This window comes from Lynx rufus, unplaced genomic scaffold (assembly GCF_022079265.1).
Source record: "Lynx rufus isolate CCGP_SWC_20201006 ecotype Redwood Valley unplaced genomic scaffold, mLynRuf1.p SCAF_36, whole genome shotgun sequence".
NCBI lineage: Eukaryota > Metazoa > Chordata > Mammalia > Carnivora > Felidae > Lynx > Lynx rufus.
Window position 1 is genome coordinate 3,113,874 of NW_025814852.1, and position 277,731 is coordinate 3,391,604.

Sequence of the window (277,731 nt, forward strand, 5' to 3'; positions counted from 1 at the left end):
TTTCCTGGTGAAGTCGTGTGCGTGGAAAACCAGAATATACGGTCAGCATCCTTCCTATGAACAGAGCAATTGTACATTGTGCAGGGATTACTTAGCGATGACTGCGGGGGTTGCCATGGTTACCCTCCCCGCCCCCATCCGTGCGGTCCCGCTTGCCGCCTCTGTGGGACGTGGCAGCGGGGTGCCCGCTTGGCCGGGGGCTGGGCTGGCACCGCCGACTCACTCCTCTTTTCCCGGCTGGGAACTTGCCGCAGCGTGGCTGGCATCACGTGGCAGCGTGCCTTCGCGTCCCCTCGGCCGCGGGGTCCTTGGGTCACGTGACGCCGTAGGCGGAAGTCCAGGGTGTCCAGGGGTGAAGTGGACGGCGATGGGGAGGCTTGAGGCCCTGCCTTCGGTGGGCCCCGTGGGGCTCCGAAGACACGGACTGAAAGCCGCCGAACTCTCTGGTCCCTCCAAACGCACTTTGGGAAGCTGCCCTCCAGCCCGCGCGCCTCCAGGCGGCCCGACTTTACGGGCCACGTCCGTGCCTCGAGGGCATACGAGGAATCGCTTTGCCACTGGTTTTCAGTAGAGCCTCGCGTCGTCCTAGAGGGACAGCAGCCTGGCCCGGGGCCGTCCCGAAGGTCACAGTCAGAGATCCCTTAGGCACCCGGAGACGAGGTTCAACTTCTCCATGGCTCATTTACGGGTGCTGAGTTCTGCCAACGCCGCCTTGGAGGGCGGCCGGCGAACAGGCCAATCCCCACGACTCTTGTACAGCTGGTGAAGGGCGGACTCGGGTACGCCACGTAGACAAGCCGCGCGCTCCGTCCCAGCACCTGTGACGCCGTGCCCTCCGAGACGGCAGCAGCACTCCTCGAGGACAAGGCTGCTGGATTCCCTGTCCCTGTCTGCCAGGGCGGGGGGGGGGGTCCCAAAGGCTCACAGACAGCTGACTTCCCACCACTGCAGGTGTCCACATGGGGCTGTCAGAGCCTCTCCTGGTCCTCCTCCTGGTGCACCGATGAGGCCCTGTCTCCCTCCTCCTCCTCCCTCCTCCTGGTGCACAGACCGGACCCCTGTCTCCCTCCTCCTCCTCCTCCCTCCTCCCTCCTCCCTCCTCCTGGTGTACAGGTGGGGGCCCCTGTCTCCCTCCTCCTCCTCCCTCCTCCTGGTGCACAGACCGGACCCCTGTCTCCCTCCTCCTCCTCCCTCCTCCTGGTGCACAGACCGGACCCCTGTCTCCCTCCTCCTCCTCCCTCCTCCCGGTGCACAGACCGGACCCCTGTCTCCCTCCTCCTCCTCCCTCCTCCTGGTGCACCGACGGGGCCCTGTCTCCCCCCTCCTCCTCCTCCCTCCTCCTGGTGCACAGACCGGACCCCTGTCTCCCTCCTCCTCCTCTTCCTCCTCCTCCCTCCTCCTGGTGCACAGGTGGGGGTCCCTGTCTCCCTCCTCCTCCTCCCTCCTCCTAGTGCACCGACGGGGCCCTGTCTCCCTCCTCCTCTTCCCTCCTCCTGGTCCACAGGTGGGGGCCCCTGTCTCCCTCCTCCTCCTCCCTCCTCCTGGTGCACCGACGGGGCCCTGTCTCCCTCCTCCTCCTCCCTCCTCCCTCCTCCTGGTGCACAGACCGGACCCCTGTCTCCCTCCTCCTCCTCTTCCTCCTCCTCCCTCCTCCTGGTGCACAGGTGGGGGTCCCTGTCTCCCTCCTCCTCCTCCCTCCTCCTAGTGCACTGACGGGGCCCTGTCTCCCTCCTCCTCTTCCCTCCTCCTGGTGCACAGGTGGGGGCCCCTGTCTCCCTCCTCCTCCTCCCTCCTCCTGGTGCACTGATGGGGCCCTGTCTCCCTCCTCCTCCTCCCTCCTCTTGGTGCACAGACCGGACCCCTGTCTTCCTCCTCCTCCTCTTCCTCCTCCTCCCTCCTCCTGGTGCACAGGTGGGGGCCCCTGTCTCCCTCCTCCTCCTAGTGCACCGACGGGGCCCTGTCTCCCTCCTCCTCTTCCCTCCTCCTGGTGCACAGACCGGACCCCTGTCTCCCTCCTCCTCCTCCCTCCTCCTGGTGCACAGACCGGACCCCTGTCTCCCTCCTCCTCCTCTTCCTCCTCCTCCCTCCTCCTGGTGCACAGGTGGGGGCCCCTGTCTCCCTCCTCCTCCTCCCTCCTCCTCGTGCACCGACGGGGCCCTGTCTCCCTCCTCCTCTTCCCTCCTCCTGGTGCACAGACCGGACCCCTGTCTCCCTCCTCCTCCTACCCCTCCTTCTGGTACACAGACGGGGCCCTTCCCTCCTCCTGATGCACAGATGGGGGCCCCTGTCTCCCTCCTCCTCCTTCTCCTCCTCCTCCTCTTCCCCCTCTCCTCCTCTTCCCCCTCCTCCTGGTGCACAGACCGGACCCCTGTCTCCCTCCTCCTCCTCCCTCCTCCTGGTACACCGACAGGGCCCTGTTTCCCTCCTCCTCTCCCTCCTCCTGGTGCACAGACCCAACCCCTGTCTCCCTCCTCCCCCCCTCCTCCTCCCTCTCCTCCTCCTCCAGGTGCATAGACCAGACCCCCTGGCTTCTGCATTTGTCTTCTCTCCCAAACACCTGTTTGTGGCACCGTTCACACCAGGTTTGGGTCTTCCTACGGAGGTTATCAAGATGCTTCTCTGGGAGCCTTTGAAATGGACATTAGGGATAGTTTGGGAGGGTGTTTCTGGGACCAACACCTTTGAGAGAGTGAGGAGCACAGGACTGGGCAGAGGGAGAGCCTGAGCCATGGTGCAGGCATGTGGGGGGCTGGAGCCCATCCCACCAAGCCCACAGGGCGCCCTGGAGCCATGGGAGAAGGAGGCAGGGTCTCCGTGTCCCTGCTCCATTAGTCATTGGCTGTGCGCCGGCCCAGGGAGGGCTGTGACCTTGCACCGTGCAGCTCCCTCCGTCCAGAGCAGTTGCCGGAGCGGCTTGGCCGAGACGCTCCAGGCGTGTTTCCACTGGTGCAGAATGAGCACCTCTGTCTGGAAGCGGGCATGGGGGGCGCTCTGGTGTCCTCCCCGGGCCACCCCTAGTGCTGCTCACACTTGCCTCATAAGGCACGGCCCTTCTGGGAAAAGAACTCGTCTGGGATTCGGGTCGAGCCCTTTTCCGGGGACACTTCCCGGCAGAAGTGCGGCCGGCCTCCCTGCATGCGGGGCAGTGACTGCGGCTCATGGGCCAGTGACCCTGCCGGTGGGATTATTCTCACTTTGACCTGCTGGCCTCTCGGCACCAGGAGGCTGAGGTCACGGGGAGGCGGTCACGGGTGAAAGTCGGGGCGCTCCTGCTGTGTCTCTGGGAACTTAGACTCTGGATTGGCTGGGGACGAGCTCCCTGGTGAATCACGGGGAGGGCTGGGGAGTGGGGACAGCCTTCCTTCCACCCCTTGGTTCTTAGGTGATTGGGGTGATTTGGGGTGTATGCCATGCCCTGGGGGAGGGGCCCATCCTCACTGCCACTCACGAGATGGCCTCTCCATCAGGCCACACTTCTGGGCGGCGTGGCCCGGGAGGGGCTGGTGCATCCGTGGCTGACTGCAGCCAGGGTGTGGTCGTTTCCGCCCAGCTCTGTGTTCAGGGACGTCATGTAGGAGTGTGAAATCCGACAAGGTGGGAGTATTTATGCCTCGGAGACTGGCAAGTGCTAGAAGGTGGGCCTGTCGTCCCGGCCCCGGCTGGTTGTCAAACGTTCCCTGGCACGAGACGGCAGTGCCCCCCCGCATGTCCCTGCTGAGCTGCGTGCGTGCTGCCGAGCGGGCGTGGACACGCGTGTTCCACAATCACGTGTGCCGCTGCATTTTGCCTTGGCCACGCCCGTGGCACAGGCATCACCTCGGCTTTACCGACAAGGAAAGTCGGGGTGCAGAGGTCGGGAACTTCCCAGACCGGCAGGCTTAGGCTGGAGGGGAGGGCGAGGTTTGAACCTAGGCGTATCTGACTCCAGAGCCTTCTTACCCTCCCTGCCCCGCGCGTGTGTGGCTGTGGCCCTTCCCTCCAGCTGCCGGCCCCCAGCCGCTTCTGACCGCGGACGGTGGTAGAATCCGTTCCTCCGGAGCCCTCCTGGTCTGCCCGGTCCCTTCCGCCTCTTGGAAGGAGTGTCCTGGGTGTCACGAAGCGTCAGGACTTCGCACGGTCTCAGAGATTCCTGGCAGCTGGAGTCTGTGCAGTCCCCGTGTGTCACGCAGCCTCGTAGGGGCAGCCCTGCACCTTGCCGAGCGCTTCCGGACTGGGATCTCTCCTGGCCGGTGGTGCTGCTCGGTGGGGCCGGCGTGGAGGGAACGGGGACCCTGGTGCCTTGGAGGAGCTGGGGGGCCTCCACAGTCCCTGCGGGTGGTTTGTGGGGGAAAGCCAGGCCCCCAGCCCCGCGTTGTCCTGAAATAAAGTGACACAGGTGGTGGAGACACTGGGCTAGCCGGCGACGCCTGAACTTAATTCTTAAGATACGATGTGATCCCTGATGGTTCATAGAAAGCGTTGCAGCAGTCATTTGGGAGAAAACGCAGATTGTTCTGATGTGCACACTTTCTTTGCTTTGGACCACCCTGGGGGGTGGGGGGTGTGCAGAGGTGAGTGGGTACTTGCCGTGGGGTCTCTGAAGGCCTTGCCTGGCCGCGGGGGCTTCGCCGGGGCTCTTGCTGGGAGGTCTTGAGGGGACCTCCCTGAGCCGGCCTTCTGAGGAACGTCTCCGCGGGGACTGTGGCCGAGAGACTCCCTCCCTCGGCGTTTCGCTGCTCATCGGGTGTTTGGAGCATTTGCTCAAAGTGCCTGGGCCAAGTTTATATTCTTTTCCCACCACTGAGAAGGAAGATTTTTTACTGTCGAACGGCAACGACCTTTGTAAGCCACTGCCCCTCGTCTCTGCTTTGTTTCGGGACCCTGCTCTTGGGGCAGAGTATCATCCCGGTGGCTTGAGACGGAGACCTCACTCCTCCTCAGCTTCTGATGCCCGTCCCTTGTCCCTTCCCCACGTCGTGTGGCCCTCAGTGAGTGGCACGCGTTGATCTCGCATTCAGCAGGCATCCCGGGGTCGCTCCGGGCCAGCCCAGTGGGGTCGCGGGGCTCACAGAGACGGCTCAGGTGCGGATGTGTAAATGGCCCTTAAGGAATCACAGACTGTGTCCCCAGGCAGGGAGCCCAGGGCTCGCCAGCCCGTGCCAGCGTCCTCGACAGAACCCAGCGCTGCCCTGCCCCGCCCCGGCTCCAGGTCCCGAGTCCCTGGCGCCCTCAGTCCCTGCTTCCCGAGCAGAGGGAACAGATACTCCGCGGGACCGGCAAAGCCACTTCCTTCTCCGGGGCGGTGCCGGCTGCTGGCCCTCGGCACCGCTGGCCCAGCCCTCCCAGAGCTCGCCCGTCCCTCCTCGCAGGGCCCGGAGCTCCGGACCTCCAGGAGGGGCATCCTCTGGCTGTCTGGGGCTACCTGTGAGCTGAGGGGAAGCCCAGGGGCGGCCGAGTGGCCTGGTGACAGTCAGGTGCCCCGCCCAGGTGCCTCCTGCTCCGCAGCCGCCCCGTCTAGGCCCGTTTCGTTCCGGCACCTCCAGCCGTGGGGCCTCTGCCTCTCCTGGGACCTGCTTTCCATTTCCACCCCCTCCCCCTCCTTCCTGCCCTGGGCAGCCGAAGCTTTGCGTGCGCCCTTCTCCCAGTGCCCGGGGGCCCCGGCAACTCCTTGTTCGTACCAGAGCTTCCCTGTCATCGGTGACAGAGGGGTCACGTTTCATGACGTGACCTGGCAATCACAAGTGGTCTAGGCGGCCACCCTGGGGGCAGGGCCGAGACCCGTCTGTCCCTGGCTGTCCACTTTCCGTTGGCATCTTGGAGGTCCCCCTTTCACTTCCTCTGTGAGTGTGGTATGATGTGACATTCGTGTTACGGCTGAGGGAGCTGTGTCCCGGGACACTCAGCTGTTGGCCTAGGGGTGAAGGTGGGGCGGAACTTTCTGGAGAGTCGCCCGCCGGACTCCCAGGGCCCCTCCTCCATCCCGGGGGGGGACCCCCGGGGTCCTGGGAGCCACCCCAGAACTGGGAGCAATGAGCGTGTGTGTGGCCCAGCAGCGTCTGACGGGCCACTCTCCACCCGGCCCCTGCTCTGTAGGCTCCCATAGGACACATCTGCCCTTATTTGGATCTAGAACTTTCTTTCTCGTGCATGTTGCCATTTCTGCAGAAGAGGCTTATCTTTTTCGTCCCTCGAAAAAGGCTTGGCACAGCCTAGGAACCCAGACAAACCATTGCTGTGGCTGATTTATCTTCCCTTGTAACTGGCAGCTGAAGTGAGCAGGACACGAGCCGGTGTCCAGCTGATTGAGGGCGGAACTCTGCGTCCTGAGTGCTCGCGGGACAGTGGGTCCATCCTGCCCTTTGTCTCCGGGAGCACGGGCTCCTCACGGAGGTGGACCTGGAGGTCTGTGCATCTTCCCCGACCCGTCTTCCCAGTAGCCCTGCTCTGGGGTCCCCCTGCTGCCTCCCCTCTCCCGAGCCTCTCTGAGACCCCCTCCCCCCACTCCTGACCCCCGTGGAGAGGAGCCATAAGTCAGCCTTCCTTCTGGGGTGATTAAACAAATCACTCTGTTTCCAGTTTGACTCACAGTCTAAAAATGTGCTCAGGGCATAGTTGTGGCCACTGAGCCTGGTTTGGTGGGACCAGCCCCAAGCCTCCCGAGCCCGGGCTTTGTGCAGAGCACAGCCCTTTGCCCAGTGCTCAGTGCCGCCAGCGCCTTCCTGCCCACTCGCCGCCCTCTGCTGGTCCTGCCCCGCCTTGAGCTGTGGGGTTTGGCCCGAGACCCTGGTAGAGGGGGACAGAGGGAGGAAGCCATCTGGAAAGGAATCAGTGCTCAGACGAGAAAGGAAATTGCCCCGAGTGGTTCAAATGGCAAGCAGAAGGGGAACCTGGACGGCCAAGTTCAATAGAAGGGAGCGTGGGGGAGGAGCTGGGGGCCATGCCCAGCCGCGGGCTCCGGGTCCTCCCGCCCTGGCCATGCAGGGCCCTGCTCTGCTGACCCTGGAGGCCCGCGTGTGGGGCCTGAGCGGGCCATCAAAGAGCCCGGCCGGCGGGAGTCCCCTGTCTTCTGCCCCCAGGATCGGCAGGCTGGGCGGACATGGCGAGGGGGGGGTCCTCCAAGAGCCGGAGGGGGAGGGCCAGGCGGACGTGACCAGGGTGCTCCTCCGTGTTGCCCGCTTGCAGTGACCTAAGACGCTGGCTGCCTCCGCTGGCCTGTCCACACTGTCTCCTCCCGGGAACCCTCTGGGCCCTGGCGTTGTCTGCCCTCTTAGCAGAGGAGAAAACCAGGGGTCCCACATGCCCACCATGTGCCCCAGGGCCAGCCCTGCCTGGACTGTGGTTTCCCCGAGGACCGGGGCTGGTCTGGGCCCACTGGCCACGCCTTGAGAGCCTGGTAAGCATTGGGAAGGACAGCCCAGAGCTCAAGAAGCTCTCTCTTTTGGCTTCTGGTTTTGCCGAGGCTTCCGCGGCATTCTTCTGTCAGGCGAGCGGAAGTGACTGGCACGTTGCCACCGAGCCCGGTGGGTCCGGTTGGTAGAGGGGACGACACACCCCGCCTGCGGTCGGCGGCCTGGTCCCGTGGCCGTCCTGGGCTCCCAGCTCAGCCCTGGGTCTTGCAGCGTCCGTGGCACCCCCAGGCTGGACGGCCGTGAGACCCTGGGCACGGGGCCCCACGGCGCCTCCTCCTGGTTCTAGGCGGCTTTGCCACGCTCAGGACACAAGAACCTGCCTTTGAGTTGGGGCAGAAGCGTCGGCGGGGCTCCGCGCCCTGCCCCACCCGATGACCTTCGGGCAGAGCGTTGCCACGGCCGCGTCATCCTGGCCCCGAATGCAGCAGCTGCTTCTTGACTTCGTGAGCACCTACCGCGGGCCGCCCGGAGGACTCAGTGTCCGTCTGCGTGGGGTCTGGGTGAGGAGAGCCAGGGCCCCTGGATCCCCTTCGGCACCCCTCCCGGCATGTCCTCAGACACGGAGGGAGCTCCTCGGAGCCACGCCGTGGCAATGAAGGTGGCAGGGCTCGCCGGACAGACACACAGGCGCCGTCCGTATGTCCTTCCCTTGTAAGACGCCACGTTCCTGCAGCCTCTCCCTGTGGGATCCCGGCTCATCCGGATGCACTGTCGGAGCCTCTGGGAGTTCTGGAAGGTTCCAGGCCCCACGTCCTCCCAGGAAAACGCTCATGCGGCAAACAGGCCTGGTGACGACGGTGGTGTTTTGATGTTAGGGACCCTCGCCTGGCTTCGCTCCAATGCCTTCCCGTACCAGGGAAATCTCTGTCTCTACGCATTCCTGCCGAAAGCCATTCCAGGCAGAGGGGCCGCATGGTACCCTGGCAAGGAGGGGCATGCCCCAAATAGAGGGACTCGGGAGGGAGGGGCAGGTGGGGTCCCCTGAGGGAGAGCAGAGGAGTGGAGGCCTGCGGGCCTGGCAGGGGGAGCCAGGCGTGGGCGACCGGCGGGCACGGCAGGTGGCCCCGGGGGCAGGTGTGGGACGGAGGGAGTGGGGGACTCAGTGGGCACGCAGAGAGAGACACAGGGTCTGAGGACGCCGGGTGAGGCAGGAGGACGAGGGGCGGCCCAGGCCCAGCCCGGAGGAGGCAGGCGGTGAGGCTGCCGCAGGCCTTGGGTCTCAGCCGGCTCCCTCCTTGCGGGGGTCCGCCGCGGCCTGGACTGCTGGCGGGCCCCTGGGGTTAGTTAGCTCTCCTCTGAGACGCCGGCGGCCTCCTGCTCTGCCCCAGCACCCCTGCAGGTGAGCGGCTCCGGGGTCCGGCCCGGGTAGCCCCGAAGCAGCTCCCACCGGGAAGGCCGCCGGGGTCTGCCTTGGGGAGCCGTCTGTGGGGAGGACCGTCACCCAGGCGGAGCCCTGGACCGCGCACCGCGTGTCCCTACCCTACGCGGAACCAGCAAACTCTGGAGGTGATAGATGCCCCAGGAGTCCGGGCGACCTGTGTTCGTGGCCAGGGCAGACGTAGCAACCCAGGCGGCTCCTTCCTGCCCACGCTCCCCTCTCCTGCCGGCCCGCGGAGCCACCCCGGTGGCAAGTGGGGTGACACCCACTGGCTGTCCTGCCCGTGGGTCCACCACAGTCCCGGCTTTGCGGGGGCCGCTGCTCGGTGAGCACGGCAGGCATGACGTGCGACCTTGGTCTCCGAGGACGAGCTGTGGAATCTGCGCTCTGGGGCAGGATCAGAGCATCGCCCGTGCGGTGAGCGGAGGGCTGGGATCCGGGCATCTGGAGAGCAGACGGGAGGCTGAGCTCATTCCCACGCTGGGCCAGCGGCTCCCCACGAGGCCACGGGAGCGGGTGGGGCTAGAATTACCCAGAGGAGCCCAGAGGGCCAGTGGCCCCGAGGCGATGAGTCCCACCGTGGGGAGAGTGCTCAGTGGCTGTAGGGGCTCCCCCACGGGGCCTGGGTTCTCGGGTGTTCTGGGTACAAGAACGCTGGGGCCTTGGGAAGGCTCCTCAGGCGTGTCATGTGGAGAGGAAGACAAAGTCCCTGTGTCCATCCCGCTCACCGTGACCGTACTGTGCGGCCTTAGGCGGGTCGCTTGCCGTCTCTGGGCCATCCTTCCCCATTATGAATCTGCCGTGTCCTTGGCTCTTCCCTCAGTGAGCCTCCTGTGTCACAAGGCATGCCGGAAGCCTGAGCAAGCAGAACGGTGGTCAGCTGGGAGCCTCTGGGGGGGGGGGACTTGCTGTGTGCTAGGTCCGTATCATCGGGAGCTCGGGGGTCCAGGAATGAGCCCGGCAGAGTCCGCACACTGTCCCCATCCGCCTGACCCCACCTGGTGACCTCATGCCGTCGGCCGCCAGGGGCAGGGGTTGGGGCGGGGGGGGTCCCAGATGTGTAGGATGGCGGGGGGAGGGCGGAGGACCAGGAAACGCTGCCCAGGGGCAGGTGCTATGCGCCCACCACTCCATGGCCTCACTGAGTCCTCCCAGCACATCGGGGGGCTTCTGCCAGCCCGTTTCATAGACGGGAAGACTGAGACCCTCAGTGGGGGCGTGGCTACCTCCCCAAGGTCGCGCGGCTAGTGACAGAGCGCTTGTGGATCCGGGTCTGCGTAAGCCCGGCACCCCCTGGCGCTTTCCCACCGGGCCAAACGGTCGGGGGTTCCTCGGGGCCGCAGTCGGGGAGCAGGCTCTCCCCGACGGTGGCTGGACGCGGAGGCAGAGGGAGAGCACGGCCCGTGGTTGGGTGTGGGGCCGGCCGTGCATCCAACACTTGAACTACGTCAGCCCTGTGCCTGCGGAGACTCTGGCCCAGATGGCCTGGCCGCCTCTATACATTATGTGTCTGCCTGAGATAGGAGGTCTGCAAGGAAACAGATTTGCACCAGAATGCTGGGGGCTCAGGAATCCCCCTGGGGGGCAATGTTCTCCCAGGCAGGAAGTGAGCTGGAGCCAGGCTGTGCTCCTCACGCACGGTGATGAAGAGGTCCCCAGCCCAGCCAGCCAGCCTCCTGGAACAGCCACTTGGCCTGCAGATGTGTGCAGAAGGCAGAATGGGGCCTTCGCTGGGGGCAGTGAGTTTGTCAAAGGCTGGATCCTCCCTCCTTTCTAACCGCACCCCCCCCCTGCCCCCCGAGCAAACGCTCACCAGCCGTCACAGTGCACACGAGTCCTCGGCCGCCATATGCAGTCGGGCCCCTTGCACGTCTCTAAGATTCATTTCTTCCTTGCACCTCTCTCCTGAGGGAGGGCAGCGATTTCAAAGGCCTCTGTATGATCTACAAGTACAGGTTAGGAAAGGTTAAAGGTTAGGAAAGTGTTACGAGGGCCCCCGTAATGTGGGCGCTCTGCCTGGGTTAGTGTGGCCTCCGGACCCGGGTCCTCCCCCACAGAGCTGGCCCCTGAGGGTTGGCAGGTAGATAAAGCCCATGCCAGGTGGGGGGGTGGTGGCACGGTACAGCGGGCGAGGTCCCGGCGAGGGCGGCAGACGGCCTGGGTGCAAACCCTCTCTCTGCCGCTCAGAGCTGCGTGACCCTGGGCAGCCACAGGCCCTCCGACCTCAGGCCCTGCGCTCATACGGCTGTGGGGCAAGGCTCGTCCGAGCGTGGGCTGCCTGCGGTGGGAGCCGCTCGCTTTCCGGAGGCCACGTTCACGGGCGGGCCCCACCTCTGCCCAGAGCCTAATGTGGCTCCATCAGGAGGGAGGCGGTCGGCTGCAGCTTCGAGTCGAGCCCCAGGCCGTCCCTCAGGGGACCTCGGTCATGGTGGCAGACCGTGAGATCCAGGGACGGAGCCCGCCCGGAAACGTGGCAAGACCCTTGGCGATCCAGGTCCCGAGATCCTGGGGAGGGCGTCCTGGAGGGGCCGAGGGGCGCAGGAGCCGGCAGTGGGGGGTCAGCACGGTGACCCCAGTGAAAGCAAAGGTGCGCCCGGCAGCGGCAGCTCGGGAAGACCCCGTTCTGGCGCGCTTGTGTGTCTTTTCGCGTGATCCTCACGCAGCCCGCCAGGAATCCTCGCTTCGCGGGTGGAGGGGCTGAGACACGGAGCCGTGGAAGCCGCTCGCCCCAGCGGCACACCTGCCTGCTGCATCCTGGCTGGGGAGGCCGGGGGGGGGGGCTGGGGCACGTGTGATTTCAGATAATTCTGTTTTGTCTCGTTAGAAGTATGTGCGGAAGCTCCTCTGTTTCCACGTTTCGGTGACCGATTCTCACGGCACCAATCGTCGGACAGACGCTGCACTCGCCGTTGAACTGTCTATACGTCATGGTCAGAAATCAGATGAATTGCCCCCAAAAAACCAATGAAATGCATAAGTACGAATCCACCAAAATAGGGGCGCCTGGTGGCTCAGTCGGTTAAGCGTCCGACTTCGGCTCAGGTCATGATCTTACAGTTCGTGGGTTCGAGGCTCTGTGCTGACGGCTCAGAGCCTGGAGCCTGCTTCCGATTCTGTGTCTCCCTCTCTCCCTGCCCCTCCCCCGCTCATGCTCTGTCTCTCTCAAAAAGAAATAAACATTAAAAAAACCAAATCCGCCAAAATACATGCGGGATCTGAATGCGCAAAAGCACGAAACAGGCGAAGGAGGTCAAAGAGCTCACTCTGTGGAGACAAAAGACAAGGCACAGACGGAGAAAAGCGTCTGCAAGTCTCCCAGCCGATAAAGGACTCGTCTCTAGAATATTTTGAGAGGCCTTACAGCTCAGCCACGAGACAACGACCCAGGGAAGAAACGGGGCAGAGGTCTGGACAAACGCTTCACTCCAGAAGACGCGTGGCACGGTCGTCTATGGAAGGGTGCTCCACATCTGTGGCCAGCAGAGACGGAGTGGGGACAGCAGTGACACAGCCCCCCCCGCGCCCCCTTGAAAGGCTAAAATCCACGAGTCGACAGCACCAAGTGCTGGCGAGGATGAGGCGCGGGGGGAGCTCTTGCTGACCGCTGGCGGGAACGGAGATACCGTAGCTGCTTCGGAAGACAGTGGGTTTCTCGCAGAACTAAACAAACTCTGACCGCGCGATCCAGCGATCACACTGCTGTGTCGTCCCCTAAGTGGACCGAAAGCTCACGTGCACACCTCGCCCCGCCAGGGAGCGCTTACGGCGGCCGAAAACCGGGAGCAACCGTGACGTCCGCCACTGGGCGAGCACACAAGCCAGGAGGCGGCCGGGCAACGGAACACGACCGAGCGGGGAGAAAGAACGTGCTGTTAATTCCCGCAACATCACGGAATGGTCTAAATGCGTTTTGCTGAGCGAAAGAAGTCAGACCAGAAACGCTACGTTTTGCCAGATTCCACTTACATGACGGTTCTGGAAGAGGCAAGACTACCGAGATAGAAAACAGATCAGTGGCTGCCAGGGGCTGGGGTGGGGGAGGCAGGAGACTGCGAGGGAGGGAGGCACAGGCGCCTTCTGGGGTGACGAATGAACTTGCACGGCCCCGGGTGGGTGGACACCCCACCACGCTTCTGTCAAAACCCATACGGCTTTACCGCACGAGGAGGGAACCTTAATCGATGGAGTTAAAAAAAAAATTCAACCAAAAGGCGAGGGGGTCCCCGGATGGAGAGGGTCCTGACCATATTAGAGATGTGTGATAAAACCTGTCTCAAGGATCAGGGGAGAGGCCCTGACCTAAGTAACCGGAAACGGTGTTTTGACCAGAAACTGTAGGGCTGAGGACCGACGAGCCGTGCACGGATAGGCTGTGGGCGCCGCTCCTGGAGTGCCGTTTATGCACACTGGGAGCGAGCAAGTCAGTGGCCGCACGGTGGGCAGTGGGGCCGGGCTTGTCCTGAGGGAGGGGGGTGTAGACAGGCGGGGGGGTGGGGGGGTCGTGGAGACCAGGGTGAGGCGTGTGGCACGTGGTGCTGGACTGAGGCTGGGGGCTTGGATCCAAGCTCGCGTTCGCGTTACGCACGCGGAGACGGACAGACAGGCATAAGGGTGGGTGTGCGCGTGCACGCACACGGGCGTGCGAGCGCGCACTCCCTGGCCCTGTCGTCCGATGAGACGGCGCCCCGCCGCGGTCTCCGACACCGCCCGCAGTGCGAGGAGCCAGGGCTGTTTGACACACGCCTGGGGATACTTCGCGTGAGATGCTCACGCCGGGGGAGGCTGGGTGCCGGGCCTGACGGAGAGCTCTACGCTGCCTTTGCAACTTCTCCGGAAGCTCGGTGCCGTCATGCAACATACAGCGCATCTTGACAGAGCGTTTGGGTGGATTCGCGTGGCTCTGACTCTCTCTGCCCCGTTCCGTTGTCCCCCCCCCCCCCCCCCCCCGGTCTACCCTTTTGCCGTCACACGGCCTCTGGCTCTTTCGTGTACCTTGAACTCGAACAGGTGAGTCTGTCTGGAGGGCAGGGTCTCCCCTGAGCACGTGATGCCTGGCCAGGCACAGGCCTGTGTCTCTGCACACGGGTTCTGCAGACAGATTGCCCGGGTCCCACCCTGCCCCAGCCGCAGCGGTTATTAGCTGTGTGACCTCGGGCAGTTCACTCAACCTCTCTGTGCCCTGGTGCTTTTGCCTGTCGAAATGAACACGCGTGGTGCCTCCCTCGAGGTGTGGCATAAAGCCGGGGATGCTGAGGACGGCACTGAGCACGTGCAGTGGGGGCCCCGAAACAGGCCAGCTGATACTTTGCAGTTGGCGTGAGATGAAGGCCGGGCGAGCGAGTGAACAGGCGGCAGCGTGGGACTTGGTCAGAACGACTCGTCGCGGGACCACGAGGCTTCCTTGTCAGCGACTCCCCTGGAGATTGGCCTCATGACGCCGTAGGACGCGAAACCACGTTGAGATACACGATATACACCCCCCCCCCCCCCGCCCTCCGATGGGCGGAAACGAAAATACCCGTTAATCAGCAGTGGTGGCCAGAAGGCCAGGCTTCGGGAACACTCAGCCTCTGCGGTGGGGGTCGGAGGGGGAAGGTGGCGGCCACGCTCCGGCGAGGCTGAAGGCCTCACCCCCCGCCTGGAAGTGTGTCCTGGGAACCTGTGCTCCCGCCCGCCAGACGCTCGGTACCGGAGCCGGACGTCCCCCGGGAAGAAGATGGGGAAATGCGGCGTGGTGCGTTCATGCTGCGAAATACCGCACAGCAAGACGGGACAGCGACTGCCACAAGGCCCGTGAAAGCCACGCGTGTGCACGCACGCGTAAACTGGACTCCTCGAAACAACACGGGCGAGCGGAAGAGCATAATTTCAAGGGGGGAAAGCACCCAGACATCAGAGTAGACTTACTGTGTGATTCCATTTATATAACATTAAAACACAGTCAACACTACACTGTAAGGGCTGCGTAATTAGACAATAAACTAGGGGAAACGTAAGGAAGCAATCTCCGCGGCAGCCGGGGTGGTGACGACCACCGGAGGCCGCGGGGGCTGCGCGGGGAGGCGTCCGTGGCGCCGGCACGTGTCTGTCCCAACGTGGGTGGGGGCACATGGATGCTACTTGTAGCTTGTGTTTCACAATTAGAATAATTTAAAAAGATGTACGGGAGAGCTGAGGCGGCTTGAGGGCCCTTGAAAAACAATGTCGCAGGAAGCAATTAAAGGAGGGGCGCCTGGGTGGCTCGGTCGGTTAAGCCTCTGACTTGGGCTCGGGTCGTGACTTGTGGTCCGTGAGATCGAGCCCCGTGTCGATCTCGGGAACGGACAGAAGGGGGTTTGGCTGCTGGCGTGGCTGCTTCTGATCAGCAGGGCCTGAGGCAAGACACCGAACCTCCCAGAATCTCGGTCTGCCGATCCGTAAAATGGGAACCAAATGACGTAACTGGAAAAACGATCGGAAGGATCGTTTGTCGCCCAGCGCCTGGCCCGGACTGAGCCCTAACAGTAGCACCTGTGATAGTCGATGCTGGCATTCTGACAGCCGCCCGGGGTGGCTAGGTCCACGGAGGGCTCCTTCCTTCCCATACACTGATGTCACCTCCCTGTCAAGAGGAAGTTCCCCTCCCGTAGAATCCGAGCTGGCTCCGTGGGCACGTCGGCCGGTAACACACGGCAGAGGTGATTACCTAAGAAGTGCTGAGTTGCTGCTGAAGGTGAGGCCGGAGGCTCCCGGGGGCAGGGCGCCCCTGCCGCTCCAAGCCTGGTCACGGGGGACGGGGCTCCCCGGTTCACGACTGCCCACGTCCTCGGGGGCACCGGGAGCCTGGGGAAGGTGGCGTGTGTCTTGGCGATAGAAGCAGGGAGCTTTCTGCCGAGCGTGAAGCCTGAGAGACCCCACTGCCGCCGGGCGTGTTCTTGACTAATCAGCTCACTGAGCACCGAGCGCGGCGGCCTCCGTTCCAGGCGCTGCGGCCCAGGTCCATCCCTGCGCTTGCGGGTTTGTGCTCCACAGAAGAGCTCCGGCAAGCTCCCCGGTCACTGGTTGACGGCGGGCCTCACTCCGGGGCAGGGGGGAGGCTGGAGAAGGAGCCATACGTCCAGCCACTGTCCTGGGGGCCCCCGGGGGGCAGACGGGGCATTTGCTGCTGTGATGAACTCACACAAGACGCCTCCACCTTTGCCCGCCTCGAGTGGGGTCAGGATGAAGGAAATCCCACCAGCCTCACCACGTTCACGGGTGTAACCTTTCCAGAAGGAAGTTCGGCACGTCTTCCCAAACTCAGGGTGCCGGATTGTAGGGCCCAGAAAGCCCACTTCCGGGGGTTTGTGGCGTGGATGCCCTCGGCCTCGCCCCACGAGATCCACGCGTGGAAGCGTTCACCGCAGTGATGTTTAGGACGGGAGACCCCCAAATCCAGCTGAACGCCCATCAGTGGGGAGCTGCCTTGCTCCGTTCTGGTGCCTCCCCAGAATGAAATCCCAAACAACCGGGAAGAAAGAGCAAGGCAGCGTCTCGGGCTCAGGGGGACACGCAGTACCCTCAGGATGCCACGTGTCCTGACTTCCCTGAGGTTTTCGTTCAACAGGACGTCAGCACCCTCTCCACAAGGCCCGTGTTTGGCTTTGGTGACACCTGATAAGCCGATCCTACCACGTGCATTGCTGAGCGAGGGCCGGGGTGGGACCGTCAGTGAGACACGGTTGAAGAACAAGGTGGGGACCCTTTCACCTTGATACAAGCTACGACAGAAACAGCGACAGAGGAGACGGTGAGCCGGCCGTTCGAGCAGGGGGACTGGCTGTGTGGCAGGGGCAGAAACGGGTCACTGCGGCTAACGCGGCTGGGCGTCGGAATGGAAACGACATAGAGCGGGTGACATCACGTCACTCGGGGGAGATGCGTCCCCGAAGGTCCCCCTGACCTACCCGATGAACACAACCGTAGCATCTCCAAGAGAGAAAAAAAGGAGCGTTCGTAATGATCTCAGGGTAGGAGAGGGTTTCTTACACAATATGCAAAAAGGATGCACAGACTACAAGAAGGTTCATAGATTCGTTCATATTAAAATTTGAAACGTCTGTGACGAGATGGTCCCGGGGGCAGCATGGAAAGGCAGCCCCCAGAGCAAGAGAAGATACACTCAGCATACACGAGCGCTGGATTCATACCCAGATGCACACATAATTTCCACGTGTCAGTAAGAACACGAGTCCCCTCCCTCAGACAAGCAGGGAAACGGGCAACATATACAAACAGGAATGGTCACGGCAGAGGAAATCCGCATGCACCAAAAAAAAAAAAAAAAAAAAAAAAAATCCACATAAAGAATCTCCATCTTGTGAGGTCGAACCTTACGAAATCACCGCGTCCGAGGTCTTGGTTCTGGGCGGGGAATCGGGTAGGCGTGAGTTCCTGGCCCGCGAGCTGTGGTCACACAGCCTGGCGGTCGTCAACGTGCACCCAGCACACCGTCCCCTGCTAAGGATGGGCCACGGCAGGGGCGTTGGTGCTCTGCCCCGTCTTGGGGGCTGTGTGCCACGGGGACTGTGGGGACGGTTTGGTGGTCTAGTCCGCAGCCACCCTCAGAGCCTCCCGGGAGAAGGTCAGGTGTGGGGACCAGCCGGGCAACTGCACAGGCCATCGCGCAGTCACCATGCGACGCAGCAACTCCACTCCCGAAGTGAAGACACTGGCCCCTGCAAACGCTTGGTCGTGAGCGTTCACGGCGGCGTTGACCTAGGCGCCAGGAGCTGGAACCAGCCCGCACGCCCATCAGCTGAGGGGTGGAGGGGGACCATGCCGCATCCGTACGGTGGGATGTTATTCGCCCTAAAAAGGAACGGAGCGCCGATCCGCACTGTAGCTTGGACGAGCCTGGGGGACACGCTGAGGGACAGAAGCCATTCCCGAAAGGCCAGGTACCGAGGGCCGTGCAATCCCGTTCATACCGAAGTCCAGAATTGGTTAAACTAGGCAGACGGAGAGCAGGTTAGCGGTGCTAACCTCCATGGCCTGCGTGGCGGGGGGGGGGGGGTGGTGCGGAGACACGGCATGGCCGGGGCCACCTCACGGCCAGCTCTAGCTCTAGCTCCTCCCAGACTCCCCACGTCAGGCTTTGCCTGCACGGCATGTGTATTCCTGGCAGCTTCTCGTTTGAAGCTCGTGGAATTAAGAGGGTGTCTGATCAGGGTCGGGAGGTGGCGAGAGCTCGCAGCTCTGAGCATAGGAACAAATGTATCTGCTTGGTGGAAATGCTTTTTCTGAGTTTTTGAATGCTGAATGATTGTTTTGATACATTATTTTATTTTTAAAGTTTATTTATTTTGAGGCAGAGACAGTGAGCGAGTGGGGGAAGGGAGAGAGAGAGAGAGAGGAGAGAGAGAGAGAGAGAGAGAGAGAGAATCCAAAGCAGGCTCTGAGCTTCAGAGCCCGACGCGGGGCTCAAACCCAGGAACCATGAGATCGTGACCTGGGCTGAAGTTGGATCCTTAATCGACTAAGCCACCCAGGCGCCCCGACTCGGACTGACTTTAAAACGGAGTTAAGGACTTTCGTTCCCACGTGTTCTGGCGATTACAGAACAGAACCCAGCAGCCAGAACTTAGCGCAGCAAGCCGGCCCGGCGGTACGAGTCAGGAGCTCGCCGGGCGTGCCTGTCCCCGCTGCTTCCTGCCTGGCGCCTCGCTGGGACGCTGGACAGTAGGCCTGGGCTAATTTGGAGGCGTCTCGGCTCCTCGAGCCGGCAGACGGCCTCAGCTGGGACGTGACCGGAGCACCTCCGCGTGGCCTCTCCCGTGGCTCGGGCTTCCTCCCGGCGTGGCCGCCTCTGGAGAGTCAGCCTGGTGGCTCGGGGCTCCGGGAGGCACGTGGCCCTTACGGCCAGTCTTGGGCACCACGTGCGTCACTCGCTCCAGGCTCCGTTGGCCGCAGCTTTTCTCAGGTCCCCCAGAGTCGCAGGGAGGGACCCAGGCCCCGCCTCTGGATGGGAGGGTGTGTGGGGGAGGGGAGCTCCCTCGTCCTGGGTGACGCAATCTGCTACGTCCAGCTGGACGCAGGGAGCCTGCAGCGGCCTGGCCTGTGAGATGGACGCGGGTTCATAGACTGGCTCCCCTAACCTCCTTGTGTTTGTGTGCTTCTGGGGCGCTTCAGGCATTTGCTGCTGCATGGTACTGAAGACCGTCCAAGGAAACACTAGTGTGACTTTTATTTATTTATTTACTTTTAAACGTTCGCTTAGTTTTGAGAGACAAAGCGTGGATGGGGGAGGCGCAGAGAGAGAGGGAGACACAGAACCCGAAGCAGGCTCCAGGCTCCAAGCCATCCGCACAGAGCCCGACGCGGGGCTCGAACCCACGAACCGTGAGATCACGACCTGAGCTGAAGTCAGGTGCACCGACTGAGCCACCCAGGCGCCCCTCGTATGACTTTTAAAATCAGAGATTTGCAGCAGATACCAAGTGGGCGAGACTGCTGAGCATTTGGGTCCGTGGTGTTTGTGGGATCCCCGGACTCGCCGGGCGGGGTCCCCAGGGTGTGGGCCTGAGAAGGTCAGGTCTGCCTCAGACCCGGCTCTTCTCTGCTCAGGCAGGCTTGCTCTGACCTGCCCTTCCCTCTGCACCCCTTCTCCTTGCCACCACGATGGCTCCGTGCCAGCTCCCCCGCCGTGTCTAACCACCGTCCCCCACCCTCTGCGGGCCCGGCCCAGTCCTGACCGTGCTGCGCCCCACACGCCCTCAGCAGCCCCCGAGTCAGACGTCTGTGCAGCTGAGGAAGGAGCTCCAGGCTGGGGTCAGGGCCCTGCACTGTGGCCCGGGCTGCATGCACCGGGGATCTCCGTGGGACCCCAACGAGAGACTTCTCCCGGGCCTCGGTATCCTTGTGTGTTCACTGAAGGGCCTGGCCAGAGGCCTGCGGGCCAGCCCCTCACCATGGCCGGGGTCACAGGACCCGCCTGGTGCCCAGACACCAGAAGATAGCCTTCTCCTCTGTCGCCCCCAGATTTCTGGGGGGACTGGGTCACCCACAGGCCTGGGCCCTGGCCCGGCTCTGCTTCAGGTCAAGAGAGCGAATGAGTATGGGACGAACGCCGAGGGCCCTGGCCAGCCTGTGTCCCAAATGAGGCATTTTCTTCTATTCTGTGACCCTGTTGGAGCCCTGGAGTTTCCGTGGCCCCGGAGACATTGCCCCGGCCCTAAGACCCGGCTGTGGGGTCAGCCTGTTTGATTGAAATTTAAACAAGTAAATGTAAACATGTAGACACACACTCCAGACTGGTCGTTTGTAGCTACCAGTCCCAAATATTTGCTGTTTTGCTATTTTTCTTCCAAGTACCTTCTTTTTTAAAAAAGAAACTCAAATTTTACATTTCATGTTCCCATCTTTAAAGTTTTTTTTTTTTTATGTGTATTTGTTTTTGAGAGACAGAGACAGAGCATGAGTAGGGGCAGAGAGAAAGAGAGAGAGAGAGAGACACACACACATACACAGAATCCAAAGCAGGCTCCAGGCTCCGAGCTGTCAGCACAGAGCCCGTAGCGGGGCTTGAACCCACAAACGGTGAGATCAGGACCTGAGCCGAAGTCGGATGCTTAACCGACTGAGCCACCGAGGCACCTCTCGTTTTGTTCTTTAAAGTTTATTTGAGACAAAGAGAGAGACAGACAGCAGGGGAGGGACAGAGAGAGAAAGAGAAAGAAAGAGAGAATCCCAAGTAGGCTCTGAGCTGTCAGCACAGAGCCTGATGGGGGGCTCGAACTCACGGACCGCGAGATCATGACCTCAGCCGAAGTCGGACATTTAACCGACTGAGCCACCCAGGTGCCTCTTTTGTGGCCTTAAATAAAGACCAGATCTGTGGAAACCAAAGTTGACTCTCTTGATATTTTAAACATTCACCCTGAAGCAATACGGTGGGGGGGTCATATGAAGCCGCGACGAGCCTGGGATCAGGCGACGTGCAGGTCCCAGAATCGGGCGCAGTGCTCTGTGTCATCCCTGAGTGCTGCCGCCCACACGTGCCCTTGCACGTCCCGGCTCAAGTTCGCGGTCATGAGCGGTGGAGTCTGGGCCCCGTTCTCACACGTACACACGTGTCACAGGCTGCTTGAAGGCTTAACAAAGAATTGTACGCTTTTAAAGGAAAAAAAAATGTTTACTCTGGAAACATTGCTAGGTAGGAAATTCACAAAGTATTTCGGCAAAAGGCAAAACCAAATAAAAAGCAACCTGAAGGGTGCTGTTAATTCAAAGAAAATATGTGGAAAAGAACCAAGGTGATGGCAGAGTGAAGTCATCGTTGGGATAAGAGTCACAGATGAAATACAAAAGACGAGTGACAGAGACGTCGTGTTTCTAGGTTAAAAGGTGAGTGGAAAAGGGAAACTCGCCCGAGGTGAAATAGCCAAGCCCGTGTCCTCTGTAAATACGGACTCGCTGAAAGTCGTAATTGCATTTTGCCAAAGAGAAAAATAAAGACAAGTAAGACAGGAAACACAGATGAACACCTGTGGGGACCGTACCCTACGCCGGGGATGCCTTCGGGCGGGGGGGGGGGGGGACACCGTGTGGGCCCATCTGTGCAGCAAACCGTCGTCAGCAGGGAGGGGAGACGCTCAGAATGCGGGCTGCAGGGTTTCCTTCCTCAGGTGCTTCTGCGTGTCTGCGGGGCAGACTCAAGATCAGCCCCCCCGTGGGTCTCCCGCGGCTCAGGGGGTCAGGAGCTGTGCCGCGCCCAGAGCCACCAGCCCCTGTGTCCCAAGCGCAGGCGGATGTTCCCACAGGTCCCCAACGGCATAAACCAGAGACGAGGTGCTCACGTTCTCAGAAAGTTCCGTTTATTCTGTGTTCAACAGTGTCCTTTATCCTGAGATTATGTCCTTGCTACTGTCAAAAGAGGGGTGATATTCAATGTTTTGTTTTGTTTAATGTTTATTTATTTTTGAGAGAGAGAGACAGAGCACGAGCAGGGGAGGGGCAGAGAGAGAGAGAGAGAGAGAGAGAATTCGAAGCAGGCTCCGGGCTCCGAGCTGTCAGCACAGAGCCTGACGCGGGGCTCGAACCCACCAACTGCGAGATCATGACCTGAGCCGAAGTCGGACGCTCCACCGACGGAGCCACCCAGGTGTTTTTTTTAAAGCTGACAGCCCCCAGGTGCCTTCTGATTTTTTAAAAAAAATTTTACTGATTGATAAGATCCCCAAACTTGGCATCCCTGAGCTAAGTGCTCCCTTCTGGGTGCAGAGGTGAGCACGGGGAGACAGGAAGGAGGAGCAGGGAGCAGACTGAGGACAGTGGGCGCTGACTGGGGTCAGAGCTGGGATGGGGGCGTCTCGCTCTTCCCAGGGGCGCTGGCTTTTCCCTGACTCCCCGTTCTGATCTGGGGGCGGGAGTCCCGGGCAGGTAGATGTTAGGTCTCAGATGGTCTCACCATTCATTTGGTGACAGGTAGCGGGTGCCAGGCTGTCCCCAAGAGGGGTCTGGGTTCTCTGTGGCCGCTCTCACTGCTGAGGACGCGCACTGTGGCCTCGGCCCCCATGGCTCCTAGGACGGTGGCCAGCACACGGAGAGGCTGGCGGGAGAGGTGGACGGGCCGGAAGGATGGGCCATCACCGACTTGAATTCATCAGGAGACTGGCCAGTCTGGGTTTGGGAGAAGTCCGAGTGACTTGGCTGGTGTAGGCGCAGTTTCACGGCTTGGAGTGCCGGCTGGACGCTTGGGGAACGTGTGTGTCTGTCACGGGAAGCCGTCCCCTGGAGAACTTTAAAGGACCAGGCAAATAACTGAGGTGGATTTGTTCCTCTCTCCTGCGTAAACGGGCAGGCGAGGTTTTGAGAGCGCGTCCCTGTTCTCTCAGACTTTCCGAAGGCTTGCTCGGCGACGGTGCTGGGGACGCGAATTGCCCGTACGAAATGGGTTTGTTCGGAAAGGGCTCCGGTTCGCAAAATCAGAGTTAGTGAGTGTTTGTGGGTTTTGCTTCGTTTGACCTTAAATAATAAACCCTAGGGGGTCACAACTGTAGCAGAGCGTAGGGGTCAAAAGTGATGGCTTTGGGGTCAGGACCTGGTCCACCACGTAACCTCGGGGGACTCACCCGCGAGAGGGAATAGCAGGTCCTGGGCGGGGGGGGGGGGGGGGGGGGGAGGGGGGCTCGTCTGTGCTTGCTCTCCAGCCGGCGCTCCCTAAGCGGTAGCTGTCACCGCTGGTGTTGCTGCTCCAATCACTCCTTTCCGCGTGCGCAGCCTGGGATGAGGCGCGTTTCTTGGGTGGACCCACTTTATACGTCCCACGGGATGGTGGCCAGAGTCCCTGCCATCCAAGAGAGAGCGTCGTTTTTTTCTCTGTGCTCAGAGCATCTAGCTGGGCACTGTCACCTGGGGCACTGCACCCCACTGTCAGCCGTGGGGCCTGCTCCCTGCCTCTCAGCTTGTCTGCATTCCTTGGGACGTGGCCCCCTCCTCGGTCTTCAAACACCTTTCCTCCAGTCTCCGCCTCCTGCATCGGACCCTCCTCCAACTCTGACCTCCTGCCTCCCTCTTATCAGGACTCTTGTGAGGATACCGCCCCCCACCCCCCCCCCCATCCCCGGGCCACCCAGGCTAATCTCCCTTCTCAAAATGTGCAGTCACCTCTGCGGGACACAAGGCGACGGCCGCAAATGCCAGCGATCAGGACGTGGGACCGTGGGGGCCGTTGTTCAGCCGGCCACACCCACCCATGGTTGTTCTCTCCCTCCAAGATGATCCCAGGACAGATGGTGTGCACCCCTACGTGTGCACCCCAGCATCTTCCCCTGGATTGCTGCTAGCTAATGCTTCGGCCGTGGGTTAGCGGGGCCACAGAGCCCCGGGGCCGGCTGCGTGTGCCTTCCCCATCCCTGCCTAACTCGAGTGCACCTCCCCACCTGACCCCAAGCCGCTTGCTGGTGTGGGCTGGTGGCCCACTTCCCAGTGGTGCAGAGCAGGTGTGTGTAAAAGGCTTATTCGGCCACATGGAGTTGGTGGGGTCCTCTGGGCCGTCCCCCGGTGGTGGGCCCGGGGTTTGGGCTGCCTGCGGTCGGGCAGCTGACGGAAGTCTAAGAGAGGACCCCACGGTGAGCCTTCCCGGGACCCTCAGTCAAGCAAGCCGGGCGAACCAGGGGGGCGGGAGGGGTGAGTCTCCTCTTCAAGACTGCACAGAACCCGGGGGCGGGCGGGCGTCTGGAGCAGGCCCCACAGCCACAGCTGTCTCTCCGCCTGAGCATGGGAATAGCGGGTTAAAGCAGAAAGGAGGGGTGAATGGTAATATCAGCCGAGTGCAAACCACGATGTGCAGGAAGGTATTTACAACACGTAACTGGCGAAGGACTCAAATCCAAATCTGTAAGAAAGAGACCCGGTCCCAGGACAAAAATGGGAAGCGGATCGATCAGGACCTCAAGAGCAGAGGGTGTTGGGAAGGCTGAGAGCCGTCTGCAGACTGCCTCACCACACGAGCAGCCCAGGAGCTGGAAGGGAAGGTCACAGTGGAGACAGTCGCGGTTCATCCACACCGCGGGGTACTACTTGGCCGTGAAAAGGAAGGAAGGGCTGACTCAGGCCACAGCATGGACGAATCTGGCAAACACGAGTGAGAGAAGCCAGACACGGGGGTCACGTCCCGTGTGGCTCTGTGCGAACCACCCGGAACAGACCGTCTCTAGAGTCACGGTGCAGGTGGTGGCTGCCGGGGCTGGGGAGGGGGCCGAGGATGGGAGGAAACTGTTCAGAAGATGAGGGTGTTGCTTCCGAGCGAGGGGGATGTTTGGGAGCAGGCAGGGCTCGCGGCTGCACGACGCTGCGGGTGGGCGAGGTACCGAGGGATCGTTCGCTCTCAGAGGGTTAGTTTTCTGTTATCTGCGTTTCACTCAGCGGATGGTTTTTTAATTTTTTTAAAGTTCACTTATTTATTTGGGGAGAGAGCGAGGCAGTGTGAGTGGGGGAGGGGCAGAGAGAGAGAATCCCAAGCAGGTTCTGCGCCATCAGCACAGAGCCCGACGCGGGGCTGGAATGCATGAAACCACGAGACCGTGACCTGAGCCGAAACCAATAGTCAGACCCGAACGGACTGAGCCACCAGGTGCCCCAGTAAATGCTTTTTTCTAAACAACCACAACAAAACACTGCTCCCCCAACCCTGCACCAAAACAGCTCGAATTACAATGGGCGGGCAAGCTGTGTGTTGGTGGGAACGCGGAGCCCCCGGAACGCCCGTGCCCCGTGGGCGAGGTGCAGACCAGTGCGGCCATGGAGGCTTTATCTCCTGGAGCCAACAACACGCGAGCCCGGGCACTTGGCCGCTTCACTCGCTGGCGCGCCCCCGACAGAAACGTGCGCACAGACGCGGCAGAACGCACGTGCGACCATGTTAACCGTGGCTTTTTTGTGGCACCTGGACGCTGGAGAAACCCGCTGTCCATCCATTTCAGAACACGGTCCGACTGAGCACACTTGCTGTGAGGCCACGTGGGTAGATCCACAGAGAGAATGCGGGGGGGGGGCGCGGATCTTCAGGCGGAGATAAAACACACCAACCGAAACCCCCCGAAAACATGGCTTGGGTGATTCCATTTCTGTGTAGCTCAGAACAGGTGCATTTTAACCCATGGCATTTGAAGTGAGGACAGTGTCGCCCTCAGAGGGGGCAGGGGGCAGAGACTCCCCATGACGCGTTATGTAACAAGACCAGCAGACGCATGGAAAGCAATTACGGGACAGCCACCAGGGACGGCAGGAGCCGACGGGGACCGAGCGTCCTGCCCCTGCTGTGGCGGAGAGCCTGTTCCCTTCCGCCCGGCACCTTATCCCTTCGGTAACATCCTCAGAGTGACTGAAGCGTGGTCAGACCTCAGCTGGGGGACGCAAGTGGGGGTGCGCAGCCCTGTTCTCCAGAGGCTGAAGGTCCAGGGGACAGCTAGGCAGATAAATAATTACAACATGTGTGTAAACTGTCTAAAGCAGGCAGTATGAGGGGAGCACACGGGTGGAAAGTTCTAGACCTTTTGCGGATACCCGCTAATGGCTTCCACCGGGTGGGGGCTCCCGAGACTTTCTCTTTGAACCCCACAACTGCCCTCTCGGCGGCCTGCTGCTAAGGAGGGGGCAAGTCGCTGACCGGACCATGGGGTGGCCGTGGGCAGCTGTCTCCGGGTCTCTCTTGGAGGACACCCCGCCAGTCACCCTCCTTCAAGCCCACGGCCACACTGGGCGTGCCGTGTGCAGACCCCTGTTTCCACTCTGGGGCCTCCCCTGCTTCCCAGGTCTGTGTATGGCTGGCGTCCTCTCGGGCCACGAAGGCAGACAGAATCGGTGTCCAGCTGGAACACCGCCCAGTGCCGCCCCGGGGACTCCAAAGCTCTTTCTGGACTGTGGCCACGCTTGGCCCCAGAGACACCTTCCATCCACCCCCCCCCCGACCCCCGCCGATCTCCCTGAGATCTCTGGGAAGAGGGTAATGGGGCTGGGGCGGCTCGGGTGCCCTCCTTCTCGGGGTGCCGAGAGGGCCCCTGGGGAGGTGGACGCGTGCCAGCGGGCCGGGCCCGGGGTGCGCGGGTCAAGACGGCCCCCCATGGTCACTGCTAGGATACGGGGTTCCGGACAGCCTGCCGTGGATGTGCCGCCCTGGGCTAGGTTCCCACATGGGCGCACCACAGAGACTTCGGAGGGACCATGGCCCTGCTTCCTGCGTGGCTGCCCGGGGACGTGGCGCTCCTCTGGGGAGCTGAGGGGTTAGGAGATCAGGTCACCAGGCCGCCCACCTCCGCATGGGGCCCTCGGCGCCCTTCTCGCTGGTGGCGCAAAGCCGACTGTGCGGCGGGAGCAGCACTTGGATCTCAAGAGAGCAGGGCTGGTGCGCGCTTGGCCTTTCCCTCGGGCCGTGATCCCGAACGTTCACCAGCCGATCAGAACCCCTGCCTCACAGGCGCACCGGGCTGCCGGGCCCGCCAGCCTAGCCAGTGCGGTCAGGTACGGTCCCTGGAGCCGTGTGGGTGGGCGGGAGGAGGGCTCAGCGGGGGCCGGGGTCAGGCCTCTCAACTTCCCTCCTGGCATAGAGACCCCAGACGCTGACCTCTGCCCGGACACGCCATCTTCCCCGGGGACCGCGGCCCCGCCGAGTCTCGGTGGCTTCCAGTTTCCCCCCAGGGACTCACACACGGGAAGCCAGTGGTAGCGTCTTATTCTGTGGACTCCCCCCCCCCCATTGGAAATCACGTTCGAGAATGTTCGTAAAGCGTGGGGTGTGGGGGGCAAAGCCCCAACCCCGCACGAGGAGAGCCGGACGGCCAGGACGGGTGCTGCCCGGCACCGGGTTCGACGTGGATTACCGTTGGCTGCCCGGGTCCGCAAGGAGCCTCGCGCAGGGTCTGCTCCCGACTGCGGTCAACCTCCGGGCGAGTCGGGGTTCAGGGTCGGTTGTGTCGAGGAGCAGGCTGCTCCCCTCGCCGCCCTCTGCTGCCACCCTCACCAACAAGCGATCGGTGGACCTAAGAGGGCCGACGGGGGCCCCGAACGGGCAGGAGGGCGGCAGAGACGGGGTGGGGCCCCGGCTCTGGCCTGGGCCCTGGGGAGGACAGGGCGCCCGTTGCCAGAGACAGACACTGCAGGAGAAATGACACCGATGAAGAGGTCTGGGGCACAGGCGGGGTCAGAGAGAGGTCAGGCAGGTGCGGACTCGGGGGGCGGGTGGGGATGGGGACCCCAGCCCATGCATGCCCCCCGAGATCACCCGGGGCCCGGCAGTGAAGGCAGATGAGCACCCAAGACCAGGCCCCGGGGAATGTCGGGGTCGGGGGAGGCTCCCCGGGGCCCCAGGGCTCGAGGCAGGGCGGGGCCCGCTGCGCTGAGCGCTCTGACCCGAGAAGCGTCCACCTGCCTGTGTTCATTGCGTGTTTTATTTTGCCTATTTTACGACACCTCCACATCTCTGGGGGCCTTGCCGGCTGGGGAGAGACTGTCCCTCCCTGGGTTGTGGGGGGAGCTAATTCCCGGAGGCAGCAGACGTCTCCCTCGCAAACACGCCTTTCATTGACGCAGCAGTCAGTCTAGAGCCCACAACCGCGTCCACCTCCCTCGCCAGCTCTCACACACAGGCCAGCGCTCCCCCTGCCCGAAGTCACCCGGGCCAGGGACCAGATGGCTAGGGACACCCCTGTGGCCCAGAGCCCGCTGGAATCACGCCGACACGCCAGTGCTGAGCGTTCGCTGTGACTTGTACCCTGGGCCTTGCCCGTTCCTTCCCGGAGAAACCACAGCACAGGCTCTGGGCCGCGCTGTCCCGGTCCTTCCGACCCGAGATGGAGTCTGGTGCTTTGCCACGTGCCCTGGGCGGTGTGACCTCTCCTCTCGAAAACTCTAAGTAGCACACTCTTTTACGGTGTCATGGATTTCTCCATGTCATCGTTCGTCACCTCCATAAAATAAATCCTGCGTGGATCGTGAACCGCCACCCAGCGTGGCCCTCCGGGGCGTTGGAACGCACCCCTCCTCGTGCTCCCCGGCCGAGCCCGGCGAGCAGGCGCACCTGACTGGACCAGGTGCACGTCCACGGTGGGAACGCGCCGCGGCCCCGGCCTCCCTGGGCCTCCCTCCCACACCCCTGCTGGGCCTGCCGGGAGCCCAGACACTTACTGACTCTTGCCTGGTTTTTTCCTTAGTCTTTTGGCCAAAAAATGCCCCAGGATAATGAAGAAATCTATTTACAGTAGCGATATTCAGTCTGGTGCCTTCTGGAATGAATTAGCCACAGGAGAATTTGAGTGTTTTTTTTTTTTTCCCCCTGTTCGTAAAACGGTGCAGCCGGAGCGGGAGGGCTGTTGGCGACGCGTTTCTGAAGCTCCCGAGCGATGTGCCCGATCGACCGGGCTCGAGCCGCTCGGAGCCCCGGCCTCCGCTCACGCCCTGCGCTTGTCTTGACCACAAAGCCGCCCGATGACCCCGAGATCACAGGGTGCCCGGCACCAGGAGGCTGACTTTCGGGTCCCTTTAATTGTGACCTTCGCCTGCCGCACCGTCCCCGTTCTGAAAGCGAGTTATTTATATCTGCTCCTCAAGGCAGGCGCGCAAGACGCCAGGCTGGCGGTAATCCTCGGGCCCTAATCTGCGGCCGACTGTTCAAACAGACTTGGGTTCTTAGAACAGAACACAACTTTCTTCATTTCAGATGCTCACTAATTCAGACTGGCCCTGGGCCACGGCCACGGGCGGTGCAGTTCGGCCTTTGTCTGCAGCGGGCCCTCCCTGCCCCCTCCCGGGGCCTCCCTCTGGCGGGAGGGAGCAGAGGCGTTGGCCGTCGAGAGGCCTGGTCTCCTGCCTTCGTGGACGAGTGTGTAATGAGAGCCCCACATCTGCGCTGACTCACTGTGCAAACATCCTCCGCCCGCCGGCCCGGCCGCGAGGCCCCCTTGGGTTCCCAGGCTCGGGCCACACTTGTGCAACACGGCCCAGGACTCGGGGCTCTCGGGCGGGGCCGCTAGAGGTGCTGGGCCAGGCGCTCAGCCAGCGGCCTCTGGTTCTGGAAGCCCCTCCTGGACTCCGCCGGGCCCCCGGGGGTTCTCCCGAAAGACCCGGGTCTCTTTCCGTCTGCTTTCAGGGCCGGGAGAGGCCGGGCTGCGGGTGGACATCCGCGTTCGAGGCCGGCCCCGTCCCCATCGCCGTCTCCCACGTTTGCTTTTCCGGGAGGCCCCCGCCCGGGGGCGCGCCCGCCCCTCCGTGCCCTGGCTGGCCCCTCCTCCCCAGGTACCACCCTCTGGGACCCCCACCATTGCTCCTTGCGGTCCTGTGTTCCCTCTGTGCCACCCCGAGTCGTTCCTCTGGCCGTGGCTGCTGTCTGCCCGGCACCTCCCGGCCGGACTGTGATAGCCTGCCTCCCACGCCACACGCCCTCCATCAAGCTGGGCCGCGCTCAGAGGGAGGGAGCCTGGGCAGGGGCTGGCCCTCCTCCTCCCTCCCTCCTTTCCTTCCTTCCGTCCTCTCTTCCTCCCTCCTCCCTTCCTTCTTCCTTCCTTCCTTCTTTCCTTCCTTCCTTCCTTCCTTCCTTCCTTCCTTCCTTCCTTCCCTCCCTCCCTCCCTCTTTCCCTCCTCTTCCTTCCCTCCCTCCCTTCCTCCCTCCTCCCTTCCTTCCCTCCCTCTTTTCCTCCTCTTCCTTCCCTCCCTCCCTTCCTCCCTCCCTCCTTCCTTCCTTCCTTCCCTCCTCCCTTCCTTCCTTCCTTCCTTCCTTCCTTCCTTCCCTCCTTCCTTCCTTCCCTCCCTCTTTCCCTCCTCTTCCTTCCCTCCCTCCCTTCCTCCCTCCTCCCTTCCTTCCCTCCCTCTTTCCCTCCTCTTCCTTCCCTCCCTCCCTTCCTCCTTCCTCCCTTCCTTCCCTCCCTCTTTCCCTCCTCTTCCTTCCCCCCTCCCTTCCTCCCTCCCTCCTTCCTTCCTTCCCTCCTCCCTTCTTCCTTCCTTCCTCCTTCTTTCCTTCCTTCCTTCCCTCCTTCCTTCCTTCCCTTCCCCCCTCCCTCCTCCCTCCTCCCTCCCTCCCTCCTTCCTTCCCTCCTTCCTTCTTCCTTCTTCCTTCCTTCCTTCCTTCCTTCCTTCCTTCCTTCCTTCCTTCCCTCCTTCCCTCCTTCCTTCCTTCCTTCCTCCCTCCCTTCTTCTTCTCTGTTCCTTTCTTTCTTTCTTTTCAGGTTGGTTTCCCTAGTGCTTAGCATGAAGTTTAACTTACAAAATGTGCTCCACAAATATTTGTCGAATGACTGAATCGGTGAAGGGGCCTTGCAGAGCCCCCTGAGGACTCAGCCCTGAATTCAGCAAATATTCAGGAAGCATCTCCTAAGTGGCAGGTACATATGTTCTGTGCTCTGTGCTCAGGGACCTACTGGCTTTGCCCCCCCCAGTCCCTGAGGGCACCCCAGGTCTGTCCCAGAAGGGCTGGCGGGGGGCTGGGGTCCACATGGGCCCACACTGCAGGGTCTACTCTGCTTATCGGTCTCTGAGGCCACCTCAGGCCAAAAGCTGGCTTTGGCACAATTTCTTGGGGATGGGCGTTAGGTGTTAGGAACCTTCTCCCTGGCCTGGGGGCTGACCCTCCACGTGGGTCCTTAGCTGCTGGGAGCCTGGTGAGGTGTGTGCTCCCCACACTGGTTGGGGGCAGTTGTGTCCACAGATGTGCTGTGAGGCTGTGTCCCCCAGGTGGCACCTACGAAGGATGTGCCCCGTGCAGGACTGGACACAGGTGACATTTCCTCCTCCGCAGAAGATGCGAAGGTGTCACCCACCCCGTCCAGCCAGGCGGTGGCCACAGAGACCTCATCTGCTGGACCGTGGGCGCCCCGAGCCAGGGCTGGAAGGATGGGGGGGGTCCCGGAGGAAGCGGGAGGAGCCGTGTGGCGGGCAAGAGAGAAGCTCGAACGAGGCCCACCCAGCCGTGCTCCAGGCAGGACGCCAGGAGCTGTCTTCACTCTGTCTTCCCGGGTGAGGACCTGACCCGACCCCCAGGAGGCACCTGCCTCAGCCAGGGCGCCCCTGGAAGAACCGACCCCCGGGAGCCCCGCCTCCACTGCCCATCGCCACCCACGGCGAGGAGACAAGTCTGAAGCCCAGCCCTGCCCCCTTCCAGCCACTCGTCCGTCCCGGGCACCTCGCTCGTCCTGGAGCAGAGCCGACTCCCCCGCCTCGAGGGCACATGCCCTGCTTCCGCTGTCCCCAGAGCAAGAGTGAGTGCCCACCTCTGTCAGCAGGTGTATTTCTTACCCGGCATCCTGAACTCGGCTTCAGTGTCTTTTTCCAGAAAGCCGTCCCTTGCCCCTGCCTGGGCCCCCTTGCCTCACATCTCAGGGCACCTCCCTGCCTGGCCGTGAATGAATGGAGGTCTGGAGCCTGCCTGGCACCCAGCACGGAGACTCGTGCATATCAGTGTCACCCACGGTTGTCTGCACACCCTTCCTGTGGAGGACCGTGGCTGCTTGTCCCCTGGGAGGGTGCGTAGTCTGGGGACTTCCTGGGGGAGTGGGCCTAAGGAAGGGCATTGGAGAGCCACGCCACGGATGGCTCCACAACAGGGAGGCCGATGAAGCTGAGAAGATGCCTAGGGCGGCCTGAGTTCCCATCCCCGTTCACATATTAGCCCTTTGAACTTGGCCAAGCTCCTTCTCCTCTCTGGGTCTCGATTCCATCATCTACAAGCTACAGATAACATCAGGACCTACCTGACTGGGGCTTGTGATGGCGCCACTAATGGAGGAGAACGCCAGGCACACGGCCCCCAAAGTGATGGGTGTGTGCCTGACTCAGGTTCAGTGTGGATGATTGTGCAGGTTGTGCACTGCACAACTCCAGGGGTCTGTCCGTAGACCACCATGTGACTGGTGCCCCCTTGAGTTTACAGTGACAGTCTGCACCTCTTCAGCGGTGGCCCATTTCCCTCCAGGAGTACTGGGGAGCCAAGGATGGGTCTACGGGCTGAATGGGTCACTCTCAGTTCCACGTTGAAGCCCTAACCCTCCATGTGATGGTATCGGGGGGCTTTGCGAGGTGATTAGGTTTGGGTGAGTAATGATGGTGGTGTGGTCAGACGAGTGTCCTTACAGGCGTAGGGGGCGGACCAGAGCTCTCTCCCGCCGAGTGAGGACGCGGGGAGGAGACGACCCTCTGCCGGCCGGGGGGGAGGGCTCTCGCTAGGAACCGAATCTGCGGGCGGCCTGATCTCGGGCTCTGGGGCTCCAGAACTGGGAGAAGTGGCTGGCCAGGCCGTGGCGTGTGACAGCAACAGCCCGAGCGGACACACGGCGTGGCCGTGAGTGGCCACCGTGCTGCCCCCTTGCCTCCGCGTCGGTGTCTGAAGGAGGCCGCACGTCTACGACCCTTGGCTCCTTTCCCCAGATGGCTGAGGTTCAGGGAGAAGGTTCTAGACTAAGAGTGGGGAAACTGGACGGGACCAGAGCCGTGTGCAGGTCAGCCCCCAGGGGTGCCTCAGTGTCCCCACCTGTCGGATGGGACCAGACTCTCTATCATCTGGGGTCTCGCTGTGCAGAAGCTCCGTGTCTGCAGTTCGGAGGAGCTGAGATCGAGTGTGCGCCTTGCACGCAGGGGCACACCTGCCCCTCAGCCCTCGTGCTCCGGCTCTCTCCGGGACAGGCTGGGGACGCGTCCCTCACCGGTGGCGCCCGAGGACCCAGCCTGGACCCGGACAAGCCAGTCTTCCCCTCTCTCTGGCTTGCCCTGGTCTCGCCGGGGGGGAGAGACGCCTGCGACTTACGATGTGCAGCTTTGTGTAGAGGCCGGGACGGCTCCCCTCGCCCTTCCCCGCCTTCAAGCTTCTCCGTCTTGAAAACCTATTCCAGCAAAACCAAGATCAAAAAGAATGTATGTTTTCTTTTTTTTTTAAGTTTATTTATTTTGAGAGAGAGAGAGAGAGAGCAAGCGGGGAAGGGGCAGAGAGAGGGAGAGAGAGAGTCCCAAGCAGGCTCCGAGCTGTCCGCACAGAGCCCGACACGGGGCTCGAACTCACGCACCGTGAGATCATGACCTGAGCCGAAGTCGGACGCCTCACCCACTGAGTCACTGCGGCGCCCTGAGGGGAATGCGCACTTTTTGGCCTTTGATCCTGCTGGATTCCAGGCTCCCGGCCGCCCCGTCGTGACCGCACGCACGTCCGGTCCCGCGCTTTGCTGGCGGCTGCTGTATTTGGAGGCAGAAACTTGCGTGAGGCCCGGTTCTGCCCTGGCGCCACACAGGGAACCCCGCACCGTCCCTCCCGAGCCCAACAGACCCTGGTGCACGGGGCGCTCTGTTTGCCCTGGATCACGGCCACTTGGCGTGCGTCACAGCCGGGGGCACGGGGGGCCGGGGGGCCGGTGAGCCACCCGCCACGTGTCTCCAGCGGGCAGAGCTGCGACTGGTCAGCAGACTCGACGGCCTGGACGAGGGGGCTTGTCCTGTCTGTGCGCCCAGGCCCGCGGTTCCGGCGGAGTCTGCGATTGTCATCAGTCCGCCGGCTCCAGCGGCCGCCGCCAGCTTGTTCCCAGGGCCGCCTGGGCGGGGAGGGTCCTGTGGGCTCCGGGGCGCCTGCTGACATGAGCAGGGGTGGGGGGGAGGGGGCTCTGGGCTCCGGGTGGGGGGGTGGTTGGAGAGCCCAGGGATGCCGGCTTGGAATTTCAGGGGCCTCCTTCCGGGCAGAGGGTGAACCCCCAGATATGACTCGTCCTACCCCGTTCCCATGAGAAAGAGGGCGTAGCTCTCTCCTCAAACACCTAAAACATGTGGATTCTTCAGACATAAGTTGGCTGCTTGGGCTGCGAGTTACATCATGCTGTTGTCTGGCTTGAGAGAGAGGACGGAAGGGAGCGGGTGGGGGAGAGACAGAGGCAGAGACACAGAGTGAGAGACGGGGGAGGGACAGAGACAGAAGAGACACAGTGAGAGACGGGAGAGACAGAGACAGAGTGAGAGATGGGGAGGGACAGAGACAGAAGAGACACAGTGAGAGACGGGGAGAGACAGAGACAGAAGAGACAGGGTGAGGGATGAGAGACAGAGACAGAAGAGACACAGAGAGAGAGATGGGAGAGACAGACAGAAGAGACACAGAGTGAGAGATGGGAGAGAGAGACAGACACAGAGTGAGAGACGAAGAGAGACAGAGACAGAAGAGACAGGGCGAGAGACGGCGAGAGACAGAGACAGAAGAGACACAGAGGAGAGATGGGAAGAGACAGAGACAGAAGAGACACAGAGTGAGAGATGGGAGAGAGAGACAGACACAGAGTGAGAGAGGGGGAGAGACAGAGACAGAAGAGACACAGAGAGAGATGGGAGAGAGACAGAGACAGAGAGAGATGGGAGAGACAGAGACACAGAGTGAGAGATGGGGGAGGGACAGAGACAGAAGAGACACAGAGTGAGAGACGGGAGAGACAGAGACAGAAGAGACACAGTGAGAGATGGAGGAGAGAGGCAGAGACAGAGACACAGAGTGAGAGACGGGGGAGAAACAGAGACATAGACTGAGAAACACTCAGGGAGAGACAGAGACATGCTCACGCACAGGCACACGCATGCACACGCACACGTACTCATTCACACATGCACACAGGCACACGCACGTGCACACACTGACGTACTCATGCACACTTATGCATGCGCACACGCACACGCACACGCAGAGGGAGACGACACGAATGCAGAGTTCCGGGGTCCTCGCAGGCTGCCCGCTGTGTCGTCTCTGCTGAGGGCTCTTCACGGGAAAGCACCCCCCCCACCCTCCCCGCCTGAGTTCTGTTACCCCTGCAGCTTCGGATGAAGACGTTGTGTTTTAAAGGCGGGAAGGAACCAGGGTTTGGAGATGGCCAGTCCCATCGTGCCGGGCCGCAGGCTTCCTTTCTAAGGGACTGTCCGGGCACCCCCTCGGCGCAGGAAGGCCCCTCTGTGACCTGCAGAGGGGGAGGGGAGGGGAGGGGAACCCCCCCCGGGCGCTGGGAGGCCAAGGCGAAGGAGGCCCCGCTCCCCTGGGCGTGCGCGCTGGCCCCAGCCTCCGCCCCGCCCTCTCCCCGGGGCCCCGCAGCGCAGACAGGTCCATCCCTCATCTTCCAGGCTTTTCCAGCTGCCCACGGGAGGTGGCTATGGGGAGGACCCTGCCAGGGAATCATTTGGCAGCCATTCGGGGCACCGGCTGTTGACGCACCTGTCCTCGCCTTCCATCTCCGGGGCACGTGGTGGTCCCGCTTCTGGGCAGAGGCAGCGGACGAGGTCATTTCCCCTGCCGTGGAAACGGGCAGTATCCCGGGGCGGAACCTCCGGCAGCCGCCTGGGTCAGTGCGTGAAGGCGTCAGGACCTACGTGGAGCGTGAGTGAGCAAGAGACACGCTTCCTTCTTGTTTTCATCCACAGAGATGCTGGGGACACTTGTTTCTGGGCGTACCCGAGCCTGTGCTAACAGATACTGGCAGAACATTCTCTCCTTATTAGAAAGCAGTGAAGTGTGCCTTGGGAAGGTGGGGTGGCTTCTCAAGGTCACGAGCCCAATTAGCGACAGAACAAAGTCCAGGCTGTCTGACCCAAGCCTGGCCCTTGGCGTAAAGCAGGACCCTGGGAAGCACGGCCCGTCTGGGCTGGCTTGCTCCTCATTTCTCGTGGGAAACATCAAGCCTCCGTCTGACGGTTCAGTCCTCACGGGATGGGGAGAGAGCGTATTCACAAAGCAGCGATCAAGCAGCCTCCGTCTTTCTCTGCGACAAAAAGGGCCAGCAGAGCTACCTGGCAGTGAGGTTGAAAGTCAGATGCTGTAATCCTAAGTTCCCTGCCCAGCGAGCTGTCACTTTTACAGGAAGGCGCCCTCCCATGGGCAGCGTGTCTTTCTGGAAAAGTGTGCCTAGAGGGTGCACCCCAGCCGCGCGACCAGAGCAGGACGGGAAGGCTGGCGAGGCAGGTCGGGCTCAGGGCCGCAGAGGTGAATCCGTCCCGTGTAAATTCTCGCACGTTTGGTTGTAAAGCTGAAAATGCATGCACGTCTCCAGATGGTCCTTAAGGAGTAAGCCTAGTGATGGAAATTTCTAGAGTAGACCCGTGCCACGTGGTTTGTGGTGTGTAATGCTCTGGGACCTCGGTGGGAGGGGGAGGGTCCTTTTCCCTGTTTGGGCCTCAGTTTCTCTGTTTCTTGAGGGCCAGCCTGCCCACAGCTGGATCACTGGGACACCCTGGCTGTTTGGGAAGGAGACTCCCCTGTCCCCTGGCCTCTCGCCAACATCCTGAATGTTTTATGTGATAATTCACCGCAGGGATTTGGTGTGCCTGCTTCAGCAGTTCTATTCTGAGAGTTTCGGGACATCCCTGGAAATCGTCTGGGATTGTGGAGCCAGGAGGCAACGGCTGTGTCCGTGGTTTGGGATGGCTAACCGGATGGACCCAGAACTTCTGGGAAGGGTGGGCTGTCCCTGCGGGCAGCCCCCGCCTCGCCCCAACAGAGCCGAGAGGGACGGCGCTGGCCAGCCTCCAGAAGGGCCCCCAAGCCCGCCGCCACGTCCGGGCGGCCCCGAACCTCCCTCGGCTTTGATTCTGCAACTTTTTCCAAACCCGAAGCGTATGATTCACGTCCCAGACCAACTCGCGGAATTTCTGAAACCCCAGAGCGGAGGCATCGTCTGGGCTTCTGAGAGGCTCCCCGGCTCCCACCTTTGGAGGCAGCTGGAAAAAGAAGCTGGGAACACAGGCACCACATTCTTCCTGGATGAAGCAGTCCCCCGAGGGGAGGAAGTGATGGCCAACAGCCTGGGTGACTACGGGGCCGTGGCGGCTCGGGAACGTCGCTTGGACTGATCTTCCTTGACAAGCCCGGTCCTAGTGAGGACCACAGGACGGCGCACGGCCCTGAAAACTGCCATTTGCTGACCCAAACCGTGGGCTTTGTCTCCGTCCCGCCCACTGTCGCTTTCCTTCCCGGCCGGAGGAGAGTGGCTCTGTCCCCCGCCCAGCTGGGACACCACGGCCACCGCCGCAGGGAGCCCCTGCCTGGCTGTTTGATTTCCTCCGGAGCCTTTTATCCGCGTGGGCATCCCCCTGCCCCCGAGCCGGCCCACGAGAGCTGCTGGGCCCCGGAGCCACTGTGGGAGCAGCAGGGGGGTGGTAGCTCGGGCCACGGGGTTTCTGCACACGGAGGGCCGGGAGGGGGACCGACCAGGGGGGACCACAGGGAAGAGCCGCCCCGGGGGCAGGTGGGCGCCACGGGTGGGGAGCAGGAGGCAGTCGGCCCTTGGCTTCCCCCGCTTCCTCTCCGGTTCAGGTTCGTGCGCCGCGAGCTGGGTTGTGGACCGCGGGCCCCCCGGATGACGCTGTTTCATTAGGGGTTCCCTGCCCTCATTTCTCCACGGACGCCACGAGGTAGAGAGGGGTCAGGTGGCCGTCCGGGGCCAAGCCACCGCGAGGAGCTAGGACGGGCCCCGAGTGCGTCTGGGGCTCAGAGTCCGCCGATGCGCCGGCCCAGGTCCTCCCAGACGGGGTCTCTGCCCTGTCTCGCGCTCACGCACGTCCCGAACGGGGATCCTCGCTGCTGGGTGTGCGGCGTGAGACCCAGTACAAGCGGGCGGGCGGAACCCGCCACCCCGTCCCACCCGCCGCTCCGACACCGCTTCTGTCATCTCACGCGACGGCGTGCGCGTCTTCTCAGCAGCCGAGTCGTCCTCAAAGCCTGAGTTTGTTTAATTTATTTTTTTAGCGAATACCATGTATTTCTCAGGTCGGTTTTAGGTTGGGAGCAAAGCTGCGTGGGAAGTAGAGAGATTTCCAGCGTCCCCTGCGCCCTCCCACCCCCAGCGTGGCGCCTCGGTGACAGTGGATGAACGCGCACTGACTCACCACCGCCCAGCTGCACCCCGGGCCGTGTGCTTCGGGGCTCACCCTGGGGCCACACGGTCTGTGGGTTTGGACGCACGCGGGATGACGCGTAGCCACCCTCACGCTGTCACAGACGTAGCGCCACCGTCCCCAAGTCCCCTGTTCTCTGCCCGTTTACTCCCCGTCTCCCCAGCCCCTGGCAACGCTGGTTGTTTCGCTGCTGCCTTCGCTCTGCCTTTTCCAGAATGTCATGGAGCTGGAATCCTCCAGCCCTTTCCCGTTGGCTTCTGTCATTCCGTCGCGTTTAAGTTTCCTCCCGAGCGTCTCCTGGCTCTACAGCTCGCGGTCCCTTCAGCGCTGAGCGTTGCCTCGCCGTCTGCACGGACCGCGCTTTCTCCGTTCACCTGACGAAGGGCATCGTGGCTGCTTCCAGGCGCCGGGGGCCACGGAGGAGGCTGCTACAGACATCCACGCGCAGGTTTCCGCGCGCCCCGTTCAGCGCTCGACTCCTTTGGACAAATACCGAGGCACGTGGCCGCCGGACGGTGCGGCGAGAGGGCGCTCAGCCTCGTTGAGAGACTGCCGCAGTGTCTTCCGAAGGCGGCTGCCCTGTTCCACCTTCCTCCCAGCAGCGAGCGACCGTTCCTGTGGTGCCACGTGCCTGCCAGCGCTTGGCCTCAGCGCTCCGGGCCGCCCACCGCGCGTGTGGTGCTACCTCGCTGCTTTGCCTTCCCCCCGGTGACGTGGGGTGCGGAGCATCCTTTCATGGGCTCCCTGTCCCCCCGTCAGACTTCTTCGCTGAGCTGTCTGCTTACGTCTTTTGCCCGTCTATTTTAACCGAGGTGGAGGTGACATACGATATTCTATCGGTTCCGGGCGCCCAGCACAGCGATTCCGCACTTATTATACACTGGGAAGTGACCGCCGCGAGAGAGCTCACTGCCCTCTGTCACCGTACGCGGTCATCACCGTATTCTCAACTGTCTTCCCGATGCTGTGCTCTCCTGCCCGTTTTTCATCAGGCGGTTCATTTTCTGATTGTTGCGTTTTAAGAGGTCTTTGTAATGTTTACTTATTTTTGAGAGAGACAGACAGACAGACAGAGCACAAGTTGGGGAGGGGCAGAGAGAGAGAGGGAGACACAGAATCCGAAGCAGGCTCCGGGCTCTGAGCTGTCAGCACAGAGCCCGACGCGGGGCCCAAACTCACAAACCGTGAGATCATGACCTGAGCCGAAGTCAGTCGCTTAACCGACTGAATCACCTAGGGGCCCCCTTTTTAAGTTAATTTTTTGTGAAGGGTGTGATGTCTGCGTCCAGATTCGTTGTTTTGCACGTGGGCAGCACCATTTGTGGGAAGACTGCTTTGCTCCGTGCTACTGCCTCAGATCCTCTGTCCAAAGCTTCACTTTTAATACTCGATTCTCCACGTGTCCTATTCTCCGGGTATCCCGTAACACGTTCAGCCCGTTTCTGTCGCGGGCGTTGATTTTGTGCGTGTTGGTCACCGTGCAGGCAGCCATCCTCGTGTCGTGTCTTTGCCTGAGCCCGCCGTCCCGGGGGTGATGCCATTCTGCGAGGGGGAGTTGGGAGGTCCGAGTGTTGAAATGCTTTTGTAGCTCTTCGTACAGAATGCCACTCTGTCCTCTGGAAAGCACAAGTCGGTTGGTTTACCGTCGGCGTAGGAAATGCCCATCCGCCCAAAGCTCCCCGGCATCGGGGATGATCCCTGACAAATCTGGATGGAGTGACAAATGTACACTCTTCAGTGAACATTTCTTTGATTACTGGTGAACTTGAACATCGGTCTCACAAATCTGTTGAGCATTTTGGGCGTATGTTTTCTGCTCGCGTCTTGTTAAGGTTGTGCTTTCTTAATCTGTAAAATTCTTCAAAGGCGAGGCATGCAAATCTTTGTCTCTCATAATCGCCACCTATTTTTCCTGGTTTTTTACTTTGGTTCATCATGTTGTGTTACAAATAGAAATTTAAATAGTTAAAAATTTTCTTTTATGTCGTCAGCTTTTGCCTTTTACGCTTACAGATGTCTTTCCTACCTGGAGACTGCATAAACGTTGTGCTCTGCTTTTAATGTTATTTTGTGCCTTCGCTTTAAAAAAAAATTTGTTTTAATGTTTATTAATTTTTGAGAGAGAGACAGAGAGAGAGAGAGACAGAGTGTGAGCGGGGGAGGGGCAGAGAGAGGGGGAGACACAGAATCTGAAGCTGAGTTGTCAGCACAGAGCCCGACACGGGGCTCGAACCCACAAACTGTGACCTGAGCCGAAGGCGGACGCTCAACCGACTGAGCCACCCAGGCACCCCTAGACTTTTATTCATTTTACTGATCTCTACTTGTGACACGAGAGGGGGCCACATGTTTAAAAGTGTTGAAGATTTGGGGCACCTGGGTGGCTCAGTTGGTTGAGCGTCCGACTTCAGCTCTGGTCGTGACCTCACGGTTCATAGGTTCGAGCTCCGCATCACACTTACTGCTGTCAGCATGGAGCCTGCTTGGGATCCTCTGCCCCCCTCTCTTTCTGCGCCTTCCCTGCTCATGCTCTCTCTCAAAAATAAATAAAACATTTAAAAAATAAAAGTATTGAAGCTTTATATCATGCTTTCATGTACATATTAATGAGGGTTCTGAGAGCAACTGAACCAATAGGGCACATAGGCAGATAGATAGGTATGAGAGGAGATTTATTCTAGAAATTGGCTCACACAATACGGAGGCTGAGAAGTTCCAGGATCTTCCTTCAAGGTGGAGAATGAGGGAAGCCAGTGATGTAACTCAGTCCAGGTCCTAAGGCCTGGGAATTGGGAGGTTGACGGTGTAAGTCCCAGGTGAGTCTGAAGGCCTGAGACCCGGGAATGCCGGTGTCCGGGGGCAGAAGAAGATGGGCGTCCCAGCTGAAGCAGAGAGCAAAGTCTCCTTTCCTCCACTTCTGGTTCTATTCAGGCCCGCGGCAGATTGGGTGATGCAGGTGGCACGTGCGTTTGGGAGGGAGACCTTTACTCAGTCCACTGATCCAAATGCGAACGTCTTCTGGAAACACCCCCAAGACACGCCCAGTGTAATGTTTCAGCAGCCACGAGGGCATCCCTGGCCCAGCCAAGCAGACACATAGCATTAACGCTCACGGTACAGAGCAGGGAACGTCACGACTCGCTGTGATTTTCCCCAAAAGGCCTTGGCTACTAGCCTCACCTGTTTATTCTTTGAGGTTAATTTTAAAATCACCTCGTCAAAGTTCCCTATCTTGCTGGGGCAAGAAAAAAGGGATCCCCCGGGGCAAAATAACTCCGTATGAGCTGGAACGTGTACTCCAGAATGGGCCTTCACCACAACGGCATCAGGTGGGCATCAGCACCTGTGTTCACGGCCTTCCAGGAAGCAGGGGACAGCCACAGCCTGCCCAAGGAGGAGGTTCGGAGAGAGTCCACCGCCGGCCGGGACTCCAGAGGGCTCACATCAGTGTCCTTGGACACACCCAACACGCCCTGGGGCAGTCAGAACACCCATTCATGAAGAATTTGGCGCCTCCCGAGAATTCAGAACCGCAAGCCAGTGCTCGCATGGTCTGCAGCCCAAGTTAAGGCTACCTGGGTGGTCCAGAGATCCTCAACCTGAAAATTTAGCTTACGGCGGCCCCGGACTGGCACTTTGAAGTCCTCGACAGAAGTGGGTAAAAACCCTCTCCGAGGAAACTCACCTTCAAATGAGGTCTCGAAGAAGTTCCCCCAAGTAAAACCACTTCAAGGGGTGTGGGTCTGTAGCCAACACTACGTTATACAGGAGGAAACATGGCCCCAGGACCAAGAACAGAAAAACAGGAAACCAAACACGGCAACTGGAAGAACCACACATCAGACTCCACACATTGGAAGCGTGAGAGAAGAATATGGAAGCATGTACTTCCATCCGTTTAAAGCAAGAAATGCGGCGATTAAAATAAGGGTAAGGAGGGAAGTATGAAAAAAAATGACCAGGAAGGGTTTTTACAAATCCAAATATAATCACTAAAAATGAAAATCCTTTTTTTAATTTTAATTTTTTTTTAAATTTTTAATTTTTTTTTAACGTTTATTTTTGAGACAGAGAGAGACAGAGCATGAACGGGGGAGGGGCAGAGAGAGAGGGAGACACAGAATCGGAAGCAGGCTCCAGGCTCTGAGCCATCAGCCCAGAGCCTGACGCGGGGCTCGAACTCACGGACCGCGAGATCGTGACCTGGCTGAAGTCGGACGCTTAACCGACTGCGCCACCCAGGCGCCCCAAAAATGAAAATCATTTTGACGGAAATTCAAAACTCCCCGATGGATTTGACCATGGATTAGACGCAACTAAAGAAAGAATCGATACACTGGGAAATGAGCTAAAAATGACCCTGAATGGAGCACAGAAAGACGACAAGCGTATGATCTAAAAGAGAGATGAGAATCCTAGGAATCGAATGAGAAGGTTTAAGTCACATCTCATCAGAGGGAGAAGAGACATCACCTGGTGGAAACATGGCAAGACTTCCAAGACCTGTTGAAACACACCAGTCTTCATGTTCGTCAAGCCCATTAAGTCCAAAGCAGGACAAATAAAATCCACTCGACACCCAGCGGCATCTAAGTGGAAATGCAGAACCCCAGAGAATGAGAGATCTTAAAAGTGATGAAGAGAGGAGACAAATTTCCCACAAGGAATGACAGTTGCACTGACACCTACCTTGTCAACATCAACAGTGGGGATCAGAAGAGAGTGGAATCTTACTTTCTTAGCCAAAAAAAAAAAAAAAAAAAAAAAGGATCCTTGAATGTGTATACCAAAAGAAAATATCTTTCAAGAATAAGGGAGATCTAGGGGCACCTGGGTGACTCAGTCGGTTAAGCATCCGACTCTGGCTCAGGTCATGATCTCACGGTTCGTGGGTTCGAGCCCCGTGTTGGGCTCTGTGCCGACAGCTCGGAGCCTGGAGCCTGCTTCGGGTTCTGTGTCTTCCTCCCTCTGTCTCAGAAATAAATAAACCTTAAAAAACTTCAAGAAAAGAATAAGGGAAATAGAAAAACATTTTTTTTATTAAAAAAAATTTTTTTTAACGTTTATTGATTTTTGAGACAGAGAGAGACAGAGCATGAACGGGAGAGGGTCAGAGAGAGGGAGACACAGAATCCGAAACAGGCTCCAGGCTCTGAGCTGTCAGCACAGAGCCCGACACGGGGCTCAAACTCACGGACCGCGAGATCATGACCTGAGCCGAAGTCGGCCGCCTAACCGACTGAGCCACCCAGGCGCCCCAAATAGAAAAACATTTTTAGAGACATGAAAATTTCTCCATCAGCAAATTTTCCCTAGAGGAAACTCCGGAGGATGTATGTCAGGCTGAAGGACAGTCATCTCAGGCGGGAGACAATATGGAAGGAGCAGTGACGACCAGAAGGAGTGGTGCATGTGGAAATGCAATTAGACAGTGGCTGTGCAAAACGATAAAAATGCCTTACATGGCTTTAAGCATTGAAATAACAGAAAAGTCGGAAAGCGAGAAAAGATGTGGCATGGTGTGTTGAATCTTCATTGTTTGAGAGCAGGGTACGTGTATCGATTGCCTTCGGATTTTGGTAAGTTCAACGCATGTTAAGATGTTTAGGGAGCCACTAATGGTAGAGAAGTGTGTGTAAAAAGGGAAAATTGAAATATAGAAGAGATATATCTAAAACATAAGGGTAGACCAAGTGAACACTAACAACAACAACAAAATGACAGATTAACATCAGATGAACAGACTTTAGACAAAAGAATCCTTACCTACCCACACCCTTTGGGTCCTAGTTGCCATGAAGTCTGCTCTTTCCTGCGTTGTCGTACCGTTGCTTGTAGCGTGTGCATTCTGGTGGTAAACTCTTGAAGCCTCCCTTTTATTGTATGAAAGCATCTTTATGTTCTCTCAATTTGTGAAACTCTTTTCCCTGGTTATAGAATTCTACGTTGGCGCTTTTCTTCTCTAAGCATTTTAAAGACGCCATTCCATTGTCTTCTGGTTTCCATAGTTCTGAGCTAAAGTCAGCCATCACACCCACTGCTGCTCTTTGGAACATGGGGCACTCCTCCCTCATTCCCCCCACTGCTCGTCCCTCCCCCCCCACCCCTGCTCCTCCCTCCCGCCCCACCCCACTGGCTGCTTTTAAGATTCCATTTATGATTATGATGTGCCTAAGAGACTGTGATAAACTGAGAATCCGTATTGCAATTTCTAAAGTATCCATTTAACTCAAAAGCCGATGCAGGAGGGAAAAGGACCGACAAAAGGATTTTTATGGAGACTTTTGAGTCAATTCTAAAATTTAAATGGAGGGGCGCCTGGCTGGCTCAGTCAGGAGGGTCTGTGACTCTTGGTCTCGAGGTCGTAAGTTCAAGCCCCACGTTGGGTGTAGAGATTACTTAAAAATAAAATCTCTTAAAAAAATAAAATAAAACCTAGACGGAAACACAAAGGACCTAGAGTAAATTGTGAAAACTGTGTTGGAGAAGAAAAAGAATTTACACTCCCCAAATTCAAGACTCATTATGAAATTAACAGTTCTTAGGGCAGTGGAGTTTTGGTGAAACAAAAGACAGATTGATGGAATAAAACAGAAGATCTAGGAGGCACCTGGGTGGCTCAGTCGGTTGAGCGTCCGACTTCGGCTCAGGTCATGATCTCACAGTTTGTGGGTTCGAGCCCCGCGTCGGGCTCTGTGCAGACAGCTCAGAGCCTGGAGCCTGCTTCAGATCCCGTGTCTCCCTCTCTCTCTGCCCCTTCACTGCTCATGCTCTGTTTCTCTCTGTCTCTCAAAAATGAATAAACGTTAAAAAAAATTTTTTTTAAAGAGAAGATCTAGAAAGAGAGACTTACAAATGACCAACTGAATTTATTTCAGAAAATGAAGTTCTTTTCAACAGATGGTGTTGAAGCAACTGGCTACCATGCCTCGTTGCATGAACCTTGCCCGTTGCATAGGCAAGCAAACGTTACCTAAACAAGGTACGAAAACCACTAACTGTAAAACTAACAATTAACATGTCAGATTTAAGAAAAATTAAAAATCTCCACTGTTCAAAAAATACCGCTAAGAAAGTAAAAGACCAATTGAGAGATAAGGGGAAAATATTTGCCATATATGTGTAGCTATATACAAGGACCTATATATCTACAAAGAATTTTGATCAGAATGCATAAAGGACACATACCACTCGTGAATAAAAAGATAAACAGCCCAAGTTGAAAAAAACGGACTAATTAAGAAAACTTTATGACAGAAGTTGCTGTGTAGCCAATAAGCCCAAGAAAAGATGTTCTACATCATGAGTCACCAGGGAGGTGCAAATAGAAGCCGTGAGGAGATACAAATACACACCTACCATTCTGGTTCTGATCTACACCGACAAAGAGCCAGCCACCACTCCTAGGTAAATGCTCCAAAAAAAATATGGCATAAAGTTTATAGAAGCTTTAGTCATGTATCCCAAATATCCATGAAAGGGGAATATATGAGCAAATGTGTATGCATAAATGGAATACCCTTCCAGGAATTAAAACAAACTACAGATACATGCAGCAATGTGGACAGATCTCAGAACGTTATCCTGAGCAAAAGAAGTCAGACACAAAAAAGCACATACTGGGGCGCCCGGGGGGCTCAGTAGGTTGAGCGTCCGACTTCCGCTCAGGTCATGATCTCGCGGGTTCGTGGGTTCGAGCCCCGCGTTGGGCTCTGTGCTGACAGCTTGGAGCCTGGGGCCTGCTTCGGAATTTGTTCCTCCCTCTCTCTCTGCCCCTCCCCTGCTTGCATTCTCTCTCTCTCTCTCTCTCCCTCTCAAAAAAAGAATAAACATTAAAAAAAAAAAAGAGCACACGGACCATATGATTCCATTTATTTGAAATTCAAGAAAAAGGAAGACTAATCTTCGACCTGATGACAGCAGTGACCTCTGGACACGTGTGTTAATTGGAAAGGCATGGGGAGCCTTCTGGAGCGATGGAAATGTTGGGTATTTGACCTGGATAGAGGTCATGTGGGTGCAATCATGAAAAATTCATTGAGATGTACATTAAAGATTACTGCATTTTACCCCATTTAATTATACTTTAAAAAAAACGGTTAAAGCTTACCATTAATAACACTTGAAATATGAAATACTCAGAAATGAATCCGATAAAGCATATGCAATACTTTTGCAGAGAAAATGATAAATTATATTAAGAGACTGGAGGGGCGCCTGGGTGGCGCAGTCGGTTAAGCGTCCGACTTCAGCCAGGTCACGATCTCGCGGTCCATGAGTTCGAGCCCCGCGTCAGGCTCTGGGCTGATGGCTCAGAGCCTGGAGCCTGTTTCCGATTCTGTGTCTCCCTCTCTCTCTGCCCCTCCCCCATTCATGCTCTCTCTCTGTCCCAAAAATAAACGTTAAAAAAAAATTAAAAAAAAAAAAAAGAGACTGGAGAAAATCTAAATCAATGGACAGAGAAGATGTTTGGGAATGACAGAGTATCATGTTAGCTCTTCCCGAATTTATCTATTAGCAGTGCAATTCCAAAAGGCTCCCAGGCATGTGTGTGCCCGTATGTGCTTGTACATGCATGTGTGTGTGTGTGTGTGTGTGGTTTGGAAAGCTTCATATCTGAATATTTACATACAAGATCAACGGATCATAAGTAAGAAAAATGCTCCTGAGGAAGAACAACATTTTGGGAGGATGTGAGTCTCCAACGTCAAGAATTATTATGAAACTAAAGGAATTAAGTCTTACAACGTTGCAAAAAGAAACAAAATGACCGATGGAACCGAATGGAGTTGTCACAAACAGACTTGTCAGGATTTGGAGGCTTGATTTGTGGAGAACACGGCACTGCAGATCGAGAGGAGAGAACAGACTTTTAAGTGAGTTATTCAAGGGTGGTTGGTCGCCCAGACCGAAGTAAATAAAGGGCACAAACCAGACAAAACCACCTCACACTGTTCAGAAAAATTAATTACGGGTTTATTTCAGCTCTTAACTGAAAGGCAAAATCGGACAAGTCTTAGAAGATCGTAGAGGACAGTAAATGGGTCACTTCAGGACGGGGAAGGTGACGATGTCACGTTGAGTGGGTACGTGCCCGGTGACCCAGAAAATCCCCCAGAGGACGGGGCTTCAGGACGCACGCCCTGAGCCCTCACAGAAGAACCGTTTACAGAGGTGCATTGTGAGAAATCATCCAGATGTCCGTCAACAGCGGCACGGGCACAGAAACTGTGTTACGTTCACGTGAAGGAGCGTCCTACGAGAGTGAGGGTGAACGGCCCAAAGCTGCCTGCGACGAAATAGGTGAATCGCAGGAATGAAAGAAACAGGTAGGTGAATTGTGGTCAAAAGTGTGGGAGGAAGGGAAATACACGGTAGGATGCCACTCATCAATTTCAAGAGCGTGTCGGCATGTAAGAATGTGAGGCAAAGGTGCACAGGGCCGTGGGAATGGTAGGATAAGACTCGGGAGCGAGTTCCCTCCGAGGGACAGGGGAGGGGCCTGGGGAGGGCACATGGGGCGACGTCCTGTATCTTCCCCTGGGGGTTGGGGTGCAGGTCTTTGCTGTACTTTTTTGTTATAGGTGATAATTTCTTAAGTGTAATTTCTCATCGATCCAATGTGTAATGAAAACCTGTATTTATGTATTTATTTTATTTTGTTTTGAGAGAGAGAGAGAGGCCGAGTCAGGGAGAGAGGTAGGGGGGAGAGGGAGAGAGAGAGAGAGAGAGAATCTTAAGCAGGCTCCATGCTCAGTGAGAAGCCCGATGCAGGGCTCGACCCTATGACCCGGGGATCATGACCGGAGCCAAAATCAGGAGTCAGGCGCTCACCTGACTGAGCCACCCCGGCGCCCCTGGAAAACCTTTTTTTACATTTACAAAGTTAGGAACAATCTCCTGACATCCCTACCTGGTCCCGGTGTATGAATCATCCGACATGCTACTCGTTTGATCTCCTACGCTTTTTGGGGGGGATTTTCCCTCCTAAACCCATAAGTGAAGCCGTTTGTTGTGAGTCGGGGTTCTGCAGACGTTAAAGCCACGAGTTCTTTCGCGTGCCCTCCAGATTTGGACTCTGCTCCGGACTCAGGCTAGCAGTGCCTCAGTTTCCCTTGTGTAAAGTGGGTGACAATGATTTTACCCGTGCTGTCCAACGAATAAAACGCCCCAGGCAGTGTTCGACCCATGGAAGCACTCATACACTAGGTTCAACTTCCCATTCGTTTGACTTCAGCGGGAGGACGATGCAGTTCCACGAAGTGAATTGAAGGGCTTTGCTCCCCTGTGGCTTGGAGCCATGGCCGCAGCCTGGGAACAAAGAGATCTCGTACGATAGAATTCCACGAAGAACCCGGAGTGTTTGAGAGATCTCTCATAAAGCTGTCTGGGCCCAGAGCTTTTGTTTTTGTGAAGGCGTTACTCAGACAAGCCCCCCTCCCCCCATCTCTCCCCGTTCCTCGGGTTCCCCACTAATTGGGCTACACGTCATCGGCAGATACCGTTAGTTACTCCAGCACGTCTCTTTCTTGTTGACTGGCTTGCGGGGGGGCTCGCGCCATTGCTGTGCTCAGGGAAGGCGGCTGTCCTAACCAGAGGCAAGTGCCCGCGTGTGCCAGCTCGATTTGGGGCTGCAGCCCCGTGGAGCAGACGGGAGGGGCGGGCTTTGGGGAGCCTCACGCCTGCTCACTCCAGGGGAGAGAGGGGAGGATCTGTCCACCGGCTCTGCTCCCCTGGGTCCAAGGGTCACCGCAGGGTATCAGCACCTGTAGGCAGAGCTCCAGGCTGCCCGCACTTGGCCTTGAGAGACATCCGTGGCATCCCACGCTTCTGCCTGGACAGGGAAGCCCGAGCTGGCAGGTAGGAGGCACACAGCTTAAACGTGAGGCGTGACAAGGCCACGTGGGCATGGCCCAGAGAGCTGACCCCCAAGCAGGCAGGTCTTGGGAGGTGCCTGACCGTCATCCCTTACGTGGCCCTGTCCCCGCCCCAGCCAGTCACGGGGATTCTGCTCCTGTTCCCTGTAACCGGGGCGCGAGGGGCCAAGAGGGGAATCCTGGGAAAGAGCCTCAGCTCTTAAAACAGCCCCCAGAAAGATCCAGCCTTCTTTTGCCTCCAGACTCCGGTGTGTAAGGTGGGCTGCCGGGGGGTGCCTGGGGCCGAGCACGGAGACGGGGAGAGAGCCCGGGCCTCGGAGGAGCCCCGGCTGCCGAATCAACCTGCAGCCCCTTCCTTCCGCCGGCTTCACTGCCTCCCGAGTTCCAGCGCCCGTCCGGGGCCTGCCGGTCGTCTCCTGTGCCCGAGACGTTGCAGCTCAGGAGACGCAGAAGGGAGCAGACCCTCCTCCCCTGCCCCTGTGGCCACAGGCGATGCCCCACGGGGGGCCTGGGAGGGGCGGAGATGCGGGGCCGCCTGCGCGAGCCCTCTCTCCTTCACCCCTGCAGCACTCCACTTTCCAACCTAGGACCAGGCGTTCATGCGCGTCCTGCAGGCCTGCACATGCGCTGGCTCCCGCCCCTGATGCTTAGACCAGCTGCTCGGAGCCGCCGGGCCGGCCGGAACCCTCCTTGGCTCTGCTCGGTCCTTCTCTTGCTTCCCCTGCCAGAGAAGGGATTCGATGTTTTCCATTTCCTCAAGTTCACCGACATTTGTTTGTCCTGAGGCCCGTTCACTTCCCTTCCTCGGAACTCTGGGACGTGCCTCGCCTGCCTCGCGTGCCTCGACCGCCTGGGGACCAGGGTAGACGTGGAGGCCACGTGGCTCCCGTGCAGGGACCGGGCTCCCCATGCACCTTGCTCAGAGGGCAGCGTGGGCCGATCCGGGCAGCTCAAGACACCCGCCTGGCCTTGGCTCCTTTCCAGAGGGAAGAGGGGCACACAGGCTTTGGGGACGGCTCTGCGTCCTGGAAGGATGGTCCAGCTTCCAAAAGAAGGGCGGGAGAAAGAACCCCGTGAAGGATGTGTGGCAGCGGAGGTCGGGGTCCTGGCGGGGCGCATGGCATGCGGGCGGCCCTTCTGCTCTGGGCCCGGCCCCACCTGCGCCCCCGCAGTGATGAGGGGGGTGTTCGGCCTTGCTGTGGGTCACTGTTTAGCGCCCCCCGCCCCGGGCAGTGCTGGTCTTTGCCCTGCAACCCGAGGAGGTGTTGGTGGGACCTCGCCATCGGCCTGCGGTCAGTGGTGGGGCCAGGGATCACCCAGACCCCGCCAGGCGCCCACTGGTGCTTCTTGCCTCCTCTACCACGGCGGACCCTCGTGACGTCCTGGCGGGTGGGGGCCGCGCGGCGTGCAGCCTTGGAACCCCTGGACTGGGTGGCAGTCCTTGTAAGCTTCAGGGGCCCGCCGGCGGCCTCGGAGACCGAGCTGGGTCAGGATGGGAGAGGTCGTCCTGTAAGCACAAAGGCCGGACGGACACACGGGGACACGGGGACAGCGTGCTCGGGGCCCAGAGAGGACACGGAAACATCTAGGCTCTCCTCCCCAGGATGCGGTTCGCCGGGGCGTGCCAGGCAGCCTCGTGCATGTGCCTCTGGTGTGGGGCGGAGAAGCGTGGCCTCTGGAGAGCCTGGCTGTCCATGTAGGGCGCCCCCCTCGTCAGGAATGGTCCCCAACATGTGCCAGATTACGAGAAGCACTGCTTCGTGGAGACCAGGACTGGATCTGATCCTTTCCGGGGGACAGAGGGGCCCAGGAGGAGGCTTGGCCCAGGAGGGGCGCCCTGTGCCAGCTCCGGAGATGATCAGGCACCACCCAGGGGGCACACGTCTGTGGGGCACTGGGGTCTTCCTCACTCACAGGCTCACGAAGGAGACAGATCCTGTGCGACACGTGGGAGTCAGGATTTGAACTCGCAGCCGCCTGAAGCCAAAGCCCAGGGGGGCCTGGGGGGCTCAGTCGGTTACGTGTCCGACTCTCGATCTCCGCTCAGGTCACGATCTCGATTTGTGAGACAGAGCCTCGCGTGGGGCTCAGTGCTGACAGCTCAGAACCTGCTTGAGAGTCTCTCCCTCCCTCCCTGTCTGCCCCTCCCCTGCTCGTGCTCTCTGCCTCAAAATAAGTCAGCATTAAAAAACAAGATTGCTTTGGAACCAAAGCCCACCGGCTTCTTGTGGACAGTCCTCTCTGATGTGGAGGGTTGGACTTGAGAAGGGCTTTGGCGTGGGGGCAGTTGGCTGGCATTGCTGTCGGGACCCCAGACCACCTACGGGCCGATCGCTCCTTTTAAGGCCTGGAGGAAGCCGGCCCAGAGCAGCTGACTGGCGTGCCAAGGTCCCTCGCTGGTTGCCGGGATGGTCCCAGCCCCTCACCCGCGTTCCCGTCGCCCCCAGGCTTCTCCGGTGTGGCGTGCGTCCCGGTTGATGGTGTTTTGGGAACACACTCGGCTCTTTTTACTGACGGGGCGTCCTTTGCAAGAGGCCTCGTGTCGTGTCTTATCTGTGCAGAATCCGGAGCAGCCACCGGGACCACGTGGGTGATCAGCAGACGCGTTCTTGGGTGAGCTGTGTGCCTTGCGTACATCTGTGAGGCATGCTGGGGGCCGAACCTGCGCCCTGCCCGGCGGCGCACGCGCGGTGGGGCTTGGCCAGGGCATCCCAGGTCCCCGAATGTCCTGGCTTTTGGCTCGGGCTGCCCGGGCCTCGTCTCGGAGGCCGCTGGCCCGCACGACCTCTGGGGCTCCACCCTCGCCTGCTGTCGACGTGTCCTGCCCTCGGAAGAAGCCCTGGGCCGCTGCCTGCCCGGAATCCTAATTGCGTCCCCACTTTGGCAGCCCGACATGGGGAGTGTAGTCCTTGTGGCTCCCGGCACCCTCTCTGCTGACCTACAAGTACCGGTTTGGAAGGGGAGATTTATGGATGGGCGTGAAATTGCCATCTTGAGAAGGCCCAGGCAGAGCTATAAATAGGGCGGCCTGTCCCCAGAGGGGAGAACCCTTTCGGGGTGAGGGTGTCGCGGGATCAGCGTGGTGCTTTAGGGCAGGACAGCACAGCGGTTGAACCAGGCCTGGCGGGGGCCCTTGCCTCCAGGCTGAAGTTACCCTCCACCCCCCGCACCCCCCCCCCCCGCAGCCAGATGTGCCGAGGAGCCCCCCGGGTTCTGATAAGCGGCCGCCTGCACGTTTTTGATGACTTTCCTCACCAAGTGGGATTAACCCAGGCCACTCATTACTCCAGCCCTTTTCCTGTCAATGTCAGTCCCTTTCGGCTCACCCCCAGACACCCCCTCCCTCTCCCGGGAAGAGAACTCTGTCTCCAGCTTCAGGTTCGCCCTGGGACAGTAGCTGACGGGGCTGGCCCCCTCCCACGACCAGGGCAAAAGATCCAAGGACGAGCCATGGTCGCAGGATCGGGGCTTTGGGACAGTCGTCTCAGACATGCCACTCTGGCTCCGTGACTGGACAAGCCCACAGGCGGGGCTGCCACAGGATGTGCTTGGGGTCAGCGAACTGTGGCCCGCGGGCCAAATCCACCGGCTGCCTGTGTATGGCCCACGGGCTGAGGGTGGTTTTCCATTTTTAGCTGGTTGGTGAAAAGAAGAAGAAGGACTCTGGCTGTTTTATGACACATAAAAATGACATGAAATTCACATTTCAAGGTCTGTGTGTAAAGTTTCCGTGGAACACAGCCACACGCATTACTAATTATTATCTGTGGCTGTTCCCGCCCTCTAACCACAGAGCTGAGTAGCTGCACCAGAGACCCCGCAGCCCGCGATGCCAAGAATATTTACTGTGTCACAACCCTTAACAGAAAAAGTTCCTGATGCTTCTAGATCATGGGACTGAACTTTTAAGGACCGTGGGCCCGTGAGCCTCTACCGGGAGTAACGGTCATGCTCCCTGGAAGAAGTCCTGGGTACGTGACCACGCGTCCGTGTGCACGGCGTGAGGAGGGACATGACCTGCCAGGAAGGCCAGCCGAGCACTTGTCCCCAATCCAGGGACATCAGTGGCTCTGATGTCAGAAGGCAAACAGTTTGGCCCCCCAGGGGACACGTGACAGTGTCTGGATATGCCGTGTTTTGCCGCCAGTGGGGGAGGCTGGCATCTAGTGGGTGGAGCCAGGACGGCCCACGACGGACCATCATCTGGCCCCAGATGTCAAGAGCATGAGGCTGAGAACGTGCTGTAAAGAAACGCGATTCCGGTCTGTGCGCGAGTCGTCGTGCCAGACCTGCATCCGCTGGACGGGGCAGGAAAACCGAGGGTGGGGTGGGTGGCCGGTCCCGCTGGGGGCCCCGCCGGGCCAAGGGCACGCAGGCTGGAGGCTGGCGGGCTGCGCTCACGGGTGGTCTGCTTCAGCCCGGCGGGCCCGAGCCTTTTGAGGTCCCTCTCCGGTTCCTGAGCGCCGGGCCCTGTGCTGGACCCTGAGGAGAGTGCTTTTGGTTCGTTTTAATGCCAGATGGGGGACAAAAATCACACCATCCAGACAAGGCCTTTTGTGGTTAATGGCCCCACGCCCGCCATTGTTTCCTACGGCCCCAGCCCCTCCGTTCTCCCAACGCTGAGGCCCACACGGCGCCCTGGACGGCCCTGCCGTCGGAGCGCCCATTCGTCCTTCAGGGTTTCTTTTCCAGTCACTCATTCTGCGATTCTTCCTGGGAAAGCCTCCTCCCCGCCCCCCCCTTCCCTTCCCTTCCTCCCCCCTGCTCTCCTCCCCCTTCCTCCCTCCTCCCCCTTCCTCTGCCTTCTCCTCCCTCCTTCCCCCTCCCCCTCCCTCTTCCCTCCCCCTCCCTCCCCTTCCCTCATTCCCTTCTTCCCTCTTCCCTCCCTCCTTCCTTCTCTTCCTCCTGCCCTCCCCCCCTTCCCTCTTTCTCCTTCCAGAATTGGTCTCAGCCTTCTGTGGACACTCACCACTTTTTTTCCAGCCTCTCAGACGGAGCCTCTTGGGGTGCAGTGCAGTGAGCCGCAGACCGAGCGCCTCAGAGGCAGGCCCCGCGCTCCGTGTCACTGCCCGGCCCTGGAGCCAGCCCAGGCCGATGTTCCACAGCCCTCTGATGGCTGAATGGGAGCCCGGAGCGATCTGACAGCATAATGGGCATGAGGGCGTGTGAAGGAGGCTGGCCGTGGACCCGGACCACCGCGAGCTCTAGTAACTGAGCAAGGTTCCTTGGCCGTGGACGGCAGCTGCGGGAGGGAGGGCAGGGCCGCGCTGGGCGGGCAGGGCCAGCTGCGGACGTTCGGAGCCCTCCTCTGGGTCACGCTGATGAATTTTCCAGAACTCGAACGAATCCAGAGCCGACTTGACAGACTCTGAATGGACAGAAAGAAGCATCAGTTGTGCAGAGACCAGGGGCCTCGCTCGAGCCAAACTACATGATTCATTTTCAAGAAACTGGGTTTTGGCTGCCTTGCCAGTTCCCTCTGTTTGAAAGTTATTTCCATTAAAACATTCTGGAGGGTCGAGGATATTTTTCAGCGGACAGGGCTCGTGCTGAGCTTTATGGCAGTTACTGTGTTTCTGAGCCACCGGTTTTAACGTGGAAATGACTACTTGTGCGAAGCGTGTGCCACGGGGCTCACGACTTGAGTCTGGGGGCCAGGGAGTCGGGCTGAGTCTCTCTCGCCCAGCGCACACACGTCGAGGCCTCGGAGGCACAGACGGAAAATGGGAGGAGCCTTTGGGGCCAACCGGGCCTGCCCGGTCCGTGAACATACGTGAGAGGGACCTTGGAGCCAAAGCCCTGTGAACGGGGCCTCCTTCGTCGCTGTGGGGTGTGGCAAGCTCACGGGCCTCAGTTGCTCCTTCTGTGCCGAGTGTCTGTTAGCTCAATCTGTTACTCGTCAGGTTCAGCCCACAGCTTCTCAGACGTACACATCCTGGGCTTCAGCAACCGGGCTCCACGGAACAGGATGGCCAGGGGTGAAACCCGGGGCTCTGCATTTTAAACCCACGTCCTGGCTGCCCGTGGGCTGACCGCGGGCCCGTTGAGGTTTTCTGGGTGTGCAGAACCCCATCCACTGGTGCAAACCCGTTCAGTCCGTGCTGTGCCGCTGGTGGCCACCAGCCGCCCGCGGTCACTGGGTGCTTGCCGTGTGGCGAGTGCAGGTGAGGGACGGAATCTTAATTTTTGCGTAGTTGTGATGAATTTTAAGTTGACAGTAAATCGTCAAGGTCATGAGCCTGGTCGGGATTTACACCCGGGATTTCGTTTGCCTGTCTCTCAAACCATTTAAAGATTCCCACTACGATGGGGGGGGGGTGGGGGGAATATAGTTAGCTATTTCATGTTTGGGCATTCAGAGTGTCTCAGAGATTCTTTTTTCAGAGCTGGGAAAAAAAAAAAAAAAAGTCCCCAGACCCCATACAAGGGAATGGGATCGAAGTATCAGCCGCCCATCCGGTCTACCTCTCGAAGCGTCTATGCACAAAGGAACTGTCACCTTTCCAGAAGCCTCCATGGTATTTCCGAAGTGGCTAGAGCAGCCACTACGTGGTCTCAGGAAGGCTGGCACCACCCAAGCTTACTCCTGTTTGCACCTGAATCAGACTCTGCCAGTTCAGGGGCCACCTGCCGGCAGCTCTGCGGGACCCCATCCATGTCCCTTCGTCACCCTCCGGCCCCGTGCAGTGGAATGTGCCCGTTGACATCCCCACACTCAGGCCACCGGGAACAGTCTGTCCCTGCAGGGGCCCAGGAGCCGTCTCAGCGCCTACAGACGCCCCCCCCATCCCGGCACAGCTGCTCAGTGCCCAGAGTGACAGAGACTTTCCTGCCCATTGACTCACGCAGCCCGGAGGGGACAGCAGACGGGTGCAGAGTCTTGCTGGAGCAGTCGGTCTCATCCCAAAGAGGAGGAGGGAAAGTAGGTCAGCCATTTGAATTAGGCAATGAGCTGACCCCACAGGCCCTCCTGCCCCCAAAGCTAATTTGTCTCAAAGAGACCCGACAGGCGGCCACTCAGATCCACAACTCCGTGTGTGCTGGAACTTACGTAAAGCCGCACGTCCCTTCTGAGCGAGCAGCATGGCTTCCCTGACCCCGGCTCAGGTATAAAGGTGCAGAGACAACCAGCTCGAGTGCCCTAAGGTGGGACGGCATCACGGGGGGGTGAGTGATGGAGACCGAGAGCCAGCCGTGGAGCTGGGAAGGCTGGTCCAAATCCCAGCTGAGACACATCATTTTTCTTTCTTTCTTTTTTTTGAAATTTTTTTTCAATGTTTATTTATTTATTTTGAGAGAGAGAGAGAGAGAGAGAGAGAGAGAGGCAGAGTGGAGGAGAGGCAGAGAGAGGGAGACACGGAATCCGAAACAGGCTCCGGGCTCTGAGCTGTCAGTGCAGAGCCCGATGCGGGGCTCGAACCCATAAACCATGAGGTCATGACCTGAGCCGAAGTCGGACGCTTGACCGACTGAGCCACCCAGGCGCCCCCAGCCGGGACACTCGTGCCCCGCCGTGAAGCGGAGGTGACAGCGTCCACGTTCCAGGCTCCTTGCAAGAACACAACCGGGTTTCGCGTCTCAAGCACTTATGTAGTGCCGGGCGGAGGGCAGACGCGCAATTCCCGGCATCTGTTACTTGCACTGTGCAGTCACCTCTGTATCTTGGAAGCAGCCGTTCGCTGTGAGAACAAAGACCGAACCAGCAGCCTGGAGCCCGGGGCTCGCAGTGCTTGGCCCCACACGGTGCTGACCCGGGGTTTCCATGCTGTCGTCACTCCGGTGAGTGTCCGCGGAGTACAAAATCATGACGCGGTCGAGAGCGTTGTATCAGCTGTAAAACAACATGCAACCAGAAGGGAAGATTTACAGTCGCTGGATGACCCTGTCACTTCTTCCGGTGACGTTGACTTAAGATTGAGTTTCGGACAAGTGCAGCCCCTGCCCCCTCAAAAGACCGTCAACCCAATTGAAAATCTGCTGTTGTTTTAATGTGTTTATAAAGTAAACAAAACAGGGGCGCCTGGGTAGCTCAGTGGGTTGAGTCCGACTCCTGACTGTGGCTCGGGTCACGATCTCCGTTCGTGGGATCAAGCCCTGTGTCGGGCTCTGTGCTGACGACGTGGAGCCTGCTTGGGATTCTCTCTTTCCCTCTCCCTCTCTCTCTCTGCACCCCCCCCCAAAATAAATAAATAAACTTAAACAAAAGTGAACAAAACAAAACAGCATGCTTTGTATCTAGGATGCCCAGTTGCTGGTCTGAATAAAAGCCAATCGTTTGCGAACACAGCCCCAGACCCCACAGGGAGAGGTGACAGTGAGCCTCACTGTCCCTGGTGCCTCAGTCAAGCACTGTGACAAGGGACCCGCGTCTCTGGGTGTTTGCTGAGGGCCTGAGGTGATGTCATTGACACTTAGCCCGGCTTTGAAGTTCTACAGTTTGATGCCGATAAGGGCCTGTTGGTCAACACGCCCTGAATTCCCGAAGGTGACCACGCAGGAGGGGCTGGGCACGTAGGAGGGATTCACACCCAACGAAAGTATCGCTGAGCATAAGCTGAGTTTTGAGAGGCTCTCAGACAAGAAAACCCCGGGGAAGGGTCCCTGCGGCTCTCAGACGCACGCGAAATGCAAGGAAAGGGGTTTTCCCCCAAACATCCACCCAGCACTGTTGCCCTCCTCCTCTAGCACATCTGGAATAGCTCCTTTTCCACGGGACCGTCCTTCAAATATCTGAAGACAGCTGTTTAGAAAAGACAGCTTCTTAGGAAAGCAGATGGCCGCCCCACAGGAAATCTGGGCTTTTAAAATGGATAAGGGGAAGATTCTGGCTCCCATCCCCCCACGAGGGCTGGCTATCTCACTGAAACCTTCTGGGGAAAGATCGCTTCTGGGCCTCCAGGAAGTAGGCCAAGGTCAGGTACCTGCTTAGGGGCACGGCTAAGTGTTTAATGACTGACTCTTTACGGAGAAAGGCCCAGATTCACAGCGTCTGCCAATTTCCGTGGTGTAAATGCTCCCACCGTGGCCAGTTTTAAGAAGCACATTTCAAGAAGCCAGCTGTTGTGAGTCTGGACACGCCAGCACCGGCCCAACGCTGAACCCCTCGTAGCATCTGGCCAGTGAGCAGACCTCGAGACGAACAGGGTCCACACTGGATCTTCCAGAGTCTGCAGAGGTAACAGAGAGGGACCGACTGGTGACAACGGGGGGCTCCTACCAGCTCCGAAATCATGCCCAGTGCCCAGCCCCCTGAGTGCCTGAGGCTCGCACGCCACTGGGCACCTCCCCGTTTGGCTCCCCCCGTGCCAGCCGAAGACCGATCGATATTAGCAAACGTGGGCCGAGGGCCTTCTGTGTGCCAGACCACGAGGGGGTTTGTTATCCCTCCAGATCCCCGTGATTGGTCGGTCCTAGGAGTGTCCCTGTTCTACAGACGAGACACAGGAAAGTCAAGTATCTTGGCCAAGGTGTGCGATCACTTGTGTTCCCGTGCGTCTCGCTCCCCAGTCAGGGAAGGGGGTCAGCGTGGGTGCGTGGGGTCAGTGCAGTGAGACGGCACGGTGGAGGGGTGGCGGCCGTGGGTGCCCGCAGCGGAATGGCCGGGGCGGGGACAGAGACCCAAGGTCGCCCCCCGACTTACCCTCTCCTCTCCCCCCTCCCTCCCTCCCCCCGCCACCCCCCCACCCCCTGCACAAAATCCACAGCTGCCCTGCGTGGAGTGCCAGGGGCGGGGGGGGGGGGCGGGCTGCAGTTGAGATGTCAGGAGGGGAAAGTCTGCAACCGGGGTTCTGCTGGTTCCCATTAAGACAAATCTCCTTGTTGACAAAAATAAAGGGGCCCGAATCGACGCCAGCATTTGCCCTCGGCTGGTTGCTTTTATTCTCCAGCAAGGAGCTGGATCCCGGCTCCCAGCCCTCGGGCTTCAAAGGGGGAAATTCCTAAGCGGGTAGGGGCTTTGGCGGGGTGCCCTGGTGCCCCCCGGGGGGAGCCGCTGGAGATGCCAGGCCCAGGGTCTCATTAGCGTCTCACACATTCTGTCTCATTTTCCTTGGCACAGAGTCTGGACTTCTCCGTAGCTGAGAGGTGGGACGTGAATGCCCAGTGGACGGACGGTCGTGGCCGCAGCTCGGGCTGCGGAGCCGGCGTTTTCTGGGCTCGGGCAGGTTGGCAAGATGGAGGTGCCACCTCTGAGTGTGGAGCTCACGGTGCCGGGCCCGTGGGGGGTGGGCCCCCGTATCCCTGGGCTGTGGCCGAGCCCTCAGCCTCTGCCTCCCCCTTTCTCCTAGTGTCTCTCCTCCACACGTCTCTTATGAAGACGCTTGTCAGGGATGTGGGGCCACCCCTGCCTCTCCGAGCCCGCCCTCTTCTCCCCCCGGGCTGGTGCTTATCCCCAGCCCATTTAGGGGAGCTCGGGCCCAGTGCCCTCTCCTGCACGCACCCCACTGGCCAAGTGAGGGGAAAGATGCCCCAGGCGTCACTGGGCCATGTCAGCTAGGGGGCCTGGGCACAAGCCACACCTGCCACCTGGTACGTCCCCCTCCCCAGACCCTCTCCAGGTGCCCCATGCTCTGGGCCTGTCCACCTGGCCTGGAGGCCTCAGGTGTATTAGTGTCCTTGCTGTCATAACAAATACGCCGGGTGCCTTGAGACACACAGATTCAATTTCTCCCCGTCTCGGAGGCCAAAACCCGAGATCGAGGTGTCCGAAGGGCGGCGCTCCTGGCCGAGGCTGCGGGGGAGGGGCCTTCCTTGTCTCTCCCGGCTTCTGGTGGCCCCAGATGTTCTCTGACTCGTGGCAGTTACTGCAGTCTCTGCCTGAACCGTCCTATCGCCCTGCCTTCTGTTTGCCTGTCTTTAATCCCCTCTGTCTTCCTCTTCCAAGGACACTTGCTGTGGCATTTAGGGCCCAGCTGGCCAAACCAAGATGATCTCCTTATCTCAGGGCCCTTAGCTTAAGCACATCTGCACAGACCCTTTTCCCAAATAAGGTCACATTGTAGGTTCTGGGGATTAGGGCTTGGAATTGTCTCTGGGAACCGCTGTCAGCCTCCCACGGCCAGACCTACCCAGGATGCCCCTGTTAGCTCTGCACCCACTCCTCCTGTGAGCTCCTGCCCTGTCCCCACCCCCCCGCCCCCCGCCCTGAGTGTCAGGGCGGATCTGATCTGTACCGTTTCTGCTGGAAGGCCCCACGGGCAGAGTGAGCAACCTGGGGGTGCGGGGGGAAGGCTTGGGATAGGACCCCAGCTTCTCCACTTAAGAACCTGACAGCTCTGGGGCCCATCTCCCCCTGCTCCGGGCTTGAATTCTGACCTGCACGTTAGGGATGCTCTTTGTATCATGAGGATTAGAGATGGTCGGCCCGGGTCAGTTCTTGCCACGGCTCCACCCCCGCCCCCCGACTCACATACCCGTACCCCCAAGTCTCGCCCCTACTCGCCCCGGCTCGGCTCGCGGACTGTGCTCAAGGGTTCCGGGGGGCAAATGAGTTTGATTTCTGGGTTTGGGAGACTCATTTAAATTTCTCTATCCCCTCTTATTTCCTCTTATGGAAGAAAATTTAATCTGGGAGCTATTTCCATTGAAAACATTGGTTTAATACTAAAAATGAAAACAAATAAAACTAGGCCCTCCTGGAAAAAACAACAGTCCCGGGCAGGGTTTGGCACACCCGGGCAATGTGCCGTCGCACGCACGGCTCCACTGAGCTCCCTCGTCCCTTTGCCAGCTTGGGTCCTGCCGATGGGGACGTCGCCTGCTCTCAGGACACGGGAGTGCTGGGGTTTTCTGCACCTGAGCGGGATGGCCAGCAGGTGCCGCTGACCCCTTGTTCCAGACCGTGGCTGGCTGCCGTGTCTTCTCGGCCTCCCCGGTGGGGATGACGTGGACCACTCCGGGGTCCTGGTGGGTTGATTGTGGCCCTTGGAAACGGGACCTTGTTTAAAAGGACGAGAGGCTGAGGTCCGAGTCAGCCCCGCACACCCAGAAGGCCCTCTTCCGCAGGCTTCGTGGACACTTCCACCTTTGCCTCCCAAAGTGGGGGTCGTGGGCTGGGGAAGATCCAGTTAGGTCCCACGTGGGGTGCCATCACACGCACCCCAGAACCGCCATCTGAATCCGGGGGACGGCCCGCCGACCACCGGAAGCTCTCTCCACCCGCACACACGGTTCTTTACAAGAGGCAGCCGTAGAGAGCTGTCCAGCTGACATTTCCCCTGGGCTGCAAACTCAGCCTTGCTCTAGAAAACATTCCCTGGGAGGGCGGCGAGCCCAGCTCGTCACAGGCTGGAAGATGCGTCCCTGCGTCGCGCCGTCTGGATAATTGCAAACGCTCTCTCCACGTTTAGAGTCTTACTGGCTGTCCGTCATGGCCTGTTTTGCCTGGAATTCCTGTTACTTTGCAGAGTTCACTTGGCCCCTGAGAGGAACATCGAGGTGCAGTAAAACCAGGCCCTCGTGGGCTTGGGGGGAACAAAGCGCCGTCCCGGCTGACTCAGCCACCGGGGTGCCTTGCGCCCCGCCGGGTTCGCTGCCCGGTTCCTGCGCTCCCCGGGGCGGCCCCCTGGCCGTGGAGAACCTGCTTCCTGGCCTTCCGCTGGTGCCCTGCAGCCCCGACGCAAATCTCCAGCCTCCTGCAGGCTTGTCTGGTCTGAAGGATGACGGCCCGTGACTGCGGACTGGTCTGCTCCTGTAGGGTGGTGGTCCCGGCACCCTTGGGTCCTGGGTGTGAGCTCCGGGAGGAAACGGCTGCCAGAGATGTCAGGACTCGGGGTTGGCGGGTGCGGGAGGGACCTTCTCTTGTCAGAGCGGTGGAAGGTTCCATGTGCGCGGAGGAGAGCCTCCTGGGGGACCCCGCGGAACGTGAGGTGGAGTCAGGGTGGCCCTGGGGTTCCGCGTGAGAATGAGGACCAGAGCTCTAGATCCCGATTCCCTGGCTCTTTGCAGCACAGCCTCTGTGCACTGTCTGGTCCGCTCAGCAAATCAGACGGTGGGCCGGGCCCGGGATGCCGAGGTCAAGCCCCACAGCCGCCCTGCGGGAGCTGGAGGGACGTCCGCACACGGCCACACGGCCTTCCAGGCCCGGCTCCCGCCCACAGTGCTCAGGCGTACCTGCTCGCCCGCAGGCTGTTCACAAAGACTGAGACGTGTTCCTCTGCACCCCCTGGGCACCTCGGGCAGGGGCTCCTGAAGCAGGGCAGGGGCACTCGTCCACAGAGAGTGTGGGGAGGGAGAAACGAGGACCCGGGAAGGACTCGGGAGCCTTCATAGGAGGCGGCGGGTCTCAGCCTGTGTGCTGCCCCCCTTCCCCCCAGCGTGGTCGGCATCACAGACGCTCAGCTCCGTATGCACCAGGGGAGCGAGATTCCGGAGGGCTGGCCCAGCAGTCAGGGTGAGATGCCATCAGAGGCCCCTCCTGCTGGACGTGGTCCCACCCCCACCCCCACGGGCGTTAGAATGCCCTTATTGTTCTGGAAAACACAGTGCCCTGGATTTCTCCAAAAGGCCCACAGACTGGGATTGCCAAGGTATTGTGTGCTGAATTGCGCCCCCTCGTTCCCCCGTGGAAGCCCTAACCCTGTGTCCTCCCCTCCCCCCCCAGAATTGACTGTGGTGACAGGTCCTTTCAAGAGGAGACTAAGGTTAAAAAGAAAGTCATTTTCGTTGTAGGGTAAACTCATCCAATATGACTGGTTGTCCTTGTAGGAAGAGATTGGGGGCACATACATGCTAAGAGGGCGGACGGGGACCAGGGAGGGGGAGAAGGCTCGTGGGTTCGAGCCCCACATTGGGCTCTGTGCTGATGGCTCAGCTTTGGATTCTGTGTCTCCCTCTCTCTGCCTCTCCCCTGCTCATGCTCTGTCTCTCTCTGTCTCAAAAATAAGTAAACATTAAAAAAATAATAAGTAGTGATTTTTGCTAGTAATTGTTCGGAAGTTACCCTGGGATTAATAGCACTTGGCCCCCAGCGTGGAAGGAGAGCCCTGCGGTGTGCTGAGCCTCACAGCTGCACAGGGCAGGGGTGGGGGTCCCAGAGCCGGCAGGGCCACCCCTCTGCAGACAGCCTCCCCCAGGGTCACACCCAGTGAGGCACCTCGTGAGGCAGGAGGGTCTCTGCTCAGGTCTGGCTCGTCCACACCCTGCTGTTGGAACTCTTCCCTCAGAGGGAGGGTCCTTGCTCTGCTGACTGGGGGTTTGGGAGGAAGACAGGCCAGCTGTGGGGGTGTGTGGGAGGGGGTTGGGCTGGGGGGACGGGGAGCAGAGAGGGAGGGGCACTGGCATCTCCGAGGCCTTCCTGGCTCACCTTCTTTTTTCATTTTTATTTTTATTTTTTTTAAAAATGTTTTTAATGTTTATTTATTTGGGGGGCATGCGCACACACACACACACGCGCGCACACACACACACACACACACACACACACACACACACACACGAGTACAAGTGGGGGAGGGGCAAAGAGAGAGGGAGACACAGAATCAGAAGCAGGCTCCAGGCTCTGAGCTGTCAGCACAGAGACCGACGCGGGGCTCGAACTCACGGACCGTGAGATCATGACCTGAGCCGAAGTCCGTCGTTTAACCGACTGAGCTCCCCCTGCCCCTGCCCACCGGTGCCCCATCACCTTCTCATCTATGTTCTACTGGGTCCGTGGATGTGGGGTCCCTCTTCCCTGCTTCTCAGATAACAAAACCGAGGAGCAGAGGGGAGAATTCACCTGTGGCTGCCGCTGGGGCCCTAGCTGAGTCGGCCGCTTCCATCCCAGGACACCACCTGCAGGTGTGGGATGCGGGGTAGGAGCGTCATCCCTGGGTGGCCAGAGGGAACCCAGCCCCAGGCTGTGGACAGGTGTGGGGGCCACTCATCTGCTGGGCCGCAGCCCCCCAGACGCCTTGGGCCCACCTGGGTGCCCCAGCGGACCGTGAACTCTCGGAGGGCAAGCAGATACCCGGGTCCCTCCCACCTGTCCGTGGGGCCGTGAGCTTCCACCCGCATTGGGGAAAGGAGGGCGGGAACCCGGCTGCCTTGGAAGGCTTCTCGGGAACGGGCCGGCCCTTTCCCAGCCAGGCAATGACTCTGGGAGGCTGAGTGGCCCCTTAAGATGGGAGGCTGGCGGCTGCAACAGCCCAGGGGAGGGCGATACCTGGTGCTCGCGTGGATGCTCTGTGGAGAACCACAACTCCGCTGCGTAGATAGTCAGTAGAAGAACTTATGGCAGCAGGGGGCACGTTGGGTGGTCGGATCGCAGGTGCAGAGCTCGGGGCACATCTGGCCTGTCCCGTTCTTCACCGGGCACCGCGGGAAGTATACTGGGACCGTGACCGGGGTGCACAAAGCCCCGGATCTTGGTGAGTCCCTCCCATGGCCAAATGCCACGACTGGAGGTACAGGCACCGGGATGGGCCAGACTGGAACCTGGCACGAATTACAGAAGATGTGGGCTGACAGGCGGCCACTCCCCACACAGGTGATGACCGAGTCTCTGTGCAGCTGTCAGGCCCACGCCAAAGGGACCCGAGTGTGTTGCTCACTGCAGACTCTGTAGGGCCCAGAGCAAATTAAACAGTTCTCAAAGGCCGTCTGTTTTAATCCGTTACGGGAGGGTCCGGGGGATGCTGGGCTTGGGGTCAACCACCACCAGTCACTGTTGCGTGAACCCGGGCGAGGTGATCAGCATGTTTCGCGCCCAAAAGGGACATCTGGGTGCAAACTCTGGCTGCGGCACACATGAGCTGGTACTTTGGGTAAGTCCCCGCACCCTGTTGGGTCCCCCGTGGGGTGGCTGACCTTTTCACTGTGCTCACTGGAATTCAAATCGTGACTCAGACAGTCAAGTTGTTCTAAGTCCTGGCCTGGCAGGTCAGGCCGCTCAGTTAAGGGACTTTTCTCTGCATTTCCTGGCGGCATGGAAACTGGCCTCCCCACCCAGCTCCGGGCTTGGATGGAATGGAGACGCACCTTCATCAGCTTGGCCAAGACATCACAGCCCTTGCTCTCCAGGGTTAGGATAACGTCTGTCCTGTCTGCTCAGGGCCACGAGGGGCAAGCTTTCTGCGCATCACTGAGAGGGACTCCGGGTGGCTGCCTGATGGAGGCGCACGTGACTGTCCGAGAAGTGCCGTATGTCCTTGGGGAAAAGCTAGAACCCCGAAAGTTTGTACTATTTCCTGGTAGCCAGGCCGCTGACCTGTGTCAGCACCCCAAGTCATGGAGAGAGGCTGGCCTTCCCACTGGTGGGGGGCACTCTCGGGGCCTGACAGGGCTGGGGCTGGGGGCTCAGAAGTGTCAGGTAGAATCTCATTAAGGTGCATACAAGTAAAGGACCAGCTCTAGCTTACATACACACACACACACACACACACACACACACACGCGCGCGCACGCGCCCCTCGTGCATAAACACGAGCATGCACACCACTCACACACACAATTCGGATCATACATACGACTTACACAGAAAAAAAAACAACAACAAAGAAATATAAAAACCAGAAAGAACAATTTGCTTTACTTAATGTCCCCCAAACATCTCCCCTCTGTCTGTGCGGCCCTCCCCACGCATTAGTGGCACCAGGAAGGGCACATGTGGCAGATACGGAGCCGAGCTGCTCAGCGGTCAGCCGCCACCTGCCACCCACACCAGAAGCCGCACGTGGCCATCCGTCCCAGCAAAGCTAAGTACGCCCCACCCCCACCCCAAGTCCCCGTTTCTGGAATGGTGGGCAGGACAGGGCGTTTGGGGAATCTCGCACCAGTCTGGAGATGTAACAGGGAGCGGCCCCGGCCCTGGCCCAGCACCCCTGGGGGAACTGTGTGCTCTAGGGGGTCCGGATTGGACGGCTCAGGAATGGCGAGCCCCTGAAAACGCCTTCGCCCCTTCTCTTTGTAAGAAGGGCCCTGCAGTTGTCCCAGACGGGAGGCTTTCTGGGCTGAGGAGCCTGGTAGAAGGGGCAGCCTGCCGTCCAGTCCAGCGGGCCCTCCCCAGGGCTTAAAGAAGTGAAGGCGGGCGCCGGGCGGGAGTCCCCAGGGCAGTGGGTCCCGACCCCTCACCCCTTTGCCCGCTGTCACCTCCCCGAGGGGCACCTTCCCTCTGATTTCCTTTTGTTGCAGAGGGGTCACGGGGGAGGGGGGAGGGCGCGGGAGGGAGCGAGGAGGGGCGTGGTGGTGGTGGTGGGTTGCCGCCGACCTCGCCTGATTCAGATCCCAGATGTGCAACCTCCAGGCTCCTTCTGGGACCCTTGGGAGGTCAGACCCTAACTTGGGCTCCCACGCCCAATCCTCAGTGAGGGGGAAGGTGGAGGGCGGGTCCTCCGGGCGGGTTGACAAGTCGGCCTCAGTCTTGGGCGCCCCGATCTGGCTGAATTGGAAGTTCAGTCTCCACCCAGAAGAGGAGCTCGGAGCTCGTCCACGTAAAAGAAAAAGTTGGGCTGAGCAGCAACTTTTTTTTTTTTTTTTTCCCCAGCCCAGAGTGAGCAAACCCGGGGCCCCTCCACGCTGGCTCCCCGGGTGGGCCAGGTGCGGGCACCTGGGCGGGGAGAGCGGGGGGCCCGGGGGAGCGGCGCGGGGCGCGTCCGCGCGCGCTCGCCGAGAGCCGGCCGCCGCCCCCGCCCCGCGCCCGCGCCCGCGCCCGCCCCGGGCCCGCCCCTTCCTCGCCGCGACTCGCCCGCCGGCCCCGCCCCCTCGCCCGCGGCGCCCAGTGGGAGGCGGGGGCCGGCCCGGCCGAGCGCGGCGCCGGGCTCTGATTTGCTGCGGGCGCGGGGGATCGACAGCCGCGGCGGGTGCCTTCCAGGGGGGAGGGAGGGAGGACTAGGGGGGAAAAGAGCACGGCGCCCAAGGCGAGGTCGGCACTCTCCGTCCCCGCGGCTGGCGCAGGACCTCGCTCGAGCGGAGCGCGCACGGGGAGCGGGTCGCGGGGCGGCGGCGGCGAGGAGGCGGCGAGAAGGAGTCGGAGGGGGCGAGGAGGCGAGGGCGGTGAGCCGAGCGGGGTCCCGGCCGCCCCGCGGGCCAAGGTCGACCCCCCGCGCGTGGGCGAGCGCGCCAGCCGGCCCCGGCGCGAGGGCCACCGCCACAAAGAGAACGCCGGCGGCTGCTCCCCATGACTTCCTAGAGCGCGCGGTCCCCGCCGAGTCCGCTCCCTCCCGGGCCGCGCCCCGCGCCCCCGTGCGTCCCCGCGCGCCCCGACCCGCGCCCCGCCGGCATGGACGTCCACACCCGCTGGAAAGCGCGCAGCCCGCCGCGCCCGGGCGCCCCGCTGCTGTCCCCACCGCTGCTGCTGCTGCTGCTGCTGCTGCTGTGGGCGCCGCCTCTGAGCCGCGCAGGTAAGGCGCTGGGGCGCGGGGGCGGCTGTCATTCCCGGCCCCCGCCGGCCTCCGGGGCGCTCTCCCCCCTCCACCCCCCCCCCCCACCGCCACCCGCGAGCTCGGGGAACGCGAGGGCCGCCTCTCCGAATGCCAGCCTTGGGGCCCGGGGAGGGAGACGCGCCAGCGCGGTACCCCTGCGCGCCAGAGGGCCGGCCGGGTGGGGCCGCGGCGCGCGCGGAGGAAGGGCCTGGCGCTGGATCGGCGAGAGGGTCTGTCCCCGAGGCCGGCAAACTTTGTCCCGAAACTTAGGATCTCCGTCCCACATCACTCGCGCCGGCAGAACTTCCTCTCCCGAAAACTGGAAAGGGTCGCCCCCTAGAGTCGCAGCCTGTCAATTCCGGCCGGGCTCCTGGGGCGGGGTGGGGGGGAGACACTGGCCCCCGGCCTGGGAATCCCAGAAGCCGCAGCCCCTCCAGCCCTGCTCCGAATCCCCCCCCCCCACACCTCCTGACCCCGGGGAGGCAGTTGTTCTTGGGTTTGCCTCCCAGAGATGGGGTTTGCGGGGCAGAGCTGGGAGGTGGTGGTGGCGTCTGGGCAGAGAGGCTCAGATGGTCCACAGATGGGGCCCTTGCCTGCCAGAGGTCTGACTTGGAAGGAGCCCCCTCCCCTGGGCGCCTGCCTGGACTCTTGTAGCTCTGACTCCCTCCCACTCAGCTTCCTGATGGGACCGTGGCTTCTAAGCATCACCTTGGTGGTTACCTGTGGGATGGGTCTTTGCACAGCCTCAGACATCGGAGGTCTCAGAATGTCCCAAGTCCCCACTAACAAGCCTGGAGACGAGGCTCAGAGTTGCTGGTGCGAGGTCAGGGGAATTGGGGGGCCCAGCTGGCCAGCAGCTCCACCGCCCGCCCCCTTGTCCCCGCCACTTTGTAATTTGAAGCCATGTGGGAAGAATCACTTTCCATGCTACACTTCCCGATTGAGATACCCTTTCCCTTTTTCCTGGCGCGATGGGTGTGTGGTGGGCCAAAGAGAATGAGCAGGAGTAGGGGTGTCCAGCCAGCACGGGCCTGTGGGAGCCGAGGGGTGCCTAGCCCAGCTCTGGGGACTTGCTCTCTCATCCCTGGGCTGCCACCAACGTGCCCAAGGTCCTGGGCTAAATGACTCCCCCCACCCCCACGCCCCGGGGATCAGTTGAAGGCGGGGTGGGGGGGACAACTGTGGCCTCCGGGAAAGTGATCTGGAGTCGGTGGGGGCCCCATGGTGGCCGAGGGCCTTAGCCCCGTCCTGCTCCTCAGATGGGCTTTCCCCAGGAACACAGGACGGAACCCTTCAGGGGAGTCGTCACCCCCAAAAGCCGGGGCCGGGTGCAGGCTGGGGCTCATGCCTTTGGCGGTTTTGCAGTGGGCCCCCAGCTCCATTCCCGGGCTCTGTCTGCGCCTGCAGTCCCTGCCCCCTCTCCGACCCCCTCTTTCCCGAGGGCGGCCCCTTGGAAGCAGAAACGTGGCAGAGGGGATGGGGCAGCAGCCTGGCCCCTGGCCCGGGAGTTGCTCATTTGGCTTTTGGTCAGAAAGACCGTTAGAAGCATGTGAAGAAGCCGCTTTCCTGAGCGGGTTTCCCAGACCCGTCCCACCTCCCAGGGCGGGACCCGTCTCGAAGTCATGGGCAGTGCGTGGCCAAGGAGGGCGGCTGTCCACCGCAGATGCGGGCAGGCGGGAGCGGTCCTCCCAGGCGCCTGTCCTTTTCTCCGTTGTGGGATGAGCCAGATGTTTTCCGAGTTTTCTCTGAACATGGCTCTTTTTCCTACCTTCCCCTTGGCCAAGTGTGTGAAGGAACGAAAAGTTAAGATTGCATTTGGGGCCCTTTAACATTGTAACGGGTGGAGGGGAGTATGTGAAATGAAACGTGACCCCAATATTTGGAAATTGAGGTCATCTCCTCGGCCCGTCATTGGCTGAGTCCAGTCACGTGCCTGCTTCTTGCAATAATTTTGTGGGAAGAGTCGTCCAAGCTTCGTGGGACTTGACAGATACGAAACGGTTAAATTTCCTCTGACTCAATCAAGTTGGCTGGAAAGACATCCTTTTCCATCCTTCCCCCTTTCCCTCCTCCCCAGAACAGAGCAGTCAGTGGGAGGAGTTCAGAGGCCAGGCTGGCTCCCTGGAGCCCTGTCCCTCATCTGGTCCAGATCTCAGTGGCTGCAGGGGCCGGAGCTGTGGTCACTGCCCAGTGGCTCTGACCACCCAGCGGGGGCCCCAGGCAGGAGTTTCTTCGGGTGCGGGGCACGAAGTCCCTTCTCCTGTGATGTTGCTCCAGGGCTGTTCCTGGGGTGCCGGCCAGAGCCTGCCCCGTTACCCCACCCTTCAGATATTTCTGGACAAGCACCGCGGCCACGCCCTAGCCCAGCACAGCTGATGCCCGCCTGCCCCGCCCCTGCCTTCTGGCCGTCTGGCCCTGCCTCCTCCCTGGATCACAGACACTGTTGGCTGGAGCTGAGGGGGTGGGGAGCAGACTGTCCCCCCCTCTCCCCCCCCCCCCCCCACTTAATAACAGAACGGTTAGAGGGCAGACTAGCGATGATCACCTACACCCTGAGGCACCCTGGGTTTGCATTTAAGGAGCAAAGCAGGGTCCCGTTCCCACCCCCCCCTCCCCGCTCCAGACCACTGCATGTGTTAACTGCACATCACAACGGATGTGCTGGCATCTGCCTGGCCCTGTGCCCGCGTCATGTCACCGGACCCTCCCACAGGCCTGCAAGATGCGGGAGTCCAAGTTCTGGGTCTGTGTGACCTCTGCATCTGGGCGCTGAGCGAGGGTCTCCTTTCTGCTTAGCATGGCCGCGCCTTAGCGCCTTTGACTTAAGGAGGGAGGGGGGGATACCTTTTCACTTCACATCCATTTATCAGCTCTCCCTGGGGGACGCCTGGTGCCCAGAGCAGCAGATGCAGGGGGAGGGGGCGGTCCTGCCACATGTGCGCCCCCCCCCTTCACCCTGGGGCGAAGGATGAGTTGCCTTTGGCCAACAGTGTTTAGGTCCCGACTTCCTCCATCCCTTATCCCTCCCTCCCTCCCTCCCTCCCTCCCTCCTTTTTCACTGGAATGCCTTCAAGAGGAACCAGATTGAAAGCAGTCTACACTGTCCTGTTCCTTCTCTTTAGTTGGCCTTTCGCTCATCTGCATGACCTACCTGGACCCGGAAGGCCTTTGCACCCTGGCCTGGAGGGTTATGGGAGGACGGAGGTGAGCGGGGGCGGGCTTCTCGGTGCAGGAGCCCCCAAGTCCTCTGGGCAGCACGTGTGTCTGTTTCACTGTTCATTTTGGTGCCAAGTGTCACTTTAAATCATCTGGGAGGGTTGGTCCCATTGGGGAGACCTGGGGAAGCTTCCTGGAGGAGGTGACACTAAACTTGGCCTTTTCCTTCTTCTTCTTCCCCTCCCTTAGCAGGTGCCTTCATCCACCTCTGGCTTTACTCCTGTCCACCCCTCCTTCTTGGCAGGACATCCCAAACTCTGCTCTGGTGTTCCGTGTTCTCTGGGGCTGCTTCCCTTGGCTGGAAAGCCCCTCATTAGCTTGGTTGGCAGGGCGCCCCCAGCACCGCTTGTCCAGGGAGGCGGTGCCAGCAGAAGTGGCTGCAGTGACAAAAGAGGGGGTCTCTTGGGGGACGAGTGGAGACCTGGGGGGCTGCCCTAACCCTCTCTGCCCGTGTGCGGGGACCCGTGTGCCAACTGACAGTCTCAGCTCGGGTGGGGCGCCTCTGGCCACGACTTTGGGTTCCTGTGCTGGGGATGGGCAGTTAGATGTGAGGGGAGATGAGCCCCAGGAGCAGTGTGGGCAGCTGGGAGGTCAGTGCCAACTGAGCATTTGCCTCAGCTTTCCCCTCCGGAAAGTGGGGAGAATTGCTCTGACAGTTGCTCGTGTGGAATGTGCCTGATGCACAGTGAGCCCCCGAGTTACGTAGGACGTTATTCCGCGAGCTCTTCTGGGTGGTATTTCTGCAGAAGGGACAGAGCACAGTTGCCACGATGGGCTTTAAATGTGACTGTTCCCGAAGAAGTGCAGCGGAAGGAGGCTCGGTCATCCCGCTGAGTCAGGGTGGGACCCCGTCTGCGTGGTGGGGACGCTTTCCCACCCGCGTCACCTCCTGGGCTCATGTGGCCAGGCCACGTGTGGCAACATGTGCGGAAATGTGCTACGAGCCCCTTTGAGGGCGGTACGCCCGTGTGCGTGTGGGAGCAGGTGCGTGTGTGTGATGTGCCCACGCGCGGGGACCCACGTGTCTGCGCGAGTGTCGGTGCGCCTGCGCGTGCCTGTGTTTGCGTGGTTTCCCGAGGCTGTCCTGTGTGCCGGGCCTGGTGTGTGTGGGGAGCCGGGGGCCAGGTGACATTTCTCTCCTTGCCGTGAGCCACGCCCGCCCGATGGGCGGTGCTGAGATGAACGGTGGCCGTGGAGCCCGCAGGGGGAACACCGGGGCTGCGGGGTCCTGCGGCGGGGCCAGCGGGGTCCTGCTGGGCCTGATCATTTGATGACATGTTTTTCCTCACAGGGGGGCAGTATGACACCAGGGTTTCTCTTTTCCTCCTTATTTTTGCTCCCCCGGATGAGCCACTCCTCCGGTGTCCGCACTTTCTGGCCTGGCTCGGCGGGAGGGGAGCCTGAGGTCCTGAAGGCGGAGCCTGCTTTGGCCCTTCTCACGGGCAGACGTGCCCTTGCTGTGGGCACAGCGTGAGGACTGGGGTGTGGGTGATGCTCGGGGCGGGCGGCTGGAGCCGGCCAGCCTGGGTTTGCTTCCCCGCGGCTCCCCTCCTACCAACCGTGCATTTAGCCTCCCCGTGCCTCAGTTTCCCTTTTTTTTTTTTTTTTAGAAGGGGGTGATGATCACGTGTCCTGCAGGAGTTTTGGGGAGGGCTCGATGCATAACACGTGCAGAGCGCAGAGTGAGCTCAGTATCCACTTTGTGTTTCCCGGGCCCTGAGGCGACACGAAGCCGTGTTATGGGGTCTGGTGCCGGGCGCCTGGCCCTGCTCACCGGCTGGCTGTGTGAGTGGCTCCCTGTCTCTCCTGTGGGCAGTGGCGCCCGTGTCCCCCTCCCGGGAGAAACAGGAGAACAGGTGGCACGGGAAATGTCCCCCGGTGAGTGAACGAGACCAGCTCACGAGCCTGTGTGACTGACCGCGATGGCTGGTGCACCGGGAGGGTTTTCTCTGCGGTGGGTGCAGGTGGCCGCTTTGCAGACCCAGACGCTGTTTTTGCGCCAGCCCCGCGGAGGTGGCTGGAGAGCCATTTATGGAATGAATGAACGCCCGGGCGGACGTGAGTGGATGTGCGTGGACGTGTGGTCGTGGGGGTCACACGGTCTGACGCATCACCCCATCAGCTTTGACTCACCCAGTAGTTTTTCTGGCCGATTCCCATCCTAAGTAATAACCCCACATTAGAAGCGAACGTCGCCATTCTTCAGTGACTCAGACCCAAGAGATGGACCCAGTCTGACCCAGTTTCTCCAAAATCTCCTTCTGCGGAGCTCCAGGGGGCACTGCGACGTCTGCGTGCAGGACTCGGAGGGTCCGTTTGTTTTCTGATGCCAGGACCTGTGTTTCATGCCTGGGACTGTCACTCTTCTGGCCTGGTCTTCCCTGCCAGCACTTTGGCAATAGGGATCCTCATGTCTTCTGTCGTTTTACCGAACGCCACAAATGTGTGCCTGCACCAGGAGTGACTTCCATGTTAAACCTCCCAGCCTGCGTTGTAAAAAGAGCGATCTCTCAATGACAGAGGGCGTTTCAACCCAACTGGAAGGTGGGAAGTAATCGTCTTGCATCCTGCCGAGGGTGACTGAGAGGCGCAGCGGGCAGCTCCGGGGGCGGTGCTGCCCGGGAGAGGGGTCCCAGGGAACCGCAGGAGAGGCTGGCCCTTGCCGGGAGTGGCCGCGCTTAGGCCGGAAGTGTTTGCGGACCTCTAACGCGACCTAGGTCTGGGCCGGGCACGGGCGGCAGGTGCAGGCGAGCGTCCCTGCAGCACAGGAACTTCCGGCGCGGTGCGCAAATCGGACTCCAGAACAGGTGATTGTGTCCAGGAAGTGCGAAGTGGGAGGTAGTGAAACATTGGCCAGCAGGGAGGGAGTGCTATCGACCAATCAGAGAGAGGCACTAGCCGTCCCCATTGGGGCGCTGGCCAATCAGAGGGAGGTACCTACCAGCTCTACCGGGCGCTGGCCAATCAGAGGCCAGCCTGCTTTGTCAGGCCCCCGTGGTTGTTGGGGTCGGGCCCTGGGTGAGTTTGCCCTCCTGCTGGTGTAGGACCCTCACCGGTGCTGGTGAGATGCCATTCTCAGATCCAGGCGAGGGGGTCTCGGCAGCTTCTGGCTTTTGTTTCTGACCTTGTGCTTGAAAGCGAGGTCTGCGCCCCCCGCCCACGGTCCCAGGTGCGTAGCCTGGGAGCCTCTGCCTCGGGTCTCCTCCTTACTGATCCTGGGCTGGTCTGTTCCCAGGGCACTGCGCCTGGCTGAAGGTCAAGACCTTCCTGGGGAGGACAGGGGGTGGCTGTGTGTCCAGCGGGCCCTTGGTGCCCTGGCCAGCTTGGGTCGGTTCCCGGAACCCGGGTGTGGGGACAGCCGGGAGCCCAGAGCCCTGAGCCCTGCGCAGGGGCGGGCAGTGCAGGGAGCTGAGGGACAAGGAAGGGCCGTCTGGACCTCAGTGTGGTTCAGGGAAGCCAGAGCAATGTTTATGCCTCTGGGGAAGGTGTTTTCTCACGTCCTCAGTATGTGCCCAGGCTGCAGTGACCGCGATCTCTTTCCTGTTCGGTTTCTTCTTTGCTTTTCCCAGTTCTGTGTTTTCTGGACACAGCGTGAGATGCTTAGGGGAGCCCCGGCTTCCTCCGGGGGCTGCTTCTGCGAGCCAGCTCCCTCGTGGACGCCGCGTCCTCCTGAGGACAGTGTGGCCCGGCCTCAGCCGGTTTCATGCAGGGGAGGAAGGGACGGCGTCCCCCGTGCCTCCTGGGCCAGAGAGTGCTCGCCCACCAGAGGGCCGGGGTGGCTGGCGCTTTCTAGGATGGAGGTGTGGGAACAGGATTTCCAAACGGGGTTATTTTCCAGGGACTTATTTTGTTGTTCAGATTTATAGTTTAAATAAGGCCCGTTGCACTCAGTTCTGCTGGGAGAGTGGCTAGGTTTCACTGACCGCAGGGAGTGTGTGGGTCCTCCTTGGGCACCCAGTGTGGTGGGGCCGGCTTGGGGGGTGGGCACTGCTGGTGAGGCGGGCAGGGGGCTCCAGGGGAGGCCCTGGGGTCAGCCCGAGCTGGAGAGGGCGGGACAGGCCAGCGCTCTCTCAGGGTCGGCCTCCCTCACCTGAATAGGTAGGCTGTAGGCTTCCGCATAAATGGTGGGGGGCGCCTACAAGGGGAGCAGGGCCGGGAGGGACGAGGAGGGGGCAGAGGCTCCCCCTCCCTGTGTCTGCCCTGCATTCTTCCGGGTGGCCCCACCTTCCAGAAGCAGCGATTGGGGGAAACGTGAAAGGTAACACAACTCCCCATAATCCACACGGGGTCGAGTGGTGTCAGCGGCGGCTAACCTCGTGCCATCCAGCCCCCCTCCCCAACCCCGGTGACCATGGCACTGGCCCCTGACATCACGTCACGCTCAGCTGGAGACTCTGCCCAGCACGTTCAGCATGAGTACTTCCCTCTCTGTGACGTGTCCGTGTGGGAGGGAGGATGCACGGATGAGTTCAGAATTCAGGGGCCTGGAGAGGCGGGTCGTGCGGCCGATGGCCACGCTCTCGGTTCCCTCGGGAGCTGGGAGGGCAGGGTGCTCGCGTCTTACCTATCCCGAGTGCCTGGGCTCAGCACGGGTGCCGAGGCACCTCTGAGCGCCTCTTTGTGCCTCAGTTTCCCCATCTGTGAAATGGGCATAGAAGCGTCACCTGTCTCAGAAGACTGTTGGAAGGGCGGGGGGGTGTCACACAGGAATTGCACCGTCACAGTGCCGGCTCTCACAGTTATTATTGCCGTGTGGTAAGTGCAGGGCGTCAGTATATGTGGGTAGATGCAGGGGAGCTCATTCGGGCCGCGGAGCTGGGCCACAGGGGCTCATGAAAGTGCCGCGGGAGAGAACTCAGACCTCACCCTTCTTGGTGCTCCTTAGGCCCAAGGAGGACGTGGGCTGGGCTCCTGGGCTCTGGACCGTCCACCTGTTGCAGGCCCTGAGTGGGACACTCCCGAGACAGGAGGACACCGGCAGCGCTGTTCCTGCGTGGCCCCGCGTCCCCGGGGCGCGAGGCTGCTGCCCAGAGCTGGCTGGGGCCAAACAGCAGAGCAGGGTGCACAGGCAGGCGAGGCTCGGTCTGCAGGCTGTGGGTGGGGTCCCCTCCCGGCCGCCCCAGCGCCTGTGCGGCTGTCACTCAGCTGTAGCACGGCTTCCCCCAACCCTCAGGAATGTCCTCGCCCCAAGGGCTGGTCCCAAGGCTGCAGCTTTGCTGGCGTTTTGCAGAGGGTTGGAGTTCTCCGGGTCTGGGGCCCTGGCTTGCCTGGTGCTTTCTGGGACTGATTGGGAGCCAAGGAGGCGGGCGAGCAGGTCTGGTTTCCTGCGAGGTGGGGCTTTGAGTGGGCTCCACTGGGGATCCCCGAGGACGAGAGCAGACGACGGAGCCCGGGTCTGCACCTCCCCGGGCCCCCTCTCTTCCCGTCCCTCCCGAAGTCCGCCACGTCTCTGGCTTTGAAAGGGAAGTTCAGGGGATGAGTGTGGGAGACACCGATGAGCCAGCACACAGGGCCTACCTAGGACAGCGGCTTCAGGCCGTCCACCCTTCTACGGCATTGAATACCAGGGAACTACCGGGGGCCCATTTCCTTGGCCCAGCAGGGCGAGGCCGGGACGGCGGACATGCCCGGGCTCCTGGGGAAGGAATGGGATGTCTTACTGGGAGTCGGTGGTCTGGCCTCTGCCCTGGGGGTTGTTTTGCAGATGAATCAACTCAGAACTAGAGGGCTTGGGGGTTCCTGGGGTCAAAGGCTGCCGAGAAGTGGTGCCCTGGCATCCAGGCCCCATGTCCCACGGCTGGGAGGGGAGCCCAGCGGTCTTGGGTGTGCACCGTGAGGGGATGGCATTGAACCTCACAGATTCGTCCTGGGACCCGCGGGGCTGGAGCATCTCAGGTCTGTCCAGGGCGGGTTTGGTGGCTGCCATTTGCCAGACACCTCACGGCAGCACCCACGGTGGAAAGTGCTGGAACCCAGCCTCCAGAGCCTGTGGGTTTCACCCTTATGCCACAAACCGCAGGGCCTTCGAGCTTCCGAAAGCTTCCTTGCTCACCGGAAATAAGCGAAAGTCACTTCAAGGTGGAGACCCTCTCCGTTTCCGTCATTTCGTTGCCTTCTGATTGTGTCAGTGACACGAGGACCGGCATGGGGAGGGGGGAGCACGCTGGGGGCAGCACAGGCCAGGCCCGAGGTGGGTCTCCCGGCTCGGAACCAGCCGGCCCTTTCCCTCCCTGCAGCGCCACAGGCCTGTCCCTGTGGACAGGTGCTGGGAGGGCTGCTGTGCGGGGGCTGGAGGGCACATGCTGGCGGGTTCTTACCACCCCCCCCCCAACCCTGAGAGGGCTGGGGACTTGGGGACAGGCCGATTGGCCTGACTGTCCTGCAGGCTGTGGGGGCCACCCACCATTCTAATCGGCCGGAGGGCAGCTGAGGGACAGTCAGACCCTGGGCTCCACAGGCCTCTCCTTGGGAACAGAGGCGGGAACAGCATGTGACCCAGGTGGGAGGTGTGCTTGCTTGAGAAGTTTCTCTGAAGGCCAAGGGTGAGAGTCTCTAGGACTTTTCTTCCTTCCGTTTCCCGTCTCCTGAGGGCTTCTGTGTATCGTTTTGTCCTGATGACATCCTTCCAAGGGAAAAGGTGTCCTCTCTATCCCCCAGGCCAGGAGACTGAGGCCCACAGAAACCCCAGCGCTAGTAAGTGGCAGAGTTGGGGCCCTCGATAGCGTTTCTGTTATGGAACTCCCATGTATCCAGGCCCTGTTTGGGGAGTCGGAGTCCAGAGGGTAGACCTCACAGCCAGGGGAGGGGCTTTCGGCTCCATCGGAGGCATGACCACCGCCTTCTTCTCTGGGGTCTTCATCTAGGTAACAGGCGGCTGACGGGGGAGGTTGGTGAAGCCTGGGGACCACCGTGGGTGACCTCTCTGCCTGCCGTGTGCCTCCCCAGGTCCTGGTTGGTGGCGGGTGCCGGGCCCGAGGGCAGGACGAAGCCAGCCTGGGTCCTGGGCCCCACGGCGCCCTCCTCATACTTCTTAGATGAGGTCTGTGGGATTAGGTCTTGCGCCCTGCGTTCGGCTGCGAGGCCAGTGTTTGTACGAGGGGTGAGCTGCCCTGGTCTGACTCATTCTTTCCATTTAACTGGGAAGGAAAGAGAGGGGGAGAGGATCCTAGCCAGGTAGGTCTTGCCTGTTTAATGTCAGTTGACACACGATGAAAGGGGCATGTGGGCTCTATCTGTGCCAGCCACAGCCAGATGTTGCGAAAGATCAGGGTGGGGTCGCTTTAAGCAGCCTTGCCCTCTGTGGGCAGCGTGGGGGTCGAGCGGTCGATCAGGTGTCCCAAGAGGCAAGCCGCTGTGGCCCGGCCGTAACCTCTCCTAGGTCAGGGAGGCTGGACCAGCACCTCATCTACATCTTTAAACTGTCAACATTCCAGGAAAGGAAACTAAAAAGCCCGAGGAAACCGATGCCCCGAGGCCTGGTTTCTGGGCCCAGACTTCATCTTATTGGCAAAATGCCTACGAGGGGTCCCAGCAGCCAGGGAGGGTCTGCGGGCTTGCCAGGGACCGGGGATCAAGAGAGTTCTCCTCTTGGTTTGCTCTTAAAACGGATCATGCCTCCTCGAGCATCGGTCTGCTGCTTCGGGAACTTTGCTGCTTGGGTAACACAGCTGCCCCACCGCACGGGCCAGACCCCTCTACTTGGAAGAGTCAGGGGGTTTCAATTTATTTGAGACCAAGGGGCCACGGTTCTAGGCACCCCTAGGCGTGGGTCCTGTCAAGGGGCACGATTCACCACACGCGGTGTCGGGGGTGGGGGTGGGGGGCTCTGTAGGTAGTCGTGTGGGCTTGAACCCAGAGGGCTTCCCAGACCCTGAGGGAAGGATGGGCAGGCGAGAGGGGGCCCGGGCTATCCTGGGGGAGGAGGAGAGTGCCACGCTGGCTGGCAGAGACGGCCGTCCCGGGTGTGGTACCCCTGGAGGGGCCCAGGGAGAGAGGCGGCGGAGGGATTGGGATTTGGCCGCGCAGGTGTGGAAGAACGTCTCGTCTGGGTGCCCAGCCTGGGGAACGGGGCCCGTGGTCTGGTGGATCGGAGTCTGGGCTCAGGGCTCCCCTGGGTTGTCCTGCCCTGACGTGAATCTGCGCTCGGTGACACGCTTCACACGGCAGTCGGACCATCCCAGGTCTCTCGAGGGGTCCCCCAGCAAGTGACCAGCTTGTGCACGGTGTGTGCCTGTGTGTACGTGTGCCCTTAAGCAGGTGTGAGCACTGTTCTTCTGGTGTCTCTGGTCCCGGGGACTCGTAGCTGGCTGGCGTGCCGAGCGCCTCCTCTGTGCTGGGGGCTTTCCACCCGGGATCGCTTGCTCCCACCAGGTCCGTATGGTGGGGATCCGTCCAGTGACTCAGCTAACGAGGAACAGACCTGAGATTGGAACGTGGCTTTGAATACCCCAGGCCGCCTCCTCCGGCCAACCCCTTCCCACTTGGTCTTCTGGAACATTTCCCAGTCGTCACCCAGCTCCTTAGCTGCCAGCTCTCCAGATGACCCTGTCCAGGCCTCCTTTAATTCTGGGATCAATCATACCCCGTAAATCACTTCCAGAATCTCTCTCCGCCCCGTTTTGGAATTCCTTAAATAGGCTCTGCCTGCCCTTCTCCAGGCCTCTGTTTCTTTCCTGAGCCCTTACCTTGAACCACTTCGGTTCTGCGGGATGTCCAGGTGGGTGACGGGGTCGGTCCTGTTGCCTCCGGGACGCTGCCTCCCGCACGCGGACCCCAGGATCGCACGCGCGACGCTCCGAGCCGCCTCCCCGGGGCGGCTGCTTTTGCAGAGCCCGGGCTCACTCCTCTGTCCACCTCTTGGTTCCCATGACCCAGTCCTCCCTGTGCTGAATTTGAGCCCCAGCGAAAGCCCCGGCCTCCAGGCTTGTGCCTTTCTCCATAAACACTGGTGCCTGGTCAATATCTCGGCAAGAAAATAAAGATGAAAACCCTCCGAAGAGGGGTAGTCTGGTCTTTTTCCAGTCACTTGTTAAAATATTTCCTGATCTGATTTCGGCGGTAGTATAAACAGCCCGTGAACGACTGCACCCGGGCAGGGCCCTGAGGCCCGTGCTGTTCAGAGCAGCGGCCCGTCTCTGGGGTATGTCAGGCACCAGGCTCTCGCACATTTTTCTCTGACGACTCATGCTTGCTCTCTGTCCTGCTGCCCCTTCCTCCCCACTGTGACTTCTCGGCGCCTTGGGAAACTCTGAGCTGGAGGGTTGGCCCAGCGGGACCCAGCTGCACGGGGTGAGCTCCCTCCCTGAGTGCTCCTGACCTTGCCCAGCGCACAGCTCAGGGCCCAGGGCCCGCGGGGAGGCCGTGGGGCGGGGGTGAGCACGGAGACGGAGAGCAGGCCCGAGGTAAGGGCTTCCGGGGTCCTTCTCCGCCCCCACGTCCTGCGGCCCCTGGGCCCTCCTGCCTCTTCCGACCCGGCCCGGCCTCAGCCGTCACTACTCTGGAAGGAGGGGGCGGTGTGGCAGCTGCCCCATCGGGATGGGAGGGAGCTGACTCTCCCAGAGCGCTCTGGCCCGGAAACGGCGCCCTGGACCTGGCGTCCGTGGCGTCTCTGCTGGGCCGCAGACTCCGCGTCCGAGGCCGTAACCGGACTCCGGGGCTGTGGATGAGCGTGCGGCTCACCTGCTCTGTGCGCTTGCCCGCTGGGCGGGCACCGTGCGCAGCTTTGCCCAGGGGCTGGTTGAAGGCCGCCGGGCATTTACCGAGCACCAGAGCCTGCACACGGCTGCGCGGCTCAGTTGGATGCAGGGACACGCCGCCTGGCCCCGGGGCGAGGGGGAGACCCGGGCTGCCGTGGTCAGTGCGTGGCAGGCCCTGGCGTGCCTCAGTCTAAGCAAGGCTCACCTCCCTTGTGCTGCCCCGTCCTGACCCCCCAGCCCCCTGCCGCCCCGAGAGAGGAAGAGCAGTGCCTGTTGAGTGCTGGGGAGACCGGGGGTCAGAAGCCAGTCGAAGACCCCCGCTGACGGCATGGGCCGGGCCAGGACCGGGCTGGCCCCCGGCCTGTCTGTTTCCGCGTCCCCGTCCACATCCTTCCCGAGACCTCCCGGCTGTGTACACGGTGGCTCTGAGGGCATGTTGTGGCCAGGCTGCTGGTGTGCCTGGACTTGGGACTTGGGACTTGGGGGTGAGCTGTGCTGCCCAGGGCATCCGGGGGACACGGTGTGGACGCTCAGAGGAGGGGCGGGGCCGGGAGAGGCGGGGGGAGCTCCCACCAGGCCGGGTGTTGGGGGGGCTCTGCAGAGACGCCAGCTGTGTCCCATTGAGGCCATGTCCGGGAGGGAGGGGCGCACCCTCTCCTTAGATGCCTTCCCCTCCTCCTCCTTCTTTAATGGTGTATGTTTTTTAATGAAGGAGGATGCATTTTTGTAACAGTCCTTGTGGAAAAAGAAAAGTATAGAGAAAATAAAACTCACTGGTAATCCCCACACTCAAACTCTACTGGGTCTGAGCACAGAGAGGAGGGGACTGAGGGAGAGGCGTGGCGGCTGGCCTGGAAATCAGGGCGCAGCCCCGGCCCCGCCCAGCGCCCTCCCCCGCAAGGAGAAGGCTGAGGAGTCCCAGCACAAGTCCTGATTTGGACGTTCTCCCCTCACTCTATAAGGACAGCATTCCGTCCTCCGTCACGGCCGCCGTAAAAAGCCTGATTCCCTGACCGTGTCTCCTGTGGTTGGACGTGGGTCGTTTCCATCTCCTGATGCTGTAAGGGGCTGTGTTCGTGGGGCACGCTGCCTTGGACTTGACCCGAGCTGCGTCTACCCCGGTGGCTCATGCTTCCTCCCTCAGGCTGCTGTCTGGTGGGGAGGAGAGTGTGCTGGGGGCTAGGTAAGCAGCAGACTCCCCCCCGCCCCACGTGGGCATGAAGGGGGGCTCTGGGTGGCCTTTGCTCTGTGGGTGTTAAGGCACAGCCCCCGCAGGAATTCAGGGCTTGATAAAGGTGGCCTTCACGTTGGCCGTTGGCCGGGAGCGAAAGGATTAGTCACTGAAATGGGCTGGAAGAGCGAACACACCATCTGGACCCTGCCTTCCTCTTGCGTCTAAACGCGTTCCAGATGGATCAGAGATGGGAACTGTGCAAACGAAATCGCAGAGCTCTCTCCCAGAAGGAATCGTGGGAGACTGGGTGTTACAATCTGGGGGTGGGAATGCCATTCCCAGTACGACAGAAACCCCAGAAGTTGTAAAAGAAAATAAAAGTTTTACTCCATAAGTGTCAAGAGTTCCAAAACAAAACCCGAAACAACCAATCAGAAAGAAAGAAAGAAAGAAAGACTGAAAGAAAGAGAGAAAGGAAAGGAAGGAAGGCAGAAAGAAGAAAGAAAGAAAGAGAAAGAAAGAAAGAAAGAAAGAGAAAGAGGAAGGAAGAAAGAAAGAAGAAGGAAGAAAGACAAAAAGACAGAAAGAAAAAGGAAGGAAGGAAGACAGAAAGAAAGAAGGAAGGAAGAAAGAAAAGAAGGAAGGAAGGAAGGAAGGAAAGAAACACAGAAAGAAAGAAAGAAAGAAAGAAAGAAAGAGAAAGGAAGGAAGAAAGAAAGAAAAAAGGAAGGAAGGAAAAAGAAAGAAAGGAAGAAAGAAGAAGGAAGGCAGGAAGAAAGACAAAGAAAAGAAAGAGAAGAAGGAAGGAAGGAAGACAAAGAAAGAAGGAAGGAAGACAAAAAGAAAGAAGGAAGACAAAAAGAAAGAAAGAAAAAGGAAGGAGGAAAGAAAGAGACAGATAGAAAGAAAGAGAGAAAAAAGGAAGAAAGAAGAAGGAAGAAAGAAAGAAAAAAAGAAAGGAAGCCAGAAAAAGAAAGTGGAACGTGAGCGTGTGTCACAGAGAAGGGGTTGATCTGCTGTAATACTTACAACTCCTCTAAGTCAGTAAGAAAAGGCCAGAACCACCCCTCCCTCCTCCAGAAAAGGAGACGCAGAAAAGACCCGAAGAGTTCTTAGGAAGGAAGATACGGATAGTCTTTAAACGCACTAGCGGATGCTGGCTCCCTGGCAAGGAATGCAGGTGAGACCCCGGGGGACACGCTCCCCCCTGGGCAGGCGGACGAGGAACCAACACAGACAGCACACGCTTCGGCTCCAGGGAGGGAGGCGAAGCGGGTGCCCTCGCACGCTGTCCGTCCACGCCAGGCGGTTGCGGTATCTGTCAGAACACGAAAACCGCCTGGCAACTTCCGCGGGTCTTGGCTTTTTCCCCGTTGATACGCGAATGTACGCAGACACCTGTAGCGGGCCGGCGGGGTGGCACTGGCTGGCAGGGCAGAGGACTGAGGTGGCCCGTTCCCGTCGCCAGAGCCGCGTAGACCGGAACGTTCTGCGGCCACAGCGCGGAACACAGTGCAAGGAGGAGGGCCGGGCTTTCCTGCCTTCCTATTTCCTGCAACCGATTGGTCTCCCGGGTCTGAGTCCGTCACCATTAAAGGGAAAAACACATCCGTGGGCTTGCGTGTGCGTGGGTGATGAGGAAGGAGGCACAGACGTGGGGACCCGTGGTTTTTCGCTCAAGTGGAGGGCTGGGTGCAGCCCTGTCAGCATCTCGTGAGTCGGGTGAGGGCTCATTGGAGCACGTGGGTGGCGGCAAGGTGGGCAGGTGTGTGGCTAATGGAGACGGGGGACAAGGAGGTGTGGGCTGGCCGCTCCGGGAGGAGCCGCGGGCCTTTCCTGCTGGCAGGCGGCTGCTTTGGGCCCCAGTGCCTCAGTCAATTGAAAAAGTTGTGGTTGAAAAGAAGGGGAGGGGCCCGGGGGGCTCAGTCGGTTGAGCCCGTGGACTTCGGCTCAGGCCACGATCTCACAGCTCATGAGTTCGAGCCCCGCGTCGGGCCCTGTGCTGACAGCTCGGAGCCCGGAGCCTGCTCCGATTCTAGGTCTCCCTCTGTCTCTGCTCCTCCCCTGCTCGCGCTCTGTCTCTCTCTCTCTCAAAAGTAAATTGAAAAAAAAGGGGGGGGGAGTGAAAAAGAGACAGAAATGAGCAGTTCGGGAAGGGACTCTTACCAGATGGCTGTGCATGTGACAGTCGGTGATCTTTTGACAAGAGGAGCACACACGCATAGATCTGTGGAACCGAAACTGTCCTCCGTGACCGCCATGCACTCATTGTGCAGGTGGGGAAACTGAGGCTGGCCCGTACCTCACCTAGAGTCCCACAGTGGGTTGGGGGCAGAACTCCAGAGGCATCGTCTGTTTTAATCCTCGGAAGTAGGTGCTGACAGTGTCTTCGCTTCACAAAGGTGAAAAAGTGCCAGCGCCGTGCGGCTGAGAGCAGGGTCTGAGATGTGGCCCTGTTCCTGTGGGAACCGCACAGCACGTGGAGGGCCACACACCCGCCTGGGGACTGAAGGCTCGCGCATCTTACCTTCTGTGTGGGTGGCAGCATTCAGGCTGTGAATGGCACCTGCCCCGCCCTCCAAAAACCAGCGGGGACACGAGGCTTTGAGGGTCCTTCATCTGGTGAGTTGGGGGAGGGGCATTGTGACGTCAAATGACAACGGAGTCCCCTCTGCCCTAGAAGAGCTGACATCCCCACTTGACCCTTAGGGCCCTTTGTGTCCTGTTCCCACAAGGTCACTGCTGGGAGGTAAACTTTGGCCCCCAAACTTGAGCCACTCTTATTCCCACCGGGGAGGTGGTCTGTCCTGGCAGAGCACAGAACTGTGGGGGGAGGAGCTGAGACCCCTTCATTTGCTTGCCCATCGTGAGAGTGTTATGGGCGTGCCAGGCTCACGGGCAACTCACAGGAATGTGCGACCGGTCTGTTCGGCTGAACCATGGGGAAGTGCCATCTTGGGGGCCGAAATGGTTCGGCGTCCATTTCATTGGTTTAATCTAATACTCGAAGAGTGAGCACAGAGGAGGGCCACCGGTCCCCCGCGTGGGGCCTAGGGATACCTTTCCAGAGGTGACACCTCTAAGCTGAGGTCCACAAGATGAGTGGGGGTTCGCCACGAGCGGCAGTTGGGGCAGCAGGAAGATTCCAACTACAGGGAACGGGATGTGCAAACCCCTTGATGCTGTGTGACCTTGGCCTTTGAATTCGGAGTTAGTGTGACTGAAGCATAGTATGAGTAGAGTGGCAGAGAAGAATGTCGAGAGATGAGGCTTTCGTGCCTTTAATTGGGTTTTCGTTGGCAAGGGCATATTGCCGTCTTTATCCACTGATCCATCCATCCACCTACCCAGTGTACCCACCCACCCGTCTGTCCATTGCTTATCCATACCGTTAACCCACCTGCTCATCCATCCGTGCATCCACACCATCAACCCATTCCATCCATCCGACCATCTATCCAGACCATGAACCCATTCCACCACCCACCATCCATCTAGACCATCAACCCATTTCACTACCCACTGTGCATCTAGACCATCAACCCATTCCAGCCTTCCATGAACCCATCTACCCAGCCCGTCAGCCCATTCTACCACCCATCATCCATCCAGACCGTCAACCCATTCCACCACCCACCCACCCATCCAGACCATAAATCCATCCACCCACCCATGAACCTGGACCGTGAATCCACCCCTGACCTCCATCCCCTCTTCTGTCATGGCACCGCGCTGCCCCGTCCACCACACCACGGCCCGCTCTAGTGTCAGGGTGGTATGACCACACAGACGTCCACTTTGAGGCTCCCTGAGGGCGAGGAAAGACTGACTCACTTGAGCCTCTGAGTGCTTACTTAGCACGGTACCAGGCACAACTGGAGTCTCAGGCTGTGTGCGTTGACTTGAATTGAGACACAGGATGCTTCTGGCTGTAACAGCAGCTGGCAGAGCCGCCAGGATAGTGATGAGGAGCTGACCGTGTCTTAGGAGTTAGTGGGGGCAGGGGCTGGCTCTGGAGCAGCGGGGGATGTGGGAGGAATAGGGGCTCTCGGCAGAGGCGGGACGTGGACGGGGGGCGAGAAGGAAGGAAAGCCGTGTAATTGACAGTAAAACGTCAGAGAAACATCATCTAGGGAACAGGGAAGTGGCGAGTCAGTGTTTCAGGATCTTTGGTTATAGATTCAGAGATTCTACTAATTCCGCAAATAGTCTTGTTAACTGTTCTTGGCTATGAAACATAGCATACTTACTACAGCAAATTGGGAAAATACGAAACCTGCTTTTACTTTTCCATTCTCTCTTGGTGTGTGCGGATTGCTATAACAGGACACCACCAACTGGGTGGCTTATCAACCACAGGAGTTTATTCCCTCCGGTTCTGGAGGGTGGGAAGGTCTAAGGTCAAGAGTCGGTGTGATTGGGGGAGGACCCTTCTTCCACTGTGTCTTCGCACACTGGCAGGGGTGAGGAAGCTCTTTGGAGCCGCCGTCTCTGGGGCTGACGATTTCACTATATGAGTTCTGGGGGGACACAGGCATTCAGTAGCCCCGTCCTCACGCTTTCCCCTTTTCCTGGCTGAGCTCGGGCAGAAACAGTATGGCGCCTGCCTTGGTCGTTACACTCTAAATGTTGCCATGGCTGCTGGTCACGGACTGTATACGCCCGCACTGGGGTTCATGTCTCTGTTGCTCTAGTGCTGGACTTGGGTCACTTCCAGTTGTTCGCTTTATACATAACACCTGGATGAACATCTTTCTGGTAAATCCTTTCTGCCTCTCTTATTATTTCCTTGGGGTGGATTCCTAGACGCTGACTCACTGCATCAGAGCACAGGAACGTTTTAAAGCCCTTTTGTTGCAGATGACATTCCAGCCAACGGCAGGCATCTGTCGCCTGAGCCACTGCACCCTGGGCAGCATTATCCCTGGGTACCGACCCCCTGGGGGACCCGTGGGATAGACCTGGGCTACCCACCTGCTGGAGGCCGGTCACTGCCTCCTTGCTGCTCCTGGGAGGCATTGGGGGGCTGTCGTGTAATGCTCGGGACCTGGCTGGGCTGCCTGGGCATTGGGGCTTCAGTTTCCTCATCTGGAGAACACAGTGGTACTTCCTACCCCACGGTGTTACCGTCAAAAGTGGGTTATTGATAACAGTTATGACTCACATGCATCCAGAGCTCCTCCCATTTAGTCAGAAAATGTCAGGGAATCTTCTGGAACCGAATGGGCAGTCAGTAGTTGCTCACTGTCACCCCTCTGCTCCCCCTTCCTCTCTTGGGTCGTCTGTGCTGTGTCCCTGCTGTGGCCCGCGGAGTAGACGGTGATACCAGGTCCTGCTGCTGGAAGGATCTTCTCCCCACCAGGCGGTCACATGGGATGAGCGTGGTCGGGGGGTGCGCTGGGGCACTGGGGAGGGGGGCGGGCTGGAGCTGGTGTCTGGGGCGTCCCGGGCTGGCCTGGGCGGGGAAGGGCCAAGGCATGAAAGGAAGGGCGCGATTTCATTCGGACGGCAGCCTGGTGTGGGGCTGCGGGATGGGTTCTTGCCAATGATCCGTCCAGCCTTGCAGGTGGCTCCACGTAGCCCTGCCCGCTCTGCACCAGGGTCTGGAGGTGCCGACTGAGCCTGGGGACCCGGAGTGCAACTCTCATCCCTGGGGGAGGGAGGCTCGGAACCCCAGTTCATCAGCACACGGAGTGTGGGTCCAGGGTGTTCCGTGGGACTGGTGGCCAGACTGGGGCGTGACCGTGGTGCAGACCAGTTCTGAGTTCTGCCGCCACTTTGTGGTGCCTCCTTCGAGGGAGTTGATACAGTTTTGCACCGTTAAGTGCTTATTTTGCGTCCCTGTGTCTGGTTTTGAGTCATCGTCAGAGTGTTCTAAAGACTTGCTTGGCTCTAGTAATTGAAAAATGCCTTCTGGTCCTGAGGGAAGTCACGTAACGTATCCCTCCAAAGGTCAGAGTGACCCAGTGCAATACTCTTTTCCTTGGATCGCATAAGCCAACAACATGATTTCAGCGCCGAGAAAGATCTACTAGCAACAGAACTCCACCAGGATCCTTCCGCGGCCCGCGCGCCGAGAGCCGTTCCATCTGGGCCGCGTGAGGAGCATTCGGGCGGGTGTGCAGGGCTCGCTCGCACAGATGGTGACTTCGATTTGTAACAGGAAATATTTCTCTTACCTTCATTTATCACGTTGTTTGCTTTGTGACATTTAATAGGTGTTACACCATCTCCAGGGGCTCATTTTCTTCCATTTCTAAAGTTGTCTCTTCCGACGAGGATCTCAGGGCAAACGCCAGCTGATGTCAGTGTAGAAAACCGGTGAGCCAGCAGATACATTTGCCTTTTGTCCACATTTCAGTCCGGAAGGGCAGGGGTAAGCTGGACTCGGGCCTTAGCAAAGGGGGGGCCCGTGAGGATGCATGGCGTCGGGTGGCTCATTCCAAATGCAGACTCTGGGGAATGTTCCTGAGAAGTGCAAACACAGTTTTGCTTTATAAAGTTAAAAATTACCCACCACTGGGACGCCTGGGTGGTTCAGTTGGTTAAGCGTCCGACTTTGGCTCAGGTCATGATCTTGTGGTTCATGGCTTCGAGCCCCGTGTCGGGCTCTGTGCTGACAGCTCGGAGCCTGGAGTCTGCTTTGGATTCTGTGTCTCCCTCTCTCTCTGCCTCCCCCCCCCTTCTCTCTTTCTCTTTCAAAAGTAAATAAACATTGAAAAAAAATAGAAAAGAAGTATCTTAGTTTATATATCCTTCTATGCTGTTGTCTTTACATAAAAAAAAATTGTCCACCATGAAGGCAAAGGTGAAAAGATCTGTGACTGACCTGAGGGTTTACTTTTAGCTGGACATGGAGAGAGGACAGTTACTTTATCATGCCATTTCCTGTTGGACATTAATTGGCTTTTATTATTCTGTTGATTTGTTATAAAAACAATGCACACCCATCACAGAAACATTAAAAGCTACTGAGCAGTACGAAGAAGAAAATAAAAATGAACCTTAATCCCTTCCTTGTTTAAACCATGATCCTGGTGATAGTTTCTATTCAGTGAAGTCAAATAAATTACCAGCTGAACATTTTGATGTGTTTATTTTCCAGTATTTGTTCCATGCCTGCATTTACAAAATTGGGATTACAGGCCACTTTGTAATAGTCTTAAAATATGAGTGAATCTCAATAAATGAGGAGTAAAAGGAAATTCCCTCAATCTGATACAGGACATCGATGTAAAATCTACTTCTGAATTCTTTCCCCCCCTGGGATCAGGGACAAGGCAAGGACATCGGCTCCCACCATGCCTAGTCAACATTGCATGGCAAGCCTTAGACAGTGGAAGAAGGCGAGAAAAGGGAATAAAGCATGTGAACTGGAAAGGAAGAAGTGAAATTGTCTTATTTCCAGACCACATGATTATCGGTGTTAAAAATTCTGAGGACTTCACAAAAAAGCTTCTAGAAGTAATAAATAAGTTTAGCATGGCCACAGGAGTCAAAGTCAATTCAAAAAGTCCCTTGTATTTCTAGAGAGTAGAGGTGGACAATTGGAAATAGAAATTTAAGCAGCCATTGCAGTAGCATCAACGATATGAAATGTTTAGAGACATATTTGACAAGATACTTGTGCACTGAACATTGTAAAGCATTGCTTAGAGGTCTTAAAGGAGGTCTCAAGAATTGGAGAGGTATACCATGCTCATGGACAAGAGGCTGTAATATTTCGAAGGTGTCATTTTCACCCAAAACTGACCTCCAGATTCAGTGCAATGTCAGTTAAAATCCCAGCAGACATTTTCAAAAATAGACATTGATAACACGATCCTAAAGTTTGTGTGGAAGGGCAAAGGACCTGAAAGAATGAAGAGAATGTTGAAAAAGAAGAATGCAGAGGGCTCCTTCTGTATGATTTTAGGACTTACTCTAAAGCTACCATGATCAAAGCATTCTGGTGTTGACATAAAGACATGTAGACCAAGGGAATGGAAGAGAGTCAATAAATAGTCTTGCTCATATGTGATCAGTTAATTTTTGACAACGATGCTAAGGTATTTCACTGGCAAGAGGGTAGTCTTTATCAGCAAGTGGTGCCGGAACAGCTAGACATCTGTTTGCAAACAAACAAACAAACTTGGACCCTTATTTCAAATCATATATAAAAGTTAGGATGGATCATAGGCATACACGTAAGATTTAAAACTGTAAAGAATCAACGAGAAAGAAAACCCTCTGTTTAAATCTTGATGAGGCAAAAATGTCTCAGAAAGCACGCACAAAGTACGATCTAGAAAAAAATCGACAGGTTGGACTGGATCAGATTAAAGCTTCTGCTCTTAAAAGAACCTGTTACGAAAATGGGAAGGTAAAGCCACAGATTGGAGCAAAATGCCTGCAAAAAACACACTTACATCTAGAGGAGAGAAAGGAATGTTGTAGCTCAACAGCGAGAAGATAGACGGCCCCATTTGAAACTGGGCAGAAGGAGGGCGCAGACATCTCATCAGAAAAGATGTAAGAATGGCCCATTTGCAAATGGAAAGATGCTTAACAGCTGCGGTCGTCGGGGAGCTGCAAACTAAAACCAAAAGCAGGTACCAGGGCGCACACAAGCATTGGCGACGATGTGGGGAAAGTGCCGTCCACTCGGGAAGACGGTTCGGCAGGTTTTTATAAAGCCCATCATACTTAGCAGGGGACCCGGCAATTCCACTGGGACGTGTTTACCCAAGAGACGTGGACGTGTAACATCCGTGGAAAGACACGTGTGAATGTTCACATGCTGCCTCATTACCCCCCAAAACTGGGAACAACCCAAGCACCCGTCAGCAGGGGGATGGCTGAACAAATTGTGGTTCACCCGAGCGGTGGGATCCCGCACGGCGGTAGCCAGAGTGCGCACGTGCAACAGCGCGGGTACAGACGCGTTTCGTTAAGTGGAACACACAGACGCTAAAGATTGTATGCGATCCGATTCTATTCGCGTGGCATTTGAGGAAAGGCAGAATTGTAGAAAAAAGATCACTGGTTGCAAGGGGCGGGGGGTGGGAAGAGGGACACGAGGGGCCCTTCTGAGGTGATGACAATATTCTGTACCGTGACGGTGGGTGGTTCCTGGACCACACATTAGTCAGACTCCCTGGACCGAACGCTTAAGAAGAATGAATTTTACTACGTGCGGATTATACCTCCAAAACCCTCACTTAAAATAAACAACAAAACCCAGGAGCATTTCCCCATACAATTAAATATCCCTCAATCAAAGAAATATCACTTAATCAAACGTTAGTAACATCAGCTAACATTAATGTGACAACAAATGAAACTCGTGAGTGTGTGATGTTAATGTTATTTGGATGCACAGTAATATTTTTGACACCCCCCCCCCCGGTTGCAACATTTACTTTCTTTCAACGTTTTTGGTGTTGTGCCTGATTTCACGGCAAGCGTCTCTAAGTATTTATACTTCTTCCTTACTCGGTGTTGGAGGTAAGTTCCCACTGGGTGAAGGGAGTGAATGCTTCGCGCAATCTCAGCCCCGAGCATCGCACTGTCTCCTAGAAAGCTTCAGTTTGGTACGTTAACAAAATATATCTATATTTGCCAGTTTGGTGGGAAACAAGAGTCTTGCTTTAACTTGGGTTTATTGAACTCCTAGCGACATCAAACATAATGTATTTGTTTGTTTCCCTCCTTTGTAGCTGTGAGAGTTTCATATACGTCTGTCATGAGTATTGGTGTTAACAAATTTCCCCTTTGTTGCTCGCTTGGTGTGGTTATGCTTTGCCGCCTTAAAACCACCCGGAACTTAGTACTAGCTCTGCGAAAGACAGCAGTCTTCTGCTCGAGCAACCTTAGGGGGCTTGGGAGTCCGCGAGGGGGAGCGGCCGGCAGGGACCACGCGTCTGCCGCTGGTGTCCCGTCGAGCTGCTTTATTGGAGCTGCATGAGCCGTTCCCAGGGTGGTTTCCCACACGGCTGGAGGGCAGCCCTGGGTGTTGGCCGGGGGCCTGGGTTTCTCCGCACATGGGCCCGTCCGGGGGCTGCTTGGGCTTCCTCCAAGCATGGAGTCTGGTTCTCGGCGTATCGCAAGCCGCTCAAAACCCAGACCCACAAGTTCACACCCAGCACCTCCACCGCCTTCCCCTGGTCACGTGGTCCCAGAACCCACCTTGATTCAAGGGAGGGGACGTAGACCCCGCCTCTTAATGGGCACTCGTGGTAAAGAATTTGTGGCCATTTTAAAACTGCCACGCTTAAAAAACACATTTTGGTATTTTGTGGGGGTTCATAAAATTACGTGGGTTTTATGTGACTGTGGACTTCGAGCATTTTTCAGAAGGGGAGGTGGAGACAGAGAGATGGGCAGACGTCCCCCTTCACCCTCTACCAGCGCTCGCCCCTGCCCGGACAGAAGCCCCTCACTATCTGGCTGGAATTGCTCTGGGCCTTTCTGTGTGTGCATTTATATGATGTGGTTTGCGATTGCGTGGACGGCTTTTATTTAACAGGAGAAGGGATGGGACTCTTGCTGTGTGATTTACTCTTTTCCCTTAGTGACCTGTCTCAGCGGTCTTCCCAGGTCAGGCCGGCTGGACCAGCCCCTTCCTGTCCAGCCTCTGCGACGGGTTTCCTACGCGCACTTTACGTGACAGGCCCCGGCCGGTGGGCACTTACCTGCCTTCCATTCTTTGCTGTCGCAGACGCCTCCGCCTTTGCGAGCTCCCTGCAGAACTCAGCCCTGAGGGGGCGATGGCGGGTCACTGTGCCTGCACATCCCGGTTGTTGCTGCTGGACCGCCGCCCCCACCGAAGGGTTCCCTCCCGTTCCGGATTTATCTCGGATCCCTAGAGCACGTCTCCCCTCCACTCGTACGTTGGTTGGTTCTGTTCGCCATACTGCGCATACGCTCTGGGCCAAGCGCTCCCCTCCCGCCGCGGTTACGGGCAACACCTTTCTGACCGGGATCTCACAGTCCAGGAGACGGCAGGCCCCCCGGGGCACCTCCTGCCAGGCCAGTGGGGGGAGGGCGTGGCGCGTGCGGGCTGGGGCCTCTTGTTCTCCTGGAGTTTCGTTAAGCCAAGGGGTCTCTTCTGGACACCGCGTTGACTCGTCATAGTCGCTCTTGAGGGAGGGAAGGAGCCTGGATCCGGTGTCCGTGCTGGGGCTCCAGCTACCGTTCCTGGCCCTGTTATTACAGCCCCTTCGTAGCAGGGGGACTGAGGCTCAGGGTCGGAAATGCTCGGGCCAGTGCAGCCTGCGGATTCCAGAATGTCGGGACGGTCAGTGCAGAAATAGTGCAGGCCCCCCACGGGTGCTGGATGCCCGGTAGGCCTCGGAGAGCGTCGCTGAATGGATGGGGCGCCCGCAGCCCCCCGGGCCCGCTCCAGTGACGGGTGTCGCTCGTCCATCACGGAGCCGTTGGCGAGTCCGGTCTGGAGCCGGTGCCGATCTGTCCCGCGCCCGCCCTCCCTCCTCAGCTCGGCGCCCTGGGCCCCACTCCCGGGGTGCCGGGCCTGGGCGAGGCCATGGATGCAGAGGGCCCCCTGCCAGTGTGACCCCGGCTGGCCCGATGGCAGCCAGCCCGCCCTCCGGGCCTCGTGGAAGCAGGTGGGGCGGTGCGGAGAGCCTCTTGCCACAAACACGGCCGGCCCGGGCCGTGCAGTCTGGCACTTGGTGCCATCCCTCCCCCGCCCCTTCCCTCCAGAAAGAGGAGATAAATGAGCTCCGGGGAAACTCAGATTAATCATCCGGTTCCCCCTCACGCCCGCGGGCCCCCTCTGCCCCGCGCCGTCCCTGCAGTGGGCCGGGGGTTCGCGTCCAGCCCTGCTCTGTTCCCAGCCCTTTGTGGGACGACGGGAGAGACGTACGTACGTCCCTCTGTTTCTGGAAAGCCAGATGGAGAGCAGGGGGAACGGCGCGGAGCAGGCACGCCCCCCGGTGCTCGGGCCGGCGGGAAGATTCCTCTCGTCCCTCGGTGGTGCCCCGTGGGGCCCTCCCCGTGTGACCCTCCCGTGTGGCCCCAGCAAGCCCGGGGGCTTCTGCCGGCCTCCACGCGACGTCGCCTTCCCGTCCACTCCTCCCGTGGGACTCCTTCCCACGTGCTCTGACCTGCCAGCCGGTCCTCGTGGGAGTCCTGGCAGACAGCAGGACTCCCTCCCGGGAGCGTGAGAGGGCGTGACTGAGAGTGTGTGTATGAGTGTGTGTGTGTGTGAGAGGGAGTGAGTGTGAATGTACGTGAGTGAGTGTGTGTGTGTTGAGAGTTACCTTCTGGTGGGGAGGGGCACCAGGCTGGACCGTACGTAGGTGCCCTCGGCCCAGGTGATGGCACGTACGTGTGTCTGGGCCCCATGAGGGCACCTGGCCAGCATTTGGCCACAGCGTGGGGTGATGTGCGGGGGGCAGGTGTCCAGACCCTCGGGTCAGCCGCGGTGACAGGTGGAAGATGGGGGTCACGGTCCGGGGCAGGCCAGGAGTTACCTCCCCCCTGGGGCCCTCCTTAGCCACACCGTGTTCCTAGGGAGGAAGCGACGTAGGTGCACGGTGGGTGTTGAGGGCCTCAGCTGCCCCCCTCCTGGACCGGGACCACTGCACTCGCAGCCCCAGTGTGCCCCCTGTTGGGAGGCCCTTCGAGGAAGGGGCACGAGCTGGTGCCAGCTCAGGGAGGCTGTGCCTGCCTCTCTACCTGCTGCCCTCCGTGGCCTTCCAGAACCTGTTTGCGTCCTGGCTGCGTCACCTGCTCATGGAATCCCCGTGTCCTGAGGACTCACACCCCCCCCCGCCCCGCCCCTGCTGCCCCCAGGACCACAGTTGCTGCGTGGACGGAACGCCACGGGCATCTGCTGGAGGGAAAGGACAGGACCGGCCAGGCCGCTGCGAAGGGACCGGCACCAAGTGTGGTCCTAACTGGACGGCCCAGAAGCGCCCGCTTTTCCCAAGGCTGAGCTGCAGCCTGGGGGGTTTCTGGGCCCCCGGAGGACGGAGCAGGAACGAGGGAGGTCAAGGTCTCCCGCCAGCGGGGCGGGTGCGGCCTGTGGGCCGAGGGCGTCCCGCTTACGAGCGAGGACCCAGCCGTTTGTGTGCGCCGGCCGAGCGAGGTCAGGCTGGGGGGCGCCCCGCGCGGTGGCCCTGGCCCGCTGACCGGCCGTGGGGCGGGCTCCGGGTCCCCTGTGCCCTCTGCTGTCTGCAACGCCGTCCGGCTTTCAGTTCTGACGGGTTCTTAGCTCACCCTGCCCCCCGCCACGACTACACTTCACCCTTAGCGTGACACCGTGAGGTCAGAGTGAGGAGCAGGATGCGGCCTTCCCGCTCCCCGTCTCCGGGCCCTCGTGTTGGCTCACGGAAGGAGCGCTCCCAGGGAGCCCGTCCTGCGCCCCACAGTCCCTGCCCTCCTCCCCGCACACGGTGGGGGCGGTTGGGGGGGGCACGGGGCCGGTGCCCCGTGTCGTCCAGCAGTCCGATCTCAGGCCGGGTGAAGGGAGTCAACGCTGCTTGCGCCGTGGCCGTGGCCCCTGCCGGCCGGCATCCCGGTGCCGGCCACCCCTCGCGGTGTCCCTTCCCTATTGCCGACGGTGACGGGGAGCCTCCGGATGGAACCCACTTTCCCCAGGGCCGTGGGGCTTGTGGCGGGGGGGGGGAGCTGGGACCGGAGCCACATTTGCCGAGCCCTAATCCCGGGGCCTTCGGAGGCCCCCCGGGGGAGGCGGCTCGAGGAGGCCCGTCCTGGCCGTCCGGTCGAGGACACAGATGCTGCACAAATAGTCACGTGCCACGAAGCTGAGGCCGTGTCAGCGCCCCGAGCTCTTGCTTAGAAACCGGAAAAGGGGCCAGAAACACCTGACAGACGGTGTCATTGGGCACGACGGGCTCCGTGCTGGGCTCACCCCCAGGGAAGACAGACTGGCAGGGGGTCAGGGATGTCGTAGGGGAGGCTAGTGGGGTCTCTCGGTGGGGGAGGGACGATGACAGCGAGCCCCCGCCAGGTGCGCCCTCACGTCTGTTCCCGCATGGGACCCTCCAGTGCCCATAGGGCAGGGTGGGCAGAGCCAGGCTCCAGTCCAGCCCCCTCTAGCCTCAAAACTGCCTGAGCTGGGGTCCAGGGGTGCTAAGGCCCCGCGGCAGGTCCCTGGGGGCTCGAGCAGGGCGGTCGTGCCGCCCGCCGCACGACCCCAGGGCTCTCTCCTCAGGGACCGTGGTGGAGCGGTCCCCGCAACGCCGTGGCATCGGTGGGGTGGCGGCCAGTGAGAGCCGGGGCCTCCTGGACGGGACCGGGCCCTGATGTCCGCAGAGGAGTGATGGGAGCCACCGAAGGGGGTCACGGGGCGGCTTCAGGCACAAGGAGCCCGTCTTCCCCGTGTGGCAGCGAGCCTGGCCTGCCCCCAGTCGATGTGAGCTCCAGGGCTCTGCCCTGTGGCAGCCCCGGGGTGCCGGAGGGGGAAGGACTTGGAGGCGGTCTGAGCGCATTTTCCACCCCTGCCTGTTTGCTTTGTTCCCACAGTTTGGTCACTGAAGAGGAATTTCTGTCGGAGCCTCCGAAGGCCTGTTTGTTTTCCGACCTGCTGGGCTGACCTTCCTGATGGGGCCACGGAGGGCTAGTGGGAGGAGCCTCGGCCCTGGGTCGGGTGTGGGGGGGGGCTCTGCCCCCCCCTTCCTCGCTGGTGTCCCTCGTCCTTCTTGCTTCCCCGAAGCGTAGGAGGGAACTAGTAAGGACAGGGCAAGGGCTGGTGCTTCCGCGGGTGACCGTGTGGCGCTCTGCTGTCACGGGACAAGTGGAGCCCTGGGGGGCGGTGGCCGTGTCTGCCGGGACCAGGGGTACGGGGATCCTCCTGAGGTTTGCAGCCCAGGGGAGCAGACCGCACACGGGCCTGAGGTACCTGAACTCACGGAAGGGCGCATCTCTGAGAGCAGCGAGGTTACCGCACGCGGGAGGCGGACGCGCCGTGATTCGGGGACCGCGTCATGAGCTCCGTGTGGCCCCTGCCTGTGCCGAGTGGACGCGGGTTCGGGGCTGGCATGGATCAGAAGCTGTGGATGGCTCTGTCGTGGCCCCAGCCGGGTCCCAGCCTGCTGGGGCCACTCGGGGTGGTCACTCCCCGTGTCCGCCCGTCCTCGCTCTCGGAATCAAGGGCGCCCGCACCCAGGTTATTTATGACTCCTTCTAGCTCTAAAATTAGACAGTTCTGAGAATTTTGAAGGTGTAAACCTTGGTGGTTGTTTAGAGAACTCTTCACGTTTTCTTTTGGCGGTAACGGTGTTGACTCAGGGGTGCAGAGCGCCTGCCACTTGGCTCGTCCCATTGGGTTTGTCCGGCAGCCCGCAGACACCTGGTGGGATTTGGCCCTGGTCTCCGTTGAGAGGAAACGGTGGGCTGTGGGCCTTGGAGGGTGAGCCGTGGTGTTCTGGGGCCGGTGGGGGGGGGGGACGCGGCGGGGGGGAGTCCCAGCACGCGGATGGAGTCCCTACAGGAAGGGCTGTATCGTCCCCGCTGGGGCGCCGAGGGCGCAGGCTGCGTGCCCCGCTTCTCCCAGCAGCACTGTCTGGAACCTGGAGCCTTCAGCGCTCCATGCGTGTGTCACAGGAGGGCCGCAGGAGGGCCACCAGTGAAGGCAGGGGGGCGGACAGGGGCTGTGCAGGTGAGCGCAGGGCAGGGACAGAGCTGCCCAGATCAGCGCCCGTCCTCAGAGATCCCTGAGCCCAGAGGCCGATGGAGCCGGTCACCGTGGGGGACGGCGCTGATGGTCACCTTTCGATGAGGTAAAGGTGCTGTGATGCCCCCACCCCTGCCGCCCGGCGCCTGGGGTCTGGTGGGAGCCCGTCGCCCGAGAAGGGGACCCGGGGTCCCGGAGATGTGGCAGGTGGACGGGACGGCACAGGCGCGCACTCCCTGGTGATAGAGTCCCGGAGGGCACTGCTCTGGCTTCGGGCCCCGGGACTCGGAGGACCGAGGAAAAGGTCCTCTCCCACGGGGCCTCTGTGACCTGGTGGAGACCAAAGGCACCTGATGGTTCCAGGTCCAGGGAGCAGGTTCGGACAGCCCACGAGCTCCTCCCCGAGCCCGTAGGACGGGGGCAACAATCAGCCGCCGCGCCGTCCGGCCGGGATGGGCAGAGCCGGGGCTTCAGAGGCAGTCTTCACCCTCAGCAAGTGTCTGAGAACACGTGTGGCCTATTTAGGGGAAAGCAAAAAGCAAAAAGCAAAAAACGAAACAGAAGGAGTGGAGCTTGAGCCCGAGCTGGACACAGGTGCCCTGTGCAGGGGGTCTGACTGTCAGGGCCCCGCGCTCGTGCCTTCTGGGCAGACGTGGGGGCTGTGCGCCCCCCCCCCACCCCTGACGGCTGGCCAGCTTGGTGTCCGTGTGGCCCACAGGCGGTGGGGCCGCGCGTGCCCCGGGCGTGCCGGGCTGTGAGGTCACTCCCCGGGGGCCGCTTTGGGGTCTCGCGCCCTGCAGTGTGCCGCGGGGCGGGGGCAGGAGCCCCGGTGGCGTGGGGCACCCTGACTCTGAGTCCCCAGGGGCTCTGGGCAGATGGCTTTTGGAGTGACTGTGGAAGGTGCAGAGGCCGCCCCGTGTGGTTGGTGGCCGCGCCGGTTGACCTGTTAGCCAGCCGGTTGTGAACCGTGTCCGTGGCGCCTCCGGGCCCCGATCCGGGCCGTTCGTTTCTGCTTCGGCTCCTCGGTAGGCCACTCGGTCCCGCGTTCCTTTCCAGGCTCCTGGTGCCGCCTTTTGGGCACAAAGCGCCTGTGGCTCCAGCCCCCGGGTGCTAGGACCTGGTTTGCTCCCCGAGACCCCAAGACCGCCCAGGAGTCTGCCAAACATGGTTTTCAGCTCCCTGGGCTCCGCAGAGCCTGAGTGGGACGCGGGTGCCCGCTGTTCCCAGCGCACGGTGCCCCGCGTGCGGCGAGGGTGGCGCGGTCTCACCGTGGTGGCGGTGGCCTGGTTTTCACGCTGGCGGCGTCAGGCACCTGAGCGGGCGCTGGGCGGGTGCCGAGACGCGGCCAGTTCCCTCTGTGTCTCCACGGGGTGCTGAGACGCGCAGGGGGGAGGCCCGCCCAGCTGTTGTGGAGGGAGGAGGAGGGAGGGCTCGTGGACTGTCCGGGGAATGTGCCCCGGGCAGCCTTTGCTGGCAGAAGTCCTCTCATTGGCCTCAGCGAGGCGGTGACCTCAAGACCTTCTCCCTGGGGACGGTGGCGGGGGGGGGTGATGCTGGTCTCAAACCAACGGGCACCTGTCCCCAGAGCGCTGTTTCCTGGGGGCGTTCTCATCCTCACGGAGGCACCGAGGACCTTGGTTTCTTAAGAAACTGCCTTTTGACAGGGAGGCTGTGTCAACGGGAGGGAAAGTCCACGGAAGTTCTGTCCTGCCAGATGCCTCCCAGGCCCTTCCCACACCTTTTATAAAACTTCAAAGTATTTTTTTTTTTTTTAGCTCTGGCACAGGGAGCCCCTGGCCGGCAGGAGGGGTGGCGTTGGGCCTGGATGGTCTGGTGGCCTTTTCAACTTGTTTAGCAGAGGCCTGTGAACATGTCCCGGAGGCTTCTGGAAAACAGCTCTCCCCCACCGGCGATGGAGAAAACAGGTTTGCGAGCTGCCCATCTGGGAAGAGCACGGCCAGCTATCGGGATGGGGGCCCCGAAAGCCCAGCCGGGATCTCTGGTCGCTCCCCTGGCCACCGCCCGTGCTGGAACCGAGTCTCAGAGATGAGCCAGAACTGTGTGCCATCACTGTGGCAGGTGAATGGGCGGCTGGCACCGGCCGTCCCTTCCCACGGCCCGAGTCCAGGTCTGGGCTCTGCCAGCGCCTGAGCCCGATGTCAAGCGGACAGACGTCCGGCAAGGGTTGTGGGCAGCCCGTAGGACGGTCGCCAGGGCCGCGAGCTTCAGAGGCGCCGCCCCCGCCGTGCGAGGGGGTGACCGCGCCGTGTGGGGGGCTGGGTCCTGGCAGGAGCCGAGAGCCACCCAGGGAAGTCACAGAGGCCTCAAGAGGCAGTGATCCTGTCCACGAGCGGAGGTCAGTCTGGACCGAGAGTGTCCCGGGTCCCCACGCTGTCCCTTCCCCCACCCACCTCTGTATCTCCTTGGTTACAGCGACAGGGGTCTGTGGCAAAGCTGAGTTGTGCAAACGGCCGCTGGCGGCAGAAGTCTGGGATCGAGGTGACATGGTGCCTTGCGGGGAACTGAGGGCGGGGGCGTGCTTCGTGCTGGAGAAAAGCAGCTTCTTCTCCTTGCGGCCCCGGTGTTCTCGGAGCCTGGCCCGGGCTGCCGCGTCCCGCATCCCAGCCCGTCGCCGTGTGGGGAGGGCAGCCCACGGGATGCCCTCTGCACCTGCCGCCGCCCTGGACGCTCCCCTCCGGGCCTGCCCTCTCGGGCACGGGGTCTCTGTCAGGGCCTCGCTGGGCACGCACTGAGGCTGCCCAGCCTCTGGGGCCCCCACGCTCTCCGGTGGTTATGCTGAGCTCCCAGTGAGGCAGGCAGCTGCAGGATTCCTGGGATGCGGGAAGGGGAACCGATGCTGGGGGTCCTTTCTCACCTCCACATCCTCCACCCCTGTTAGGAAAGTGGGACTTGCCTGTGGAGCGAGCCTCGGGCATGTGGTGAGCCCTCTGGGGAGGAAGGCTGGGGAGCCGATGAACTGAGTAGTTGAGGAGGGCCCAGGATCCGGGACAAGCCTGTGAGTCCACTCAGTGGGGGCTGAGTTTTTAGTAGCAGGTGTCAGAGTCTAATCCAAGTTGTGACGAACATAAGGACGGATGTATTGGCTCATGTGGGCGATGGCTTCAGGCACAGCTTGATCCAGGAGCAAAAGCAGTGTGGCAGGAGTCTGTCCCTGCTCGCTGACACTCCCCTCAGCCCTGGCAGAGGGCTGCCTGAAGCTCCTGCTTCATGGTCCCCAGTGTGTGGGGCCAGCAGAGCCCCAGGATGGAGCTTTGTTGGCCTGGGCCAGTGTCTGGTCCACCAGGGCACCGACCATCTGGGACCAGCTGGTGCTGTGGCCTCATTGGCCCGGTGGCAGGGACGGGGCCAACCCCCTACCCCTTCCCCCACCCCCGTCCCCACAGGGAGGTGCTGGGGCTGGGCTCCCCTAACCTGGGCATCGCCCGCTGTGATGTGGAAAGCGTTGGGGTTCAGAGCCTGTGGCCGAGAAAGAATTCTCGAGACGTCTTCGGTGCGAAAAGGTGGCTTTATAAAGCACGCGGACAGGTCCGTGGGCAGGAAGAGCTGTGAGAAGCGACTGCTTACCCACCGCCAAGTCGGGAGGGGGCTGGGGACAGCACAGGCCTCCAAGGGATTTGGGAGCAAGGTTTCCAGGGCGCCGAGAGGGCTCACTATTGTTGGGAAAAGGTCACGTATTACCGTATTACCGTTTAGCAAACCCTCAGTCGTGAGACCTTTCAGATGCGTATCAGGGGACTTTACGCTTGGAGTCTGATTGCTACCTTATATCTTGGGGGGTAGAGGTGAAGGACGTTTCCGAAGGGATTTTTACGCGATAAAGGACGCTTACAGGATCCCGGAGGTCGGGATGAGGTTAAGCTAAGATCGCCTTTTGCCCCTGGCGAAGTGTCATCACCGAGGCAGCTGGGCTCCCAGAGGGCGGTGACTCTGCCTGTCCCAGGGACTTGTCCAGGGGCTGGACGCAGTGAGGAAATTTAGGCTTTTCCTTCTGACTCTAAGTTGGAGTTTGTTTTCTCCGCGGGGACTCCCGGGGCCTCTTGCAGTAACGTGAGCTGAGCTTTCCGTAGGGAGCCGCCTTTGTTTGGGGCAGGTGTGTGGACAAGCCCGTGGTCCTCGAAGCCTGGAGGTCCCTGCTCTTTCTGATGTGAAGGAGGGAGCCGGGGTACAGGGAGGCCACGTTCGGGCCCGAAGGCCCTGGGGCACCGCTGCCCTTCTCGGAGGAGCCCCCGCCGGAGGGCCAGGAACTTTCCGGAAGGGAGGCAGGGACCTGCTCCTCGCTCGTTCTTGGTTCTGCTCTGTCTTGTAGGCAGAGGTCTTCTGGGGACAAGCGAGAATTGCATCTTTGCTGTAAACAGTTATGGGACAATCGTGTGTTAATCGGGTGACGAGGGGGATAAAACGTGCTCAGGGCGCATGGGGTGTGCGGGCTCCAGCAGAATCCATGCACGGTCAGTCTGTGTTCCGCCACCAGGGGGGGTCCCACCGGCCCTGCAGGTGCCGGTGGACGAGGGAGCCGGGCAGGCGAGGGTTCGTTCCTGCGACGGGAGCTGGGCCGGGAGCACGGCTCTGGGGGCCGCAGTGCACGTCCCCCCAACACCCGGCATCTGAGCTGGTTCTGAGCTGCCTCCAACTCCCCTGAGCCCTCCGGCGCTCCTGGGAAGGTGGGGGTGCCCTGTGCCGCTCCTTCCCTGCCTGTCTAACCCCACACCTCCCTTCCTTTGCCATTTCAGCTCAGCCAGCAGATCTCCTGAAGGTTCTAGATTTTCACAACTTGCCTGACGGAATAACAAAGACAACAGGTTTTTGTGCAACGCGGAGATCTTCCAAAGGCCCAGATGTCGCTTACAGAGTCACGAAAGATGCTCAGCTCAGCGCACCTACCAAGCAGCTGTATCCTGGTAAGAGACGGGCGTGTGTGTCCTCGCTGGTGGGTGGTGGTGAGGGGATGTGTGTTCTGGTGGAGGGCACGGCTCTCCCCTCCTGCCTCCCGCCAGAGCGCAGAGCTGGAACCCCATGTGGCGGGAGAAGCACCCTTGATTTTCCAGGAAGCTCTTCTGAGGAGGCCGGTTTGAGCTCGTTATAGTGAAAAAACCCAGCAGCCGTCACATGAGCCCTCACCACCGAAGGTGGGGGCGTGAGGCCTTGTCCATCCCCCTCGCTATTCCAAGCAGGTGCATCTCCAGCTGTAGACAGACTGCCAGGACCCCAGGTGCAAAAAGGTGATGGACGGTTCTCCGGTGAGGTGGAGAGAGACCCAGGGTCATGGGAAAGGAAGCCCTCGCACACAGAGGCTTAATTGGGGGCAGTGACATTGAGAGACGCATGAATCGAGCATCACGGCTCCCAGCAAGAGGGTGCAGGCTTTTAATGAGAGGTGATTGCCAAGCGCCAGGCCTCTGCTTTTAATGACGCGCCCGGCACGGGGAGCGCTGTTGGCTGCTAAGACGTGGCATCCGAGTCGTCCTGGTCCCCCGGCTGCGGACCAGTGTGGCGCCCCCTCCCCACGCCCCAGAGTGAGTTCAACCCTCTGGGCTTATCTGGCCGCGGGGAGACAGCCGACGGCCGGTCGGTCGATAAGCTCTCCCCCTGCCTTAAAGGAGCCCTTTTCGCTTCGGGTCCGAAAGGGGCCGGGGCGCCAGGTGGATCCGTTCACCTTAGGAGACGCTCTGTAATTATTAGAAGACTGGGCGTCATCTGTTTGGTGACCTGGCTGTGACCCCGACCTTGGGCGGCCCTTTGACAAATGGCGGTGTCTCTGCTCCCGCATCCCCCCCCCCCCCCCCCGGGTCCCGAGGGACACATTCTTCCGGGGGCTGCTGTCTGCTCCCTGGACCCCTTGGACTCAGCCGGCCTTTAATCCGTGGGCCCTTAGGAGGCTGTCCCTGAGAGGGGCCGGGTCGGCCCTTTACAAGAAGGTCACTCTGGGTAGATGAGGTCAGCCAGGGACACCGCGTCCCCTGCGGAACCGTCAGGAGCCCACCTCTGGGTCAGGGCCCCCTCGTGCTCCCGGCAGACGGCCGCAGGGGCCTCCGTGCCCAGCATCCCGGGAGCACTTCCTCACCTTTGGGGCTGAGCCTAGACACGCGTCTTAGGATCGCCCTCATTCTCGTCTTCGCCCAGAAGCTGCCTACATCCTGCCCCACGTCCCCTGCCCTAGAGAGACTTGGGGGGCTGGGACCAGAGAAAGGCTCGAGGCGGAGCGGTGGGGGGCTTCCCCAGGCCCCGGCAGCCGCGCGGAGCGTGTGTGATGCTGTCCCCGCGTAAGGCCTCCTGGGGAAACCAGGTGGGCCGCCTGGGAGGTAGCCTGCCGGACGCCTGGCTCGGGGGGTCTCGGTCACGACAGACTCCTGGGGTTTCTTTCCTTCTGTCTTCCCGGCCTCCTTACGTCACGTCAGAGAGATCGCATGGACCTCGGAATAGAGACTAATTATCGGAGGTCTGGTCTGAAGTCAGGAGTAAGACACGGCATGGTTTTCAAGCCCTCGTTTTCCCTAAGCTCTCCAATTAGTAACTTGATTACACAGTTAGCGTTTAAATGCTCTGACGGGGTGCTCTGGTTGCGATTAGCCTGTGGAGTCGAAGGAGCCCAGACAGAGCCAGACAAAGCTGGGGACCTGCCTCGGGCTGATTTGAGCAGGGGTTTCTGCGGGGTCCCTTCTCTGAGTGTGGAGCCGCTGCGGTTTGCCGACCCCCGTCAGCCAGAGTGGCCCAAGGACGTTCTTCCGGGTCCGTGTCCTGTGCCCGTGGCCTCGGATGTGAGGAAGCACACGGCTTCTGTCCCTTCTCGCGGAACCTCTGAGCGAGCCCAACGCCGGACGTCCTTTCCGCTGTGACGCCCGCCTCCCGGGGCGGGGGACAGTGTGGCTGCTCGGAGACGCCTGGGTCAGCTGGGCCGGCCGTGTGGTCCGGTGGCCACGTGCACGGTTTTAAACGTGTCTTAGAGCAGAGGGAGGCCGACGTCCAGCTGATTAGCTTCCATGAGGAGAAGGCCCCGGACTTGTCTGCAGCGGGCCACCTTGATCCTCTGGGGACCAGTGGCCCCTTCACAAGCCGGTGGCCAAGGCTCGCGGGTATTTGGGAGCCCTTGTGGGGACTCTTCCCCCAGCGTGGGCCAGACACGGGTTAACCCAGGTGCCCACCTCGCCCGCTCATTTATTCTGCGGCTACGTACGGGCCTTCCGCAGCACAGGCTTCTCTGGGGAGCCCGGGTACCGTCGGGGGGGACCGCAGGCGGGCAGCCTGGTGCTGTGTGCACCTGCTAGCCGGACAGAGACTCCTCCCTGACCCTCAGAGGTCTTCCTCGTCTCCTTGGGCCCAGGGGTCTGGGTCCTGAGGTCAGTGGACCCGGGACGGCAAGCGGGGACCTGTCCCGGCAGTTGGCCCTGGGTGGCCCTGATGCCGTGTAAGCAGTCTATAGGGATTAAGGCAGAGCCCAGAGCTGTGACGCTTTGGGGGGCAAGCCGGAGAGGGTGGTGCTGCTTGCCTGGGGGTCCCCGGGCCTCGCCACTCTCTGCTTGCAGGAGGGACACCGTGTCAAGGAAGACAGGCCCGAGACCCTAGAAGATACCATCATGGGTCCCCCGTGAACGCAGGAGACCAGTGTGTCCCATCAGGCTGCCCCCACTTCCTGGACGGGCGTCTGCCCTGGGGCCCCAGTGACAGGGGCTCCTCTGTCCATAGAACCAGCTCGGCCACATCCACACTGTGCCCTCATGATGGCATGCTTCCTCATGATCACGGGCCCCCTCCTCTGTTCTTGTGCCTTGGATTGGGGTCCCCTCTCCATTTTGTCCTCCACCTGGTACCCTCGGGGCCCCCGAGACTCCCTTCATGTTCCGGATCCGAAGCAGGGGCGGGGTGTCACAATGTGCCCCCACCCCGTTTTGCCTTCCCCCCAGACCTTCCCTCCTGGTGGGCCTGGCGCTCCGGATCAGCCTCTGTCCAGCAGAACATCCTGTCCGGGAGCTGTTGGCGAACGAGGATTCAGTTTAACAGTGATGCCCTTATTAAACTCCTACTGTATACTCAGACTGCCCCAGTGCCTTTGGGCCTCGGCAAAGTAGACAGGAAATGACTCAAGGAAGTCATCCCTTAAGGAAGTCATTCGTCTGCCCTCTGTCTCCACCTTGGGACCCCCCCCCCCCACCTCCCTGAGTTGGCCTTTGGGGGCTGGTTGGTTTCACCGGTCGAAGCAGCCACAGCGTCTTCCTGTTGGCTCGCCCTGGCAAGATCTCCGCACCCTGGGTCCTGCAAAGGTCACAGAGGCTGCAGCATGCAGTTTTCCTGCCTGCCCCTCCCCCCTTGGCCTGGTGCCCTGGAGGTCCCCTTGTCCCCAGCATGTTACCCTGCAGCTAGCTCTCTGCTCCCGTGAGCAAAAGCGGGGGCAGTGGCCTGGCTGTGCAGCTCTTCCATCAGCAGAGGGCGCTCACGGATAGCTTCTGGGCTGGACGCGGCCCCCACCCCAGCCCTGCCGCCCCTCGGACCTTGGGGCGGCTGCTCGACCGGGTTGCCATCCCAAGGAGCGGTGGGTCTGATAACAGAGTCCCTCCGCGTCCAGGTCCGTGAGCCGGGTCCACAGCCCCGCGTGACGCTTCTCACCCCCGTCAGTCAGGGTGTGGGTGCCCACACCTCTCCGGGCGCTGCTCCTTGTGGCCGGTTCCGCAGAGCGTTTCTGCGTGGCTCCCCTGTGTCAGGACCAGCCACGCTCTCTCCACGCCCCGGGCCCCGTGCAGAATTGCGGGCTGTGCCGCTGTCGCGGCCAGAGAATGGCGCGTGAGAGTGGGGAGGTCGGGCGCACACGGAGCGGGCCTGCACGCACTCGGCGGGCCGCGTGGGTCTGGCTGTCAGTGACCTTGTGTTGTTTCCGTCCTGAGATGCAAAGTGTGTTTTCTGCCATTGACATACAGGGTTGGTTTTTTTCTTTCTTTTTTAAAAGTTTGGGTTGAAGTCCTTTGATTTCTTTCTCCCTTTCTTCTGGTTTGCATATCAACCGGGAAATGGCAAAAAGTATGGTCCCTGCTTCTCGCCTTCCTTTCCCCTGCCCTCTCTCCCCCTCCCTCCCTCCTGCAGGCACCAAATGAGACACAATCTGCCAGGTCCAGCTTTAGGAACAGCGATGCATCTGGAACAGCCCCTGCTCAGAGGAAGCTGACATCCTAGGAGGTTCTAATTAGGATTTATACGCAGATGTGTTGAGGAACTCAGGAGATGACATTGAAGGCTCACAGCTGGAAGGAGCAATCAAGTTTGCCTTCACTGAGCTTCAAAGAGGATAGGCTCGGTCACGTGGTGATAGGGAAGGGCTGCAGGAACAGTTTGATCAAGGGGCAGATGTGTAGCAGATGGCTGTGCACCACCATATGCGTCCGAAGTTGCCAGGTCCCGCCCGAGCTGGTCTCTTTGCAGAGCTGCGGCTACGTGCAGCTGAGGGCTTCCTGACTGCCCTCTTCCCTCTGTCTTCTGTTACAGCGTCTTCATTTCCCGAGGACTTCTCCATTCTAACCACTGTGAAAGCCAAGAAAGGCAGCCAGGCCTTCCTGGTCTCCATCTACAATGAGCAGGGCATCCAGCAGATCGGCCTGGAAATGGGTCGCTCTCCGGTTTTCCTCTATGAGGACCACACAGGGAAACCAGGGCCAGAGGACTATCCCCTCTTCAGGGGCATCAACCTGTCGGATGGCAAGTAAGTGGGCACCGCTCGGCAGCCCAGTCCTGCCCCTGCTGGAGGGTCAGGGCAGGCCGCCGAAAGCCTGCTGGCTGCTAAGGGACCTCACGGCAGGACGCGCTTTATAAAAAGCAGGGTAGGGCCAGATGCGCACAGGCGGGCGCCAGGCAGAGGGAGGACGGGGCTCGAGTCTGGAGGCCTGGGTCCTGGTCTCGGCTCGCCCTGCGTGCCTTTGGGGAACGCTTTCTTCTCCCTGGGCCTCTCCGCTTCCCCTGTGTAAAATGCGCTAAAGTATCTCAAATGCCAGGCTCCTGGTCTCAGCAGGGACGTAAAAAATTGTGTGGTTATACCCGACTCCTTCCAGAAAAGATGTAAGATACCCTTAAGGACACAGACACATCAGAGGCGGGAGCACACGATTTAAAAAAAAAAAAAAAAAGCAAAAAAGACAGGTCTTTCCAGAATTCTCTGCTGGGGGCATACCTCCACCCTGGTAGTTTGAAAGTCAGCTCGTCCGTGGCTGACACGTCTGAGGCCCTGTGCGTGATCTTCGAAGAGCCTCGGGATGTGGTCCCTGTGCTTCTCGCTGAGAACTTCACACAGGCCCACCCATCCTCCCCCTCCCCTGCAAGCGCCGTCTTCTCCAGCAGCCCGCAGTCTGCCGGAGGGTCCGGGGGGCTCTCGCGAGGCAGGGCCACTGTGTCTGCCTGCCCTTGACCTGCTGGAGAGCCCGCGGAAGGTTCCAGAGCCCGTGCCCGGGGCTTCCCAGGGAGCTCACGGGGGCAGACAGCTGACCTGGTGAGAGGTGAGAGACGCGGAGACCTCCACGGCCCGAGCGGACCTCCCAGGGCCACGCCGTGTGGCCGACATCTGCACCCAACCTGGTCTGATGGCAGAGGCTCAGCTCGGAGCTGCCCGGCCCCGCCCTGACGGTGCGGGAAATGGCCGTTTGCCGCAGGGCCGCCTGTGCTGGCCTTCCGCGACACGGGCCCCCTTCACCCGCTGGGCTGTCTGTTTCTCTGCAGGTGGCACAGGATCGCTCTCAGCATCCACAAGAAGAACGTCACCTTGATCCTGGATTGTAAAAAGAAGACCACCAAGCCCCTCGACCGCAGCGACCACCCCGTAATCGACGTCAACGGCATCATCGTGTTCGGAACCCGGATCCTGGATGAGGAAGTGTTTGAGGTGAGACGGGGGAGGGGAGGCCGGCCCACGCGCCCCCTGGGCCCAGCGCTGGCGGGTCGTCACTGTTGGATATGGCCGCCGCGGCTGCCCGGCTCCTCCTCGGGGACGCTGGCATCCCGACACGGCCATGCTTCCATCGGCCGAAGCCTCTACTGTCCCAGGGGGGGTTGTGGCCTGTGGGAGCAGAGAGGCCCCTTGAGGACAGCAGTCCCCAGCCCCATCCAGGGGGTCCAGGGACAGGCTCGGGAAGGACACGGGCTTCGGTGAGCGGGGCCCGAGGCTTGTGGACGCGTGCACGGCCCTGCCTTCCGGTATCTTCGGCCGTTCTGGGGAGGGGGCGGCTGTGACCGGCTGGACTGGGGGCCAGAGCCGGGCCGGTGCACGGGAGCTGCTGGAAGGCACGGACCGTGCCACCTGCGGCCTGGAGGCCAGCTTTCCGGGAGAGCGCCTCAGGGATGGGGAAGGGGCTGAGCGGAGCATCCCACGGAGTTCTGCATCTCTGTCCTCCCAGATGGGGGTTCAGCGTCAGGGCGTTAAAGCACTCTGTCCCGCTGGTGACCAGGGGCAGGTGACCAGCGGTTTCCGGATGCCCCGGGGGAGCTCAGTGGCATCACCTGGGGACCTTTTAAAGCACAGACGCTCGGGCTTTGCCAACTGAAGGTGCTGGGGCAGCAGGCCTGGGATCTGTGTTCTAGAAGGCCCTCAGGAGACCGGTGGCCCCTCCAGCTTGGGTGACGTGACAGCCAGGACCCCTCCGCTGGACGTCTTTTCTTTTATGTTTTGCTTGGGCTTTTTGAGGAGGGAGGAGGTTCAGCTGCCACCAGGGCCCCGTGGCTGGAGCGTATTTGCAAACGGCCGTGCTGGATGGTCTCTGAGGGCTTTGCCAGCTCTCGGGGTTCGCCCGTGGGGCCTCCAGAGATGGGAGGATGAGGCGGCATCTCCTGGCGGGACTCCCCAGCGCCAGCGTGAGCTCCCTGCTCACGCACTTGGCCGTGACTGAGAGGTCGGCTCTGTGCCCACCGCCCCTGTGCTCCCCCCTGAGGTGGGGTCTCCGGGTCAGTGCATCTGCTCCGTGACTTGGAGACACCCCCCCCCCCCCCCGCCGCCCAGGGCTGGACGGGTGTTGACTAGATCCGGGGCTCTGCGGGGGCCCCCAGAGGGCAAGAGAACACACGCTGGCCACTTCCGTTTCTGTGCCAACGGCAGTGCCGTCTGCTGCCGATTCCAGGCTCTTCCAGCGGGGAGGGTGGTCACACTGCAGCTTTGAGCAGGCGAAGAATGACTTTCTGAAAGTGTCATCCTTCCGTAAAGTCATAACGGGGCGTGTGGCATCACCGCAAAACATTCCGGGACGGACGGCGGCCGGTCCGCTGCAGGCTCCCCGGGGCCACGCCCCCTCCTTGCGCGCGCGCTGGATCTGGGGCCTCAGGCGAGTGGCTCTCGCATTTCCCGGCCTCGGCTTCCCCATCTGTGCAGTGGGGTCACGGATCGTGAATGCAGCCGCGGCAGAAGTGACCTGAGGTCAAACGTGATAGCGCGTGTCACGCTGTGTCCCTCGGAGTAAGCGCTCGATGAGCGTTAGCTGCTTGTTCTCGATTTTAGTTCAACGCCAAGGCAGGTGCGGAGCGGGGACAGAGCCCAGGGGCATCGGACGCGATGCACCAGCAAGGAAAGACCAGAACAGCGGCCTCTATGGGAGGGTGGGGCGGGAGGGTCCGCAGAGGGAAGGCCGGGGAGCCAGTGCGTGCAGGCCGGTCCGGGGGCCCTGCGGGGTGCGTCCTGGGACGGCAGGGCGGGGTGGGGCCCGGAGCCTGCTGGAACCGCCAGATTCTGCAAGTTACAGAGATACACCCTCTGGGCGCATCTCTGACCAGACTTGCCCAGAAACCCGGGATGAACTGTGAGACAGCCGGGGCCGTGAGCCAGGCGGGAGGCGGCTGTGGGGTCCCCTGGGGAGCTGGTGTCAAAGGCACGGGGGTCACACAGACTGGGTTGAGCTGTCGCTGGTTCAGGTCGCCTGCTGGTGGCAGGATCCGGGTAAAGCAGATGAGCCACAGGACGCTCGTTTGTGTATGGGGTCCCGGTAGCGGCACCTGGGAGGTGCCGGGGGGGGGGGGCTTCCCTGGGCTCACCTATCGGAGCCCTGGCTGTGGGTGCCCGCTGGGCGACGGGGAGCCGGGGTGCTGGGACTACCCATTTCTCGGTTGGTTAGGAAGTTCTGGATAACCGGAGGCGGGAAGGTGTGCCGAGGGAGGGCAGTGACCGCGCGCGTTTGAGTTCATTCGTCGTGCGGCGGCTTTTCTGTGCTGGGCAAATTCTTGGTGATTTCTAGTGCCCTTTGTGCGTTCACGGCGTAAAGATTAGGGAACAGGCTTTATCTCTCTTTAAAAAAAAAAAATGATCCTAAAACCGATATTGCTTCCTTGATCTCCCGACCGAGCCCAGAGGCGCTCAAGAACACGAAATACTGAGACTCCGCGGCCATCGGGAAGGGCCGGGTGGGGCCAGGGCGGGGGCAGAGTCCCAGCTATACCACCGTTCACCAGCTGGGGGACGCCGGGTGAGTTGCCTGGCCCCCCCGAGACTCGGGGTCCCCATCTGCACCGCGGTCGACCCCGTTGTCACGCGTGTGCGTGAGGCAGTGCGGGGCTCGCGGCGCGGCTGAGGACAGGCCGTGTTCAGTGGCAACGGCAGCTCAGGAGCCCTTGCCGTGGCACCCGTTCTGAGTGGGAGGGGCTGCCGGGGTCGCCAGGGCTCGTGGGCCACGCACGAGGTGTCCGTGCTCTGCGGGAGGTGGTCCCCCGGACCTTCCCGGCTGGGAGACTTGCTCACGTTGGGAAACGTGACCTGTCTTCCGCAGTGAGGACCGTAGGACACAGTGGTGCCATGCTGGGATGGAATCCGTGTGAAATGCCTGCACCCGCCAGGCCACGGCGGACCACACTGACCCGGACCCTGGGCCGTCAGAGGCTAGGCCGTGCCGAGGCCCTCTGGCCCTTTGTGAATACTGACCAGCCAGTGTGCTCCCCGTGTGGCGGCTCGGGGTCGAGAGCTGTCCCTTACCTCCGCTTTCCCAGACTCCCCTTGCAAGTTCAGTGCCGGGACTCCTGCCTTAGAGACCAGGGCCTCCAGCTGGGCAGGGCCGGCCGAGGGCGTGCAGGCCTGAGCCCCGGGGCCCTGCACTGGCCCCTGCCTGCACACCGCCGTCTCGGTGCCCTGGGGGCGTGAGCTGCCGGCTGCTGTCCTCGCCTCTCGGGCAGAGTCCTCTGGCCAGGCCGGCCCTAGGGAAGGGTCGGGGGCGGGCTGGCCTGGCCACTGCCTTCCACCCACCTAGTAGGTCCCTGCCCACACGTTCTCTGGAGGAGGGTGAGCCCATGGGGCTGCTCGGGGGCAGCGTCCTCCAGAGGATTCCTGGGAAGTTCCGTGTCCCGTGTCCTCTTCCTTCCCCGGATGTGCCTGTGTCCTGGGACCAGCAGGCAGCCGGGGTCCCGGGGCATTGCTCCTGTCCCCCGAGGTGGAGTGGGTGCCGGGCAGGCCGAGGGCCCACTGTGGGGAGGGGCTGGGGAGCTGTTCTTTCAGAGGAGTGGTGCTGCGGCCTCCCTGTGCAGAGAAAAGTCTTGTTTTCATCTGGGGCTCAGGAACGAGCTTTGTGCATTTGGAAACACACACAAGAGTGCCAGGGGGAGCGAGTGCGTCTGGCAGGAGGTAGGAGTGGTCGTTTCCTTCAGTGGTAGAGCTGGGAGGGAGGCCGGCCAGGTCGGCACTGGCCAGCAGGGCCCCGCGACATCACCCGCCAGCGTGCTCTGCCCTCCCATCGAGCCCGGCCACTCTGGGGACACCGGCACCAGAGAGGCTGCATAACCTGGAGAAGGTCACCCAGCAAAGCTACAGCGGAGCAGGGCCGGCCCCCAGATCTGTTGTTGCCCAGAGTATGTGACAGGACGCTGTCGCAATGCACAGCAGGTGCCACACTCCCAGCAGCCCCTGCGTGTCTTTAGCGACCCGACCAACAGAACTGGGTCCTCAGAAACTGGGTCACGACCTTCCCCAGCCAGGGTGAACCCCCGGTGGCCCAGACGATGCTGGTGGGTGCTTGTTCCCTTGGCCCCACACGGGCCCGAGGACGTCGGAGTCCCCTGACCTGTGGGGTCTGTGAAACCCCGGAACCTTCCAGGAAGGGCCAGCGCAAACTGGGTTTGCAGGCTGCCCCACCTGCCCAGCACCCTCCCGGCCCCGTCTCTGAACCGTGCGGAGGGCCCAGCGTGGCCCTCCCCACCCTCAGCTCAGCTGCTGTTCCAGAAGGAGGGGCCTGGGGGTGGGGCTCAGCGGGGGTTGGGGGAGGGCCTCTGTGGTAGGAGGACCCTCGTCTCCAGGAGGGAGGCCCTCCCCAGGGGCCAGGAGCCAAGTCTGCTTTTAAAGCTGCTGAATGTTTCAAGGGGAAACGAGACCAAACCGGCTGTAAACTGGGGCTTTCTCTGCAAAGCTCCGGGGGCCGGCGGGAGGAAGACGGCATCAGACCCGGGTGACGGTCCTCCCGTCTGTCTGCCTGCCTCTCGTTTGGAAAGACCAGCGATTTACCTCATCCCTGATTCCCATTTTCCAGAGGCCTGGCTTTTCCACTGACATGTTCTTTCCTGGAATTCAGCATTCCTGGGGCAGGAGCGGGGCCTCCGCGGAACGGGGCTTCCTTAGCGATACCCAGGGTGGCCTGGGGTTCCTCCGGGGAGCACAGAGCCACCCTCGCTCGATGCGCGGTTGCTGGCCTCGGGATCTCGCCGGGCTTGGCGTCTGAGGCCCGGGTCCACGTGCTGGCTCTCGCTGTCCCAGCCGTGAGCTCTGCAGCCGTCCCGTCGCCTGCCACAGGGGCGCAGGCGAGGGACCCAGGGCTGGGAAACCGCAGTCTGGGGGCCTCTGGAGCCGCCAGACTCGTCACGGGGCAGCAAGGGGGGAGTCAGAGAGTGAAGAAATGCCACAGGGACGGCGGGGTGAGCCATTCGCGTAGCCTGGGACTGCTGGAACCGGCAGGTGGCCCCCGTGCCCTGTGACCCTGGCGACCGTTTGCAGGCCGCCTGGCCCTGCTGGATCCGAAGCCCCTCCCTGACCGGCGCTCTCGGTCATTCCGCTTCTGTCAGCCTCCCCGTGGCGGCGTCGTCTCGACCCAGACGTCTCTGCAGAGCGGAACCGCGGGCACGTCCTAGGGTGTGCTTTTCCTGTCCTTGGAAGGTGGCCGAGAGGGGCGCACTTGTGGGGCTGGCGGGGCCAAATCCGCGTTGGGTTTCAGACGCCAGGTGGACAGACGCGCACGCGGTGGGAGGGGACCCGCCCGAGGCTCCCGGCTCTGCTGGCGGTCGCCGGTGTCTCCCATCCACGTCCCCACTGGTTGACGGTGTTGAGGGGCCAGTGCCCCTGCCCCCCACCCCTGTCCACAGTGTCAGGCCCGGCGGGGACCGCGGCTCTGTCCCCCTGCTGCCAGAGCGAGGTCCGGGCCGCCCCAGACACGGCCCCCTGGCCTCTGCACGGAGCCCGAGCTGTGCAACCGTGCGGGACGCTCTGACTTAGCCCGTCATGACCCCCGGCGGGCTAGACCCCAGGGCTAGGTCGAGGGCCTGGGGGAGAGGGCAGCTCAAACCCGGGCTTTCTGACCGCAGATCGCATGTCCTGGACGGGCGCCCAGCAGGTGGAGCTTGGAAGGGCCCGGACCCTCCAGCACGTCCGCTCCCGTTCCCACCTGCTCCTTCGGGCCCCTCTGGGCTCTTCCTCGGAGCGCCCTCCTGCCGTCCGGCTGTGTGAGGGGACAGCCCTGCGCCCCCGGAGGCGGTTCTCGGGCAGACCCCATGGGACGTGGGGGGACATGAACGAGCAAGGTCAGGGCCTCTTGACTGGGTCTTCAGCTCCCCCCACTTCCCAGGGACCTTCCCTAATTCCCGGAAGGGCAGCGATGTTGGCGTCCCCACGAGTCTCCACAGTTGGGTGGCTTAAAAATACAGAAACTTGTTCTCTCCCGGTTCTGGAGGCCAGAAGTCTGGCCTCAAGGTGTCGGCAGGGCTGTGGTCCCTCCAGAGGAGCTTGGTGGGGGTCCCCCCTGCCTCTCCCAGCTCCTGGTGGCCCTGCGGTTCCTTGGCTTCTGGCCACGCCCTTACAGTCTCTGCTTCCACGCGTACGCCCCTTCCCCTCTTTTCGTCTGTCTCCTCCTTCTAAGGACGCTTATTAGATCCAGGGCCACCCTAATCCAGGATGTTCTCGTCTCGAGAGCCTTAACCTTGTTACATCTGCCAAGACCCTGTTTCAAGTAAGACCCCGTTGGTTCTGGGGGCTAGGATGAACACTCGGAGCTGTCTTTTGGAGTCGCTATTTAACCCGTTACCCAGACCAGTACGGAAGGGGGTTCGCCCATCAATTCCCGTAGGACACATGTGGGTAATGACAAGCTAGTCCCTGGGCGTGGTTTCACACTGAGGCTTTCTTGGGCCATTGAGTCGGGTCTGGCCAAGGAGGCAGGATGCTAAGGTTTTCCCGGCTGGAGCGGGTGGTCAGGGGCAGTCCTGTGCGTGGCTCCTGGCTTGTCTGGGCGCCTACTGGCCAGTAGGACAATGTGCAGGGAGTTTGGGGTACATTTCTGTGTCCAGGTCCAGGAGGGGCTGGGCAGCGGGCAGGCGTGGGCCTGGATTCTTGCCTGGTGGCCAGCAGCCTGCAGGCTGGGGGCCCGTGACCAGCTGGGCGGCGGGTGGGGTGGCTGCCTAGCGGAGGCTGGCAGGAGCAAGGGGGCGGTGGGTCTCAGGCCGACGGCCACGCCAAGGGGCTCTCATGTGGGATTGTGCGTCGAGGGGTCAGGGGTGTTCGGGGTGGGGACCGGGCTCTGAGGATGTGCCCCTGAAGCTGGCCTGGGTCATGCCGGCTGCTCTCATGGTCCCTGTCGAGCCAAGCAGCTGGGGCAAGTGCTTGGCTCTACCCGGGGGTGGGGGTGGGGGGCGAACTAGGAGGGGTCAGAGAGACCCCGCGGGGTCGGACGGGTCTCGCTTCTGTCCCGCGTCGTGGGACCTGGCGTTTGCTGCGGCCTGGCCGGAGAGGCCTTCAGTTTGTTCCGTGGAAACCGTGAGCGCAGGACCCCGTCCGGGCCCAGGGGGCTGATGCGGTGTTGGGAGCCCGGCCTGTGGGATGACCTTCTGGTGTGTGGGTCCCTGGGGAGGGTCGGCACCAGGGTTCCAGGGAGCGAATGTCATTTTGCGGCCGCCTGTGGTGCTGCCGCGGGTACGGGCTAGGTCACATCAGGGGAGGGGAGGCGCATCGGTGGCTCTCCTGGAGGCGCAGGGCATCGCGGCCGATGCTTCTGGACGCAGGTAGCGGGGGGCAGTGGCCCAGGAGGGCCCCCTTGCCCAAGCTGGGGAGCCGCCCGTGTGGGCAGCTGGAGGGCAAGGGGGGTCCCGCTGTGTGCGGGGGGTCTTTTTCTTGGCCGCCGCCAGCTGTCGGGGGGTGTGGGGAAGCTTCAGCCTCGCCCTGGTCCCCATGGACCCCGCGCACGGACTCGGGTGGGCCTGGGACTCCAGGGCGGAAGATGGGGCCGCCAGGCTTGTGAGTGGCGAAGGTAATGCCTGATGAAGCCCCCAGCGCCGGGCATCAGTCCACCTCCAGGGTGTTCTCCAAGGGCCCCAGATGCGGGCGCACGTGTGGCCGTGACTTGTCAGACTCCCCCGACCGCAGCGGTGGGTGGTGAGCTGCTTGTATCCGGACCATGCCTTCGGAGAAAGAGCCTCCGGTGCCGGAGGGTCCACGCGTGCGCTTGTGGGGTGCCCCCTTCCTGAGCGTGTGTCCCAGCCTTGGGGGGACCCCTGGGCTCTGAGAGCTGTGAGGAGTGTTTGTTGGAGGGCGGCGGTGGTTGGCCTCCGAGTCTGCGTCTCCGAGAACGTGGAAAGCCCGTCACAGACGCATTCCCTGCCCGTGTCACCCCGGACTCGTCTGGAAGCTCTCGGCTCCGGGAGGGACAGGCGCTGGGGGCCTCTGCATCGGAGGAGCCCAGGCACCAGGCCGAGCCAGGAGGCTTGTTCAGAAAACCCGAGGCCCCGAGATGGGGCGGGGGCTGTGCCTCCGAACGTGCTTCCTCTGTTCCGCTTGGAAAAGCAGATAATAGTGACGTCCCTCCCGGCGTTCAGGAAGGTGCCTCCTGCCCTAGCTGCTGGTGGTCTTATCCTGATAATTGCCCTGACGATCCTTCGTAGCAGCCCAGGACACGCGTGGCATTTGCTCCTCAGCGCTCGCGGGGTACCTAGAGTCCAGAGAAGTAAAGCCACCTGCCCCAGGTCGCACAGCCGGGAAGTGCGGGGCCAGACTTTGGGCCCAAGTCCGGACCCTTTTCCTGGATCCGGAGGGCATCCTGATTCTCAGATGACGTCAGCCTTCGTCCCTGTCCCTTGGGTCCCTTTAGGCGGCACCGCTGCCTGCTAACTTCCCTCTGGCGGGGCCCCTCCAGCCGGCCTCCGTGGCCCCAAGGCCCCGAGTGCCCTACTCAGAGTGACCCTCCTCCTTCCTGCCCCGGCCATCTCAGGCCCCGGATCTTCCCGGCCTCTCCAGGCGGCATCTGTGCAGCGACGGCCAACCCCACAGTCCGTGCCCTTAAGCACGCCCTTGAGCAAGGTCTGGGGGTGACCAGCCGGCAGCCGGGCGTGAGGGTGCATCGGGTGCAGAGTTTTCTCAAGTGCGGGAGCGCCCGGCCCCTGAGCCCCCCTCCCACCCCCCCGAACCTTCGCAGCAGGGATGTGTGTGCTCTGGGTGCAAGTGAGAACCTTCTGACGGCTGTGGACATGCCGAGGGACCCCGGTCAGGCCTGACTGCCACACATGACCCCAGGTGACTCTCTCGGTTGACAGTGTATGACTCAGAAAGGTCTTTGGGGCTGGGAGCGTGCTCTGGAACCGAGAAAATGAAGTTCATCGGGGATGAGTGTTTCTGTATTTGGGTTCAAAACAGCCAGCTGCACCAGCACGGGGTGGAGAGGCGTGGTGGCGAGGCATTTCCTACGGAGGGCGCGGAGGGGTGCGTGTGCGTGTCCATTAGGGGCCACGGTGTGATGTGCCACCTTAGTACATCTGGGACAGAGGGCGGGGTGGTCGCGGGTGTGGACTGTGCCTGGTGGAGGCTGAGGTAAAGACCTGGGGTCTGAGCCTAGGGTTCGCAAGGCAAGAGAGAGAGAGAGCTGGTGCCCGAGGGTGGGGAGTCTCCTCCGGGGCGTGGGGATAAGCTGGTGGGCGAGCGAGGACCCGAATAGGCTCTGGACCTCGTCTGCCCGGGCCCAGCTCTGAGGCCGCTCCTTCCGGGGTGCGTTCCTTGAGCCCCCGGTGGTAGCTCATGACGACGTCACCTGGGCTGCCCCCCGAGGCAGCATTAAAGCCTGAGGGTGGAGGCTGGAGACGCCCACCCCCTCATCTTTGGGTCCGTAAACCTCAGGACGGGGGTGCCGGTTGAACAAGTGAGAGCAATGAGTGGTGGTGACGGCGGTGGCCCTCGTTCACCTGTCCCGGCCTCACTGGGTTCCAGGTCCGCCGAGTGTCCCGCACAGGCCGTCACGCTTCGTCCCGAGCACGCTCCTGCCCAGTGGGGCTCACAGGTGAACACGCAGAGGCCCGGAGGGATGAAGCGATTGTGCTTCAGGCCCCGCGGCCGGGGAGGGAAGGACCCAGTGCCCCGGCCACCACGGCCAGCGCCCTGTGCCTCCCTGCCGCGGTGCCCGGGGTCCACGTTCCTTCTGTGCAGGTTGTCGCAGGGTGCCGTCCGCCGGGCTCGGAGGTCCCCCACGCCCCGTGGTCGGCCCAGTGGCGGCGGGCTCGCTGCTCCCGAGGGTCCGGAGGGGGGAGGACAGGACAGCCTCCCTCGTGGGCCGCCCAGGTGGCGAATGGCTGTGCTGGGGGCCAGATGCCCAGAGCGAGGTGTCCTGGGCCACACGGCTGGTGGGCAAGGGTGTGAGAGCCACGCCCTACAGAGAGTGGTGGGATACGGAGGTCGTGGGCCATCGTCCTGGCCCCTGCCTCTGGTTCTGCCGGCCTGTCAGTCTGGGGACGAGGTGTGCCCTCTCTGAGGTCACCAATCTGACCCTGTGGTCACTTCGGCCAGTTTCGGCGTCTGATGAGACTGAGACCTGACCCCCCACCCCGGGCCACCGTGCCCTGGCCTGTCACGGAGACGTGTGTGTGTGCAGACGGGACCCTAGACACCCTGGAGCAGTACCTGCTGGTGGCAGAGGTGACCATTGGATCGGGACCGGAGGTGCCCACGTAGCGGGGATGGTCACGGATGGGCCACGGGCCAGGCGGCACCTGGGGGGCAGCACAGGGAAATATTTCTTTAACACCTGCCCACATAGCGTTAAACTCGCTCTCAGGCTCCACGGGTCCTCCGAAAATCGTGGAAAAAATTATCTCGACCTCCTTTGGCTCGGGGCCTGCCTTTTCCATCGTGTGAGTCACGGGTCAGCAGTGTCGCACAGGGTTTTAAATGTGACTTGTTGGGGCCACGAGGGCTCGAACAGGGACATACGGTGGCCTTTCACGTGTGGTGCCTCCCGGGGCACCGAGGAAGCGGCTCGTGAGGAGGGCCCCCCAGGCTCCCCCGGCCCCTGTGCACGGGTCGGGGCTGTCGGAGTTGGCCAGGGTCCCCGGGGGAGGAGCGCCGGGCCAGGGTAGATGATCGTGGCTGACGCCTGCACGCATGCCTGGTGCTCGCTGTGTGCGTGTGCCTGGTCGCAGTACGTGCTACCCGCCTCCTGTTCACAGAGGCCGGGGTGGCCTTCGCTCTCCCGGGGCCCCCCAGGCCCAGCACCGCTTCCCCTGAGGCGAGCAGACCGTGGCTCGGCGCCTCGTGGGTCAGGATGGAAACCCCGGGGTGCCGGCCTCCCTCCCCCGTGCCTGGAGAGCCGCGCTGGGACCCCCGTGGCCGTCCCCGCGGCGGGTGGCCGCACCCCGTGGCCCGTGTGGGGCGGTGCCGGTCTGTGGCCAGAGCCCGCGGCCGGCAGCCGGGAGGTCGAAGCTTCCCTCCCGATTTGGCTCCAGGGACCGCCCGCTCGCCGAGCGTTTCGCCGGCAGTCTCGGGCGAGAGGCGTCCGCCTTCTCAAATTATCTGTGTGTCTCCGCTTCCGAACATGAAGGGCTCTGGCTGAAATTCGACTACGCGACCCGCGGGGAGAGCCGAGCGCGTGGCGGGGCCCCCGCGGGGCCTGTTTGGGTTGGACGAGGAGGGCCGTGGCTCAGGCGGTTTTGTTGACAGGAGGGGAAAGAAGCCGGCGCGGGACCGGAGGGAAACATTTAGCCGATTTAGCTGCACGGATGCGCCAGGCGGGGACGTACCCCCGTTTGGGCAGACTCCGGCTTCCGGCTCCGCGGCCCCCAAGGCCGCAAAGCCCTCCAACGAAAACTCTGCAGTTTCCTCAGCTCCTGAGCAGAAACGCAGCCCGGATAAGACCTCATTATCGCAAAAGCAGAGCTGGCTCCCTCAGCAAAACGCTCCTGGCTCGGCCGCGGCCAAGGGCGACGGGCACCCCGCTGCGTCCCAGTGGCTGCCGCCGGCCCGTCCTCGCCAGGAAGCGGGGCCGCTGACTGTCGCCTCAGGGTCGAGGATGCGCAGTGGAGCCCAGCGGCCGTAGCGACCGTCGGGCACCGTGGCCGGAGCTTCTCGGGGCTCGGCCCGGCTTTGCTGACCTGGCGGGGGAGGGGGGGGGGGCAGAAGCGAGGCGTGTGAGAGCGGAAGACTGGTCCGCACCTGAGCGGGGAGTGCAGGGCAGGGTGGGCACTTGTGGGCCGGGGGCCCAGATGGGGACTCGGGGGCAGCGGGTGGTCCTGAGGCCGGGGCAGAGCCACGGTTGTCGTACGAGCGGGACGTTCCACGTGAACTCCGCGGGGGCCGGGCTGCTCTCGGGTGGCAGCTACAGGACAGCGACTCCGGAGCCCCCGCTCTGCCCGTGCAAGAGGGACCCCGCCTCTCTGAGCCTCAGTGTGTGCGTCTGCGAAACGGGGGGGAGACAGGAGACACAGGGCGAGCGCACCCACGTGAGCACAGAGGAGCCACGGTGAGGAAGCTGTCATGGGGAGGGGGTCAGGGTCACCAGAGCCCAGGGACCGGGTGGCTGTTGCTGAGGGAGGGGACCGGGGCTCGGGCCCCTTGGTAGGTCAGCTGCCTGGCTGGGGCTGGGCCACACGTGACCCCGTAGGGACCCAGTGAGGGTGGGGGGCATGTCACCCACTGTCAGGCCGTGAGTCCAGGGGCGTGTGCCTCGTGCTCCCAGAGGGGGGCTGGGGGCGGCTGGAGGGGCTGCCCCCTCGCTGGGCCCCGCGGACCGAGCCGTCGGGCGGAATCGGGGCCGGGGGTTTACCCACTGTGCAGGACTTTGTGGGTTCCCCGGGGGCAAAGTCAGGCAAGGCTCTGTGGAGGGAGAGGGCTTCTCCCAATCCGAGGGAGAGCCGGGGCCATGCTGGGCAGGACGGAGGGGGCAGTCCACACTGGGGTGGGACTGGGGGGCTGGGGGGAGGGGCACGGTGTGAAAAGGCGTCACGCAGGGTCACTTTGGGGGACGGGAAGCCAGGGACTGCAGGGGGAGAACGCAGTGCAGCATGGGAACGCTCCGTGGATTCCGGCCGCTGCTGTTGGGGAGGTGGCCGTGGCTCAACTAGTGAGACCTTGGTGGAATGCCATGGGGCGAGGAGTAAGTACACGCTGGGTCCTTCTTGGCTCTGGAAAATTCTCGGGTCGCACTGCCTCAGTTTCCCCATCTGTGAGTGGGGGTTGTGGGAAGGCTCGGGAGAGACACGGCCAGGGGGCCCCCAGCAGCAGCCAGGCACTCACAGACCTGGCACTGTGGTCCCCAGAGTGGAAGGACTCCTGGCCTTGGACCCCGGAGCCTTTCCCCCGCTGAGGTCCAGGGGACCCACCCCACTGACCTCGCGCTCCTCATCCGTAAAACGAGACAGTTTTACTACATTGGGATTTTGGAGCTTTTTGAAACAACCCCGTAAACCCTTTCTTAACAAACATCTGGGGGGGCAGCCTGGCGTGCCAGGCTTCTCCACGGAACCCCTTTGGAGAAGCCCCAGCTGGGCTGGGCTCCCAGGTCCCCGTCCTGAGCGGGTGGTGAGGGGCAGGGAGGCCGCGGGTACAGGACGCACAGGGCTCCCAGGAGCGCCCGGCAAAGAGCAGGCACCGTGGCACACGTAGTCAGTGCCTTAGAGACAGGCCGCGGCCGTCGGTTTTAGTTGAGCAACAGTATCGGTTATTGACGGGGAACACGGAGTCATTGGACTGTGAGTCTCTAGGCCTCAGGGGGAGCCCTGCAGCCTGGCAGGTGTCCTTTCCCCGCTCGACCCTCCTGGGGCCAGCAGGAGAGCGCCCCCGGGTGGCGGGGCCGGGCCGGGGTGAGCCCCGACCGTCAGCACTTTGGGAGGCTCCCTCTCCAGGCCCGGCGTCCACCCCCCTGCCCCTGCCGCCCCAGAGCTCCCGACATGTTCAAGGCGCCCGGTGGCCACAGGCAGTAATGTCCCCTCACTTTCTCCCGAGGGTCCCTAAGGACAGAAGCTCTCTGTTTCTGTCACCCCGACCAGAAGGTCACGCAGAGGTCACCTTCTGCCCTTCACGTACACACGTGTGTCCATGCACACACATGCACACGCACATGCACGCACACACCCCCTCACACAACTCCAGATCTTACAAGTGAGCCATGAATCTTTGAGTTTGCGGGTTGCTAGGCTGCCTCCGGGGAAGGGGGCGGCAGACTTCCAAGGTCAAGGCCAGGCTGGTTGAGGGTTCCTGGTCAGGGTTCCCCCACCTGAGAGGGCAGCTGGATGGGAAAGATCCTGGGGTGCCCTCCATGCTTCCGGAGGGTCAGGGAACCCACCGGCAGCTCTGACCTGTGGCCAGCCTCACGGAGCTGGCGGTCAGCTTCCAAAAGGCCCAGCCTGGCCCCCGAGGGGCTGAGGCTGTGGGCAGCTGGGGCCTCTGATCCAGGCCCCCCAGCATCTCCCACCCGCAGCTGCCGAGAAAGGCTTTGCCAGGAAGAGGGGGGCACACGGAGTGAATCTCAGGGTTTCCCATCACAGCGGGCGTCGTGAAAATGCTCTCACAACCGTCACAAAGTCGTGATCGTTCGCGTTACATCTGAAAGACACTACGGACCGGAGTAGGGCCAGTCGAGGGGCAGGCCGGCGCCCAGTTGTTGGGTGGTGGCTGCTGGGAGCTCCGGGTGGAGAAAGATTCTGAGGTTGTGTCTGGTCTCAGCAGGAGTAAGTTCACTGGGGGCTGGGATCTCCGCAAAGGGCACACGGGTATTGGCGCCCTCCCCACCTGAGAAACAAACCGTCACGTGTGCAGGGAAGAGGTCACAGCGGGTTGGAAGGAGCTCTGGATGAGGACCCGGGCCCAGACCTGACCCAGCTCCCGTGAGGCTCAGAGTGTGAACCTTGACACCCGTGCTCCAGTGTCCCCTTCTCACAGTGGGGCAGGGGATGGGTGGATTCCTGCCCTTTGAGACGTGCACCCACAGCACAGAGGGGCACCTTTTTTGGTGTGGAAACCCACTCGGGGGGTTGTGGGCAAACTAGTTTTAACCAAGTGTAGGTGTCTGCGGAGGAGGGCGGGCCCTGGGAACGAAGGGGCCTTCGTGCTCGCAGGGACCCTACGGCGGGGCCCTCTGCTGCAATGTGGGGAGTGGGCGAGGCAGGCAGGGAACCGGGGCTGGCCGAGGGCCAGGTCGGCACCAACCGTGTGCTCGGATTCCAGAGCCCCGGGCGAGTCCCTAGGAAGCACCCGGCCCCTGCGTCTGTGCGTGGGTATTCGTGCCCTAGCCTTTAGCCTTGCTCCCTGCCTGGTGTCGGGGGGCTGCCCGGACCACTGTGCGGGGCCTGTGAAGCCTGGTTCTGGGCTGGGCGCCCTGGGGTGCAGGGACACGGATGTGCCGGATGTGGCCATGGCCCGAGGACTTGGGCTTCCTGGGAGGGCAGGCCCTTTACCAGACAGCTGTTATCCCCGTGTGCCACTGCGCATGCAAGGGGTGCACCGATGCCAGCTGCCCCAGCCACCCCCAGAGCCCCCCGAGCCCCCTCTTCCTTACAGAGATTGCATTTGGAGAACATACATTCAGATGTCAAGCTGCCAGTTGAAGGAAGAAAATGTTTTATTTGAATTGGATGAAAGTCGAACTCAAAGTCCTGTTGCTTAATAAAAGTGTGTGGTTTTGATTCACTGTTCCTGTCACGTGGTTCTCGTCTGTTGGAGAGTTTACAGTGTGGGCCAGGAGCCTCTGACATCCAAAAGGAGAGGGAGAGGCAGAGAGGGACGAAGAGGAGGGAGAGGGAGGGAGAAGGAGCAGGCGGGCAGCTCTGTGAAAGGAGGGACAACTGAACTTGGGGAGGGGAGCCCTCTGCACGGAGACAGGTCAGCTTGGGGGAGTTCCGAGCTCCTTGCTGGTCCTTAGGTTTTTCAAACTGAAGCGGGGGGTGGGGATCACATATTTGGACCCATGTCTCAGGCATCAGGTAGGATGGGCCTCTTCCGGACTCTAGGACTGTCACCCAGTTCTGCCACTGAGTCATTCCCCCTGTGCCCCGTATCTGGGCCAGTTTTCCCACAGAGCCTTCTGCGAGCCAGGGAGGACGTTTAGTGACTTTGAGCGGCACACCCTGCCAGCCTCCCATTGTCCAGCATGGTCCAGGATCCAGCACAGAGGAGGGGTTCACACACCTTTATCAACTGAAGGTCAAGGAGGGCGTGGCTTCCTTGCTTGGGCCCACGGTTTTGACATGTGCCAAATGAGCACCACCTCTTTGGGTCAAGCTCATGGGTACGTGTTCTATTGCTTCACTCATGGCTCTGTCTTCAGGAGCAGAACATGCCTTTAGTTGGACCATGGGAGAGTGGGGGGGGGGGGCGGGTACAGGAACAGGGCTAGTCTCAGGTCTTTAGAAAGGGACAGTGGGACGTAAGAGGCATCAATGACGACCAGATGAATACGCGGTCTGGGTGTGCATGTGATCTTACCCATGGGCATAAGGCAAGTGCAAAGTGTTAGGTAGAGTGTGGACACTGCCAGGCAGTGGTTCTGGGCCATGGCTTCTTCCCTGTATGTGATACAGGGAGGGGCTGGCACTTAGTAGGTTCTCAATAATTGCTATTGAATGGATGATGGATGGATGGATGATAGATGATGGATGGAGGGCAGATGGGTGGTGGGTGGTGGGTGGGTGATGGATGGATATACAGTTGATGAATGATTGATGGATTGGGATAGTGTATAGATAGATAGATGTGCATGTGGCAGGATGGGCTCTGGGCCAAGGAACTCAACACCTGGCACAGCCCCTAATTATTCTTTCTTGGGCACCATCCCTAATGACATAGTTCCAACGTTTGGCATGCTTGTCCATACTCCTTTTCCTCCTTTTGAGCCCAGGCAGGTCGTATAAGTGATTGATTTGTGCAGGCTACATTGAGCTGGCCCCACCTCACCTGCTGTGTGACTGTGGATGCCAGACAGGTGACCTCAGGGCTTTGGGTTTCTCAGCTTCAGATGGGAATTAATAGAACATAATTCATAGGGTTCTTGTGGGCACAAAAAGAGTGGCAGCATGCAGTTTCTTTGTCTTCTATCTGACCTGTAGTAAACATTACCTGTACGTTAGCCATTAATAAAATCATCATGACATCACTTTATATCCATCTGGTTGGGACCCAAGGATCTTCTGCCAGGAAGACATCAAATGTTTGATAACATTCATGAGACCTATGGTTCTTGTTCCCTTTTGTTTGTCTGCTGTTGACACATCTTGATGAGATCAGCATAAAATAGAACTGCATGCTTTTCCCAGCTCACATGGTGGGACTCTTGGCTGCCGTGGCAATGAGCCAGAATGCCAAACGGTGGTTGGCAGCGTGGGCTTATCCAGGTGGTAGCATGGGTCTGTTCTTCATTCCCTTCCATAGCTGAATAATATCCCAGTGTATGGACAGGCCACAAGTTGTTTATCCGTTCATGCGCTGATGGACCTTTGGGTGGTTCCCACCTCTTGATGCTGCTGTGAGCATGGGTGTCTGTGGACCTATTTGAATACCTATTGCGATACTTTATGGGTGAATTGTTTACATGCCTTGCCTTAGTTCCTAGGATTGGAATCTCTGGGTCATAGGTTATTTTCCTCTTTAAAAATACTCCCCCACCATAAGGGTAACAGGGAAGGAGGCAACATATCATATCCTCAAGCCCTCGCTATTTAGAGTGGAAGTTACAGCTTGCATTTATCACCCACAGTTCACAAAAGCTCTGAGAACATGGCTGGTACCTGGCCCAACAGGTGTCTGATAAATGGAAGTGGGTGGGTGGCTGGACGCATGGGTTAGATGGGTGAATGGGTGGGTGAGTACAAGGGTGCAAGATGAGTGGGTAGATGGGTGGATGGGTGGGTGGGTGGATGGATGGATGGAATGAGTGGCTGGATGGGTAGATGGATGGATGGGTGGGTGGAAGGGTAGATAGATGGATGGGTGGGTGGATAGATGGATGGATGGATAGATGGATGGATGGATGGATGGATGGGTGGATGGATGGGTGGATGAGCGGGTGGATGGGTGGATGGATAGATGGATGGATGGATAGATGGGTGGGTGGGTGGGTGGATGTATGTATGTATGTATGGATGGATGGTTGGATGAGTGGGTAGATGTGTAGAGGGAAGATGCGTGGATGGATAGATGGGTGGGTGGATGGGTGGATGGGTACATGGGTAGATGGATTGATGGGTGGGTGGATGGATGGATGGATGGATGGATGGATGGATAGATGGGTGGGTGGGTGGATGGAAGGTTGGCTGGCTGGCTGGATAGACGGGTGGGTGGGTGGGTGGATGGATGGATGGATGGATGGGTGGATGGGTGGATGGATGGATGGATGAGTAGATGGATAGATGGGTGGGTGGATGGATAGATGGGCAGATGGATGGGTGGGTGGATGCATGGATGGGTGGATGGATGGATGGGTGGATGGATGGATGGATGGATGGATGGATGGATAGATGGGTGGGTGGGTGGTTGGAAGGGTGGCTGGCTGTCTGGCTGGCTGGATAGATGGGTGGATGGATGGGTGGGTGGATGGATGGATGGATGGATGGATGGATGGATGGAAGGAAGAATGAGTGGGTGGATGGGTAGATGGATGGATGGATGGATAGATGGGTGGGTGGATGGGTGGGTGGATGGATTAGATGCATGGTTGGATGGGCTGGCCATCCTAGCTTGAGTGGTGATTCGAGGGCACCTCCCTGAAAGGAAGGCTGGTCCTGAGGACAAGCTCCTCCCAAGATTTGTCTGGGCTGCTCACCACCTCAGGGCATCAGGCTGGCCTCCCGGATCCCCATGTGAGTCCCCGGTGCGCCACTTATTCGAGGACTTTTGTCCTTTTCCAGGGTGACATCCAGCAGCTGCTCTTTGTCTCGGACCATCGGGCGGCTTACGATCACTGTGAGCACTACAGCCCAGACTGTGACACCGCGGTCCCCGACACCCCCCAGTCACAGGATCCCAACCCGGATGAATATGTGAGTTGGCCCCGTTGGTTCATGGCAGGGCTGTAGGCAGGCCCCTTGGTGGGGGGCAGGGCAGGCAGGCCAGCAGGGGTGGAGGGACACAAAAGCCGGGGGACCAGTGTTCAAAATAAACCCACTGGGCGAGAGTCAGAGGCTCGTGGTCTGTGGAATCCTGCTCACCCACCCGCCCCGCGTCGGCAGCACCTTGCTTAAGCCCACTTGGCGTTCTCCCCACCTTTTCCGAGTGGAGATCCTCCCACCTCCTGGTCACGGGTGACTCACGTCTTCTGTCGTGTTCAACCTGCTCTCATTAGTCCTCTGGCCTCCTTCTGTGGTGACCAGTCAGAAGAGGAAGGGTGTCCCTCGTGAGGCTGAGGTCCCATGGCCCAGGCAGGTCTTTGAGGCCTTCTGGCCGGACTCCTGCTCCAGTTTTGAGGGTGACACCTTCCCTGTTGCTATGGTTTGGGGCCTCAGCAGAGGTCAGGGGATCCTGAGTGACAGCAGCATTGTCACAAGATGCCACAGTTTGGCCGGCTGTCCAGGCCCTTGGTCCTAAAATGTCAGCACGTCTGTACCTTTTAGGACTCGACTTTCTTTGAAGGGGATCTGGGGCCCCCGTGTCCTCCCTTGTGCTTCTCGCGGGGCTGACTCCGCTGTCCAAGGAGCTGGAGGGGGCGGAAGCTGGTTCGGGGCCGCAGGCGGGTTCGCACCCGGAGTGGGGCACAACTCTCCGGTGCCCGCTGTTCCTGGCTGAACCTGGATGGCGAGGAGAGCAGCGTGGCTCCTCGTGGGGCGCCGCCTTCCTCACACGGCCCCAATTTGCTCTCAGTACCCAGAAGGAGAAGGGGAAGGTGACGCATACTACTACGAGTACCCCTACTACGAGGACACAGAGGACCCGGGCAAGGAGCCTGCCCCCACCAACAAGCCCGTGGAAGCTGCTAGAGAGACCACAGAGATTGCCGAGGTCTGGGCGCTGCAGGCCACGGGGCCCTGGGGGGCGGGAGGGCACCGTGGCCGCCAGGAGGTGGCGGGTGGACACTCGGCAGGGGACCAGTGACCGGGTGACTGAGTGACCTTCTGTGCATTGTGCTGCTGGGGAGGCTGGGCAGAGGGCTTTCCACCACGGCGTGTGGACAGCAGACAGAGGTGCGAAGGGGCACGTTGCTTTGAGTCTGGCGTCTTCCTTTTAAAGCCGGAGATACAGGGGCACCCGGGTGGCCAGTGGGGTGGGCATCCGACTCTTGGTTTCGGTTCAGGTTACGATCTCGGGGCTTCGTGGGTTCAAGCCCCGCATTGGGCTCCTTGCTGGCAGCGTGGAGCCTGCTTGGGATTCTCTCTCTCCCTCTCTCTCTCTGCCCCTCCCCTGCTGTCTCTCTCTCTCTCTCTCTCAAAATAAATAAACTTTAAAAAACCCCATTTAAACCTGGAGATACAGTTCGCCCTTCTCAAGTGCAGGATCAGGGGTTTTAGGCCACGGACGGCGCTCCCCTGGGCCCCTGCCTCCCTGACTCCCGCTCTGTTCCCCGCTCTCAGGAGCAGACCGCAGCCCCCACGGCAGCCCCCTCAGTGCCCGACACCAGCGAGGGGGCCGGGAAGGAGGACGACCCCGGCCTCGGGGTCTACGACTACATGCCCAGCGAGGACTACTACACTCCCGCCCCGTATGAGGACCTGAACTACGAGGGCTTCGAGAATCCCGACCTGCCCCCCGATCACGGCGCAGGGGCCGAGGTTCCCACCAGCACGACCAGCACGGCCAACGCCTCCAATGTAATTGCTTCCCTTGCAAGCGGGCCTGGTGCGGGGGGGAGGGAGGGGGGGCTGGATGAGGGCCCGGGGCTCCCTCTTTCCTCCGCTTCTGACCTCGGGGGTCCCGGACTGGCTCCCTGCTCCCCGGCCCCCGGCCCCCGGGTTAGGGGCCCCTGACTTGCTGAGCCTGTGACACCGTCGTCTATTTTTTATCTGCAGATGGGCGGAATGAGCCCCGTCTGCCTGGTGTCTTGGGGTTCCCGTGGGGACGGATGGGGATGTGCGTGTTTGCAGTGTCCCTGTCTGGGTTCTGAGGGGTCCAAATCCCCCCCGTCCGTGGGATGGGATGGGAGGCATGTTACCCCCAGACCGCGAGGCCCTGGGGCGGAGCCCCCGACACCACCCGCCTCCCCACGGCGTGCCGATCCCGGTGCGGCCTTAGCTTGCCATGGGGTGCTGTGGGGCTTGGGGTGACGTCTCCCTGTGGTGGGAGGGGAGGATGTGTGACTCGCCTGCCCCAGCACGCTCGACCGAGCTCCTGGGAGGCCCCCGTCCCTGCCGTCCTCCGGTGACCCCCGCTTCCCCTCCCTCCCAGCCTGCTCCGCCTCCGGAAGATGACTTGGAAGGCGAGTTTACGGAAGAAACCATCAGGAACCTGGACGAGACCTACTACGACCCCTACTACGACCCCACGGTGTCCCCGTCGGAGATAGGGCCGGGCATGCCCGCCAACCAGGACACCATCTACGAAGGGGTGAGGGCTGCGGGGCTGAGGGGCTCCTTCCCGCCCACAGCTTCGGGGCTGGGGCCGGCCGGCCGTGAGCCATTGGGATCCCATGAGGTCAGGCCTTCCTTTCCCTTCTCTGCCTCATTCTCTGCCCCCCTGTGTTCTGTGAACCCAGATCGAAGGACCCCGAGGAGAGAAGGGCCAGAAGGGAGAGCCTGCCATCATCGAACCAGTAAGGACGCTTTCTTGTCCCCTCTCCGAAGTCGGTGGGGGTGGTGGGTCGTGTGGATCATGCAGGACACGGCCCGACCCACGGGGCCCCTCGTGGACGCCTCGTGTACTTGGGGCAGAGGCTGGAGGAAAGGGCCTCAGGCGGGGGAATGTCCTAGACCTTGACCGAGGAGCCTGGGATTCCAGCTGACGAGACCTCTGCGCTGAGCACGTGCGGTCTGAGTGCCTCACTCCATGCCAGCCTCCAGCACCTTGAGGAAAGGGACTCAGAACCCGTGGGGAGGAGGGAAGCCGCTGGAGGAGTCAGGGGATTGGCGGGGCCCCTCGGGCCGGGCCGGGCAGTGCAGGGGTTCAGCCACGGACTCTGCCGCTCCAAGGCCGGCACTGCCACCGCCTGGGGTCAGCTTGCGGGAACTGGTGAAGCCGCGTGCAGGGACTTTGATGAACTTTGCTCTACCAGGCTGGGGTCACGGCAAGTACAGGGCTGTGATGGAATGAGGGGCTGGGGGGGGGGTCCCGGGGGCGCAGCGGCCTCTCCCTGCTGCCGGGTCCTCTGCCGGGGGCACCAGGGGCCCCCCGGTGGTCTGAGAGCTGCCGAGCTCAGGCCCTGACCCCTGGGCGGATGGGCCGCCACGTGGTCAGCCTGCTGGGGCGGGCCCTGCGGCCGCGTGTGGTGGCCACGGCGGTGTGGGCCGGGCAGCGGCCGTGGACACGACAACGGGGAGGGGCTGGCCGAGGTCCACCCTGCCACGTCGTCCGTGTGCCGGAGGGGAAGGCCGATGTCCTGCACCGAGGCTGGTCACAAGGGGGAGCTGGGCTAAGGCGTCTGCTGCCAGAACGTGGTTCCCGGTGGCTGGGCCTGGGACGGGACGTCGGGGCTCCCAGGGCCTCACGACCTCGGATTCCTGGGACGGGGAGTTTTGTGGCCTCTCTCCTCTGGTGCTTTTAGAACCTCAACCACTGGTCTCCCCCAGAGGGACCCGAAGCCCCGTGGCTAGGGCAGGCGGGACGTGGCCCGTCTCTGGGGTGGAGCCCCCAGCGGGCGATTTGGGCAGAGCCCTCTGGCTTGGCGCCCTGCCCGGCCTGCGGAAGCAGCTGGGTGATGGCAAAGGCCGTCTCCCGGGGCTGTGTGTTTTCCCTCCGGGCCTGCCCCGGGGATGGGGCCCGTCCGTCCCACTGGGCCGTGGCCGCTGGACGCACATGCTTTTCTCAGGCTGAGAACACCCTCTTCCGCTACCCCCTGCGGGTCCAAGGAGGGCTTATCTGGGGGTGGGGGGTGGCGGTGCAGGGGAAGGTGCGGAGGTGCTGAGTGGGTGCCAGTGCCAGGCGGCCTCCTGCTCAGCAACACAAAAGATCCCGACACCAGGCCCAGGGGAAAGGTGGGCTGGGGGGGAGCGCAGTGCCGTGGGTGGCCTGGGTGGGGGCTCCCCAAGAGGACAGTGGGTTTGCCGCGGTCGCTACGGGCCGCCCCGGCCAGAGGTGAGCTAGCAGCGTCGCCGAGCTGATCTCACTGACTGCACATGTGCCCAGACAGTCTGGTCCCCGAGTGCATCCGCTCTTGACTTGGGGTGCCTTTTGTGGGGTCCGCATGGCCTCGGAGGCAGGCAGGCTGTCCTGCCTGGGAAGAACGTGGGGCCCCAGGGCAGGTAGGTGCCTGGGCTCCGGGGAGGCCTGGGGAGAGGCCAGGCTGGCACCTTCTGGGTGAGCTTCCTGTCTGCTCGCAGCTGCCAGATGGGTCGCCTGGAGGTGAGCTGCTGGGGGGCGGGGGGTGCAGAGGAGGGGCTGACAGAGGAGAGACGGTCCCACACAGACAGCGTGTCTACACAAAGTGAGGGAAACCGAGGCATCTGGGCGCAGTTAGGGAAGGGCTCCCTCCTCTGGCCCCAGCGCTGTGTCCTTCCCAGTCCCCAGTCTGTTCCACGTGTCCACAGGGCCCTCGCCGGTCCCCCAGGGACACTGTGTAAACAGTCGCAGTTTCTCAACCCAGAGATGCTCTCAAAGTCTTAGCTCTGTAAACAGATGGCCGAGTCCTGGGAGCCGGCCGACGTGGGTCTCACAGCTGACCGCTGACCGCAGAGGGCGGGGTGGCCCCTGTTTCCGCTCTCCCCGCCCTGCCCCAGCGCCCTGCCTCTGGGGAGGTGGACTCATGTCACAGGGGCTCTTGGTACCAGCTCCCTGGCTCCCTCCAAGCCAGGGACACAGCCGCCGTTCCCCCTCGGATCCACACGTTCCGGCGGGGTCAGGGGCCCCTCGAAAGGCAGAAGTCCTGTCAGCTCAGGGGACTCGGGTCTATCGGCTCCTGGCTGTCCTGGGCCTCCAGGGACCAGTCCCCAGTGTCCTGTGTTACCCGGTGGACGTCCGTCGGAGGCTCTGTTCTGTGCTGTGTAAGGGGGGGACGCCCCCGCACTCAGAGTTGTCCTGAGCTGGGCGGAGGCCGAGCCCATCACTCGCGGGGACTCTCCCCGCCGAATTCTGAGACTGGCGCCTGCACCCTGGTGGGGCACGGACCCGGCTAGGGCCCCGCGGGAAGGCCACTGCTCTCCCCCGTCCACGAAGCCTTCCTCGTTCCCTGGTGGGCAGTCTGGGCTCCCTGTGCTGGGCCCCTTCGCCCCGGCCTCCGGCCTCCTTCCCCGCCCAGGCTCCCGTGAGATCTGTGGCCAGCAGCACCCCAGCTCCCCGAGAACAACGGCCGGCGTGTCTGGGAAGACGGCTGCGGGCCCCGGGCCCCGCCGCGGCCAGAGGTCTCTCGCTTGACCCCAGCCCGGTTTCTGAGCCTTCTCAGCTGCCTTTGTCAGAGGAGGAAACTCGAAAGCTATTTGGATGAACTGCCTGTGTGTATCTCAAGCACAAATAGTCCTCTGAGCGCACATCTGTGTAAACACGTGTTGGCAGTGACCGGGGAGCCCCGGCGGGGAGGCTGGGGGGTCGGAGGACCTCGCCTGCGCGGGTCTGCGAGCCTCGGCGGGGCGTGCCCCGTCCTCCCCCTGGGAGACCCGCCCCCCCTCCCCAGGTCTCTCAAGGCCGCTGGTCACCGTGGAAGCAGAGTCCGGGCACAGAGGCACACGCCACCCCCGGGGGTGGGGAAGCAGTCCGCGCTCTCTTTGGTCTGGGGGAGCAGGGGCGCGAGGTCTGCCCCGGGGGGCCAGGGACATCCGGCTCCCTGACCCTTGTCCCGGCAGTCTCAAGAATCGGGGGGGGGGGGGCGTGGCTGTGTCACCGGCCCCGAGTGTGGCTGAAGCCTGCTGGTCCCAGGACCCCCAGATACTATGCCCACTGTGTTCTCAGTGAGCGAGGCCCCGCAGGGGGCAGGAGACCCCTTCCCTCCTACAAGGCTGTGCACTGCCTCGGAGCCCCCTGGAGTGGGAAGAGACACTGAGGGAGTTGGGGCTGCCCGGCCCGGGCATTGACAGCTCTCCCTCATCCTGCGGGAGGAGGGTCCTGCCCTGGGAAGGGGCTGGAAGTGGATGCCCAGGAGGCGGGGCCACGACCCGGGCCAGGGAGCTCTGTCTTCTGACCCCCTCTGCTACGCATCGGGCCTCTCTGGGGCCCAGGCTGACGGGGGCGGGGGGCAGGAGGCCTTGTCCCCACTTGGCCATAAAGGCCGTCAGGCAGGGGGCCTAGTGGCAGGGTGAGGGGCTTGGGAAGAAGGCGGCCGCGGGTCCCACGGTCTTGGCCACGTCCCCTCCTTGCTCTGGGCCCCTGGTGGGCATGCACTCCAAGGCCCAGGTCTGTGACCCTCACTGGGTCACCCTGCCGGGGGTCCGGACCCGTGCTGCGATCTCAGGAGAGACGGGGTCCTGGGGTCTCAGACGCTGTCTCCTGTCTTTTCCAGGGCATGCTTATGGAGGGGCCGCCGGGCCCCGAAGGCCCCGCAGTGAGTGTCGTGTTTAATTTCCCGGGCCTGTGGGAGGTGCTTGGGGGTGTGGGGTCAGTGACACCCCTTGAAGGTCCTGGGTGGAAAAGAGGGGGCACCCATCTCTGCAGACCCCCCGGGGCCCAGCGCTGCCCTGGCCCACCCCCACCCTCCCCTGAAGCAAGGCGGGAATGGGGTGTTGCCCTGCTACTGTATCTGAATTCTGTCCTGATTTTAATTCCAGGGTCTCCCAGGACCTCCGGGAACGATGGGACCCACTGGCCAAGTGGGTGACCCTGGAGAAAGGGTAAGGGGTGACTCCGCTCCTTGGGACCACACGCTCTGTGGGCTTGTCCGTGTGCCTTTCCGCTCCGTGGCTGGCCTTGTCCTCACATGTGCACGGGTATATCGGCTTTCTTCTCCAAACTGCCCCTGGCCCCCTCACCCCTCCTGCCACCCCCTCATTACGTCCGTCTTCGGAAATTTAGGGAGCTTGAGTGCTGCCCAGCCCCGAGCCTGGGGCAGATGGCACCTGCAAGGGCAAGAGTGTGCCAGGCCTGAGTCCCGCTGAGGCTGCTGTGACCAGCTCACGGGGGGCCCCGTGGCCTGCGATGTCAGGCTGTCCACGTGTTGTCCACGTCCCTTGGGATTGGGACCTACATCCGTCCTTCCTTAGCATGTGAGCTTCTTGGGCCTTGATTTCCCCGCACTCTGTCTTCCTTGTTGGAAATCAAGCCACTGAATAGGAGGGCTTGCCCTGGGTCAAAGGGACTCGTTCCGGGGTCTCCCTCAGTCAAAGGAACATGTCCCAGGATCCTCCCCAGTCACAGGGACCCATCCAGGAGTCCCTCCCTCCCCCGCCCCCGGTCCAAGGGACATGTCCCTCCCCCCTGCTCTCGCCCCACCTCCGTCAAAGGGATGCATCCTGAGGTCCCCAGAGCAAAGGGATGTGTTCCCACATCGCTGCCCTTGAGGTGAAGGCTGAGTCACAATTTCTCTCTGACACCTAGTGGAGTTTTGGGGTACTGCGGCCATGGGGTTCTTGCCCCGCTTGTCTCCTTTCTTCTTTCTGGTCCCGTGAATATCGACGTGAGCACAGATAGTTATCGGGTGGCCAGGTTGTGGACGGGAGAAACCAGGAGCATGTGTGTGTCCTGATGGATGGCTGTCCCCAGGGCCCGGCACACCGCCCAGAGAGTGTGGACCTGACGTGCAGGGAGGGCGCATGGACGGGGCCCGGTGGCCGCGTCTGGTCGTGTGGAGGGATAGCTAGGGTCTGCTTCCAAGGCCACGCGGCAGGAAGTCCGTGGGGGTCTGGCGGTCAGGCTCTGGAGCAGTGCCCGGCACGTGGGGGGGGGGTGCCCGCCGACAGAGCAGGTGAGCCCTGACCGAGGGGGTTGGGATTAGCCGCGTTCTGTGCGGCGGGGGGGCCTCTGAGGACAGATCGCATGGGCAGCAAACAAGATGGCCTGCCACGCTGGCGGCTGGTGGCCTTCCCACGCCTCCTGGCCTTGCCGCGTGCGGCCCCTCCTCTCTGCCACACGGCACGACTCCAGACACGGGGCCACTGCTCTGCCCTGGCCGCGGGACCAGACCATAGGGTTCTGCTGTCCCTCCCCCAGCTCACTCTGGGGGCCCTTTCCCCAAAGATCTGTATGACCAAGTGCCCCCACGGGGGCCGTCGTGAGACGGCCCCACAAGCGTGCCTGAGCCCAGACGTCAGCGCGGGGGGACCACACGGCGTGGCAGGTGCTGTCGTCTCCGTTAGATGCAGGACGGGACGCTATCCACTGGGTGCATGGGTACTGATGGACCTTGGTCAGCCTCGGTGTTGCTGCGAGTGTCCGTCCCTCCACCCGCCACCTGCCCGTCACCCAGTTCCACGCGCTGTCTGGCACTGAGGACTCCTCCCCACTTGGCCCCTGCCCTTGGGCTGAACCGGCTCGGTGCCAGGGGTGGGTGGTCTCGTTGGTGACTGGTGCTCCGTACCTGACCCGGCGGCTCTGTTAGAGGAGCCAAGGCCGCTGCCAGTGGGATGTCGTTGGTTTAAGCAACCGGTGTCTCTAAATTCAAGCCAGGATCCAGGAGCACGGGGCCTGGGGATGGGGTCGGCAGAGGGACCCGCTCCTCCTTGGAGTCAGAGGGAAATCTGCAGCCCGCTCGGCCTCCCCAGTTCCTTTCCAAGTGGGGAGGGGGAGCCGATTCCAGGAGCCGAGCGCTGCCCACCCTCTGGGCCCCGCGTAAGCCGTCATCGTCTAAGGAGTTGTCCCTGCTCAAAGCTCAGCATCCTCTCTGTGCCCACGTCTCCCGGATACGCAGCTGATCAGCTGGCAAAGAACACTGGATGCAGAGTCGGGATCCTACCCTGCCACCTGCCAGCAGGGAGACCTCAGAATCCCTGTGTAGAATGAAAACATTTCCCTCCATCCTCTTATGTTTGGTGACGGGGGCCTATAAATTAAACGGACGAAAAGACGGCATCGGTAGGAGAACAGGCACACGCTTTTATTACTGTTTTAAGTTTTACACGTACAGGGACCTGAGGGCTTCTGTCCCATTTCAACCAAGGGCGATAAATTGTGGGGAAGTGACTAGGAAACATACGGGGAAACGAATGGAAGGTAAGGGTCGTTTTGGTAAGATCTGCTTGTGCTGCCTTTTCTCAGTGCCTGCGCTCGGTCTCCCGGTCTCCAGTGATCAGGAGCGTCCTCATCCTGGTACAGATGGGGGTGGTGGGCAATTCGTGCCATCTGTCCAGAGGGAAACTTACGCGCTCCTTTAAGGCAGGTGAGGGGAGGGCAGAGAACTGTTGCTGATTCTCGGTTACCGTCAGCTCGACATCGTCCTCAGAGCAACGTGGCGCATTTTGGGGTGGCACGTTCTGATCCCCTATCTGCTTGGCCCCATCTGCTTGTCTGGACGTGACAGGTTTTCACTGGGTGATCTGGAAGGATCCGCCCCTCCCTCCCACTCCAGTTCCACCGCCCTGGGATTCTGTAGCCTTTCCTGTTACTAATTGTTGATTACTTCCTGTCTGGCCTGGACTAGTTGAGCCTGTCTTCCTAACTGGGTGGCTGTCAGCTCCTCCGAGCCGCTGTTGGGCTTGGGCGGTGTCAGAGGCGAGAAGGGGCCTGAGCCATCACCCCGTCCAGCGCCCCTTAGTGACAGACGGCCGGGCCCAGGTGGGCCGAGGGAAAGCTTGTGAAAGCCACGAGGCGGAGGCAAGGCAGGGGTGGGCTTGATCCGGGCCAGCTGTCCCGGTCCCTACTTCATCCTCAGGCTCAGAGGGAAACGAGGGACAAGAGAGCCGGGTGTCCCGAGGGCCCTGTGGATCCCACACGGGGCTGAGCGCTCCCGGGGAGCCCGGATCCCACGTGCAGGTTTCCTCTCAGGACCCTTCACGTCCAGAACGGAGGCCTTTTCCCACGGGGGCACCTCCCTCCCTGCAGAATCTGATGCACTCAGTGCCCCCGGCAGGGTCCCCCCCCCCCCCCCGCCACCCCCGCCCTTCCTTATCTTTCAAGGGTCAGGCTTTCCCGTGGGATTTTGCTTGGATGTGTTTTCTGTGCCTCACAAGGTTCGTAAGCCCTGCCCTGAGGAACAGCGGTCGGTACCGCCTCCCCCACGAGAGAGTGTGCATCACGGGTGCCGTGTGGGGTCCCCAGTACCACCCTGGGGACTGCACCCCACTGTGCCACTGCTTTGCCCCCGGGTGGGCAGGATTTACGCCCAGCGCCGGGGGACTGGACCCAGGCTGGGTCCCTGGCACCTGACAGGCAGGTTCCGTTGCGGATTGTGTGAGGCTGTGTGACTGAGTGAGGCTGGCAGGGCAGGTCTGTTCTCTCCCGCCTCCTGGGCGGCCATGCGGATTTGTTCTCTCCCAGTGCTCCTAAGCGTCTTCCATGGGGCCACCACTCAACCCACCACACCTGGTTATTCGCAAATTCCCCACGGCCGGTGTCTCTGCGCGTGGACACAGGACGCGGTCACAGACGGGCGTGGGCCTCCCTCGCCGCTCCCTCCCCGGAGGGCACTGAGCGCGTCCGATTCTGCAGGGAGGGAGGTGCTCCCGTGGGAAAGGGCCTCCGTTCTGGACGTGAAGGTGTCCCATAAGCCACAGGGCCTCGAGCCACGGTGGCACGGCCCTGCCCTGGGCGTGGCGGGCCATTGTCCTGCTGTGGCTTGAACATTCCCCCTCTGTGAGACGTGGCTAATCCCTTGAGCCCCCCGGAGGCCAGAAGGACCCACTTTTACATCAGGGAGCACGCTGGGACGCTCCTTCTGAGAGGGGGCAGGCTGGAATTAGAAACGGTCCTGGGCACATCTCAGTGCCTCTGACCAGCCTCTGCCAGCCTCCCGGGGCTCGGAAAGCCTCCACGGGCAGAGCTCGGGCGTTCCTCCCCGTGCCCGCTCCCGCTCCCTCTCTGGGCGGCGGACTTGGCTGGGGCAGGTGGGGTCAGCGGGGTGAGGGAGAAATGTGCCAGCTTCACTCGAGGCTGTGGCCCCAGCTGCGGGCACAGCTCCCGACCCCAGTTTTCAGATGTGCCGCGGGAAGGGGCCGCCGGAGCCACTCCCGAGCTCCAGTTGCCCAGGCGCTGGCCTAAAAAGGAGGAAGGAAGGCCACACTTACTGAGAATCTAGAGAATTCACGCCACAGTCCTCTCCTTTTCTAGGTCTAAGAGCCAAGCAAAAAATATCTCAGCGTAAAGACTTCTCTGGCCCTCGGGGCCCCCTCTCCCCGACACCCTGCTGCCCTTTTCAGGAAAAAGGGCTCGGGCTGCCGCGTGCTGTTTGCACCCACGCCTCAGCCCGGAGGCGGGCCCTGGGCGGCTCATCTGGCCCTGAGCGGAGGGCTCACGGGCCCAGCTTCGGGTCTGGGTCTGCGGCCGCGGCTGACGGCGGCTTTGCCAAGGATCTGAGTGCCCTTGGCCTTTATCTCTGAGCAAACGCAGGGCCAGCAACGGCCTCCGGAAACCCCGTGAAACAGCAGCGACTTCTTAACACGGAGGTGGCCGCCTCGTGTCTACATGTAGGTGTGACCGGAGCCCTGCCGTGTCACCGCTTGGCAACCTTCTCCTCCGAGCCAGTTAGGGCACTGATTTGGGGGCCAGCTGATCAAGTGACACAGGAAAGGTGACTTGCTTATTTCACTTCTAATCCGGCGGCTGGAGCCGCGCAGGGTCCCCGCGACCTCCCCGCCCGCTTGCCGGAGCGTCCCTCGACGTCCCACGCAGGCTGTGGAACCGAGTGAGCCACACTGGGGGCCCGGGGTCAGTGTCCTGAGAAATGGGAAGATGCCTCTGATGTAGCCCCGCCTTCCAGCTCAGGGGACGAGGTTGCAGACCTGGGCACCGGGCAAAGGTTCGCGGACAGTTTTTCAAGCAGTCGTGGGTTAGTTGCTCTGTGAGACTCACATTTTAAAGCTTTGGGCGGATTCGTGAGGGCGGGGCATCACTTTTCCCTCCAAAGCCCCTCTTTCCCCCAGTTCCCGGGTCGTTCTCTGCCCGTTCCTTGGCATCGTCCTGGTTGCGGTCGAGAGGGTGAGGGCTTTCCCACCAAGGCTGCAGTCCCAGCACCGTGGCTCAGGAAGGGTGGGGGGCATGGCAGGAGGGTCTCTGGAGGCGGAGAGTGGATGAAGGGCCGCCCCCAGTGGGCCCCCAGCCTCCGGTGCTACACAGGCCCACGCACACCACGGAGACACCACATGGCTGGCGTCTCGTGCCGGGGAGGCACGGACCCTACGTCTTAAATTGGGGTTTGATTTGGGACCGACTCTGAGGTGGAGGGCTCAGCAGCGAACGATGTCGGCACCGAGTTTCCAAGCAGAAACCCCAGGTGGCCAAACCCGTTCCAGATTTTCCTCTTTTAAACGTGCTTTTTTTTTTAAAGCAAGGGTTTTTTTTTCCCCGAGATGCAGGCAAGGGCAGCGTGGCTGTGTCCATCAGCAGTAGAAGAAAGCGTAGCCCTTTGGCCCCGCGGTTTGCTTGCGGGACTTCCCTAAAAAGCCGCCCGCGGGTCCACGGCCACAGCACGTGTCACGGCAGAGGTTGGAAATGGCCAAATGCGCACCAGTAGAGGGCGGGTGGATCCACGATGGGCTCATCGTGCGTGGGAAACTCCACGGCCGTTACACAGAGCGAGGCCAAGCTCGTCAACGGGCCGCCGTGTGCCGTGGAGAGAAAGCACACGGCAGGACGGTGTCGCAGGACAGAGAAGCGTCTCCCGAGCGTAGACCCGTAGTCACGTGTCCCATCGCTGCCCCGCACGGGCAGTTTAGCCCTGGAGACTTCTGCGGGGGGGACGGGGGCTTTCACTTTCCATCTCGTGCAACTCCGTGGTCCACGACATCTCCCGAGGACGGGGACCACTTCTGTGGTCAAAGCAACCACGGAAGAAGAGAGGAGCCGGTGTTAGTTCGGGCGCGGACGGTTCCCAGAGAGCCAACGTCCCCCGGCTTCTGGGCCGGGACCGGGGAACTGATCTCCATTCCCTGCCTGGAGCATCGCGCTCCGGTGGTGGTGGTGACCTTGCCGGAGCGAGGCTGTCCTTGGTGCCGAACGCGGGACCCGACGCCCATCGGTTATGCCGGGTGTGGCCGGTGGGAGTCCCTTTCCACTGGGAGGAGGGAGTCACGCCTCCATCTGTCTGCAAAGCAAACCTCCTCTGCCTCAGGCTGGGTGGGGATCTGCCAGGATTTGTGAAGAGGCTGGCTGGTAATACGTTTTTTTTTTAATAAACTGTCTCGTCCGTTTCACATTGGTAGCGTTCTGGAGCGGCCAGGGTCAGTCTAGAGAATCTGTAGGGGGGTGTCTGTCTGCGGCCTGCTTTGGGGACCAGATTAATAGGACGTGTGGGGGCCACCGTGTCATCTGGACACACGGGCTCTTGAGATTGCTCGAGAGGGGTCTGTGTCCCACGGACGTCCCCCCGTCCACTGGGGTCCCTTGTGTCTGTCCAAGCAAGGGGAAGCGGTCACCCCGACCGCCTTCTGTCTGAGCGACCGCACGCAGCGTCGTGGGGGCCGGGTCACTGGCAGGCGGAGGAAATGGGGGAAACGGGCCTTGGTCTCCTGAGCTGCCCGCCAGTCGGTGTGCAGGCCCGGAGGGGGCGCTCCTGCCTGCTGGGGGCCCTGGCTCGGCCGACTGCCCGCCTCCCAGGGTGGCCCCTCTGCCACCTGCACTTGGGTCTCCCACCTCTCCCTGCACATCTCTGTGGATCCGGCTCAGAACCTCTTCCCTCCTCTTTCTCTCCCCCTGAAGCCTTTCCTCGTCCTCAGCCCACATCTCTCAGGCCCTTCTTTCCTCTGTGCTTGGATTCTGGAACATTCCGCGCCATGGGGGTCTTGCTGGTCCTGTGCTTGCCTTGTGGGTTTCCTCGTGGGCTGCGGCCCCGCCCTCCTTCTCTGGACACAGCCTTGCCCCGTCCCTGTTGCATCCTGACCCAGCTGTCTTGGGCCCTCTGTCCACAGGGTCCCCCTGGACGCCCAGGCCTTCCAGGGGCTGATGGGCTGCCCGGCCCTCCTGGAACCATGCTCATGTTGCCCGTGAGTATCATTTGTGGGGGTGGGTGGTGGGTGCACGGCAGGGTGCGTGGGTGGCAGCGTGGGTGGGTTTGGGGCTCAGAATTCGGTGGAGAGGGGGCCCCAGGCTCTGTGTTTGAGGGGGACCATCCCCTGGCCACAGGCCACTCCAATGTGGGACAACTGTCTCCTAGAAATAGGCTCTCCTGGGGTGTTTCCAGGGTCCCGAGTGGCCCACCTCAGGTTCAGGGACACTGGCTCTGAAAGCCTGCTCCTCTTGTCAGACTCCCACCGTCCCCGCGGGGACCCCCGAGCGGGCATGCTGCCAGCTGGTCCCTCCTTGATCTTGTGGGAGCCCAGGCCCGGGCCCGCTGGCCCAGAGGTCAGTCTTCTGGCTGGCGACCCGGTGCTACCCGGGAGGCCAGGTGCAGCTGAGGGTACCCTGTGTGCAGCCAGGAGCTAGGGCTCCTCAGCACAGGCATTTGCACTGGGCCCTTGGCTTTTTCTTGCAATAAATAGGGGCTGTGGGGTCTCAGAGTGAGATGCCGTGGAAGTCAGAAAGGTCTTTCCAAGCTCGGGGCGCGTCTTCCGGTGGCCCTAGGGCTGAAGCCGGCAGGCGGGGCCGGGGCAGCGTGTCCAGGGAGGGGGCTCGGGCCAGACACTGTCCAACCGGAGGCCTCCCCACCCCCGCCAGGCTCCGCTGTCACCCGGGAGGCCCCGGGGTCCAGCGTGGGCACCCACACCGGTGCACCCTCGGTGACCCCCTGTCTTACACCTGCAGTTCCGCTTTGGAGGGGGCGGTGACGCTGGCTCCAAGGGTCCCATGGTGTCGGCTCAGGAGTCCCAGGCTCAGGCCATCCTGCAGCAGGCCCGGGTAAGTGACGCACGGTACCTGGAGGGGACAGGACACGGCTGGGAGAGGGGCGCGCCTCCTGGGGGATGAGGACACTGTGTGAGTGTGCGCTCGCCAGTGTCTGGGGGCCCAGGCGAGCACTGGGAAGAGGTCGGGGAGGTGTCTCAGGGCTTCTCTGTGTATGCTGAGGGTCCAGGTTCCCGGATACAGACGTGCGGGGCCGTCTGCTGCCCTCCGCTGGGCGCGGGGGATGGAGAGACAGACCCCGTGCGCCCCTGGAAGGGCTCCCAGTGATGGGGCAGGACCGAGATAGAGCCTCTGGGACGGCACCCGCGGGCCCCAAAGCCCCTCGCCTGGCCTGGGGGTCCCGAGGAGCGTTTGCTTCCTGACGGCTCTGCTCTCTGCTAATCGGCTGGTTAGTGAGCCGAGGTTTTGATTGATGACGCTCCAGATTGCTGATGGCCGGTGACAAGAGTGAACCCCGGTTCCGTGAGGCGGGCGGGTGGGTGATCCGGTGGAACATCACCTGTAATGGGGCATCTCGGGAAACTACTAAGTAAGCCCTCGTTTGGGCGGTATTTATGTGGCTCTGGCACCGTGGAGGTGATGTTAGTGATCACAATGCGAGGATAATTAGAGGACAGCTTGAGCGTTGAGCTGTTGCCGTGGGATAAATTGTCCACGTGATGCCACGAGGTGCGTGAAAAACCCCAGCGCCCGCGGCTGGAGTTACTGACGGGGCCTTGCCTGGCTGTGCGTTTTCATGGAAGCCGAGTGGGTCGTGGGCTTACAAGGTTTTGTAACTGAAACGGATCTTTTCCAAAATGAAAATGGCATCGTGCGGGGGAGGGGGAACTGCGCCACAGGACAGAAGCAGAAGAGGTCCTTTGGGGAAAGGAGGCCGAGCTGGGCTGTGGTGGGGGTGGGGGTGGGGGGTCACACTCTGGGCGGGGCTGGGGGACTGCCAGAGCCGAGGGCCGGCTGGGGACAAGGAGGAGGTCGGCACCCAAGGGGGTGGGACGCCCATCCCCACCGTGGGGCAGGCCACCCCCGGGTTCCACCTGCACGGCCTCCGTTCCGTTCGTGTTGGCTCACAGGTCCCAGAGGAGATGAGGTGCCGGGTTCCTGGAGCTCTGTCAGAAACCCCTCCTGCAGAGGCCCCCGTCCTTGGTGCGCCCCGTCGGGCCTTTCCTGCCCGGCTGAGCCCCACCTGTTAGGACCAGCACCCTAGCCGTTTCTCAGTGTGCCCCATTTTCCCTTGCAGCTGGCGTTGAGGGGGCCAGCTGGCCCGATGGGTCTGACGGGGAGGCCCGGCCCCATGGTGAGTCCTACGTGGGGGACAGGGGGGGAGTGTGGTGGGTGGGGGACATCCTCAGTCGGTCCCTTTGGGCTCCCAGCTCACCCAGAGAGAGCACACTTTAAGCTCTCGTCAACCACTCATGTTGTCAGTGGTACCCCAGCGGGACTGGGGGCCTTGGGCAGGGGCTTGGGGGGCTGTGGCGGCCTGGGGGCTGGGCAGCCTGCCTCACCAGCTCTGCTGTGATTCTGCCTCATGACCCAGGGAGCTCTGAGCCTCTTTCTTTCCGGGCTGTCGTCAACTCTTGACAGTTCTGTTTCCAAAGTCAAGAGCCCTTCGGTGAGGTGGGGGAACGGACAGACCCGGGATCCCCAGCCCTCCCCTCCCCAGCCGCACAAGCTGTGTGTGGTGTGTGCCCGGGCACGCTCAGGGCCCGCAAACAGGAGCCCCTGGGAGTGCCTTCGGCCTTTGCAGTTTGCAAGGAGACAGAGGATTTAACCCCCCACCCCCGTTCCCTAGGGGGCGCCTTGGCTCTCTGCCCCCCGGTCTGCATGCAGCACCTTCCTTGGCCATGCTGGCTCGGGGCTGCTCCCCTCCGTCTGGGGCTCCCGCCTCGTCGTGAGGGTGCCCGCACGCTGGCCTGAGCTGCGGAACGTGCCAGACCACTGTCACCTTCATCCTGGAGAGAGAAGCAGACTCTGTGCTGGGCTTTCCGGCTCTCGTGCCCATAAGCCCCACTGTCCAGAATTTGGTTCAAAACTCAGAGCAGATCCAAACAACTGGAAAGGTCCTGCTCAGCCCCCAGGCTCTGTCCAGGGCAGGCACGCTGGGCTCCGCGGACCGTGAGCTTTGCTGGTTCGCAGCGGGAGCCCAGCCCCACGGGGCGCCCCCTTCCCTGGCGTCTGATGAGCATTTCTAACCCAGACCGTGTCTCCCTAGGGCCCTCCAGGGAGCGGAGGTCTGAAGGGCGAGCCGGGAGACATGGGGCCTCAGGTACGTGGGCACCTCGCCCCTGCTGCTTGAAGGGGCGCGTCCTGCGTATGGGAGGTGGCGCCCACAGGCATGTCGGGGGGCAGAGCTGCATTTCTTTAAGGAAGCGGCAGGGATCTGTGGCTCTGTGCGCAGCTTTGAGGGGCAGAAACAGCCGCTGCCTTCAGGGGAACTCGCGGGGGGTGCCCTGGGCGGCCCTCACTCGGGGGGCAGCAGACCCTGTGCCCTGCCCGGCGGTGCCCGCTCGAGAGACGGCGAGCCCCCGGCCGGGTTGAGGAGCAGGGGTTCAGGGCTTTGCATTTGCCTCTGAAAAGCACGGATGCCCCCTGACACTCTGCCCTCTCTGATTGCGGACAGGGTCCCCGAGGAGTGCAGGGCCCGCCTGGCCCGGCCGGAAAGCCTGGAAGAAGGGTAAGCGTTGTGGCTCAGTGGGCCGCAGCTGGTCCCCACGGGGGTGGGAGTCTGCGGTGGGTCTGCCCTGCCCCCACTGCCGGGCTCGGGGCCGGAAGCCCGGTTGGTGGTTCCCCTCTGTCGAAGGGCAACTTTTCACAGCCGGATCCCCTTCCCCGGGGTCGCGAGCTGAGCCGGAGGGTGCTGTGTGTCCTGGGGCAGGTGTGCCTTGCGGGCCTCTGCCAACCTGGTCTCTGGCCTCCGTCCTGAGCTTGTTGATGTTGTGGGTTTTTTATTTTTATTTTTTATTTTTTTTTTAATGTTTATTTTTGACAGAGAGAGAGAGACAGAGCATGAGTGGGGGGGGGGGGGCAGGGGGCAGAGAGAGAGAGACACAGAATCTGAAGCAGGCTCCAGGCTCCGAGCTGTTAGCACAGAGCCTGACACGGGGCTTGAACCCACGAACTGCGAGATCATGACCTGAGCCGAAGTCGGCCGCTCAATCGACTGAGCCATCCAGGTGCCCCTTGATGTAGTTTAACAAACATTTTTTTTTATTTTTACATGTATTCATTTTTGAGAGACAGAGAGACAGAGAGAGCACAGCAAGGGAGGGGCAGAGAGAGAGGGAGACACAGAATCGGAAGCAGGCTCCAGGCTCCGAGCTGTCAGCACAGAGCCGGATGTGGGGCTCGAACCCACGAACCGCGAGATCATGACCCGAGCCGAAGTCCGACACTTAACCAACTGAGCCCCCCAGGTGCCCCAACAAGCATTTTTAATTAAGGCAACTTCCGCGCCCCTTTGGGCGCAAGCGTGGAGAACACGAAAGGCTCGCCGGGCCTTATGTCCTCCAGGCGGCCTCGTGTCTCCAGAGACGGCCTCGGGTTTGGAGGAAGTGTCCTGTCGCTTTCCCGGCCCCCCGGGACTCTGGGAGGGCGTTCTAGAGTGGGGGACCCGTTTGTTTCCCTACGGCCGTGGCTGCTGAACGGGGCGTACGTCACAGGTTCCTATCAGTTAAGCCTCACCATGCGGACGAGCCAGGGAGAGCGCGGCAAACCCACGCTGCGCTCTGATGAGTGGATCTACTCAGCCAGAGACGCCTTACGCGGGCGAAGAGAAGCTTTGGGGTTGTTTGCGGTTGACCCGGTGCGGGTGTGAGCCTCTCCGAGGCGTGCTGAGCCCTGGGCCGCCCGGGCCGCTTGGAGAGTGTGTGGGGCAGGCAGGACGCCTCCGTGGAGCCAGCCCTAGCCGTGAGCGGGGACCCCCGTGGGCTGTGCTGGGCTGGCCGCCGCTCGGGGGCGGGGGGCTGCCGGCCAGAGCCGGGGTGCTGGTCGTTGGGAGCCGCTGCACGTCCTGCCGGGAGATCAGGCGAACCGTTCTGACCAATCTCCCTTGACTCCTGGGGGGTTGGACAACTGCGGAGGGCGGGGGCCCCACCCGTGTCTCCGTTCGCCTGGCCTGGCTTCGGCGTTTTGCCCCGGAGCCGCATTGCTTGGGCACCTTTCCTGACGGGGATTTTCATCCCCGCAGCTCCGTGTAAACTTTAACCCCGGGCGGGACAGACCAGCTCCTTGGGGTCCACCCGGGTCCCCGGCTTCTCTCTTCTCTGCTGCTGCCCTGTCTCCCTTGTACTTTGAGGCCAAAAGCTGTCGCTTTCCAAATGTTCTCTGTGCTCGGCGGTGAGGGCCTCGTTTGATCAGGTGCACGCGGGACGAGGGGAGGAGAGAAGGCGTTCTTCTGGGCCAGGTCTTTATTCCCAGCGGGCTAACATTTCCTTGTTAGCAGGGCGGCATCTGGCCCTGTCCCTGTCCAGGCAGCCTCAAGCCTGGCTCTCCCAGGGTGACCGTGGGGCCTTTGTAGTGGGCCCGACCCTTCAGCCCCGTGGCCAGTCGGGTGGGGACCGTGGGCTTGTCCTTGTCACCTTCCTGGAAATAGCTGGAAGTAATGGCCCCAGGAGTGGCCTCCACGGATGAGTGTCTTGCTAACGGTGGGCAGCCGTGTGGCTTTAGTGAGACAAGCCACCACTGTGGGGCTTGGTTCCTTTGGTAGCCAATTGGACTGGCCCTAGGGGCCTCCTTTCTGTGACTCTCCTGTCCGTAATCTGGCTTCCGAACAGTGCAAGGGAAGCGGGCTGTGGATTGCTGCCCGGGCGCACTCTCTCCGGAGCCCTAGACCCACAGTCCCGCAGACTCACAGAGCTGCCTGGCCGCTGCTGGTCTCGCAGCCTGGTCTCATCCCGGACTCAGGCGACTGGCATTTTCCCTATCTGGCATTTCAGACGGCGAGGCTCAGAAAGACTGGAGTCACGTGAGAGGCACACAGCAGCCCCGGGAGCCCGGTCGGGGTCCTCCGGACCAGCCTGGCCACGTGGGGCCGTGTGACTGCTTCGCATCACAGGAGGCCACGACTCCCAGACCCCGGTGACAGTTTCCCTCCTGTGTTCCAGGGCCGAGCTGGGAGTGACGGAGCAAGAGGGATGCCGGGGCAAACGGGCCCGAAGGTAGGCTACGCTCGCCGCCTCCTGGCGTCCTGCACGCGGCCGCGGTCGCCGTCATCGTGTTGATGGCACGGCCAACATGGCGGTGGTGCGACGAAGGTCACTGCGGTGACAAGCAACGAGTCATGACGTTCGTGCTCATCTCGGGGGGACCTTGGGGGCGGGGAAGGTTCTGCTTGGGTCCGTGTCTCAGCTGGGTTCCAGGCGGTCGAGGACCACGGCTGCTGGGGTGAATGTCACAAGCCAGCATGGCAACTGCAGCTAGTTTGCTGAGGGGGCAGATGGGTCCCTCTGAGCAGGTGGCGAGCATTGGGGGAGGGGGGGCGCGTGGAATCTCAGCTCTGCCAGCCGTCCGTGAACGGACAGACGGCAAGAGCACGCACGTGGGGGCTGACGCGAGGAATGCCAGGTGTACGAGACGGGGAACTTTCTCGACCAGTTTTGGGGCGTCTGCTCCCCCGCGTCACAGGGAGCCAGTAGACGTTGTGTGTGAGCGGACGCGGGGTCGGTCACGTGTGCGCGTGAACGGAATCTGCAGCCGGGCCACCCCTCCGCCCCCCGCGTTGGTGTGGAGCCCCCACCCCTGTTCTCGGCCGGCCCTTCCTTTCCCAGCTCTGGAGCGCCGACCAGGGCCGTGCACGGTGCCTTTCTCAACCGCGTTACCTGGAGGGGGTGGAGAATGGGTCACCGCACCCGCCGGCGGCCGAGACGCCTGTTCACCTAGTAGCTGCTGTGGATGAGCTCCGGTGCTCCCCGCGCGACCCGAGCTCAGGGGAGGAGGCTTTGGTCTCGAGTCGCCCGAGCGGCAGGAGGGAAGAAGGGCCTTCTTGAATCTCTCCCTGCAGAAAGTGCACTTCTTCCAACAACAGAGGCATCTTAAGCCTGAACTAGCATGCTCTCGACCTCCCCCACGTGCTTTGCAACGTCCGCGAGGCAGGGTTGTGCGCCCCGACTCCAGGAGGCAGCCCGGGGTGGCCCGGGGCGCCAGGGGGCCCCGTTGGTGACAAGTGTGCCCGGCCGTGCTGGGCGCTGAGGGTGTAGCGGTGAGCGAGACAGGCACTCGTTTGACATCCAGGCTCAGAGCCTGTGGCCCTGGGACAAAAGTCAGCTCTGTGTTTGTAGCCTTTGTTGGCGTTTGGGGGAAAAGAGCCCCGGAACACAGAGCCGACAGCAGAATTTGTGGCGAACGGAGGCCGGTGGCCGCCACACACGGAGGTTCTGGGGCCCGGGGTGCGCGGATGGTGCCCGAACCGCGGCCCGAGGAAGGGCGGCCGAGCTGTGTGCAGTGGCGCCCCTGAGCAGGTCCCTCTGTCCCTCGCAGGGCGACCGCGGCTTCGACGGCCTGGCTGGACTGCCGGGGGAGAAGGGCCACCGGGTAAGTGTTCCCCGCGTGCGCGTCACCGGCACAGAGGTCCCGATGGCTTCCGTGCAGAGTGTGGAGGTGTTTCTTGGGAGACCCTTCCGGAAGGCCTGGGATCTCTCGTGTGGGGCTGGGACCCCACCTTTCCGGGGCGGTCACGAAAGAAACTCCCAGAAACCAGTGCCAACGTGACGTCCTTGCGGAAAGTCAGCCCAGAGAGAGTGGGTTTCTCATGGGCCGCTTACAGTGAGCGAGCCCGTCAGGCCCCCGTACCTGAGGCGTGTGGAAGGGGAGGGGAGGGCCCTTCCTTAGAGAAATCCGCTCTCACTGGGGCCCGCCGCGGTTCCAGAAAGCCCGGTCGACCACCGTTTTGCTGCCGGGGACCCTCTGCTCCACTCAGGCGGAGATTCCGGGAGCTGGTGGCAGCTCCTGGGGCGGGGCCAGGGCGCGTGCTGTGGCCCGGAGACCCCTGCTTCCCTCCTGCGCGGGCCGCCTCCGTGGGACGGCTCTTTGCCGCTCCTCCGTTTTCTGCCTCACCTGTTCTCTTTGAAGCAGAGCGTGTCTCTTTCGGACTCCGGCACAGCGAAGGCACACGCAGGCATGTGTGTGTGCACACACACCAGCACACGCGCTTGGGGAAGGTGTCGGGAGGGTTTATCTGACGCGCCCCGCGGCCCGTTGAGGAATGACGTAGTGGTTATCAAGGCGCGTCGTCTGCGTTCTCCAGCCACGATGTGGAGACTGGGACGAGGGCAGCCGCCGGGCCCGTCCGTTTGACGGATGAGCACATATTAGGCACCGACTGCACGCGAGGTCCAGAGCTGCGAGAGGCGGGAGGTGGATCGGCGCCGACCCTCAGGACACTCACGGTCGGGGGCGGCAGCCCTTCCTTGGGGACCCTGTGGGGCCGGGGCTGGTGTCCCGCTTCCCACAGAGAAGCTGGCGGGGGGTCGCTCAGACCCCCACCCCCCCCAGCCCGCAGAGTCCGGGGGGTGCCGCCTGCCCGTGGGAGCCGGTCGAGCGAACCCGCCTCCCGACACCAGTCCCCAAAACCACCTCCTGTCACTCTGGAGTCTTCAGCGGGCTCGGGGCTTCTGGTCTCAGCATCACAGAAAGACGGACGGGCATTTGAGACGGCTGGGGGTGACTGTTCAGAGTGCCTAACGCTGACCCTGCTTGACGTCCTAGGGTGACCCTGGTCCTTCTGGCCCGCCAGGACCTCCGGGAGATGATGGAGATCGGGTGAGTAGCCGCCTGCCTGTCCCCTCGGGGGGGGGGGGGCGGGGGAGGGGGTCCGGGCTGGAACCGCCGGGAAACGCAGGCGGTGCTGTCATTGGTTGGCAGGGGTGCAGCTGGGGAAGGAGGGGCTGTGGGTGGGCGAAGCCACGGGATGTGGGGACAGGCCGCACACCCCCTCTGAGACAAAGCGGATGGAAGCGTGTAGCTTGACCGCTGGGCCTGCGTCCGGGAGCGGCTTTCACCTGCCGCTGGTCTCGGAGAGAGTGCCCTAGTTCTGGGAGGTGGCTGCCCGGGTCGCCGTGGAGGAGGGGTGTCGGGAGAGGTCATGAGCTCTGTGTCTCCTCTTGTCACGTGGTCCGGGTGGAGGCTGTTGGGTGGTGGGGCCCGGGGTTTAGGGGCGGGGGTGGGGAGTCTGGGAAAAGCCTGTCCTTGGCCCTGGAGGTGGAGGGAGGCGGAGGGCTGGGAGCGTGCAGGGGTCGGGGGAGCACAGCTCTGCCCGAGGTTGGAGCCCGGGCTGGGGGTGGGCCTCTCACAGGGGGGTCTGCGGAGGCCCCGGGGTTTGTCAGGTGTGTCTTCCTGGGAGAGTGATGCACAGTTACGATGTGCAGAGAAACTAAGGGGGCTTATGAGCCCCTCCCTCCATTCACCCCGGTCACTTACACAGCGTCTTGGGGTCTCGGGGGTGTTTTAGGAAGAAGGTTGGGAAACTCTGGGAAGTGAGTTAGGGCCTGGCCGTGACTCTGTCCTCAGCGGCTCTCAGCTGCCATTGCCAGGGTCCCCGCTCCTGTCTGGGCCCAGCGCACTTGACTGTACTATGGGAAAGGAGAGACGGGTCTTCCCGGATGCGTGTACTTCTTAGTAGGGGAGGTGTGCGTGTGTGTGTGTGTGTGTGTGTGTGTGTGTGTGTGTGTGTGTGCAGGGCCGGCTGTGTGTGGGGTGAAGAGGAGGGGGCAGTGCCCTGACCGGGAGAAGCGGAGTTGCTGATGGCAGCTCCTGATCTGGAACCTTTGGAGCCAGGACAGCATTTCCTTCTACAGCTGGAAGGAAGAGGCCGTGTGTAGGGCCCGGGCAGAGAGGTTAGGCTACTGGGCGTTGGCCCAAGGGGTCTGGCGATTGTCCGTGACCCCCTCCAACGCAGCCTCCGTCGTTCCCGCTCCTATCATTTCCCTCTCTCGCTCCCTCCCTCCCTCCCTGTTATCTGCCATCTCCCTCCCTCCCCACCCGGCCACCTGTTTTCCGACTCAGTCTACCTGGTATCATTCTATCATTTATTCCTATCATGACCCATCGAGGTCACCAGATTCTTGGCTGCCCTGATGTTTCTGTGCAGCCTTCTCCTCACCGGGGCTGTGGTGTGTGAGCTCCTGAGCAGAGCGTCCCAGGGCCTCGGATCCCCCCAGTTCCCTGAAGCTTCCCGGGGTGGGGACACTCGGGCCTTCCCGGCTAGTACCGGACTAGTAGATCCGGCAGAGGCTGAAGCAGCCCCGGGCCAGAGGGTCCTTCCACACAGCGGGAAGGCATGTTGTCTCTCTGTCCAGGCTTCAGAATGTGTCCCTAAAATCCTGCCTCTTTTCTCCCCCACAGGGTGATGATGGAGAAGTCGGGCCCAGAGGGCTGCCCGGGGAACCCGTAAGTCCCGTTCGGGTGGGCTTCTCTCTCCTCTGCGTGGTGACGGGCTGCTCGAGGAGGCCGCTCTGGGTGGAACCAGGGACCAGCCCAGAGCATAAATTAGAGGGGAGGTCAGCCTTGAAACAGAGACATCTGGGGGTTTCTTGAGCAAGGAAAAGAAGGCTGGTAGGGCAAATATGGCCTTCCCCAGGGGAAGAAGACGAGACCTGGAGGGCTGCGGTTGGAGCTCCAGGCTGCAGGTGTGGGGGGTGTCCAGTGTCCTCATGGTGGGTGTCCAGGGTCATCATGGAGGGTGTGCAGGGCCATCATGGCAGATGTCCAGGACGATCCTGGTGGATGTATAGGGCCATCCTGGCAGGTGTCCAGGGCTATCATGGCGGGTGTGTAGGGCCATCCTGGCGGGTGTGTAGGGCCATCATGGCGGTGTTCAGAGCCATCATGGCAGATGTCCAGTGCCATCATGGAGGATGTCCAGAGCCATCATGGTGGGTGTCCAGGGTCATTGTGGTGGATGTACAGGGCCATTATGACAGATATGCAGGGCCATCATGGTGCGTATCCAGGCTGAAGGCATGGTGGATGTGCAGGGCCATCATGGCGAGTGTCCTAGGGCCATCATGGTGGGTGTCCAAGGCCATCATGGTGGATGTGCAGGGCCATCATGGTGGGTGTCCTAGGGCCATCGTGGTGGGTGTCCAAGGCCATCATGGTGGATGTGCAGGGCCATCATGGTGGGTGTCCTAGGGCCATCGTGGTGGGTGTCCAAGGCCATCATGGAGGGTGTGCAGGGCCATCATGGCAGATGTCCAGGACGATCCTGGTGGATGTATAGGGCCATCCTGGCAGGTGTCCAGGGCTATCATGGCGGGTGTGTAGGGCCATCCTGGTGGGTGTGTAGGGCCATCATGGCGGTGTTCAGAGCCATCATGGCAGATGTCCAGTGCCATCATGGAGGATGTCCAGAGCCATCATGGTGGGTGTCCAGGGTCATTGTGGTGGATGTACAGGGCCATTATGACAGATATGCAGGGCCATCATGGTGCGTATCCAGGCTGAAGGCATGGTGGATGTGCAGGGCCATCATGGCGGGTGTCCTAGGGCCATCGTGGTGGGTGTCCAAGGCCATGATGGTGGATGTGCAGGGCCATCATGGTGGGTGTCCTAGGGCCATCGTGGTGGGTGTCCAAGGCCATCATGGTGGATGTGCAGGGCCATCATGGTGGGTGTCCTAGGGCCATCATGGTGGGTGTCCAAGGCCATGATGGTAGATGTGCAGGGCCATCATGGCGGGTGTCCTAGGGCCATCATGGTGGATGTGCAGGGCCATCATGGCGGGTGTCCTAGGGCCATCATGGTGGGTGTCCAAGGCCATGATGGTAGATGTGCAGTGCCATCATGGCGGGTGTCCAAGGCCATCATGGTGGATGTGCAGGGCCATCATGGTGGGTGTCCTAGGGCCATCGTGGTGGGTGTCCAAGGCCATCATGGTGGATGTGCAGGGCCATCATGGCGGGTGTCCTAGGGCCATCGTGGTGGGTGTCCAAGGCCATCATGGTGGATGTGCAGGGCCATCATGGCGGGTGTCCTAGGGCCATCGTGGTGGGTGTCCAAGGCCATCATGGTGGATGTGCAGGGCCATCATGGCGGGTGTCCTAGGGCCATCATGGTGGGTGTCCAAGGCCATGATGGTAGATGTGCAGGGCCATCATGGCGGGTGTCCAAGGCCATCATGGTGGATGTGCAGGGCCATCATGGCGGGTGTCCTAGGGCCATCGTGGTGGGTGTCCAAGGCCATCATGGTGGATGTGCAGGGCCATCATGGCGGGTGTCCTAGGGCCATCGTGGTGGGTGTCCAAGGCCATCATGGTGGCTGTGCAGGGCCATCATGGCAGGTGTCCTAGGGCCATCGTGGTGGGTGTCCAAGGCCATCATGGTGGATGTGCAGGGCCATCATGGCGGGTGTCCTAGGGCCATCGTGGTGGGTGTCCAAGGCCATGATGGTGGATGTGCAGGGCCATCATGGCGGGTGTCCTAGGGCCATCGTGGCGGGTGTCCAAGGCCATCATGGTGGATGTGCAGGGCCATCATGGTGGGTGTCCAGGCTGTAGGCATAGTGGACGCCCAGAGTGCACCAGGCAAGTGCCCAGCAGCAGTTGTGGTGACTAATCAGACGGTTTACCATCCCTTCTGACATCTACACGTCCCCAAAGTGGAGCCTTGAATCAGGGTGGCCCTGCCATGGCAACAAACGGCTCTTTTCCCGAAGCCAACTTCTCTTAGGGCCCAAGCAAACTTCCTCAGTGACAAAGGACACCGTTTACATCTCACCTGTGGTTACTTCTGAAATGGCTCATTTTTGTTGCCTGTGTCGCCACGGCGGTACGCATCTGGCGACGTTAATTGAGGAGAAACCTTGCAAGCGGTACGCGGAGAGAGCCTGGGCTTGGGCTCACACATTCACCGGGGACTAAGTTATGCCCTGGATGCCTGATTCGCGTCTAAGGAGAATCCGTTACGTAGTCCCCTCCTTAACACACGCCAAAGCGTCCCCTTGCGGGTTAGTAACTTCTAGAAAGCATTTACAGGGCTAGGTTTTTATTTTTTTTTAATTTTTTTTTTTTTTTACGTTTATTTATTTTTGAGACAGAGAGAGACAGAGCATGAGCGGGGGAGGGGCAGAGAGAGAGGGAGACACAGAATCGGAAGCAGGCTCCAGGCTCTGAGCCATCGGCCCAGAGCCTGACGCGGGGCTCGAACTCACAGACCGCGAGATCGTGACCTGGCTGAAGTCGGACGCTTAACCGACTACGCCACCCAGGCGCCCCAGGGCTAGGTTTTTAAATAACGACAGGGATAGTTAAGTGGCACTGAGTGTGGGAAGGAGCCCTCTCCCGCTGAGTCTCAGGAGTTTCCGTCAGAATTTAGGGCACTCGTGCCTTGGTTAAAGGCTGGAAAATCCCCCCAGGAGTGGGGCAAGCGTGAGGTTCAGGATGGGGCCCCTTTGGGTGACGGGCGATGCCTCTGCTGTGTTACCTTCTGAATCTCGTGAACCGTGCTGGGAACGGCGCTGCCTTGGGGCTGTGTCCCTCCATGTGCACACGGGCCGTCCCCACACATGACCTTTGCGGCAGAGGGGGGAGGGGCTGAGCTCTGGGCCGTAGTGGCGCCCCAGAAAAAAACCCTGAGCCCCGTGCTTCAGCTCTGCCTTTGGTCACGACGTCCCCATCAGAGAACTAGTTTCTCCTCCCTCCACCCTCCGGTGGCAGAAATGCAGTCACATGTCACTGCGCAGAGGGAGGCAGTAACGAGACGTGGACAAAAGCGTTCCATGCAGTGGAGTATCTCTGTGGCCTCCGCTGGGAGAGCTTTTGTGTGCACCTGCCCCGAGCGAGTGTGAAAGGGCGCCATTGAGCTGAAAGGTTCCCTTTGCTCTGAAGGTGCCCCTTGATCCCTTGTCTAAGCTGCCGGTTCATTCCATGCACCCGCCCCTGCTTCCCAGAGCTGGTGGAGAGGTGGGGCGGCTGAGGAGGTGTCGCGGGCGAGGACGGGTGCTGCCCATGCTTCCCGGGACGCGTGGACACCTGCGTTGCTGCAAACACTCTGGGGGTGGGGGTGGGGCTGCGGGGTTTGCCTGGGGCAGGGCTGGCGCCGGGTTCTTGGCCAAGTGTGAACAGTCCTTTGCCCTTTCCTCTTGCAGGGGCCGCGTGGTCTGTTGGGGCCAAAGGGGCCCCCGGGCCCTCCTGGACCTCCGGTAAGGCCTGTCACCTCTGCACGTCTGTCCCGCTCGGACACTTGCCAGGGGCTGGTCGAGGTGTCGCCGGGGCTCTGAGGCTCCTAGGCAGACAGAGCCCTCCACAGGCGTGGGTTTGCGGGAGGAGGCACAGAGGCCAGCGGGCCATACAGCTTCTCCTTCTCACGCGACATGTGCTGTTTTAAACGGTCCCCAGGATGCCTCATTTTCTCCTTTGAAGGCACTCTAAGCAACTTCTGGAAAGTTCTGGAAGCGAGTAGCCCATGGTTCTGTTGGGGCCCTGCCCGGTGGGTGGCTTCTCCGGGCCTGGCCCACCCAATGCTCGGGCCTGACAGCTCCATCGACCCCTGGCCGATCGAGCCTGCAGGATTCTTTAATATCAACCCCTGCCCCTCCCCAGTAGGTTTGCCGTCCCCCGACACGGTGAGGGCAGGACGCCGAGCAGAGTTGGGTGGGATTTTCCCTGTGACTGTGGTTGATTCTTCAGCACTCTGTTATTTTCTTTCCAACGCCATCCAGGGTGTGATGGGTATGGATGGCCAACCAGGTCCGAAAGGAAATGTGGTAAGTCTTGGGGGTCTGATGCCCACTGTTACCATCAAACCGGAAGGGGATCTGAGGTGGAGGGCACAGGCCCTGAGCCCTGGGTCCAGGTGGAGTCTGAGCGGGAGAGCTGGCGGCCGTGCTAATTCCGACCGGAGCCAGACCATGTCTGTGCAGGTGCGGAGGGAGCTGTCTGTCTCCCTGCCCTGTGCTCCGGTGACGAGCACTTACTGTAAGCCAGGCCCAGTGAAAGATAGGTCCCCTGGCTCTACCGGGAGACTTTAACGCGACGTCTTGGGAGTTTTCCACCAAGTAGAGTACTTTCTGGTCGCTTCCTTTCACGGTCGCTCCTTCCTGGCGGCTGTCTGGGTGTCCCGGCGGAGACGACTGGGTGCCCCTCACGTCCGGGTCAGCGTGGGGATCCTTGCAGGTGCCCAGACCCGCTTCATCTCAGCCACGGGGCCGCCTGCTTCTTCCCGTCTGGGCATCCTCTTCTGACGCTGGTGTTGGGCACCTGCCTGCCCTCCAGAGTCCCCATCAGTGCCTTGCTTGTGTTTCCTCTAGGGCCCCCAGGGAGAGCCCGGCCCCCCGGGACAGCAGGGCAATCCAGGTGCCCAGGTGAGTGAACAGCGGCCAGCGGGGGGGGGGGGGGGGAGGAGGGTGCGGGTCTCGGTGGCGTCTCCTGGGCCCCAAGGGACCGGCAGCCTACGTGTGACCTAGAACGGAGTCATCCCCGATGAGGGAGAGGGTGCAGGGAAGGTGGACGGGTGGCAGGGAGGAGCCTGGAGCCGGCCAGTTCCCTGACCTTGCCTTCCTCTCCTAGGGTCTCCCAGGCCCCCAGGGTGCAATCGGTCCTCCAGGGGAAAAGGTGAGTGGCTGTGCTGGTATAGGGACGCCCCCACCTGCCCACGGGGTGCGTTCCGGCCCCTGGGGAGCTCCCTCCACCGCAGCCCAGGCCGCGGAAGTGGCGGTCCGTCCCCAGCTTGTGCGTGATTCTGTTCTTTTCCCAGAGCCAGGGAAGCTCAGGGCCCTGCGCACGCGGGAAAGGAGACCAGGGGGAGATCGGGGACCTTTGTTCGTCACTGATCATAAGTTCATTCATTCACTCATCCATCCGTTGTCTAGCTGTGCGGAGGGTTGCCGGATTCAGGACCAGACAGAGAGGGTGCTCGGTCGAATTTGACTGTTTGTTGTCAGCCTGAAGTCTTGTTTTGTTGTTGTTTGCTTTCCGTGTTGTTCTTGCTAAATCTGGCAAACCCCCCGCCCCCCCCCCATCTGCATCCGGGCCCCTGCTGAGTCCTAGGTGCTGGGGGAGAGCAGGGCCACTGGAGCACCTGCCGAGCTCGTGCTCAACCCCAGATCTTTCCGCGAGCGCAGGCCCTCGGCTGACGGCGGGGCCACCTCCGAGGTGTGGTTCTCACACCTGGTTCTCACACCTGGGCACCAGCTGAGAAGCCCTCCTGCCTCTACGTGGGATGATTTTGTTCCACTGGCAAAACCGCGGGCCCAGGAAGCAGCAGAGGGGGAGGGTCCTCTCCTTTGGGGGGGTTCGGTTGCCGGAAGCTCCCGTGCCAGGGGGCGTTCAGTGCCTCTGAGCATCCCTTTCAACGAATGTTCTTTGAGCGGAAATGTCGGGAAGTGCCCTTGGGGTCGGCCTAGGGAAGAGGTGGCCCCAGGGCTCAGGGGGTCTCTGGTTTGTTCTAGGGTCCCCTGGGGAAACCAGGCCTGCCAGGAATGCCCGGTGCTGACGGACCCCCGGTGAGTACCCTGCCCACCTCACCCCTTCGGCACTGCCTGCCCCGTGTGCCCCCAGGGATGGAGAGCCCAGGCCAGCGGCCGCCCCCCTCGCCCCTCGTCCCTCGCCCCCGGTTGCGGTGAGGCACCCCTTCCTGTCTCCTCTCTCCCACCTCCACTGATAGAGAAAGACCCAGCTGATTGTGTGACCGGTGGCCCAGCGATTACGGGGCTCTGGGCGCACTTTTCCGTGACGGGTTCCGATCAAGGGGTGGAAACTACACGACTAGGAGAAGGAGTTATTTGTTGGGAGCGCTGTTTAAGGACCAGAACCCAGCCTGCATTTCCAACCCCGAGGAGGGCTGGGCTGGGCTCCGAGCCGTTCCCCGTGTCGCTGGTGTTTGAAGGGAGGGACAGCGCACGCTGAGTGTATTTTTAGCCATCACACACCGCGAAGGAGGGCATTAACCCGTGCGTTTGCCATGTGTGAGCACAGCTGTGCAGCCGGATCAGGGACCGCCTCGAAATAGGGAGCCAGTGACAAGTCAGCCTGTGGCTGAGCTGGCAGAGGGAGGGGCGGGGAGGTGGCACACGTTCGAGGTGTGTGTGTGTGTGTGTGTGTGTGTGTGTATCCATCTGTACCCACCGCCCTCTTTGCAAGCTGCTGGTGGGATTTCTGGTTTCGCGTTTTTTTTTTTTTTAGAGGATTCAGGTGATGCTGCATACACAGCACATTTCCGAAAATAGGACTATCTGAACCATTTATTTCAGACACGGCGTATCTTATTGTTCTAATAATGCTGGTAAAGCCTAAGCAAGAGCTCAGTACGTTGACAATTAACTGGGGACTATTTAAGGTACGGCTTCCCTTTTCGGGGCTGAGAATGGCGGGGTCCAGGGCATCACACACCAGCAGTCGCCCCGTCCCAGGCTGAGCCAGCGGCCGGTCACCACCCGCCTCCCGCAAGCCGCCCCGGGCCTCCCGCGGCCTCCCGTGTTCCACGTGTTTGGCGGTGGGCATGCAGTGGCCGCTTACCTCTCTTAATTGACGTTCACGCTGAATTTCCTCTCCTGACTGTAAAATACCTTGTTACGGAAAATTAGCAAAATAGATGAAAAGACGACAAAACGGAAGCCACTCTGATCCCACCCCCTAGGGCTTACCCCACTGATGGCAGGTGGGTGCATCTCCTTGCACGCATTTTCCTGCGTGCAGGGCGTCCGTCACGGGCCAGGCCCGCAGCCCTATGGGGCAGACAGTGCTGGGGAGTGGGGCGGGCTGCAGGCCCCCACCTCCCTGACCTGACTGCTTCTGCCCCGGAGACCCCCCGTCCCCACAATGACAGCCCTGATGCTCCAGAGACCCTGAGGGGTCCAGGCTCCTTCCTACTTAGACCTCGAAGACTACCCCCCACCCCCGCCCCGTGCCCGTGGAGCCGTGGGCTGCCTGTCCTAGACTTGGCACTTCCCTCCCCCCCCCCCCCCCCCCCCAGCAAACACTTAAACTTGAAATATGAGCGCACGGCGGCCCGTCCGACCATGGCCGGGCGAGCTGCTCACTGAAGGTGCTTAACGCTAAAGACGCGAAAGGGAACAGGTGCCTGTTGTCGTACGTGAATTTGCAGGAACAGAGAGATTAAAGCACACGCTCCGAACGGGAGAGGGTTTTCTTCCCTTCTTCCCTCGAGTTGGTTGGGTCTGGCTTCGGCTGCAGAAAGGAAGGCTGATTTAAAGCCTTTTGGAAGGAGGGAGCGTTTCGGAGCAGACGTGCACTGAAGCGTGTTGTTAAATCATCCCGGAGAGCTCACCACAGGGCGATGGGGACGTGAGTTATGGTTCGAAGGAGTATTACGGAGCCAGTAAGAACCAACTCTGGGTGAGTGCGCTGTGACATGAGGACAGGCCCAACACGTAAAATCAAATTAAAAATATGCCACGTGGTGCGTTTGGCGCGTGTGTGCGTAAGACGGATCAGAGGAGCCACGTCACGCAATTAGCCGGGGTTGCCGCGGGCGGTGAGGTTACGAGGGACTTCGTCTCCTTTCCCACTTGCCTGATTGTCTCCAAGGAACATATATTACTTTTTTAACCAGAGAAACATCAAATACAAATAATTTAAGCCTTATTATTTTTCCATCATACAAGCAGAGCTCGTTATAGAGCATTGGAAAAACGCAAACGCGTAGAAGGGAACGGAAAATGGCCGGCTTTTCACTGCGGAAAAATCAATCTCTTAGTCTGGTGTATTTCCTTTCATTGTTTGTTGGCACATTGTTTGGAACTTTTTTTTAACGTTTATTTATTTATTTTGAAAGTAAATGTGAGCAGGGAAGGGGCAGAGAGAGAGAGAGAGAGAGAGAGACAGAGAATCCCGAGCAGGTTCTGAGCCGTCAGCACAGAGCCCAACGCGGGGCCCCAACTCCCGAGCTGTGAGATCATGACCCGAGCCGAAGTCGGACGCTCAACCGACCGAGCCGTCAGGCGCCCCTGTTCCCTTGTTTTTAAGTGAGCTTTGAGCTCTCCCCACAGTCACTCTCATTCTATAGACGCAACTTACAACGGACGTAAAGAAATTTGGCCTCAATTCAAATAATGCTAATCATTCCGATAACCGCCGACGTGAGTGGCCCACGCGCTCGCTGCCGGGCGCAGTCCAGAGCGCTTTTCAGACCGGCTCTTCGCAGTCCCTGCAGGGACTCTGTCCCTGCCGCCCCGTGAGCGAGGACAGTACCGTGTGGAAGGGCCTTGCTCGTTCTCCGAGGGACCAGCGTGGCTCTGTCCCAGCGTGTGTGGCACTCGGAGCCCGGGGCTCACGCGTCCACACCTGCCCTCCCTGTTCACACGGTTCCTTAACAGAAAAACGTCTGTGGTTGCTGGAAGCTCCAGAGAGCCCATGTGGCAGAGAGGGGACAGGACCCACCCGTTCCTGGTCACCCTAAAGCAGGTCACCTTCTCCTTGGCACTGTTGGGGTCCAGCTCTGCCACGTGAGGCGTTGGAGCCGTGAGCCTTGTTTCTGAAAGGCGGTGTGGCGGGTGGTGTGGCCCCCGCGGGCCAGAGCAGCAGGTGCGGTCCATCTGGTGCCCGATTTCCCTCGAAGGCGGGGGCGCAGCTCCCTAAGGGCGCCCCCCACCCTGCAGAAGGACCTCGCGGGGGGCGGTCCTTGCTTTGCACTTCGGGGCGGGCTATTTGCAACGGTGTCAAATCCAAGCGCATGACTAGTAAAGATCAGAAGGTCGACGCACAAATCATTTATTCAAAGGGACCAGATGTCGGTGCCCGTGATGTTGCTGTGTTCTAGAACACGCAAGCTGAGAGAGCACCTGGCCCACCCTCTCCTTTGACCCATGAGGAGGTGGAGGCCCAGAGGGGGCAAGTGACTTCCCCAAGACCACACTGTGGGTCGGACGTAGCCAGGTCGAGAGTCAGCGCCCTGCCAGTGTCCTCGGCGAAGTGTGTCTCTTTCTGCTGTCATTGTCTGTGTTTGCCTCAGGAACTCAAAGGCCTGAACCTAGTGACCGACCTGGGTTGGAAAGTCAGAGAGCTCGCGTTCCTGAGAACTGAATTGCTTGGGGCTCGGGTAGACGGGGCAGTGACCCGGGGGCCATAACCATTTCTGCTGGGGTTGGTTCCAAACCTGTGTTGTGGGAGTAGGTCCTCTGCTTTGGCACGTGCCACCCGGGAGGCTGGGAGGCACCTGCACACAGACCTGGGGACGTGCCGGGACCCCAGTCGAATGACAGGGCGTGGCCTCCACCCCAGCACCAGCCTGCCATCCCCGACGTGAAAGAGTCTGTGTCCCGCAGACAGCATGGCACCTGCCCTTCCGGGAAGCCAGATGTCCAGACCCCCGGTCCCGCTTCATCCGTCCTTGTTTGGCACAGAAGCCTTCATGCCAGGAGATGAGCAAATGCCCTGTGGTCACTGTCCCGGCTCACCTGCACTTGGGGGCGGGCTGGGTACAGTCAGGTGACATGATGGTGCCTGGATCCCACCCGTGGGCTTCCCAGCACGTTCTCCTCCATGCCACCCCGGGTCGTGGCCAGGCCTGCCACCATTCCCAGGTGACAGATGGGGCAGCCGAGGGTCAGGGCTGAAGGACTGGCTCGGGGCCCCATGGCTGTGACTGCCCCCCGTGCCCAGCTGCCTGATGCCTTTGACTTCCTGACTCTCTGGTTCCTGTTTTGTATTTGGGGGTGTGGGGGGAAGGCGGTGGGAGGGGCCCGGCTCTCCCTCCCACATTTGAAGACAGGGGTGGGGGGCGGCCGCTGCCTAACGCCTTCTCTCTCCTGACAGGGGCACCCTGGCAAGGAAGGCCCTCCAGGAGAGAAAGGAGGCCAGGTGGGTTCAGAAGAGAGTGAGCAGAGACGACTGTGCCCTTGGTCTGCTGTCTGTGCCCCGGGGTCCCGGCCTGGGGCGGCAGGGACCTCCGCCTAAGTCCCCCGTGACCCCTCCCCACCTCGCTTACCGCACATGGGGGTGCAGGCACCGCTGTAACCTTGGCCACACGCAGGCTGGGTGACTGTGCAGGTTCTCGGCCGGGGCTCCTGCTGACCTATGGCCCTCGTTTGTTTGGGGGCCAGGACGTGGGGCTTTGAGGCCGGGATGGAGTTTCGAGGTGGCCTGGCCCCCGGGGACTTGCCCGCTGCCCTGTCTGTGGCGGAAGTCGGCCTCTCCATCCCTTCATGCTCCCGGCCCTCCCCAGGCCCGCACCTGCTCGGGGAGCCGGGGCAGTGAGTGGTCAGCAAGGCCCTCACGCCGTCAAGGGCTCCCTTCCCCAGACGGTCAGCCCTCGTCCCCTTCTCCCAGCCGGAAGCTCTCCCCCGTCACCCAAGGTGCCTCTGCTGGGAGCGCACTTCTTTAAGGGCAGCCCGAAGCAGCAGGGCCCCTCCCCATCTCACGGCCCCCTCGCACTCCCGAACCTCTGGGCGGCGGCCGCACCTCGGTCCCCGGCAAAAGCCTCAGCAGGAGACACAGCAGGCGTCCCCGCCCAGTGGGAGCCCCTCCAGGGGTCCGATGTGCGGGGTCCGCTCCGCACGGAGCGTGAGGAATTGGCTGCTGGAACGGAAGCTTTCCAGCTGTTGTGGGAGGACCCAGAGCCGACCGGACACGACCACACCCCAGATGGAGCTGACGGTCTTTCCCCTTTCGTTTCAGGGTCCACCCGGCCCCCAGGGCCCCATCGGCTATCCGGGTCCCCGAGGAGTCAAGGTGAGGTTCTGGCAGCTTCGCGCCCTCCTGGAGGCCAAGGCTGGGATGGCGGGCGCAGCAGTCCCGGTCCCCCGGCGCTCCTGAGGGAAAGGTGGGATCCCGGGACAGGGGGCTGGGACAGGCGAGGGAGTGGCCAGCCAGGGCCAGGAGGGGCTGATCCCGGAGCAGGGGACAGCTCCGGTGCGTCTGTGACGACGTAGGCGTCAGGGCGGTGGCCGCCTGTCCGTCTGTCGGGACGCTGCTTTAGCTCTCACCCAGTGCCCGCCCCCTCCCAGGCCCCGCACGGGTACACACCTCAGCCAAGGGGAACAGCCTGTCCCTCTTTTCCCGGGGAAACTCAGAAACGTCCCTTCCGGGCCATTTGCACATCCGGAGCGAGAGAGTCCGTCCCCATGGATAACACCCGGGAGACCGAGCGCTGGCGAGATGCTCGTGGGAGGTGTCCACTTACCCGCAGTCGTGTTAGTGGTGCCAAGGGGCTCTGGAACCTTGTTAAACGGGGGCACGGAGCTCCAGAGCGATACCCAAAACACAGGCCCACCTGTTCCGTCACAGCTAACCGGGTTTGCTTTGAGTTGTGTAATTTAATTTCCAGTCATGTCGCTGTCTGGGCACCTGGGGCACATTTATACCGAGAGGGATGTGCCCTGAGGAACGTGTTCGGGGGCGGGGGGGTGTTCTTTCCTCCCTAGCGTCTGAAAGCTCTAGGTGATGCTGAGGCCTTAGAAAAGCCAACGGCTCACTTTGTTCCCAAATGACTTCAACTTGACGTGAAGGGAAACGTATAAACATATACACAAACGCAAGTAGCCCAGCCTGAGGAATTTGCGTGGACACACCCCTCAGCTCCTGTGCTCGGTCCGCACCGTTGACCGCGCTTCATCCTCCTGGGCGTTTCTGCCCCTCGGACGTGTACGCGGCTGGCCTGCGGTGTGGGGGATGGAGAATCCAAGACCTCAGTTTTCAGCACCTTGCCCCAAGTTACCCCAAAATCGATGGCTCGGTCGGGACTCAGACCCAGAACTTGCTTATTCTGAACCAAGCGCCCCGTGCCGGACCCTGAGTGGCCCGACGGCATTTCCCCGGAATCATGATGTTCTGAGGGCCCGAGGGCAGACGGGCTTCCCGGGGGCGGGGGGCAGGGGGCCGGGGGCCCGAGGCAGGGCAGGTTTCTCCCTGAAGCGGGCTCTTACCAGCACGCCTTGTGAGTTTTATCAGGAGTGCCTGTGTGGCAGAAATGCCGATTATGTGAGCTCTGTGCGTGTTTATTTTATAAATTCTTGTCGCAAAAGCGTCTGCTGGCTCTGTACAAGGCTAATTGCATAATGCTGTGTCTGTGAGCTAAAAGGTGTTTGCTTTAAAATGTTTATGGGGAATGCTCTTATCTTGTCTATCTGATTAAAATTCATTCAGGCCGTGAGCGATCCAGTTAGACTTGGAAGCAGGGAGTGGGAGGAAAAGTGGGGCTGAACGCTCTTTTCGCTGGAGAGATGCATTCTCATTCCCTGTGCTCTTGAAAATGGCAGTGGAGTCCGCAGCCTGAGGGACGGCAGGCCCAGGGCCGATTCGTGCCCCCGGGGGACATCTGGAGACATTTCTGACTGTCACAACTTGGGGGGAGAGACTACCGTCACGTAACGGGTGGGGGGTCAGGGATGCTGTGCGCAGGGCAGTCCCTGTGACCCAGCCCCAGATGTCAGCCGTGCCGTGGCCGAGAGATCTGGTCTGTTGGTCTCCTGGGCCGTGTTCCCCTGGCCTCTGACCTGGGTCGGGAAATGGTAGGACTTTGGGTCTGGGAGGGCGTGGACACAGGAAGCCCACCCCACCAGCACGGCAAGAGGGAGGAAGCTGGTGCCAGAGCCCCCAGGGCATCGAGGTGTGGGGGATAACCGTACCTCCCCTCTGTCCCGAGGCATCTGGCCGCCTGGGGCCGCTGGAGCCCGGGGTGCATCTAGGGGGCGATTGCCCCCCCCCCCCCCGCCCGGGGGGAGGCCGTGCAGCCCAGGCCCGGCCCAGCTCTCAGTGCCTGGCTCCAGCTTTTCTTAGGGCTTCTCCTCAGTTCCTGGGAAAAGGCTTAACAGTCTGTGCACAGTTCTTGCCCCCAGAGGGCATCTGGCAGCCCGAGGGTCCCTGCGAGGTGGCCCGGCCGCCCTGCCCGCCGCCTCGGCCGGAACCAGATGGGAGGCCTGGCCTCTCTCTGGGGTCCCGTGGGCAGCTGGCCGCGGTCAATGTCTGCTCCCTGCTCGGAGGGCCGAGGCTGTGGCCAGTTCCCTCCACTCCACGGGTGGGCTTACCTGGTCTGGGCAAGGTGCTAGCGTGGCGGGGGGTGGGGGGGTGCTCAGAGGGAAGAGGGTGTGTCCCACCCTTACAGTTCTCATCTGGCGCAGAAATCTGTCCTGAGCTGACGTTCAATGGCACTGGTGCCACTCTTATCAATCAGTTTGATGAGCTGATGCCTATTGTCACGTGTTAGTGATAATAATACAGAATGACAGTGGCCAGACAGCACACAGCTGTTGTGTTTTGAGCACCAACTATGTGCCGGGCACCGTCCTGAGGGCTCGTCTGCATCCCCCTCCCACCAGCAGTAACAGGGCAGTGGTTGTCGTCACCCCCACTTTCCAAATGAGGAAACCGAGGCACTAGGCACCTGGGACGATGTCAGAGGCCACGAGCAGTCTGCCCGATTCCAGAGCCGTGCTGAGGCCTCACATCCCACCGGCTCCCCAGACCTCAGAGAGACGGATGTTTCTGGAAGAGGGCAGATGTCAGCGGGGGACATCTGGGAGTCCTTGGTGGGGGGAGGCAGGGAGGCAGGGCTCACGTAGGCGTGAGGAGAGCCTGCAGGGTCCTCCCTCAGAGACTGGGAGCGTGAGGGAGCTTGTGTGGGTCGGGGGGCTGAGCGCTCAGCCCTTCTGGTATTTGGGGCTTAGACCCTTCCCTTTCGAGAGCTCAGGAGAGGCTCCGACCCACCCGACTCACTCTCTTCCCTTCGTGTTTGCCCAGGGAGCTGATGGCATCCGCGGTCTGAAAGGCACCAAGGGCGAGAAGGTGAGTGCCCCCCGCCTCTTCCTGCCACAGAGCTGGAGGCCCGCTGGGTGGCTTCTTCCGTGGCAGCCCTAACAGCTGCTGAGGCTCGTGTGGCCTCTGAGTGTGGAGGGACGCGCTCCCCCCCCGCGGGACAGACTGTTTGCAAAAGGGCAGGCTGTGGGCGCACCTCCTGGCGGGGCTGAGGGTCGGGGGCTTGGCACCCCGCGCCCAAGGCCAAGGCCAAGGCTCGCCGCTCACCTGCATTGGCCGGCGGACACCCCAGGCGGATGCCTCGCAAGGCAGCTGGACAGCGGGGCCATCGGGGTGCTGGGTGTTCTTCCCTGGGCGGCCCCTCAGGCTGGAGCAGAGCCAGGCGCGGAGGGAAAGAGGTGTCGCCGTGCCCCCCGGCCGCGCCCGGCACGGCTCCTTCCCCGCGGCGTCTGCCTGTTCCCGTCCCTGAGCTGGCTCCTCACATGGCCACACCGGACAGGGACGGCGCGGACGCTGGGCCCTCTGTGCCGTGGCGATGGCTCAGCCCCGGCCCCGTCTCCGTGCTCAGCCTGGGGGAGCAGGCGCACGCACACTGCCTCGGCTCCCCCTGGAGAGCCAGCGGAGGAAGGCAGACCCCTGAGCCGTCATCCTGTGGCCCCTGGAAGCGTGGGGACTGAGGGCCCTCGGGGTCAGGGCCGAGCACACTCCCCGCGGGACAGACGAGGTCCCCACCGGCAGCTCCCGGCTCCCCGAACTCCCCTCATCCCGTTGGCGGGGGCTCCCCAGAGCCCCAGGTTTGCCACATTTGTGCCATCACTTTTGTCCTTTAGCCGGAGACAGGGCTACCTGAGCGAGTTCTGACGGGGAAGGCCCCTTCTCCAGGAGGGTCACCGCCCCTCTGAGGGCCCCCGGGGGGCAGCCTGCGGGGTGGGGGTGAGGAGAGCCTCCTGGGACCTCAGTGCCCGAGGCCGCTGTGGGTGAGTCCCCGGCATATCACCGGACAGCGGACGCGCACTGCGGGCTGGGGAGAAACGAGTTCGCCCCAAGTCCCAGGAAACTGCCTCCCTCTGCGTACCAGCTCCCGGCCGGCCTGGGGCGCAGGACCAGGCCCCCCGATGGGCAAACGAGGTCAGGATGCCGGGCCTGGATGGAGAGGGAGGGCGAGCCAGGCCGCCCCGTGCAAGTACCTGAGGGTGTCTGTGGTTGTCTGCGTGGGCACTCGAGCGCACGGCAGTCCCTGACCCTTGTGGGTCCCCAAATATGCGAATAGCAGGAATGTGTCCCCCTGGCCTGGAGGGTGCAGGACTGTGTCACTGAGGGCTGCCCCGCAGCCAGACTGCCCGAGCCCTGGGCCCTTCCGTCCCCTCCGGCTCTTGCTGGGCCGGTCTGTGGGGCCCACCGTGGCGGCCGGCTTCTCTGGGGCGTCCTCCCTCCAGCCCCGCCCCCGTGCTCGCCCATCAGCGGCTACTGGGCCCCAGCGGGGCCCAGCTGTGCACAGCTGCGCGGGGTGCAGGGGTGTGGGGGTGGGGGCGGCGGGCCACGAGCTCGACCCCACGACTACAGAGGGTTAGAGGGGCGTCCTTCACGAGGGACAGGACTCACGCTCGGAACCCCCCCGCCCGGCACGCCCAGCGCTTGTGTGGCGACAGCGGCTCTGGGCTGGGGGCTGTGTGCGGAGTCGTGGGGGGAGGGGGGCCAGCCGCCCCGGAGGTGGGCTCTTTCGTGCCGACCCAGGCACTGCCTTGTCCTTTGTCAGGGTGAAGACGGCTTTCCTGGGTTTAAAGGCGACATGGGAATCAAGGGTGATCGGGTGAGTGTTTTGGGGTGCTGGCGGGGGTCGGGGCTGGGGGTGGGAGGCCAGGGGAGGGCTGCGGCGTTCGGAGCCGCAGGACAGCTTCTCCTAACGAAGGTGACGCCTCTGCGGGGGGTGGGGGGGGCTCTCGGCCCGCAGGCAGGAACAGCTGGGAGCCCAGGGGCCTGGCTCTGTGCTTGTCCCCCCACTGGCCCTCAGCTTCCGGCTCGGAGCCACGGCGGCTCTGGGTGTGAACACCCAGTCACTGGGGTCACCTGGGGTCGCCTGGCCCCTCTGCCCTGTGCCCTGACCCCCCTGCCCAGGAGGTCCGTGGGGACTTGTCTTTTTGCGGCCGACACTCGGGATGGCGGAGTGCTTCACTTGGTTCGGAAGAGACGGAGGGAGGGGGCTGCAGAAATGCCGTCCGACCCGGGAGCGCCGGGGTCCCTGCCCACCCCGACGGCATCTTGGTCCCCCGAGCATCCTCCCGTGATTTTCGGACCCCGAGCAGCTCCTGTGTTCTGTAATCTCATGCTCGGGCATCAGAAGCTGCGACACAGCAGTTGTGTTTTTAATGAATAATTTACCTCCCCGCCGGAGGAAGCTGCTCGTGCTGCAGGGGGATGGGCTTGGCTCCCACGGCAGGCGCCCGGCAGAAAGCTGCCGGCTGCGTCTTCCTCTAAGTGGGGAGAGGGCAGAGCAGATGAAGCGGGAGGAAGGTTCCGGGTCGTCGGCCGGCCGCCACCGCCAGGGTGCGGGCACTTTGGAGGGCCCCGACCCCCTTGAGAGTGAGCGCAGGCCCCGGGCAGGAGGGCGGGAGGTGCCCGAGCCACCCGCGTGGGCACAGCCGTGGCGGCAGCTGGACGCGCACCTGGACAGACGGCTGTCGGCCGCCGTGCGGCTGCCGTAACTGTTCCCCGACAAAGCTGGCCTGCAGGTGCCTTTTGAGAACGTGCCAGCCCCGGAGAGCCCCACGCGCCTGGCGCCGTGTCACAGACTAAAAAGGCAGAGGCAATCTTGGCCTCTATCAAAGGCGGAGGAACGAAAGAGAGAGATTCATTTCACAGTCGTGTCCCAGTTATGTTCCTGCTAAAGACAGCCCTTCTAGAACTTTCTCCATGGTGACAGGACTCTGCCCCACATCTGAGGGGCCTCTCTCTCTCTGGCTGGCAAACGTCCTTTTTATTCTGCCTCTGACAATGCCGTGCACACGCTCGGGGTCCACATCACGAGGGTCCGCCTCTGAAAGAGATTGCACAAAGGATGTCCGGCGGTCACGCTCCAGGCTCTGCGGGCAGGCCTGCCGTTGGAATTGGGTGAGGGTGGGACTGGCAGCAGGGACACTTCCTCAGCCAGGGAGCGGAGAAACTTCTGCCCCGAGCGTGACCTTTCCTAGGTGCTCAGTTAATGTGTGAAGGGTCCTTTTGTTGGAAGAACATTTCTTAGGGACCGAGAGTCCTGGGCCCGCGGACACACTGCACATTACGAATAAGGAAGTTATTGGTCCTTCGTTTCCTGTGGGACACCCATCGTTGCTGTGGGGGGTACGGCTGACTCCCAGCTGCTGCTGGAAGCCAGTGATCAGAGCGAGACCTGGCAGCGAGCAGAGGGTCGGGGCGGGCGCTCAGAGGCCGGGCCGGCGCTGCCGTGGACCCCGGCAAGCCCCCAGACCCTCGGTCGTGTCCGGGCCCAGGCTGGACCGCGGCGAAGTCGGTTGGGGCAGCGTTGAGGACCCTTCCGTCTCTGGGACACGTCACGTGGTCTCCTGTGTGCCTGCCATGCCCAGACCCCTGGGCGGCGGGGGCTGCGGCCCATCCCTGCTTCAAGGAAAAAGGCAGCGTCCTGCACACAGGTTGTCCTGATCTATTTGGGCAAGGAGCGGTTGAGAGCTCCGGGGTTAACCAAAGTCGCCTCAACCGAGAGGGACTCATTTGGAGAAGCAGGAGCGTGCAGCCTGGAGAAGGAACTTCCCACCGCCGTGCAGAGGGACGGCGTGGCCGTTCAGCAGAGCCCCGTAGCTTGCTCCGCGGTGCTCCCGTCTCGTCAGACAGGAGCGGGTGCTATGCTCTTGAGGCCGCCTGGTGCGCCAAGCGGGCTAAGTGGCTCCTACCCCAAGATCTGACCTAGGACCCGGACTCTCGGGCCCAGAACGGCCATGGGAGTCATGTGGTGGGAGGTGGAGACTGGGGGTTCTTCCTCACCTTCTCTTTTCTGACCTGCAGGGGGAGATCGGACCCCCTGGTCCCAGAGGAGAAGATGGCCCCGAAGGCCCGAAGGGTCGTGGAGGTCCAAACGGCGACCCGGGTCCTCTGGGACCCCCTGGGGAGAAGGTATGTGACGGGAAGGATGCTCACTGCTTCCCGGGGACAGACCCTTCTGACGGCCTTGGGTGGCCAGGCTGGTGACTCTGCCGGGCTGAAGCCCCCAGATGGGGCTAGGTGTAATCTGAGTCGGGTCCTGTCCCATGTGCTCCCCCGGCACCCTGGCCACCCTTCCTGGCGAATTCGTCTGTTGCTAGGTCAGTCCTTTCCTTGTCCCGAGCTAGGTCTCTCTGAGCACTTTGCCAGGCCAGTGCCCTGAGAGGGCTCCTTCCTCCGGGTGCCCCAGAGCTTGGGGACCGAGCCCCGGTACCCAGGGCATCATCTTTCATGCAGGGACTCTCCACAGGCCCCTGTCCTTACACCTGTGCCCCCCGCCCCCCTGCCCCCCTGCTGTGGCGCTGGCCCAGGAACGGGCGCTCAGAGTGCACCAGACATCCGCCCTGCCTTGCCCCGAGGACTCCTTTACAAAAGGGCTCGACAGAATCTCACAGATAAAGAGTTCTTTCATTGGAGATTTGCCTCAGCCACGGCTGTGTCTCCTCCTGCCTCCCGTCCGGGCAGGGATTTTCGGGGGAGACGGCTTCCCAGGGGGCAGGCGGCGGCCTCTCCGTGTCCTTTCTTGGCTGGGAGAAAATGGATGGAGAGGTGAGGTGCTGGCCAGATAACACAGCCCCTTCTTTTTCCCCAGGGAAAACTCGGAGTGCCGGGATTACCAGGTTACCCGGGAAGACAAGGGCCCAAGGTAACTTATGAGCGTATCGGGTGTTCGGACAGCCACGTCCCGGGGGAGGCTGCTGTGGCGAAACCCAGCGTCGCCCCAGCTGTCTCCCCCAGGCTCTGCCCTGGCCACAGCCTGCGCGTTAGCCTGGTTGGGTTGGAAGGAGGGGCTGGCAGTCGGGCCTTTCAGAGAAGGGGGCAGAGCCAGCCTGAGCCGAGGGCCGTGCGAGGCGAGGCGTCCCCTGCACCTCTGCCCGCTGCCTTCTCTGCACCGAGGACTCGTGAAGCCTCTCTCACCTCTGCTCCGCACTGGAGATTTGAAGGTTATTTGCTCATGACAGCATAAAGGGAGATGAAACCTTCCTTCCATGAAATCATGTTCTGCTTTAAGTGAAACATCTCCTCCAGGCCTTGGAAATCATTTAACACGTTATTTTTTTCCCCACATCTCACCTTTTATTATTCACGGCTCTTCCTTAAAAAATAACCGGCTGTCTGCACCGGAGACATAATTAGCGGTGGAGGAGAGTTCCTGTCTCTCCCGGCTTTGCTTGCGTCGTTCTGCCTCCCCGGCTTCAGTGCCTTTCCAGGCTCCCAGGCTCAGGCTCGTTCCCGGGAAGGGCCCCGTGGGCTGCCTGTCCCCCTGGATATTTCCATTCTGGCTGAGGAATCAGCAGTCCTTCCCGTGAAATGCTAATATCCACTTGGGGCGGGTAGGCCCACGCCCCGTATGCAGGGAGGCAGTTTGCAGTGAAACAGGAATTTGTTCAGGGTCCCCCAGGAGTGTGCTGAGTGCGGCTGTGATGTGGCCGTGCCCCCCGCGTCTTGGAGCAAGAGGGGCTGACGGACGGGCCTTTTGTCCCGAAGTATATGTCCTCTGAGGGGAGGAGAGGAGAGAAGTCTGGGGGGGGGGGGGGTGTGGGCCAAGTTCAGGCAGTGTCCTTGGAAGGCAAGGGTATAAAACTTTGAGCTGCCTGGCAGTTTTTTTTTTTTAATTAATTAATTAATTAATTAATTTAGAGAGAGACAGAGACAGTGCCAGTAGGGAAAGGACAGAGAGAGGGAGAGAGAGAATCCCAAGCAGGCCCCATGCTGCCAGTGCAGAGCCTGACGCAGGGCTTGACCCCGTGAAACCGTGAGATTGTGACCTGAGCCCAAACCAAGTCAGACGCTTAAGGGACCGAGCCACTCAGGCGCCCCGCCTGGCAGTTTTCAAGGTCCTCAGGAGCGTCTGGACATGCCACCGTGTCCCAGCACCTGCACTGAGCTCTGTGGGACCTGCACCCGGGTGTCCAGGGCCTCTCCTGCCTGGATTGGCAGGTGGACGTAGGGGTGCGAGGTTTGGAAATTCGCGAACTTTTCATGGTCTGAGAGCACATTCAGGTCAGGATTTTTAGCCACAGGAGAGTCGAGGCCCGCTGAAGACAGTAGCCACCTCCCACGGGCACAGGAAGTGCCCGAGTGTCGCAGGGAAGCTCACGTCGTAGTTGTCTGGGTATTACCCACATCAAAGTCCCCAAGTGTCTCTTTTGTCTACGTGCCCCTTGTAGGTTTCTAGAATTAAAAAGCTGTTAGTTGTTAGAGTCAGTGCATAGATTTGCATTAATTTCTCACTCTACAAGCTGCCATGCTTTATTTAGAGGTGTTCTGGGAAGATAACAAAACATGACAACAAGACGCAGCAAACAAAATGTCACGAATGTGAGATCCACACATCCCTTCCAGTTCATTCTCAGGAATCTGTGTGCCCTGTTCTTCGCAGATCCCAGCATTCGAAGACATGGGTGTTCAGAGGGGGAGAAGGGGGAAGTGTGGTTAAGACTCAGCTTTGGTTTTTAGATTTGGACTCTATGAGATGCCTAGGAAATATTTCTTGAGTGAGTGGGTGACGGATGGATGGTGAATGGTGGGTTGGTGGGTTGGTGGGTGGGTGGTTGACGTTTGTATAGGTGGATAGTTGGATGGATGGATGGATGGGTGAGTGGATGGATGGTTGAATGGACAGATGGATGGATGGATGGATGGATGGATGGTGTTTGAATGGGTGGACAGATTGGTGGATAGTTGGATGGATGGATGGGTGAGTGGATGGATGATGGGTGGATGGATGGTTGAATGGACAGATGGTTGGATGGACGGGTGGATGGATGGATGGTGTTTGAATGGGTGGACAGATTGGTGGATAGTTAGACGGGTGGATGGCTGGCTGGGGGCGGGGTGGTGGGTATATGGTTGGACAGAACGGATGGATGGTTGGCTGAGTGGATGGAGGGGCAGGTGGATAGTTGGATGGGATGGACGTATGGGTAGATGGTTAGATGGGTAGATGGACGGTTGGGTGGGTGAATGAGTGGATGGGTGGGTGGGCGGACGGATGGATGAATGGATGGATGGAAGGGTAGAAGGTGGATGGATGGATGGGTGGGGGGTGAGGGGGTGGGTCGGGGGTGGGTCGGCGGAGCTCGTGTCTGAGGCCGTGAACCGTAAGCTGCTGCTGGCACACGCAGCATAGCTGATTCTCTGGCCCAGCTCTCGTGCTTCCTTATGAATCACCTCTCTTTCAGGGTTCTATCGGATTTCCTGGCTTTCCTGGTGCCAACGGAGAGAAGGGCGGCAGGGTAAGGACAGCCTGGCCTCCAGTCGGGTGGCTCGCTCCACTGCCTTGGTATTCAACGGGTGCATTTTCTGGCACGTCCTGTTTACTCTCACCCACTTTGCTGCCCAGACCGCTTTCCAGATGGCTGACCTTAAGCCCGTGGCCTTCAGCACCAAGCGCTGGCGACTCCCCGCACACGGGGCTGGGTGGTGGTGGGCTGCAGGGCAGCGGCGGGAGGGGAGGGCATGCTTTTTGACCAACACCGCGACCCCGGCAGCTCCTCAGGCCGTGAGCGAAACCCGAGTCTTTCAACCCGAGGGCCTTTCCTCCGGGCGAATTTTTAAAGGAAGGGAAGGAGAAAAAAGGAGCGTGTTGCCTACCCTGCCGGTCCAAATTCAGGAAGCTCTTCTCCTTCGTCATTCCCAAGCTGCCGTTGCCCCAGGGCACCTGCCCGGTGCCGGATGCTGTGGTTCACTCCGTTGTCACCATGGACAGTGGCGTTCTGAAGGGCTGGGCTGAGGAAGCCACGCCCCCTGGTCCAGGCCTTCTGTCGGGGAAATTACAGGACGCTCTCTGAGCATTGCTGCCCGGGACGCAGGATCGAGGGGGTCCTCTTGGTCGTTCAGTTCTGAGCTGGTTGTCCACAGGCATGTGGGGGCAGAGGGGCCGGATTGCGAGACGTGTGCAGGGCATACCTTGGGACGGGGGGGACCCCAGACCTCGGAGGAAGGACTGCCGCTTTTGCGGGAACTGGGACAGGCCCGGCCCATTCCCCTGCGCCCACGCTGTTGCTCCTGGCACAGGAGGGATGCGTCTTCCCAGAGAGACCCCTGCCCCGATCTGTCCTCACCGCGTCTGACCAGAGACGGTGAGCTCTCCTGAAAAACGGAGAGAGACCTCAAGCCAGCCCAACCCGTGTAAACAAACGTGTACGTGCCCGATGCCTGAGACAGATAGAAAACGGGGAACTGCCCTCAGTGCGAGGAGACGGCGTGAACACAGGGACGCTGTCGTCATCTGGAGCTGGACCTGACCTCCATGCGTATCTACCTGTTTACCTGCACGTACATCCTGTCTGTGTCTATACCTCTGCAAGCGTGTCTGTCTGGCTCTTCCTTGTCTGTCGCTGTCCGTGTATCCATCCGCCTCCCTACCTGTCTATCTGACCTCCAGAGAGAGTCTGACGGACGCCTTTGGGGAAAGCTGCCCTCTGGAATACTCACAGAGGCCGCTGTGAAGGGTGGGCCAGGGTCCGGGAAGCGTGGGGGTGATAAGGGAGTGGCTTCTGTGCTGGTGGCGGCCTCGTGACCTTTGACACCAGCTCGCGGTGAGACTCTCCTAGAGGGGTCGCAATGTTCGGCATTTGGTCATGTAATTTGGCCACAGCCCCTGTCCGTGGAGGAGCCCGCTGGGGCCAGGGATCAAGGCCCCGTTGGGATGGGTCGCGTGGGGCCGTGGAGGCCTGGCTGGCGCCCTAGGGTCAGCACTCTGGCCCAAGCCCCGCTCCTCTCTCCCTGCCCCTGCAGAGCTACTCAACTTCCCACCCCTGAGCTCAGAAGGGCAGAGAGATGCCCGGGTACCCCCCCCCAAAGCCCCACGGGCAGTTATCCCCATGCGTCGGTGCTGGGGGTCACCAGGGACGCCACCGAAAACAGATGTGGTTGCAGAACGGGGGAGCATGGGTCCAGAAGCTTACTGTTGTGAGGTTTGGCTCCTGGTTCCCAGGACCTGAAGCACAGACACAAGGAAACTATGCTGGGAATTTACAGGGCTTTTCCAAGCTGCCTGTGGTGGTTGCTGTATTCGGAGGCCACCTTGGTGGGGGCAGGCCCTGAGGTCAACGATGTCAACTTTTACAAAAGGCAACGGCTTGGGCAAGGGCCAAGTAGGACCGGCAAGCACGTTCGCGCATATCGTGGGAGAAATATTCCCTGTGCCCCTCCCGGGTGTTGGGGGCACAGAGGCAAGCGGAGGACATGGGATCTAGAGGAAAAGGCCAAGTCCGTCCCTGGGAAGCGTCCGAGATGGCCCTGCACACGAGTGAACCACAGATGGCTGCAGTTCCACGAGCACGTCCTGGCAGGAGACCTGGGCCATTCACGGCTCAGCTCATGGGCTCCCCACGCCCTCCCCGGGGGCGACTGAGGATGCACGTCTATCCCCCCCACATATCTCCTGAGAGAGATGTCTTTATTCTGGAACCTTCCCCAGGAAAGGAAGAAGAAATTTTTTCCCAGTGACAGTGACCTTCCCCGTGCCCTGGTGGTTTGCAACTCTTCCTTGATCGCCGATCCTGGCAATCCAGCTGGCTCGCTGACCCTTCCAGACCAAGTTATGGGGTCATTCTTGTCATCCTGTCACTGTGTCCCTCCCTCCCTCTCTCCATCCCTCCATCCACCCATCCCTCCCTCCATCCAAATGGCATTAGTTGAGCACCTCCCCTGTCCCCACATGTCAGGTGCTCTTGGAGCCCTGGGGACAGAGCCACAGAAGCCCAGATCCCTGCCCTCGTGGGACTGGGACTTGCCTTCCAAGGGTGGGGACGGGGAGCAAGTCTGTAAAGCAGATGGTGTGGCGGATGGCAGTGCGTGCTCAGGGACAAACCAGATGTGCGGGGGGAAGGGGGGGCGGTTGACTGCAGAGGTAGGGAAGGCTCAGGGACAGCCTGGAGGGGCGGAGGTGGGCTGGACCTCACAGATGCCCCGGACAAAGGACTGAGGCCTGAGCAGGGGGCAGAGTGGGAGGGAAAGAGGTAAGGGGACGGTGAACAGGTGGTGGGGGCGAAAGGCTGGCGTCCCCGGGGCCTCAAAGCCACCCCCATGGGGCATGGTCCGTCTTGCCACGTGACTGAAGGCACCAGCCACATTGAAAATGTCATCCCTGAGAGTCCCAGTTGGAAATTATGGAGGAGAGGGACACAGGCAGGGGTTCCGTGGTGCCTGCTCCCGCCGTTCCTAAGCCATCTGCGGACCGGGAGGGCGGCTCTGCGGGGCTGGTGGCTGAGGGGCCCGGGAGGCCGGAGTCCAGAGATGCACCTGTGCTTGGCTTCTCGGCCGGAGCAGGGCCATTTCTGGGACTGTCTGCGCATCCCCCGTGAGGACATGAGGACAGGCGCTCACAGGCGAGTCACCAAGCAGACCGTGGACGGGGCGGTTCCTGTTGAGCAGCGTCCGTCCCTCTCTGGTTCAGTTTACAGGGAAACCCTTGGGCAGCAGGCTCACCCGGGAGGCCGGGGCTGAGCCTCGGTCCTGCCCTCTGTGCCCAGGCTCACGGGTGTGGGACTTGGTGGAGAAGACTCGCGGCTGGACGCACCCACGGACGCCAACAAATAGCCGGGGCTGGCCCGGCGTCCACGCTGGTAAAAGCCAACAGCGCGAAGAAAGCAGATGTTGCATTAATGTTCGTATGCAAATATTTATTTGGAGCCAAAGGCTATCGCCAGGTAATTAAAGCAGGGAAACCGGAGTGCATTGTTGGAAGGAAACATAATCACCTCATCACCATAAACCGTTGTATTAAATTCACTCCAAGACGGCAGACGGCACAGAGCAGTTTTGATTCCAGCAGCGAACAAGTCAAAGCTGGGGAGAGACGGTGCGGCAGGTGGCCTTCGCGGCTCAGCTCCGTCTTGGGCTTCGTCGCTCGAAATCGGAATAAAGTTCTGGAAGATGAATCGAGAGGCGGTGGGGACACCGGGGTGGCGGTCCGCCCGTTGCTTCCGCGCGCTGCGGGTGAACCGCGGTTACCCGTTATCCAAGCTCTGCTTCCGAGAAAAACAAATGCGGCGCATCTGTTTTCTGTGGTTTGGAAAATGCAAAACAACACCGCCAAGAAAAAGGAGTCTAAGTTCTACGAGAAGAGAAGCCGATGACTTAGGGTGTATGATTTATATGTGGAGCTGCAAGTTTGCTTGTCTGTGGAGCTTGTTGAAAATTTAATGGCTAATATTCGGAACTGTAGCAAAAGTAAATTATGTATGAAAGGGGTTGCGGTAATGATCCCCCTCACCCCCGCCGCTGAGAGAGATGGAGAAAGGGAGGGAGAGGGCGGGCGGGAGGGGAAGGGGGGGGTGTTGATGCTTGCGGAAAGGAAACCAGATAGGGCGGTAAACATCCATCAGACTGCAGGGAGAAAATTGGATTTCTACAGGCCTGTGCGGAAACACAAAGCTCTGTGTATCGAATGTGCAGTGAAGTCCCCTCGGCCTGAAAAATCTCCTGGAGAAGCACAGATAAGGAGAGCAGACCTTCCCGGCTTCTGTTTCCGAGCTCTCTCCCCGTAACCCAGGAGAGGGCCACCACCCAGGCCGTGGCAGGGGTCTCTGGCAAGTGACTGACCAGCCCTTCTTTCTCTGGTTCTAGGGCACACCTGGGAAGCCAGGACCACGGGGGCAGCGAGGCCCGACGGTAACCACCCTCTGGGCTTCCAGAAGCGGGAGCACGTTGCAGGGGGCATGCTCGGTGGGAGGGGGAGGGAGGTGTCCAGGGCTGGGAGGATTCGAGCTCACCTTTCCTCTCTCCCGCCCGTGCAGGGTCCGAGGGGCGAACGGGGCCCCCGGGGCATCACTGGGAAGCCTGGCCCCAAGGTAGGTTTTCAGTGACTTCTGGGGCGTCAGCCACGCCACCCACACGTGGAGCACCTGTGGGTGATCCGTGGCCTTTTTGTTGGGAGAAAAAAAAGGAAGTTTGCTTGAGGGTATTTAAGAAGGAGCCGGGCCAGCAGCCCTCGGACAGGTCAGGTTGAGTTGCATCACGTGCCTCGGTCCCGACGGAGCCGTGGCGGGAAGGGCCACCCCACACTGGGACCTCCGCGGCCTTAGGGGACCGGGCCCCCGGGCTTTGCACAAGTGCTGAGCCATCCGGGTACCCCACCGTCCGGTTCTGGTGGGGAGGGCCCGTTTCTTCCTCCTGCCTCAGAGGGAGAGCCCGAGCCTGTCCCTCACGTCCCCTCCTCCCGCTTTCTCAGCGTGGAAACGTGTGACAGCCAAGCAGGCCCTCCCTGTTCGGCCGGGACGCCATTCCAAAGTGCGCTCCCACCAAGGGACGTGGGCCTTCTGCTGGCTGGGGTGCAGAGCTGGCCCCCCGGCTAGTGGGATGTGCCCACCGGCAGGGTACAGAACATTTCTCCCGCGCTGAGTGCCGGTGTGTCCCACGTTCCCGTACAGGGATTAACGCTCCCCTGCACGAGCGAGTGATACCACGGCACAGCCGTTGTCACCGCTTGTGGGGGCCCTGGGGCAGATGCCTGGGTCCTATCGCCATGTGACTTTTCAACACACTTCCTGGTGGGAGCGTGGCCTTTGTCCCCCTGCAGGGGGCTCTTCTCGGGGAAATGTCACAGCCCCGTGGATAGCAGCTCAGGGTCTGATGACAAGACAGGTGGCCTTTGGGAGCGTGGATCGGCGGCTGGCGCCCTCTGCCCTTTCCTGGAAGTCCTGGTGACCCGCGCCTGTGCCCGTGTGCCTTGTGTGACTGACGTCCCGTGACGTCACGGGCCAGTGTGCTGTCACAGGCAGTGATAATAAAGGTGATCGTAGTGAAGCTGTTTTTCCTGTGTCCCTCCCTTCCTAGGGCAACTCTGGAGGCGATGGCCCCGCTGGCCCTCCGGGTGAACGGGTGAGCACCGTGAACATGCGGGCCTCTGCCAACATCTCTGGGGAGGCAGCCTGCCTTAAATGTCCCTCCCCGTTTCTTCCTGGGGTGGGCTGGGGAGAGGGAGGCGTGTCTCCAGTCCTACTGAAGGAGAGGGTTTTCCTAGGATCCCAAAGCGGATGAGTGGTAGCCTTCGCTGGGAGTGAGGTCTCTTGCCTGTCGAAGCGGGCGGCCCCCTCCCCCGGCCCTCGGCCCCAAGCTCGCCCCCTCAGCTCCCCGGACTGACCTCCTTTGTTGCGTTGGTGGGGGGCGGGGGGCTGGAATAAATGGAGAAAGGGTCCAGGGGAGCACAAAGAGACTTTGCTCAGAGAGCCAAGGACTCAGGAGGACCATGGTGGGGTCTCCTGGTCCCCCACGCACTGGGGAAAGGACCTCTGTGCTCAGCTGGCCGTTCTCTATCCACAGGGACCCAACGGACCCCAAGGACCCACCGGTTTCCCTGGACCCAAGGGCCCTCCTGTAAGTAACAAGTTTTTCTTGCTGGGCCAGTGGGAGGGGCGTCGGCGGGGAAACTGGAGAGAGCCGCTTTTTGGAAGCGCGGACCTCTCTCTCATTTGGGCAGACACGATCTTGTAGTTGGGTCCAGTATGAGTGTCCCGGGCCACCGTTGCAAATTACCACCGACTCGGCCACTTGAGACAGCAGAAATGTGCTGTCTCACAGTCTGGAGGCCAAGAGGCCAAGATCGGGGGGTTGGCGGGGCCGGTTCCTCCCGGGGGGCTCTGGGAGAGACTGCCCCCCCCCGCCCCGCTCCCGGCTTCCCGTGGTTGCTGGCCGTCCGCGGCTTGTACGCCCTTCGCTCGGTCTCTGCCCGCATCCTAACGTGGCGCCTCCTCTGGGGGTGTCCCTGGGTCGTCACGCCCCCGTCTTGCTGTGAGGACACCAGCCACTGACTTTGGGAACACCCCAGTGCAGTGTGACCTTGCGTCGGTGACGTCTGCAAAGCCCCCGTTTCCAAACGAGGTCACCTTCGCAGGTGCGAGGCGGCTAGCACTTCCCCCCCGTATTTTGGGGGCACGGTCCAAGTCAGCACAGGCAGAGTGCACTCTGTTACACCCCAGAAGGAAAGATGCCTGACCGTGGGCACTGTCGCCAGACGGACATGCTGGGGGTCAGCGGCCAGGACAAGGCGGACCCGGGTCCCCGTGCTGCTGCCTGTGCGTCCCACGGCTGCACCTCTCCCTGCCTCAGTTTCGCCCCTAGGAGGGGAAGTGTGGCGCTCGGGAAGGCTGTGCGGTTTCGGGAGGTGACGCGCAGGTGCTGGGTCCCCACGTGGCACTTGGTCACCGTGACCCTTGCAGGAGCTTTCTCTGAAGCGAGGTGGCTGCGTTCGTCTCCTGGTTTGGTCTGAAGTCCCAAAGGTGCGCGCCTCTCAGAACTGAATGGAACTTCTTCCCTTTGCCTCTTCCTTCAGGGCCCTCCGGGCAAGGACGGGCTCCCGGGACACCCTGGACAGAGAGGAGAGACCGTGAGTATTGGCAGCGTGGGGGACACGGGGACACGGGGACGCGGGCTGGCCCGGCCTCTCCCACAGCCCCGCCCGTGGGCACGCCTCCTCGGCCCCGTGGGCTCGGGAGAAAGTGGCCAGCCTCGGGAAGGCCCCTGAGGTGTCGGCCGTCTTCTGCTGACTCGGGGTGAGCCAGCCTGCCTGCGGACGGCCCCGTGCAGGCCAGCGGCGCCTGGGGCGGCCCTGTGAGCGCAGAAGGCCGGTGCCGGTGCCCGAGGTGTCCCGGCAACTTCGGTCCAGGGTCACGTTTAGAACCATCATGGCAGACAAAATGCCATCCGCACGCTGAACCGTGTGCGACCAGCCTCCTGTTCCTCAGTGAGGAATCGTGAGTGCGGCCACGCTCGAAGTGTGCGCATTCGGGCCAGAAAGACCCCGTGCCATTCTGCTGTTTCGCGCTGGGATGTAGTAAGAGAAGGGACACGGCCTTGCGCCTTGTCTGTGCGGGCCCTCCCGGCCCCGGGGCTGATGGCAGGGGCTACGCGGGGCCCCTTCAACGAGGCAGGTGGCCCGCCCGGGTATAACTTGGGCTTTCAGGCAGGCTCGTGATCGGTGAGCGATTCTGCCGTCCCGGGTGCACCGCCCACCCCGCCCCTCCCTTTGGAGAAGCCCGGTGCAGGCTGCGTCGCTGTTGGCCGGAGGTTGAAGCACCCGGCGTTTTCAGAGGGAAGAAAAAGTGTCTTTCAGAAATAAGGTCCCTTCCTGGCCCTGCAGGCCAGCCCACCGCGCCCACGGCGGGCGTGTCTGCGGGAGGCCGTGGGCGCACCTGTGACCTTGAGGCTCCAGGCTCGGACGGGTGGGGACCTCCTGGTCACCAGAAAGACGGCACAGGCTGCTGAGACGGCCCCTCTGTCTCTGCGGCCAGTTTTCTTTGTAGTCACAGGCCTCTGAAAGGGTCTCACAGCAAACCCCGCGTCCCACGAAGCTTTGAATGCCGCCCTTAACATCTTCTCCGTGCCTGCGCTAAAAGCATCCCTTTGTCTCCCTGGTTCATTGTGACAAAGCTTCTATTAATTGTACCTCCCCGGCGTTCTGCCGCGAGGCGCATGCTGGCTGATGAATGCACATCACCTCGTTCTTTTGTTTATAGAGAAAAATTAAAACATTTCGTTTGAGCTTTGCCTGTTTTTCTCTAATGCTGTTCTGAGGAGACAAGATAGAAGGTTTTGCCAAGCGTGTGCCTTTCTGCCTCTGCCTCACCCCAGACAGAGGCTGGTGGGGTAATTAAGCTGCTCGTCTTTGCTGGGAAAGTAACGTAGGGGCTTTCCAGCTACCCGTGCCGTGCCTGGCTGCCCTCGTGGACGCGGGGGCACCCGGTCTCCAGACCCAGGCAGGACAGATGTCTCCGACACGGGGCGTCCAGACAAACCTTCCAGAAAGGTCTTCCCTCGGGTGTTGACTTTGTTCTTTAGAAAACGGATGCAGCAAAGGGCATCACTTCTAAACGTGAGCCCAAAGCTCATGTCCCAGCCAGGGGCTCGACACCAGCCAGGGATGGTCCTGACCCCGGCGCAAACAGAGGGGCCTTTCCTGCCTTATACTCAGGCTCCTGCCTGCACTTGGCACTTGTGCCATGGCCCCCCAAGTGAGGGTGCCCTTGACCTGTCCACCACCCCTTGTTTCTGACCCTGTAAACGCTGCCTACAAAGGTTCTGCTTGAAAAATGGCCATTTCCGGGACGGCTGGGGGCTTCAGTCGGTTAAACATCTGATTCTTGATCTCGGCTCAGGTCACGATCTCACCGTTCCCGAGTCCGAGCCCCATGTGGGGCTCTGCTGACATCGCGGAGTCTGCCTGGGATTCTCTCTGTCTCGCCCTTTCTTTCTGCCCTTCTCTCCGCTCGCACGCACGCACGTGCACACGCACACGCCGTCTCTCTCGCAAGATAAATACACTTAAATAGGGCCATTCCCGTGCACCGCATGCAGCTTCCCTTGGGCCTCAAGAGAAGAGCCCCCTGAGAATTTGCAGAGACGCTGAATCCGCCGTGGGCCCTGCACGGTCCAGCGGCTAAGCGTGAAGTCTCCGGTGCTGGCCCGGCGGCCGTCCCGGCAGCGAGGCAGGGAACCGCCCTTGCCCATCAGCCACGCGGGCCAGCCCGCTCGCCCCCCCAGGTCTCCCTGTGGCTTAAGACGCCCCCCTCCAGATTCTAGAGCTCCCACTAACAGCTTCCTGGCCGTCACATCTGCACGTTCCTGCCGGCGTCTCAGGGCACCTGCAGAGGGCATCTTGCTGGCATGTGCAGGGCTCTGTAGATGCGCCTGGAAACGAAGCGTCCCTGCTTCGCAGCTGCAGCCGCCTCCTCGAAGGGAGGACGCGTAGCAGAGCCACCATCCAAACTGAAGGCGGGGCTGTGGCACACGAGCCGTGTGCGGGCAGAGGCGAGGAAGCCCCTGAACCCAGCTAACCGCGCGTTCGAGTTGCCGGGTTACGAGAGCGGCAAAGACCCCCGCCCTGTCCCGGTTCCCACAAATGCCGAGGAGCGGGTGAGGTCACCTGTCACTCGGCAGAGGCGTCAGCGACACACGTGGGACCATCTCCCAAAGTCGCTGATGAGAAACAGCCCAGAGGTAGCTCCCGAGTCGAGCTTCCGGAGGCTGAACAATGGTGCCAAGTCCGCCGGGAAAGTGAACGCTTAGTGACGCTGTCAGGATCGGCGGCCTTAAAATCTGTCTCCCGGCACAAAAACCCGGTGGCGGAAAAGCAGCGAGCGAAGCTAACCTCTCCGGCCTCACTGTGTTCGCGAAATATACGCACAGACGAAAGAGGGGAGACGGGCCCTCGCAAGTGCGGTGGGGAACATTCGCTGTCGGGGAGAGGGGTCGGGGGTCGGGGCGCGAGCCTTCTGATGAGAACCGCTCGGCCATCTCGGCGTGGTGACTCTCTCTCTGCAGGGTTTCCAAGGCAAGACCGGCCCCCCAGGGCCCCCGGGCGTCGTGGGCCCTCAGGTAAGCAGCCGCGTCCCCCGCTTTCGTCGGCCATCTGTGCGGCGCCCACACGGGAGGGAGGTGCCCCAGGGTTCGGAAGGCGTAGGTGCTGCTGACGGAGAATCCCGAGTCCCGCGGCTTGTTAGCGTTCAGAGATGAGCTCCGCACAGGGAGCCAGATGGGGAGAACCGGGGACGGTCTGTTGAACAATCAGCGCGAGGCAAGCTGGCGGAACGGAGCTGGCTCGCGGGCAGCCGGGGCCAGGCCCGGCTCGGGCCCGCTCTCCCCTGCCCCCGAGCCCCCGGCAGCCTGGGCCTCCTGGCTCCGGCCAGCGCCGCGGCCCGTGGGTCACCGCACGGTGGCCTGCAGCCAGGACCGATGGCTCGGAGCAGCGAGTTCCCACCTGGGGCAGCGGGAAATAAGACACTGATCCGCTGCGGCCGCGGACCGCAGGGGATGTGGGCATGCCGCCCACCTCTCGCGTGGCCACCGGGCCACCCTCACGGCACGCAACCACCCCGTCCGCCCCGTCCGCTTCCTCCTGGACTTTTACCAGAGGGAGGACACTTGCAAAGCACTGTGGGGTTTGGAGGGCACGCAGTGGGCCCTCTGCCTCCGTGCCCAGGGCTGTCCTTAGCTTGGGAAGGCAAGGTTGCTCCCTGGCGTGTCTCGAAAACGCTCGGGGCTGACGCGGACTCTCCCCGCAGGGTCCCACGGGAGAAACGGGCCCAATGGGCGAGCGTGGCCACCCCGGGCCCCCAGGCCCCCCCGGTGAGCAGGGGCTCCCCGGCCTTGCCGGGAAAGAAGGGACGAAGGTGAGTTCGTCGGGCCTCCCTTGCCGGCCCGGACTTCGCGGAGGGATCTCTGTTCTCTCCGGCTCTTTTCTGATGAACGAGTGGGGGGTCTCAGACCAGTGCTGTTCGTGCCGGTTGGCTCCCCAGACGACCACTTTTGCCTGGTCTGAAGGAGGATCTGGGCTGTGTTGCCGCAGAGGGGGATGGCAGCGGGGGCCGGGGGTCAAACCGTCCTTGGCCTTCGGCCCCGGGGCTGTGCCCGGCTGACCTCCCCTCCCCCGGCTGCCCCTCCGGCTCCCAGACGCACATAACCCACCCTGACGTTTCGTGTCTGAAACTGATTCAGCAGAAAGTGACCCGTTAAGAAGTTTCCCACCACAAGAGGCTAAAGGATAAATAAGGAAAACAGAAAGCGGACGTGTTTCTAGCCTGCCTCTTGGCGTGGGTCCTGCGTCCCGTCTTTGTTCCCCAGGAAGCCTCCCGCGCAGCCGGGGCGCGCCCCTGGTTGGTGGTCGTAATTCCTGGGTATCGGCTTGAAATGGCAAGCTTCTCCCCTCGCAGCTTTTCAGGGAGGGTCGCAGCAAACCCAGCCGCGCACGCGAGCACAGGCGCAAGAGTAAACCCGCGAATAAGGAAGGGGAACCAGTAAAGCGTTGTTGGAAGAATTACACGTGTCTGTGCTGGGATCCACGTGTGTGCGCTTAAGGACGCGTACACGTGTGTGTGACTGCGCGACGTATGTAGACATGCGTAGATGTGGGTGGGCACATATCCCCTCACCGGGAGAGCTGTCCGAGTTTGGAAAGGAGGTCAAGGGCGTGCTGGTCGGAGATGCCCTCTGCTCCCATGCCGGGCCCTGGAGAAAGTTCTGGAAGATTTATCAAAGCTTTCATGTGCTTCGGGGAAAACGCTCAGCTGGCTTATCTTTTCAGGAAACGTGGCTTCAGGCTGGGAACAAGTGTCTCGGGTGATGGGTCTGTTTTGGGTGATGTGGCCAGTGGTCCGGCCACAGCCTCCTTTACCTGAGCAGTCTTACGAGGAGCCCCAAGTGTACGGAAAGGGCAGACGTGGGGGCCCTCGGCTCCCGCTCAACCCACCCTGAGCCCAGAGGGGTGGAGTCTGTCCCCAAACCACACGCAGAGCCAGCCCACGGAAAGTGCCTACCAGGCGCGAGCACCGGTCACGCTCCTGGGCACCGAGCTGCCCGGGAGCACGTCAAGCCGCCGCTCAGAGGCTCCTTCTGGAGCCAGTGCCTGGGGCTGCCCCACTCCGGCTTGAGTCTGGTGGATCTGGGAGAGGAAGCCTCACCCCACCTCCCCAGCCACCCTGGTCCCGGGCATCGCTCGGAAGCTCATCTGTGGCTCTGATTTCAGGGTGACCCAGGCCCCGCCGGCCTCCCTGGGAAAGACGGCCCTCCTGGACTGCGTGGTTTCCCTGGGGATCGGGGGCTTCCCGGTCCAGTGGTGAGTGCGGGGCCGGGCGGGGTGATGGAGCTGTATGCCGCCCAGCCCGGGGCCCTCTCCCCGCGGTGTCCTGAACGTGTTCTCGTTGCTTTGCAGGGCGCACTCGGACTGAAAGGCAGCGAAGGCCCCCCTGGCCCGCCAGGCCCCGCGGTGAGTGCGGCCGGCCGGCACAGACGCTTTATCTGACCTCTTCCTCCAAGCCTGGGGGGCAGGCAGACAGGGCGGCCCCGAGGGCCAGGAGAGCGTGCCCAGCGACCTTGGCCCGCTGTGGGTCCTGGGCAGGCCACGTGGAGGAGGCGGGCAGCGGGCCCCGAGCTGGCAGCCGGGGTGACCACGAGCGGGGGGCACGCTGTGTGAGGACAGGCAGAGAGCTCGGCGGTGTGGAGGGAGGGCCGCGTGTCTCCATCCTGCCTTTGGAGGAGCAAGGCAGGTGCTGACGAGCCGAGTGTAGGTCTGGGCCCGGGGCTGTGGGGAGGGAAGGGAAGGAGCACAGATCTCCCGTCTCTGACTGTGGATTGGAGAGTCAGGCTGCCCGCCTGCCCCGGGGCTGCCCACGCACAGGTCAGCCAGCACAGGTGCCATCTGTTGCCGGAATGGTGCGTGCCTCCAACGTTGGGAGTCCAGCTAGGAGAGGTCTGAGGACGCAGCGTTCCCAGAGCCGCCTCTGTGGTCTGGGGGAATCGGGGGCCGCGCAGGGCCATGCCCACCCTCGGGAGGCGTGCCCACAGACCCCTGTTCTCAGCTGGCACTCGGTGGAGGTGTAACGGGGGGCCGCATCTCCCCCTGCCCTTCGGACAGGGCCCCAGCTCTGCTGCACAGATGTGGGTTTGTAGGAACCCCCCCCCTTCTGGGTCTGAGCACAGACCACACGGTAACCCCAGCTCTCCCCACCCGAGTTACGGACCGTTTCAGGGAAGCCAGGCGGAAATGAAAACGGTACCTTTCTTTCCGATAAAGGCCAGTGCGGAGCGATGCCTGGGCAGTGGTGGCCTGCCTGTGCTGACCCTAGGATTAGGCCGGTTCCCACCCGTCAGCGGTGCTCTGGGGGGGGGCGGTCAGCGGGGCAGAACATCCTCCATAGAGCATAGAACATGCGACATGGGGGAGCGGGATGGAAAGGGAGCCCGATGTGGGCAGGCAGACCCCGGCGGGGGAGAGGATGGGGGCCCCGGGCCAGGAGGGCACCCCAGGCAAGCACTTAAGGAGGATGGGTTCTCAGACCCTGGGGAGGAGGCAGGCATCTGCTTGGAATTATGGGAAGGGAGGAGCCAGGAGGGGCCCAGAAACCCAGAGCCTCGAACACTGGTCTAAGTAGTGTGCACTGTGAAGGGCCCTGGGAGCTACTGAGGGCTCTGGAGTGATAAGGCTTGGTGGCACTTTGGAAGATTGTGTCCGTGCATTTGGGAGCCTTGGAAATGAACCATTTTCTTGCCCGCTCCAGGGATCCCCCGGAGAGAGAGGCCCGGCTGGTGCTGCTGGGCCCATCGGAATCCCAGGGAGACCCGGGCCCCAAGGACCTCCAGGGCCGGCTGGGGAGAAAGGAGCTCCTGTAAGTACCGCCTCGGGGGCACAGGGGCCCTACCCGCCAAGCCCCATCCCTGCCACGGGCGTGCCCCAGGGGCTGGTGGGGGTGGGGAGGTGGGTGGAGGGTGTGCTTGTCCCCCAGGAGAGTGGGTGTGTCCCCAGCGTCCTGACTGAGGTCCGAGGATGGGTTCGCAGTGCTGGCTGGCTTCTTTTAGAGTCACCTGAGCCAGAGGGTGCCGGGGAGCTCACCTGCGCGGCTGTGCCCCAGCCTGTGCACACAGAGGGAGAGGCTGGGGACCGTGTGTGTCCCAGCGTGGCCTCAGCCTTGGTCTCGGCCGGGCTCTGGGCTCCGTGTGTGGCTGGGTCCCGGTCACCCGAGCCAGGCTGGTCTTTGTGGGAGAAGGATGGGCGTTTGGGATGGGAGCCCCCTCCCCTGGCCTGGGGCTGGGAGGCGTGTGCCAAGAAGAGAAACTTCTCTCTGGACCCCCGACAGCCAGCTGTCAGTGACCACGAGTGTGGCCCAGCCCAGCGTGGAGGCTTCATGAGGCCTCCTGCCCCAGCCTTGGTTTCCAGGAAGGAGATTAACGGGTCCCTTCATGTGTAGACCTCCCGGGAAGCCAATGGCTGCCCTCCGCCAAGCACCTTTCCCAGAGTAACCACAAAATGCCCCTTGCTGCCCTGATGTGCCCCCACCCCGACCGTATTTGGTGTCCACCGTGATTTTGCAAACCCCCCACCTGCCCCGCATTCAGTCGGTCCCAGAGACAAATTTCAGCTCAAACTTCCCTTTGGAATTTAGGTGTCAGAATGAGCAGGGCTCCAGGAGGGAAGGGCAGACGTGCTCATGAACCATCCCCGACAGAGTTAGGACGCCCGCACTGACGGATGTCTGTTAGAAAGACCTTCCTCGTGCGTTCTGCGCTTGGCGGTTCATGGGTGGCAAGGGCCCGGTTCCCTTCCCGGCCGAGCGCGATACCACGCAGGGAGCACCTGCCCCGGCAAACATCCGTTCAGTGTGGTGTCGGCTCTGATGGCGTCTCATCGTTTCCACTGAGGCCATCGGACACTGACCCAGCCGAACTCGGAGCCAGAAACCCGCCTTCTGTGGTGCATTGAATGCGTGTAGAGCACAGTTGTGGTTGGAGACGGTTGAGAGACGGTTGAGTTCGTTGCCTGAAGAGAGTAAATACTTAAGCAGAAACCTCCCAGCAGTGCAGAGCTTGTCGTTCTCCCCGAAGAGCCCCAGGGAGAGGAGGAGGCCAGGTGTCCCCCAGCACTGCCCGCCCGACCAGTGATGTCACACGGGAAGGCTCCAGGCAAGCCACAGTCGGCCCGGGCTGCTTCTAGCTCACCTAGGGTTGAAGTCTATATTGGCAGGAACTAAACTGAGGGGCAGGGAGGGAGCTGTGCAAGCAAGCCGGAGAGGTCGAGATGGGGCAGTGGGGTCCGAGTAGGTGCTGGCCGCACGTGGATCTGGACACTGAGTGCACATTTTTCTCTCCCGTGTCCCCCTCCCCAGCACACACCCCCTCGGTCTGCACCCACAGAGTAATACGGTGACCCAAGCAAAGCAAGGACTTAGTAAGGACATTTGAGATTTCTAGGGGCAGTTACGAGGGAAGTGAATCAGAATCACGAGAGAAGAGAGATGCCTGTGTGCATACGCGCCTGTTTGGTGGGGGAGGTGTTGGCCGAGAGTAAAAATGGTACGAACATTGGTGGTGGCCGGGGCTCAGGCCCTCCTGGCCTAGAATCCGTGATCCCGCACACAGCCTCAGGAATCTGGCTGGTTGGCTTTGAATTTGGGCGGCACCGCTCGCAAACTGTGCCTCGGTTTCCCCATTTGTAAAAGAGGAGCCCTTCTTCGGAAAGGCAGCGGTGTGCGGGATGTGAGTGGCGGGGGGGCCGGGCTCAGAGTGATCCTCGGCGAAGCTGGCTGAAACCCGTCAGGACTGGCGAGGCCCGGAACTGCCCACTCCCCGCCCGGGGGCCTCTCCTCTCTGGGCTGATGAGCTAGTGGCAGGATGATCCCACGATGGAGCCGTGTTTGACCGGGGGTCTCCTTTCCTCTTCAGGGTGAGAAGGGTCCCCAAGGCCCAGCTGGCCGAGATGGCCTCCAGGGTCCCGTGGGGCTCCCCGGTCCAGCTGGCCCCGTGGGCCCCCCTGGAGAAGACGGAGACAAGGTAAGAAGAGTTGGGGCAAGTGCCCCTGCCCGCGGGCAGACGACCCGCAGCCCAGACTGCCGGTGCGGGTGGCACAGCGGCCCCCGCCCCTGCTCGCTCAGCGTCGGTGCAGGATTTCGGAAAAGCTCCCAAATAGCGCGGTGACGAATGAGATCTCTGGAGTGCTCGGGGGGCTTTGAAACTGCTTTCCTCCCGTGCGGTTCTGCCGTTTCGGGGACGTTTGCTGCCAGCCTCCTGAGCGAGGAGAGATCCTCCCCGCTCCCTGGTGCACCACGTCGGTGCTGAATGTGCGGAGCCCGACATGACGAGATTTTACTCGGTGTCTATTTATTTATTTTTTTTCTTTCAACGTTTTTTTTTATTTATTTTTGAGACAGAGAGAGAGCATGAACGGGGGAGGGGCAGAGAGAGAGGGAGACACAGAATCGGAAGCAGGCTCCAGGCTCCGAGCCATCAGCCCAGAGCCTGACGCGGGGCTCGAACTCACGGACCGCGAGATCGTGACCTGGCTGAAGTCGGACGCTCAACCGACTGTGCCACCCAGGCGCCCCTCGGTGTCTATTTTTAAGTGTAGTCGCTTGAGTCATCAAGGCCCCCGTTCATTAAGAGTGTGCTTGATGATTCTACCGCTGTTACTTCCGGAGCTGATATTTCACCCCTCGTTTAATGAAGACGGTGGAATCTCGCTCTTTGGCTTGACTTTCCATTTGTGATAACTCGGGTGACATTTCTGACTTCGTCACCTGTGCGCAGATGACTCCGCCTCTCAGCGCGGGGGACAGCTCTGTACGACAGGGACGCTGGGCACTTTCATAATCCCTCTGGAGCCCGGTAACCGATGTCTCTGTTCCTGCGTCGCTATGCCTCCCGATTTGACAGACAAAGTAAATATTTCCACCGTGATTCTCACCACGTTTTAAAATCCGCTAAAGTCCTGTACTGTGTGAGATGGAGGCCGCATCCCGTTCAGTATTGTATTAGAAGGGAAATCAATTAATCTGCGGAAATGTCTCTTCCTTGGAAAGTTATCCGCCCCCCCCCCCCAGAGAGGAGATGATTCTTCATCTCTAGGAAAAAATAATTATGGGGAGCGGATAACATGCAGAGAGTTCGGGGCTAACAGATCTTCCTGGTCTTTCCACAGGGAGAGATCGGGGAGCCTGGACAGAAGGGGAGCAAGGGGGACAAGGGCGAGCAGGTACGGGGACCCCGCGCTCCCTGCTGGCATTTACGCCGTCCTCAACGCGGCAGCATCAGCAGCCCAGAGCAGGACACGGCTGCTGGAACCCGCGTGTGGGTGGCGTGCATGCACACGTGTGCACACGGGCGTGTGTGTGTGTCTGTGTGTGCACGTACGTATGTCCCTGAGTGAGTCCCTTGTGAACAGACAAGCGGGAGGCGTTCACGGGTTTTGGGAAGTAAGGCCAGTGGAGCGTTTGGTCCTCGAGGCTTTCGGCTCTGCAGGCCTGGGTCACGGCCGCCCTTCGGTGCTCAGGGCCACGGGCACCCTGACCGCTGCCTCTTTGTTTTGCCCCTTTTTCCTTTGCTCAGTCTGCTCAGGGGCCCTAGTGTTTTCTTGAAAAACAGTGTCACTCGGGGCCAGCTCCTTCCTGGTACGGGTGACACCTGTCCACTCTGCTGAGCGGCTGGGCCTCTTCAGGGGGGTCGGTGTCCCCAGGCGGTCAGTGACCGTGTGCCCTTGGGGGCCGCCGCCCGGTGCTGCTTCCCTTGCCTTCCTCCCTCCCTCGCTCCCTGGGCCGACAGTGGGCTGTGCCTGGGGACGCACCGCCAGCCTGGCGCTCTGGAGCCGGGTCCTGGCCCCGTGTGGGGCGCGGCGTGGCGCCCATCGTGTGCTTAACGCAGGGCCCCCGGGGCCCGCGTCTGGGCGTGTGGTGGGAGCTCAGATGATGCACGGCGGCCGCCAGCACCGCCCGCGACGACACGCCCCTGCCGCCGGGCCGGCATCCTTCCACCGACGGCCACGCGTGGGGGCCGAGCTGACGGCCCCGGACCGGGGTCTCTGCCCCGACCGGCCCTCCCCGTCGGCCTCCGCTCTGGCCCCAGGAAAGCAGCCGTGTCTCTGTCCTTTCCCTCCAGGGTCCGCCTGGGCCCACCGGTCCTCAGGGCCCCATCGGACAGCCAGGCCCCTCCGTGAGTATCCGTGCTTAATCCCGAGCCCCTCGAGCCGGCGGGGTACCGGCAGCGGCTCCTCACCCCCGGCTCCATCATCCCCCCCGCAGGGAGCCGACGGCGAGCCGGGCCCTCGCGGCCAGCAGGGCCTTTTTGGGCAGAAAGGTGACGAAGGTCCTAGAGGATTTCCTGGGCCCCCCGGGCCAGTGGGGCTGCAGGTAACTGACCACAGGGTTTGTGCAAAGGCGGTGGTCTCCTTCTGAAGGGACCTCATCTTTGCTGTGCCGGCCCCTCCCGTCCCCCTCCTCTCGTCTCCCCTCTCCCCTTCCTCCCCTCCCCCTCTCCCCTCCCCTCCCTTCCCCTCCCCTCTCCCCTTCCTTCCCTACCCTGTCTCCCCTCCCCTAGTCCCTCCCCTCCCCCTCTCCCCTCCCCTCCCCTTCCCCTCCCCTCTCCCCTTCCTTCCCTACCCTGTCTCCCCTCCCCTAGTCCCTCCCCTCCCCCTCTCCCCTCCCCTCTCCCTTCCTCATCCCCCACCCTCCCCTCCCCCACTCCTCCTCCCCTCCCTCCCCTACCCCTTCCCTTTCCTTCCTGTCCCTTCTCCCCGTCCTGATTCCCTCTCCCCTCTCCTCTCTCCACCCTTTTTCCCCTCTCCTCTCCCCTCCCCCACCCCTCTCCTCCTGACATTTTAAGAATGGGGAATCTAAGACCAGGCTCTGTGGGCCTCCCGGGGCTTCCTCATTAATCGGAAACAACGCAAATCCCCGTGACCGCAGACGTGTCCGTATTTGCTCCTCTTGACCAGCGGTGTGGGTTCCCGCACTCGTTGCAGAGATGGTGGAAATGACTGACCCACTGTAAGAACTGTAGATGAAAAGAGTGCCTGGCAAACGTACGACTCAGGACTGATGGCTTTAAACGCCCAGGCGCGTCTTACCTCCGTGGATTCGCACGCACGCACGCACGCGCGTGTGTGGTCTCCTTCAGCTTTTGCAAAATCGGAATCACGCGGAGCGTACGGAAAGTTTGAACGCAGCTCCTTGCATTTCGCTTTATGCGTTGTGTTCGGGTTACTAGATATTCTTTAGACGTGTCCCTTTTTATTTATTTTGAAAACGTGATTTTTAGTCACTGCCAGCATATGGTGGCGACATAATTTATTCCGACATTTCCCTGCTGTTGGCTCATTAGGTTTTACTGTTTAATGGGACAGTGTGGCAAGCGCCTTGGTCCATAAATCTCCAAGTACTCTTTCACGATTTCCTCCGGCTAATTCCGAGACCTGGCATCACGGGGGTGGCCTCGCATTTGGCTATATACGCTCAGAAGCACATTCTGAGGCTCTTGGATGCTTGCTTGGCGCGGTGGTGGGGAGACCGTGAAGGCCTCGTGGGTATCGGGATAGCGCGACACCGACCTGCTAAGTTTCTGCCGTGTTCCTGTCCCCAGGGTCTGCCGGGACCTCCCGGAGAGAAGGGCGAGACTGGGGACGTGGGTCAGATGGTAAGCGTGACCAGGATGCGCCGGCCCGGCCGGGCGTGGCGGCTCATTTCTGTTTCGGCCACAGTTTGCGTTTTGTCTCTGCTCACTGGTTCTCCTTCCCCTAGGGACCCCCGGGCCCCCCCGGCCCCCGAGGACCCTCTGGAGCTCCAGGCGCTGACGGGCCACAAGGGCCTCCGGGTGGCATAGGCAATCCCGGTGCGGTGGGAGAGAAGGTGACTCACGCCCCTCGCTGTTCTGGTGGCCGATGTGCGTGTGCATGTGTGTGCGTGTGTGTGTCCAGCTGCGGATACGGGCGTGCGGGGCGTTGCTGGGTCGTTCCCGTCAGACGCACCTTGATACTTGGCAGACCTGTGCCGTGGAGCTGGGGGCTCCGACCCCTGTTCCCGGCGGCCGTTTGCAGAGTTTCCAAGCGCTACAACCAGCAGGGAGGCCCAGCCCCCTCCCAGATCCGGCTCTGATGGGTCTTGTCCGTTCCTGGCAGTGCGGGCGTGTCCACGTTTACCGTTCCTGCTTCACAGCCTGGGGTCCCCCTCATCCGATCGGATGAGTTGCAGGGCGTGGGCCCTGGGGATGCCTCCGTGAGCAGGGCGGGCTCTGAGTGTGCACTCGTGTGCACGAGCAGGACTCCACACGGTGCCCGTGACCTTGCTCCGCTGCTAAAGCCCTTGCCCTACTTCCTCGGGATAAAAGGGACGAGGCCAACGTGCTCCTGCCCATTTGCAGTCCCTGGACACCATTTCCAGAACTTTCCGACATCAGCCCGTTAAACTGAAAGAAGTTCTCCGTCACTGCCCATTTTTTACGATACGAACCTTAACAGAGAAGCATCTCCTGCTAAAGCCCGCCAACTAATGATGCGCTGCCTCTGCTCTGAGGCGTCTCCCTCCCAGCGCGCCCACCTCCGCCCAGGGCGGCTGCACCCTCTGAGCCTGTGGTGCTGCGTATTCGCTGCCTGGGCCCGGCCCTTCCCCCCTGCGCTGTCCCCTGTCCCTCCCACTGCCTTCTCTTTGTCGTCCCCCAGAGCTCACCCGGGCGCCGTCTGTGATGCCCAGACTGCTCTGGTCCCCTCCTCTGTGTGAACGTCACGGCCTGCGAGTACCAAGGCCAACACACGCCCTGACAGGGACGCGTCTGCCCTCCAACCCCACACGCTGTCGCAGTGTGCTGTCCGCTCGCTCGCCCCGGGCCCCCACCTGCCCGACGGCAGTGAGGGTCTGCTAAGTGCTTGGAGCCGGGGCCCCTGTTCTCGGTGCCACCGTAACCGTGTCGCATTTCCTCCTTAGGGTGAGCCTGGTGAAGCCGGAGAGCCTGGCCTTCCTGGAGAGGGGGGCCCTCCGGTGAGTGGGCTGGGGCGGCCCCGACCACGGGCCCCTGCTGGGTGGGAAGCTCACAGTCTGCCCCAGTTGTCCCGTCCATGCGACGGGAGCCGTGTTTCCCCTCACGCTTACCTCCATGGGGTTACCGTACCAAGAGGGCGTACGTGTGTGCGAGCCTGCCCGTGTGTGTGCGCGTGTGTGTGTGAACACGTTGGCGGTGAACACCCGCGAGCGAAGGCCGTAAGTCCGTCCGCCGTCTGTGGTGATCCAGACCTGCTCGTGGGCTGCCACAAACATGGGGGCAGTTGTCCCCTCATCAGCCCAGACTGGAATGTTCTGACCTTCGCAGGTCAGACGGGCGTTCTTTCCAGGATGGCCTGTGGGAGGCTCTCGGGCACAGAAGGCGGCTGGTGGATGGGGGTCTCCTGGCCTCTCGCTTCCGCCTCCACCTGCACACCGGGGAGTGGGCGGGTGTCCTGGGCCCCCGCAGCCCCTCCCACCTGGAAGCCAAAGGTCCCCTCCAGGGGCCCCAGAAAGCCGGTGGGCCCATCAGGCCCACCTTGGAATGCCAGCGGGGCCAGGCCATCGCCGGGGGCCACCAAGGGCTGGGGAGCACGAGCAGCTTCGGGGACCCACTGGGCCCAGCGTGTCGCCCCCCCCCCCAACCCCGAGGGCACTCGCTTTCCCGTGCAAACAAGGGGGTTGGCCTGAGGCCAGCACGGCACTCTGCGAAACTGGGGCCGGCTCCGAGGGCACCGACGCTGGCCTTTCCCTCCAGGGACCCAAAGGAGAAAGGGGCGAGAAGGGCGAGTCGGGCCCTTCTGGTGCAGCTGGACCCCCTGGACCCAAAGGCCCTCCTGGGGACGACGGTCCCAAAGGCAGCCCCGTGAGTAACTCTGAGATGCCAGGGCGCCCCGAAGCTGGCGACCTCTGGGCCCGGGCTTTTCTCATTCTCTGCTGGCGCACTAAAGCTCCCGACCACGATGGGTCTTGGGGTAACGTTTGTAAAGCGTAGAGGCTTTCACACCAGCTGCTGGGCCGGAGATGTGGAGGTGAGGAAGAGGAGGGGTGGGGCGGGGGGGCTTCCGGGCCTCATGTGCCCAGCCCGGGAAGCTTGCTAAATGGGCTGCAGGAGCAGCGGTCTACGTGGATGCCACCTTCCCGTGGCCTGTCCCACTTCGTCTCAGAAGGGACTTCTAGTAGCATGTTCTAGAAGCCTGAAGGTCTGGGCCTGGTCTCAGCCTGGAGCCCCGGGAGCGGAGTCATGGGCACAGCGCCTGCCCTCCTCCGTGTGCCCTGAAAGCAGAGCGCTGAGCCTTCCTTGCCCGCGTGGGGTGTGGCTGGGATGAGGTGGTCTCCGGGGAGCTTCTGGGCCGTGGGCGCACTCCTGGTGTCACACAGAGGGCATTGCAGGGGCTGGGTGAGGCGGGGGTCCTGGGGATGCGGCGGCAGCCCCCCGGTTGCTCGGGGCCCCGACGTGCCTCTCTGTCTGTTTCAGGGCCCTGTCGGCTTTCCTGGAGATCCTGGTCCCCCTGGAGAGCCTGGCCCCGCGGTAGGTGTTCAAGGCCACGGAGCCCCCACCCCCGCCAGCCCTCCCCCTGCCTTTGCCATCCGGGTTTTGTCTTCTGTGAATCCTCCTTGGGACACGGTGCTCTCCCACGTGGCCTCCAGGCCGTGGTGCTTAGGAGTTCCCGCTTGGCCGCCCAGAGAGGGTTGGGTTCTCGGGAAGGGACTGGGGACACGGTGGGCATTGGCGTGTGACTCGGGGAGACAAGAGGAACTTGCTTTTATCCCCTCAGGGTCAAGATGGCCCCCCTGGTGACAAAGGGGACGACGGTGAGGCTGGGCAAACGGTGAGTCCACTCGTGACTTCCAGGGACCCCGGCTAGCTGGTGGAGGGTGTTGGGCGCTCTTGGGATTTGCCACTTGCTCTGTTCCTTTCTGAGAAAAAGCCGAGCCCAGTTCCCTCGTAGGAGCCATTCTTCCCCGCGAGCTCCCTGCAGGGCTCTGGTGGAAGCTGGGGACAGCTGGACTGGTGATTTGTCACTTGTCACCGGGGAGCCCCTGCCCACCCCAAGCCCACCCGTGAATGTCAGGATGGCCTTATTTCTGCCTAATTCGTGCCTCTCCCCCAAAGGGCTCTGCCCGGGTCAGCCCCCTGGGCTGATCACCCTAGACTTGCCTCTTATCCCCGACACTGAGTTTCTGAAACATCGCTTCTAGCCACGTGTGCCCGGTTTGGAACTGACCCCAATGGGCCTCCCCTTCCTCGGGGACGGCCCCAGAGTCCTCACCGATTTCCCTCACCCCCACCCTGCACCAACGAGGCAGGTCGCTGCTGGGCACTTCGACCCTCGGGCACGGGCTGGCGTCGCCCGTGTGAGACGAGCAGCAAACAAAGCCCCGGAGATGCCCGAGTTCCCCTGCTCCCGGGGCTGGGACTCGGGGCCACCCTTGTCCTCCCCGTGCCTCGGGGTCCACTCCTGTCGCCGGGGATGTGGGCAGGGGGTGGTGTGGACGGTCACTGGGCATCCAGAGTAATTGCTACGCGGTGGGAAAGTGCTGGTTGAAAATGCAGCAGAACCGTGGCCGCGAGCCAGGGTTCCCGGTCCCGCTGCTGCTGGAATCCCGGTGCGGGATGACTTCACCTGGGACTTGTGGCAGCTCCAGAGGAAGAGGGAGGCAGCCTCGGGGCCGGCCGAGGACGGGGCGCACACGCCGAGAACTTCGTGCCAGGCGTCCGTCTGACCGACCCTGATTCCCAAATTCTGGGTTCTTTCTCTGACCCCAGGGATCCCCGGGCCCTACTGGTGAACCGGGACCGTCTGGGCCTCCAGGAAAAAGGGTAAATAAATAATCCCGTACGTCGCCCCTGCCTGCGAGATTTCTGCGTGAGGCCCGCCCCTCCCCTCCGCCCTTCCGCCTGGCCCCGCGCCCGCTAGGCGGCCCTCGCCGGGCACCTGCTTCCGGTTGAGGCGTGCTCTCCAGCCCCGTCGTGTCATCAAACCTCGGACCTGCTAGGTCGGTCGCCCCGTGCTTTTGGGGGAGGCCAAGTGCCGATGGCATCGGTGGTGCCCGTCGTGGGGGGAAAGACACCCACGAAGCCGGAGAGGGCCTCGCCCCCTGCGTCAGACCTCTCTCAAAAGTCAGAGCGGGCGAAACGGGCCTTTCTCTGCGCGTTGAATACTTAGCGTCTGGGGGGTGCTGTGGTAGACTGGCCTGCCTGGCGTGTGAGCGGGAAAGGGGCCCCAGCACTGCGGGCTGCCAGAGCCCTCCCCAGACTGACCCGGAGGCCTTTTCCAGAACTGAGACCACTGGGACTCATTCCGGGGGCCTTATCCATGCTGGCCAGCGGCCCGGGAGCCCCCCACCCCCACCCCCGCCCCCCGGCCCATCTCCCTGCAGACACAGAGCTCATGGCTCTGGTTTCTTCAGGCAGCTCCTCACACGCTGTTCCCTTGCTCTGTTCCAGGGCCCCCCCGGCCCCGCAGGCCCCGAAGGCAGACAGGGAGAGAAGGGAGCCAAGGTAATGTGCTTCTCTGCTCAGCCGTGACTGTCGAGCTTCCCAGAAGAGCCACCGCCCGCATGGCGGCCGAGTCGGGCGTGAAGTGGAGACGTGGGGACACAGGAAAGCCACAGAGGCAGCGGGGAGCTGGGGCCGGCTCAGAGGGAGGCCTGGCTCTCGCCGCAAAGCGGGAGGGAGACAGCTTGTGGTGCCCACAGGCCCGCAGGCCGTCCGCCCCTCCAGCCTAAGGAGAGGGCAGCTGGTGCTGGGGTACCCGGCCTGGTGCTTGACCCAGTGCCCACCGCGGGGCCGGGCAGAAGGCGGGGCGCCCAGGGCCCTCGAGGGGCCGCTCCCTGTGACTCTGATGGCCCTGTGGGCCTCCTGGAGCTGCCCTGTCGGTAACTGATGCAGGGACAGGAGCCCCCCAGGCCCAGGCCTGCCCAGGCAGTGGTGGCTGAAGCCAGCCATGAAGGCAGGGCCGGCTGGAACGGCCATGGTGGCCGAGATCCTTGGAGACTGGGAAGCCCAGACGACCGAGGAAATTAGGGGGGTGGAGAGTTGGTCAGGGTGGCTCCCGTAAAGAACTTGGGACAGCCCCAGATATCTGAGGGCATCTGGGGTCCTCTGGGCGGTGATCGTGGGCCAAGGTGGCCACAGCCTCAAACATCTGTGTCCCTGCAGGGGGAAGCCGGCTTAGAAGGCCCTCCTGGGAAGACTGGCCCCATCGGACCCCAGGGGGCCCCTGGGAAGCCCGGCCCCGATGGCCTGCGAGGGATCCCTGGCCCTGTGGTGAGCGAACGGGGGCCGGGGAGGGGCAGCGGCTGCCGGGCGGGGGCGTGGGCACAGGACGGGCCCTGTGGGGCTCATGCTGAGGACCCGTTGTGTTTCAGGGTGAGCAAGGTCTCCCAGGCGCCCCAGGCCCCGATGGCCCCCCCGGCCCCATGGTGAGTGATGATCCTAAGGGGCTCCCCGGCAGGGGTGGAGGGTGGGGTTGGGGAGGAGAGCTCTGATCCCTCCACCTCTTCCCTGCAGGGTCCCCCAGGACTCCCTGGCCTCAAAGGAGATTCTGGCCCTAAGGGGGAAAAGGTAAGACAGGACTCCGGTGCCTCTGAGGCTGTGACTCGGGGCCCCTCACGTCGGGGATTTCAAACTATCAGCCGCCTGTCCGTCCAGTGCCCGCTGCTGGCCGGAGACAGGTCCTGGAAGGCTGGGAACGTAACCAGTCTGTGCTGTATGGAGGACTCGGTCCCTGTCCTCGGTGGGAGACCGTGGCTGAAGGGTGTGCAGGGCCCGAGCAGTGTGCCCGCTGTGGATTCTGCAGCACAGCAAAGCCCGCTCCTTTTCTCCAGCTGGGGGGTGATTTTTTTCTGCTCACGCTGATTTATTGACAGGTAGAAAGCACACAAACCAAATAGTTCTTTCTTTTTAAAAAAATTTTTGTTAATGTTTATTTATCTGAGAGAGAGATGGACAGAGCACAAGCGGGGGAGGGGCAGAGAGAGAGGGAGACGCAGAATCCGAAGCAGCCTCCAGGATCCGAGCCGTCGGCACAGCCCCACGCGGGGCTCGAACCCGCGAACCGTGAGATCGTGACCTGAGCCGAAGTCAGATGCTCAACTGACTGAGCCCCCCCAGGCGCCCCCCAGATAGTTCCTTCTAAAAAGGACTGGGGAGGGGCGCCTGGGTGGCGCAATCGGTTAAGCGTCCGACTTCAGCCAGGTCACGATCTCGCGGTCTGTGAGTTCGAGCCCCGCGTCAGGCATCGGAGCTGATGGCTCGGAGCCTGGAGCCTGTTTCCGATTCTGTGTCTCCCTCTCTCTCTGCACCTCCCCCGTTCATGCTCTGTCTCTCTCTGTCCCAAAAATAAATAAAAAAAAAAAATTGAAAAAAAAATAAAATAAAATAAAAAGGACTGGGGAGTCTGTTTCTTTTCTACTCCGTGCCTATCACCACTCAATCCCTAAAGTAAGGAAAACTGGAAGAGTCCTTCTAGAGCTTTCCACAGGCTCCTACGAAACGAACACACGTAAGCCTGTGTAGAGAGCGTCCCTTGTAGAGAAACATGAAAAATTGTCGTATCTATAACACCCTGTAACTTTTTCCCTTAAGTCCATAAATGTCTCTGTGCCCATAACAAAAGGCATACACGGTGGCCGTAGAAAAACTGGGCAACGCACAGCAGACGCACAAAACAGCGTCACCCAGGAAACCGTGTTATCACCTTGGTCTGGGATCTGTGTCTCCCTCTCTCTTTAGACCACGATTTGACCGAAGGCCGGCTGTGTCAGACCTGCTCGTCTGTCCCTTGAGCTGTCTTTAGGCCGGTTTCCACACCGGGAGGTGTTGGCCGGTGACTCCGTGGCTTCCCGTGGCCGGGACGTGCCACGTCCCGCCGGCTCACGTGGTTGGCGGGGAGGCGCGGCCACAGCGAGCGCCGCCTCATGCCTTTGTTTCCAAACAGGGTCATCCAGGCTTGATCGGACTCATCGGACCTCCGGGCGAACAGGGTGAAAAGGGCGACCGCGGTCTTCCCGGCCCCCAGGGCTCCTCCGGCCCTAAGGGCGAACAGGTGCGTGAGGTGGGGCCCCCCAGTGAGCGTCCTCGCGGATGGTGAGAAGCGGCTTACGACCTGGCGCTCCGTGCCCAGCGGACCCGAGGCCGGTTAAAGCTGCAAGGATGTCCTCACGTCCGTCGTGTCTGGAGGGGAACAGCGGAGGGGACGCTGCCCTGGTGGCCCCTCAGGGGGCGTTGCTTCACCCCACTCGAGGGCCTGTGACCCGGCTAACTGCCCCCAGGTCATTGGCAAGTCTCCACCACATTTGCGAGACCCGCGGGCCGGGCTCCCCCCGACCCCGGATATGCACGCCTGGCCCTAGACTTCCCTGGGAACCACAGTAGTGATGGGCGCTTGCACCCCCAGCAAACCTTAGCCAGAGAGATCCCCCCGGCCCCGCACCACTGAGCCCCGGGAGGGCAGGGCACAGGCGGACCCCGTGGCCAGGGAAGGGCGATGTGTGCGTGGCAGCAGGATGGGGGACGAGGCGGGCCTGCCGTGGCTGTGCGCTTCCCCGTGTGAGCGAGGGCTTCGTTCCGGGTATAACTCTCTGCTTCCCAAGGTGCTCACGCCCTTGGCTGCGCCCACCTTGGCCCCCGCCTGACCCGCAGGGGGGCAGCACTCGTGAGGCAGAGCCGCGGGGGCAGGGAATGAAGTGGGACGGCTGACGGCCGCCTGTGGCTGTAGGGTGGTGTCCTCCAGAGCCCCTGTTCCATCTGCCACCGTCTTCCCCAAATGGGAGCTGACCAGGGCGTGGTGACCAGTGACCTCGAGAATTAGGAGGGTGTCCAGGGTCTCCACCACCAGAGTCAGCCGTCACAGCAAACCGGTCTCTGCAGCGTCCCGGCCGGGGGGAGCCGGCTTGAGAATTTCTGGGATTCTGACAGCAGTGAGCTGCCCCGGTCCCTGTGTGGCAGAGGGGGAGGGGGAAGGGCGGACTCTCTCAGCCTCCCTCTGCCCTGGCGGGTGCTTATGCCCCAGGGGGAAGCTCATATGGAGTCCGGGCTCCAGGTGAGCCTTGGGCGCCCTGCGGCTGCGGGGGTGCCGGAGGCTAAAACCAGCCGGGCTGGCCTGTGTGGACGGGGGTCTGGCTGCAAGCTCTAAGTGCGGAGGAACAAAGGGGAGGCACAAAGGGACCCCAGGACACTGACGTCCCCCGCCCCCCAGGGCCTGTGCTCACACCACGAGTGGAAATCAGCAACGGGGGGACCACTGGGTGTGGGGCTTGTGTATTTCAAGTCGGAACGTTAGAAGGGGTGACGATATGAAGTCACCTCCCCATGGCCCGAAGATGCCAGAGTCTGGCCGGGCCCCGGGCAGCCGGGCGGGGGGGACGGGCAACCTCCCGGCACGTGTTCGGGCCCCTTGCGGGCCGTGTCCACTGGAGGAGAGACCGTGAGAGCTGAGGAACTCGGCTTCCAGCAGGTGAGTGTGTCTGTGACCTCCCTCGCGTGATGGCCTGTGTTTTCTGCTCCTTTTCAGGGCATCACTGGTCCTTCCGGCCCGATCGGCCCTCCGGGCCCTCCCGGCTTGCCGGTGTGTATCTGGGAGGGGCGGGTGGTCCCTGGTCGTTCTGGGGGGAGCAGGGAGGCCGGTGAGCCTGGGCCTGGGCCTCAGTATGTGGCGGGAGGGTCACAGGACAGTCAGGAGACCCGGGGTTGGGTCCCACTGCCCAGTGGACATTGGGCCCAGGGTGGATTTGCCCATATCTCCACGTCAGGGCCGTGAGCCACACAGCGAGGTGGGGTCTCTGGGCCCCGGGTCCAGGTAGGGGAGGCAGGCATTTGAGGGAACGTGGTTGTTCCACCGCACACATCCGTTGGGGGGGGGCAGTGAGGACAGTGTCCCCATCAGCATGAGCCGGACTGCTCGGCCCGGACGAGGGGTGGGGGGCCATCCATAGGGCACCCCCGATTCCCAGGGCACCCTGCACACCAGGGTCCTCCCCCACGGCCTCCAGCCTCCGCTTGCCCCTTGGGTCCGTGTGGCCCAAGGTGGCCCCGTGGATCTGACGCTGGCCCTGCTCTCCCTCTAACTCTGGCTGCCTGAACGTGTGGTGTCTCGGCTGGGGTGGGGGCAGGGTGACCACGTCAGACAGGCCCCTCGGCCTCCCAGCGGGTGAGCGCCAGCCTGCCCCCCAGACAAGCCAGTACAAGCTCAGGCTCCTAGGAGAGGGACCGGGGCGCAGGGGAGGGGGGAGAAGGCCCAGCCCGGCCTGAGCGGGGCTGTGGGTCAAGGTGGGTGCCTGGAGGTGAAGGGGTGCCCGCTCCCTGACGCTCCGTCCCCCGCTCTCTGCAGGGTCCTCCTGGGCCAAAAGGTGCTAAGGGCTCCTCGGTAAGTGGCTTGTAGCCCAAGTGGGCCCCCTCTGCCCGGGGGAGGAGGGGCGTGCATCCCCCTGGATGACCGCTTTGGGCCGCCTTCGCCCCCTCGACCCCTGATGGCTTGGTCTTCATGCTCCTCTCCCAGAGCTGAAGGTCCTGAGCACGTCCGCAGCCTGGGTCGCTGCAGACAGAGGCATTCGGGCCGTCGCTCCCCACCTCAGCAGGACGGTGCGCCTAAGCTCCCGTCTCGGGGCGTCAGGCTCTTACAGCTGGGACTGTGGACAGGAGGGTCTCTGCCGTCCTCCCCCCGGCCCGCCAGGCTTTGTCCCTTGCCGTCTCCGTGCAGGTTTCTGGAGATCAGGTTTCTGGAGCACGAGGTGGGGTTAAGTCACATCCTGGTTCTCCTTCCTTTTTCCCAGGGTCCCACTGGCCCGAAGGGTGAGGCAGGCCACCCAGGACCCCCCGGCCCGCCGGTGAGTCCCCTTCGAACACTTGAAGGTGGGGTGGGGGCTCTCCTGACGCAGAGGCGGTCGTGGGAGCGTCTGTGGGTGCTGTTCGCTGCCCAGGACTTGGTGGACGGGGTCCAGTTGCCTCTCTCTGGGAGGCCTGGTCGGGCAGAGGGGGAGAGAGTGCACACGTGCGTGTGTGCGTGTGTGCGTATCCGTGTGCGTGTGACAGCGGGCGCCACCACATGAGGCCCCCGGGGTGATGGGTAGAGGCCCTGATGAGCCAGATTGTGGGGCGCGCCCCCCGAGTCACCCCGTGTTGGCAACACAGCCTCTCGATTCCTGTGTCTGTCCTCGGCTGGGGCCCCCACACGGCCCCCGGGAGGGCTCCTCCCGCGGGTGTTAGTGCGGTCCCACCGTGTGCAGCCCCAGGCTGGGCTGCAGAGGCGAGGGCAGAGCCGGTCGCTGGGCGGAGGCAGGCGGGTGCGCAGGGGAGGCCTGGCGGCCGGGAGGGGTGTGCCACGCTCCGGAGCAGGAAAGAGGGAGCAGAAGCCCCCGAGGTGGCCCGGGGTCTACGGCCGGGACGCGGAGCCCGGCCCCCCGGCCCTGCTCCCGCCAGAGCCCCTTGGTCCTCTCTGCACACAGGGTCCCCCCGGCGAGGTCATCCAGCCCCTGCCGATCCAGGCATCCAGGACCCGGCGGAACATCGACGCCAGCCAGCTGCTGGACGACGGGGCCGGCGAGAGCTACGCGGACTACGCGGACGGCATGGAGGAGATCTTCGGCTCCCTCAACTCCTTGAAGTTAGAGATCGAGCAGATGAAGCGGCCCCTGGGCACGCAGCAGAACCCCGCACGCACCTGCAAGGACCTGCAGCTCTGCCATCCCGACTTCCCGGACGGTAGGGGCGCACGGGGGCCGGGACGGGGCAGCCCGCGCGGTGGGAAGGACACGGCCTCGGGGCCCCCATCCGTGCGTCAGCTGCGGGCCTGACGGAGGCAGCGCGGGACGCGCCCCGGGAAAGGGGGGCCGGGGAAGCAGGGCCGGGCTCCGAGGTGGCCCGGGGCCCGCTTCCAGTCCCGTCTCAGCCACCGTCCCGTGCGTCACCTGTCACCCTGAGCCTCGGCTGCCCCGTCCGTGAAGTGGGGACAGAAGTGCATACCCTACCAGAGGACAGAGCGGCAGAGACGGTGTGCCGTGTGCTCAGCACGCCTGATGTCAGGGCTGCCGCGGGGGTCACGTCCCCTCCCCGTGCCATTGGACACGTCCTAGTGTCAGGATCCGGGCGCTGCGTGGGGAAGCAGCCTGCGAGACCCGGACTGTCCGGACTGTTCCAGAAACACAGCACCCCTCCCGGGCTCACGGCCCTAGGCCACGCGTGGCCCACGGCCCCGTTGGCCAGCCGGCTGCTGCCCCTCTGGGAGGCGTGAGCGCTTCTCCCCCGAGGTCCCCGGTCCCCGGCCTCTCTGACCCCAAGCGCGTGAACCTCCAAGCCCACCTGGAGCATCTCTGTACTCCCGTCCGCCTGCCGCGGGGGCCGTTCGCCAGCGCTGACGGGCCCTGGGCTTCACCCTCCCGCCCGGTTCTTGGTGGCGGGTCCGTCGTGCCTCCATGTGGGTGCAGCACGGAAGGCAGAGCGTGAGCGCGCAGACCCGGGGAAGGCCCGCCCTGGCGGCCTGTGGGCCGGGCCGTGGGTTTTGAACGGTTGAGCCGACAGGGTGCGGATGCTTCTGGAACCACGCAGGGAGCAGCTCACGAACCCACCTCCCCATCTGCCGTCCAGGTGAATACTGGGTAGATCCTAACCAAGGCTGCTCCAGAGACTCCTTCAAAGTTTACTGCAATTTCACGGCCGGAGGGGCGACGTGCGTCTTCCCCGACAAGAAGTCCGAGGGGGTAAGTGCCTGCCTCCCTGACTGCCTTCCTGTCACCGCACGGCCGGGCTGACGGCTCCGGCGGTTTCCAGGTGAAGGTTTCTCCCCCGGAAAGTAGACCAGAGCCACGGGACACGGTGGGCACAGCCTCGTGCCATGGCAGGGCGGAAGAGGGTAGCCCCCGGGCATTTCGCCCCCCTCCCCCGGGCTGGGATTTCAACCACTGGTCGCTCCAAGCCTTCCTCAGATGACCCCGTGGTTCTGACCCCAGGCCGACCTGAGGCCCTTGGGGGGGGGGGGACTTTGGGAGCAAGTACGAAGTCACCCGGACACGTCTCTTAGAGGCTGGCGTCTGCCTCAGTTCTTAGTAGGAGCCTCCTCCTGGGCACCTGCTCCTGTCTGTCCCGAGTGCAGCGCATCTCTCTGAAGTCTGTTGGGTGCAGGGTGTTGGCGGGCGGGGTTCTGGTTCACGGAGACTGCATGTAGCCGGGAGTTTGTGTGTGTGCACGGGTGTGTGGGGTGGACGCGGGCTCCTTTCCGCCTTGGTGCGGGACAGGTAAGGTGAGCGAGGTCTCTAGCTGAAAGATGGCACAGAGCCCTCTGCGTGGGGCCTGCGTGGGGCCTGCGCAGACCTCCACGGCGCCCCTCAGGCGGCCAGCTGTGCAGACAGTCGAGGCTCTGATGCAGGAGAGCCGGGCAGCCTGAGGCCTGCAGCTCCTTACTGGCCACAGCGCCGAGAAGCAGATCCCCTGGGAGAGAGCAGCGGCAGGGCCCCCTTATCTCTAAATCTTGCTGAAACCGGGGGGCCCCAGCACCCCTGGACAGAAGCCCCGGCTCGCAGGGACAGGAGCTCCACCCTGACAGGCACAGTTTGGGGACCCCTGTTTTGTTTTTTAAAATTTTTTAGTGTTTATTTTTGAGAGAGAGAGCCAGAGCATGAGCGGGGGAGGGTCAGAGAGAGGGAGACACAGAGTCCAAAACAGGCTCCAGGCTCCGAGCCGTCAGCACAGAGCCCGACGCAGGGCTCGAACCCACAAACCGTGAGATCATGACCTGAGCCGAAGTCAGCCGCTTCACCGACGGATCCGCCCCTATCTTATACGCACTCTCCCCAACCTGAAATTTGAAATCCCTTTATGCCCAGCGACAAACGCCCTGAGGTTCAAAAAGACAACGCAAGCCGCAGGACCCTCCCGTTTGGCAGAGGCCCAGGAGGAAATTCGGGTGGAAAAGATGCTGGTTCTCATCCTTTTTTTTTTTTCAACGTTTTTTTTTTGTTTTTTTGTTTTTTTAATTTATTTTTGGGACAGAGAGAGACAGAGCATGAACGGGGGAGGGGCAGAGAGAGAGGGAGACACAGAATCGGAAACAGGCTCCAGGCTCCGAGCCATCAGCCCAGAGCCCGACGCGGGGCTCGAACTCACGGACCGCGAGATCGTGACCTGGCTGAAGTCGGACGCTTAACCGACTGCGCCACCCAGGCACCCCTGGTTCTCATCCTTTTTGTGGCTGTTTCCCCGCCAAGCGGCCTCGCTTCTGGAGAACCAGCAGATACCCCCAGGGGCCCGAGCTGGCGTCGTAGCTGGGCGGACAGCGGGCCGGGGGGTGCTGAGTGACCCCCACTGCTCTGCTCTCTTCCTCGGACTGAGCCTCATGCAAATCGGGACCCTCGGCCGCCCGGCCCCTCCCCGTCAGGCGGCGGGAGGGCGGGGGTTTAAGGCAGGAGTGCCCACCCGCACCCGCCATCTGCTTCCCAGAGGAGGCCAGGTGCCCGTTCGGAAATGCACAGGAGGGGGGGCACTGGGGTGCCTCTTCCTCCCCGAGGCCCCTTCCCCTCCCCGGTACGAGGCCAGCCCAGAGGGGAAGCCCGGGGGGACAGGACAGGGAGTCAGGCTTCCTCTTCCCCTGCTGCGCACAGCGGACTGTGGGGCCTGGGTCCCGTGGGCCCGCCCGCCGGGCTCCCCGGCTCTGTGCCTGCAGCCAGCGGCTCCCCGTTCCTGCTCCCGGAGCCAGGGGCAGGCGTCCTCCCCGAGGAGGGGTCACACGCATGCATTCGTGCGCTGAGTGCGCACTGGGTACGAGCCCGCTCTGTGCTGGGCCCCACCTTGGGAACAGCGCCTCGGCCTTGCGCTGAGCACACACGCCAGCTGGGGGCCCTCCTCTGCCACCGGGTCGGCTCCACGCTGCGCCTTCAGGGAGGCACCGCCCACCGCACGCACGCACGCACGCACACACACACGCACATGCACGCCCACCACATGCATCAACCACCTGCACGGCTCACCCCCAGCCGGCCCAGCCCTGGCAGCGCCCCTGCCCACCCCGTCCCCAGGCAGAGCCGCGGATCACATGGCGGGGTGGCCGAGTGTGCTCCCCTTGGCCCGTCAGCAGATGCTGACCCTTACTGTCATTCATGACTGCCTTCATCTCGGTCCCCGGGAATCCGTTCGGTCGCCCGGACCCTGACCCCGCGGCCCCACCCGGCACTTGGGAAGTGCCAGGCCCCGCGCTGGTGGCTGGATGTGCACAAACGGAGAGGATACCGAGGCCCCCGCTCTCCCCTTGTCCCCGCCGTGGCCCCCGGGCTGTCCCCGGGCGAGTGGAACCCCCTCGGCCACGTGGGGCGAGGCGCAGGGGCGCGCCGCGGGCGGGAGGAGGTGTGTTCGCAGGCGGGGCAGGCTCCTAGTAACCCTGTCGTTCTGTTTCTCTCCCTCCCCACCTCCCCGCTCGATGTTTAGGCCAGGATCACTTCTTGGCCCAAAGAAAACCCGGGTTCCTGGTTCAGTGAATTCAAGCGCGGTAAACTGGTAAGGCGGCCTCCGACTTGCGCGCGGTTGTCCTTCAAATGCGTCCGTTTCGTATCTTACAGAGTAAAATGGCCCGCTGGCCCAAAGAGCAGCCTTCCACCTGGTATAGTCAGTACAAGCGAGGGTCCCTGGTAAGTGGCCGCCGGGGCGCTGCCTGCTCGCGGCACAGCCTGGCTCGCGGCTCTGCATGGCACTGACGGCCGCCGTGCGCCACCCCTGCTCGAGCCCCTCCAGCCAAGCTGCTCCGCGGCACACGACAGCCAGACCCAGCCTGGGCGCCCGCCATCCCCGACGAGGGGTCGTTCGGCCTGGGGGCAGGCGGGCGGGTTTCCAGTCGGTCTAGGACAGGAGGTTGGTGCACGAGCCGCCCAGAGCCACAGCCGGGCGCCGCTAGGAGTTGGGACCAGAGACCCCAGGAGCCGGAGGGGTTTATAGAGCGCTGCGTCCTAGCGGGCAGGTCAGACGAGGCGAGTCCTGGGCCGCTGACCAACCGAGTTCTCTTCAGGACACGGCCCCTGCGGCTGCCGGGCCAGGGGCCGTCCTGATGGCCCACCCGGCCACGGGCATCTCTGCGCATCCCGCACGACTAGGCTAGTCCCTGCTTTAACTCCCGGGGAGCCAGTCCCAGTGACCTTTCCCAGAGATGGAAGGGCATGGAATGCCCTGAAGGAAGCCAGTGATGTTCTGTCACCGGCACAGAGACCGAGGGCCAGTCTGGGCTCCTTTACGTGCGGCCAGCGGCCAGCATGTTTCTCTGACCGTCCCAGGGCTTTGATCGGACCCCTTTCTGGAATACAGTGCACAGAGTCCAGTGCCCTCCTTCTAGCAGGCGAAGGGGCCGAGGGCCCAGGACGTGGGTGCGTAGCAGGTGTCCAACCTCGCTCCCAGCCTTCACGTCCTCAGACCTGGTTGTCCCCTCTCCACGCGCCCCCGGAGAGGGTCCTTCCCCTCCCGGGAGCCATGTCGTGGGAGCTCCGTGGCTCCCCACCTGGCCGTCCGCCATCCGTGCCGGCACCACGGCCCTGCCCGCGGGCGCAGAAGCCACGTCCCCCAGGGACTCACGGAGCGGTGGCTTCCCGCTGGCCTTTGCCCCGTCTCCGCCCTCGGGGCCCCTCGTCCTTACACCCTGCGGCACTCCATAGCTGACAGTATTGCATGCTGCCCACGTCCTGGATTTCCAAGCCACTCTTTGCAGACACTCTGAAGGCTCGCGCTCGCCTCGCCACGTCTGTGGAGACCTCTTTAATCTCCCTGCGTGGACGGCGGGCCCCCCACCTGCTTCTCCACCTGCCCCTTCTCCTCCCTCCACCCCTGTTGTGCTCGCCTCAGAAGGAGCGGTCAGCTCACAGAAGGACCCGCCTCGTGGCCCCGCGCCCTCTCCCCTCTCTCAGAACACCGTCTCCCGCCACCCACCCCGGTAGCCGGCCTCCTGCCTCCGGCCCGTTTCCCACACTTCAGACCGAGGTGGGACCCAGCGGAAGCACCTGCTCATTTGGGCTTTCCCGCTGAGGCACTGCCAGCTGCCCGTGACCGTCCTGGCGGACGTCGAGGCGGGGCCCTTCCTACAGGAACAGCCTCTCTCTCTGGACGGGCTGCCCGGGACCCAGCCCGTGGAGATAACCCGAGGAGCCCCTTTCCCACTGGGAGGTGGGGACTCGCGGCGGGATTCGGCCGTCCCGCCGCCCCGCTCAGCCCTGGGGGCTTCGGGTCCTTCTGTGTCCCGCGCTGCTCGCTGGCCTGTCCCTGTGCATGTCTGCTTCCTCCAGTCAGTCAAGCTTTCCTCCCAGAAGGAGCACCTGATGGCCCGGACTGCCGGTTGGTATTCGGTCTTCCTCCTCAGGGTCCGACCGTGAGGTGTCCGGTCGCCGCGTGCAAAGCCGGAGCTGGCGGGAAGGGGCCGGATCGCCGGCCAGGCCCCCCGCCTCCGCGCTCGCTGGTTACATGTGTGTGGATATAAGCGAGTGGGCCTCGTTCCCCTTTGCGTGTTCAGCCGGCTCTTCCGGGGCCAGCCTCAGACCCCGATGCCTGGCTGGAGCGGGACGAGGCTCATCTGGGGGGGGGGGGGGGTGTCAGGGCGACGCCCACGTCCCCTGGCCGCGTCCTGCTGTTCAGAAAGCTGGAATCTGCTCGGGATGCGGAAACCGAGGCTCGCCTCTCGGGACGCCCCGTGCCTGCCCCGCCGAGCCCGGTAGCCCTGTTTGGGGTAACCAGCTGGTGACGCTGGAGAGAGTCCCTGAGAGCTGACACGTTGTCTTTCCCTGATGCCGTGCCCGGGGCTTGCTGTCAGCGAGAGGGGTCTTCTTGGGAGGCTCACGTCCCCAGGGTGCCCCGACTGCCCCCTCGAAGTGTGGGCAACACTGAGCCCCGTCCCAGGCCGCAGGAAGGCGTGTTCTGCTTTCCCCTGGATTCTGAGCCCCGGGAGAGGTAGAAATGGCCTTTCCCGAGTGCCGTCCTGTGGCTCCCCTGTGCCTCCAGGAGGACGCCCGGTCGCCCTAGCCCTCGAGCACCCTGTGCCTCACTCCCCGCTGGCCCAAGTTGCCCCTGAGGTCCCCTGCTCTCTCTGTCTGCAGTTCTCATGGTTCCATGGTCAGGGCCTGGTACGTGATAGGTGCCCAGCAAAAGGTTTTCATTTATTACCATGATCTCGTGAGCGCCTTCCTTTGGCCGGTCCCCAGGCACAGTGACTGGACTGTGGGCCACGTCTCTGCCCTCAGGGCGCTCTCGGTCCGGGGCGGGCTGCGGCCACGCACCAGGAGCCTGTGACACGGGGTCCAGCGCTGGCATGGAGGGCCTTCCAGCCCAGTAGGGAAAAGAGACAGCGAGCTAGGCTAAGGTGGGGAAGGGCACCTGACCTGGGCAGGCTTCCTGGAGGAGGAGGAACGTGAACCGAGCCCTGGAGGAGTAGGGACCCGCCAGGCCAGGAGGAGTGGGAGGGCTGTGTGGGTGTCTGGAAGAAATGAGGTGTGTCGAGCTCTGTTCCAGGGAGCCCCCCGGGAGCCGGTGCGCCCTGGCCTCGGGGGGCGGGGGGCCGGGAGTGTGGCCCGTTTCCGGGGCGCCGCCCTCGGCGTGGCTCTCACTCTGGAGGAGACGGCACGTGGACAGAGGCGGGCCGTGCAGGAGGCCGTGTCCCCTCGCTGCTGAGCGCCCTCCCTGTCTCCCCACCCCCCAGCTCTCCTACGTGGACGCCGAGGGCAACCCCGTGGGTGTGGTCCAGATGACCTTCCTGCGCCTCCTGAGTGCCTCCGCCAACCAGAACATCACCTACAACTGCTACCAGTCGGTCGCCTGGCAGGACGCGGCCACGGGCAGCTACGACAAGGCCATGCGCTTCCTGGGCTCCAACGACGAGGAGATGTCCTACGACAACAGCCCCTACATCCGCGCCCTGGTGGATGGCTGTGCTGTGAGTGTCACACGCTGCTGGCCCGGGGGGCGGGGTGTCACCCTCCAGGCCTCCGGTGTTCATCCTTCAGTCCGCGCCAGGTCGGTCACCGGGCGCCTCCGGGGCCGGCCCTGTGCTGCGTGCAGGGGGCGGCGAGGGCGCCCGACCCGGGAGAGCTGAGCCCTGACACGGGAGGCCGGGGAGCCGGGTCCGTGGCCCCATCCACGTGTGACAAGGAGCCCCCGTCAGCGCGGCTGGGAATCAGAGGCTCTCTTCTTGGACAGGGCTTTCCTGGGAACGGCCGGGACCCAGGCTGGGTCTGCTCCCAAGTGCCGGGCTGTGCTCTGTGGGTGCAGGGTCAGGCCCGGGCCCCGCGCCGCCTGCCAGAAAGGGCCGCTCTGCGTGCAGGCTTGACGGGAGGCTTGCTCAGGCCGCACGGCCAGTCAGGGCTGGAGTCGCATCTCGCTCTTTGGGCCCCGGGCCCCGCGACAGTTGCCTTTCTCTGCACACCCGCCTATGCCCCCCACCCCCCCAGAGCGAGGCCTGGGTGCCCAGGGGAGGGGCAGCCCTGGGCAGCCCACGGGTCTGAGCCGTGTCCTCGTGTCCCGGGAGACGTTTAAGGTGCAGCCGCGCACTGGGGCCCCGGTCCTGCTGAGATCCTCGGGCGTGCCCCTCCTGGGGCCTTTGAGAGGCTGGAGGCGGGGGCCACCAGGAAGCGTTGCCTCTGAGTCTTGCTGTCCCCTCCCGGCCCCTGTTCTTCAGGGACCTGCCCCAGGTGCCCAGGCCGGCTCCCGCGGGGCCAGGTAGTTTGGGCTGCACCCCCGCTCCACGACCAGGGCCGGCCCTCCGCGGGGCCTCCCTCCAGGCATGATGTCCTTCTCCGGAAGGCGCCGTGCCGGTCACCTGGTGGCCATCCCCGGCGCCAGCCCCAGACAGGGCCCTTCCGGAAGATTTCTGGGTGGAGCAAACCATCTGTGATTTCCAATTCTTCCGGTGGTTCCGCCAGTTGCCCTCCCCACCCCCACCTCCGCCACCCGACCTGCTCTTTGAACGGAGCAGCGAGGGCATTTGTGAGAGCTGGTCACAGTGTGACCCGGGCCGGGGAGGGCGTCCCCCCGCACTGAGCTGCCACCAGGTGCGTGTGACAAGCCCGTGCTCTCGCCTCTGTGTCCGTCCCCGCAGCTGCACGCTCCCGCCCCATCCTGTCCCGGCGTGCCTGGGTCTGCTGAGGGTGGCTGGCGCCCTCTGGGCCAGGCCAGAGTGTCGCAGACGGCTCTGCGGTGCCATCTGGGCCCAGAGGGAAGGTGAGCGGGCAGAGGTGCCCGGTGTTCACCGAGAGCGGGACCCAGGCTCGGAGCTTGCCTCCGCCCCTGGCTGGTGCCCTGGCCGGGACTGCCCCCTCCGGCCCCCAGGGGGGGCCCTCTGGTCCTTTTCTCACCCACCCGCCGGGGCCACTGTGGGGATTACAGGGGAGGGAACTGGGGCCGAGTGTGAGGCCAGGACGCCCAGAGGGGCGGGCTCCCCCAGGCACTCTGCCCCTGCCCCCTGCGGCCCCGTGCCCTGGGATTTGTGCGGGTCAGTCCTGCGGTCTGACCGGGGAATGTGCGGGACTCGTCCCTGCTTAAGAGCAGAGGAGTCCAGTCCCCTGGGGAGGGGTCCAGACGCATCGGTGGGGGGGCCGGAGGGGGCCTTAACCTCCTGGCATCTGTTCACGCTCCTGACACACGGGAGCTGCTGTGAGAAGGTCGTGAGGCGGCAGGTAAAATTATCCCTGCCTTCCCGCCTCCCGCGAGTAGAGACAGTAATAGCATCTGCTTCAGAGGGTGGCTCCAGGAGCACTTCTAATCTCGCCTAAAAAGCGCTCGGGATTGTGTTCAGCCCGCCGTGAGCCCCAGAAGAACCCTCAGTTCCTGTGACTGTTTTTGACAACAGAGGCCCGCTAGTTGAAGGCAGTAAAGGCCGAGACGTGAAGGGCAAAGAGGTGTCTCCTAGAGCAGAAAGTCCTTGGGGAAGGGGCTTGAATGTGGCTCGGAGCATTCTGGAGCATCCTGGCTTCCATGGCAGAGAGGGAAACAGTCCGCTGGGGCCAGCACAGGCCATCTGGTGAGGAGGGCAGACTGGTCCTCCAGAAGCGGGGGGCCGTCCCTGCAGGGGCGGCGGGGGGGATGCTGGAAAATGCACCTCGTGGGCCCAGGACCCTCAGCGGCTACAGTGCGGGCCGCCTGGCTCCCCGCTGCAGCTCAGACAGGCTCCAGAGAGCTTTCCGGAAAGATCCAGGGGCCCCCGCGTCTCTTTCTGTAGACGCTCCTTCCCCGACTCGTTGCGACAGCAAAGCCGGGAGCCGCCAGGAGTTCCCCGCGATGCTGTGTAACCGGGAGCCCGCCTGCCTGGGTCTGCCTGCGTCTTGGCACAAGGTCGAGCTCCCGGCTCCTTAACCCCAGAGCCAAAGGCCTTCCTTGTCTGGCCGTGTCCTCTGGTGGCGTGGGTGTGCCGGCGGCATGTGGGCAGCCGGTCACCACTAGCCTCCATGCCCCAAACGCCACTAGGATGGCTCCCGCTTCTGGGTAAGAACCCCTGATTGGGGTCTTCCCTTTATTTTGCAGAAGCAAATTCTGAGGCCGAGAGGGGCCCAGTGACCTGCCCAAGTCCCGTAGGATGTGACAGAATGGAGTCTCCCAATTCCCACCCCCTTCCCACCGTAGTCCGCGTCTGGCACAGCTGCACCTTGAATGCCTCCGTTGACAGGGAGCTCACTACCACCCGAGGCAGCTCTCGGGCCGTGGTGGCAAGGTCTCAGCATTAGGAAGCTCTTGTAGGAATCGAGCTAAGATCTCCTTGCCCGTAGTTTCCACCGCTCCTTCCTGCTTCTGCCCCTTACGTCATACGGAGGAGACCTGGGGCCAGATGAGTCTTTGGGTGTGTGGGGCTGGGGTGGGGGCGCCCTGTGCATTGTCGGATGTTGAGCGGCGCCTCTGGCCTCAGCCCACCAGCTGCCAGGCCCCCACCTACTTGTCACAACCGAAAGTGGCTCCCGACATTGCCACTTGCCTCTTCTCCCCGCGAGGGCTGCCGCCGTACGGAAAGGGCGAAGATTTGAGGGGAGCCCCCATGGCTCCACCTTGCCCAGAGCTGGAAGGACCCGGCTCCTCCTCCACCACGGGGTCCGTGGAAGCCAGCACCGCTGGCCCGGAGCCCGGGCCCGAGACCCAGCGCCGTTGCAATCCCAGCCACGGTCCTGCCCCTTAGAAAACAGTGCGCACGTCGATCGGCTGCCCCGATCTGCCGGAGAGAGGAGATCGTGCCCCGTCCTCACGGTGGCCGTTTCTGAGCTCTGCGACGGTCCTCGGGCATCTCGGGCTGCCGTGGCAGGACCCGAGAGGGCGGGATATCCAGACCGGACGCTGGGCCAGGAAGAGCGGCAGCTCCCCCCTCAGACAGGTTTACTCCGGAAAGAAAAGATCCTATCTCTGTGGAGAGACGACGTCTCCAAGGAGAGAACCCTGCGGATGGAGAGAGTGGGCCACGCAGGCAGGCCAGAGCTGGAGTGTGGGCGGAGGGCGGGGCCGGTGGAACGTGGAGGTGGGGCACGGGGGGCTCCCGGTGAGCTGTGCTCAGCAAACCCCAAACCCCCAAAAAGTTCAGCACGGTTTGCCAGGTCACGCCCCTCCCACGTAACTGTTCAGGGGGCCCCGCTGCCCCCCACGCACCTCCTGGTGGAAGAGAGGCCAGCCTCGGCCCTCGGCCCCCGGAGGCCAGCTGGATTCACGGGGCATCGAGGGACCAAAGACTGGGGTTCCCGCAGACGCTCTGTGGCCGTGTGGCCGGACTGAGGGGCCACTGAGCGGGCCCAGCCCTGTGCACACACAGGGATCACCTGGCAGGGGGCCCGAGGAAGCGTGCCGCATAAATCCCGTTGTTTGTGAAGCTCCGTGCACCCTCGGGGGCCATCGCCAGCCCGTAACGGTTATTTATGCCTCAGGAATAACGGGGTGGCGGGGCGGCTGCGGGCTCGCGGCCCGCTCAAACATGCCCTCCGTAAGTGCTCCGATCATTGCAGCCGTGGGGCCCCGTAAATCCAGGAGAGATCACCCTGTCAGCTCGGCAAACGCTGCCGTCCCTTGGGTGGGGAGGAGAGGCCGTTCGCCGGCCCTCCCGTGGCACTGCCCCGCTGGCGTGGAAAGGCACGGGCCGCCCGTAGCCGAGGTGGCACGGGCCCCGTGGCAGCCCCACCTCCCAGCGGCCCAGCGAGGGCCAGGAAGCTGTTGAATCTGACTCCCTGGTGCTCAGGGGGGCCGACGGTGAGGGCGGAGGCCCAGAGACACAGAGCCTGGGTGGACGGCCGTGGGTGCGGGCCTGGCCGGGGGAGGTGACGGCATAGAGCTCCCCGCTTCTTCTCGCACCTGTGGGTGTGGCCTCCTCTCACTTCTGGGGGTCATTGCCAAGGGCAGGGCCCGCGATCCGCTGTTCTGTCTTAGAATTCTGCGTTTTGAGCGTGGAGCCCAGATCGGCGTATTCCAGTAGAGCTGTGTTTTCTGTAGCTGGTCCTGGAGGGGCTGCCTTGGGGTGTCCCAGCTGGCGGGGGGGGGGGGGGGGGCGTGGGTCCGGGACCGTGGCCAGGGTTAAATGGCCGGTCGTGGGGCGGGGGGGTGGCGGGGAGAGGCGGGGCGCTGCCTGCCCTGGTCCGGAACCTTCCTTCCCTCCTCCTGCCTGAAGTCGTGGCAGAAACCGGGCCGTGTCCGCGGCCGCTCGTGCGCGTGCGTGGGAGCCCGGGAGCCGGGGCGGGTGTGGCGGGTGGGGCTCAAGCGTGCGAGGTGCCCCCGGCCCCCTCTTGCTGACACGCGCCTCTCTCGTGCCTCCCAGACGAAGAAAGGGTATCAGAAGACCGTGCTGGAGATCGACACCCCCAAGGTGGAGCAGGTGCCCATCGTGGACATCATGTTCAATGACTTCGGTGAAGCGTCACAGAAATTCGGATTTGAAGTGGGGCCAGCTTGCTTCCTGGGCTAGGAGCCGCGAGCCCGACCCCCGAGAGCAACCTCGTGACCTCAGCGCGCCGTCTGCGGGCGTCCTGGACAGTGAAGGCCCCTCGTCCCTCCCCCGACCTCGTCTGCGCCCGGCTCCACGCCGAGCCGGACCCCAGACCCACAGAGCAAAGGAAGAGAGCTGAGTCCCCACCCCGGAGCCGAATCACATGACCTAGACGGCCCACCGCCACCGGCACCCCGCTGTCTCAGCGCCCTTCCGTCGCCACCACGCCACGGGGACGGGAAGGGGGCCACACTTCTTGCCACGGAGCGGGGGTGGGGGCTGCACTATTCGGAGATCCCTTTTTTTGTTGTTGTTGTTTTTTTTAAATTCAACTTGAAGATGTGTACTTCCCCTTCAAAACGTGTTCTGAGGTGAGCCTTGTAAGGGTCATCCCCACCTTGCCAGAGCGTCTGTTCTCAACTACACGATCCATTCGCGGGCGAAATGTCGTTCCGCATGTGCCTTTCCGATGGATTCAAGGTGCTTCCGTTTTTGTGAGTTTTAAGTAAATATTTGTATTGTATTGTCATAAACGTGCAGTGTCCCTGACTTTCGATCACGCACGGAAACCCAGCTTCAGCCCCGCTGGAGAGTGGGGACGAGGGGTGGGCGGTCCAATCCCGGTGAGACCTGAGGAGCCCCCGTCCCCACCCTGGCCAGGAACGTGCAATAAAGTGGAATATTGCCCAGGGCGGGAGGTCGTGCTGCCGTTCGACCAGCAGGCGTCCGTGCCCCTCTTCAGACAATTTTTTGATGAGCTCTGGAGGTTTTTTTCTTTTTTAACGGAGAGGAAAAAAAGAAAAAAGAGAGAGAACTCCACGCTTTGCCTTTCCTTCATGCACTTAGGTTAAAACGCAGGCATAAATTAATTTTAATTGCTTCCTTTCTCCATTCTTCTTCCCGCAGAGCCTGACGGGAGAGCGTCCGGGGCAGGGAACCCACACTTTCTGTAGATGGTCCTTACGTGATAATTGGTGCTCACTTTTAACTTGTCCTTTGTGGTGCTATCTGTTCCAAGGTCTCCTTGAAAGGCGACGCGGGGGTACCTGGCCGTGCCTCACCCTCCCGCCTTGCGTGGTCCCCGTCGTCGCCTCCACGGCGTGGGTCTCCGCCAAAGACGTTAAGGTAGACGCACGCCACCCTCCTGCCCGCTGGGCCCACGCGCTTCTGCGCCCCCAGGTCGCGGCGAGGCCCGTTTCCAGTATTAGGCTGTGGTTCTGTGATTTGAAAACACACACACACACACAAATAAACGCTGCTTCCCGCACTGTCTGTGTCGTGACGATAGCAGGTTGTATCTGGTTGCCGAACGTTTGGTGCTAATTTCTGTGTCTGTGCTAAGAACTGAATTGAAGCTACGGGCGTGGCCCGGCGGCGTGGCCCGGGGGGCCCTCAGCGGACAGGGAGGAGGGCCGTGAGTTCTGCGGGTCTCTGCAGGGCTGCCTCAGGGCCTCCTTCCCACACGAGCGATTTGGATTCCCATCTGCAAGCATCCTGGGCGCAGGTCTCGGCCGCACTGGAGCTCGGGGCTGGCGGGGCTCTGTCCGGGCACCGTGACTTCTTCCCACGAGCGAGGGCCGGGGGCTGCCTACTGTGGGCGGGGGACCCGATGGACCGGCGAGGATTGGCTGTCCCTTTACTGTGAAAAGCTGCCCTCGTGCCATGCCCTTTCCCTCCGTGCTGGGGGAAGCGGGTGGGGCCCCCGGGCCCTGCTCAGCCCCCTCGGGGGGAGAGATGACCGGTCCGGTGCTGTCCCTGCCCACCCCGCCCCGCCAGGGAGACCACAGCAGAGAGCCCTCCGACCCCGGGCGACACGAAATCACCCACTGGGATTTCCCGAACTCCCGCGGAAACGGAGTCTCGCTGTTGCCAAAGAAAAGCCTGGCTTCGAGGTCCTTTCGCGCCTGGGATGCCGGCCTGCGCCAATGACTCTCACGTTTGTCTCTTCCAAAGCAAAGCCATACGCGAGGACTGCCGAGCGGTGCCCTGCGGGGGTTGTCTAGGTCATGTGATTCCGTTTTGATTCCTCGCCCCTCCCGAGTCTGCTCTTAGTCTGTCCTCCCCATCTTCGTGGTCCCTTCAAAGCTGTCGTCATTTGTACTGAAGCCAAATGTGTCCCCTTCTCCCCCGACCACTTTGCTACGGTATATTGCAATAAAAATTACTTCTTATATTTGCAGAAATTCTTCTGGTGTGATTCTTATTTCTCCTTGTCGATATAACTGGTCACTTGTTGATGGAAAGGGAAAACACGATCATCGGAAGACCCACAGAAAAGGTTCTGGGACGTTGGGCCCTTTACAATACGATGTCAGATGACGCCTTAAAGCCCCACAGACACGATCCTAAGTTTAACTGTGATGTCCAAGGAAGGGCGTCCTACGATATTTTATTTTTTTTTATTTAAAAAAAATTTTTGTAACGTTTATTTTTGAGACAGAGAGAGACAGAGCATGAATGGGGGAGGGTCAGAGAGAGAGGGAGACACAGAATCTGAAGCAGGCTCCAGGCTCTGAGCCGTCAGCACAGAGCCCGACGCGGGGCTCGAACTCACGGACCACAAGATCGTGACCTGAGCCGAAGTCGGACGCTTAACCGACTGAGCCACCCAGGCGCCCCATCATAATGGTATTTTAAACCTGTGTGATGAATGAGTCCCTGTAAGAATTTTTCAATAAATCAAGTTTGCTGTTTCCACCATAAACAGACGTGATTGGCTGTCTTCTTAAGGGCGACAGGGCCGTCCCCTGCACCGAGCCCCTCCCGGTGGCCGCGGAGAGCGGAAGGAGGCCGTTGGCGGCCGAGGGGGCGCTTCCCCCAGAAGACACAGCCGTGGGCCCGTCAAGGACGGAGCCGTTCCCTGGGGGCCATCAGGATGTGGCCAGGCGCCAACCCGGGGGACGCTGTGGCCACGCCTGGGTGTCCGGGCTCATCCTGGGCCCTGACGCACGTCCCCGGGGCTCCCTCCCCACCCTGCTGCCCAGCTGCACCTCCGGACCCCACTTCTCGGCCCCTTGGAGCTGCTCGGGGCGTGGGGCTCGCCTGGCCACTGACCACGAGCTCCAGCTTCGACCCTGGCTCTCCCAGTCTGCAGCAGGGGCTCCCTCTTGTCGCCGGCCTCCTTCTCGGGAGTGCCGCGTCCCCGGCGGACCTGGAGGGGGTCCCCAGCCCACCTGAGATGAATTTGCAACAGAGCCGGAGACACATGTTGGTTGCTTTAAGCCAGTGACGTCCGGGGTGGTTAGCTGCTGCACCAAAGCCTGGACTGGTGTTTCTCAAAGTGTGGTCCTTTGGCACAGAAGCAGATTCTCGGGCCCCGCTGCCGACCTGCTGAATCAGACTCCAGGCCTCAGGGGCCCTGCTGCGCCCCCCGGCTCAACGCCCCCTGGCCTAGGCCATCCTGAGCTCGACGGACTCGGCCCCTGAGAGCGGGGCACTCCTCTCGCAAAACCTCGGCATCGTGACGGCAGGCGTGCAGCCCGGACTGTCATCCCAGGACGGGAGGCTCCTGTCTCCAGGGCGGAGCATTTGTCCAGGTCGTCGTCTGCTCCCCGTGGCCTTCGCAGGCAGGTTATTCCCGACGGAAGAAGTCACAGGTGGAAGGGCGGTGGCCAGGCTGGTCGCCGGTGACCGCGCTGGAGGGCGTCACGGGGAACAGATGAGGTCTGGAGAGGGCCGGCGGGGACCAGGACCCCCAGGGGCTGAGGATCAGCGCTAACACCGAGAAACACTGAGGGACACGCCGGGTGCAGCTCAGCCGTCCCCCGCGTGAGCAGCCGCGCTTTGCTCAGAACCTGGGTGTGGATGACGAAGGCTCCAGATGCACGGCTCAGGCGATGACCACGCAGGGCGGGGCCCCCTCAGAGCCGGACGGGTCTGAGGGCCGCCGCAGTGACTCGGGAGGCAGAGGGGACAGGCCGGGCGTGCGCGCGCCGAGGGCACAGGTCGCCGTCTGAAATCCAACAGGCGGGAAGCTGGTTCATCCACTCGTTCGTTCATTTGTTCATTCGTTCAGGGAGTTCGTTGGCCGCGTGCCGTGTGCCAGGCTCTGGGGACCGTGGAAGAGTCCCGTCTGCACAGAGCTCTCGTCCCAGTGGCGACAGACGTGAGCAGACACAGGCACGAAGCCTGTCGAGAGGGATAAGTGCTCAGGAGAAGTAACACGCGTAAGGGATAAAAGTGTACTTTTTTAGAAGCATAAAGAAAGAGGCACAAAGTGAGAGAGAAAACGTGTGCCCGTGTGTGTGGCGTGTGCCGGATGTGGGACGCGGCAGGACCCGTGTTTGGCCGGCTCCGGGCCCCGTGTTAGGACAGAGCCAGCGTCGGTCGTCACCCAGGTGAGAGCTGGCCGCGCAGGGGACGCACCGAGGATCGCAGTCTAGATATTTCCAGTGTGGAGTCCGCAGGGCTTGCCGAGAAGGGCGGGAAGCGAGCAGGCCGGGACCCCAGGGGGACGCCGGCTCTGGGACGAGACCCCCAGGACCACGTGCACGTGCAGGTGTGGGCACACCTGTGCACCCAGGGACACAGCTGTGGCCTGGCCAGAAGAACGCAGTGAGGACAGCTGGCTCCGGGACCCAGGCCCAGATTCTGCCAATACCCAGCACTCAGAGCCCCTGTCCGCCCCTCTGTAAGACGCGAGATGCGTGAGGGTCACCGCCGCTCTGTGACCGGAGGTCCCTCAGAGCCTGAGACGGGCTGCCTGTGTCTTTGAATGGAGAAGGGGCCGAGGGGACAGGAGGTCGACTTCACAAATCGCTTTGGGCCCTGGGGGAGGGGACCGCTCGCGGTCATGAAAGGAAATGGCCCCGTCCCGGAGCAGGAAAGCCAGGGAGGGTCTCTGGTCCTCCTCCACGGAGGAGGGGCGCCTGCTAAGCCCCTAGCGGGGAGCACGCTCGTAAGGCAGCCATCGCCGTGTGCGGGGACAACGTGGGTCCTTCCGGTGACGCCCGCTGACGTCTGCTCACCGGCGGCTCCCTAAGCCGCCTGTCCGTTGGAACCACCTGCACGACTTCCTAGAGATCCAAGACCTAGACCTTCTAGGATATGCGCTGCCGAAGGGAGCACACGCCTAGACTTCCAACCCGAAGGCCACCGGGGGCGGGGGAGGGGAGCAGCTAAAGCCCCGCAGCCTTGAGATTGGCAGGGGCTCGGGACCCCTGCAGGTACAGCCGTGTCCATCCCCCCCACACGGACTCCTGCAGGTGGGGCCCCCCTCCCGTCCTGACCCCCACCCAGCCCTCCCCGCCTCCACCCCCGGGGCCCCCCTCGCCGCGCAAAGCGGGCTGAGCCAACACCCGCGACGAACTCCCACGCTGAAAACTGACCAGCGGGATCCAGGAACTCACTCTGCATGAGGTCAGGGGTGCGTGTGCATAAAGTGACGTGCAGCCCAGATACGCGGACGAAATAGAAGTATGTCACAGAGATGATGGATACTAGAGTTAAGCTATAAAACAGCGCATGTGGATGTCGCCCAAGATTTAGATGCCTCTAACCCAGCACAATCTGTCTGGAGCCTTCCAAAGTAGTCACCCGGTCTGATCTAAAAGTCTCACAAACGAACTTTATCACGCGGTCGGTTTCAACAGAAGAGAGGAGAGCAACAGTCCAAGGGATTTCCCCCCAAAAGGGTGACAAGGACTGTAGCTGACAGGGGCCCTCCCCTCACCGGCCACCCACTGGGAGCACACGCGAGTCGGCGTCCTATACCCACCAGCCTATCCCGTCGCTGGGGTCTGTTTTCGTGCCTGAGACAGGAAAACACCACTTTCCGGTAATGTCCCAGGAGTAAACCCTTCAACAAGTGCCACGCGCGCAAAGCATCCCGCTTCCCACCCCCGACCCCCCAGACCGACACATTTTATCACGTGGGTTTGGGAGAAGTCCGCTTCCCGGGCGTGTGTTGGGAACCGACATGTTCCCCGGCGCAGGGATCTTCTCAAATTCATTTTAAACCTAAGCAGCCACTTTGTACATTCGTAGTATTTCTCACTACGGAAGAAACCACCCCGAACTAAGAGACGCGACACAGCACGTGTGCGTCAGCTCACATTCTTGCGGTCGGGCGTCTGGACGCAGCTCACGCGGGCCCTCACTTCGGGGCCTCCCCAAAATGGCAGGCGCGGTGCCAGCCTCGGCCAAGGTCTCATCCAGAGACCTGACCGCGGAGTGATCCGCTGAGCTCAACCACATCGTTGGCAAGATCTCTTGAGTACCGTTGGGCTGAGGGCCTCCGGTCCTCGCTGGCTGTTGGCTGGAGGCCTCTTGGGGCCACACTGTGTCTTTGTCTGCTTCTTTGCTGCCTTCCCAAGAGTGTACTGACCTGTCCGCTTCGTCACCACGGTGTCACAGGGCACAGAGCAGCCCTGGCACTTAGTAGGTGCTCACTAAACATCCCTCTTCTGTCTTGCTTGTGAGGCCAACACAAGGGGGAGCCAAGTCCCGGTGCACCGGCCCAGGAAACGCTCGGCGGGGACCAACAGTGACAGGCTTCTGGAAAGTTCTGGAGCAGGGGGAGCCCAAGGCAAGGAAGCCATGACAGGACTTCCGTCTTTGATCCTCGTGCCTCAGTGGGCCGTTGGCTTGCCATTGAGTGGTCTTTCCACTCTGGGAGCCTCCCGAGGGCGGGTGGGGATGTCCGATTCCTGCCCAGGTGCTGTCACAGGTGAGGGTTGGGCAGGAACGAGTGGAGCCCTGAGCCTGGAGCCCGAGCCCAGGTTTCTAAGCGTCTCATAGCCAGGAGCCAGAGGGCAGGGGCGGGAGGCTCGGGACCGAGGGAGGAGGACAGAGGGAGGCAGAGGGCGGCGACGAGAGCATTCCAGGGACAATGGGGAGCCGGGTTCTAATCCTGGCCCACCAGTGACAACCTGTGTGCCCCCCCCCGGCAGCCCCTTTCCTTCTCTGTGCCTCAGTTTCCCCATCCACAACAAGAGATGCCCTCAAAGTCGTAGTAGCATACCTGGGCCTGAGCCTTGTGATGTGGACTCATTTCCTCATTTCCTCTTCTCTCTGTGGTGCCTCTTGGCTAGGTTTCGTCTGGTTTCTTGCACAGAAAGGACGTCTCAGTGTGTTCCTGTCTTTAAAATAAATTCAGATGAGTCTGATGAGTCTGTTACAATGGTGACTCCCAAAGCCCAGTGATTCCTGAGGCTTTTAAGCTTGATTTGTAAACCTTATTCCGTAGGTAACAGGCACGTTTTAATAACTCTCGTTAAGGGGCCTATGAATAATTCTTGTTACATTTGCTGACTTAGGAAGTTTAAAGCATCATGACTGTCTTACGATGGGGGTCGCGACTCCAGTGACACACTGGGACAGGGGCTATCGGGCGGGTGGGGTTGGGACTTCTGGCTCTGTCTCGGAGATGCCCCTCCCCGGGGCACGTGACAAGTGGCCGGGGCAACTGGGTGGGATCCTCCTCCCCCCCTCCCCCTCCCCCGCTTCCCCAAGCCCCAAGACGCTGCTTGGTGGCCCAGAGCCTGTCCTCCTTGCAGGGCCAGCTAGACCGGCTCTTGGTGACATCCCTGGCCGGGCCGCCCACCCCCCTTCCCACTGTGTGCAAATGATTGGTTGTGCAAACCTTGCCGACCTGGGGCGGCCTCGGATCGTTGTCCCACCGAGCTGGGGAACGAGAGAGGGCGGCCAGGGCTTTCTCTCACGACACAAAGAGGCAGGCTGCCCTTCCCCCAGGGCCGTGGGGTCTTCGCTGGGAAGAGTGTCCCAGCCAAGGGGAAATGAGGGCCCTTACACAGGATGCTCATTAACTAGGCCGTGAGGCCCAGGGCCTGTGAGGCTGGCGCCACAGGCCTCGGGAGGAAGCGGTCACTGACGTGAGAATCAGACCCGGAGGTTAAGGTGGGCAGCCGCGGCCCCAGAGAGCCAGGGAGCGCCTTGAGCGGCACAGACGGGAGCCACGGAGCGGGGCAGAGCCGCCGTGGCCGTGGGACCTGCCGTCCTGGCCATCGTCGCCCTCCTGTGCGCTGTGGCCTGGACGGCTGACACCTGTCCGGGTGAGTCAGACTCCAGCTGCCCAGGCCCGACGTCGGCCTCCGCTCGCCGGCCACGGGCTGCGTCCCAGCCCTCGCTAAGCACGTTTTTAGCCTCATTTTCCAGACGAGGAGGCTGCCGGGCACAGAAATAGAAGCAGCCGGACCGGAGGGAACGGGAGCTTCTCTGGAGCCCGACCGGCTGGGCCCAAGCCCCGGGAGGCTTCCCCTCCGGGCCTTGGGGTCCCCGTGTGGGGGCAACCGTCAGGTCCCACACGGGCTCTGCCTGTGAAGGTAGAGCGGGGAGGGCCGCCCAGGTCAGATTCCTGCCGCTGGCACTGGCCCTGGGGGACTCGGAGGCTCTGGGGACAGCTGAGCCCCACTGGGTCGCTGAGGTGGCAGGGAAAGGGAGGGACCATCACAGGCTTCCGATCACCTTTCCCCGGCCAGCGGCTGTCCCCAGCGGTTGCACCGCCCCGATCCCGACCCGTGGGAGGTTCTGGACGAGGCACTCTCTCACCGGGCGGGAACTTCCAGAAGCTGCTGCCTTCGCTAGCCGAGCCTGGGAGGGGAAGGACGGGGACAGTTTCCCCTGCGTGACCCTGGAGAAAGGTCTGGAACAAGTGAGGCCAGAGGCACATGTGGCTCTTGACTGGAATATCACGGGATGCTTAATTTGCCCCCAATTTCTTATAAATATCTATTGTAATTACCATTATTTATTGAAAGTCCCCAGCGTTTATGAAGCTCATTCTCAACACCGTGGATGCTTTTCAGGTTTTAAATGTTTGCGTCGTCTAATGTAGCCTCCCCTGAGGACAGAAGCCCAGAGGGGTTGATGTCATGCCCGAGGACACACAGCACTGAGGAGCTGGGCTCCCCCTGGTCAGGAGGGCTCCCAGGCCATCTCCTCGCACCTGACCAGCACCTATGGCTGGGGGGGTGGGGGGGGACAGAGAGGCAGGAAGCCCCAGTTCCAGGCTGACCCTCCAGTGGTCCCCGGCCGCCTGCCCAGGCCTGAGGTCACCTCACAGGCAGAAGCCTGGCATCGGGTGGCCTGACAGTGGCATCAGGTGTGGAGCCCTGCCGGGCACTTTGCGTTTCTCTGCAGGGGTGAAGTGGCGGGTCTGGAGGGCTCCGACAGGCTGACCGTCCTCCGAGGCTGCCCGGGGCTGCCCGGGGACGCAGGGCCCGAGGGAGAGGCAGGGGTCGATGGAGAGAGAGGCACATGCCCCCGGATCGGGCGGGGTCACCGAGCCCCCCCTCCTCCCCCCCTCCTCCTGTCAGACCCTGGGGTGGGCACGTCCCCTGCTCGTCTCTAGCCGGAGCCCGGGGGCCGGGGCCCTGCTCAGAAGCAGCGTCAGACGCCGACCCGAAGGCCCGTCGGGCCCTGCGATTCCCCTACGAGGGGTCTGGTCTCCGGAGTGTTTTAGGAGCTCACATTTGGGGTACGGTTGACCCGGGAGCGCACGCCTTGAACTGCGCACGCCTGCTAATACGTGGACTTTCGCTGGATGCAGTCCGGTGCTGTGAAAGCATTTTCTCTTTCTCACGGTTCTCGTGCTGCCGTTTCTCCTCTGCGGCTGCCTGTGCGGTGAGAGCACGGTGAGTGTGCCCAGAAGGGGCAACGATGAGTCGGTCCCCCGTTCATGGGACCATTAAGGCTCCTCCGGTCTACACTGGGCCTCCAGCAGCGAGCGGCATTTGGGGAGGGGGGTCAAGGCTTCCACACGAGCTTTCTCCTGCACCTGAGGGGTCGGCGCCCACCCACCTGACTGTCCAAAGACCAAGTGTCTTTTTACGGAATATCTGCTTCCTGGTCCTCGACCCAAGGCCGGCTTTCGAGGCCACGGAAGACAGAGGTCCGGCCCTCACGTAGCTCCCTGGTCTCACCCGAAAATTGAGGCCACCACGTTCTTCTGTGTTTCCCTCAGATGAGGAAACGGAGGCACGCGGGGGCCAGCATCCTCCCTGAGTCTCACACCAGGAAGGGGGAGAGAGGGGCCTCGGTCGGCCCGGGGGGGACTGGGGACAGGCCGTGGTGTGGGCGGACCTGCCGTGTGCGGGCGCCTCTCCCCAGAGCGGGGGCCCTCCTGGCGTGGGGCGCGAGCCTGCATAGAAGGCAGATGCGTGCCAACAGCCCGTCGAGGGGGCTATCGGGGGGGGGCGCCCCAAGCCCGGGGTGACTAGGTGCACACGGAGGGGCACTTGGTGGGGACCCTGCTCTGGACGTGGAATCAGATCCGACATGGAGGGGCTCTTGATGACTCCGCCCTCGACGGCATCCGGGGGCTGGGGCTCAGCCGAACCTCCTTGCCCGGTGGGGACACGCTGCGAGAGAGGCCGGCCGTGTCCCGGGGGACCGGTGTGTCAGAGTCTCGGAGGAGGTGTCCATGTTCTGGGCCCCTCGCTAGACAGCAGGGCTCTGGAGCGTGGCCCGGGCCTGGGCGCACCACGCAGAGGTCAGCGGAGGCAGGAATCAGCAGCAGCCCCGGGCCCGGGCCCCAGGGGATGGTCTGGTCCCATCCTGTGGCTGCTCCGTGACACCAGGCAGTGGTTCTGAGGACAACGGGGGCCGAGTGGACCTTCCTACTTGGGGCAGAGATTTCAGGTGGAATTTTGTGGCCGTCCTTTGTCCATGATACATGTGTGTTTGGAATTTGCAGGAACTCCCGGTTCCGCTGGAGCCCCTGGGAAGGCAGGACCACCCGGGCCCAAAGGTAACAACGTGATGAAGAGTGAAGGCCCCTGGGCGGGACCTGGGTGTCTGTCCATAGAGAAATGAAAGAGGTACACAGACAGGAAGATAGGGGGACAGGGAGACAGAAGGACAGGGGGACAGGGGATAGGGAGACAGGGGACAGGAGACAGGGAGATAGGGGACAGAGGGACAGTGGATGGAGAGACAGGGGACAGGGACAGGGAGACAGGGGATAGGAGACAGGGAGATAGGGCACAGAGGGACAGGAGATGGGGAGACAGGGGACAGGGGACAGGGAGACAGGGACAGGGAGACAGGGAGGTAGTAGGACAGGACACAGGGAAACAGGGAGACAGGGAGACAGGAGACAGGAGACAGGGGACAGGGGATGGGGAGACAGGGGATAGGGAGATAGGGGACAGGGGATGGGGACACAGGGAGATAGGGGATAGGGAGACAGGGGACAGGAGACAGGGAGACAGGGGACAGGAGACAGGGAGACAGGGAGATAAGGGACAGAGGGACAGGGGATGGGGAGACAGGTGATAGGGGACAGGGAGACAGGGGGACAGGGACACAAGGAGGTTGTAGGACAGGAAACAGGGGGACAGGGGACAGGGGATGGGGAGACAGGGGATAGGGAGACAGGGAGACAGGAGACAGGAGACAGGGGACAGGGGATGGGGAGACAGGGGACAGGAGACAAGGGACGGGGGATGGGGAGATAGGGAGACAGGGGACAGCACACAGGGTAACGGAGACAGGGGACAGGGGGACAGGGGATGGGGAGATGGGGAGACAGGGGATAGGGAGACAGGGGACAGGAGACAGGGAGATAGGGGACAGAGGGACAGGGGATGGGGAGACAGGGCATAGGGAGACAGGGAGACAGGAGACAGGGAATGGGGAGACAGGGAGACAGGGGACAGCACACAGGGTAACAGGGAGACAGGGGACGGGGGACAGGGGACGGGGAGGTTATAGGACAGGACACAGGGAAACAGGGGACAGGGGGACAAGGGAGCAGGATCCCATGCCTGGGCCCAGGATCCAAGTCCCAGGGCCCACCCTCCTCTCGAGCAGGCGATTCCGTTACACCCCAGCAAGCACGCCTTCTCCACCAGAGACCGGGACAGCGATTCAAGTCCTGAAAACTGCGCGCAGGTGTACCAGGGGCCTGGTGGTGTCACAAGTGTCACCTGTCAAAGCTCGACGGCCAGCACCTCGGGGGCGCCACAGACGCGAGGTCTACAGGGTGTCGGAGCGAAGGAGCGTCTGGCCTGGCGTGGCCCCCCACACACGGCGGCAGGGGCGACGGCTGGTCCGGGGCCCGCAGGCAAGGGAGCGCGGGCTCAGGGTCCCCGCCCTGCTCCCCCGGGGGGCCCTCTGTGCTTCGTGCCCCTCCGGGACGCCGACGCCTCGTCTCCCCGCCGGCTCTCGCCGACCACGCGTCTTCTCAATACACACACTTGCTTCCTCGCTCAGCACACGCGGGTGTCGCCGTGGCCTGCGTTGCCCCGACCGCTGGTCACGCCCGCCCCTGTTCACCTGCCTCACCGCCGCTTAGCGCCGAGGGGGCCTGCTCAGGGGTGAGCCAGTGCAGGACTGCGGCCCCAGCCCTGAACGGGGTGGAGGGGTGGGGGGGTGCGGGTAGAGCAGAGGAGGTCGGGCCTCTCCTGGACCGAGCCCTCGGCAGCGAGGACGGTGCCCCCGCGTGCAGCCGTAAACCCGGAGCTGAGGACCTCGCCGTGCCTCGACCTCCCACCCTAGAGATGGGGTCCTCCTGGGACTGATCTTCCTTCAGGAAGTCGTAGTTTCAAAGACACAACGAAATCTTGAGAGAAAAACCGTGACCTCTTGAGGGCCCTGTCACTATGGTAGAAGGCCCGTTAAGACTGTTAAATACAGAAACATTTTTAGCCTGGCAAGCCAGAAATTCTTTTTAAGTGTTGTTTAAAAAAAAAAAATCTGTTTAATTGGGGCGCCTGGGTGGCTCAGTCGGTTAAGCGTCCGACTTCAGCTCAGGTCACGATCTCGCGATCCGTGGGTTCGAGCCTCGCGTCGGTCTCTGGGCTGATGGCTCGGAGCCTGGAGCCCGCTTCGGATTCTGCGTCTCCCTCTCTCTCTGCCCCTGCCCCGCTCGTGCTCTGTCTCTCTCTGTCTCAAAAATAAATAAATGTTAAAAAAAAATTTTTTTTAAATCTGTTTGAGAGATGGGCTAAGAGCTAAAAAAAAAAAAAAGTAATTTTTATAAATATTTAATTTGAGCCTTGCCGTGCGTCACTTATAAATGCTCTCATGCTTTCAACACTTGGTAGTGTTGCATCCACAACAGAATGCTACGGGCACCAGTGACAGTCACAACAAAGTTTACTGCAATGAGAGGCAAGGCCGACCGATCGGGACCGACACTCTTGATCAGGGTGCGGCCGCGAACAGCCGGGGGACAGAGTTTTATCATCACCTGGGAACAGAACAGAGAAACAGTTCCCAGATGAGTTAGAAACAGTTGCCGGATGAAGTGATCATTTTAGACTTTCTGCCGCTAAGTTGCAACCAGTGGATCTCCTTGACCTTGCCTCTGATGCTCTTTTCTTTGAGCTTTTGTTTCCCTCACTGGTGAAGCCTGATTTACAAGAGTAGGAAGCATAATTTACAAGAGTAAAGCAAGGCTGTTATCTCTTGACCTTCAGTGTCAGAACAAAGCTGTTGTTTTTCAAGCTACGCGTTAGCCCTACACTACAATTTAACCCTCACGATAGGATTTTTTAAAAATACTTCTACGAATGCAAAGATATTTGGGAGAGGAAGGGGCTCGTGCAATTAACCCGATGGCATGACAGGGATTTATTTGCATTATATATGCATGTGAGTGCGTGAACCCGCAGGGGCTTCGGGAAGGTGTAACCGGCTGGGGGGCCGCTGAAGGGCGGCCCCGGCCACCGAGCAGGGGGCTGGGGCCAGATTGGAGCCTGGGCCAGGGCCGGGCGTGTCCCCTGGGCTGGACTGTCCCCCGGGAAAGGGGGCAGTGGCCTGTGGGGTCTATGCACACATCCCTTGGATTCTCAACTGTGGCTGTGACCTCTGTGCTCATGGCAGGGCACGGGGTCCCGCCTGGGAAGCCTAGCTTTGATGGGAGTGACCCCTGAAGACTCGGGGAGCAATGACCCCACCCCGCGAGGTCAGGACAGCGCACCCGGAAGTCCCGGCTGCAGGAGGGAGGGCGGTCGTCGGATCCAGGCCGGGCGGGGGACGCCCGCGGGAACGGGCCCGAAGCTGTAAGTTTGGTGGCAGGCGCCGCTGTCCCCTGGGTGTCCACCCCATGATGTGTCCCCTCCCCGGCCTGCTCTCCGTGCTGCTGAACCCCTTCCAGCTCCAATGCGATTTCTGGTTTCGTCTGCCCTGTGCTGTCCCTCGGGGAGGAAGGCCCTTCTCCCTTCCAGCCGGGTGACATGGACCTTCCATCATCGCACCCAGTGGCTCTGGGACCCTTGGGCTCCAGCCTCCCCCCGCCCCCCGCCCTGTCATCAAATCCAGCACATGCTGGGGGCCTGGCCTGGGGCTCTGTGGGGCTCCCTGCCCGGGTCGGCTGTCAACACACGGCTCGTGGCCGCCCAGTGCTATCTGTGAGCGCTGGGGTCTGGGACTCCCAAGGTCAGGGTCCCAGAATGGAGCTGCCTCCCTCGTGAACAAGCAAGTCTCTGTGTCACTGGTGAGGTGACAGGGCTCTGTGTCCACACAGACCTGGGTCTCCCTGGGCCCGGTCAGGTCCAGGCTGCGTGACCTTGGGCCAGTCGCTTGACCTCTCTGAGTTCTCTCTAACGTGACTGAGGATAACGGGGTGGATTTGAAGACTCCGGAGTAAGGACGGTGCCCACGGTTTGGGTCAGCGATAGACCAAGGGGTCAGTGAACAGGGGCGTTGGTATCGCCCCACCCCCACCCCCACCCCCGCACCTGCCCCTCCCGGCCGCCCTCCCTGGCCTGGCCGCCGTGCCCGAGTCCGGCCTCAGTTTCTGTTCCGCTGTTTCACAAGCTGAGAGGAGGAGCCCCTTGGATTCTAGGTCACTGTTGTAAACTGAGGCAGCCCTGGCCCAGCCCCCACAGCTTCCCTCGTGCCCCCCGCCCCTCCGGCAGCTGGGCAGGGTCGTGGCTGTTGTGCTGGGCTCCACTTCTGCCCGGCATCGCCGGCTGCCCACACTTGCCCCGGGGCGTGCTCTGAGGCGCAGAGCAGACGCTAGGCTTCCCGGAGGAGGAGACACCTTTGGCGTCAAAACCCACCATGGAGCCTCCCGGCCCGAGGCACGTCGCCCCCTCCCCAAATAAAGCTGACCTCTGGGGGCTGCGAGGGGCCCCAAACCCTGAAACCAGCACGGTGCTGTCGCCCCGGTCCACCAAACCCACTTGCTCCGGTCCCTCCCTCCCCTTCGCCCGGGTTCACACGTCCTTCCGAGGATCTGAAGCCTTGAGAGCCATTTGCAAGAAAAGGGCTTGGAAGGGGCCACCTGGTCGACTTCAGGCTCCGTCAGGTCTGGGTGGAGCACAGTGTCGCTCTCCAGAAGCGGGATGATGTTTAGGGCTGCATTAATGGAGGCATGGAATCTAGAACTGAGGAGGAGACAGCCACACTCCTGTCTGCACAGGTCAGACCGCACCTGTGCCTTAGGTCCCGAGTGTCCCACTTCAGAGGACCCAGGGAGGGGGCACAGACCTGGCAGCAACACCGTGGGAAGTTCCGGCCAGCCGGGGAGAAGAGCAGTGGGCGACACTCGTGGCCCCACACTGGGAGGACTGGCTGCACTGGGGGCTCCTGGGCCCCAGAGGCCCCTCCCAGCCCTCGGGCCTCTGTCCTCTCCCAGTGACCTCCCATCACAAAGGGTGAGACTCGAGCTGGTCCTGGTTCACTGGGACTCCCGGTCTCAGCCCTGAGCACCCTACCTGCTGGGAAACTGAGTCCGGGACAAACCAGGATGGTGGTCACCCTGCCAGGAGGTCAGCGGCCTATTAAAACTGCCCCAATCATTGGCACGGACGAAAGAAACCGGATTCCCCGCAGGCTCAGGGAATCCCGTGGGCTGGTGCTCCCTTCCCTCTGCTTTGCTGCGTCAATGGCGCAGGACAAAGCCAGGCCACGCCCCGCTAGCCCCCCCAGAATGGCTGCGTCTGCAGGTGCAAAGCCCTCTCCGGGGTGCGGGCGGGTCAACCACCCCCAGGGCGCCCCCGGCCCAGACGGAGGGATGAGACCGTTTTCCACCAGAACTGAGCAAAGTCCTCGCAGGGGCCAGGGTTCCCCCACTTGCGCCTCACTGCCCGGCGGCCTGGGGGACGTCTCAGCACAGCCCTTGTAGGTAGGACCCGGCCCGCTCGCCTGTGCTGTGTCCCGCTGCGCGACCCCGAAGCCCTTGCCGGCCCGTGCGGGCACCCCGCCGTCCTACACAGCGCGGCCCCACACGTCCAAGGTCAGCGGGAGGGCGCCCCGTTTTGTTCGGTCGACGTCCTGCCTCCGCTGACTTGGAGGGCGGCCCAGAGAACAAACGTCCCATGTCGCTCCAAGGGAGGAGCTTGGGACCCAGGCCCTCAGTAGCGCGTGGCTGTTGCCTGTGGGCCGAATGGACCTCACGAGAGAAAGAACCACGTAGGGAGGATCTTAGCCATTTGCAAGCGGCATAAAATGCAAGAGAAAGCCCAGGAATTCGAGGTCTTGCAGAACTGGAAAATACCAAACATTTCCAGACCCCAAACAGTGACAGATGGGATTTTTGTTTTAAAGCCCTTGAGTAGAAGACCAGCGGACTGTGGTTGGGAACGGAGCGACTCAGCCTGTGTGTCACGTTCTTTCGGCCCGAGCTTGGGAGCCCTGAGCAGGCCTCCCTGTGACGCAGACGGCAGGAGGGGCCGGGTCCCCGGGCGTCGAACCCTCGCCTGAGGGAGAAACAGGCCTGCTGGTTTACAGCCCTGACGAACGGAGGCTGCTCGGTAAAATCTCTAGTGGGCACTCACCTTCCCAAAGAGGCGGCCTCGGTGGGGACGGGCGTGGAAGGCTGCCTGTGCGCCCTGGTCCCAAAACCCACCCTGGCTGTCATTGTCCCAGTGACTAATCGGCCATATGGGGAGGGGGCGGCCAATTATCTGATTCCCGGAGCCTCACAGAAGGCTGAAAGCCCCTCCCGCCCACCCCGCTCGATGGCAGGAGTCCCAGTCAGGAAGCCAGGAGAGCCACCAGCCATCTGGAAATGTCCATCTGTCCCGAAGCAGCGAATACGGCCCTCCCAGAGGCCTCCCCCCGCCCCCGCTCCTTCTATGACTACAGAGGGGCGTTCTGCATTTTAACTGCGGTTGAACCGTCAATGGTCAGATCTTGGGACTGGAAACTAAGGCCCGTCCTGGTTCCCGCTTTCACACAGAGCAAGAGTCGGCGGCCCCGCAGCCCCGGACGGAGGCCGCTTGTCTTTCCTTGAAGATCTGCATGTAGGAGGCCGGCTGCCATCTGGGACCGCGTGGCCTGGGGCCGTGGTCCCGGACGTCAGAGCTCTCCTTCCCGTGGTATCTGGCCCTGCTTCCCTGCGGAGCTCATCCACGGAGGGGCCAAGGGGAGGGTGCGGCAGAAGCTCCAAGGTGTTCATCCAGGGTGCTCAGAAGGGGCGGCACCGGGCCGCTGGCCGGGCCGCCAGAGTCCAGGGCCGGGCGCGCACCCGAAGAAAACAAAACAGCCCGACGCGGAGGGACACGACGGGCTCGCGTGGCCTTAGGTGCAGCGGCCCGCACACCTCCGTGGTTTCCAAGTCTGAGAAGCTCCGAGGGGCCTACGTGCCGCCCAGCTCTGTCTGGCCGCAGCCACGGCTCCTGTCCTCGGGCCGTGTCACACGAGGTGTGGGACACATCCCCGCACACTTGCTCAGGTCTCTTTTTCCTTCCGGCTCCACCGTCCTCTTTATTTTATTGTATTTTATTTTAATTTTTTTAATTTGACAGAGAGAGAGAGAGAGAGAGAGAGAGCAGGGGAGGGGCAGAGAGAGAGAGGGAGACCCAGAATCCAAAGCAGGCTCCAGGCCCTGAGCCGTCAGCACAGAGCCTGACGCGGGGCTCGAACTCACGAACCGTGAGATCATGGCCTGAGCCGAAGTCGGCCGCTCAACCGACGGAGCCCCCCAGGCGCCCCTATAGGGTCACTTTTATAAAGAAAAGCTTGTGTCCTTGCAGTCAGTGAGCTCACGAGGGAATCGATTTCTAGAGAAAATTTCACAGAGGAGGAACAGCCACTACATCACAGATGTGTTAAGGACCCACCGAAAGGAGGGTGGCCCTGTCCTCGGATGAATGCAAAGTGGCGGGTTTAGAGCGGGTCACGGGGGGGTGGGGAATCTCTCCCGGGGAGACCACCACAGTCAGAAGACACAGCCACGGGCCCAGCCTTGCGCTGCCCGGAACGCACGAATCGGTAACGGGGACCGGACTTCCTTGTGAAAACACGGGAAGAGCAGGACCAAGTTCAGACATTCTCTTGCGAGGCGGCGGAGGCGACCGGGGCGGTGAGGAGCCGCGGGAACCCAGAAATAAGGGCATCTACGCCCCGGGGGGGGGCCCAGCTGGTTAGGCGCCCCGCTCTTGGTTTCGGCTCAGGTCGTGATCTCACGGTGCGTGAGTTCGAGCCCCGCACCGGGCTCGGCGCTGACGGCACGGAGCCCGCTTGGGATTCTCTCTCTCCCTCTCTCTCCGCCCCTCCCCTGCTCGCTCATACTCTGTCTCTCAAAATAAAGAAAGAAAGAAAAAAGACATAATGGCATCTAGAAACGCCAGACACGTATTTTCCAGCGCTGAAAAAAAACTGCCAAGCTAGGATTTCACACCCAGGGAAGATGCTCTTTGAAAGGGAGGCAAGACGAAGGTGTTTCCAGAGGACCTCTGGGCAGGGACCTAATTTACCACCCGCAGACCCAGATTCAAAACAAGAAAAAACAAACACGGGAAAAGAAGCAGGAATAGGGACAAGTCACACGGGGTGAGGACGAGGGCAGGCGGGGGCGGAGGCAGAGGCCCCATGGCACCTGTGTCGCTGTCCTGTGGGGCTCTGGCAGGTGACGAAGCAGGGGCGGGGGAGCAATGGCGAAAGGCAGGAGGGGACGCGGTTGCGGGCTTTCAAGGTCTTTGCTGGTGACGGGATACAGGGACCATCTACCTCGCTGTAAAAGGTCCGGGGAGGATGCGCAGTCTCAGCTGTAGAAGCGAAGGGGTGGGAGGAGGATGTACGGATGAGAAGCCGACGGAGAGGTAAGGGGGATAACAGAGGTGCCCAGCGAGTGCAGAAGGCCCGACGGCAGAGAAAAGGCCAACGGAGACAAGGCCGCGTGAACGCCTGCCTCCGGCACCTTCAGACGGGGCCGTGCGCTCATGACGGGCATCTCCGGAGAGTTCTTGTATTTTATTTCATTTCCCCAAATGCCCACACAGAACAGTTCTCACGGCCACTGAAATGTACTGATGAAAAGAAAACTTTGTTTAATGTTTTATTTATTTTTGACAGAGAGAGAGTGAGAGACAGAGCGCGAGAGGGGGAGGGGCAGAGAGAGGGAGACACGGAATCTGAAACAGGCTCCAGGCTCTGAGCTGTCAGCACAGAGCCCGACGCGGGGCTCGAACTCACGGACCGCGAGATCGTGACCTGAGCCGAAGTGGGCCACTTAACCGACTGAGCCACCTAGGCGCCCGTCTACTTTGCTTTTTAAAATTAATGGGTGATTTCTGAAAACTAAAAAACAAACCAAAAAAAAAAAATGTAGCTTTCCCCTGATCTCTTACATTTGGCTGATAGATGTTATTTTTCTCTTCGAAAGACCTCCAGATCTTAACAGTTGGCTTTTAAGGGCCTTTGAATGCTACAGATTTAATTCATTAAATACTTTCCACACTTCAGATTGTAATAGTAAGTGTAATAGATCCAAATTCTTTCTTGGGTAGTGCAATTGTCTAATGAACAAAATCGTCCTAGTGCTAATTAATTTTTAGGAATCTAATAATGCCACTTAGAAACACAATGAGCCCAAGGTCTCTCCTGTATTTCAGCACTGCGTAGACGTGCACTGAGATTTCCATGTAACGTTATGACTAAATCAATCAGTTAATCACACGTCTGAGTCGGGGTTTGTGAGACATTCTTTATAATAGGCCACGTGGTTCAAACGTAAGACTGAAACGCCAACCCTGTCCAGATTCCTTAACACAAAAGTCATAATTCTGTGACTTGTATTGACGATTTGTGCACTTAATGTAAGTCTTCCTGGGTTCCTAGGATGCTTATATCTACTCAGGAATAAGGTACCGTCCCAGTGGATAGACTTGGCTTTCGCTGGAGATTGTGGCCAGGACCTGGCGGGATCTCGTCAGCCGGGAGGGCGGCGGGGGACCTCGCCGACACATTGACCCCCGACGTGAAGGAAAGATGTGGAGGTCGCCCACATTCCTGGACTCAGAGAGTGCATTTTCTGTGAAGGCCGCTTTGCACTGTGAACATAGCACAGACACAAAAGTGTAAGCCACGAAAAGCGTTGCCCGCGTGTTTTGTCCCCGTGCAGCCCGCACAAAATCACCACCAGAAAATTAGCAGGTAGGGCCGTCTGCCCGCTTTCCCAGGCACCACCCCGTCCCGCCCCCAAAAGCAACATTTTCTGGTTCTCCTGGTGTCTGCTGACCGCCTAAATGAGCGTCCCCTAATACGACGGGCCGTCTTTACTTTGGGGAACATCTTTATGCTGCCTGGGGTCCCCAGCACACGCTCTCCGGGATGTGCTTCTTCACAGCGGTGCCCCCGCGCTCCTGTAGTCGGTCCCCTCCTCGGCCGTGCTCCCTGGTGCAAGCCACAGCTCTCTCCAAGTCGGGGAGCAGAGTGGCCGGCCGGGTCGTGGGGTCGTGTGTCTCCAGTGCCCAGAGTTAATGCCGAACTCTTCCCCAAGTTCACGGTGCTTCCAGCAGCGTGTGAGATCGCCATACGATAGCATCCGTGCCTTCCTAATTCCAGCCGTCCGATGCGTGTGGACCTGTCCGTTTTGGGTTAGGATTTGCATTCCCCAGAGGACTAAAACAGTAGACCACGTTTAAAAAAAAATAGCCACTCCTGTGGATGTCATGTTTTGTGAAGTTATCTGTTCAAATCCCTTACCCACATTTTACTGAGCTGTGATACTTTAAAAAAATATTTTCTTAATGATTATTTATTTAGAGAGAGAGAGAGAGGGGCGCCTGGGTGGCGCAGTCGGTTAAGCGTCCGACTTCAGCCAGGTCACGATCTCGCGGTCTGTGAGTTCGAGCCCCGCGTCGGGCTCTGGGCTGATGGCTCAGAGCCTGGAGCCTGTTTCAGATTCTGTGTCTCTCTCTCTCTCTGCCCCTCCCCCGTTCATGCTCTGTCTCTCTCTGTCTCAAAAATAAATAAACGTTGAAAAAAAAAATTTTTAGAGAGAGAGAGAGAGAGGCAGAATCGGATACAGGCTCCAGGCTCCACGCCGTCAGCACAGAGCCCGACGCGGGGCTTGAACCCACGGACCGTGAGATCACGACCTGAGCCGAAGTCGGACGCTTCACCGACTGAGCCCCTGTGATACTTTTTTGATTGATCTGTAGGCGTCCCTTAGATATCGCCGATAGGAGAATGTGCTTTTTCTTTTAATAGTTTGTGATAGGCAGAATTATATGCCCCTGCCAAAGATTCTCTGCCCTCGTCCCCGGAGCTGGTAACTGTGTCACCTTCCATGTCCAGAGGGACTTGGTAGATGGCATTAAGTTAAGGACCTCGAGCTGGGAGATGGTCCTGGATGGTGCAGGGGCCCAACCTAATCTCCTGTGTCCTTCGAAGCAGGGAAGGGGGGGAGGGGTCTGGGAAGCAGATCAGAGAGGTGACGTAGGGCTGGGAGGCCGGGGGAAGGGACCTCGAGCCAAGGAATGGCGCGTCCTGTAGAGGCTGGAGAAGGCAGGGACACAGATTCTCCCCAGCGTCCGCAGAAGGGACCCGGGTGGGACTTCGAATGTGCAGGACGCCTTCCTGCCACTCTAAGCCGCTACGGTTTTCGGCAGCTGGCGGCTCTGTCCCTCCGTGACTTGCCTTCTGTTCTCCGGATTTCAAGGTGGTCGAACAGATCGACCTGCTCCTTCGTGTCTGGTGCTTCGGAAGTCCCAGTGAAGAATCTTTCCCCGGCCTCAGCGTGGAAAACCGTCCCCCGTCACCCCCTGCCCCCCGTGGGGCTTGCTCAGCGCGGCCCAGTCAGGTCTGCAAGTGTCCCGAGGCACGTGCCGGGTGGGGTGTGGCCCAGTTCCGTGGGGCCGGCGGCCCCGCTCCCCGGAGCAGGTGCGGCGCGACCTTCCTCAGCTGTTGTCGGGGGACAGCTGGCCTGAGGTCCACTCTGCACGCTTGAGAGAAGCAGAAAGGTTCCCATGTAGCTTTTTCTCCCTTCTTAAGGAGCGTTTTTTAGGCTGTGCGAAGCCGCTGCAGAGTGAGACCCGGGGTGAGGGAGGGGCTGCCCCGTGTCAGTTACCGGGGGGCCGGAGGCTGGGGGATCCCCCTCCTGGGACCCGCTCAGGGACCCTGGCCCAGGCCCAGCGAGCTCAGACGCTGAGCCCAAGAGCTGCGCCCAAGGCTCTGAATGGCCGGCATCGAGAGAAGCAAACGCACGCTGGAAGCAAACCCGGGTTTGTCGGGGAGCAAACGCTTTTAAAAACTCCCTCTTCAGCCCACTGAGGCTGCGGGCATGTGCGCGGGGCGCCCGGAGGGGCCAGAAGGGGCTTTGACGAGCGGGGGGGGGGGGGTCCCGGGGCTGGGACGCAAAGGGGCAGCAGACGGTGTCCCCGCGAGGGTGGGGGTGGGGCCCTGGGGACATCAGGGAATCACCTGCTCGTGAGGAAAGGGGGCGGTGTTGGTGCCAGAAAGACCCGTGCCGTCCGTCCAGGGGCCTGCGCCCTGAGTGCAGTTAGCGCCACCCTCACTTTGGAGGTGCAACAGCGGGGCTGCAGGTGTGTCACAGCCCGCCGAGGCATCGCGGAGGAGGGAGCAGGACGCACAGGACCCAGCCCCCCCGTGCGTTGCCCCCCGCCCCGCCACTCCAGCCATCCTGGGCTCCCCCAGGACCCTCAGGATGGCCAGCACAGCGCCTCTGCTCTGGGCTTTGTCCCCTCCCTGAGCTGCCCTGGGCAACATGGCCGTCATCCGGGGCCCCCTGCTCTGTCCTCAGCCCTGCCGGGAAGTTCACCCGCGGGTCCGGCAGCCTCCCTTCACCACGTACAAAGTGGGGGCCGTGGGCCCCGCGCCGTGCCCTCTTCAGAGGTCTCAGTGAGACCCTGCGAGTCAAGGGCATACAAGCTCGGAGCCCGTTTGTCCCAACCTCCCTCCGCCCCGAGGGCATTCCTCTCTGCAGCTCTGGGCCCAGCAGTTAAAGGGCCTCCCCCAGCTACGACTCCCAGCGCGTCCAGTGCGCAAAATGCCCCGGGCTCGTGTTTCACGGAACACGGTTTGGAAACCGGGCTCTGAGGACCGGTGAGAGTTGATGGCCCTCTTCCACGTGCCCACGGGGACGAGGGTCAGGGAGTTCCGGCCCCACGCACAGTCAGCTCACTGTCCTGCAGAGTCACAGCCTCGGGAGCTGGGACTGACCCTCGCTCACAGAGACGCGGAAATCACAGACGGACAAGTGGGGAAGCCGGGCCGGGGACACAGAGCTGGGACGCGAAGCCGGCTCTCTCTGCTCTGAGGCCCAGGCCGCTCGGCCCAGGGCTGACACTCGCCTGCGCTGTCCCCAACCAAGTCCCCCAGGACCAGCTTGTACTTCTCGGCGCCCCCCCCGCCAGCTGGAACGAGCTGCACTTGGCAAATCGGTGGTTGCCTTTGAAGTCCACGATGTGTGCCGGAGCTCGCTGGAGCTCGCTGGTTCCTGCTGGGAAATGGGTCCCAGCCTTGACAGTCCCTCTGCCTCCAGGCACGGGAGGGGCCGTGATTAGGAACCTTCTTACGGAACGTGGGAACTTGGCACCCAGAGAGACTTCAGGGGGAATGTATGAAAATGCCCCCACGGATGTGAGACCCTCTGCTAGGAATCTCCCGCGCTAGTCCGTAAACCATGCCTAGAATGTCAAGATTGGCGTCCGTGTGGTGGAAGGAAACATTATTCTATTTCAAAAGCGTAAATTCTCCTGCACACGGTTGCTAAGCCACTAACACACCAGGTTGAGAAACTGCACCTGTAGACTCTTCGGCAAGAATTTGGGGCACGTGAGTGGATCCCTTAGAGGCCCTGGGGCTGCAGGGGGAGAAAAAGCGTCTGCAATTTTGCAGTTTCCCTCAGGGCCAGCCATGAACGTCCTGTTAGAAACGGGGGAACATGGGGTGAAGGCCTCCTTCTCGGGGTGTGTGTGCCTGTGGGCGACCTGACCGTGATGGGCCCACAGACGGGGCAGGGGTCTCCATGGGCCCGCGTTCCCGTTTCAGGGAAAGGCCACCAGGCAGAAGTGGGAGGCGGGCCCACCCGAGTCCCAGCCGCCTCGGGCTCACTCCGCCTTCCAGACGCCCGAGGCCAGAGCCGTGCTCACCCCCAAAACACTGGTGCCTCTGATTCCAAATGCGGAGATTCTGAGACCTTGCCTAAGACACGCCCGTGCACACGCACACCTATGCACACCCACACGTACACACACATTTGTACACACACAGGCAACCACGCACACACAGGCAGACCCATGTGTGCTCGCGCACAAACACACGCCCATGCACACACACCCCCCATGCCCACACACACGCGCACGCACCCATGCACACACACGCACACCTCTGTGTAAACGCACACGTGCACACACCCATGCACACACGCACACGCACATGCACAAACACCCAAACTCTCCTCTCCTGCAGGGTCCCGCGGGTCCCGCTCGCCATCTCGGCACACCATCAGCCGCACACACCGGGACACAAGTGTGGGCTCCTGCCCTCCAGGAGCTCGGGTCCGGCTGGGGAAACACGGCAGGTGACAAAGCACCGCGGCGGTAAAGGAGCAGGCCGTGCCTGGCATTTCTCCCTTCCAGCCCCGGGGCCTCACGTCCAATCTTCTGGATTCTTCCTGGAGCGGCAGAGGCCGGGCTGGCCAGTCTGAAAGGCAGGAAGAGACCTCGTCGCCGGACCCTGACGGTGGGCATCTCTGGGGACGTCCCTCTGCCAGGTAAGCTCTCTCCTCCTGGCTTTGGGCCCCCGAGGCCGCCCGGGGCCAGGGCGAGGCCAAGAGAGAAAGAAGTCTGTGCTCCTGCCCAGCTTCAGGCAGGTCTGCAGCCTCAGGGACACCCCGGCCCTCAGAGCCTTCGTGTCCCCATCTACAGCGAGGCGTCTGCACCAGCTGTCCTTCCAGACCCTGTCTGCTGAGGCCAGCGGGCCGCCCCGCCCGCCCCCGCTGGCTCCCGGCCCCGCGTCTGCGACTTGAGCCTCGAGGGGCAGGGGAGTGTCCCCTCCGCGTGTCAGGATGCTGCTGGGGGGAAAGGGTCCCCGTTCCGTAGGAACTGGGGGCAGTAAAGATGTCCCTGCCCGCGGGCGCTTTCTCTCCACGCCTGAGGCAAAACAGAGCAGCAAGATGGCTTCGGGTCGTGAGATGGGCGGCCACCCGGGGACCCGGCCGTGGCTCTCAGAACGGAGAGCCACCGCGTGGCCCAGGGGTTCCGCCCCGAGGCCTCCGTGTCCACGCGGAGCTCGCACGCCCGTGCTCACGGCGGCACTCTCCAAGCAGCCAACGCGGAAACAGCCCACGTGTGCACGCTCATGAATGCATAAGCAAAGAGTGGCCTAGCCACACAAGGGACTAGTCTTCGAGCGTGAGAAGGAGGTGTGGTCCCGCTGATGTCAGGTGCCCAGAACACACGAGGCCACGGAGACAGAAAGCAGATTCGTGGTTGTCACAGGCTGGGGGGAGGGGGACAGAGAGGGGACAGCCAAGAGTATGGGGTTTCTTCTGAGGTGATGACAGTGTTCCGGAACAGAGCGTGGTGACGATCTCACAACTCTGCGAAGAGGCCGGTGAGCATGGCACCGTGCGTGGGTGGACGTGGGGAGCGTGTGTTAGATCTCAGTAACCCCCTGACCCACCGTCAGGGTGCGGCGACGAGGTCTCTTCCTGCCTTTCAGATTGGCCAGCCTGGCCTCTGCCGCTCCAGGAAAGCCTCAGGAAGGCTGTGCGGCACCTGCAGGAAGAGGACGGGGACCCTGGCACCCAGGGCCTTAGATGTGGGGACTGAGACCTGGAAGGGAGGCTTCATCTGCCACCAGAGTGGGGACAGAGCCCCAGCTTTCTTTTTTTTTATAAAAAATTTTTTAATGTGTTTATTTTTGAGAGAGAGAGAGAGTGGGGGCGGTAGAGAGAGAGGGAGACACAGAATCTGAAGCAGGCTTCAGGCTCCGAGCTGTCGGCACAGAGCCCTACACGGGGCTCGAACTCACGAACTGCGAGATCACGACCTGAGTTGAAGTCAGATGCTTAACCGACTGAGCCACCCGGGGGCCCCCAGAGCCCCAGCTTTCTGCACAGCACAGCCAACTAGGCCTCCCGTTTCTTGTCTCCCCATTTCTGGCCCCGTCAACCTGTCCTTGGCCTGGACTGGACCCTCAGGCCGGCCGCGGCCAGGCTTCCTACGGCCCCTTCCAGCTGCAACCCATCTGAGCTGCCCGGCGGCCTTTGTGGGGGCAGGTGGTGGGAGCGAGCGCGGGGCAGGGGAGAGGGGGGAACCGGGCGGAGGTCAGGTCAGCCGGCACCTGCCCGGCAGGACGCGGCCCTCAGCCTGCGCGGGTTTAATTTCCCCGAGATAATGACGCTGGCGAGGAGTGCCTGCCAGGCACCTGAAGACAGATGACCGGTGTTTGCAGGGTAATAGTTTGTGTCAGAGTAAATTGGAATTTATATCTCAGGAGGCAGATAATCCCCGTTAGAACTCTCTGGCGTCCCCGGGGCCGGAGCAGTTTGCACAGCGCTGCTCGCTGAAGCCGCAAACAAAGACAGCCCTCCGCGGAGGAGCCCTGATGCCCGCGCCCCATTTTAATATCTTAATTGGGTCTGCAAGCCCTCAGAGCGCCGTGGAGAAAGCAAATCGCACAGCGGGCTCCCCTCCCCCCCGCCCCGACTGGCGCAGGATAGAGGCCATTTTCACCTTCTGGAAATTAGAGGAAGGCAGAGCAGGAAGTAGGATCTGTCCTGTGCTGTTCTGTCTTCTGCGGTGTTTTTCTGCTTTTGCGTGTAATTCGAAAGCTTATGAACAGACGAGACAAGAAATCCAGGAGCGCGTTCCCACCTAAGCGAAACCGCTTCGTAAAATCCCAAATCCTGCCGCTGCTTTTCGTTCCCAGGGACCGGTGCACAATCCGATTTGCTCTTGATTTAACGTGCTGACAAGCGGCTGCCGGCTCGCCAGCACGGTGGCGGGGCCGGCCGGGGACTGTCATATTTAATGCACGAAATGAGCGGCAGAGGGACCGAGGCCATGTTGAACACGCGTATTATCCGATCTGGAGCTCTGTTCCCGAAGCCGCTGTGCAAACATATTTGCTCTGCGGGAAAGAATGGGATGAGGCTGCCTCCGACATTTGCTCGCTGCGGCGGATTTCATTTCTAAACTTGCATTAGGACGGGGTTAACCTTGCTGAAGGGTCTTGCGATGCGGGTGGAATATACTAGAAGAATCCGGGATGCGTGTTGCTGTGGGTGAAGTGCTGGGGAGTTGTGTGTTGCACGTAAATACCTTCTCTGTGGCCTCCTGGAAGTCACCCGGTGGAGAGGAACTCAGGGCGCGAGGTTTCTAACGGGGCCGTTCGGCCTCCACCCTCTCAGTATCCCAAATTCTGTTCATCCCACTGACGAGGGGTGGCCGGGGCAGGTGGCTGGGTTTACAGACACATGCAGACACACCCATGGCTGCCCTGCCTGGGCTCCTTCTCACCTAGGACAGCAGAGGACAGCTTCCTAGAAGGCGCGAGACCCTTGCTGTGGTCACAGATGTGTCACCACACCCCACCCTGTGACTGGAGAGGCAAGGGAGAGTATGACCTAGCAACCAACCGAAAGCTCCCAGGGAAGCCTCTGATTGGCCGGCCACCAGCCAGTCATCATGAGGGAGGGAAATGGGGGCGGAGCTGCTGGGTGACCACCATGGACATTGACCTGGGCTCAAGCAGGCTGACCCACTGGTCCCTCCTGCTTGGGACCGTCCCCGTATCAGCAGTGAAGTTTCCAGGACCCTTCTGTCCTGGGCAAAGCCCAGATGGCTGGTCACTCGAAGCACAAGAATCTATCCAGAAATTTCCAAACCCCATTAGTGATTTGGGTGAGCAAGTGGTAATCTGTTTCTCAAGCATTTCGTTTGGGCGATTTCCCCACCAAGTATTTTAAGAGGAGACATTTCCAAAGGGACAGGAAACAAGAACTGAGACAAGGTCAGGGTGTGGCCTGTGGGATTTTCTTGGGCAAGAAGGCAAATCCCCGAGTCACTTGTGTTCCCCCAAAACCACCAGCCGGGAGCCCTGCTGCAGCCCAGCTCCAGGGCGGCAGGTTCCTCTCCAAGAACCCAGGTAAGCTTTGGGGTCACACAGTGGTCTCTCCACTCCCACCAGCCCTCCTAGGAAAAATCAGTGAAGTGGCCGTAACAGCCCCCGTTCCTGATGGGGTCCATCCTGGGTTCCAGAAAGGTCTACACGTCGAGATATTTTAAGTTCCCTTCCGTTCAGCATCAAGACCCAAGCAGCCCTGGTCTCTGTGGGTGTGCGGATGGCAGGGGTGGCCCCGAAGCCTCGGGTCGCCCAGGCACGACCCGGGGGGCTGGCGGGCTGTGGAGGGCATGGCACACAGCTGGTGCACTGCCCACGTGCACGTTTCAGCCGTCCTGGTGTGAAGCATACCCAGGATGACAGGACGAGAGCAGGTGACCGTCACCGAGTGACCGGATGGCTCCAATACCCTAGCCTCTTTCTTCACCAACCCCACCCCGTGGGGGGGCGGGAATCTCCCATTTACGGTTTACGGTCCAGGAGCCCGCGGCAGCCGGGTGCGCATCACGGAGCCGGCTGCAGGTAGCGAAGCACGGGACACGGGCTTTGCCGGGAGGCAGGTTCCCGCCTTTTCCAGGGGGCAGGCGCTGTCCCCTGAAGTCCCCCCGCCCCCCGGCATCTGGAAGCCTCCTGCGGTGCTCCCCTGTGAGGCTTAGACTTCAAATGAGTTTTGCCTCCTCCGACCAGAGCTCTCTGGTTTAGCTCAGCTGAAGGCACGAAAGCGATTACTTGATTGAGATCATTTGCACTCTCTCGTGAGGGCTGACGCCCTTCCCCTTCCAGGGAGGGGTCCCCCTTCCTTTTGAACCCGCATCCGCTGCTGACCGGACCTCTGAATCGGGGAGGCAGCGGACTGGATCATTGTATCCCTGCCCTTCTGCGTCCTCTAGTCCCACGGGCTGCCGAGGGCACTCTGCAGGGGGCATCCAGGATTCTGGGATGTTGCCAGGCCCCACCCTCGGAGGTGGGCTGGTTTCATTCTGGTGCTGCGGGTGGCTGTGGCCCTGACTGCCTCTGCCGGGGGCTCCCTCCCGGGCTCCCTCCCTGCTCTCTCCGGGTGGGCTGCCCTGCCCCCCCCCCCCCCCGCAGTTGCTGTCAGCGACGGATGCCGCCTTCGGAGCAGGAACCGGACAGCGACAAGCCGGGGTTCCCGGCCCGGTCAACTCAGCATCTCGCTGCCCTGCTCGGTGCCTGCAAATCCAAGCCTCAGGCTTCTCGGCCTGTCAAACGTCTGTGCAGGCCCAGGGAGCTCCGCCGATGCCTCTCACGGCTCCGGGGCAGAAAGGGCAGGGGTCTTGCTCGTGGACGCGCAGGAGTGATGGCTCAGCTTTGTCACGAGGTAGTCGAGGAGGAGGGAGGGGCGTTGTCCTAGACCCATCAGCCCTGGACGCTTGAAGTTGAGGGTCATGGCTCACCTTTTGAGAAGATCCTATTGTTATCCCCACTTTCCGGGGGACAAAACTGAGGCTCTGTTGGGGGAGGCTGTCTGTCATCACTGCTAGAAATGGGGTCACCCTGGCTCCTGGGCTCGCATTTGGAACCAGGTTCTCCAAGTTGACCTGGCTTCTGGGCACCCGTCTCATCCGGTCCTATCCGACTTTGAGGCTAATTCAAATGTCCCCTTTCATGTAAATGAGATGACAGGATAGTTTGGAGAGGGCAGGGGTCTCTGCACGTGTTAACAGGTGGTAAAGCGTGTCCACTGTCCCGGGCAACCTGACGCACAGGGACCCTTCTTACCTACAGAGCACGTGGAGGGCGCTTGCTCACGTGTGAGTGGCGTTTACAATTTAAGGACTTTGACCCACATCTACCTGCCACAAAGCCCTCAGAAAGGAAAAGGCGGGTGCCCCGGGGCTACCACGTCAGGAAGGGTGAACAGGGCAAGTCTCTGCCCCCCAAAATCCCCCATGATCCGAGTCCTGTCCCCAAAATCTAGCTGGAGGGCGTCAGCTCGAACGCCATGCAGGGAACAGATCTGAGAGCTTGCACGGTCGCCCCTGACCCCTTTGGAAAGGCTCCCTGCGGGGCCAAGGACACGTTCAGCCAGCTTGGGGGTGAACACGGTCAGTCCTGTTTTAGAACCACAGAAGAAGAGCCATTTCTGTCTGTCCCCTGTCCGCCTTCAGAACCTGGGAGGCCTCCCTCCATCCGAGGCGCCTTTTGTTCTCCCTCTCATGGCGTGAAAACCCTTCCAGAGCATTTCTGCTGCTGCAAAGGAGAGCTTTGATTCTCCGCGAAGCTTCTGCTCCACAGGCTCCTGAGGGGAGCGAGGCGAGAGTCATTCTGCCGACTCCAGGTACTTAAGTCCCCTCACCGTTATGGAACATGCATTATGTGATGATTAATCCCTGGGACGGTGAGGATATTTTCCATTCTCAAAGCTCTCCTGGGTTGCTCATTAATCATCTCCGCCCCCGGGGACAGAAACGCTGGTTCCTTTCCCAAGAGCAGGGAAACTGAGGCGCGGCCGCCCCCACCCCCGGCCCCTCGCTGCCGAGTGGAGACGGCCCCAGCCGGGCACGCTCTGGGGGGCGTCTTGTCCACACAGCACCTGCTCGCCTCCGCAGCCTTGCCAGGCACGAGTGCAGGAATCGATAAAAATGTGATTTTGAATAAAAAGAGAGCCACCCAGTGCTTCTGGCGTTTGCTTTTGGTCCCCGGGACCTGCCTTTTCAGCTCGCGGGGCCCCTTGGAGTGCTGACGGCTCATCATTTCCTCGGCGGGCGGGCGAGCGCGAGCGGCTGAAAGAAAAGTGCTTTTTTGCTCTCCCGAGCTGGCCCTTCCCTCTCCAATTGGGACAAACTGCTATAAATACAGCACATCCTGTTTTGCATTCAAATTGTTGTGAAAGCTCGAGGCTGTAAATAATATTCTCCCGGTGCTCCGACAGAATTATTATTATTTTCCCACCGTTCTTGGAACGGGTGATAAATTAAACATTTCTTTCGCTCCCCCGCCCGCAGCCCGCCTCGCACCTGCCGCCAGGGATTAAAGGTGGCCCCGCGTCCCGCGTGCGTCCTGCGGGCAGGGCCGGGCATGCGCAGGGGTGGGGGAGCGCCTCTCCGAACCCGGCTTCTCTTTGAGGCCTCCTCTGGGCAATCTTCCCGTGATAGGGGACCCTCAAAGCCCAGAGGCTGTGTTACCCACGCTGGTCATTTTACACGGGGGGAAACTGAGGCAGAGAAGAGCTTTTTGGAAAGAGCCTCTCCTCTCCTTAGACACTGTTCTGCAGCACGATCTGCCTGGGGTCCCACAGGAGGCCTCATCCAGATCCTGGGGTTGCCCGCCGGGGCGGATCCGGTGACTCACGCCTTGCTGGCCGTATGATCTCAAACGATTTCTGGGAGACTCGGTTTCCCGGCCTGCAAGTGGGGATGAGAGCCGGCCCTCCGCGGGCCCCCGAGGGCTCAGTGAGGTGCCCTGCACACGCAGCACCGAGTGGACAAACGGCTCTGGCCGACGGCCACCTCCTTCTCCCACGGCCGCAAACCCGAGTCCCTGCCAGGCTGACAGTTGTCTGCTGAAAGCAGCTAAGACCTGGAAGGACCTGGAAGGACCTGGAGGTCCCAGCCCCACATAAAGCCCGTGGGTGCTTCTCCCTAACGGTCCCAGAACATCCCCATGGGGCCATCCGGAAACTGACCAGGAGTGGCCTGCTCCAGGCCCCCAGGTGGGCAGGGCTGGCGGGGGGAAGGGGGACCGGGGGGCGCAGTGGGGGGGCGGGGGGGCCTTCACACCCGGGTCTGTTCTGCCTCCACCTTCACCTCTGTCCCCACCCCCAGGGCCCCGGCTGGCCTGGCCTTTCCGGGGGTGGGGGCTGGGGAGGGCCCTCCTGCCCTCCACTCCCTGCGGATTGCCCAGAGGCAACGAGCCCCCCTGCTTGGATCCTGAGTGGGCTGGGTGCCCAGATGATCCTTCCGAATGGGGACACTGAGTCGGGGCTGGTGAAGGATTCCGGCTTCCCTGAGGCCTGGGCAGGAGGCGGGAGAGGGGACCTCGTCTAGTGAAAGAAATACATCGAGCAGGCGACACCGTTTTCCCTCCGGAAGCGTCCCCTCGCCTGCGAGCCTGGGCTCCCGGCGCGGGCCTGCAGTGGCCTCTCCCGGCCGCCCTGCCTCCCGTCTCTGTGTGACCAGCCCCCTTGTGTGCTTCACTCCCCCTGCTCGCTGGCTCTCGGGCCACCCAGGGGAGGAGGGAGAAGAGCCGTGGGTAGCCTCCCGCCCCACCTGGCCTCGGACGACAGCCGGCTTCAGCCCAAGGTGTGTGATTTCAGAAACGTGCTCCTGGGTTTTGGGGCCGAGCCTCTCTGCGGGACTGACGCGGGCATTTACCCCGAAGGCTTGCGGCACCCTCTGCCCCTCCCGGAGGAATGACAGACCGGCCCCCGGACCTAGTGCACCAGAGGGGACACCAGACGGATGCACGCGTATGTGCTGCCTCACTCAAGCTGTGACTCTGCGGGCCGTGGCCCCTTTCAAAGATGAGGAAACTGAGGCCCAGACAAATTGGACGGGCAGAGGCCCCGCCTGGCCCCAAGGCTGAGCTCGCCCCCCACCTCCGCACAGTCCATCTTTTGGACACTCCCCGTGCCTGGAACTCGTTCTTGGCCAGCCACAGGGCGCCTCCGAGGAAACATCCAGAGGCCAGGTTCGCGCACACAGGCCGAGGTCACTCAGCTGACGGGTGCCACCCGCCCGGCCGCGGCGTCTCGTAAATGCCAGCCGGAGCTGTTAACCAAGGTTACCTTGAAGGTTGAGGTGTCACTAAGAAATACGTTTTCATGGCAACGACCCGGGCAGCATTCTTGCTCTGGACCAGAGGCCTGGCCGCTCTCCATGGTACTGCGTGGTGAGAACAGGGCTACCCCGTGTGCAAAGCCCCCCCCGGGGCTGAGCAAGGGCAGCCGCCCACGGTCAGGGTCAGGGCTGAAGTGTGTGCCCTTGGTCCCCATTTGCAAAGAGGGCTCTGCTCTTGTGAGCGATGCACTCTCATTACAGGGATTTTGGGAAAATGCAGAAATCAGAGAAGAACACTGATAGCTACCCTAACGCCCTGACTAACCTAAGTTACCCTACACCCACCCCCGACCCTACCCCTGCCCTAACCTCTAACCCCGGCCCTACACGTACGCCTTCCCTTGACCCTAACGCGACCCCACCCCCAGCCCTCCCCCTCCCTCTCCCCCGAACCCTCACCCTAACCCAGGGCCAACCCCCTGCTCCGCCCTTGCCTTTCCTCCTCGGCTGGGTCCAGCACGGCCCGTGGCGGCTACGGCCCCCGGGCTCCAGGTGGCGAGCACCCGCCAGACTCCTACGAAGCTCGGGGCCACGCGTCTGCCGACCACCTGCACCGCACCTGCCGCGGGTCCCCACCACTGTCTGCCCGACAGGGGCAGAAACCTCAGCTCGCCCCTGACCACCCTGTGCAGTGGGACGGACCGGGCTGCCTTCAAACCGCACGGCCTCCCGCTCCTGGGAAAGGTCGCACGACCCCGAGGTGGCGTGCACCAGGGAAATGTCTCCCCGTCCCCCACCGTGCCCAGGAGCGGCTGCCCGGTGGCCGGGGGGGGGGGACTGAGGCTACTTCCGGCTTTGTCTGCGGCTCCCGGGGCACCCCAGCACTGTGCACCTGCAGTCGAGCCGCACAAAGCTGCGGGGGCCTCTCCCCGAGTCACAGCAGTGCATTCGGGGCGTCCTCTGCTCGCCAAGAACAGGAAGCCAAGGGTATCACGAGGGCAGATGGTACCTCCTGGTCACCCCTGCCTGCCGCCCGTCACTGCCAGGTGGCTGGTTCCATGTCCTGCTTGGCAGGTCTGCCTAGGCCCCCAGGGAACGGTGTCGACAGCCTGCCTTTGGGAGGCTCTGGGCCGACGGGCGTGGGAAAACAGCAGCAGAAGCAACAGTAAAAATCCTCTTTCTCCAGGGGGGCCCGGAAGAGGCCCCGGAAGGCAGGAACCAGGGCCCGGCAGAGGAGGAAGCGCCACCCTCCCTGGAGACCCGTCCCTGGGGAGCCTGCAGCCCCGGGGAGCGTGAGCTGGCGAGGCTGGCCTGGGGCGGGGGCGGCCAGGCACCCAGGGTCCCCGCTCACGGAGGAGACGCCCGGCCGTCTGATAAGCAGACGCGCGGCTTTCCGAGACTGTGCTCCTGTGAGCCCAGAATTTGTGGGCGCCCTCCTCGCTCCCCTTGCGGGACTCAGGGCCCGGAGGCAGCCGAGGGAGAAGTGTTCAGGAGCTGCTAGATGTCCTCCACCCGAAGGACTAGCTCTCGGGGAGGGCGGATGTGTTCTCTTCTCTAACGCATCGGTGTCCGAGCTCTGCCTAGCCGTCCCGGAGGCTGGATGTGTGGCTGCCTTTCTCTCTGTCACTCTCCACAACCTCCCCAAACTCTGGTCGGGTGCTGGGGTCACAGAGATGCACCCCACAGACACACGGGCTGCCCCCCCTGGGGCCAAGGCACAGCCACGAACGCCATGCCCCGAGGCCTCAGTCAGCACAGGGGACAGGTCACCGAAGCAGGGACGTAGTGATGCCGACCCTGGGGTTCTGGACCGGGTCTGGAGACGACCACCTAGGGCTTCCCGTGGGACGGCCTCCACCTCCGGCCACCCTCACCCTGCTGCCCTGTGCATTTTCTTCTAGACTCACGAGTATGGACGTGTGGTTTATTACTGCCTTGTCCACAAAAGAATGAGTTTGTGAGCACAGACAGTTGTCCGTCCAGCTCTTGGTACATGGTGAATGACGCGCGAGCTTCCTCCAGCGAGTAAGCGGACGCACAGGCTCCTCTTGGAGTCAGGTTGGAACGAGGCACCTGCCACAGAGGCCCGGCCACGAGAGCGCCCGCCGTGAGGGGCTCACTGCGAGGGAAGCACCGACAGGCTCAGCGACGCCTCTGCACGTCCTTCCCAGGAGACACGGAAAGCCACGTCCGTGAGAAGACGGAACGGGAATATTCACGGCGACGTGGTCCATAATCTCCCCAAACCGGAAAACCCAAGTGTCGGGTCAACCGGCCACCTGGCGGTTGTCCCGGCAATAAAGAGGAACGTGGGACAGCAGCCATGAGCCTCCCGACTTCACGTGGAACAAAGCAAGTCAGCCACGAAATGCTGTGTCACGCCATTCACGCGATCTCCGAGAACAGGCGCGCCGACCCGGGTGACGGCTGCCAGTGAAGGGATCCGTGCTGGTGGGCTGTGGGTGCCCGGTGGCAGGGGAGGGGCGGGGACTGCCGAGGGCCCCAGGGAACTTGCTGCAGTGACACAAATAGGCCCTAATTTGGGATCTAGGGTGGCCGTCACAGGAGCACCTACAGTTGTCAAAATTTATGAAGTTAAAACATGTATTGTTTGCCCATTTTTTTTCTCAGATGAAGAAAGGACAGGAAAACAGCACACGTTGACGTGAAATCCTCCTGGGCCGCTCCCAGGCCGCTTTCCCCCTCACCCACCCGCATGACCTCGACCGCGGGCCGAGTTTGCCTGACCTAGCGTGGCGTTTCCAGGGCTCCCCCGTGCTGCAGGGGGCTCGGGGCTTTGCTCCTTTCCTGCAGGGACTCGTCCACATTCCACCCGTCTGTCCGTCTGTGGGTGGAATTCGGGCTGCTGGCACGTTTTGGCAACTGGGAACAGCGCCACCATGAACCTTCATGTGCTGAGCTCAGCTCCCAACTAACACTGTCTGTGTGATCCTCCGGGCCCGGCCACAGGCGTCACAGAGGCTGTCCCCAAAGGCCACCTCGTCCGGTGCCAGCCTCTGAGGGGCTGTGGGTCGGGACTCGGCCGGCCAGGCCTGTGCCCACACGTTCCTGCCTCGGCCCCGCGCCTCCCTCGCAGAGCTTGGGCAGGGTTCTTCCTCAGACCCCTGTGCCCAGGCCTCCTCATGGGGGGAGGGACAGGTGAAGCCACCTTCCGCCGCTGACTCGGTCCCCGGCTCCCCTGCACTGCCCGCCGGACCCCAGAGTCCCTGACACCAGGGTTGGGACCTTGGTGCGGAGCTCCCTCGCACCTGCAGACCCCGACCTGGGCACTGCGTCGCGGGGGGTGAAACGGGGCAGCTCCCGCTTCAGACTCTGGCCAATGGCCTGGCAGTTAGATTCAAGGTCTGTCGCTCGAATCCGCTGCCCCAATTCCCGCGGCTCCCCGGTCTGCCCGCCACGGTGGCTCCAGGCTGCGGTGTGTGCGCCCGGCTCAGGGCCCCTCCCGCAGCGGGGGTCTGGTGCCTCCCAGCACCTGCCGCTGTGCGTCTTAGATCCCGGCCGGCCCTCCCCGCGGCGCGGGGCGCAGAGAACCATGGTGCTTTCCGCTCACATCGTCCTGACGGCTGACGACCTTGAACATCTTCCCACGGGCTGGTGGCCTATTTGTGTATGTGACTTAAAGAAATGTCGATTCGAATCCTTTGCCCTGTGACACACGGGGTTCGCCGCCCTTTTAAATGACTATCGCGTCGAAAGAGCTCCTTCGGTATTTCGGCTACAAGCCCCGTGTCAGGCATTCGCACACGTTTCCTCCCATTCGGTCAGAATCACCGTTCCACACCTTGTGTCCTTCGATGTGCAAAAGTGGTACATTTCAACCAAGTCCGACTGTCTATTTTTTTCTTTTGTTCCTTGTGCGTTCGATGTCACTGCAAAGGAAGCAGCGCCCGATCCAAGGTCACGGAGACGCACGCCGACGTCTTCTGAGAGGTTCATGCTTCGGCTCTGACAGTTACAGGTCTTGGTAGATTTTGAGCCGCGTCCTCATGTGTGGATGGTTCTGTACGAGCGCGTGGATGTCCAGCCTTGTGTTTCTTCCCCTCCCGGATGTGCCTGGAGCCCTTATTGGAAATCGACTGAGCACAAGCATGAGGTCTTGTTTCTGGGCTCTCGATTCTGTTCCACTAGAGCACCTGTGTGCCTGAGCCACATGGTCTCTGCAACTGGGGGGTGGGGGGCGGCGGTCCCCCCACCTGCTTCCTGTCCGTGGTTGTCTTGGCTATTCTGGATTCCTCGCATTTCCTCGGGAATTTTAGGATCCGCTTGCCTCTTTCCGCAAAACAAAAGCCAGCCAAGATTTCGATAGGGATCACCTTGAATCTGTCGATGAATTTGGGGAGTATTGCGATCTTAATAGCGAGTCTTTTCTGTTGAGATCACGGATGTCCCCCCGTTTATTTACGTGGCGTTCGATTTCTGTCCATGTTGTCCTGCACTCAGCGTACAAATCTGGTTCTCCTTTTGCTAAGTTTACTCATCCATCGTGTGTTCCTCTAAAAGCTACCGTCGGTGGAATTGTTAAATCTTCTGTTTTGATTGTTCACTACAAGCGTGTAGAAATATAATTGGTTTTTGTGCATCGCTCCCGTATCTTGCTTCATCGCTGAGCCCTTCATCAGTCACGGGTTTCTCGTGCACGTCTCTGTGGATTTCTCGGCAACGGGCGCCCGGCCGCCGCCACCCCCGGTGCTGGGAGCTGTCACAGATCCCTCAGGAGCGCGCTGTCGGGCGGGTGGCCGCACGAAGATAGAAGGTGCTTGCTGATTTCACGACCATCGAGCGTCAGGAGGGAGAAACGGAAGTCGAGCAGCAGCACCGACTCTGGCGGAGTTTCTGTTAGAATTCACGCCGAGTTCAGAGTCCAGGAATAACGACCGAGCTCGTCTTACGCTCCAGGTGCTGGGGAGGCGAGAATGGAGGAGACACACAGAAGGCCTGCCCTTCGGCGAGGAGGGCCCCGTGAGCACCGGGGCCTGAGCCCGATCTGGGGGAGGGGAGCCAGGGGACTCGGGCCACCGGCGCCCCGGCCACGTGTCCGTGCCACGGAGCACCTGCACACGGACGGTGGGCGGGGGAGAGGCGGCTGGGTCCGCGCCGTCTCGTCCGTGCCCTGATGTGACGCTGGGCCGGGGGCTGGAGGGGGGTGTGCACGGGAGCGGAGGCTGGACTCCGGAGCCCTGAGGGCCGCTTCTGTGCTCCCGCTCGGGCCACGGGGCGTGATAGCGTCAGAGGGGGTGGGCATCAAACACGTTCATTAAGCACAAGCACACACTTTCCCCTGTCAGCCTGGCCTTCAAACACACTTCCACGTTTGCACCGCCGAGCCCCAGAGGGAGCAAAGTGAGGGAGGCGCGCACACTGCTGAGTTACGGATGAGCGGGGGCTGGACGCAGGGAGAGGCGGAGCCCGTTCTGTCCCCTGCGGAATGGCTCTCCTCCCCCTGGGGGTCCCCGGCGCCCCGGCCGTGTGCTCTGTCCACAGGCAGACCCCGCGTCGCCTGGAGGAGACCACACTCCAGCACGCCCGCCACGCCACCGCCGACCCCGAGCCCCGGGACGCCCTCCCCGTCCCGGATCCCGCCTCCGCCGTCCTCCGGGCGGCTGCAGCAACATTTTCCGAGAACTCTTCCCCTCCTAAAATTTCTAAGGACCCACGAGAATGACGAGAGTCCGCCAAGTTTCCCTCGAGGAGCCATTTTTGCTGGGATTGGGTTAAGACTTTTAAATGGGGCTTCAGTAAGCCTGTGTGTGTGTGTGTGTGTGTGTATCCATGTGGGTCCGTACGTGTGTGCCTGTGTGTTCGTGCACGCACACACGTGTGCTCTGGGCACAAGCCTAGCCCTCAGGGTGTTGATTTGTTGAGAGGATCTACCCGGGGGCACAGGGGGCCTCCTCTGTGTGTTCCGAGGGGGAGAGCTGATCCTGCCAGATGGCTGAGTCCTAGAGGTCGGGGGCACAGCTGTGCGTGGGTAACACAGAGCCTACAGTTCACAGTGTGTGTTGTGCACGTGAATATGTTAAGTGTTCTACCGAAAACAACACCCACCCCCCCGACACACACACGGAAGTTTTAGGAGGTGTTGTGCCTGTTTCCTACCTTGGTTGTGATGATGCCACGGGTATATGCACCTGCCCAAATTCATCGAGATGCTTACCTTAAATGTATGCAATTTCTTTTTTTTTTATGTTCAGTTATTTTTGAGACAGAGACTGAGAGAGCAGGGGAGGGGCAGAGAGAGAGAGGGAGACACAGAATCCGAAGCAGGCTCCGGGCTCCGAGCTGTCGGCACAGAGCCCGACGCGGGGCTCGAACCCATGAACCGCGAGATCATGACCTGGGCCGAAGTCAGACGCTTAACGGACCGAGCCACCGAGGCACCCCAAATGTGTGCAATTTCTAGGTATCAATTACCCCCAGTGGAGGTAAAATGTTACACAGGGATGGGAGGCTGTGACGCCCCCAGCAGGGTTTGCAGACGCCCTCAGAGGCGGGTTGGGGGGGGCACTGCTTCCGGTCACGTCGCAGTGACACCAGGGCCACTTCAGGATGTGCACGACCACTCAGGCACTGGCCACTGCAGACGCACTGCTACCCGCCCACTCGCGACCCCCTCGACCCCGAGACGCCCACGCCGGCTCCCCCGGGAGCACGCAGACGCCAGGCCAGCGGGACCCCACACGCAGGAGTCTCAGCGACGCCGCGGGCCGGTGCTCAGAAGCAGCAGATGTGTTTGCCTCACCTGCTCTGGGGCCCAGCGCCCTTCCTGGGAGGCTTCCAGGCAAGATGAGGATTTTGGGGAGCACGCTCCCAGGACCACTTCCCTTGGTGACTTTACCATAAACGGGAAGCTGGTCCTCTCCTCCAGGGCCATAAACTTAGGTTGAGCTTTATATTATGTTTAAGTTTATTTATTTTTGAGAGAGAGAGAGAGAGAAAGAGGTCAAGAGCCGGGAGGGGGAGCTAGAGAGAGAAAGAATCCCAAGCAGGTGCTGTCAACGTGGACACTGACGCGGGGCTCGATCTCACGAACCATGAAACCATGACCTGAGCCGAGATCAAGAGTCGGACGCCCAACGGGCTGAGCCACCCAGGCGCCCCACAGCGGAGCTTTTTAAAGGACGCAGAGGCAGACAAATGCCCTTAAAAAGCCCCTCCTGCAACTTGCTCAGAAATGAAGGTGATGGTTAGGATGTGCTCATTTAAAATGCGGAAGGAGGGGCGCCTGGGGGGCGCAGTCGGTTAAGCGTCCGACTTCAGCCAGGTCACGATCTCGCGGTCCGTGAGTTTGAGCCCCGCGTCGGGCTCTGGGCTGATGGCTCGGAGCCTGGAGCCTGTTTCCGATTCTGTGTCTCCCTCTCTCTCTGCCCCTCCCCCGTTCATGCTCTGTCTCTCTCTGTCCCAAAAATAAATAAAAACGTTGAAAAAAAAATTTTTAAATGCAGAAGGAAACACCTCCCTCGGGATGAGGTTTGCTACTCTCGCTGCGTCCAGCCAGGCGGTAGCTGTCACCTGTCTGAGACTGGGGCCCCCGCTGCCTGTCCCTTGAAATCAGAAGCCTGTGTTTGATTCCCGGCTCAGCACACCCGTTGACATTTCCGACCTCACTTTTCTCCTCCGTGTCATGGGCACACGGGCTGGACACCTTCCACCGTCTCTGGGAGCTTGTCGGGAAGAAGCAAGCAGCTGGGGGTGAGCAGGACCGCCGCGCTGGCCGGCCGTCGGCTGGGCACGGAGCCCATCTCTTTCTACACCTGCGGCGTGATCGCCACTGCTCACGCGGATGGGGAAACTGAGGCCCAGGGGGAGCAAGTCACCCCCGATTGCGCAGAAAGTGGCCGAGCACAGATTCTGCCACACGTCTTCAACCCCAGAGCGTGAAGGTACTTGCTAGCACGAACCAGAGGGTGCTCGCGGCGTGAGTTCCGCGCTGGATGGCACGGGTCCCACGGTGCTCGGATGCACCCACTCGTGCCCGCGTCGCTGTGCACCGTTTCCCTATGACGAACGCAGCACGGGGCGAGACTTCTCTCCAAGGTGCATGGCATAAAAAAAGAAGTTTGTGTGCGAGGTTCTGCGTGCTGAGGACTTGCCCCAGTTGGGGAGTAATTGGCCGTCCGGCGCCCGGTGCCAGCACTGAGATGACACAGGCTGACAGGTCACAGATGCAGAAATGAAACCACTGAAAGTGAGATCCAGGGCGGCTGACGAGGGCGAATCTGCGGGGTTTTAGACACAAAATAAGGATCGTGGGCGCAAGCCGCGGCCGGGGCGTCCCACACAGGCAGATCGGGGCCGCCGGGGTCCCCTCGGGTCCTCACAGCCACGTGGCCGCAGCTTTCCACCTGCCACGGCCAGGCCACAAGCCGGCGTGGTCCACCCAGCTCTCGGCATCAGTGGGCTCAGAGCCGTCACCAAGTGCCACGGACGAGCGGCTCAAACGGAAGCTCCCTGCCTCACAGTCCTGGAGGCTGGACGTCCAGGGTCAGGGTGCCGGCGGGGGGTTTCCTTCCAGAGCCCGCCTCCGTGACTCACAGACACCGTCCTCTCCCCGTGATCTCCCTCTCTGTGCGTCTGTGTCCTAATTCCTCTTTTTTATAAGGACTCCAGTTCCGCGAGGTGAGGCCCATTCTAATGGCCTCATTTTAGCTCGATCCCCTCTGCAAAGATCCCGCCTCCAAACACAGTCACCCCCCAGAGTTCCGGGACTCTGGGGGAGGCTGGGATTTGGGGGGCTGGGGGGACACAGGTCAGTCCCAACGCGCGCCTCGGCCATACATTTGCTCATCGTTCTTGTTTTCCTTCATTCGCATGACAAGCTTCACCTGCGCCTTCTGTGTGCCAGGCTGGAGCAGAGCGGCCCTCGGGACGCCCGGCGAGTGGTGGACGTGTGGAGGGGGCGTGGCTGTGCCCAGCAGGGGCAGAGCTAACCCTGGCCCGAGGGCAGCGCCGGCCTGGGCGTCCATCCCTCCAGGCCCGGAGCAGAACGGGCTCTCCGAACGTCCTTGTATTGAAAGCTGAGTCCGCTGGGGCAGTTCACAGCGCAGGAGGGAGGGGACGGCACCGAGACCCGAGCACCGGAAGGGGACAAGCCCTGGTGAGTGCATCTGGGCGGCCCAGCTCCCCGCCCTGTCCGCGGAGCCCTTGCAGAGGCTGGGGGCCGGGGGCTGAGTTCCCCCGACGGCTGTGCAGGGCTGTCTGACACCGTGTGTCAACCTTAAAATGTGCGTGGCCTTTGACCCCACTCTCTGCACCTTGGAGGCCATCTCGGGGCATCACCGGACAAGGGCACAGGGGTGTGGTGGGGAAACTGCAGAGGCTTCCCCCCGACACACAAACCCCCACCACCTGTCAGGACCCAGGTGCCCCGTTCGCGGCCCACCTTCCCGGGCTCGGGCGGCAGAGGGGAAGGGTGATGTCCCGGCCCACCCGGGAGTGGAACGCGGGCCTTCCCCTCCGTTCACTTGGCCAGGTCCCACCGGACCCGAGCCCACCGGGGAACCCTGGCCCTGGAGGAAGAGGGCAGCTGGGACACGATATTCACCTATGGTCTGTTTGAGATCCTGAAACACTGATTCCAAGTTGAACGCCCTCCGGGACGGGAGTGAAAGCCGTTTAATGGCGGCACCGGGCTTTCGTCCAGGACCTGCTGACTCTGGCAACCCTTCCTGGGACACCGTGGGGCCCGAAATCCTGTGCGGTCGTGGGAAAGTAACTGTACATATCTGCTCACCCCGCAACGCGGTGAGTGATCGGGTGAGGGGTCGATGATCGATTATGCAATATAGTCCAAATTCTGGCAATTCAACTATTTATATCACAGGTACAGGTAAGCACGGAGAAACATGGAAAGATTCTCGCGGAAAGGCAGAAATATGTTCGTTTCTTCGGTAAGAGGCGCGGCCTGGACTTCTAACGCGGGGAACGCGGAAGCGAGATAGCACGTGGCTCTGGGGCCGTCACCGAATTGTGGCCTGCCCCTTCCTCCCTCCCTCGGACCTTTAGCTCCTGGGGATGCCAGCTGCCACACGTGGGGACACCTCACCGGCCTAGCGCGAGGCCCGCGTGGCGAGAGGGGCTGAAGCCTCCTTCCCGCCCGTGTGGACCTTCCAGCCCCTGCCGACCCCGACTGCCACCTCCCGAGGCACCTTAGGCAGGTGTCCCCGAATGCCCGACCCGCCGCAGCCCCGAGACAAGACATGGCTGTCTGTGAAGCGTCCATGCTTTGGGGCAATTCCTTACGCAGCAGTGGACAATAATACCCCGTTTTCACGAGGCAGGGGATCAGGACGCCGACCCCGCCTTCCACCCCCCTCCCCACCCCTGTACCCACTCCGTGCCCCTCTGTGCCCCAGACGCAGCGGGAGCCACGTCCCGGGCAACGAGTCAAGGGTTAGAAGGGTCGCTGCATCACCTGAGCCGTCTGTGAGTAACACGTGTGGCCTTCGAAACTGGGAGAAGGTACCTGAGGGCAACCGGGCTGGTCCCGAAGTCCCTGGTGTGTTTGCAATGAGCCACCAGGCGCAGGAAGGGGGCACGTGATGGGGCCACGGGCACGCCGGCTTCTGGAGGATGTCCCCAAGCTAGGGGACGGCGTCTCCCTACATCTTGGGCTCTGTCTCTGCTGCTCCCCGCCCCCCCCACGGGGTCCAGAGCCTGTTTGGAGTCATGGGGGGCGGACGTGGGCACCCCCTTCTGTAAGAAGAGCTCGTCCAAGCGGACTGGGAACCAAGAAAGTGAGGTTAATGGGTCCAGACAGGGAGCGTCCTCCTCCGTCACTGGACTTCCCGGGAAGGCTGCTCCGGGGGGTGGCCCTGATGCTCTGAGATGGGCCGCACAGGCACTTCACGGCCCGAGGCCACGGGCTGTACAAGAACCGCTTTTCCAAGCCCCCTGCGTCCTCATGACACGGAGAACTCGTTTCATTTGCCTCCGGGGCCCACAGCCTCGCTCTGTGGGATGGTCAGCACAGGACAGGATCCCGGTGGCCTGGGGCCTGGTCAGCTCTGCCCTGCGTTTACCGGCCGCAGCCCTGGGTCCCGCGGGGCTCGGTAGGCCGCGTCACGAGGTCTGGGCTGGACACCCCCTGCCCCGCCCCCGGCGACCCTGGGCCTCGCTTTCAAGTCTGGCTCCGTTTTCTCCTTTGTGACCCAAGGCTGTGGGCGAACTCTGTGGGTGCAGGTGTCCTGTGAGGGGACGGGCCCAGGGGACGGCTTTGGGGCCGGACATACCAATATGAAAGCAGTAACTACGTCCTGAGCGCTTCCCAGCCGAGGAAGGGGTCGCCCAGGATGGAAAGCTCAGTCTTGGGGGAAAACAGTGACTTTGGGGGGAAAGCCGCTCGCCGGGTGGGTCCCGATGACCTCCTCCGGGGACGCTGGGCACCGGCGCCCCGACTCCCAGGTTCCTCAGCTGGGACAGCGAGCTGGCCCTCTCCGGCTGCCCGGCTTCTGTAGAGAAAGAACATGAGGACCAGGCAGACGTGAGCCGCAGGAGGGACGCTGGGGGACCCTGGGCCCCGGAACCTCCTGGGCCCGGAGGGTGTCTGGCCAGGGTGACCCTGTCGGGGAAGGTGGTGGGACACACACGGGCCCTTCGGGAGACCTTCTGTGCCAGGCCGGAAGCCGGACATTCAACACGTGGGCCCCAGCGTGGGCCCAGAGAGGCAGAGTGAGCTGCTCAGGGTGACACAGCAGATGAGCAGCGGGGGGAAGCTGCCCCGCTGCCAGACCCCGGCCCTCTGCACGACACCTCGGGTGCCCCAGCGTCACCACGCCCGGGACCCAACGCAAAGGGAAAGTCCCCTGGGGGCACCCAAGCCTTCCTCTACAAGACCCAGCCGTCTGGAGGACCCGACTTCCCTCCATCAAAGCAGCGTGACCTTCACCTGCCTGGAGCCCTGTTTCTGCCTCTGTAAGAGGGGAGCTGGGTGTCGTGAGCCGGGCCGCTGACAAAGACTAAATCCTCATGATTCCGGGCGGAGGCGAAGCTCCAGGGTGGCTGTCCTGGGTGCGGATGTGGCCCCTGCTGCCCGCACCGAGCTCAGGCCGGGAAGGGAAGAGCGGCCGTCCATCCCCCCTTCCGTCCCGCCTCCCCACTGTGCACACAGACTGGCGGCAGCCCAGGGAAGGGGCCGGGGCGGAGGGGAGGGGCCGGGCAGGGGGCTCAGGTGGCAGCCCAGGGTTGCATGGCCGGAGAGGCCCAGTGGGGTCCAGTTTCCTGGGGGCTCTGCCTGGAGACCTGCCCTCCCTGGAGGTGGGGGGGGGGGACGGGGGTGGCGTTGCACTGCCTTCCTCTGGAAATGCTTTCCCGCCGCCACCCAGTGTCCCAGGGCAGGGTCTGGTCCTCTGGGGGCTTATGGGCGGGCGCCGGGCTGGGGGTCTCCCCGAGGGGGCTCCTCCTCCCATGGACCGAGGAAGGCAAGCCGTGGCTCCAGGCTGCACCTGTTTTCTGTTGGCACGTTCATTCATTCCTTGATCACACGTGCGTGCGTGCGTGCGTCCCTGGACGCCTCCTTCAGGCTGCCACGGGCTGGATTCCATGCAGTTCTCTCTAGTCAGACGGCATTGACGTCGCAAGACCTGGGAGGGCCGTCTGCCGTCTTCAACCCCCATCAATCTGCTTCTAATGATGAAGTGACATTAAACCACACACGGCATCTGTCTTGCCACCTTGAAATTAAGTTCCTCCTGGAGACATTACTGTGGACCGAGAGCTTGGTGGCCGTGAGAGAGTCCGCGAACACTGGGCTCAGGCCCCAACGTCGGGCCTCGCGCCTTTGAACCCCACACGCACCTGATTTGCAGACAGAGCTCGCCCGCCCTTCCCTGACTCTTCCCTGCCCTCCGGGTGGGAGAAAAGGGCCGGCCCCCTCTCCGCAGGCTCTGGGGCCAGCTCAGAGCAGCAAGGGCGGAATCGTGTGTCATTCAATTAACGGTGTCAGCAGAGCCATTATTTAAATGACCAGCCACACGTGTAATCAATCTTTAATGAAATAATAATTGTACTTCCCAGTCAATGAGAGCCCAGCCTCTCCTAAAACCTTCTTGGTATGAATAATAAATGGCCGTGGGTTCTGCCAGCAAAGGCCAAGTGTGGGTTGATAATTTCAAGGCGGTTTGAAGCAAGAACGTAGAAGCTATGGGGACTGGAAGGGGCCGGCCATGCACGGGGGTTATTGAGTGCGTGCCAGGACCCAGTCCCGCCCACCTGGCCTCGTGTCCCCACTGAGGGCAAATTCGCCCGCCAGGCAGGTGCCCTCCGGACAGGTGCCCTGCCTCAGGACTGTTCTGGCCGGCTGGGCAAGGTGGAGAGGCATTAGGGATCAGCCATCCGGGATTTGGGCATTGAATTCCCTGTGCAAACATCTCTGAGCCTCGTTTTCCCACCTGGAGGGTGGGGGTGGGGGCTTCTCTTGCTCTGATCGCTGGAGCGTCTGGGCTGCGAAGGAGGGGGAAGGACGAGGGCGACTTCGCTCGCGGGCACGTCCCTGGCCCCGGCGACCCGGCTGAGTTCGCTGTGGGAGAGTTGGTTTTCTCCACGCAGAGGTCCCGGACCCTCCCGAGGAACAAGCTTAGCTTGGGAGCACAGGATGGGCCTGGAGGGTCCTGGAGACGGGCCTCTGTTGTCCGGGGAGGGGGGACATGCCGTCCTGGCCCATTTTCCACCTCCTGGAGCCTCCGGGGCGCGGCGGGAGTTGTGTTTAAGCCCCTGAGCATCACGGTGCGCTCTGTCCTTCCTGCTGAGGCCCGTGTGACATACGGGCATGCGGAAACACCTCTGGCTGCAGCACCTTGACCGCAGGCAGACCCCCACCCCCCGGCGCGTCCTGCCCCTGTTCACAGCGGGGAGAAGCCGCCCCTCCCGCCCTGGCCCTGGTTCCCCATGTCCTGTTGGCCTCTGCCCCCAGCGCTCAGAGGAGGTGCCCCTCTCAGCTGTCACCCGGCTGTGGGCTTTCTGGGGCACGGTGGCTTCCAGTGCCCGGAGCGCGCTCCTGCCCGGAAGGTCGCTACACAACCCGCTGAAATGCTTCTCTAGCTGAGCTCCAATTTTGAGATGACCTAGAAAGATGAGGGTGTTAACCCGTCTAATCCCACGTGCCTCTGACCGGCCCCTTGCCCCAAGCCGGCGTCCCATTCCGCCCACACCCTGGTGGCTCCTGCTGCCCGTGGGTGCTCGGCACTGGAAGCCGGAGGTGCCCAAGTGAAGGCAGACCCGGGGCCCAGCCCCCAGCCCTTCCCGGGCGCTGGCTCCCCCCCTTCCTCCCGCATGGCACCCCCCCTCCTGCCCCCTGCCCCGGAGCCCCCGCCAGCCCCCTCCACCCTCTGTCCTCTCCTTCCCTGTGACCGCTGCCCCCTGCGAGTGGCAGCCTGTCCTGTCCCCGGCCCCTCCCCAGACTCCAGCCCCTCATTAGCCCTCATCGTGCTGGTCCGCGCCCCCCAAAGAGCTCTGTGGTCTCCTCTGTTCTCTGCGCGTTTCGTTTGCTAGGTGCTCTCCTCCGTCCACAGCTTTTAGCGGCCAGCCGGACCTGTGTGTGCGTGGACGTCTGGCTGGCTGCTGGATGCGGCGGGATGTGGCCGCGGGGAAACATGCCTCTCCCCGGGGATTCTGCAGGGGGGCAGGGGGGCAGGTGTTCCAGAGGCCCCGCCCTCCGCTCGCCGTCCCCTCCCGCAGCCAGAACATGCCTCCTTCCCACCTGGTGAAGCCCGTGGCCATTTGGACCCCTTTCTGTTCTTCTGCCTGGTTCTGCGAATGAACTCATTATGTCATTTCCCCAAAACGTACATTTCATGAGTAATCGCATTGACTTGATCCCATCTGTTTGGATGCTGTGAGCTTTTACAACCTTCGTGTATCACGACTGTAACTAAAGAGCCGGTTATGCAGTTCAGGGGATGCCTCTCTCGCCTCTGAGGGCCGTGGTCCCGTCTGTCTTTGCTCCCGCTCCGTCTCCCCGAGCCCCGTCCACTGCCCGCCATGTTTACATTCAGTGAATAAATATTTGTGAAGTGAATGTTTCTAGCAAAACCTTTCCTCCGCTGGGAAAATTTAAAAATTAACAGCTTCCAGCCAAGAAGGAGTAACAGGGACCAGATTACCCTCGCCCTCCTGTCATGACTAAAAGAAAAAAGAAAAGAGAAGAAAACAAAACAACAGAATACTGGGAAAAATACATCAAACAACGGTTCTAAGGAGTTTGGACATTAAACAACAAAAGAAATACACCCTGGAAGATGTGAGACAAAGAAAGGAAGCCCCAGGACATTTGCACCTGCCTACCTAGAGAGAGTTTTCAGGCTGCAGGCAAGAAGGGGGAGCTGGGAGGAGCCCCGAACTCCTGCAAAGTGGAGGAAATGAAGCTGGGAGTTTGGGGGGGGACCCAGGGGACCACCATCCATCAGGCAGTGCACTGAAGAAGGGGGAGATCAGCATGGGAAATCACGGGTTTTCAGTGGCTCAGCACGTGAGGCCAGGGGGTAGGATTGTGGGGAGCAGTCCTGGGAACACAAGACCAGGAGTGAGGCCTGTTGGAGGTCACCAGGAGTGACCCCCCAAAAAGGTCAGTCACTTCCCCCAGCGGCTGGCGTGTCAGACGTCGTGAGTCACAGGGCCTCGGATGGCACACCCAGAGTGTGGCCTCCACGGTGAGGAAAACGTGCTCTGGACTGCCCTGCTCTCCTCTGGAAAGGCTCCCCGAAAGGGTAAAATGTTCCCGCATAACTTAACTGTGTCCTAGAATAAGCTCATGAATATTTATGGCTTATGTGCGACCTTGAGCATCCCAGAAGGTACAATTTGTGATACCTAGCAGCGAACCAAAGTGCACCAGGCATGCCGAAAGCAAGGAAACGCAGTCCACACGGAGAGGGCAAGGTCGTCGATGCAGTGTGACCTGGCAGTGACACAGAGGACAGCAGTAAGCAGTGAGTGTCGCTGTGCCCCACGGGTTCCGGGAGCCACGGGAAAGAACGGAGGCGCTAAGCAGACCCACGGGAGGGAGCCGAGTCGAGGCTCTCGACGCAGAAACCGCAGGGTCTAAGGTGAAGTGCGCCCCGGGTGGGACCGGTGCCAGAGCTGACGCCAAAGAGTAGGCACCGGGTGAAACGACAGACGAGCCGCGGGGACGTCACGAGGTAAAACACAGAGAGAGCGAGGGGCCAAGAACGAGCACAGCGTGAGCGACAGCAGGGAAGCCTCAGCCCCCCCGGCAGACTTGTGACTGAAGTCCCCGAAGGAGAGACCAGACAGGGGCCACAGAGGGATTCGAACACATAAAATGCAAACGTTTTTTTTTAATTTGTAGAAAACTATCAACCCACAGATGCAAGAATCCCAGTGAGTCCCAAGCACAAGAAACCCCAAGTGCAGCTTCACTGACGTACAAAATAATCCACTGCGGGCGCCTGGGGGGGGCTCAGTCGGTTGAGCGTCCGTCCCGCCTCGGCTCAGGTCATGATGTCGCGGCCCGTGAGTTGGAGCCCCGCGTCGGGCTCTCTGCTGTCAGCGCAGAACCCACGTCGGATCCTCTGTCTCCCTCCCTCCCTGCCCCTCCCCTGCTCAGACTCTGTCTCTTTCAGAAATAAACAAACAGCAAAAAAGAATGAGTTGCTTGGAACCAGGGGTAGAGCAAAACTCTCGCAGGTCGCCAGAGCGAAAAGGACCCAGGGTACAGAGAAGAAGGGTGGGTCGGGTCTCCCCCGAGATCCGCACCTTCGGAGTCTGAAAGGGAACGAGGCCGTCAAGCTGTGCGGGAGCTTTTCGGCTTGACGTGGTCCCAACTTGCTCCTTTCTTATTTTGTCGCTTTGTGCGATTTCCAAAAGGGCCTCTACCGAGGTCCGTGCCAAGGTGCTTTTTTTCGTGTTTTCTTCCGGGAGTTTTGTGGTCTCGGGTCTTACACTGAAGTCTGTAATCCATTCATTCCAAGCTCCCTTTTGTGAGCGATGTAAGTAAGATCGGGGTTCAGTTTCATTCTTTTACACGTAAATATCCAGATTTCCCAGCAGCACTTGCTGAAGCGACCCCCTTTCCCCCACTGGCTATCCTTGGCTCCCTTGTCAAATATTAGCCGGTCCTATGTACTTGGGGCTTGGGGGGGGGGGCGCTCTCAGTTCTGTTCCTTTGACTTTCTTGCCTATTTTTATGCTAATGCCACACTGTCTTAATTACAGCTTCACAGCAAAGCTTGAAATCAGGAAGTGTCATGCCTCCTGTCTTTTCTTCTTTCTCAGGATTGCTTTGGCTAGTCGGGGTCTTTTGTGGTTCCATATAACTTTTAAGGTGTTTTTCCTATTTCTGTGAAAAAAAATGCCATTGGCATTTTTTTTAATTTTTTTTTAACGTTTATTTATTTTTGAGACAGGGAGAGACAGAGCATGAACGGGGGAGGGGCAGAGAGAGAGGGAGACACAGAATCGGAAACAGGCTCCAGGCTCCGAGCGGTCGGCGCAGAGCCCGACGCGGGGCTCGAACTCACGGACCGCGAGATCGTGACCTGAGCCGAAGTCGGACACCCAACCGACTGAGCCACCCAGGCACCCTGCCATTGGCATTTTGATGGAGATTGCATCGAATCTTTGCATAGTTTCCAGGGGTAGTGACACGTTGGCAATATCAGCCGTTTCAGTCCGTGAGGGACTGAGTACATCTATCTTCCTATTTATTTGTGACTTTGATCTTTTTGATCAATGTCCTGTAGTTTTCAAAGTAAGAGATATTTCACCTCCTTGCTTAGGTTTATTCCTAAGTATTTTATTGTCTTTAATGCCGACGCAAATAGGATTGAGTTATTTATTTATGCTTCAAAAAATGTCACTTTTCAGGGGAGCCTGGGTGGGTCAGCTGGTTAAGCGTCTGGCTCTTCATTTCAGCTCAGTTCGTGGTCCCGCGGTTTGTGGGTTCGAACCCCGCTTCAGGCTCTGCGCTGACAGCTCAGAGCCTGCTTGGAATCCTCTCTCTCCCTCTCTCTCTGCCCCTCCCCTGATCTTTCTCTCTCTCTCCAAACAAATAGAATAAACTTCAAAAAAAAAGACGGGGGGCGCCTGGGTGGCGCAGTCGGTTAAGCGTCCGACTTCAGCCAGGTCACGATCTCGCGGTCCGTGAGTTCGAGCCCCGCGTCGGGCTCTGGGCTGACGGCTCGGAGCCTGGAGCCTGTTTCCGATTCTGTGTCTCCATCTCTCTCTGCCCCTCCCCCGTTCATGCTCTGTCTCTCTCTGTCCCAAAAATAAATAAACGTTGAAAAAAAAAAAAAAAAGACGGGCGCCTTTGTGGCTCAGTCGGTTGAGCGTCCGACTCCGGCTCAGGTCGTGATCTCGCGGTCCGTGAGTTCGAGCCCCGCGTCGGGCTCTGTGCTGACAGCTCAGAGCCTGGAACCTGCTTTGGATTCTGTGTCTCCCTCTCTCTCTGCCCCTCCCCCGTTCATGCTCTGTCTCTCTCTGTCCCAAAAATAAATAAACGTTCAAAATAATTAGAAAAAATAAAAAAAAAAGAAGGAACCATCGCCAATAATAATAATAATAACAAGGCGCCTGGGTGGCGCAGTCGGTTAAGCGTCCGACTTCAGCCAGGTCACGATCTCACGGTCCGTGAGTTCGAGCCCCGCGTCAGGCTCTGGGCTGACGGCTCGGAGCCTGGAGCCTGTTTCCGATTCTGTGTCTCCCTCTCTCTCTGCCCCTCCCCCGTTCATGCTCTGTCTCTCTCTGTCCCAAAAATAAATAAACGTTGAAAAAAAAAAAATTAAAAAAAAAAAAAAAAAAAAAGACGGGCGCCTTTGTGGCTCAGTCGGTTGAGCGTCCGACTCCGGCTCAGGTCGTGATCTCGCGGTCCGTGAGTTCGAGCCCCGCGTCGGGCTCTGGGCTGACGGCTCGGAGCCTGGAGCCTGTTTCAGATTCTGTGTCTCCCTTTCTCTGACCCTCTCCCGTTCATGCTCTGTCTCTCTCTGTCTCAAAAATAAAATCAAAATAAAAAACGTTTAAAAAAAATATCACTGTTCAGATACAAAAAAACGCTCCCGATTTTGGTGACAAGTTTTTAGAAAACGAGGGTGAAATACGTAATTGTTTTCAGCCATGCAACACCTGAAACAATTCATCACGAACAGGCCTGCACTAAGTCTTTCAAGCGGAAGGAGAAGACCGTATGAAAATCCATTTAAAGCAAAAACAAAAAAGGGTTATGACGTTTGTAACATAGGAGGGGAGAAAGGGAAAGACCCAGATGGAAGCCTCTTATCCAGTAGGTGAAATGACATATTACTTGGACCTAAGCCAAATGGGTACATGAGAAATCCCACAGCCACCAACAAAATACTACAATGAGGGGTTGTAGTTCATTAGCCAGCAAAGGAGTTAAACTTTTCCTTAAAATCACACCCTGAAGGGGGGCTGGGCGGTGCATCTCTGGGCCCACCCCCGGGCCCTGGCGGCCGTTGCGTCCAGCCTGGCCGGGAACCAGAGGGCCTCTGCTCACTTGCCCCGCGACTGACCAAGGACAAGACGGGTCAGGTAGGGGAAGAAGGCCGGGCTCCCTTGCTCCATTTAGACATTTACTTCAAGCTTTCAGCGTGCTGGGTTTTTTTTTGAAACGTGTGCCAAAGCCCTACACAGACCTGTTCAAGCCCCAGAGCCTGGAGGCGGCCTCCTCCCGTGGGTGAGTTCCCCTCCCTGGAGTGGGCAACAAGGAGTTACCTGTGGGGACATCACAGGTGTGGAAGGAGCCCTTAGCTGGGTGCGTGGAAGATGATAATAGTACTTGCATGGAAGGGTATTGTCGTGATTTAGCTTATGTACGTGAAGTGCTCAATGCGTGTGGATGGACCTGTGTGAGTTCGGACCAGACCTCACTTCATTCCTTCTTTTCGCTCTCTGACTCCACAAACATCGTGCTTGCAGGGATGGGAGGAGCGGAGTCTCTCCGACTCTGAGTCAGACCCTGGAGAGCCCTTTGGCACCAACTGATCACCCACCGTTTTCTCGATTCCCACCGCCCCCTCCTTCCCACTCACACCGAAGCCAAGGTGTCTCCTGGGCTGCCAGCTGGCGACCCTGGAACTTTGCCTTCCCGGCCCCGCCGGCCGGTGGCTTCTCACCCCCTGGTGCAGGTGCCGCGTGCCTTCTGTCCGGGTTCGCTCCTTTCCCGGACAGTGTGGTCAGGTCGGAGTCTCGGGAAGGTCCCATCTGACCCCAATGGCTTGCAATGCTGAGGCTTCCCCGAGCGTGCCAGCTTGCTTGGGCCGCGGACGCCTTCCTCCCCGAGCGCGGGCCCCTGTGTCACGTGACTGCAGACCCTTCATCGACAGGTGCAGGCTCTTCCCTGCCTCTCGCGTCCTGGCTGACGTCCAGACCCACTTTGGCCACTACAGGTGGTGGAGAAGGGGCCTCAGGTGTCTCTCTCCACGTTGCTGTCCCCAGACACCACGTGAGGAAGCCCCAGGGCACGGGAGAGAGAGGCCCCGCTAATGTCCCAACCGCCCGGCCGGTGAGGCCACTGGGACCGTCAACTCCATCAGCTGCCACCAGTTTGCAGCCGCGTGCGGGGTCCCACTGGCGGCCGGCAGAGAACAGCCCAGCCGACCCCGGCCCAAGCTGCCGACCCACAGACTAGCGAGCAAATAAAAGGGTGGCTGTACGAACCCTGAAGTGAAGGCCTCCTCTCCCAGGATATTCTCCGTGCACACACTGGGGCCCCTTCCTCCAAACCCCTCTCCTTCCCACGAAGAACCACACTGGCTACTAGTTGATCGCTTCTCAGCTGTGTTATTTGTGCTGTCTCTTCACGGGTATGTGTTTCATCTCCACAGCCAGATTGTGAATGATCCAGGATTAGGAACTTACACAGAGTGGGGACGCAAGCAGTGAAGGGCTGGACTTTTGGGATAGGTCAGCCAGCATCTTCAGGGGTTGAAGGTAGCTAACCACAGTGCCTTTGCACGGGAGGTCGGTGTGGAAGGAACGGGACCGTGTGGTGGGATGTAGGCGGTGACCTCGTGCTTTGCATTTAGCTTTTCGGGAGTGAGGGGTTATTCACAGCCAGCAGCCAACATGGATTACCCCAGGACTTTGTTTTTAAGAGGGCGTTTCAACTTCTCAATCAAATTACGCCCGAGGAGCTCCAGTGAACGCAGCCCTTGCTGGCAGGGCAGATCCCAGATACAGAACGAGACGGTGGTGGGGTGCCTCCGGGGGGTCCCAGCTTTCCCCGTCTGGGGTCAGGAGTCAGGCCGTGCTGGTACAAGGTCAGAGGGGCAGTGTGGGCCCGTCCCCATCTAGAGATGGCAGGTGGAGGCCGCAGGGGCGCAGCGGTGCGGGAGGAGGGGCAGGACAGCAGGTGCACGGCGGCATGCCCGTGCGGACGGGCCGTGGAGCGCCGTGGTGGCGGCGGGTCTGAGTCCGGACACGGAATAAATCCACAAGTTTTCACGGTGGAAATTTGGGTGCCCTCCAGTTTGGTTCTAACCTTGGTGTCAGCTCCGTGGGGGCGCGAGCTGTCGGACACGGGACCCAGCCCCTTTCCCGCCACCGGGGACGGCATCCAGACCCCGCTTCCCCTGAGACCCGGGGCGCCACCTCCCCAGCGGGCCCCCGGCCCGAGCCGTGGCCACCAGACGTCAAGCGGGGCCTTCTTCCACCGCTTCGCAGGGAGGGGGGCAACGGGGCCCCCCGGAGCTTGGGCTCCCCTCCCCTGCCCGCCCTGGCCGTGCCGTCGGTGCCTGCCTGCCCCGCAGCACCCACTGCTGCTGTTTCCAGGCCACCAGCAGGACTGGCGTTTTCAGAATTGGGATGGGAGCTTAGAGGCTTTGCAGGATTAGGCAGAGCAAACACTCCTCCCTCCTCCGTTCAAGCAGCGCCTTGCTCTGGAAACCAGATCCGGCCGTGGAGGCCAGAGCCGTCTTCCCGCCGTGTGGCAGCCCGGCGTGGACGGGACGGCAGGGCGGGGGTCTCCCCGGGCCCTGAGAGGGTGGGGGGGCACAGCAGCGCGGTGCCACTGCCCCTCCGTGCGCCTCCGTTCTCTCCGTGCCCCGGGAGGCTCAGGGGACCTGCCGCGAGAGGTTTGGGTCATGGCGGAGCCAGGGCACGGCCAGCGTCCGGCCCCCAGGGTCCTGGAGAGGGGGCTCTTCTGAGTTCGCCCCCCGTTCTGGGGGTGGCACCTGTCGACCACCTAGAGATGCCCGGGAGCCCCGCGGTGAACCCCACCATCCCCATGGCTCAGCCACGACCTCATTTCAATTTGTACAAAAGGGCTTTACGGATTTTCTCATAATTTAACTTTAAGACTCAATCCTTCATGAAACAGACTCTCTCAGCGGTTCCCGTCATGTGTCCGTGTTCGCCAGAAAAACAACCTGAAGTGTCAGGAAGGGTGTCCGCCTCCCCCCCCCCCCCCCCCCGTCACCTGCAGTCTCTCCCCGCCCGGCAGCCGAGGGTTTCTTTCCAGGCCTGGCGGCAGCCTGGCAAATTGCTCAGGACACTGTGCTTTTCTTAGCACAGGCGCCCGACAAAGTCCCAAACACCTGCCCACAGCACTGCCCTTCAAGGGCCCAGGGAACCAGCTGCCGAGGAGACCAGAACAGAGGAGAGCCGGCCTCCGCCTCCCGTAGCCCGGGAGCAACAGACACGGCAGGTGCAAACGAACGGGGGCCAGAGCCCCCGGCCGGGGGTCCATTCTCCCCTCGGACTCCCTGCCCCTGGGGATGCCGAGGCGGGGACAGGGTGTGCAGCCGGCGGGAGGCAGAAACTTCCAGGCTTGCTAGGCCTCGGGAAGGGCAGGGAGGCGTCACAGCTGGCCAGGGGGCCTCGCCGACACGAACGCTTTGTCACTTTGCACTGAACGCAAGAGCGTCACCAGGCGGGCCCCAGGAGGTGCATTCCAAGTTTTGCTCAAGAGTCTGTCAAAGAGCTCAGAACGTCCCCGGTCATCGGGGCCCATCCGCGTGCGGCTGTGCGTCGCCTGAGCGTTAACGCCGGGAGACGTGCATCTAGAAGGTTCGGACTGAATCTCCTCTACAGCGAGAAGTGCCTGTGAGGGTTCGTTCTCACTGTCGTTCTGCCGATTGATCTGAAGCTCTGACACCCGACAGCAGAGCCCCTGCCCCCGAGGACCAGACCCTGAGCCCACAGAGGGCCACGCGGGAAGTCGAGCTGCCCAGGGCCCCATCGCGGGGCGTCGGTGGGGGGGGGAGGGGAACTTGTCTGTGTTCTCCATGTCGGGGAGCCCTCCGTGTTGGCGGCACCCCGCAGAGGGCAGGTTCTACCCTGAGTGAGGTTCCTATTTCCCTTACTGTCTTCCTAGCCTTGTTCCAGAAAAATCTACGTCTTCTACGTGTGTCGGGAGAGATCTTAATAAATCACGGCCTTTCCCCGAAGCGTGTTTGTTCAGCTCCTTGTTCAAACGCACCCCCCCCCCCCCGGCGGGCCTTCTCCGTGATCCGGACCTGCGCGGCCGGGCACTGGCTGTTGCCACCGGGGAGGGACTCCAGGGGGCCGGGATAGAGCTCAACCAGGGTGTGGTCTGGTGGCCCCGTGAGCATGTCCCCGGCACCGGCCTCAAAGCTGCACTGTGACAGCAGGGAGACTCACACTCAGATCTGCAGGCGCCTGCTTGCACAAAGGGGACGCTGCTGGCCCTACACTGTGCCCCCAAAGGTTCAAGAGGACTGACAGATGGGGGCACAAGGTCTCCTGTCACTTCCATGACTGTCCCCAGGTCCCCCTGTGAGCCGGAGGGCCTGAGGTACAGCAGAAGGGCCGACCTCCTCCCCTCACCATCCCGATGGCGGAGGAAAGTGGCTCTGGGAGGTACAGGGCTTACCCAGGCCATCCGCCCAGGGGACAGCTGAGGCTGGGCCGGAGGCCAGGCAGGGCCGAGCTTTGCTCTCGGTACGACCAGACCCGTCGGGGGCTTGGATTACGGCTCGGGAGGAAAGGCACGCTGACATCTCAAGGTGTCTTAGCTGGCTCTCGGGAGCAGGTGCAGCCCCAAGCTTCGCAGCTCAGGTGTCCTTGGGTGAGGCTAAGTGTACCCGCGTGATGCAGCAACGGGGCATGGGGGAGGACCTGGGAAGCCGCCCTGCTTCCTGCTTCCCTCCCTCCTCCCTCCTCTTCCTCCCCCCTTCCTTCCCTCTCCCTCCATCCCTCTCCCCCTCTCTCCTCTCCGCTCCCTCCCCATTCTCCCTCTTCCCCCTTCCCTCCCTTCCTCTCCCCCTTCCTCTTCCCTCCCCCTTCCTTCCCTCTCCCTCCATCCCTCTCCCCCTCCCTCCTCCCTCCTCCCTCCTTCTCCCCCCACCACAAATACTTTCTGAGGGTCTGTCAGGGACAACGTCAAGGGAACACGACGTGGGGAACCCTACTCCCAATCCCTAGCATCGCTCCGTGAATTAATCTGCTCACTCGTCTATTTTATAGATGCTCCCCGAGCTGTGCACGAGGCCAGCACTCAGGACACAGACATCAAGAAGTACAAGCCTGGCCAAAGCCCCATTCGGGTGGCAGAGTCCACACTGGGCAGAAATTAGGCCGAGCAGAAAGTCAGTGCCGGACAGAATACAAGGACTCCGTTGGCCCAGCCCTGCTTCTCTGGACCAAGCCCCGGGGGCTGGGGCGGGCGCCTGGCCTGGCCACTCACCAGTGATGTGCACTTGACCCCTCGCCCCCACCTTCCCAACTCACAAGCGGGCTGGTGTAGCCACAGCCGCCACGAGCATCCAATGAAAAGCTCCGAATGAGCGGGGCCTGGCCGGCCGTGAACCTGCACCTGCTGAGCCCTGGGTCCTGAACCTCCACCAGCACCCGTCCTTCAGCGCTCGCCCCCTCCTCCCTTGGCCTGCAGAGTCGGCCTAGCTGCCCAAGGCCGCGTGGGGGACACAGGAAGGACCATCCGCAGGGTCGCCCTGGGGCTCTCCTTGGGCCTCGTCTTGTGACTTGGTCTCTATGACTCCAAGAGGAAAAAACAGGAGCTGCTAAGCCCACCGAATGGTGTTGGATGCTGCTATAACCAAAATTGCTCAGGCCTCCACGAGCTGAGCCAAACCGGCTGCTTTTAGCAAATTAAAGTCTTTTCTTTTTCTCCTTAGCCCTTGCTTTGGGGAACAGGGGGGTAGGGAATGGGGAGCAGGGAGCACAGGGACAGGGGAGCAGGGGGCAGGGGGAGCCGGGTGGGAGGGGAAGGGACAAGAGCGAGCACCGTGGGGTGAAGAAGACAACTTCCCCAAGGTGTTAAGGGCCAGGAGACAAGCGGAGGTTGATCTGAAAATGACCAGCTGGGTGCAGGTGACTTTAGATGTCCCTGAGGAGGGGGCAGGAGTGGAGAGCTTCACCCTGGGCAGGAGGGGGGCTGCCCGGGGACTGTATGAGGACCTGGGCTTTCCCGAGTGCCAAGGGGTGTCCAGGTACCCAACTGGGGGCTGCTGCGGGAAGAGAAGGAGGAGGAAACCCGGCTCCCACTGCCATTGGTGAATCTGACTGAGGCTTAAGATAGGAGGAAACCCCATGGCCGGAGCTCCTGGACCCCCATCCCCGCCCGGCTGTGCTGCATGTACAGATCTGGGCCGGGGTCGTTCCCGGAGAGCCACAGGGAGTCGGGTACCCAGGGTGCGGAGGGAGGAGCCTGCCAGCGAGCAGGAGGAGACGGAGGGCTTCCTGGAGGAGGCGGTGGGAGAGGATCTCCGGTCTGTGTCATTTCTGGGTCAAGAACGGGCGGGAGCATGAGGCAGAGGGAGGGCTCTGGAGAGAGGAGCGTGTTGGGAGCGGGAGGTGGGGTCTGAGAGCCCAGGAATGAAGCAGAGGTGGGAGGGGGCGGCCACGTGCCACGGGACGCAGGTGAGTCTGGAAGCTGGAGAAAGAAAGGAAGCCGCTTCTCCCTGGAGCCTCTAGGGGTGAGGACGCCTTGATCTCAGGCTCCTGGCCCCAGGAGCCTTTCCCTGGCCACCTTTCCCCCGCAGCCCAGTGTTTGGTCCTTGCCGAGTTCTTGTGTGCGAAGTGAGCGCCGGGCCTCAGATGCCCTGCAGGTTTCGCTAAACTTTCCCCAATATTTCTCCCACATTATCAACATCGCTTTGTCCTGGCCGCTCGTCAGGATCAGATTTTTTCTTCTTTTTTAATGTTTATTTCTAAGAGAGAGAGAGAGAGAGACAAAACAGAGCATAAGCAGGGGAGGGGCAGAGAGAGGGGGAGACACAGAATCCGAAGCGGGCTCCAGGCTCTGAGTTGTCAGCACAGAGCCCGACGCGGGGCTCGAACCCCCAAACCGTGAGGTCATGCTCTGAGCCGAAGTTGGACGCTTAACGGACTGAGCCCCTCGGGCACCCCGATCGCTATCAGAACGTTAAAGAGAAGCAGCAGTGTGATGCAAACCACGTCGTGAAAAGAGCTCTGCAGGCCCAGTGCCGGCAGCCCGAGCGGCTCCTGGGCAGGGGAGCTCGCGTCTGGCCCGTGGCGAGAGCATCTGCGGAGGCATGGTGGCCTGGAGCCCCATCTGTGCTTGTGTTTCACTGAGTGAGGTCAAGAACACGGCTGCGGGCAGTCTTTTCGGGCTGGGCACTCGGGGGCCCTCGCTGTCCCTCGCTGGTTGCTGTCATCGCCACCCAGGGCCTCCAAAGTCACCGTGCTGGAAAGACACACGGACACAGAGGACCTAACTGGTCCCGTGGAAGAGGCTCATCACCACCACGACCCCCGATCTCGCGGCCACACCCGAGGGCACCGAGCCTGGGGGTCGGCGGGCAGTGAGCCAGGGAGAAGCAGCTTCGACACCCTCCGGCTACATCTGCCACATGTTCCGGGAGGACTCTGGGGGGCGCGTGAGCAGCGAGCGGGTGCAGAGGACCCGGAGGTGGCTTCAGGGACCCTGAGGACCAAAGAGGGACAGACGGTCTGCACGGCCACGAGAATTTGGAGCAGGGGTGGGCGCTGCGGGCTGGGAGGGCCCGGAAAACTCGGAGGAGGAAGGCTCTGGCCGTGGCAGTGTCGGAGCAGAAGGTGCTGGGTCCCAGAGGCACGTCCACCCGGGACCTGGAATGAAACCTTATTCAGACAAAAAAAAAAAAAAAAAAAAAAACAAGCAGTTTTTGTACATGTAACTGAAGGTCTCAGGGTGAGATGGTCCTAGGTCGCAATCCGGTGGCAAATGTCACAGGAAGAAGAGAAGCCGTGTGAGGACAGAGCAGAGACGGGAGGGACGCTGTCCAGAGCCAAGGAGCACCTGGGGCACCCGGGAGCTGGGGGAGCGGGAAGGACCCTCCCCAGAGCCTCCGGAGGGAGCACGACCCTGAGAGGTGCTCCTGGCCCAAGAGCCCGGCCCGGGGCAGCCCGGCACCTCCTCTCTCTCCGGCACTGAGGCCGATCGGCCCTCGCTGGGCGTGGACGGGAGCCCGTGGGCTGGGCCCACAGCCGACACCCGAGACTTGCTTTCAAACATCGGTGATCTTGTAACTAAGGAAATAATTTCCCAAGAGGAGCTCCCTGTCTAGCACTGCGCTAAATAATTTGTTATTTTGAAACTCCTGCAAGATTTGTTTGATTAAAAAACCCTCGACTATGGCCTTTAATCCACACATTTGCAGAAAATTCTTGAAGCCTCGATCTTATTAAAACGGAGAAATGAGGTTCACGGCGGCTCAGGCGACACCCGGTCCCCTCCCCGTGTTCAATTAGCCAGCCGTCCCCAACAACTCGGGATGCGTGTGCAGGACAGAACTGAGATTAATTTTTCATGGGGCAGCAGACTCTAAATGATTTTTCTATTTACTTATGTAACTCGTACATAAAAGATGATGGTATTTAATCAAATACAGACCGACTGCAGATTATGCTGGATAAACAGGGTGAAAAAATTCAGCATGTTTCTGTTGCCTGTTTGCACACGCACACATATATATTATTGATGCCTGTTTGAGAGTCACGACGCAATTCATGCTGTTAACCCTTTGTGAAGTTGTCCGTTTCCGAGGTGTTTGCTCGTGGTTTAGAGGACCGTAAATATTTTCCTCTCTAGCCTCAAACACAAAGAGTCACACCTAGGGGGCGACGTTGTCCCCAGGGGACATTCGGCCATGTCTGGACTTACTTTTGGTTGTCACAACTCCTCTGGAAGCCAGTGGGCGGAGGCCGAGACGCAGCTAAAAAAAAAGAGCGATCTTGTCTAAAACTGTCAGCCATGCTGGGGTGGAGAATCGGGGCCCCGACGCGATGGGACACAGCCCGGCCACCTCCGGGGACTGGACCCCGGTGCTGGTGTGAAAACCTCCATGGATGCGTGCCCCTGCTGTTCCTGCTGCCTGGATGGCCTTCCCCTCTTCCCTTCCTTCTTAGCAGGTGCCTCATCTCCTTGAAGACACAGCCCCAGGATCACCTTCGGGGACAACCCTTCCCTTCCCCAGAGCTTAAAACTCTCCGCAGTTCCCAGGGCACTCCACACCCACTGGGGTTACAGCACCAGAACACTTGCTACTTAGGCTACTGGTAGGCTAGAGTCGGCTCCCCCAGTGGCTCATGAAGACCACATGAGACGTAAACTCCATCTTGTTGATTTCTGTTTCCCCAGTAGCTGTACAAGGCCCAGAGCTTAGTTGGCTCTAAAAAAAATGTTTGCTTGCTGGCTGGCTGGCTGGATGGATGAATGGATGGATGAAAGATCGATGGTGGATGGATGGGTGGGTGGATGGATGGATGGGTTGATGGATGGATGGGTGGATATATTGGTGGTTAGATGAATGGACAGATGGGTAGTAGTTAATTCAAGAGATGTGCCTCTGTTGTCTGTCTGCCACCAACTGGTTATTTGACTCTTGGAAGGTCAGTGAGACTCTCTAGGTTCGCTTCCCCTCTTGAAAAGAGAGGGCACGGGCTTGTTTCCAAGCAGCGCAGTGAGCCTCGTAAGTGCCCTGTGGAGGCGGCCTCCATAGGACTCCTAATTAGATCTGAGTTTTTGGTCAGAAAAATAACCTTACTTTTTAGTGTAAGCATATATTAAGTATTATATGGGACACACTCACACAAAAAATATTGGTCGTCTGAAAATTTAACTAGGCATCGCGTATTTTTGCTTGCTAAATCTGCGGGGCCTATCTGCGAGGGAGGAGGGGAGGAAGGCGAGTGTCCACGGTTTTCTCCTTCGTGTGCTGTGTGAGTTGAAAACTGCCAGCAGAAAACATCTTTGGGTCCCTTGTGGCAGCCCCCAGGTCTCGCGAAGCTGGCGGGAGGAGCCGCTGTCGCTGCGTGTGCGACACGCGTGTGCACGGCTGGGGGCAGGGAGGGCGGCGCTCTGGCCCCACCCCGTCCCGCGCGGTCCCATCCGAAGCCTCCCTTGACCGTTGGCCGGGTCTCCAGCCCTCCCGTTGATGGTTCCAAG

At 61.4% G+C, this 277,731-nt stretch overlaps 1 protein-coding gene across 2 annotated transcripts; it reads left to right on the forward strand.

The window, feature by feature from the left end:
* Positions 1-67,182: 67,182 nt before the first annotated feature.
* COL5A1 (collagen type V alpha 1 chain) lies at positions 67,183-215,385 on the forward strand. Of its 2 annotated transcripts, none has more exons than XM_047093810.1 (66): positions 67,183-67,303; positions 101,804-101,971; positions 106,542-106,755; positions 107,763-107,925; positions 126,351-126,482; positions 127,300-127,437; positions 128,007-128,243; positions 128,818-128,976; positions 129,125-129,181; positions 133,013-133,054; positions 133,278-133,340; positions 140,502-140,576; positions 141,334-141,426; positions 142,670-142,726; positions 143,642-143,695; positions 144,050-144,103; positions 146,532-146,585; positions 147,904-147,957; positions 149,131-149,184; positions 150,766-150,810; positions 154,508-154,561; positions 155,081-155,125; positions 155,669-155,722; positions 155,928-155,972; positions 156,809-156,862; positions 161,133-161,177; positions 161,994-162,047; positions 165,054-165,098; positions 166,825-166,878; positions 169,083-169,190; positions 169,870-169,923; positions 172,463-172,516; positions 176,856-176,900; positions 177,026-177,079; positions 178,065-178,109; positions 178,551-178,604; positions 179,560-179,613; positions 182,547-182,600; positions 183,287-183,394; positions 184,747-184,836; positions 184,933-184,986; positions 186,278-186,385; positions 188,436-188,543; positions 189,688-189,741; positions 190,641-190,694; positions 190,784-190,891; positions 192,120-192,173; positions 192,278-192,385; positions 193,457-193,510; positions 194,268-194,375; positions 194,988-195,041; positions 195,289-195,342; positions 196,281-196,334; positions 196,962-197,015; positions 197,676-197,783; positions 197,885-197,938; positions 198,027-198,080; positions 199,456-199,563; positions 201,031-201,084; positions 201,847-201,882; positions 202,289-202,342; positions 202,961-203,216; positions 204,099-204,211; positions 206,928-206,996; positions 210,166-210,399; positions 215,239-215,385. In XM_047093810.1, the coding sequence occupies exons 1-66, from the start codon at positions 67,183-67,185 to the stop codon at positions 215,383-215,385; spliced, it is 5,517 nt and encodes a 1,838-aa protein (XP_046949766.1). The 2 variants fall into 2 exon arrangements, with proteins under 2 accessions (XP_046949766.1, XP_046949767.1); XM_047093811.1 differs by lacking the exon at positions 206,928-206,996 and adding an exon at positions 207,059-207,127.
* Positions 215,386-277,731: the final 62,346 nt, after the last annotated feature.

Excerpts from the sequence above, each read along its gene's own strand:
- COL5A1 (XM_047093810.1), top strand. The coding sequence starts at position 67,183 with ATGGACGTCCACACCCGCTGGAAAGCGCGCAGCCCGCCGCGCCCGGGC. Across the intron at positions 155,973-156,808 it reads TCGGTCCTCCAGGGGAAAAG|GGTCCCCTGGGGAAACCAGG; the intron begins GTGAGTGGCTGT and ends GGTTTGTTCTAG. Across the intron at positions 182,601-183,286 it reads CGGGCGTCGTGGGCCCTCAG|GGTCCCACGGGAGAAACGGG; the intron begins GTAAGCAGCCGC and ends CTCTCCCCGCAG.